At 45.6% G+C, this 286,600-nt stretch overlaps 6 protein-coding genes and 1 pseudogene across 30 annotated transcripts in view; 4 read left to right on the top strand and 3 right to left on the bottom strand.

The window, feature by feature from the left end:
- The window catches only part of WDR33 (WD repeat domain 33), a 126,377-nt gene extending 103,886 nt beyond the window's left edge, over window positions 1-22,491 (top strand). The window contains 14 exon segments of the mRNA XM_082690329.1: window positions 171-281; window positions 636-730; window positions 924-1,010; window positions 3,563-3,702; window positions 4,296-4,448; window positions 5,973-7,061; window positions 9,802-9,910; window positions 11,182-11,252; window positions 11,254-11,290; window positions 12,950-13,388; window positions 17,807-17,970; window positions 18,071-18,163; window positions 19,286-19,501; window positions 21,850-22,491. Of these exon segments, the coding sequence (XP_082546455.1) occupies window positions 171-281; window positions 636-730; window positions 924-1,010; window positions 3,563-3,702; window positions 4,296-4,448; window positions 5,973-7,061; window positions 9,802-9,910; window positions 11,182-11,252; window positions 11,254-11,290; window positions 12,950-13,388; window positions 17,807-17,970; window positions 18,071-18,163; window positions 19,286-19,501; window positions 21,850-22,079 (3,034 nt within the window). The 3' untranslated portion in view covers window positions 22,080-22,491.
- Window positions 22,492-23,637: 1,146 nt separating this feature from the next.
- Window positions 23,638-27,221, bottom strand: SFT2D3 (SFT2 domain containing 3). The gene has a single exon (XM_082690344.1). It carries the CDS (start codon window positions 26,729-26,731, stop codon window positions 26,075-26,077), a length of 657 nt encoding a protein of 218 aa, XP_082546470.1. The 5' UTR covers window positions 26,732-27,221; the 3' UTR covers window positions 23,638-26,074.
- A 33,853-nt stretch (window positions 27,222-61,074) lies between these two features.
- Window positions 61,075-99,137, top strand: LIMS2 (LIM zinc finger domain containing 2). 10 transcript variants are annotated; one of them, XM_082690311.1, is made up of 12 exons: window positions 61,284-61,415; window positions 63,355-63,483; window positions 80,500-80,587; window positions 81,758-81,917; window positions 84,033-84,099; window positions 84,347-84,467; window positions 94,616-94,765; window positions 95,420-95,570; window positions 96,542-96,634; window positions 97,181-97,229; window positions 97,369-97,444; window positions 98,047-99,137. In XM_082690311.1, exons 4-12 carry the CDS (start codon window positions 81,762-81,764, stop codon window positions 98,192-98,194), a joined length of 1,011 nt encoding a protein of 336 aa, XP_082546437.1. In that variant the 5' UTR covers window positions 61,284-61,415; window positions 63,355-63,483; window positions 80,500-80,587; window positions 81,758-81,761; the 3' UTR covers window positions 98,195-99,137. The 10 variants fall into 10 exon arrangements, with proteins under 10 accessions (XP_082546433.1, XP_082546432.1, XP_082546430.1 ...); XM_082690304.1 differs by lacking the exons at window positions 63,355-63,483; window positions 80,500-80,587 and adding an exon at window positions 61,804-61,851 and having other exon boundaries at window positions 61,235-61,415; XM_082690309.1 differs by lacking the exon at window positions 80,500-80,587 and having other exon boundaries at window positions 61,296-61,415.
- Window positions 84,476-91,893, bottom strand: GPR17 (G protein-coupled receptor 17). The gene is made up of 2 exons (XM_082690314.1): window positions 90,986-91,893; window positions 84,476-88,197 (listed from the first exon to the last, which is right to left on the bottom strand). Exon 2 carries the CDS (start codon window positions 88,163-88,165, stop codon window positions 87,146-87,148), a length of 1,020 nt encoding a protein of 339 aa, XP_082546440.1. The 5' UTR covers window positions 88,166-88,197; window positions 90,986-91,893; the 3' UTR covers window positions 84,476-87,145.
- Window positions 98,406-206,491, bottom strand: MYO7B (myosin VIIB). 5 transcript variants are annotated; one of them, XM_082690298.1, is made up of 48 exons: window positions 206,359-206,491; window positions 180,569-180,610; window positions 168,064-168,177; window positions 166,823-166,975; window positions 165,136-165,320; window positions 161,897-162,018; window positions 158,196-158,338; window positions 157,388-157,501; window positions 155,643-155,796; window positions 153,163-153,239; window positions 151,869-151,988; window positions 151,422-151,564; window positions 149,179-149,389; window positions 148,368-148,503; window positions 143,669-143,832; window positions 141,270-141,407; window positions 138,988-139,140; window positions 138,195-138,293; window positions 136,240-136,334; window positions 131,004-131,088; window positions 129,239-129,457; window positions 127,933-128,103; window positions 126,896-127,105; window positions 126,605-126,772; window positions 123,739-123,816; window positions 123,457-123,584; window positions 117,964-118,090; window positions 116,587-116,706; window positions 115,554-115,727; window positions 114,672-114,899; window positions 113,188-113,355; window positions 110,340-110,457; window positions 110,125-110,251; window positions 108,903-109,069; window positions 107,814-107,995; window positions 106,858-106,988; window positions 106,439-106,596; window positions 106,098-106,251; window positions 105,480-105,635; window positions 104,459-104,564; window positions 103,270-103,383; window positions 102,889-102,976; window positions 102,200-102,306; window positions 101,519-101,704; window positions 101,113-101,229; window positions 100,860-100,943; window positions 100,530-100,649; window positions 98,406-100,159 (listed from the first exon to the last, which is right to left on the bottom strand). In XM_082690298.1, exons 2-48 carry the CDS (start codon window positions 180,584-180,586, stop codon window positions 100,058-100,060), a joined length of 6,432 nt encoding a protein of 2,143 aa, XP_082546424.1. In that variant the 5' UTR covers window positions 180,587-180,610; window positions 206,359-206,491; the 3' UTR covers window positions 98,406-100,057. The 5 variants fall into 5 exon arrangements, with proteins under 5 accessions (XP_082546424.1, XP_082546425.1, XP_082546426.1 ...); XM_082690299.1 differs by having other exon boundaries at window positions 105,480-105,629; XM_082690300.1 differs by lacking the exons at window positions 180,569-180,610; window positions 206,359-206,491 and adding an exon at window positions 170,798-170,884.
- On the top strand, window positions 170,880-171,647 carry LOC309844111 (triosephosphate isomerase pseudogene; annotated as a pseudogene). The gene has a single exon. The product of its transcript is annotated as a triosephosphate isomerase pseudogene (transcript).
- Window positions 206,492-220,492: 14,001 nt separating the features above from the next.
- On the top strand, window positions 220,493-256,530 carry IWS1 (interacts with SUPT6H, CTD assembly factor 1). 11 transcript variants are annotated; one of them, XM_082690318.1, is made up of 15 exons: window positions 220,493-221,245; window positions 223,234-223,349; window positions 233,661-234,807; window positions 236,063-236,252; window positions 236,797-236,854; window positions 241,786-241,883; window positions 242,830-242,980; window positions 243,532-243,614; window positions 244,693-244,822; window positions 245,702-245,819; window positions 247,763-247,874; window positions 248,445-248,501; window positions 251,431-251,542; window positions 251,984-252,374; window positions 256,160-256,530. In XM_082690318.1, exons 1-14 carry the CDS (start codon window positions 221,212-221,214, stop codon window positions 252,110-252,112), a joined length of 2,535 nt encoding a protein of 844 aa, XP_082546444.1. In that variant the 5' UTR covers window positions 220,493-221,211; the 3' UTR covers window positions 252,113-252,374; window positions 256,160-256,530. The 11 variants fall into 11 exon arrangements, with proteins under 11 accessions (XP_082546444.1, XP_082546443.1, XP_082546447.1 ...); XM_082690317.1 differs by having other exon boundaries at window positions 236,060-236,252; XM_082690321.1 differs by having other exon boundaries at window positions 220,493-221,254; window positions 223,231-223,349; window positions 236,060-236,252.
- The last annotated feature ends 30,070 nt before the right edge of the window (window positions 256,531-286,600 follow it).

Raw genomic sequence — 286,600 nt, 5'->3', positions numbered from 1 at the left:
TACCCCTGAAACACAAGGAACTGACCAGATTCAAAGTAACAGGCTTTGGTAGATTTACCAAAGCAAAAGAAAATGTCCAGCATTTGTTCGAGCAAAAGAAAATGTCCCTTTTTTTTTCTTCCTTTTTGGTAACTTTTGTGAAAAGACTTCTTTCTGTGATGCTATTACAGGGTAGAGAAGGAAGTGGGTGGGATGGAGATGGCCCACGAAGGAATGATCTGGAGTCTGGCTTGGCATCCTCTTGGACATATTCTCTGCTCAGGTTCAAATGACCATACTAGGTAAGCTTTCTATAAGAAATAACAAGGAGTTACTCTCTTCATGGAGCAGCAGAAAATGAAGATTTATATTTATTGATAGATTAATATATTTGTAGTCCAACTTCCTAGGAACATGTAGTGGTTTATTGTTAAGTATGTAATAATAAGAAATAATGTATTGAGAATGACTTTGTTACTTGGATTTTGGTTTGCCTTCTTACTAAAAAAATATTTTGACATCTTAAATTTTTAGAAGAAAGTCACTATAAAACTTTGTTATGTTTACTGGTGGGTTGTTTGGTACTCTTAAGTGCCCAGAAATATACTGAAACCGTCCTCCTCCCCTTACCCCTCCAATCACTTTTATTTTGACAGCAAATTCTGGACCCGAAACCGACCAGGTGATAAAATGCGAGATCGATATAATCTCAACCTATTGCCTGGAATGTCTGAAGATGGAGTAGAATATGGTAAGATTCACAGATTTATCCTTCTTTGAAATGTGATATACTCTTATTAAAGCATTATGGAAAAGATTATATAAAACTAAATTTAGTTTCATAGTTTACTGATTGATAAGGTTTCATTTTTATAAAGTGTTCATTTATTGGGCCACTATGTTTATAAAATCTCTGTTGATAATAGATGTATTCCTATTTATAGATGACCTTGAACCTAATAGCCTGGCAGTAATTCCAGGAATGGGAATACCAGAACAACTAAAATTAGCTATGGAACAAGAGCAGATGGGTAAGAGACATTGTACCTATGTGTTTTATTTTTATAAAATTTTGGGAGGCGCCTGGGTGGCTCAGTAGGTTAAAGCCTCTGCCTTCGGCTCAGGTCATGATCCCAGGATCCTGGGATTGAGCCTCACATCCGGCTCTCTGCTCTGCAGGGAGCCTGCTTCCTCTTCTCCTCTCTCTCTCTCTGCCTTTTTGCCTACTTGTGATCTTTGTCTGTCAAATACATAAATAAAATCTTAAAAAAAAAAATTTTTTTTTTGTAGACCTGTTTCTTACCTTCATGATACTAGATTATTTTAAAAATGCCAAAATAGTTTATGTTGAGACATGTTGATAAAAGTGATATAAACTACATATTTAAAGTCTGTTCTTTCAAAAATGTGGTTTTCTCTTTTTTTTTCTTTTTTCTTTTCAGTGTTCCAGAATTCATTGTTTATGCACCACACCCAGTGCTCCATGCAATACGTGCCCTCCGTAATACCTACCCCCAGGCTTACCCAACCCCCCTCCTCCTCCCCCCAAAACCCTGTTTGTTTCTCAGAGTCCACAGTCTCTCATGGTTCATCTCCCCTCCAATTTCTCCCAACTCACTTCTCTCCATCTCCCCATGTCCTCCATGTTATTTCTTATGCTCCACAAATAAGTGAGACCATATGATAATTGACTCTCTCTGCTTGACTTATTTCACTCAGCATAATCTCTTCCAGTCCCGTTCATGTTGGTACAAAAGTTGGGGATTCATCCTTTCTGATGGAGGCATAATACTCCATAGTGTATATGGACCACATCATTTTTATCCATTTGTCCATTGAGGATCATCTTGGTTCTTTCCACAGTTTGGCAACCGTGGCCATTGCTGCTATGAACATTGGGGTACAGATGGCCCTTCTTTTCACTACATCTGTATCTTTGGGGTAAATACCCAGTAGTGCAATTGCAGGTCATAGGGAAGCTCTATTTTTAATTTCTTATGGAATCTCCACACTGTTTCCAAAGTGGCTGCACCCACTTGCATTCCCACCAAAAGTGTAAGAGGATTCCCCTTTCTCCACATTCTCTCCAACACTTGTTGTTTACTGTCTTGTTAATTTTGGCCATTCTAACTGGTGTAAGGTGGTATCTCAATGTGGTTTTGATTTGAATTTTCCTAATGGCTAATAATGAACATTTTTTCATGTGTTTGTTAGCCATTTGTATGTCTTCTTTGGAGAAGTGTCTATTCATGTCTTCTGCCCATTTTTTGATGTGTGATTATCTGTTTTGTGTGTGTTCAAATTGAGTTCTTTATAGATCTTGGATATCAGCCCTTTGTCTTTACTGTTATTTATAAATATCTTCTGTCATTCCGTGGGTTGCCTCTTTGTTTTGTTGACTGTTTCCTTTGCTGTGCAGAAGCTTTTGATCTTGATGAAGTCCCAAAAGTTAATTTTCACTTTTGTTTCCTTTGCCTTTGGAGACATATCTTGAAAGAAGTTGCTGCAGCCGATGTCAAAGAGGTTACTGCCTATGTTCTCTTCTAGGATTCAGATAGATTCCTGCCTTATCTTGAGGTTTTTTTAAAATCCATTTTGAGTTTATCTTTGTGTATGGTGTGAGAGAATGGTCGAGTTTCATTCTTCTACACATAGCTGTCCAATTTTCCCAGCACCATTTATTGAAGAGACTTTTTTCCACTGTATATTTTTTCCTGCTTTGTCGAAGATTATTTGACCATAGAGTTGAGGGTCCATATCTAGGCTCTTCACTCTGTTCCACTGGTCTGTGTGTCTGTTCTTGTGCCAGCACCATGCTATCTTAGTGATCACAGCTTTGTAGTAAAGCTTGAAATCAGGCAGTGTGATGCCCCCAGTTTTGTTTTTCTTTTTCAACATTTCCTTAGCAATTCAGGGTCTCTTCTGATCCCATACAAATTTTAGGATTGTTTGCTCCAGCTCTTTGAAAAATGCTGGTGGACTTTTGATAGGAATGAAAGTACAGATTGCTCTAGGCAGTATAGACAGTTTATCAATGTTTATTCTTCTTATCCATGAGCATGGAATGCTTTTCCATCTTTTTGTGTCTTCTTCAATTTCTTTCATGAATGTTCTGTAGTTCTTTTACCTCTTTGGTTAGGTTTATTCCCAGGTTATCTTATGGTTCTTGGTTCTATAGTAAATGGAATCGATTCTCTAATTTCCCTTTCTGTATTTTCATTGTTAGTGTATAAGAAAGCAATTGATTTTGTATCCTGCCACATTACTGAATTGCTGTATTACTACTAGTTTGGGGGTGGAGTCTTTGAGGTTTTCCATATAAAGTATCATGTCATCTGCAAAGAGAGAGCATTGACTTCTTCATTGCCAATTTGAATACTTTTTATTTCTTTTTGTCGTCTGATTGCTGTTGCTAGGACTTCTACTACTGTGTTGAATGAGAGTGTTGAGAGTGGGCATCTTTGTCGTGTTCCCGATCTCAAAGGGAAGGCTGTCAGCTTTTCCCCGTTCAAAAATGTGTTTATTGATGACATGGCCATTTGCTCTCATTTCATTGGCTAACTGCTTTTTTTTGTGGTTATAGGGAAAGATGAATCAAATGAAATTGAAATGACGATTCCAGGTTTGGACTGGGGAATGGAGGAGGTGATGCAAAAGGATCAGAAAAAAGTTCCTCAGAAGAAAGTTCCTTATGCAAAACCTATTCCTGCTCAGTTCCAGCAGGTGAGTAACTAGTAGCAGTCCCAACTTGTCCACGCACTGTGGGGTTCTGCTTCTTGAGTGCCTCTTGCATTGTCTCATCTATGGAAAGTATTTCTATACCACAGACTTCTTTGGAGTATTCTTCAACAGAATTCCCATCTGCTGCTCTGCAGTTAGTGCTGAGTTGGTCATGATTCATGTAGCTCTTCTTTTTTTCTCACCTACTTCTTATTGTCCAAGCTATCAGAGGAAGGAGAAGAAGCATGGAGCAGAGAGAGTATGTTGACTCTCTTCTTCATTTGTCTGTCTTTTGCTTTATTTGTCCCCTCAACACAAAGTACACGTGCCCTTTCGAAGAGGTGGGCAGGCTTTTCATTCTCAATAACATTTACGATCTTACAGTGTTTTTCAGGTTAATAGTTTCTACCCGATACTGTGCTTTCCTGACTCATTCTCGTTACAGGAAGGAACATTATAAATAAAGACTATACAAGGCTGGCTGGCTTGTATTTGGCAAGTTGGAATGAGCTAGTGACATTACAGAATGTTTTTCTCATTCTCTCACTGTAATATACCTACTTAGGGTGTATTTTAATATTCTCTTCTTTCCCAAGGCTTGGATGCAAAATAAAGTTCCAATTCCTGCCCCAAATGAGGTACTGAATGACAGAAAAGAGGACATTAAATTGGAAGAGAAGAAGAAAACACAAGCAGAAATTGAGCAAGAAATGGCCACATTACAGTATACTAACCCACAGCTTCTGGAGGTGTGTGATACTCTTTAGGGGGTTCAAGATGATCCAAGAAAATAGTGATAATATTTTTTATTGATATGCTCTTACAGAGAAGGGAAGGGCTTCTCAGATGGGTCTTATGAACACCACCATTTCTTTATGTTTTTCGAATTTTCTTAATTGAAGTATAATTGACATACAATTTCATAATAGTTTCAGGTGTGAAAGGATTCTAACACTTTTAAAACAAAATCAGTCAAGCAGTGAGTAGAACTAAGTTAAATATACATTTAAAAAAAAAGATATATTTATTTGAGAGAGAGAGAGAATCAGTGTGAGCAAGCAGGGGGAGGGGCAGTGGGAGAGGTTAGAGAGAGAATCTGGAGCAGACTTGACACTGAGCACAGAGCCTGATGCAGGACTTGATCCCACAATCCTGAGGTCATGATCTGAGCCAAAATCAAGAGTCAGACACTTAGGGGCACCTGGGTGGCTCAGTGGGTTAAGCCTCTGCCTTTGGCTCAGGTCATGATCCCAGGGTCCTGGGATCGAGCCCCACATCGGGCTCTCTGCTCTGCAGGGAGCCTGCTTCCTCCTCTCTCTCTGCTTGCCTCTCTGCCTACTTGTGATCTCTGTCAGATAAATTAAAAAAAAAAAAAAAAAAAGAGTCAGACACTTAACCTACTGAGCCACCCAGACTCTCCTTCATATACATTTTTTTTTTAAGATTTTATTTATTTATTTGACAGACAGAGATCACAAGTAGGCCGAGAGGCAGGCAGAGAGAGAGAGAGAGAGGAGGAAGTAGGCTCCCTCCAGAGCAGAGAGCCCTATGTGGGGCTCGATCCCAGGACCTTGGGATCATGACCTGAGCTGAAGGCAGAGGCTTTAACCCAATGAGCCACCCAGGTGTCCCCTTCATATACACTTTTTAATAGGAAAGATAAAAACCAACATAGTTTTAACTTGATTCATGTATTTATTGACAGATAAAATAATTTTTCTGTCAACTCTAGAGCAGGTGGTTTGCTCTTATTTCTTTTCACCTTTGACAGTTAACCAAAAATGAGAAAACATTAGTAAATTTTTGAATGTAATAAGATGATTATAAATAATCCTGACTTCTGTTTTCCCAGTATTTAAAAAGAAGAAGTCTAGAGAGCCGGGGTGGCTTAGTTGGTTAAGTGACTTCCTTCCAATCAGTTCATGATCCTGGGGTCCTGGGATCAAGTCCCATATCAGGCTTCCCCTGCCCAGTGGGGAGCGTGCTTCTCCCTCCACCTCTGCTTGCCACTTCCCCTGCTTGTGTTCTCTCTCTCTGCCAAATAAATAAATAAAATATTTTTAAAAAATATAAGAAGGCATCTAGAGTGAGTCTGGAAGCTTGTGTGCTCTCAGAATATCTGAATGTTATATGAATTCTTGTTACTGTGGAGTGTTGAAAGGTTGATGCCTTATGTTTGTCTTGAGGCTCCCCCAGTGAAATAAATGATAGCAGTATGTCATCTTCAGGGGTCTGGTGTATTTACCAATATTTTTTTTTTCCTTTCTTTCTAGCAACTTAAAATTGAAAGACTTGCGCAGAAACAGGCTGAGCAAATTCAGCCTCCTCCTTCATCTGGCACCCCTCTCCTCGGACCCCAGCCCTTTCCAGGACAAGGTCCAATGTCTCAGATTCCTCAAGGTTTTCAGCAGCCCCATCCATCTCAGCAGATGCCAATGAACATGGCTCAAATGGGGCCTCCAGGTCCACAGGGACAGTTTAGACCCCCTGGACCCCAGGGACAAATGGGGCCACAAGGTCCTCCGCTGCATCAGGGAGGTGGGGGGCCACAAGGATTCATGGGACCACAAGGGCCCCAGGGCCCACCCCAGGGGTTGCCAAGGCCTCAGGACATGCACGGGCCCCAAGGAATGCAGAGGCATCCTGGACCTCATGGCCCTTTGGGACCTCAAGGACCACCTGGACCACAGGGTAATTCTGGTCCTCAAGGTCATATGGGTCCTCAGGGTCCACCTGGCCCACAAGGTCACATAGGCCCTCAAGGCCCACCTGGTCCCCAGGGTCACTTGGGTCCTCAGGGGCCTCCTGGTACTCAAGGTATGCAGGGACCACCTGGTCCCAGAGGAATGCAAGGACCTCCTCATCCTCATGGGATACAAGGTGGGCCAGGGTCTCAAGGGATCCAGGGTCCTGTGTCTCAGGGACCTCTGATGGGATTGAATCCAAGAGGAATGCAGGGTCCTCCAGGCCCCCGAGAAAATCAGGGTCCTGCTCCCCAAGGGATGATGATGGGCCATCCGCCTCAAGAGATGCGAGGACCTCACCCTCCAAGTGGACTGCTGGGACATGGCCCTCAGGAGATGCGAGGCCCTCAGGAGATTCGAGGCATGCAGGGGCCTCCAGCCCAAGGGTCCATGCTGGGCCCCCCCCAGGAATTGCGAGGGCCTCCAGGCTCACAGGGTCAGCAGGGGCCGCCCCAGGGCTCTTTGGGGCCTCCACCCCAGGGTGGCATGCAAGGGCCCCCTGGACCTCAGGGACAGCAGAACCCGGCAAGAGGGCCACATCCATCTCAAGGGCCAATACCATTCCAGCAACAGAAAACAGCTCTGCTAGGTGATGGACCCCGGGCCCCCTTCAATCAGGTATTATTTATTTCTAACTTACAGGCATTGCACATTGGGAAAATAAGCTCTGCACGGAGGTGGCACTTCCAGATGCTGTGGAAGGCAGTCACAGCTTGTATCACTGTCTCTCAAGTAGTCACAGTGGCTTGAGAACAGCGTCATGGCTGAAGAAGGAAATGAGAGTAAACAAGACCATTGAATATATTGTAATATGAATCTTTTCAATAGAAATCATTCCAGAAAAGATCAACTTTCAGTTGAATACCATTCATAATTGTCCCCAGGCTCTAAAAGAGCTGTGGCCCTGAGGAGGAAGCAGGGGTGGCCCTAGGCCTGTTAGATCCCCCTTTCCTGGGCTCTTTAGTTTGTAGCCTGGGGTTTCATGGGCTAATCCACCTTCCGGCTCTACTCTTTAAGATAGGATGGAGTATTTAACTCACAAGTGTATGGTAAACTCTGATCTCACTATTTTCATTTCAGTGAATGCTTTTAGAGATCTCTGAATCCAGAATTGTGCATTCTCAGATGGTGACCCCCTGGACAAAATGCTGTTCAAGTTGTTTTCCACTCACATGTAAATTTATTTACTGGAGGGAGTAATTCTGTAGAAATTGTCTTGGCCCTTTTCTGAGGATTCTGTTTTTGTTAGCTGAGTTTTATTACCCATTTGCTGGGCTTGTGCTTGAGAAGTAGTGTGAGGAGGGTTCAGGTTTTGTGTGGGAATTACAGAAAGACTGCATTAGCACGAATGGATTTACCACTCTTTGCTCTGTGGTTTTGATATTTTTCTGAGGTTGATAGTCTGGAAGCATTATTTGGGTATGAAGCACTGGGTTTGGAGAGGATATGCTGCATGTGATAAACAACAGTCTGTTTTTGCTTTTTCTAACACCTCTGAGAATCTGTCCTGTGAAGATGACATTGGGTTTACCAAATTAAAATAACCAGCAGAATAAGCAGGTTAGGCATTACTCTTCCATAGATCTTCCAGGACTTACAAGTGTCACAGCAGTGAAGAGTAGTTGAGTTTATTTCCAAAATCTGTTGGACATTTTTTAGAATTTACGGTGAGAGGAATAAATCTAGGTTTATTGTCCTGAGCTGCCCTAAAATGTGCAGTGTTGTTTGTTTTATTAATACACAACATTTGTATATGTGTACAGTATCAGTTCCCTAACCTTACAGTAATGAATAGCTTTCATTGGGAGGACAAAAACAGCGATGAACTTTAGTTACGTTATGACTGAAATTAAAAACATGTCAGATTCAAGAGGATAGGCCTGAGTTTCTGGGACAATTCAGTTAGAGTTTTTATTATATTAAGTAGTAAAAGATATACATGAAACACACAATGGCTGTAAAGATTTAGTTGACCTATAGAATGAGTATAAAGGTTGATGCATTATAGGACATTTCAAATCTCAAGCTTTGACTGATTAAATCTTTACTCCTATTTTTTATGTGCTGAAATCTGACTTTCTTCACTTTGATAAGGCTAATTATTTAAGCCAGTTGTTTCAGTTGCTTTAATTTAGAGGAATTGCTTTCTGGTGTTAAAGTAATAGCATGTAAGATGTTGATAAGAGCAGTCCTTGGGTGAAGAGGACAGTAACCAAAGGAAGACAGAAATTACAGGTATTGAATTAATGATAGTCATTTGTAGCTACAATGCTGGATGTCCTAACAAGGCTGCTCTTTCATGTAGCTAGTTTGGAATGTGCAAGCCATTTTGCTATGGATGGTTTTGAAGCTCTGCTATTTTTATAGTAGGCCCAGTTACCAAGTGCATTTTTTTAAGTAAAGAAATGTATTTTTTAAATTTTATTTAAAGATTTTATTTATTTGACAGACAGAGATCACAGGTAGTTAGAGAGGCAGGCAGAGACAGAGAGAGGGGGAAGCAGGCTCCCCGCTGAGCAGAAAGCCTGATTCGGGGCCAGGACTCCGGGATCATGACCTGAGCCGAAGGCAGAGGCTTTAACCCACTGAGCCACCCACGTGCCCCAGAAATGTCTTTGTTAAGAGACCTGATCCAAGGTCACTGGACAGTGTGGACACTCAGAATTTAGACATGGCTAGGTTAAGAAAAACATAATCTTAGAGACAAGCTGGGATGAGGTCTGGGGTTCCAGAACATGGAGACACAGAAGAGGTTTGTATCGGCAGGGACCCAAGGGATCCAGCTGGATCACAAGTGACTCACCTGGGAATGAGCCTTAGGGTGCTGAGGATGGGGAAATGCTGAGGTAGAGAAGAGGGAGGTAAAGCCAGCGTGAGCATCTCATCTTGAAACATTTTCATGTTCTTCTCCCTCTTCAAACCCAGCCCTAGCCTCTTAAGAGGAGTAGTTATTTTCTGTAGCTGGAAAAGAGTCCCAAGTGTGAGAGCCAAGTTTACCTGTTCTGGCAGATTTCCAGATCTTTACTTTTGCCAGAAGTTCCTCCTTTGTGCAGAGTGTTAATGTTATGATTTCTGACTTTCCATTGAGGTTCTTACTTGGCATCACAGGTAAAGATCTAGCTTTAAATAAAACCTATCATCAGGTTTAAAATAAAAGTGTTATATTTTGTTATGGTAAGAGAAGTATCTCCTTCCCCCAATTTAAGGATGATTTTACTATGATGTCACTAGCTGTATGTTTACTGCTGGAGGCGTTGGGACAAATTAGTGTTTTTGTCTTGTCACATTATGATAAAATTGCTATTTATGAAGCACAAGCCTATGATTTCACACCCCCGCTTTAAAAACATCTTTTCAGGAAGGACAGAACGCAGGCCCCCCACCCCTGATACCAGGCCTAGGGCAGCAGGGAGCACAAGGTCGCATCCCCCCTCTTAACCCTGGACAAGGACCTGGCCCTAACAAAGGTAAATATCTGCTCGGCTGAGTAAGAGTTGTATTTTACCACCTCTTGGTAAATCTTACAATAAATAGTTTATTGGTAAGTAATGGATAGAATGGTCATTTGAACCCTGTAGGAAAAATAGGAGCACTGTCATTTCAGGTAAAGGCTTTGTCTTCATGTTGTTTTCACAGACTTGCTTTAGTTAGCTAAAAATGCTGCCCTGAGGAGGTAAGCTCCTCACCACCTGAAGCTGGCGGTGAAAGTGCTGGGACAACCGCTAGTAGAAGGGCCTGGGCCACAGGCCGGCCTTATCCATGTCTGGGGAATGGGAGTGGGTCCTGTGCTCACTGAATGCAAGTGCATGTCATTTGTATCCTGGAAATCTTCCACTTAGTTTTTGATGAGATAAAGAATTTAGAGATTTTAATAGTGTTTTTAGTATTATCCCCTTCTCCCCACCAAATTGTGTCATGTATGGAATTCTTTAGCTGGTTATATTGTTCTACACAATTTGACAAGAAGAAAGCAATGTACTGATGTATCCAGTTCTTGATACTATGGAAAGCACAGAAATGAGAACTGTCAGTATTTAGATGTGAGTCTGTTTGGAAGTTGAGTTAATTTCAGGAGTTGAAAGCACAGAGGCAGTCCCTTGTGCTGAAGTGTTCTGCTATCACAGGGAAGGGGCTGGAGCTGGAGTGAGGGGTGGTAGACTGCTGGCTAGAGAGGGTGAGGGCAGGACTGAGTGATGTGGATGGAGGGAAGGTTGGAGATGGGAGTTGTTCAAGTCGGTGCACTGTTTCTTACAGGGAGGACACAAGCCAGAGATCCAGGAGTATTGTGGAGGTTGCACTTCAAAGAATTTAACTCCTTTTAATTTTTAATTAGCTGAGCCCACAGCACTCTGTGGCACATGTTACATTTCTTACCCTCTTTTGATCAGATTAAGAAGAGTTTTCATTCGCATTTTATAGCCCTAGGACTTTGGGAGAAGCAGGACATCCTAGGAAAGGGAGCAGAAAAGGAATTAGGAGAATCTTTATTATAGTCTCATTGCATGAAAGTGGTGGCCAATAGGGAAAAAGAGAAAGCAAGAATCCATCTTTGGAATTTGGGGACCCTAAGAAAAGAAGAGTCTGTTACCCACAAGGTACAGCTATCAACAAACTGAGAGCCTGCCTCTCTTCCTCTCCCCTACCTTGTGTCTGTCTCCACCTATTTCCCTCTCCACCTTGCTCTTCCCCTTTTCTCTTTACCTCTCTCTCTCTCTTCCTCCTCTCTTTCTCCTCCCAGGGACCAAAGGGAGAAGGGAGAGCCGAGAAAGTGGCCCTGCCATCCCCTACTGGATTAACCAACGCCGCCGCCCCATCACCGGTGGCCACATCCCTTCTAATTTGTAGTGGTGGGTTTCTTTCCTTGGAGGAGCCAGGGTACTTTTAAACAGATAGAGGTAATGGGAGGATTATTATTCATAGGTAAGTCCAAATGGAATGTGTTCAGCTTCCTCAGGTCAAAGTCTGCTGTGTCTGAGATCACACCAAGTTCAAGCAACATAAAGTCAGAGAAGAAGTCACTAGCTGCAGGAACCCACTGAGAAGTGAGGAGCTCTCTTTACCACAAGGAGAGGGACCTGGGATATTTGCAAACTGACTGAACAAAGAGGCAACTTAGAAGGTGCTTTCCTCAGCTGGGAGAGGACTGGTTTAATGAAGGAAAGACTAGGAGGCAGAAGGCATAGGAAGAGCTTGAGAGAAGAGAGAAACCTTCTAATGGTGTTTTTTTATACTGACATTTCCAACTTTTTTATATGTGTTGAATGGTGAGGAGGGATTGAAATGGCCAAAAGAAGGGAACAAAAAAGGAAGAGGAAGGGCATTGGGAGGGGAAGAATCCTGGCTGACTGTAATGTGAGGGAAGGAAGTTTGTCTTTACTGCCAAGGGAGAAGGAGGGAAAGACACGAGCGGGGCAGGTGGAGGAATTTCATCTTAAAAATGTAGTTGTTTTTAGAGCAGGAGGGTCCCTTTGCTACCTACTTTTAAAAAGTGCTTGAATTGTATGTTGATGGAAAATAGGTACATATTTTCAATGGCTACACAATAGCCAGGAGAGCAAACCCCTTCAAGGTTCAGAACTAAGTTAACCATCACAACTTTAGTTGGCCTTTTTCTAGTTTTATTCAGGACTTGGAATATTTTACATATGTTAAAATGTTCTCAAAAAATTTTTAGCAGGTTTCCAAACACTGTGTGCAGTGAATAGTGATAATTTTTATAGTTGAGGGATATATATCATTCATCCATGCAAAGGGTGGAAAATATGTTAATATAACCCCGAAACTAAATTTTAAGCAAGGGCTGTTTGGTCACCAAGCAGTTATTAGGCCCATGGTTCCATGTGCAGTAGGAGGATTTTGTTAAGGATCAAAGTGTGCTTTTGTTACAGACCCAAGCTATCCACTTCCCTGAGGGGTTTGAATGAAGTATTCCCTGTCTTAAAAAAAAAAAAAAAGAATCAAAGTGTGAGTTAACGAATCAAGTTGAATGAACTAGGGGTTAAAGGAGCAGCATCAGGGATGGTGGCAGCATAGCCTCAGCACCTGCCCTTTGCAGGTGCAGAGGTGAATTGCCTGTGCGTGACTTCCTGGCCAGCAGCATGAATTTTCTCTGTTGTCTCCTCCCTGGCTATGGAGCAGACAGGCCTAATGAAGTCCTAGAACAATGGGGAAAGGGAAGGGATGCTCATTCTTACACCTGTGAGACTGTCATGTTTTCTCAATTAATCCTCACAGCAGCAAGTAGTTGCTAATCTCATTTGAGACTAGTAATTTGCCCGAGGTGGAGGTGCTTAGTGAGTGGGTGATGAAGTTGAAATCTGCACCCAAAACCTGTGTTTTTCCATTAGATAGTGCCTTAGGGATTTGTCTCCTAAGTATGCTAGAACTAAGGAGGGAAAATATTCTAAATACAAGAATGCATTCTCAAATTGTAAGATGCTGAATATCAGACCTGTGCTGGTGGGATTCCTGGAAGACAAGGTAAAAATCAGCTTTGTTTCCTTTAGGTGACTCACGCGGCCCTCCAAACCATCACATGGGCCCCATGTCAGAGAGGCGGCATGAGCAGAGCAGCGGCCCTGAGCACGGGCCTGAGAGGGGGCCTTTCCGGGGCAGCCAGGACTGCAGGGGTCCCCCTGATAGGCGTGGCCCTCACCCCGACTTCCCTGATGACTTCAGCAGACCAGATGACTTCCATCCGGACAAGCGCTTTGGCCACCGATTACGTGAATTTGAGGGGCGAGGAGGACCTTTACCACAAGAAGAGAAGTGGAGGCGTGGGGGCCCTGGGCCTCCGTTTCCGCCTGATCACAGGGAATTCAGCGAGGGGGATGGCCGGGGAGCAGCCCGGGGCCCTCCGGGGGCTTGGGAAGGCCGCAGACCTGGAGATGAACGATTCCCCCGGGATCCTGAGGACCCGCGTTTTCGAGGGCGCAGAGAAGAAAGGTGGGAGAGATGCTTTGTGGGTCTAGTTCTTCCCTGGAGCTGTTGAACTCTTCTACAAAAGTCTCTTTCCTCTTTTGCTTGGGCAGAGGGCACTATATTGATTACTGGTTCTATCCAATCTAAATTTTGCGTTTAGACTTTAAGCAAGTAATTATGCTTTTTAACATTTTTGTGTCTTTTTACCTTTACAATTTAGATATCTTTTTATTTTTGCTTATATTTTGGTCCTTTGTGAGGATCAGTATAGTATGAAGTTTCTGGAACCTGATTAGAAGTCGCCAGATTCTCTTGGTTAGAATGATGTACTATGACACATCTAGGTTGAGAATAAAAGAATTATGAGTTAGTTTTTGTATAATTGCCTAAAGATCTTAACATAATCAAGTCAAACTGAAAATTAGTCTTGCTTTTCAGTTAGGTCAAGGTCAGGGTTAAACACTTAGCTTACCATGGGTAAAATAGGCCCTGAAGAAATGAGAGGAAACAAGCATTAGTGAATCTCAGAGGAGACTGAGACTCCTCCTGTGGTGGTGATGATTGAGTATTTCTGTGTGCCAGTGAATTATGAGACCCGTGTTCTTGTCAGCAGTTTGCAGATGAGGGGCGATGATGAGGCTCCACACAGTTGACTCTTGGCCAACTGGAGGTGTGGAAGCAGCTTCAGGCCGGGCTGGTGGACCGCCGTGCACATGCCCATGCTGTGCGGCGCTCCCACTGTATGGCCATGGCGTTGCCTATCCCATCTCTCTTGACCGTTGCTAGTGGTGGGGGACTGAGTTCAGGGTTGGATCCCAATCCTCATGGGATTTGTTAGAAAAGAAGGGCTGATAACATGGCCAAGGGGGGTAAAATCAAGGGGTTCAAGAAAGCAGCTTCCAGAGGGGTGTTTTTAAAGGATTTAAGGGCTCCTAGTTTTCTCAAGGGCCTCTCTCAGAGGTATCCAAGGATTCATTCTTTGAAATGTCTTTATATTAGTCTGCAAGAGCCTCATTTTCAATGGCTCTGACCTCAGTGGAACTTCATTGATTTCTTGAACCTTTGCATCTTGTGCAGTTTCAGATTTTACCGTGCCTCAATTTTATATATTTCCTCTGTCAGTGACAGACCCACAGCCCAGACTCTTGTGCTGTTGACAGCTTTCTGTTGTTCTTCAGATATGCCCAACGTGTTCCTTTTCCTGTTGTGCTTGCTGTTTTCTCTGCCTGGAACACAGTCTCCCAGATGCTTTTGGCTCACTCTGGTTAGATCCCTCCTCCTGTTAGCCCAGTTCCTTTACCCTGCTTCCTATTTCTTCATAGCACTTAGCACTGCTTGACATTAAACGATGTGTTTATTTCTTTATTATGTGTATCTGCAAGGACCATGATGGCTTCCCTAGGGCACAGGGACTTTGTTTCTTTACCTCTGTGTCCCCAGGACCCAGTGGTAGTGGAGACACAGTGTAGGTGCTAAGTAACAAAATGAGTTTGTTAAATGGGGAAGGAGAGTCAGTTTATCAGGAGATGATCTAGTCAGCTTGGACTGCCATAACAAGGTACCATGGGCTGGGAATGTGAAACAACATGAATCTATTTTCTCGAAGTTCTGGAGGCTCGAAGTCATGGATCATGGTCCAGCAGGGTGCGGTTTTGGTCAGACTTCTCTTCCTGGCTTGTGGGCAGCCAGCTGCTTTCTCCCTGAGTCTTGGCCTGGTGGAGAGAGAATGCCTCTTCTCATCAGGGTACTAATCCCATCACAAGGCCCCCACCCTTGTAACCTCTTCTAAGTTTTTTCCCCCTAAGACTTTATTTATTTGAGAGAACGCGAGCTTGCACATGCATACACATGGGGTAGGGGTGGGAAGAAGGAGAAGCAGACTCCCCACTCTGCAGGGAGCTGGATGGGGGGTTGATCTTGGGACCCTGGGATTATGACCTGAGAGGAAGGAAGACTCTTAACTGACAGAAGCACCCAGGTGCCCCATGATCTCCTCTAAACTTAAATTACCCCTCAAAGGCCCATCTCCAGATACCATCCCATTGAGGACTAGGGCTTCAACATACAAGTTTAGTGGGGGACACAAACATTTAGTCCTTAATACTAAGGCCTTAATACTAAGCCACTTTTTTTCTTTTTTTAAGATTTTATTTATTTATTTGGCAGACAGAGATCATAATATAGGCAGAGAGGCAGACAGAGAGAGGGGGAAGCAGTTGCCCTGCTGAGCAGAGAGCCTGATGTGGGGCCCCATCCCAGGACTGTGAGATCATGACCTAAGCCGAAGGCAGAAGCTTAACCTGCTGAGCCACCAAGACGCCCCTAGAAGCCACTTTCTAATGAGGGCACGAGAGATTCTCTTTCTTTTCGAAACTAGGACGATCATGTAATGGATGCCTTGACAAATGAATCCTGTTGCGTTTGCAGGGGTGGGATGCTCCCTGACTCTGTCCCAGGAACACAGCGCCCCCTGCTGTTCTCTTCCTGCTCCATTAATCTTTCAGCCAATTCCACCTTTACCTTAAGTTTTTATTTCAGTCAGTGTCCTTGTAGGAGCGTGGGTCATCATGGTACCTCAGGACCAAGAAAGTTTTAAGAAGTTAGCTGGATTGGTGGAGTGAGAACAGGAAAGCTCTTTTTGTAATAAAATACCAAGTTATCAATGTAGGAGGAGGGATGGAATTAGAAAGTCACCTCTTTATAAGCTGTCAGGCCAGGATTATCAGTGGATGCTAAAACCACTGGTAGAAGGTCGTGGAGAAGTAGGATAGTCTCTTGTGCCAAAACATAACCTGCAGATTACTTAATTGTGAAGGAAACAAAGTATACTTTTGCTACAGTGAAATTTGGTCCCCACATCACTTTTACATCATAAACAGGGAGACAGACTGGCATCTGTGAGAAGGTATAAGCAGTTTTGTTAAAAAGGTTTAATCTGAGTCTAATCATGAGGAAATAACCAGATAAATTCAAATTGTGGTACATTCTATAAAATAGCTGCATGGATCCTTCAAACACATCAGGGTCATGAAAGATAAACTATAGAAGGGTTCTAGATAAAGTAGACAAAGAGACATGGCCATTAATAACAGTATATGATTGGGATTGAAATCTGTATTTAAAAACAACTGTAAAGGACATTTTGAGGACAACTGGAGAAGTTTGAATTGGATTATATTATATAATATCATGTTATTCGAGTAGTAATAGTATTATGTAGGAGAAAATCCTTGTTCTTAGAAGAAATGTATTGAGGTATTATGGATGAGGTTCATGTTGTTGGCAGCTGATTTTGAAATGGTTTAGAAGGTGGATTTATTAAATAGATGAGAGAAGAGGCACGTGTGGCAGTATATCTTAACTGATTAAACAAACATAGATGGACACATAAATATTTGTTGTTCTCTTCTTTCAACTTTGCTATAAGTTTGAAATTTTGCAAAGTGAATCATTGGAATAAAAGATGACTAAATGGAGACTCAAGACAAAGTGGAAGGCCTGGCCACTCGCGCAGACTGGCCCCATGCCCTTGCTCCTTCTGATCCTTTCTCCAGCCCCAAGGCCTTTCTCTTTGTGCTCATGAACCTTTCCTACTTGGAGGCCCCTTTTCTGCTTCCCCAGTGGCCTCCTCTGGCTTAGGTGCTTCCTCTCAATGGCTGTGTTTTGGCAGTACTCCTGGCCAATTCGGCCTCCAGTCTAGAATCCTGAGGGACAGTGAACCTGTCGACCAGCCAGGGCCCCAGGCTGCCAGCTAGCCAGTGGGGGGACCGCATGTATACCAAGTGCCTGCCTGTTACAGCAGTCTGCTGTGGAGGGGTTCTGTGGGTGAAGTTCATGGCCAGCCCTGCGTAGAGGCTGTGAGCTGGGCAGATAGGAGAGCAGGTGCTCCCGAAGGATTTTGGTATAGTTGGCAGGTATGAATCTGTACCCCACTTTTTCTGATTATAACTAATAAATGTTCATTATAAAAATGTAAATGATAATGAAAAATATTTGGGAGGCAGTGGTAAAAAGCCTGGGCTGGAGTCAAGACTGACTGAGTTCAAATCCCAAGACTTATTGTGTGTCCTTAAATAAATGACTTCACCTCTCTGTGCCTCAGTGTACTCATGGGTAGAATGGAGTTAATGATGTGGTGGTGGTGAGGATAAAATAAAATGATATATGTGAAGCACTTGGCATGATTATTAGCACTTAAAACTTATTGACTGCTATTATTATTCATAAAAGCTTTAGGAGAAAATGAACACAACCCTACATATACCTTCCTGCTTGTTTTTGCCTATAATGTTGGGATTATAATATGTGTACTTAAAAAATACATAATTTTTTCTCCCATTTAACATGAATATCATATTTTCTTATACTATATGCTTCTTTGAAACATGAACTCAGAGCTGTATTCCATTAGGTGGGTATTTTGCTGTTTTTTTCCCTGACAGCTTTAGAAGAGGAGCACCCCCAAGACATGAGGGCCGTGCCCCTCCCAGAGGGAGGGACAGTTTTCCTGGTCCTGAGGACTTTGGTCCAGAGGAGAATTTTGATCCTTCTGATGAAGCAGCCCGAGGAAGAGATCTCAGAGGTCGAGGTCGGGGTACCCCACGAGGTGAGCGTGTCCTGAGGACACTGATTCTAGCAAGGACAGGTTGTTGGGGACATACATGAAACAGTCTGTGAGTGTGGTGTTATATTGTTGTGTTGTGTAGGAGGAAGGAAGGGTTTACTCCCCACTCCTGATGAGTTCCCTCGCTTTGAAGGAGGACGGAAACCAGACTCCTGGGATGGAAATAGAGAGCCAGGTAAGGAAGGACAACTGGTATGGCTTCTGGTGACTTGAGCCCAGCAGTTCCCAGAGTGTGGTCCAAGAACCCCTGGGGATGGGTGTTCACCAAAGTCCTCTGTTTTCTGACTTGTATCCTCTGTGAGTCCACATCTCAGCTGGACTGTCCGCAAATCCTTCAGTCAGCAGCAATTTATCGTGGTAGACTGAAAGCAGAAACAGCTGGGAGAGTCCAGGTTTCTTCTTCTGAGCCAGACATCAGACGGATTTGCCTAAGTAGAAAACAGTACTTCTCCTTTCACTAAATTATTTTGTTCTTGGAAAGTACAGTTAAAAGAATTGAAGTTTTCTCAGTTTTAATTGCTAATTTGGCAATTATTATTAGATATGTCTCATAAATTAAATCTCAATAATTTTTTAAAAAAGATTTTATTTATTTGACAGAGAGAGAGAGAGAAAGATCACAGGTAGGCAGAGAGAGAGGGGAAAAGCAGGCTTCCCGCTGAGCAGAGAGCCCAATGCGGGGCTCGATCCCAGGACCCTGAGATCATGACCCGAGCCGAAGGCAGAGGCTTAACCCACTGAGTCACCCAGGCGCCCCTAAATCTCAATATTTTTTAAGAGTGTAAAAACATTCTAAGACTAAAAAGAATGAGAATACTATTTTGGACCTTACCTGTTTCTTATTTTAAGAGGTCTTTTGATTTCTAATCAAGTCTTGACCTTTTTCATGTACTCGTGATGTGACTTGACCTGGCCTCTGGTGGGTTTGCAAATGTTTCTTGCATGAATAAACATTGGTTCTCAAGTTGCTATTCTATTTATCTATTTAATATTACTTTTTACACTTTTATTTGTTCTAGAGAGAGATAGAGTATGAGCAGGAGGGGCAGAGGGAGAGGGAGAGAGAATCCCAAGCAGACTCTGAGCTGAGTGCAGAGCCCTATGCCAGGCTCACTCTCACGGTGCTGAGGTCATGACCTGAGCCAAAACCAAGAGTCAGATGCTCAAGTACCTGAGCCACCCAGGTGCCCCATTGCTACTTATTCCTAACAATACAATCTATCTGCTTTTGGTCACACTGTACTTCAATATAGGTTTGTAGATTCTTAGCCTTGTGAACCTGTGTTTCCTGTTTCAGGTCCAGGTCATGAACATTTCCGTGATGCTCCTCGCCCTGATCATCCCCCTCACGATGGTCATTCCCCAGCTAGCAGAGAACGTTCCTCTTCTCTCCAGGGCATGGACATGGCATCCTTGCCACCCCGAAAGCGTCCCTGGCATGATGGGCCAGGGACCTCAGAGCACAGAGAAATGGAAGCCCCAGGGGGTCCTTCTGAGGATCGAGGAGGCAAAGGTAAGTGGAGGCCAGTGATACAGTTCCAGGAGCTGTGGTTGCCACAGTTCTGCCAAGAAAGCTGCGGGGACCATGCGAGGCCTCATCGCCAGGACACCTGCATCCCTATGGTCCTGTTCCGTCTGTTACTGACAGGATATCCAGGGTCCTTTCTCCATTTCTACCCTGTAAGGCTTAGGCTGTGCAATGGCGCATGTTCCCAAGTATGGTGCAAATGCAGCTTGTTTGGGCTCACACCGTAGCCAGTCAGACCCTTTACTCAGGTGACTACAAGCTCAGCCTCCTCCATGTGCCTCCAAGAATTCCCTTCCCTGGTTCATTCAAGTGTTTTTCCAACTCTTTGTCAAGGTGCCCCAGAGCGGGAGAGAACTCCTGCTATCATTGGCACACATGCTCTTCACCACTGGCTGCTCTTAGCCCTCAAGGGTGTTCTCAGTGACAGAAAAACTGTCTTTCCAGGTGCTATGTTTTGTTTTAGCCTGGGTCCAGGAGGAACTGCTAATGCCCAGAGTCACAAAGACTTTGAGGAATATGGTCTGGAAAGGGTTGTTTTTAGGGGGGCAGTAGATTATTTCTACAGCTTGAGACTTTGGATCTTTTAGAGTTAGCACTAACTTTCACCCAGGAGCAGGAGCCACCCTGTGGTCTCAGGTTAGGCTGGGCCACGGCCTGTATCTTAGTTTGGAGGCTGCTAGGAAGCAGGCCTAGTTAACCTGCCTCATGTTTATAATCTCTTCATTACAAAGTTTTGCTTTCCATTTTTGGTGGTGGTTTGGTTCTTCTCAAAGCAAAACTCTCAGAAACTACCTCATGTCATCAGTAGATCTCACCACCTAAGTACACACATGTTGGTCAGTATGGGCACTCAGGACACCTGTGTAGGTCCTAGCCAAGGCCACATGGCTGGTGTGGAAATGACTTCCTAGGTGACATCTTCTCTGCCCAGGTACCTTCAGGTGGGCCTAGGCTACCTTTAGGAAAAGCAGTCAACATTTTTCCTTTGGCTAGCTTTCCTAACCACCTTATTTTACCTAGATTCAAATTCCACTCAGAAAGTTAAGACAGAGGGCACCTGGGTGGCTTAGTGGGTTAAGCCTCTGCCTTCAGCTCAGGTCATGATCTCAGGATCCTGGGATCGAGGCCCACATCAGGCTCTCTGCTCAGCAGAGAGCCTGCTTACTCCTCTCTCTACCTCCTTGTGATCACTCTCTGTGTCAAGTAAATAAAATCTTAAAAAACAAAACAAAACAAAAAACAAGTTAAGACAAAAATAGGGCACCTGGATTGCTCAGTTGGTTAAGCATCTGCTTTTGGCTTGGGTCATGATTCCAGGGTCCTGGGATTGAGCCCCATGTCAGGCTCCCTGCTTGGTGGGAGCCTGCTTCTCCCTCTCCTCCCCGTTTGTGCTCTCTCTTGATATTTCTGTCACTATTTGTTTCTCTCTCTCAAATAAATATATAAATAAAATCTTAAGAAGAAGGTTAAGACAAATAAAGTCAGCAACAGTCTTCTGGTAGTATATTATGGGAGATAACGGCCAAATCCTGTTAGCTCATGAGAAAATTTTAAGTCAGAATTCTAATATACTTAAAAAGATTTGTGTGTCCAAGTGTGGAACAAATAAAACTGTCCCTGGGAGAAATAATTCTAAAAGCTAGGTGGTTGGTTTTTTTTTTTTTTTTTTTAATGCTTTTGTGTTTAAAGAAATACTTTATTTCACTATTTGAAAGGAAAACAACAAATGCCACATGGTTGTGGAATAATGATAGTAAGACCCATTGTAATTAACACCAGCAGTTTGTTGTTTTTTAATTTTTTCAGTGTTCCAAGATTCATTGTTTATACACCACACCCAGTGCTCCATGCACTACTTGCCCTCCTTAATACCCGCCACCAGGCTCACCCATCCCCCCCACCCCCGCCCCTCCAAAGCCCTCAGTTTATCTTAGTTGCTTCCAAAGTCCAGTCTGTGCTTTTCAAGCCTTCCTCCACAATAGAGTAACACCCCCCTTGCCCACCCCCCCACCCCCCACTGGCATAGGAGGTTGAAGATGCCCTTGCTCAAGTAGAGACATGGCTCAGTGTGGTCTGTGACTCCCAGAGGTGCTCCAAGTTCACTTCTGGGTTTCCCATCATTTCTGTCACACAGTCTCTGGGAACATGTCTGGTCACCTGGGTGGGAATGAGATAGTCATTGATGAGAGGGTGGAGGCACAGCTCTTAATGCTCTCAATGATACTGCTGATATCCTCAGAACATTCCACTGTGTTATTGAGCTTGTGCTGGGAGTTACTAACAGTCTCTGATACAAAAAGAAAGTAACATGAAATTATTTTGATTCATTTTAGGCCGAGGGGGCCCAGGACCTTCCCAGAGAGTGCCAAAATCCGGGCGTTCCAGCTCCTTGGATGGAGACCACCATGACAGCTACCACAGAGATGAACCTTTTGGGGGCCCTCCAGGCAGCGGTACTCCTTCCAGAGGGGGCCGAAGTGGCAGTAACTGGGGTAGAGGGAGTAACATGAACTCTGGCCCACCAAGGCGAGGAACTTCAAGGGGTGGTGGAAGGGGTAGGTAGAAGCTGATTCCCAGGAGGCCTCTCTGGACAGTATTTAAGAACTTCTTGTGGACTTACCAAGACAAACAAAAGGAAGACTGCATCATGTAGCCCTGAACTTTTTCTGGGGCAGCTGCATCCCAGGAGCCCCTAGTGAGGTCTTCAAGATGAAGAGACTGCTGCTGGCTACCCAGAGTAGCTGGCTTTGTTCTGTCCTGTCCACCCTCACTGCCCTAACTCCCATTGTTTTGTGAAGATAAAAGCTGGAATCGTTTTTTTTTTTTTAAGTGTCATGAGACATGGAGCACCTCCACAAATTTAAGTTCATGTCCAATTGGAAATTTGTTTCTATATGTACAGTTTGTCAGAGAAAAAACATTAAGTTGTTTTTGTATGAATACAGAATGTGATTTACGCAAGAATTAACAGAAAACTAGTTGTGGCTTGCTTGCCTTAAGGAAACCCTTTGTTTCCATTGCATCCAATCAGCTGAGGGGGGGTACAATTATTGCTTCTTTTTACATGCACAATTGGTGGGTACCTCTGAGCCATCTAAGCTAATTTCATCCCTGTACTTGGTCTTAAATTCTCATCTACCCATTCGGTTATACTTATTTTTGTAACAGAGTGAAATACTTTGAAACTATTAACAGTTTGAAGTAGATTCAAAGCTTTAGTTGCCACCTGCTATGGCAAGTGGGAAATTATACTCTGAAGAAAAAAAATCTGGCTGTCCAAGTGGGTGTTCTCCCTTGGGTGCATCTCCTCCTGGTAATCACACCTTAGACTTGAATTCCCTTGTTTCTGATGAGAGGTAAACCAGAAATTAATTGCATGCACCCTTCTGATTGATTACATCATGTCACAAATTAAGTTGAGAAGGAATGAAGCAAGGATCTCCTAAAACAATTCTGCAACACCTTCTCTTATACCAGCATTTAAGGACAAGGATAGTTCTAGCTTAAAGCCAGGAAGTTCTCATCCACAACAAATTTCGTTAGTTTTTTTATTTTATTTTTATTTTTATTTAAAGATTTTATTTATTTATTTGAGAGAGAGAGAGTGAGAGAGAGAGAGCATGAGTGAGGAGAAGGTCAGAGGGAGAAGCAGACTCCCCATGGAGCTGGGAGCCCGATGCGGGACTCGATCCCCGGACTCCGGGATCATGACCTGAGCCGAAGGCAGTCGTCCAACCAACTGAGCAACCCAGGCGTCCCAAATTTCGTTAGTTTTAAATAAATGTAACATTTGGCCGTTTGGATTGGAAGCCAAAATTCAGTTTGATAATCCTGTATTTTCTCTACTGACTCTTTGTTAAGAAAGCTTTTATTATTCTAAGGATATTTCTGTGGCCACCCTAACATCTCTAGCACTGGAGACAGGTTTACTTGGCAAATGTGGTGGAAGTCTCACAGTTGCTTAAGACAAGGGATGCTGGCATAGGTGGACAGCATATAAAAACCTCTTCATTAGTTCTCTATTAATGCAAAGCATGGTAAAAGCTGAGTTATTTCTGCAGTGAGAAAATGTCAACCACACACAGCTTTTTAGGGTGTTAAAACCTAGAGACTACAAGTGATTCATTTTTTTAAAAGATTTTATTTATTTATTTGACAGAGATCACAAGTAGGCAGAGAGGCAGGCAGAGGGGGAGGGGGAAGGAGGCTCCCCGCTGAGCAGAGAGCCTGATGTGGGGCTCGATCCCAGGACCCTTAGCTCATGACCTGAGCTGAAGGCAGAGGCTTAACCCATTGAGCCACCCAGTTACCCCCAAGTGAATCATTTTCACTTTGTTTTGAAATTAAAAACATTTATCAGCATGTCAGTATAAACGCATGATTAGGAGGCTCAAGAAGGCTTCAAATTTGTGGAATATTCTTTATTTGCCCTCCACTGGCACAGCTTAAAAAGTTGTAATCAAATTCTGATTAAGGTAAAATGGGATCCAGAGACTGAACCCATATGGACATTAGGCTCCTTTTTCTGAGACTGATGTGTTAAGAAATTTATCATGTTAACATTTTAGGCTTCAACTTTAAAAACAGTACCTTAGCAAGCAGATAACCAGATCACATTTTGAGAAACAATTCCTTTAGGAAAAACCTGAAATCTCTACACTGTAATTTATTAAATATTTAGAATATTTTAAAACATCATTACCAAAATACATACAAGGTATTGTGCTTTGAATTTTACAAATGCTAGATTTTCAGTGTTCGAATTCTTGAGACAATGTTTGGAAAACAATTTAAAAAATATAACAGCATCAACATAAAAATGTACTGAACACTGTAAAATCTTCCAATGTGCAAATTCTAGAGAAATGGAGAACTAGAACAGATATTTAACTGAGGGACAGAAGGAGCAGTCAATGGCCCAAGTTTTTCCAGTTACAAAAGTCAGTCTACTCCCTGAAAACGGTACATTTGCTTTTACTACAAATACCCTCTTGGTTTTCCTCTTGAGGTAGATAAGTAACCCTGTTTACTGATAACAGGATAGGGCAGTATTTAGAGAATACTGGGTTGGGGGCCTCATGAAGTTGGGGCAGGGCTTAGGACACTGATCAGGATCCAGGAATATAAATAACTGAGTCTGAACAAAGAGGCAATGCTCCATTGCTGCCTGACACACCTGTTTAGGCAACAGTCAACTCCAGCCCCAGGAAATAATTATTTTCAAATCGTGCAATCCAATGCACAGAAAAAAGTGGTTCTCAACTTTAGCTCAACATGGAATCATCTGGAGAGCTCTAAAAAAATACTGATGCCTGGGTCTGCCCTCACCCTACCACCCACCCCAAAGATTCTGAATGAGCTGATCTGAGGTTTTGCTCTTCAAGTAATTCTGATGTGAACTGAGAACCACTGACACAATTTAAACATTCTAAGTACTCCACTTCCTAGTTAATAATATATAGATACTAACAAAACATGTAGTTTTTTGGACTCATCAGAATATCCAGTCCGAACTTTCTGGCAATACATTAGCATATACAATAAAGTCAGAGACAAGAGTCAATGCTGAATTTAAAAGGAACCTAAAAGGAAAAGCATCTTACGGTGCATTGGAATTAGCCTACAAAATGTAAATTATACCTTAAAAAGCAGGTAATAAAACTAGGAATGATAATTAGACTTTATAGAAATCCATGGTTTCCGTCAAGTATTTAACTTTGGATGTAGAATTCTCTCGTCCAGCAGGAGTCCTCAGCCCAAGTTCTGCCCAGGGACATCTCTCATAGAACTGAAATGTCCTACTTCTTGGGGAAGACATTTTCCTTTTAGGTCCATTGCTTTTATGGTCTAATACAGAGCCAATCTTTAATTTTGTAAGGCACCATATTTACAATTTCACTAAAAAATGAAAAAACCAACGTAAGCCATCTTAACTAAAGTACTTGAATAAAAGCCGGTGGATAAATTTAGTGTTTAATTTGATACGCTTAAAAATCCACTCAATGAATCAGGAAAAAATTTCTAAGCCAAAGAAAACAAAAGCGTATTGTAGCTAACCAACTACAATCTACCACTGGATTTTTTTAATCGACAAGGTAAAAGAAGTCTGAGGAAAGCCACAAGGGCAGCTAATTAAAACTGAGGAGCCATTCTTTTTTTACTGCGCTCAATCTAAAACTACGGTGAACGCAAAAGCAATTTACCATAATTTTTTCACAGCATATCCCAAGTCAACGACAACTCGTTTTATAGCACATGCTACCGAGAAAGACGGGAAAACGCTGAAACCGAAGAGGTTCCGAACCGGCTCGAGTCTCAGTTTTAGGACGGCCACTCCAAGACGCTGACAGGTTCGCTGGCACAATAACCGAGCAGCCTTTACCCAGCGCGATCGGGAAACTGGCGGGTGCAGTGCTGGGCTCGGTCCGCGATGCACCCCGGGCGGGCTCCCGGTGGTCTCCCGACGGCACATCCCGGGGCAGGCTTCGCGCTCTCCCCCGACGGCAGGTACCGGGGCAGGGCTCCGCGCCATCTCCGGGGGCGCGGGCCCTGGGGTTCTCACACCGGCAGCGCCTTGGCGAGGCTGGCGCCGGGAGCCAGGCGTCCGAGCGCTACTCGCAGCGCGGTGCCCGCGCCCCAGGGCAGGAGCCCGAACAGCACGGTCAGCAGCGCGCCCACCTGCAGGCAGGCGCCCAGCGCCGTGAGCAACGTGCTGCGCAGCCCGAGCGCCGCGTACAGCGTGGCTCCCAGCGCGGCCACGTAGAGCAGCGCGGGCCGCGACGGCGTCTCCTCGCCGCGCAACAGGCGCCCGCACGCCGCACCGCCCCGCAGCAGCATGCCGCCCACGAGCGCCAGCGCCGAGCCCAGAGACCAGAGCAGCGCGAACTTGCGGGCGCGCAGCAGCAGCACGGGCGCGTAGAGCGCGGCCAGGCCGAAGCAGAGCGCGGCCAGCAGCAGACACACGCCGCTGGCCGCCAGCCGCTGTGCGCGCGTCACACTCGGCAAGCACGCTGGGCCTGTCGCCACCGTTGGCTCCGCTGGGCCCCGCGCCCACGTCCAGCGCAGGCCCGCGCGGCCCAGCCACGCCCCCGCCGGCCCGCCCCCTGCCGGGGGCTCCTCAGTCTTTTCCGCAGCGAGCAGCGGCTCGGCGGCCGTCAGCCCGCCGGCTTTACCCTGCGCCAGGTACTCCTGTAGCTGGCGGTGGAGGTCCGCCATGTTGGCCGGAGCGGCCGCGGGACGCGAGGGCTGGTGCCCACTTCCGGTTTTCCTCGGTTGCTGGCGGAAGCGGCTACGCCCTCGGCGGGAGGGGTGGGACCTGCGGCCCTTGCGGAAGAGGCGGGGTTGCTTTCTTGCAGACTTGGGGCGGCGCGGTTACAGGCAGTCGGGTTTACGGGTTTACAGTCCCCCTGCATTGACCATCTTGGCGCCTGGCGTTATTCCTGTTGGGCGCTGTTACGGACTGAATTAATTATGTCGGCATTAAAAGTTAGTTGGAGGACGGGGTGCGTGTGGTTATAAAAGGTTACATGAGGGACCCTTGTGGTGGTGATGGGACAGTTCTGTATCTTGAGCTTATGGGTATCAGTATCCTGCTTGTTATACAGCCCTGTAATTTTGCAAGATGTCGCCATTGGGGGACTCTCCCTATTCTTAAAACTGTATGCTAATCTGCAGTTCCTCTCAATAAATTTAATCTTTTAGAAAGTTCAAATCTGCAGGACTTAAACGTGGTTTCTTTGGAAAGGCTACCGAAGTTGATGAAGGATTTAACCCCCCTCTCCACAACCAGCTTATCTTCTGTTCCCCCTTTCAGCAGAGGCCTGGCAATATTCTTGACTCCTTCAAGCCCCATGTACAAGACTTGTAGGTGCCCATTTTTTACATTTTTGGTTCACCTTTTTGTGCTCCTGACATCTCTGGGTCCAGTGACTTGGGCAGATCACTGAAAAGCTTGCCGGATCTCCAATCAGTTCCTGATGTGTCCTGATGTGGCTCCCAGGGATCCTGCTCTTACTTAGAGCCTTTTTGAGGTCTCCTCCAGGGTTTCTGTGTCCCTTGTTTGGGCCTGGGTAGTTTCTACTCCTGGACATTTAGATGGAGCAGCGCCTCCAGCTACTTCTGATGTTCTCACCTTTCCCAATTTGTGAAAATTTACTTCTTTATGTATTTGCCAGCAACTTGAGCACAGGGTCTCTTTCATGTCCCTTTTCCTAGGACCTTAAAGGCTGCTGCAAATGCATGGAGCTGTCAATTCATTGTCGTAAAGGTGCTTGAAAGGCTCTAGATCCTGCCTGAAGCCATTGATTGAAACACCTTTTTTGGTTGACTTTATAAATGCCTCTTGTGAACTTAAATGTGATGGCACAGGAGTCCTTTTGTAATATGAAGTGCAATATAGGTAAGTTGCACAACAGTCTATTGTTGAATAGGTCTTTGGCTTCCTTGCTCCAGAAGACCATTCCTTCCTTTGTCCTGGGGATGGGAGGCAGTGCCTATCGCTGCAGGCTGTTTCTAGTAATCCTCAGTCACCTGGCTTTGGAGACACTGACACAGAGAGGCCAGGGTATATTCTTTTGGCTCTACTTATCACCTTGGTACTGGCTTCCCCATGACCGCATGACCTGGTACCACCCAGTGGCAGGTGACATTGCTTTGTCCTCCTTGGAAGAGGTAGGTGTTCCTGGCTTTCTGCTATTGTCATTTCTGGCTTCTCAGCCTTTCTGTTAACCTGTGTAACCAGTTTCCCCATTAAATTCCCCTGGATACCTTTTTCCTGGTTGAATCCTGACATACAGTGTTCTTTTTCAACATATATTACAGTTGTTATCTCACTTGTGGCAACCTGAAGAGGTAAACTGAGGCAAGCTTGAATTACCAGAAATTGAGTTTATTTGGGAATGGCGTAAGAACTACAGTTTGGGAAATGCAAACTATAGCAAGCTATAGGTGACTCCCATTGAGGATTTGGGGGGTGGGGAGCTGTATTTATGGTAAGGAGTGCAAAGATGGGGGAATTCAGCCATAGTCCGAATGGTAAGTTCACTGGCCTCTGGATAAAGAGAGATTCTTTTTTTTTTTTTCTTAAAGATTTTAGAGATAGAGAGAGTGTATGTGCATGAGTTGGGGAAGTGGCAGAGGGAGAGAGAATTCCAAGCAGACTCCATGTAGAGCTCAGAACCTGATGTGTGGCTTCATCCCAGGACCCTGAGGTCATGACCTGAGCTGAAACCAAGAGTTGGACGCTTCACCATCTGAGCCACCCAGGCTCCCCAGGAAGAAATTCTTGGTGGATATTCATTGGTCAGGAGATAAATTTCCATCTTCTGTGAATCGAGGATTTAAAGGAAGTCAGCTTTTCAGTTTTTTCTTTTTCTTTTTTTTTTTTTTAAGATTTTATTTATTTGAGAGAGAGCAAGCACAAGCAGGGGGAGCATCAGAGGGGTAGGGTTGAGCAGTGAGCCTGGGACTGGATCCCAGGACCCTGGGATCATGATCTGAGCCAAAGGCAGATGCTTAACCAGCTGAATCACCCAGGCGCCCTTCATTTTGGTTCTTAAGTTTTGCTGAGGGCACATCCATTTCGTATTCTCTGGTTCCATTTTAGATTGAAATTCTTTTGCACATGTAATAATAGTGATCATCCTGATCACTTACCATGGGCAAAGCCATTAGGGTGGCTACTGTCAAAACACAGACAATAACGAGTGTTGACCTGGAACTGGAGCAATTGCAGCTATGAGATGTAAAAGTCAGGATTGTTCCGCTCATTGTACCGATGAGGGAAAACAGAAATATGGGGAAGTTAACCTACTTGAGGTCACCCCAAAAGTTGGTGGTAGAGCAAGACAACAGGTTGTGTGAGGGAGTTTTAAACATAAGGAGATCCTCCCTAGGAATAGAATTGTATAAAACCAGAAAACCTGTTCAGGGTTGGTTCCCACACTGATAGATGGACATAATAAAACCATCTCTAGGGGCGCCTGGGTGGCTCAGTGCATTAAGCCTCTGCCTTCAGCTCAGATCATGATCTCAGGGTCCTGGGATCGAGCCCTGCATCGGGCTCTCTGCTCAGCAGGGAGCCTGCTTCCCTTCCATTCTCTCTGCCTGTCTCTCTGCCTACTTGTGATCTCTCTCTGTCAAATAAATAAATAAAATATTAAAAAAAAAAGCCATCTCTAGATACCTGCTCCCCTCTAGCTACTACAGCAGAATTCACTTAAAGAATCTGAAACCCCATGTCTCCACTTAACCCTATTCTTCCTTGAATCCCCTTCATCCCCTTGTGCCCGCAAAATGGTTCACAACCAGGCCACCAAATATTTCTGTGGCCAAGTACAGTAAAATTTCAGTCCCTAGCCTCCTTAACTTCCAGCAGGACATGACACAGTTGTGCCCTCCCTCCTGAGAGCATCGCTTCCAGAACAGCACATGGTACAAGCAGCAGGGCCCCAGCTCTCCTGGGTTTGCTCTACATGGGGTGCCTAGGCCTCCCTGCTCTTTCGCACATGCCCTGTGTTGTTGCAAGCCATCTTATGCAGGACCTTGGGCAGATCCCTCCCTCACTTCTCCACTGGATATCCAATAGACATCTTGAAGATGACATATAAAATGAAACTTCTGATTCCCAATTTCTCCTCCAAATCCCCCAAAACCTGTAACTGCTACCCCGCTCTTCCTTCTTGTTTCAGGAAGTCACACACCCTCTCGCACCCTGCAGCTCTACTTGGGTAGTCCATGTGGTGCCTGGGCCACCGCATCTCCTCCATGACTGACCCTTCCTCTGGTCTGGCCAGCTGGCCAATGCCCCCCTGTCCCAGGACTCTGTCTCAGTACCCCTTTTGGTCCAGGCCTCCTAGCTGTTCATAAAACAGCTGGGGACGCCCTCACTTCCTCTGATGCTTCCCTGCTTTCACAGGAACCATATCCTTTTGTTGCCCCGTAACCCCTCCCACCCGCCACACCCTTCTACCACCTCTCCCATGACTCTCCCCTCCCTCATTCTGGCCCAGATACAGTGGTCTGAGTTGTTTCTGGGTATGTCAAAATCATTCCACCTCAGTGCCCTTTTTCCTTGTTCTCAGCCTAGAGCATTCCTCCCCACACCCCATCCTCAAATACTTTTCAGCTTACACCCTTTGTTCAGGTCTCAGTTTGAATGTCCCTCTTCAGAATGTCCTCTGACCATCCTAAAACAGTACCTCCTGTCACTCTCTACCCTTGATGCTGACAAACAAATGTGTAATTACTTCCTTGGTAGTGTAATGCATCTGAAGAGAATCAAAAATACAAATCCCACACCATCATTCTGAGCACCAATTTGCAGTAGATTGTTGTGGATTGAGATAAGAAGCAGCAAGAGACTCTGACAAACACAAGAGATCCCTGGAAATTGTTACTTTGTTTTTAAACCAAATCCTTGTTCTGAAGCCCTAATCTGTGTTTTCTGTGGTGGCAGATAACCTTGCTTCACATGGTCAGAGGCCAGACAGGGACTGACGTCAACCTCTTGGAGGTATCAGACCCAGAAGTACTGGGAAGGGACCTATTGTCCAGTGTTGGTCAGTGCCTGTCACACATCCAGTAGGTGGGCGGTCTCTCTTTTTTAAAAGATTTTATGTATGTATGTATGTATGTTTGTGAGAGAGAGAGCAGGGGAAGGGGCAGAAGGGGAGGGTAAGGGAGAGGGAGAGAATCCCAAGCAGACTCTGCACTGAGTGGTGGAGCCTGATGACACAGGCCTTGATCTCATGTCCGTGGGACCATGACCCAAGCAAGCCAAAACCAACAATCTGATGCTTAACTGCTGAAATTATTGGGCTACCCAGGCAACCCTCGGGGTGTGGGGGAGGGGTCCCTCAATGGCTGCTCTTCCCTTCCCACTGTAGTGGATCTCAGTACAATATCAGGTGGATCCCAGCTCCAACCACCCAGAGGGGTGGTTTTTGCTTTGTTTTATTTTATTTTATTATTTTTTGTGGAGACGTGGGAGATGGAGAGCCCAGCATGGAGCCCATTGAGGGGCTTGATCTCATGACCCCGAGATCATGACCTGAGCCAAAATCAAGAGTCAGGCGCCTGTCTGAGCCATGCAAGTGCCTTTTCCTCCAGAACCAGGCAGTTGCAAGTGTTAATCCATGGCTCCTTCTAGGTGTTTTCAAGGTGGCATCTCCCTTCCTTCTCTGTTTTGGCCATCCCTGCTCAGCAAGGTCTTGCTTGACATGGAACTTGATCCCATAACCCTGAGATCATGACCAGAGCTGAAATCAAGAGTTGGATGCCCAGCCAACTGGACCATCTAAGCACCCCTAAAAATTAAATTTCAAATTCCTTATCTGGCATTTTAGGCCTGCCCCTCTAGGCTCCAGCAGCTCTCACCCTGCCCTGTGGAGCTCTCTTTGGGGCCACTGGGCCCTAGCAACAGGGTGACTCTGCTCTTCTGTGGCTTTGCTAATGTAGGCCCTTCCCTTGGGCTGACCTCCTCCCCCACCTGCACACATCTGCCCTTCTCTTCCCTCCTGAGTTCCCCCTGTTTCGGGGTCACCCCTTCACAGTCCATATAGCACAGTGGTCCCTTGTGCACCAACTGTGACACTTCCAAGGCCTTGAGTTTCCGTTTTCATTTATTAAAAGTAATACTGTCTAGATGCTTATCTTCTCAAGTCTTATTTCTTCACATCCTGCTCCTTGGCCCCCAATACTCTGTCTAGCTTGTGTTGGATTTTCTGGGGACCTTGCGTTGGTTAGACACAAGGCTGTGTGACACAAGAGGTGCGTTGCACAGCGTCACTGGGCCATACCACCATCTGCAGGTCACTGTTCAGAGCCGAGGGTCTGGCCCTGTTCACATCCCCCAGGCAGCGGGGCAGGGGACTTGCCGATCCAACCTGGTGGCCCGCAGCTGGGGGCAGCAGAGCCACTAGGGGTATGTTGTTCATAGACCTCATGCTGTAATTGTGGAAATGCTCCAGACCTGTGCTGTCCAGTTCAGAGCTGCTGAAACACCACGTGTAGCTCTGAGTGCCTGGAAATCTGCTGGTGAGACTGGGAAACTGAATTTTTAATCTTAATTCATTATTCATAATATGTTATGATTTACACATTTTTGTGGTAATACATAAAATATAGTGTTACTTCATAATGTATTTTAATTTCTATCTCCTTACATAAATATGATCATACTATATTTATAGTAGCTGCAAGTGGCCGACAGCTGCTGTTTTGGATGGGGCAGCTTGGGCATGCTGGAAACACTTGGGGGCATTTTGGTTGTCATGACCTGGTATGGCTACAGACATTGGTGGGTTGGGGAAAGGCTGAATGTCTGGCTTGCGGCTTGCTCCCCCCACAAGGGGGCTCTAGCTGAGCATCCCATCTGAGGGTGCTGTGCCCTTAGCTCTGCAGACGCTGCTGCCTGCCCCCAGACCTTGCCTTTGGTTTGTCTCCTTAAGCTTCCTCGGAGAAGCCAAGGAAACAGGCCATCTCACACAGGCATTCCCTTGGTCAGGGCATAACTGAAGGACCTCACATGGGATTTCTCACTGTTGAGCAAGGCCTTGTGGTGTTTGGCCTCCTTAACCTAAGGGTGTCTGCGCTGTTGCCTGTGGAGTCGGGGGTGGGGGGGTTGCCTGGGGCACTGACACCCTTGTGGGGGGACCTGGGAGCAGTGAAGTGGGTGCTGGCTGAGTGGAAACACACAAGCTAAACTGGGGAGGCCTTTCTATTGGCCAGACAGTGAACATAGCAGATCTTGTGTATTGAACTTGCTGTTTTTAGAAGTACACATTGTCTGGACGCCTGGATGTCTCAGTCAATTAAGTGTCTGCCTTTGGCTTAGGGTCTTGGGATCCAGTCCTGGGATCAAATCCCATGTCAGGCTCCTTGCTCAGTGCGGAGCCTGCATCTGTCTCTCTCTCTCTCTGACACATAAGTAAATTAAAAAAAAAAAAAAGTATACATTGTCTTCTTATTTGGCAATATTATTATTTTTTTCAGAAGTTTATACATTTTACATTTTTTATGTACAACAAATCTGTCCAGCAGAAAATTCATCAGTTCATCTACAAAATGGTTTATGACACTGTCCATTTCTTTAAAACCTCACCAACACAAGGTAGTATCATTCTATTAAGTTTTGACAGTCTGATACTCAGTCAAAAAATATTTACCGAGGCACACCTGGGTGACTCAGTGGGTTAAAGCCCCTGCCTTCAGCTCAGGTCATGATCCCTGGGTCTGGGATTGAGCCCCAGACTGCTCAGTGGGGAGCCTGCTTCCCTCCCTCCACTGCCTGCCTCTCTGCTTACTTGTGATCTCTGCCTGTCAAATAAATATGTTTTAAAAAAATGTCAAATAAAAATTTTTTTAAAAATTTACTGAGAGCCTACTGTAGTGCAGTGTCAGTCTAAGTTCTGAGAATTATCAGTCATCATAATCTCTGCCTTCAAGGAATTTACATTCTAGTAGAGAGAAGCTCATAATAAACAAATAGAAACTAGAAAATTTATAATATGTTAAATAATACATATAGTATGTTGGAAGTTGGTTTCACTATGAAGAAAAATGAAATGAAATAGACAGTAGGGAGTGCGGTCTTAGTGGTGGGACTTTTCCGTAAAAATGATATCCCAGGGACGCCTGGGTGGCTCAGTTGGTTAAGCAGCTGCCTCCAGCTCAGGTCCTGATCGCAGCATCCTGGGATTGAGTCCCACATCGGGCTCCTTGCTTGGTGGAAAGCCTGCTTCTCCCTCTGCCTCTGCTGCCACTCTGCCTGCCTGTGCTCGCTTGCTCTTTCTCTCTCTGGCAAATAAATAAATAAAATCTTAAAAAAAAATGGTATCCCACACACTTCTTTTTTTTCCCTAAAGATTTATTTATTTCATAGAGAGAAGAGAGAGTGCATGAGCTGGGGGAGGGGCAGAAGGAGAGAGGGGAACCAAATTCCCCGCTGAGCATGGGGCCTGATCCAGAACTTGATTCCAGGATCCTGAAATCATGATCTGAGCAGAAATAACGAGTTGGATGCTTAACCCACTGAGCCACCCCGACACCCTCCCCCCGCACACTTATTTATGTACATTCCTTTTATTGCTTATTAGGTCTATATTCCCTATGTTGTACTTTTCATCTCCACAACTTCGTTATTTTATAACTTGAAAGTTTATACCTTTTAATCCTCTTTATCTATTTCATCAGTTCTCTCATCCACCTCCCCTCTGGCAACCATCAGTTTGTTCTCTGTATTTTAAGAGTGTGTGTGTTGGTTGGTTTTCTTTTCTAGATTACATACACAAGTGAAATCATATATTTGTCTTTCTCTGATTTATTTTACTTACCATAATACCCTCTGGGTCCATCCATGTGTTGCAAAAGGCAAGATTTCATTCTTTTGATGTCTGAGTAATGTTCCATTGTCTATATACCACATCTTTTTTTTTTTTTTTAAGATTTTATTTATTTATTTTTCAGAGAGAGCACAAGCAGGCAGAGAGGCAGGCAGAGGCAGAGAGAGAAGCAGGCTCCCCACTGAGCAAGGAGCCTGATGCAGGACTCAATCCAAGATCCTGGGATCATGACCTGGGCTGAAGGCAGCAGCTTAACCAACTGAGCCACCCAGGCGTCCCTCTATATCACATCTTCTTTATCCATTCATCTGTTGGTAGACACTTGGGTTGCTTCCGTATTCTGGCTATTGTACATGATCCTGAAGTAAATATAGGGGTGCATATTGCTTTTCAAGTTAGTGTTTTTGTTTTCTTTGGATAAATACTTGTTAGTGGCATTACTGGATCACATGGTATTTCTATTCTTAATTTTTTGAGGAACCTCCATACTGTTTTCCACAGCAGCTGCAACTCTACATTCCCAACAACAGTGCACAAAAGTTCCCTTTTTCCACATCCTTGCCAACATTTGTTATTTCCTGGGTTTGTTTGTTTGTTTGTTTGTTTTAATATTAGCCATTCTGGCAGGTATGAGGTAGTATCTCATTGTGGTTTCCCGGCTGCTTAGAGACGTTGTGCATCTCTTTATGTGTCTGTTAGCCAGCTGTGTGTCTTCTTTGGAATATGGCTATTCAGGTCCTTTGCCTATTTTTTTTAAAGATTTATTTAAGAGAGAGTGAACAGTAGGAACAGGAGAGGGAGAAAGAGAAAGAGTCTCAAGCAGATTTTGTGCTGAGCAGGGAACTGATGTGGAGCTTGATCTCAGGACCCTAAGACTAGACCCGAACAGAGATCAAGAGTCAGACGCTTAACTGACTGCACCACCCAGGTGCCCCCTCTGCTTCTTTTTAAATCAGATTGTTTGTGTTTATGGTGTTGAGTCATATAACTTCTTTATATATTAAATATTTTGGATATTAGCCACTTACCAACGTATGATTTGCAAATGCCTTCTCCCATTCAGTAGTTTTGCCTTTTCATTTTGTTCATGGTTTCCTTCACTGTGCAAAAGCTTTTTATTTTGTTGTAGTTTGAATAGTTTATTTTTTCTTTTATTTCCCTTGCTTGAGGACACATATCTATAAATATGTTGCTAAGGTTGATGTCCAAGAGATTACTGCCTATGTTTTCTTCTAGGAGTTTTATGGTCTCACATTTCAGTCTTTTTTTCTTTTTTTTAGATCACATTTCAGTCTTTAATCCAATTTGGGTTTACTTTTGTGCATGGTGTAAGGAAATGGTCTGGGTTCATTTTTTTTGCATGTAGCTGTCCAGTTTTCCCAACACCATTTATTGAAAAGACTGACATCATCCCATTGTATATTCTTGCCTCCTTTGTTATAGAGTAATTGACCATATAAACATGGGTTTATTTCTGGACACTGTTTGGTTCCATTGATCTATGTGTGTGTATTTTTGTGCCAGTACCATGCTTGTTTGATTACTGTAACTTTGTAGTATCTCTTGAAGTCTGGGATTGTGATACCTCTAGTTTTATCTTTCTCAAGATTGCTTTCACTATTTGGGGTCTTTTGTGGTACCATATCAATTTTAGGATTTTTTTGTTCTATTTCTGTTAAAAATGCTATTGATATTTTGGCAGGGATTACATTGGATCTGTAGATTGCTTTGGGCAGTACGGGCATTTTAACAATATTTGTTCTTCCAGTCCATGAACATGGAATGTCTTTCCATTTATTTATGTCATCTTCAATTTCTTTCATCGAGGTCTTACAAGTTTTCAAAGGAGAGGTCTTTCACATTCCTGCTTAAATTTATTCCTGGTGTGGGGACTTGCCTGGGTGGCTCAGTGGGTTAAGCCTCTGCTTCGGCTCAGGTCGTGATCCCAGTGTCCTGCTATCGAGCCCCAAGTCGGGCTCTCTGTTTGGTGGGGGGCCTGCTTCTCTCTTTCCCTCTGCCTGCCACCCTTCCTGCTTGTGCGCTCTCTCTGTCTTTCAAATAAATAAATAAATAAAATCTTAAAAAAAAATTATTCCCTTGTGCTGGCTTTGGCAGCACATATACTAAAAAAATATTATTCCCAGGTATTTTATTTATTTTTTTAGGTGTTTTATTCTTTTGGGTACAATTGTAAATGTGATTGTTTTCTTAATTTCTCTTTCTGCTACTTCATTATGAGTGTATAGAAATGCAATAGATTTCTATATATATTACTTTTGTATCCTGCAACCTTATTGAATTCATTTGTCAGTTCTAATAGTTTTATTTTGGTGGAGTCTTTAGAGTTTTCTATATACAGTATCATGTCATCTACAAATAGTGATAGTTTTGGTTCCTTCTTGCCAATTTTGATGCCTTTGATATATTTTTCTTCTCTGATCACTGCAACTAGGTCTACATCTACTTTTTTTTTAAATCTCAAACTGTTACTATTTTAGCATTTAACATTTTATTCTAAGGTAAATAAAATTCATTTATATTAATATTTATTTATTTTCTTACTTAATTTAAAGATTTATTTATTTATTTATTTGACAGACAGAGATCACAAGTAGGCAGAGAGGCAGACAGAGAGAAGAGGAAGCAGGTTCCCTGCTGAGCAGAGAGCCCAATTCGGGGCTCAATCCCAGGACCCTGAGATCATGACCTGAGCCGAAGGCAGAGGCTTTAACCCACTGAGCCACCCAGGTGCCCCTATTATTTTTAATATATATATGTTTGTTTTTAAACATTTTATTTATTTGATAGAGAGTGCATGCACCCATGCGAGTGCACAAGTTGGGGAGTGGCAGAGAGAGAGGGAGAAGCGGGACTCCATCCCAGGACCCTCAAATCATGACCTGAGCCCAAGGCGGATGCTCAACCAACTGAGCCACCCAGGCACCTATTTTTTTTTTAATATTTTAAGATGGATTTTTGGCTTAAAAATAGATTTGAAGACTTGCTTCCTCAACCCACAGTTATACCATCTACATTTAAAGAGGCTGAAAAAGAGGAAACTGACATGTCACAGAGTTTTTGGACTCATGAAAGTGAGGGATTGCTCCATAGAACTGGGCAAAACTATAACTTAGCAATGAAAATATGACAAGAGTGGAAGATATGAAACTGACCTAGATACATACCACACTGAACTTTATCTGTGCCCTGTGCTCCCGGAAAGCAGTGACAGTTGAGAAATTCCCCTGACTTCATGTTCTGGTAAGAGACCACCCTATCCTCACATACTCTGAGATAGGGCTCACCTCCACCTTTCATCCCTCATGACCCTTTGTCTACCTGCCTGTATAAAATGCCAGACTCCTTCCTTTTTGAGATATTCTTCATTAATGAGCATTCTCCCTACTGCAATATTCTGTGTAACACCATTTCCTTAATTGTTGGTGCATTTTATCATTTTTTTTTTTTTTTAGATTTTTATTTATTTGTTAGAGAGAAAGCATAAGCAGGGAAGCTGCAAGCAGAGGCAGAGGGAGAAGCAGGCTCCCCGCTGAACAAGGAGCTCAGTGTGGGACTCCATCCCAGGATGCTGGGATCATGACCTGAGCTGAAGGCAGACACTTAACCAAGTGAGCCACTCAGACACCCCATGTGGATTTTATCTTTGATAGTTTTGATGCTGTGACTTGTATAGGAGCAAAGCTTGTGGTGGGATCCCTAATTACCTCACCCATGTGATGAGCCTCTCTGTTCCTGGCTGGTGGTCTGAAATCAATGCTATGTCCAACTTCTGGTCCTGCGCCCTGAACTTGTATAACTCAATAGCATGGTAAGGATTCTATTTTGATTCTTTTTGAGTGCTCACTTGATTTCTGGAGCTGGCTTCTTTTGGTTTCATGGTCTGACCATTTATGTTATAGAGATGTTATCTTTGTTGTGTTAAAGATGACAGTGAATCTTGTTTGTTACTGTTTTCTGTTTGTCTGCTTTGAGCTGAAATCAGTTAAGGATTCAAAGCCACTGGGAAGAGAACAGTTCTTGACATGGAGCAGTGAATTCCGTTAACCTGTATTTACTGTTGACCAGGGCTGAAATGTTATTTAATTTATTTATTTTTAAAGATTTTATTTATTTGGCAGAGAGAGACAGCAAGAGAAGGAACACAAGCAAGGGGAGTGGGAGTGGGAGAAGCAGCTGAGCAGGGAGCCTGACGCGGGGCTCGATCCCAGGACCCTGAGATCATGACCTGAGCTGAAGGCAGATGTTTAACCAACTGAGCCACTCGGGTGCCCCCAGGGCTGAAATTTTAGAAATGGAGCTATGAGAAATCTGTCTGTGTCTGTCTGCCTATTGATATATGTCTCTGCAATTCACAAAGACCTTTACTTCTCACTGTGTGAATGTGTGATATTTTTCTATCTCTGGATGGTATTGCCAATTGAGATTATAAAATCACCTAAATTAAAGGAGCTCTGTTCTGATTGGCTTAGATATTGACAGGCACCTTATATGAATAGAATATTGTTAAAGATTCCCACAAATTAAGGAAACTGAATTCTTAGTACTTTAAAACAGCAAAAAGTGAGAAAAAAATTTATAGAAATTAACTCAGAAATATTTTAAGAACAAGTTCACACTATTTATGCAAATGAGACTAATATTTTCGAACTAATTTAGTATTTTTGGTTTAATAAAGACATTTGTGTCTTCTCTGAGCATTAAGTGTTATACAAGCTTATATTTTGATCTATTTGGCTATATTCTTCCTAAGTTTATGCATATTTGGTGATCAAATAAGCTAGCATTATTTATACTACCTGTTTAAGATTATGAGACATATATATTTATATTTAACCAAGTCAGATTATCATTCTGACAAACTTGATTTTAGCAGTAATTGTGTTTCCTGGTCAGTCCACTTGAAGATAATTGCCGAGATGTTTGTGTAATTTAAACCCCTGGAGTTATACTACCCTGGGTTAATTAATGGCCATTCACTAGATAGATACCTGGATCATTTCCCAAGTCAGAGAATGCTGAATCATTGGCTACTGAGCATAATTTCAATTTTACATTCTTTTGCTTCTTACTTGTATTTGCTCCAGAGGGCTGTGTCTGTGGGCCTGTAACAAACATGCTCATTTTGGTGGCTTTGAGAAGTGTATAAGGGAGGGGTGAGGCTGGACAGAGCTGCACTGCCTGTGTTCATGAGTTCTGCTAGTCTGTCTGTGGCAAAGTGCCTTTGTGTAACAGCGCAGTGATCCCCCCTCGACTATTTCTGCGAACCGGAAGTTAGCCACTTTGGTTAAAATGACCACTAGTATGTGGTTTTCATTACACATGAGAGAAAGAGTTTTGGAGAAACACAACTATCTGTGAATTTCTGTTTCTCAAGGAAAACAGTAGTTTTGTCCCAAAGAAGAGGTGTGGTTCCCTTTCTTCACTCTTCAGGTTACTGAGGACCCCAAAAGCTTTCTCTGAGGTTCTAACTATTGATATTTACTATATTGGCAATTGAAACCAAGAAAACCTTTAAGTGCTTACTTACTGATTCATCTGGCAATGGCAACCATGAACACACTTAATGTTAAGAATGTCTCAGAAGGGGTACCTGGGTGGCTCAGTGGGTTAAGCTTCTGCTTTTGGCTTGAGTCATGATTTCAGGGTCCTGGGATCCAGCCCCACATCGGGCTCTCTGCTCGGTGGGGAAACTGCTTTCCTTCCTCTTTCTCTCTGCCTGCCTCTCTGCCTACTTGTGATCTCTGTCTGTCAAATAAATAAATAAAATCTTTAAACAACAACAACAACAAACCAAGAACATCTCAGTAACACCGTGAGATTAATTCTTTTTTTTTTTTTAAAGATTTTATTTATTTGACAGACAGAGGTCACAAGTAGGCAGAGAGGCAGGCAGAGAGAGAGAGAGGAGGAAGCAGGCTCCCTGCTGAGCAGAGAGCCCGATGCGGGGCTCGATCCCAGGACCCTGGGATCATGACCTGAGCCGAAGGCAGAGGCTTTAACCCACTGAGCCACCCAGGCGCCCCCCGTGAGATTAATTCTGACCACATGGACCCACTGTGGTCTGGTCTGTGCCTCCCCGACCCCCAACATTCTTACACTGAAATCCTAAAATCCTTCAAAAATGGTCAGGACATTAGGATGTAGGGCTTTGGGAGGTGCTTAAGTCATGAATGGGGTTAGTGCTCTTATAGGAGACTCCAGTTTTTTATTCTCTTTTAAAATTTATTTATTTCTTAGAAAGAGAGAGAGAGCAGGGGAAGGGGTAGAGGAAGAGGGAGAGAATCCTCAGGGAGACTCCCCACTGAGTGTGGCGCCTGACGCTGGGCTCCATCCCAGGGCCCTGAGATCATGACCTGAGCTGAAACCAAGAGCCGGACCCTTGACTAACAAGCCACCCAGGCGCTCCTTCCTTCCTTCCTTCCTTCCTTCCTTCCTTCCTTCCTTCCTTAAACTTAGAGTATTATATATTAGTTTCAGGTGTCCCATATGTGATTCAACAATTCTGTATATTACTCAGTGCTCATCATGGTATGTGTACTCTTAGTCCCCTTCCCCTGTTTTACACATCCCTCCCATCATATTCACATATATACATATGTAGTTGAGGACTGAAAAGACGCTAAAATAAAAGTTTCCTCTTAGTGTCATGACTTTAAAAAATAAACAAAATAAAATAGGCTCCGGAGAGATTCCTAGCCACTGGCACCCTGTGAGGATAGGAGAATTCTGACCCAGAGGGGGTCCCCCACCATACTGTGCTGGGACCCTGATCTCAGACTTCCCGTCTCCAGAACTGTGAAAAATAGATGTCTATTGCTTATAAGTCACTCAGCCCATGGGATTTTGTTATAGCAGCCTGAACAGATAGCCTGAGGTTGGTCTGTTTGTCCCATCTGTTTGTCCCAGAATATAAAAGAATGAAATGAAAGGCAAAATTTGGAAATGAATTGTACCTATTTTTATAATACTCAAGTTTGAAAAATTAAAATCTTAGCAAAGTTTTTTCACTCTGATGGGCTTGTTGCCTTGGTTTACTGCTGATGCCCTCACCTATAAGATAAAAGATTACTTATTATGCTATTTAATGTACCTAGGCAACAAAAAGGATTTATCTTACCAGGATAGCCTTCTCTGGTTTATATTGATTAATATATCTTTGATTATTTAGGAAAACAAAGTTTCTCATTTGGGAATGTGGGCCAAGGTTCTCTGCAATCATATTATCTTTTTTTTTAAATTTATTTTTTATTTTTTTTAAAGATTTTATTTATCAGAGAGAGAGGGGGAGAGAGCGAGCACAGGCAGACAGAATGGCAGGCAGAGGCAGAGGGAGAAGCAGGCTCCCTGCGGAGCAAGGAGCCCGATGTGGGACTCGATCCCAGGACGCTGGGTTCATGACCTGAGCCGAAGGCAGCTGCTTAACCAACTGAGCCACCCAGGCGTCCCTATCTTTTTTTTTTTTTAAAGATTTTATTTATTTATTTGACAGAGAGAGAGATCACAAGTAGGCAGAGAGGCAGGCAGAGAGAGAGAGAGGAGGGTAAGCAGGCTCCCTGCTGAGCAGAGAGCCCGATGCGGGGTTCGATCCCAGGACCGTGGGATCATGACCTGAGCCGAAGGCAGAGGCTTAACCCACTGAGCCACCCAGGTGCCCCTGCAATCATATTATCTGGAAGGTTTATTTCTAAAAATGCTATAATGTTTTATCATCACTTTAAAATGAATAGTAAAATATTGTTTCTCAGGCACCCCATGATTTGATTCCTATCTTAAGTATTTAGATCTGGTAACTCTGATTTTTGCCTTCCCAAGATTGAATCCTAAGGATAAAAATAAATAAGATAAAATTTCCAAGAGCTAACCTGGAATGTTCTGTCTGAGAATGTTGCTTCATCAGGGTATCTTCTGTGCCTGAACTTGTCTTTGAATTTTCCAGAGGATACCTAGAAAACCACAAAACATTTGTTCTTTGAAAATAGGGTTAATTATGTATTTAATTATTTTGCCTATATAATGAGCTAATTTCTCTTTTCTTTTAAGTTATCTGCTACTTGAAACAATTTAGTAGACTATGATTTTACAAACAGAAATCTTCCATTTATAAATGACATCCTTTTTTTTTTTTCCTACCTAACCCCTCCAGATTCAGAACTCTTACTGAGCACTCTAATTTTCTTAGCAATGTAAGTTATTGTCACAAAGTCAGTAAGAATCTGTCCTCATTAACAGGATGTAATTGGAAATAGCGGCTATGGATCCGAAGTGTTGTCTGGAATGCCGTATTTGAAAACGATGAGCATCTAATCAGACATGACAAGACACTTTTAAGAAGCTAAGGTTGACTTCGTGGAGCCAGTGCTGACAAAACTCTGGAACACTGGTCTGGTTCCTGGCTTACAGGTCTCCTGGCTTTGCAGGTGAGTAGGGAAGGTCACCTCTTGGCAGGCCCAAGAGCTTTAGGATATTTTGCAAGCCTTGAAAAGAGAAGATTCCCCCAAGTCTGTAGGTACTGTAGATGGAATCTGGTGGCAGGTTCTTTTCTTGGTTTCTTAGCTCCTAGAAGCTCTTTTTTTTTTTTTTTTTTAAAGATTTTATTCGTTTATTTGACAGAGATCACAAGTAGGCAGAGAGGCAGTCAGAGAGAAAGGGGGAAGCAGGCTCACCACTGAGCAGAGAGCCCGATGTGGGGCTCGATCCCAGGACCCTGGGATCATGACCTGAGCTGAAGGCAGAGGCTTTAACCCACTGAGCCACCCAGGCGCCCCACTTCTAGAAGCTTTTATTTTATTTTAAAATTTTTACTCTTTTTTTTTTTTTTTTTAAGTAGGTGCCCCATCCAGCATGGAGCCCACGTAGGGCTTGAACTCATGACTCAGTTCAAGACCTGAGCTGAGATCAAGAGTCGGTCACTTAACTGACTGAACCACCCAGGCAGCCTCTTTATTTTTATTTTTTTTAAATATTTTATTTACTTATTTGAGAGATAATGACAGAGTTATTGAGAGAGAGCACAAGTGAGGGGGAGAGGGAGAAGCAGGGAACCCAAAATGGGGCTCAATCCCAGGACCCTGGGATCATGACTGAGCTGAAGGCCCACACTTAACCAACTGTGCCACCCAGGCACCCACCTCTATTTTTATTCTTTTTTTTTTTTTTAATAAGAAGTTTATTTAAACAAGATACTTGGGGCACCTGGGTCCTGGGATAGAGCCCCACATCGGGCTCTCTGCTCAGTGGGGAGCCTGCTTCCTCCTTTCTCTCTGCCTGCTTCTCTGCCTACTTGTGATCTCACTCTCTGTCAAATAAATAAATAAAATCTTAAAAAAAAAAAAAAAACCTTTAAACAAGACACTTGACTTGAAGGGAAAGCTGATCTAGGATTCATTTCTCTTGGAGTAATTTATTCCTAAAGACAGATTTCCCTACATGAAACAGCTACGTAAAAAAAAAAGTTATTGAATTGTCCTTGATGTTACAGTGATAAATGAAAAACTTTGAAATTCTCCAAACAAGGTATATAAAGATTTTTGTGTTGTTCTTTTATTGTTAAACAGTGAGCGCAAAATAACTTACAGAATATAGAGATAAGAGCTGGATGAACATGCCCCTAATGGAGAGAACCGGTGTTTTCCCCATCCCATCTCCTTTTGAGGTCGATCCAAAAATACCATTGGCCATTTACATTTTTAAAATATGCAGTATGCTTGTGCACACACACTTCATGTACAATGAAGGAATGGGGAAAGGGAAAATGAAAGAATTGAGAAAACTTCTACTGTAGTGGTCAGGATATGGTGGAACCAGATTGTGGTTCTCTCATTGAGAATGTCTTCTTGGTCTGGAGTGAAGCAGTAGGTTCCCTTTGTGGCAGATGCTCTGTCTCCTTCTGGAACACATCACCTACATCTTAGTCCCCCATCTCCAGCTGTGCGTTGATGTCTGTTCTGTTGATTGGCTGCCCATCTAGTCAGAATCTGATCTGCCTTCTTGACAAACCCTGCCATGCACAATAACCTTTCATCAGTTTACTAAGTGGTGTCTCTCTCTTAATCTTAAACTGTGCCACAGAACCATCCTGTCCTGCCACCTTCACATTAATGTGATCGTTGTCCTCATCCTGACTCCTTGGACTTTTTGTCAGCCATGGTGAGCACTGGAGTCTCAGCTGCTGCTTCACAAAAGAGGTTCCAGGTCTGCACTGGACGAATGCACCAGAAGCTTCTGGAAGTATGACCTGAGGTTTCTTATGAAGACTTGCAGCAGAGCAAACTTAGGAAGGCCTGTGGTAAATGATGATCCTTTTCTTTCTTTTTTAAATAAATTTTGATAGATTTTATTTATTTATTTGAGAGAGAGAGAGAGAGAAAGAGTGAGTGGGGGAAGGAGCAGAGGAGGGAGAGGGAGGGGAAAGAATCTCAAGCAGACTCCAAGCTGAGCTCAGAGCCCTACACAGGGCATGATCTCATGATCCTGAGATCATGACCTGAGCTGAAGCCAAGAGTTGGACACTTAACTGGCTGGTTCACCCGGGCATCCCTAAATGATCATTCTTTCTGTACCTGTGACAATATCCAGGTCAAATCTAATGAGACCAGGCTTATTTTGTGGTCAAGACTAATCTCTCTTTGAGATTATTTTTTGATCAAAAGTGAGGAGAAGATGGGACCCCTGGATGGCTCAGTGGGTTAAAGCCTCTGCCTTCAGCTCAGGTCATGATCCCAGGGTCCTGGGTTCGATCCCCTCATTGGGCTCTCTGCTCAGCAGGGAACCTGCCTCCCCCTCTCTCTCTGCCTGCCTCTTTGACTACTTGTGATCTCTGTCTGTCAAATAAATAAGTAAAATCTTTTTTAAAAAAGTGAGAAGAAGGAAAAATATTGTTTCAATGGAAAATTCTAAGACAGTTCATAGTACATTCTTCTAGGTATTCAGAGTCTAGCGCTGTTCATTGTCTTTGAGCCATTTTGCATGTTTTGGTAAATTGCAGGTAACTGATGAAGATGCAAACTCTGTCTTGTCTGGTAGACATTGAGTTGACTTCCCAGACAGGGTAGAAGAATCGATTTTGATACCTACTTGCACTTTGGCCTGGATCCTGCTACCTATCCCAAATTGTCAGTCCTTACTAAATTTTTAATTCCTCCAGTTTCCATCAACATGTGACCCCAATTCCCTGATGAATGTTTCCAGTTTCTCTCTCTCCCACCTGACTTGGTATCACCAAGGCCAAAGCTTGACACCCAGATCTGTTTTGGGTCTCTAGGTCATCTGGCCATTTCCCAAGGCTCCGGAGAACCCCTGTGAGCTGAAGTCTGGTGGCTTGTTATAAACCTGGAAGGACTCCCCACTACAGCAGACCCTTTGTAAGCTATATTTGCCTGGACAAGTGGGCAGAAGGCTTGGGTCACACATGCCTGCTTTGGGTGGCAACCAAGGCTAGGAGCAACATCACTAGGAGCATTGAGATGTAGTGTGGGAGTTTTCAGAAACTCAGTAAGCAGTGCTGCTGCATAACTGAAAGATTTTCCTCCACCAGCTTCTTGGAGTTTATTGGATTGGATGTTTTTAGGGTTCAACTCTTGGTATGTTACTTACAAAAATCTTTTATATTAATATTTCCCTTTCCTATTTAGGCATCCCTCTTTTAAGATGTCTGATCTCCAGAACCCTGCCACCGGACCTTTGCTACCACCTTCCAAGAGATGGTTCAACTGGTTTTATAAGAACCACACCAACAAGGATCCATGGGATACAAGTTTTCTTTTTCATTATCTTTTTTTTAACTGGAGTATAATTGGCAAATGATATTATATTAGTTTCATTTTTAAAAATATTTATTTATTTATTTGTGAGAGAGAGGGGGAGGGAGAGAGAGACAGTGAGTGCGCAAGCCTGGGCAGGGGCAGAGGGAGTCTCCAGCAGACTGTCTGCTGAGTGTGGAGCCTGACACGGCACTCTGTCTCATGACCCATGAGATCACAACCTGAGCTGAAACCAAGAGTCGGATGCTTAACTGACTCTACCACCCAGGTGCCCCTGTTGCATTATCACTTTAAGACTATTAGTCCAGAATTTAAAGAAAAAGGAATTGAATGATTTAAATAATTTAAGAATTTAAATAATTTGAAAGACAAAATTTGTTTCTCAGTGCTTTAATATTAGATATGAAAAAAAGTGTTAGACCATCTGTAAAGGGTAAGTTATCAGCAACCTTAATGAGAGAGGTGCATCTAATGGCTGAGGAATCAGTAAAACTTATGCATTTGACACTGCTAAATGAAAAGTCAGTAAAAGGTATCACAGAGGTGGCTCTATTTCTGGAATGTTGGAGTAAAGGGCAAGGTGGATTCAATCCACAACAAAACAACCATTTAATGGGAGAAAATTATTTAAAACAATAATTTAAAGTCCTGGAAATTATACTAAGTGCATATAGCAAGCAGGGAAACAGTTATTCAGGAAAATCTCTAAATATCAATAAGAAATCTGTAGCAACTGAGTCATAGCCTATTCTTCCCCTGCCAGTTCCATCTTATAGAAACAGTATTCTAGGTACTCTATTTGGGGCACCCAAGAAAAGGAGAGCTTCCCCTTTCCAGACTTGACCTGTAGAGTAGAAGTTCTACTACAGGTAGAAGTTCTACTACAGCTGAGTGAGCCTGGGACCTCAGTCCCTACCTTGCTGGATTGTAGGGGGGAGGCTCTATAGCAGGAGGGGCAAGCCAAGAAGACAGGAACACCATCACCCTAGAGATCGCTTTTATAGAAGTGTTACTCTGAGATAAGTGGTTTGCTGTCCACATGTCTAGATCCTGTGCAGGGTACAGAGATTTTCTCCAAGGGAGAGTCAGGCTATAAGGATTAAGAGCTCCCAGCTCTGACTGAGGGAGACTGACTATTTTGAAATACATGGTGGGAAATTCTGGTTAAGGGTGTTGTTGATAACTGTGGAGATTTTGGTGAAGAGCAATTAAGACAGTGCCTATAGCTCCATTATAATAGTGGCAACAAGCAAAATGACAGCAACCAGAAGTTTAACAGAGAGAACCAGAGAAGGAGATACCAAGATGAATGCTCCTCAGATTGCTGTCAGGAAGTGACTGGATGTCAGGAAGTTTGTATAGAGAACATTCACCCACTGAGAAGAAATCACAGCAGGACATGGAGTGGACTTGGAAACATTCCCCAGGCTGCTCAAAGACCCATCAACACAGGGAGAAGGCTTGCTGATACAAGGGCCTGAAGTGCAACCTTTGACCAAACACTGGTTGAACGATATGCTACTCTGATGCAGGAAGCTGGGCTTTAACATAAAATCACACAAATCCTTTGGAGTCTGGAAGACTGTGTGCCTGGCCAAGGTTGACCATTTTGGGGAATGATTGGAGGGGGAAAATCCAAGACCCTGGTCTCTGGCTGAACATGGGCAAAAACCAATTAGCCAAGCAACCAACCAACAAATAAAACAATTCCTTTAACTGTGATAGCAGAATCTAAGACAGACAGACAGACAGACACACACACACACACACACACACACTTTTCTTTGACCAAAATGGCTTACATTAACTACATTAACTTGGGGGATGATCAGTAGGAAGCTAGGCTAAGAGATCAAAGCAAGACAAAATCTACCAGTAGGGAGCCAGGCTAAGAGATCAAAGCAAGACGAAATCTATCAGAAGGAGAAATTGGCTTTACAGAGTTAGTTCAGCAAGTCACTAAATAAATAAATAAATGACCAAGCAAGCAACAGCATCAAACTCTGGGGGATGTAGGGAATTTGTATCCAGAGTTTCGATAGTATAATATCCAAAATATCAGTTTTCAACCAAAACAAATTTTTAAAAAAGATTTTATTTATTTGAGAGAGAGAGAGAGAGAGAGCACCAGATAGTGACAGAGATAGCGAGAGAGAGCACAAGCATGGAGGAGAGGGGGAGAAGCAAGCTCCCACTGAGGAGGGAGCCTGATGCAGGGCTCAAGCCCAGGACCCTGGGATCATGAACTGAGCTGAAGGCAGCTGCTTAACTGACTGAGCCAACCAGGTGCCCCTCAACCCAAACAATTTTGAGACATGCAATAAAAGAGGAAATTGTGATACGTACACAAGAAAACAACCAAAACAAACTGATTTTGAAGGAGCTCAGATGTTGGACTTAGTAGACACATACTTCAAAGCAGCCATTGTAACTATTCTTGAAGAACTAATGGAAACCTACTTAAAGAATTGATGACAATATCTCGTGAAATAGAGAATATCAACAAAGAGATAGAAATTATAAAGAAAAACCAAATAAAAATTCTGGAGATGAGAAGTACAATAATTAAAATGAAAAAGTTATTGGGAGTTTCAACAGATTTGAGTTGGCAGAAGAAAGAATCAATGAGTTTGAAGACAGAGTAATGATGTAATCTGTAAAATGGTGGGGGGAAAGAAGAAAAATGATCAGAGCTTCAGAGAAATCAGAAACACCATTAAATGTATCAACATATGCATAATGGATAGAAGAGAGAGGGGGCATAACAATTATTAGAAGTTGGGGCTAAAAATTTCCCAAATTTGATGAAAAGCATTAATCTCTACATCCAAGAAGAATGAACTTCAACTAGGACAAACACAAAGAGATCCATGCCCAGACATATCATAGTCACAAGGTTTGAAACCCAAAGATAAAATCAGCAGAGATAAAAGTAGCAAGAAAAAAAACAATGCATCACATATCAGGAAAGTGCATTAAGAGTGAGAGCTGATGCTCATCAGAAACAATGGAGGTCAGGGGCACCTGGGTGGTTCAGTGGGTTAAATGTCTGATTCTTGATTTCAGCTCCTGTCAAGATCTCAGGGTTGTGAGATCAAGCCCTGCATCAGGCTCCATGCTGGGCATGCAGCCTGCTTAAGATTCTCTCTCCCTTTGCCCCTGTCCCCACTCCCCTCTCTCACTCCCTCTCTAAAAATAACTAACTAACTAACTAACTAACTAACTAACTAACTAAATGCTTTAAAAACAATGGAGGCCCAAAAGACAGTGGTATGACATATTCAAAGTGCTTAAACTAAAAACCTATCAACCAATCATTCTATATCCAGCAAAACTATCTTTTTTTTTTTTAAAATATTTTATTTATTTATTTGACAGAGAGAAATCACAAGTAGATGGAGAGGCAGGCAGAGAGAGAGAGAGGGAAGCAGGCTCTCTGCTGAGGAGAGAGCCCGATGCGGGACTCGATCCCAGGACTCTGAGATCATGACCTGAGCCGAAGGCAGCGGCTTAACCCACTGAGCCACCCAGGCGCCCCCAGCAAAACTATCTTTTAAGAAATAAAGAGAAAATTAAGGGAAGCTGAAAGAACTTATTGCTGGCAGGTCTGACTTATAAGAAACACTAAAACTTCCTCAGACTGAAAGCAAATGACACCAGATAATAACTCAAATCCACATGAAGAACAATGTCAGTTAATTACAAAAGACAGTAAAATTGCTTATTTTTTCTCCTCTTAACAGATTTAAAAAGTAATTACCTAAGAAATATGAATATACTTATATAGCTAGGCTTTTTACATATAGAAACATACTATGTGTCAACATTTTATGCAAATGTTATTTGACAATAATAGCACAAACGAGGTAGATGGGAACACAGCAGTTTTTGGAGTAAAGTAATGACACCAAGTGGTAACTCAAATCTATAGGAAATAGAATCAGAAATGCCAAATAAGAAGGTTAATATAATAAACTCTGTAAATGTATAATTGATTCAGTTTCATCTCAGATATTTAAAAAGACATAAGATTATGTATAGTAATAATTAAAACAATGTATTTTGGAGTTTACAATGTAGATGGATATAGTACATATCACAATAACACAGGAAAGGGGAGACCTTTCTAGACCAATCCACCCAACAAGTGCAGAATGTGCAATCCTTCTCATGCACACATGAAACATTGTCCAGGATAGATCATATGCTAGACCATTAAAACAAACCTCAATAAACTGAAGATGATGGATATTACACAAAGTTCTCTGATCAATAATTAGAAATCAGAAACTCTTGATTACAGACATCAGAAACTCTGAAATCAATAACGAAGGGAATTTGGGAAATTTGTAAAGTATGTAGAAATTAAGTAACACATTCCTAAAGAACAAATGGGTCAAAAAGTAAAAAAAAAATTAGAAAATATGTTGAAATGAATGAAAATTAAGACAAACATACAGGAGCTTACAGGATGCAGCAAAAGCAGTGCTGAGAGGGCAATTTATACCTATGAAAGAAAGATCTCAAATCAGTCACCTAACTTTTTACCTTAAGAAATTAGAAACAGATAAACTAAGTCTAAGGCAAGCAGAAGAAAACAAACAATATAGGTTAGAGTAGAAATAAATAGAGAAGAGGAAAAAAAATAGAAAAATATCAATGAAACCAAAGGTTGGTTCTTTGAAAAATCCACAAAACTAACAAATCTTTAGCTGAACTGACAAAAAAAGAGAACACTCAAATAAATAAAATCAGAAATGAAAGAAAGGACATTCCTATCAATCTTATAGAAGGAAAACAAGACTGTAAGAGAATGCTATGAACAATTCTATACTGGCAAAGTAGATAATCTAGACAAAATGGACAAATTCATAGAAACAATAAACTACCCAAACAAATTCAAGAACAAACAGAAAACCTGAACAGACCTGTTACAAATAAAGAGATTAAATTCGTAATGGAAAAACTACCCACAAAGGGAAAACCAGGACTAGAGGCTTCAGTAGGTAATTCTGCCAAATTTTTAAAGAACTGACACCAATCCTTCACAAACTTTTCCAAAAATGGAAGAGGAGGAAACACCTCATACTATGAGATCAAGGACTTGATTCTAAAACAAAAGAAGAACATCACAAAAAAGAAAACTACAGACCAACATCTTTTGTGAATATACACAAAAATCCTCAACTAAATATTAGCAAACCAAATCTAGCAACATACACAAAAGTTTATACATCATGACCAAGTGGGGTTTATTGCAGGAATGCAAGGTTGGAATGATATATAAACATTAATCATTAAAGAAATTGACAAAGGTGATATGATCTTTCGATCTTTCTGATTTAGGGAGAGCATTTGACAAAATCCAACATCCTTTCACAATAAAACATGCGAACAACCAAGAATGGAAGGGAAATTCCTCAACATGGTAAAGGGACTTATGAAAAACCCTCAGCTAGTATACTTAATGAAGAAAGACTACTTTCAGCCTAAGATTAGGAACAAGACTTCTATTTAGCAGTGTACTGGCTGTTCTAGTCAGGAAAAATAGACTGAAAAATAAATAGAAGTCCTCAAGATCGGAAGGGAAGAAGTAAAACTCTATTTGTAGGTGACATCTAGTGTGTAGAAAAATTTAAGAAATCCCTTATGAAATTGCTAGAAACAATAAACAAGTTCAGCAGAGTTGTAGGATACAAGATTAATATATAAACTTTCAATATATTTCTGTACATTAACTATGAGAAATCTCAAAAGGAAATTAAGAAAACAACTCCTCTTAGAATCACATAAAAAATACTAAAATACTTAGAAATAAACTGTCTAAAGGAGTGTAAGTATAAGACTTGTATGCTTAAAACTACAAACATTATTCGATGAAATTAAAATCTGAATAAATGGAAAGAAAGTCCACATTCTTGAATCAAAAAACTCTTTTATAGTCACACTTACTATCTGTCCCAGTCATTCCAGTTCCTGGCAACAACTCACCTGTTTTCATTCTCTATACTTTTGTTCTTTCAAAGATATTTTATGAATGGAATCTGTTACAGTATATAATCTATTAAGATTGGCTTTTTTCAGTAGGCATAATGACCTTGAGGTATGTCCAGGTTGTGTGTATTGATAGATCATTTGTTTTTATCCTGCCTCCTTATGTAATTCTCGAACACTTTTAGAATTCCAGTTTGGTTTATCTGTAGTATTTTTTTTTGTATACCTCTTTGCATAGATTTTTTTTTTTATTTATTTTTTTTTTTTAAAGATTTTATTTATTTATTTGAAAGACGGAGATCACAAGTAGGCAGAGAGGCAGGCAGAGAGAGAGAGAGAGGGAAGCAGGCTTCCTGCGGAGCAGGGAGCCCGATGCGGGGCTCGATCCCAGGACCCTGAGATCATGACCCGAGCCAAAGGCAGCAGCCCAAACCACTGAGCCACCCAGGCGCCCCAGATTTTTTTTTTTAGTGGTTGCTCTAAAAAATCATATTATACATAGCATAAACAATTGCTACCATCGACATTTTACTCTTTTGAGATATTGTTACAGGTCCCTGAGATTTTCTTCACTTTTTTCAGTCTCTTGCTCTGTATTCAGTTTGGGTAGTTCATAATATATGCTGGTATTTCCGAATATGATGGAAATAGGCATTATTCTTTGCCTTATGTGAGTGCCAGGCACTATTCCCCTGGTTTCTTCCAGGTGTCTCTTTCCATCCAGGAGCACATGCATGTGCTTATCAGTACTCAGTTGAAGACTGGAGGGGGATCCCCTAGAGATCTTTGGAGACCTCTCTTTGTGTAGCCTTCTCCTTTCCAGTACCAGTCCTGCAAAGTCTAGCTGCTCTGGTCCCCTGGACTCTCAGCTTCATTTCTTTGACTAAGGGAGTCCACTCACCTCCACCTGGCTTCCTCTTCTGTGGACGAAGGCCTGGAAGTGCCCTTGAAGCACTGAGCTGGGACAATCGCAGGTTCAGTTGCTTGTTTCCTGTCTCTTAATGATCATTGTCCTTGGCTGCCTGATGTTCAGTATCTTGAACACATTAGTTTTATGTATTTTTGTTTCATATATTTTGTCTGGTTCCTGCTGCTTTATTGCGGTTGGGTACAGATGTCTCCATAATTATTTTTTGTTTTGGAAAATTGTTTCCCTAAAGATACATCATTATGTTAATATGTCATAATTTTCTTACTGATTTTTAAATGAATTATAGCTAATTAAAAAAATGTTTCATTTTCACTTCCAGTGTGGTAAATATTGATAGATGTAAATAAAATCTCTTTGGTATCCTCAGTATTTTTCATGAAGGTAAAACAAAGTCCAACATGTTTGAGTACTGCTTGCAGAGATGAGTTCATTTAGTCCCCACAAATCTTTATGAAGGAGGTACTATTATTATCTACTCTAATTTATAGATAAAGAGACTGAGGCCCAGAGCATTGAGGCAACTGCCCAAGATGATACGGTTAGTAAACGGGAGACTGTCTTTGAACCTGAGTGGTTGATGCCACGGTCTGTGCTCTTCAAACCAGCATGCCACACTGCCTTTAACTGTGGGGTTTTCAACTTCTTTCATGTCTAAGCTTCTCAGACTAATGTTAACCAGAGGCCCCTGTTCTCCCACGAGTCTCTTCCACCTGTTTCCTACCCAGCAGAATCCTTGGGCTCCGAGTATGTTCATGTTGACAATTTGGAGTGTCCCCAGGGAAAAAAAAACGTGTGGTTGATCTCTACTGTGCCCGCAGGCTTGGACTTCACACTAACAGACCAGAGCCTGATAGATGTGACAGAGGAGCTGTGGCTTATCTGGGTGGGGCTTGTCAGAGGCCCCCAGCCTCCCTTTGCACATTTATTTATTTATTTATTTGTTTTTAAAGATTTTGTTTATTTATTTGACAGACAGAAATCACAAGTAGGCAGAGAGGCAGGCAGAGAGAAAGAAGGAAGCAGGCTCCCCGCTGAGCAGAGAGCCCGATGCGATGTGGGCCTCAATCCCAGGACTCTGGGATCATGACCTGAGCCGAAGGCAGGGGCTTTAACCCACTGAGCACCCAGACACCCCTGCACATGCACATTTAATGGAACAATGTCTATGCTGCTCAAAGTCGCTCTGCCTCTGGGGCCCCCAGACCTGCCCCTCCTGGGGCCAGCCATGGACTAGCATACAACTATAAAAGTCTGGAAATGTAAGGTGAGTTTGAGCACTAGTTGCATTTTCCAACAGATTCTCTTGTTGTTTTTTAAAGATTTTATTAGTTTCTGAGAGAGAGAGAGAGAGAGAGAGCACATGAAGGGGGAAGGGGCAGAAGGGGAAGGAGAAGCAGACTCCTCAGTGATCAGGGAGTCCAATGCAGGACCCGAAACCATGGGTATCATGACCTGAGCTGAAGGCGGCAGCTTAACTGACTGAGCCACCCAGGTGCTCCCATCTTCTGTTTTTAAAATAATTCTGTCCATCAAGATTTCTTCATATTATGGATTTCTTAGGTGTAAATAAACTTTTTTATTTATACCAGTTCAGTTCAGAACTAGCTGTGATGAGCAAAAAGGTATCTGAGATGCTTGAGCAACAGAAGTGATATGCACTGTACATTCAGGCAGCTCATAGGAGTATGAAACTTAGAAGAAAATGACGTTCATTGAACAAATATTTACTGAGCTCTGAGTAGAGGCCTGTTCTTGGTCCAGCAGATAGAGCAGTGAACAAGGCAAGAGTCTGTCTCAGAGAGTTTACATTCTTGTGTATAGCATATTTATAACATGGAAGCAGGTTATTTTAAACAACATGGCAATCTAGCATAACATCACTGGTTCCAACAAAGAGTTGAGTGCTTTTGTACATCTAGCCAGGCTTCCGTCGGGAGCTGTGTTGCATCAAGTAAACAGTTTCAACCCTAAGGGGTATAAAATTTGACTGAAAAACAAAACCAGGGACGCCTCTGTGGCTCAGTCGGTTAAGTGTTCCTCTTTGGCTCAGGTCATGATCCTGGGGTCCTGGGATGGAGCCCCAAGTCTCCCCCTGCTTGTGCTCTCTCTCTCTGACAAATGACTAAATAAAAATATTTTAAAAAATAAATAAAAAGAAAGAAAAACATAGCCAGTTATCCTCAAAAGTTGAATCTACAAGCTGTATACATAGTGCCTGTGAATGCCAGTACCCTCCTCGCCAAGTAGCACAGGTTGGAGGAGACCTAGGGATAGTGTTTATGTCCAGCACAGTGTGAGTGATGCCCCGGAGCTGGACGGGCGGGCAGCTCTGGTAGTAGCAACAGGGGCATCTACTGTGAAGAAACAATGTGAAATTGCCAACACAAAAGGACCACAACTGTGTACATAGTAACTGCGCACAGGAATCGAAGCGTTGTTGGCACCTGTCTTCGGTGGTGAAATTCAAAGCAGTTTTCTTCCTTCCTTCCTCCCTCCCTCCCTCCTATTCTCCCTCCCTCCCTTCTCCCTCTCTCTCTTTTTTAAAGATTTTATTTATTTGAGAGGGCATGCACAGCAGGGGGAGCAGCAGGCAGAGGGAGAAGCAGGCTCCCCACTGAGCAAGGACCTGATCGTGGGTCTCAATCCCGGGAGCCTGAGTCATGACCTGAGCCAAAGGCAGATGCTTAACCGACTGAGGCACCTAGGTGCCCAAGTTTCTTCTTTCTATTTTTGGGTATTTCTCAGTACAATGAAATTTTTATAGCAAAAGATTAGAAAATAACTTAAAATTGTATCAATAATCCTGAGATTTCTCTCCTCTCAGGGAAAATAACTGGCAAAAAGATGTTTTAGTAACTATTCTTGGTCCTTCAAAGTAATTACGGGTTTCCTTTTCTCTGTGCCCTTGTAGGGCTCAGTTTTGGCCCGTGTACATGCTGTAAACATCAGGTTTCCCCAGGGGCTTATGAGCTTAGGAGTTTAGTAAATGCTCATTTTCGCTGCTGCCAAATGGGCGCCCTCCCCCCAACCCACAGCGGCTCCCCCTTTGCTGGTCTCTCTGGATGCATGGGGCAGCTGTCACTCCTTTGTTCTGTTCTCCTGGCTCCCTGGCCCGCAGGGGAATGGGCTTTCAGTGGTCCGCCCCACAGGCACCTCCCCAGGGAGGCCAGACTTTCCTTCCTGGCTTCCTCCACCCTCTCCTGACCCCAAGGTGCCTCCGGCCCACCCTCCAGCTCCAGCCAAACCTCCTGCCCAGGGAGAGGTGAGGCTGGAATATCTGGGACCCGTGGCAGCTGGAGACTCCCAGCCGCTGCCCAGTCCTTCTCCAAGTGGCTGTGCCAAGCAGGCCCGGCAGTTGCTATTCCCCCAGAGAAGTTGCTGGCAGCGCTCAGAGAAGGAAGCAGCAGAAGGAGGTGGAGTGGCGACTCAGCCCCTGAGGTAGAGACTCTGTGTGGCATTGGAGTGCTGCTTCTTTTGCTCTCAAAATGTGCAGGGGGCCCAGTCCCTGGTTCTCCTTGCCATTTGCTTTATGTCCTCTAAGTGGTCATGCTAATGTTGGGGCAACAGAAAAGCCGCAGGGTGGTGTGCCTCCCGGTTTAGCCTCACATATCTTTAGGTGGTCTGTGGGTGGTAGAAGCCCACTCACCTTGCTAGGCCCTCTGCAGGTGAGGCCACAGTTGGACAGTTTGGCGTTGGGGAGCATGGTAGGGGGGCACAGCTGGTCTATTCTGCACAGAGGTTGGAGATGCTCTGATGGGAAGACTGGTAGGTTGGCTATTCTAATGGGAAAGAGGAAGCAAAATAAACCCCAGCATGTGGAAGAGAAGTGTGCTTAGGAGCAGAGAAGCTGGCAGCCCTGCAGGTAAACAACTCTGTGGTCATGGTGCTCAGGTAATTCTTGTTGGATGACCCACACTGGGACGCTTTAAGGTGCAAGAATGTGGCATCCCTGAATGCTCTCTGGGGTGCTCTAGGCTGCTCTTGTTCCAGACCCATGAGTTGCATCAAGCCTGTCCCAGAGCTAAGGTAAAAGAGAAATGGCATTTTCCTTTTCAAAGTCCAAGGCTAGCCAGCCTTTGTAAAACAGGTGTGAGCTCCGTGGCCCTGTTCTAACCCTGGGTAAACCAGACTCTCAAGAAGGGTTCTGTGTTCTCCACAGACTAAGAAAACCTCTGAGCCTCTTGTTGTTTGTTCTGCAAATGCTAAAAGAATTAGTGGATTATGATTCCACCATAATCGTAATCAGACTTCTTTCATCGAGCTCTGCTTAGGCCAGGAAGAAATAAGGTCATTTTGGGCTGGTCAGATGATGTGTATGGGTAGATCTCCATTCTGAGGACATGCTCATATTTTACAGTAGAAACATTTAGTTGTTAAAGTAGCAAATGCTCTGCTGTCTCGGGGTATATAGAGGTGGGTGTGCTGTCCACCATTTATTTTTGGCCAGGTTCCAGCTAGAATGGTCCAGCTTCTCCTCTGGGTGGTCCAAGTGCTTCCCTGCCCTCCCTGGGGATTCTCACAAACCACTTCCAGAATTAAGTTTGGATTTGAAGGAACTGGTTAATTCCAGTTATGCACTACTGCTTAACAATGGCCCAGTTGGGCCATTTCCAGTGCCCTGAGAGGGAGATGCCCAAGCAAGATCTGGGGGAAGAGACCCTTTGGACAGAACTGTGGGGGAGCCTTCGTGTCACATGGACCATCATTAAACAGGCATGACACTAGTCCTGCATACTGGAGAGCCACTCTGGCTTCTGCTGGGGGCTGGGCCATGGTGAGAGACCCTGAGATTTCCTCAGGGCTGCAAGGCCTTCTTGGTCCCAACTGTCACAATGGGGAGGGGATTTAGCTCTAGACACAAGAGGAGGCCACTTTAGGTAGCCTTCATGCTACTAATTAGGCCAGTCTGATCAAGGGAAGCCCAGACCCTCCCTTGGCCCCCATGAACCATCACCCCTGCCTTAGCACCCCAGGTCACTGGGCTGGTTCAGGTGTGGGTGTCAGCTGGAGGGGGTGGTGAGAGGTGGTGTGGGGTGACTGTGCAAACATGCTTTGGGGTGCTCATAGTTCCCTGAGCCCCAGAGGGTGTTGTGTCTTTTTTTTTAATTTGAGAGAAAGCACGAGAGAGGGGAGGGTCTGAGTGAGAGGCAGACTCCCTGCTGGGCAGGGAGCCCCATGCTGACTCCATCCTGGGACTCCAGGATCATGACCTGAGCCAAAGGCAGTTGCTTAACCTACTGAGCCACCCAGGTGTCCCTGTTGTATCTATTCTTGCTTAGAATCTCCCACATTTCTTTTCTTTTTAAAGATTTTATTTATTTGACAGAGAGCACAAGTAGGCACAGCAGCAGGCAGAGGGAAAGGGAGAAGCAGGCTCCCCACTAAGCTGGGCCTGTCCAGTGAGGAGCTTGATCACAGGACCCTGGGATCATGACCTGAGCCAAAGGCAGCCACTTAACCAACCGAGCCACCCAGGTGTCCCCATCTCCCACCTTTCTAAGGTTGGAATCCAAATGCTAGTGTGGCCCTCGTGCTCTGGCTCCCCTGGCCCCTCTCCCTTACTTCCCATGCCCTCTGCTTGCCTGTTCTCTGGATACACTGCCACCTTTCTGATCCTTGAGCTCCCCAAGCCCATTCCCACCTCAGGGCCAACTGCCCTTGCTGTTCCCTCTGCTGCTCTTTTCCTCATTCTCGTTTTAGCTCAGATGACACTGCTCAGAAGCCTTCCTTGCCCCTCTAATCAGTCCTTCTTATTGTCCTTTTCCTTGCAGCACTGTCCCTGCCTAAAGTCATGTCTATGTTTTATTTCCTGTCCGTCCCCCACCCCGTGTCCTCTGGCTCACTGCTCTGCCCCTGTGCCCCAAATAGCATAATCTCCATTAAATGAATGGGTCTGGGTGAGTGAGTGTGTGAATGACCTACTGCTGGGTAACTGCTGCTCTTTCCTGCTGATCTGACCTCTGGCTGCACTGTTGGAGGGTGGCCCATGGCTCCTTGGATCCTCCGTACCTCCAGGAGAGCTGAGCAATGCCCACAGACACCAGCGAGCTCTTGCTGAGCGTGTCCATGGCCCAAGGATGAGGCTTGCTGAGTGGTCAGGTGAGTGGCAGAAGGCTCTGGAGACTTTCAGCCTTTCAGGTAGACATGGGGTCCCCTTGAGGCAGGGAACAGGTCCCTTTGGTATTCTCATTTCTACTTTTCATTCTTTTTGGTTCCTTTTGGTCCTTTGTTTCCATCCACCAGTATTTAGTGAACCATCCAACTGGGCAGTCTGTTTCTGGGGGCACAGTCTTGTATACCTGCTCCCTCTGCATCAGCAATTGGGAAAAGCATTTCTCCTTAAAGAGGCAGATGAACCAAGAAATCTTCCATATTTTAAGCTTAATCAGCCATCGAATTACAGTTAAACACTATCAGCTATGACACAGCTGCAAAAGAACAAGTACAAACTGCACAGGTTTCAAGACACCAGCTACTTAGGAACAGATGCCTTTTCCCAGCTCAGTTCTGCAGATGTAAGTCTGCATGGTGCTATCAACTCATTATTCTGAATTCCATTGCTTATTTGTGAGTTGCTACTTAGCACTGTCATTTCTAGATAGTCTTTATCTGTTGCCAAGCTAGAGGTAATATGATGTTCGGTAGGGTTAACATATGAGGCTGCTTGGTCCTGGCCTCACAATGTGATATTTGGGCTGCTTGCAATCACAAGCTATGCTCCACAGCCCAGCTCTAGAAATACCTGCCTGTAGGCAGAAAGGGTGAGGGTTTTTGTTTGTTTGTTTGTTTGTTTGTTTTGTTTGCTTGTGTAATGATTTCCCCAGAAGAGATTGCCTAAATGGTTTTGTATCACACAGTCCCTTTAAATAGCTCTTCTCTAACTTGTCCATAGTCCTTCCTTATAGAGAGGAGTACTTAGTTCTCCTCCCCAACTTGGGGGGTTGATTTTTTCATTGTAAAGTACCTTTTGCTAGGTGAGGGGTTGCTCACAAACCGTTATTTGCCCCCCCCCCGGGGGGGGCACCGATCTGGCATCTCAGTATGCTGTTGGGCTCATGACTTGGAGGGGCGCTGACTTGGAGGGGCGCTGATTTGGAGGGGCGTCGTTAGACCTTGGCCTCCCTAGGGGCAGGACATCGCGGACTGGGGGTTCCCAGGCCCCCCTACCCCCCAACACCCCACCCCCCACTCAGGAGGGAGTCGGCGCCCAGAAACGTCACTTTGAGGAATGAAAGCGTGAAGGTGATCCCCTCTCTGGCCCGGGCCGCAGTAGGAATTCAGGGCTTGGAGCCAGCAGGGAGGTGGTCTCAGGATCGTCCCTCTATGTTCTCCAGTTCCTCGTCCCCCGCCGGTGTTCGCTTTCCTGGGCAGCCCGGGACAGCGGAGGGGAAGCTCCAGGCAGGGCGTTCCGGCGGGACTGGGGGGCTTGTTCGCGGTTATTATAACTTCACTCCCTTTAAAAGGAAAACTATGCCCGGAATCCGGGGAGGTGGCGAGCGAAGCCCTGGAAGGGAGGACGTGACCAGTGCTCGCCGCAGGCCAAGCTTGGGTATCCCCAGAGCTAGGACCGCGCGAGTGGCGGGGCCCACCCCTCCGCCCCCACTTCACCCCCACAACCTCGCGGGCGGGGCGGATTCCACCCCCGCCTCCCCTCCGCCCCCACCTCGCGGGCTGGGCTGGGCTGGGGCTGGGCTGGGGCTGGGCCGCGGGCGGAGCCGCTCTTGGCCTTTTTTGGGCGTCTCCCTGCTCCTCGCCCCGGACCTGCTGGCTGGTGCTCGTCTAGTTGCTGAGGCGGCGGAGGGGGGTCCCGAGGCGACCTCGGGCTCAGCGCGCGCAGCTACCATGACGGGAAGGTAACAGCCCCCCACCCACGCCAAGGGCCGGGAGGGCCCCTGTCTGGGCGGGACTGCGGGACCGGACCCCCGCCCCGACCCCTGCCCTCTGCTCTGGGGAAGCCGGCCAATTCACCTGCCGCGCCTCCGGCCTGGCCCTCGACCTCCGCTGGGTGTCAGGGTAGCCGCGCCTGTCAGTACCGGAATGCCCCTAACCTCTGCTGGTGACCGGCTGGCCGCCCCACCGCCTACCCCTCCAAGATGGACTCAGTTAACCCCTCACTAACGGAGAACCAGGGCTCAGAGGGGCTGGGACTCGCCCAAGGTCACAACCAACTAAACAAGGCTTTAAAACCGGACTGTTAGCTTCTATCAGCTTCTTTGACCCCCCAGCTGTGTGATCCTGCAGAGACCTCACCTTTGGAGCCTGGGTTTCCTCCTCTGTAAGCCAGAAATGGTAAACATTTAAAAATAGTAAAAGGTCTATGTGGGGGCCTGGCTGGAACTCTGTCCAAGCACAGGCTGTTTGGGGTGGGGTGGGGGCAGGGCCACGTGGCCCAGCCTGGGCTCTCCAGCCCTGTTGCCATTTCACAGATGAGGTAACTGAGGGCACAGAGGCTGAGTGACTCAGGAGGCTGGTCACATGTGCACTAGTGTCTGGCGATTGTTGGCCTCTGCAGTCCTTTCTGGAACATGGCTGGGTACAAGTGCATGACTCACGACTAGGTGGGAGGGAATGGTCTCTGAGGTCCAGCAGCCCCCTTCCAGCCAAGTCCTGGCAGGAGGATGTTTTTTGACTTGTGGCTTGTGGACTACGAAAATCCTGTGGTTTTGCTAGGGAAAAGGGCTCGGAGAGGCAGTGCCCAGGAATAGGGAGCAGCTACGGAGGGCAGGGTGATGTCCCCAAACCTGGGTGGCATGTAAAGTGGTCACCAGGAGGGCAGAGGCACACTGGCCTGGAGCAGGAGGACAGCTAGGACACCCAAAATGGCGCGTATCCTTTTTTTTTTTTTTTAAAGATTTATTTATTTGTCAGAGAGAGAGCGAGCACAGGCAGACACAGTGGAAGGCAGAGTCAGAGGGAGAAGCAGGCTCCCTGCGGAGCAAGGAGCCTGATGTGGGACTTGATCCCAGGACGCTGGGATCATGACCTGAGCCGAAGGCAGCTGCTTAACCAACTGAGCCACCCAGGCATCCCGGCACGTATCCTTTGATCCAGCAACTGTGCCTCCGATGCACTAGGCTGCCTGCTCCCATTGTGGCCAGAGTCTGCAGACGCCATTGGCCTTCCAGAGCTCACCCTTTTTGTGTGCTTGGCAGCCCCCGGCTTTCCAGTCACCTGCAGGGCTTGACTGTCAGCGGCCCTGGTTGCCCATCCAGAGAAGGGAGGGAGTGAAACTGGGACAGTGTCAGGAGTAGCACAGACCAGGGTCGAGGTGGGATGTGTGCTAGGCAGAGTCTCAGGCACAGCCAACACCCTAATAAGGCAGAGCCATATGCTGCCCGCTTTGGCAGCAGCTTCCACCCCTATAGCTGCAGGATGTGAGGCAGAGCAGACACTTTGGCAGGGGTCCTGTCGCCCCTGAGTCTTCCAGGCAGATGGAGGCCATTAGGTCAGCTGCCTGACAGCCCAGCGAGAGAAATGGGGAAGGCAGGCTGGTGGTGGGAGCAGGGGCCAGCCTGCCTTGCTGCAGGGGTCCTGAGAAATGCCAGTCATCAAATGAAACAGGGACCAGAGTGCACCTTGCAAAACACTGGGCAGAGTTTTTCCTTGTGAAAGTAACATTGCTCATCTCAGAGAGTTAGAAAAAACGCAGAAACAGAAAAGATGACGGGAACAGGAAAAGAAGGAAAGAAAGAAAACACCCATAGTTCCGCTCCTTAGAGATGCCTTTGGGAATATTTTGGTGGCTTGCTTCTTTTCTCATGGTGTCTTTTCCTGCTCATTTGCTTTTCGCAGCTGTGAGCTGTCTGGAAGCATTGTTTGACACCCTCCCTTGAAGTCTGCTCGCCACATGCAGCGCTCAGGCCAGGACTGGCTTGCCTCCCCCTCTACCACAGGCGTGGGGCCAGGCCAGCTGAAAAATGGGTATCTAACCCAACCATTGGGGTGGGTGAGGGTTTTCCTGTCCCAGAAGCTATGGAGTTTCATTTTTGCTCTGTTGCGTGCCACTTTGACCTCTGCATGTCTGCTGCCCCCATGGGACGTCAGGATAGTGCTCACACCCGGATCCTGGTTCTCTCCACACCCACCCACACTGCCTAGAACCAGGCTGACCTTCGGAAACAACCCTCTCATCATACACCTCACATACCGCTGGGGCTCTCCCTGCCATCTGTGTGAAGTGCTAGCCCCTCACAGGACCAGAGTGGGCAAGGCCAGAGGGAGGGCAGTGGAGAGACAGTGAGGAGACCTAGAGGGATGTACACAGCAGTGCACTTTGGAAACACCCCTCTGGGTGCTGCTGAGGTAGAGATGGGTTAGGAGGCCCACAACAAGGGGCCATGGGGATGGGGAAGAGGAGCCGGACTCAGGGGGTCTGGGAGGTGGAATTGGAGGACCTGACCAACAGAATGGAATCCGGCGTCCTGGGATCGAGTCCCGCATCGGGCTCTCTGCTCAGTGGGGAGCCTGCTTCTTCCTCTCTCTCTCTCTGCCTGCCTCTCTGTCTGTCAAATAAATAAATAAAATCTTAAAAAAAGAGAGAGAGAATGGAATCCAGGAGGATGCCCAGTTGTGGTGGCAGGTGTAGGTGCTGTGCTAGTTTAGGCCATGAAGGATTTGAAGAGCTGTGACAAGTCTAAGAGGAAGCATGGGAGGCGACTGGACAAGAGGGTCCAACGCCTGGGAGAGGACTGAGCTGGGGCAGAAGGGTCAGTGAGGTCTTGAGCATGGGTGTAGTTAGGGAGGGGCCATGATGTGGGATGGAAGCTCAGCCCTGGTCTGTGGCCAGAAGACTCTGGATCTTAAAAACACCCTAGTCTTTGTCCCAACTGAAGGGACCTTTGATATCACCACTGATGTACAGGGAGGATGTTAGGACCCAGACAGGACACACCCCTGCTTGGGGATCCAGCCCGTTGGAGGCCCTCCTCCAAGTGCATCCTGGGACATTGCGCCCACAGTGGGTGAGCTCAGCAGCTTGGCCTGCTGTAGAGTGCGGTCCCACCCACCACGTGACCTGTTGTCTGCTGAGGCTTCCCTGTGCGGGACCCAAGCTGGGCCTGTGCCGGCTATGGTGCAGAGTGAGGCTGCTGGATCCCTGTCCCCACATCCACCTGCACCCCCGCCCTCCACAGTGCTCTCCGCTGCTCCCCAACTTCCCCAGGAGCATACCCTGTGACCCCCTTGACAGAAGGGTGGCAACCAGGGTTCTCTGCACAGCACATGGAGCTGTGTGAAGCAGATGACAAGGGCCACATAGCTGGCCTCTGAACCCCAGGCCAGGCCTGGTACCACCCATAGCCCCTTAGCTCCTCCCTTTCCCTCTGCTTCCAAGGTTGACTCTGACCCTGCGAGGGCAGTGCCATTGGGTACAGAGGGCCTGATTTGTAGTGTGTCTTTTAATCCAAGGCTGAAAATACTCCCACCTCAGCTCACTTTGCACTATCAACATGACACTAACTGGTTCACAAACTCCTGAAAATTTAGCAGTCAGCACTTGGGACCCCCCTGGGGAGAGGGGCTGGGCTTTCCACGCACAGTGGCTGCCCTGCCTCTGGAAATACACTGCTTTGCTCTGCTCCATCTGCCATGTATGGACTCATACTTAAATGTTCCTCAGGTCTTCATCTCTGGATAGGGTGGACAGAGGGAGACACCTTAACTCTCCTTGTCCTGGTTATACAAATCTTTTAAATTTCTGATGATGAATATTTGCTCAAGATGACATAATAAGGCGAATGTGTTAATGAGATACACAAGAGGACAATGGGTGACTAAGATGTCATGACTGATGTATGTATGTATGTAGCACCAAAGATGTGTCCACACTGATGCTGGAGTTTTATTTTATTTTATTTTTTAAAAGATTTTTTATTTATTTATGAGAGAGAGAGAGAGAGACAGACAGACAGGCACATAGCATGAGCAGAGGGGAAGGGCAGAGGCAGAGAGAGAAGCAGACTTCCTGCTGAGCAGGGAACCCCATGTGGAACTTAATCCCAGGACCCCCTGAGATCATGACCTGAGCTAAAGGTAGTTGCTTAACCGACTGAGCCACCCTGGTGCCCCTGATGCTGGAGTTTTAAATGAAGAAAATAAAATTGTCAAAATCAGATTTCACGTGGGGTAAGAAGGTTGGAAAAGGTTATCCATCTGAGGCATATGGAAGGCCCTGGCCTCCCAGGGAGTCGAGGCGGGCAGTGTGAGTTGGCTGTGGTGAAGGGGTTGTTTGTGGTGGTGATGCTGGCTGCTCTAGGGATGGCACTCATGGCTTAGCCACAGGGGGTGACAGCCCTCCCTCACAACTTGTTGGTGGCCCTGGCCTCTGTCCCTACCTCTAGTAAGCTATGTAGTATTCTTGTATTCTTCACTACACGTGTGCTTTTTAGACATTTGTGATATAATCCACATACCATAAAATACACTATTTCAGGGTGTATAAATAGTGGGTTTTTAATACAGCCACGAGTTGTACAACCATCACCACTAATTCTAGAACATTTTCATAACCCCCACAAGACACCCTATACCCACGTGCAGTCAATCCCCAGCTCCTGGCAGCCATTAATCCACTGTCTCTATAGATGTATCTGTTCTGGATATTTCCTATAAATGGAACTATATATATTGTGTGGCTTTTTTTTTTTTTGGCCTGGCTTTTTTCATTTAGCACAATATTTTCAAGGTGCATTTATGTTGTAGTATGAGTCGGTACTTCATTCCTCTTTTGAGGGGGTGTGCAAATAATATTTCATTGCATGGCTATACCACGTTTTGTCTATGTGTTCATTTGTGGTGGACATTTTAATTGTATCTGCTTTTTGGTTTTTATGAATAATGCTGTGGTGAACATTTCTATATATATTTTCTAGTCTCTTGAGCATATATTTTGGAGTGGACTGGCTGGATAACATGGTAATTCTATGTGAAAAAAAAATTTTTTTTAAAGATTTTATTTATTCACAAGTAGGCAGAAAGGCAGGCAGAGAGAGAGGAGGAAGCAGGCTCCCCGCTGAGCAGAGAGCCTGATGCGGGGCTCAATCCCAGGACCCTGGGATCATGACCTGAGCCGAAGGCAGAGGCTTTAACCCACTGAGCCACCCAGGAGCCCCCTATGTGAAATTTTTTGAGGAATTGCCAAGCTGTTTTCTGAATAACTGCGTACCTTATATTCCCACCAGGGAATGTATGAGGGTTCTAATTTTCTCCACACCCTCACTAACACTTATTGTTTGTTTCAGTGAGTGTGAAGTGGTATCACATTGTGGTGTGGTTTTTTTTTAGACTTTATTTATTTATTTGAGAGGGAGGGAGACAGATAGCTACAGAGAAAGCGAGAGAGAGAGCACGAGTGGGGAGGAGAGGGAGAAGCAGGGTCCATGCTGAGCAGGGAGCTGGACTCAGAGCTTGAACCCAGGACCCTGGGATCATGGCCTGAACCAAAGGCAGACTCTTAAGTGACTCTTAAGAGCCACCCTGGTGCCCCACATTGTGGTTTTGATTTTCATTTCCCACAAACTTGTCATGTTGGCCATCTTTTCATGTACTTATTGGTCGCTGGTATATCTTCTTTGGAGAAATGTTTATTCAGATTGGGTGCCCATTTTTAAATTGGGTTGTCTTTTTACTGTTGAAATTTATGAGTTTTTTATGTGTTCTGGATACAAGACACTTACATGACTTGCAAATATTTTCTCCTATTCTGTGGGTCATCTTCTAATTTTCTTTTTTTTTTTTTTAAAGATTTTATTTATTTATTTGATAGAGAGAGATCACAAGTAGGCAGAGAGAGAGGAGGAAGCAAGCTCCCCACTGAGCAGAGAGCCAGATGCGGGGCTTGATCCCAGGGCCCCAAGATCATGACCTGAGCCAAAGGCAGAGGCTCAACCCACTGAGCCACCCAGGTGCCCCTGTCTTCTAATTTTCTTGATAGTGTTCTTTAATGCACAAAAGTTTCAAATTTTGATGAAATCCAATTTATCTATTCTTTGATTGCTTGAATTTTGGGTGTCATACCTAGGGAAGTGTTACCTAATCCAAGGTCATGGAGATTTATACCTATGTTTTCTTCTAAGAGTTCATACTTTCAACTCTTAAATTTTGGATTTCGACCCATTGTGAGTCAGTTTTATACATGGCCTGAGGTAGGGGTTTATTTTTTTATTTTTTAATTTTTTTTAAAGATTTTATTTATTTATTTCTCAGAGAGAGAGAGCGAGAGCGAGCACAGGCAGACATAGTGGAAGGCAGAGTCAGAGGGAGAAGCAGGCTCCCTGCGGAGCAAGGAGCCCGATGTGGGACTCGATCCCAGGATGCTGGGATCATGACCTGAGCTGAAGGCAGCTCCTTAACCAACTGAGCCACCCAGGCGTCCCAAGGTAGGTGTTTAAAACCATTCTTTTGCATGTGGCCATCCAGAGGTCCTAGCATCATTTGTCAACAAAACTATTTTTCCTCATTGAATTGTCTTGGCAGTCTCATTGAAAATCAGTTGATTATGGATTATGGAATTATTTCTGGACTTTTAGTCCTATTCCATTTATATATGTGTCTGTTCTTGTTCCTGTACCAGACTCTTTGATTATTACTACTGTAAATCTGTAGTAAATTTTGAAATTGGGAAATATGGCTCTTCTGACTTTATTCTTTTTCAAGTTGTTTTGGTTATTCTGGGTCTTTTGCACTTCCATATGAATTTTAGAATCAGCTTGCCCATTTCTGTAAAAAAGGCAGTTAGAATTTTGATAGGCTTTGTATTGTATCTATAGGTCAGTTTTATGGGGGGAAGGAACTGTCTTTTAACAATATCAAGTTTTCCAATCCATGAACATGGATTGTCTTTCCATTTATTTAGGTCTTCTTTAGTTTCTTTCAACAATGTTGTATAGTTTTCAGTGTAGAAGTCTTACCCTTTGCTGGTTAAATTTATTCCTAGGTATTGTATTTGTTATGATGCTAGTGTAAATGGAATTGTTTTATTAATTTCATATTCATATTTCTTATTGGTTGTGAGTTTTTTATATTGATTTTTTTTTATCCCGCAAACTTGCTGAACTTATTTACTAGCTGTAGTGGTTTTTCTTGGCGTTTAGGCTTTCTTTTTTTTTTTTTTTTAAAGATCTTATATATTTATTTGATATAGATCAAATAAATATTTATTTGATATTTAAAGATCTTATATATTTATTTGATATAGATCAAATAAATATTTATTTGATATTTAAAGATCTTATATATTTATTTGATATCTTATATATAGTGAGAGAGGGAACACAAGCAGGGGGAGTGGGAGAGGGAAAAGCAGGCTTCCCAATGAGCAGGGAGCCTGATGTGGGGCTTGATCCCAGGACCCTGAGATCATGACCTGAGCTGAAGGCAAATGCTTAATGACTGAGCCACCCAGGTGCTCTGGGTTTAGGTTTTTCTGTATATAAGAATATGTGGTATGGAAATGGAGATAGTTTTACTTCTTTTTCAAGCTGGATACATTTTCTTTCCTTTATTTACTTTTATTTCTAATTGTCCTTGCTAGAACCTCCACTACTATGTTGAAAAGAAATGGCAATACTGGACATCTTGTCTTGTTCCTGACCTTAGGGGGAAAGCCCTCAGTCTTTTACCATTAAGTATGATGTTAGCTCTGGGTTTTTATCTGGCTTAGGAGGTACTCTTCCATTCCTCATTTGTTAAAGGTGTTTTGTTATTGTTTCTAATCATGAGAGTGTGTTGGGCTTTGTCAAGTGCATTCTCAGCATTCATATAATGTAATCAATTACATTGATTTTGGATGTTAAACCAACTTTATATCCTGATATAAATCTCATTTGGTCATGATATGTAATACTTTTTATAGGCTGCAGTTATGATTCAGTTTTGTTGAGGACATTTGCATCTATATTCATAAACAATATTCATCTGCAGTTTTCTTGTGATATATTTTTCTGATTCAGGGCAGGGTAATGTTGATCTCATTGAGTGAGTTGGGAAGCATTCCTTCCTGGTAGGTTTTTTGAGAGTTTGTGAAGGATTGGTGTTAATGCTACTTAAACATTTGGTAAAATTCACCAATAAAACCATTTGGTCCTGGGCTCATCTTTGCAGGAAGATTTTTTCTAAAGATTTATTATTTTTTTAAGAGTAATCTCTAGATCCAATGTGGGGTTCAACCTCCCAACCTCAAGATCAAGAGTTGCATGCTTCATCGACCTTGCTAGCCAGGTGCCCTGGAAGATTTTGATTATGGATCCAGTCTCTTGTTGTTGGCCTATTTGGATCTTACATTTCTTGTTGATTCAGTTTTGGTAGTTTATGTCTTTCTAGGTATTTGTCCATTTCAGCTAGGTTATTTGGTTTGCTGTAATGTAGTTTGTATATAACTGTTCACAGCATTCCCTTACAGTCCTTTAGGTTTCTCTAACTTCAGTCCCTTCTTTCATTCCTCATTTTGGTCATTTGTGTGTTCTTTTTTTTTTTTCTTGGTCAGTCTAGCTAAAGGTTTCTTAGTTTTGTTGATCTTATCACAGAATCACTTTTGGTTTTGTTGGTTTTCTCTATCTTTTATTTTTCTAAACTCTTTTTCACTTATTTCTGCTCTGATCCTTATTATTTCCTTCCCTATGCTTACTTTGAGTTTAGTTTATTTTTCTGTTTCTGGTTTTTTAAAGTGAAAGGTTAAGTTATTGATTTGAGATCCTTTAAAATATATGACTATAAAGCTATTTTATACTATACAACTATTTAACTATTACACAACTATTTTTTTTAAATAGGCTTTGTGCCCAACATGGGCCTTAATCATGACCTCAAGATCAGGAGTCACGTGCTCTACTGACAGAGCCAGCCTGGCACCCCTATGATACAACTAGAAATAACTATAGTTATAACCATACAACTATTTAGAAATATAAATTTCCCTCAAACACCACTTGAGCTACATCTCATAAATTTTGGTGTGTTGTGTTTTCATTTCAAGGTCTCTTCCAAATTCCCTTGTTTTTTTCTTTGACTCAGCAGTTCCTTAGGAGTGTGTTGTTTAATTTCCACATATTTGTGAATTTCCTAAATTTCCTTCTCTTATTGATTTTAGATTTTATTCCATTGTGATCTAAGACTGTGCTTCCTATGTTCTCAGTCCTTTTAAGTTTCCTGAGGCTCTTTTCATTGCCCGGCATATGGTCTATTCTGGAGAATGTTCCATGTACCCTTGAGAACACATGTTCTGCTATTAATGGGTAGAGTGTCTCATGGATGCCTTTTAGGTATAGTTGGTTTATAGTGTTGTTTATGTCTTCTATATCCTTGTTTAGCTTTTGTGTAATTTAGTCTATCCATTAAGAAAGTTGAGTTTTGGGGCATCTGGGTGGCTTAGCATCAGCTGGCTGAAACATCTGCCTTTGGGTCAGGTCATGATCTCAGGGTCCTGTGATCTCAGGACACTGGGATCAAGCCCCACATTGGGCTCCCAGCTCAGCAAGGAGTCTGCATCTCCCTCTCCCTTTGTCCCTCTGCCCCTCCCCCAGCTTGTGTGTACTCTCTCTTTCTCTTTCTCAAATAAATAAATAAAAATCTTTTTAAAAAGTGGAGTATTAGAGTATCTAGCTATTATTGCTAAATTATCTATTTTTCTCTCATTCTACCAATTTTTCTCTAAGTATTTTGAGTCTATTGTTAGGGTGCATATATATTTATACTTGTTATTTATTTTTGATGGATTGATGCTTTTATCACTATAAAAGATCCTTTATTGCTCTTGTAACAATTTTTGTCTTAAAATCTATTTTGTCTGATGTTAGTATAGATAGCCACTCCAGTTCTTTTTTAGTTGCTGTTGGCATGGTATATATTTTCCATACTTTTACTTTCAAATTATTTGTGTTTTTGTCTGAAGTGAATTTCTTATAGAAATCATATAAGTAGATCATGTTTTTTAAAAAAAATTCCATTTGCTAATTTCTGACTTTTAATTGGAAAGTTTAATCCATTTACATTTAATGTTATTATTTTACATTTACCATTTACTGTTTCTTACAATATAACTCTTACGTATTTTTTGTTTCTCAATTCCTACACTATTATTGCCTTCTTTTGTGTTATTTCATTATGCTGTTGTTTTAAAATCAGACCGGAAAAATAGGTTGATAAACAAAAGTACATTTATATATTGTCTTCTATTTTATATATAGTTACCTTTACTATGTTAAGGTTAAATATACTTTGCTGCCTTTTATTTCTTCGTGTAGATTAAAATTATTGCCTAATGTCCTTTAATTTCATCCTGAAGGACTCTTTTTAGTATTTATTTTCAACTGCAGAATTTCTATTTGGTCTCATTTAATAATTTCTGTCTCTTTATCAATATTCTCCACTTGGTGAGATATCATTCTCATACTTTCCTTTATTTTTTTAAGACATGGTTTCCTTTAGTTTTTGAACATATTTAAAGTCTGTCTAGTAAATCTAATATTTGGGCTTCCTCAGGGACAGTTTCTGTTGATTGCTCTTTTTTTTCTGTGGAAGGGTCATACTTTTTGATTTCTTTGTGTGTCTCATAATTTTTTGCTGAGAACTGGACATTTCAAATAAAATGTGGCAATTCTGAGATCAGATTCTCCCTCACTCTTCAGAGTTCATTGTTGCTACTTGTTTGTTTAGTGACTTTTCTTTTTATTTTTACTTTAAAAACTTCTTAATTTCTATTTTTTAAAAAGATATTTTATTTATTTGAGAGAGTGAATAGGAGAGAGCACAGAGGGAGAGGGGGACGTAGACTTGCTGCTGAGCAAGAGCCTGATGTGGGGCTTGATCCCAGGACCCTGAGATCATCACCTGAGCCAAAGGAGATGCTTACCTGACTGAGCCACCCAGGTGCCCCTTTAGTGACTTTTCTGATCTAATTCTCTAAAGTCTGTATCTCTCTCATTTGTGACCACTGAAGTCTCTGCTTGGTTGCTATAGTGGCCAGCTAATGACTGGATAAGGTTTTCCCTCAATGCCTGAAACCAGTAAGTCTTTCAGTCTTTGCTGAGAGCACATAAGCCTATGTTGGGTCCCACCTTCAGCATTCAACTGGGCAGTTTACAACTCTGCCTTAGCCTTCACTCCTGCCTTACACAAGCCTGAAGGTCAGTCAGAAGTGAGAGCTTCGGACCTTAGTTCTTCCCTGAGCACACAAGCAGTCCTGGGCTTTTGCGTGAACTTCTAGAATCCCAGGAATATGTTGGTCCTTTTTGAAGCCCCTGAGGACATCCCATTCCTCAGTTTTTCCTTTTAAGCTTTTTGATTAGTTTATTGACGCCCCTACAGTTATCCATTGCCCATGGCAATGACAGCTATGCTACCAGAGGCAGTTAAAATAGTAGTACATTTGATAAATACCCCCCAAGAGAGGCTTTTAGCATTGGGTATGTGTGAGTGAGGTCACATAAAGTCAAGTCATTCACATGGAGTCTTCCAGGAAATGAAGGTTTAAAGGAGTTCCAGTCCTGTCTGCTTCTTAATAATTGGAAATGTGGGATGTTATTTTTCAAGGCAGCCATGGAATTAGGGTATAGGGGTCATGGGCTAGGATAAGTTGAAACACCACAAAGCTCACTGTTCTTACCAAAATTCTTGACCAAATGCCCCTGGGTTACTGCAAAACTGTGGTTAATTTACAGAGTTCTGAAAAAGTAGATTCTGACATTTTTTGCTAGTTTTTTCATTGTTTTTATGGAGGGACAAAATTTCAAAGGTTATTACTCTGCCATTTATGCAGATATCATTCTTACTATGTTTTTGCAACTTTGTCCTCTAGGGCCACAGTGCTGGCTGGGGACACCCGCAATGCTGTGACATACTTTTTCTGCCAGACAGGTTGCAGAATTGGAGGGCTGGGGCACAAGGCTGTGCAGAGATTTGGGATTTGGGCTTAATCAGACTCTAATTTCTGTTCTCAATTTCTAGCCCCTGGTGCTTCCTTTTACAGCAAATATTTGTTGAATTGATTAGTGCTTGGTAACCTTGCACTTGAACTTCATTTACAAATTATGAGGCACAAAACACTTGTGGTTATGTCCTCCCTCTCTGGTCTATCTGTAATTGCAGAAACCCTAAATAAATGTTCTCTCCTTAAATGAAACAAACTGTGGCTCCGGGTGAGTTCTGGTTTCCAGAGCTCAGAATTTCCCCATGGGAAGGGCTTATTGGGGCTGGTAGGAGGGACCCAGGCCCCAGGGCATGGACTTCAAGGCGCTATAACAGAACTTTCTAATAAGCTTTCTTAAGCTTTCAGCTATCCACATCAGAGAGGGGGAGGTCATCTTTGTACTCAGTCTTTCTATGCTCTTTTGCCTGTACAGCTACCTTAAAAAAATATTTGTTGAATTGATTAGTGCTTGGTACTTTTGGCATCAAATGGCATTTACAGGTTATATTGCACCCAGTGCTTGTGATCATCTGCCTGTGTTTTGGAGCTGACCCCAAGGGTGGTTAATGAGTTGAGATTTGCTAGATGAGGTATGCTTCTTGGTATGTGGGCCTGGCATCTGAGTGCCAATGGATCCTCTCCAAAGTTTCCCTCCACTCTAGTGTAGGAGGACCAGCACCCCGCTGTTCAGGAGAGCTACTGTTTTTTTCTTTTGAAAGGCAGAGGCAGATACTGCTCATGCTTTCGAACTTTACTAGAAAGGTTCTTCAAGGAAATGGAATCAGTGTTAAAGATCTCCACGAGTGCTCTGGATCCTTATTTTATTGCTGACCATAGTGCTTGCTTAGCCAGCAGTGGCCACTATTCAAAAGCTGACCGTGGGTGTTTGCACTTGGATCACAATAACCCTGCTGGTGTTATGGAAATGGTGCCTTCCTGGAGGTCTTCTCTCAGACTCTGCTCCTTCTGCTTTTCCTGACATGTTGAGGGATAACCTGTTCTCTGAGCTTTGACAGCATGGACTTCTTTTGGGTGCTTGGTCAATTTGTTGGTCGGATCCAAGGGACCAAGGCTGCCCTGGTCTGGGTCTCCAGGTGGCATTTGCAGTGCAGGCTCTCAGGGAAGGGAACAAGGCAGAAGGTGGGCATGTGTGGGACTTCCTCACTAGCTTCTTAACTGTTTTTTAGGATTCCTAAATTAGGTCAGTACCATAGTGCCCTCCCCAGCCAAGAGTCTATCATCAGCATGTCAGGTGGCTTAGGGTTCTCTGTTAGGCTCCTCTCAGCCTGGCACCCCCAGGCATCCTGTCCTGACACTATGGACCTTACCTCAGTGCTGTTTGGGACCTTCCCAGCGAGTCCTTCCCCCGCCTGGACCCAGCCCTACCAGCCTCTGCTTTTACTGTGCTGCCCCCGCCAAGTGAACAATATCCTTTCTATTTGGAGTTGACTCTGCTGCCCTTTGGAGATCGCAGTGTGTAACGTGAGCTCCTGTCCAGAGGGGGTGGGGGGAGAGGCGCCCCCTGCACGCTGGTCTGTCCCGTCGCCACCGTCGCGGCGCTTGTCCGGAGGTGGCTGCCGGCGGCCCTGCCGCTTTCGCCACCTCCTCTGACCCCCGAGGCCGGGGTTGTCGCGGTACGTCAGAGCAGGGCCGCCCCGCCACGCCAGGAGGAGGCCCGCACCATGGCAGCCTGGCTGGGCGCGCTCGCCGCGTCGGGGCTCTACCGGCGGCGCCAGCACCGGCAGAGTCCCCCGCCCGCCGCGCTGGGGTAGGTGGCCAGGGCTGGGAGGGGTTGGCAGGGACAATGGCCGGAAAGCCGTGGCTGCCGGCCTTTCCTCGGACACCCGGCTTGGCCCTTCCGATGGCAGGAGCCTGTCCGCCCAGGGCGTGGGGATAGCGCCTGGGCTGGCGATGTGGTTGGGGGGAGGGCGGGATTCATGTAGTGGGTTTGATGTCATCCTGGATCAACGTTCTTGGGCGGTCCGCTGAGAATGGGGTGTTGGAGTTAGGTTGTCCCACGGAACTCCCATTACTGCTTTCAGACTGGGATCACTGTGTTGCCACTTTGAGATGAACAAATAGTGGTGGAGGAACCTGCTGGACATCACCCATCCAAAAATGACTAGGCTGTGATCTGAAGCCAGTTTGGACAGACCCTAAAATCTGAACTGCTTTATCCCATGGAGAATTGCCAGTGTAGACAACGGATGAAAGCCTCTTCTGGGATAGGAAGGGGAGCCTGTGGGGCTCAGGATGCAGCTCAGTGCATGGGAGGAGATGAGTTAACTGGGGGTGAGGCGATCCGAGGGGAGGGTCTGAAGGGGCATGGAGATGGTGGTACAGCCACTGGTGTGGGTCTCAGGGGCTGGGGGCTGGGCCTCAGGGGCCATCAGGGTGGAAACTTGTAGCAGAAAGTTGGGAAGAGATTGATGAGGGCTGTGAATGTGGAGTTATTAGCATGACAGTGCCAGGTACAGCCCCCAGAGGAGAAGGTGAGTGAGGAACAGTGGCAGAGGCCACTGAGGTTGGGAGGAAGGACTGGGGAGTCAGGGAGGAGACAGGTAGTCACAGAGACAGAGGTGAGGGGGATCTGGAGGACCCAGGGATTAAAGGAAGTTGGGGGAGGTGCTAATGCTATGCTGGGAAAATCCAGCCTGCTCTGAGCTCACTGTGTCTCTATGATCAGAACAGCCTTCCGGAGAGGAAATGAGGACTGAGCTACCAGAGACATCTGGGGTAAATGACAGAGCAAGGAGCAGAGCATTGGGTGGTGGTGGTGGTGGTGGTGGTGGTGCAATACAAGTTGTAGAGCTGCCCCTGTTGCACACCTGGGATGGCAGTCTCCTTGCGCACCAGGACGGGGACTGGACAAGCCCATTGCTCAGGTGGGGAACGTGAAGCCAGGATGCCACGAAACTCACCTGAGTGTGACAGTGCTAGAAGGGGGACCCTTACCGGTAGGCCTCTGGATGTCCTCAGACATGCATGGAGTGAGGTGTGGTGCAGGGAATGGCTCCCAGGGTATTGAGAGGCCAGAGACCATGCTGGAGAGAGATTTCACGGTATAGACAAGGCCAAGATGCAAGGAGGGCACATGGGCGTGGTCATAAAAATCAGGCCTCAGGAAAGTCCTCTGCATGCAGGCACATACATTTATATGTACTTGTCTTTATTTTTCTGTGAGTTTCTGCCTCGTGCCCTCCCTCAGCCTTCTGTTATCAGTGGGACGGTTTTAAAGTGCACTTGCTTCCGAGTCAGAGAAGGCGCTGGAGTGAAGAGGTATGGCTAGGGCTGCAGGAAAAGCCATGTAATCTCCCACAGGCTCCAACCAGCCTGGGAAAATGTTCCTGGTGGGGTCAGTGTATCGTTTGGAGCAGCCCAAGGTGGCATTTCATTTTCCAGCATTCCCCAGGCTAAGGCTGGGACTGGCTTGGTGGAAATTCTTGCAGCCAGGTACCCTCATGAGGGAGGAGGCCTGGGCGGTGCCTGGGGCAGCTTCCACTCGAGCTTCAGAGGTCCTGCTGCCATGAGATCCCCCTTTGCTCCCTGCGCCAGGAACAGTGCCTGAGCACAGAGGAGGTGCTCAGTAAAGAGGTGTCACATGAAGGAGGGAAGGAATGGGACTGGCTGCTCTGATAGAGCCATTCTGGGCTGTGCTTGCAGGTGTCACCTCACTGAATCCTCCCAGCTACCCGTGAAGGTAGCTGTGGCTTCCTAGATGAGGAAGCCCTGGCTCAGGGCTTACTTTGAGCAGACAGCACAGCCAGGGAACACCTGAGCCACCTCGGCAGCCTAGTTTGCCTGGCCGTACAGCACATGCCTTGGATTCGTTGCCCTCAGTAATACTGACTCATTCTCAAGTGTGAACGGACCCCTGTGGCCAGCCTCTGCTTATTCCCAGCCCTCATCTTATCTTTCTAGGCTCAGATGGGTGGGAGGCTCGTGTGGGGCGGGGTCTAGGGTGGTTATTCTTTTCTTTCTATTTTTTTTAAAGGTCTTATTTTTTCACTTGAGAGAGAGAGAGTGAGAGAGCGCACACAAGCAGGGGGAAGGACAGGGAGAGGGAGAAGGAGGCTCCTTGCTGCGCGGGAGCCTGGCACAGGACTTTATCCCAGGATCCCAGGATCATAACCTGAGCCAAAGGCAGATGGCTTAACCCACTGAGCCACCCAGGTGCCCCAGGGTCTAGGGTTGTTATAAAACACAATAAAACAAAACAAAACATAAAGCAGAGTCTTGAATGGCTGTGCCTGTATAATGCTACCAGGAGCTAAGGGGACAGGAGTGAACATGGTCCAGTCCTGTGAGACCCTTAGCAGGTTACTGACCCTCTCTGTACTTCAGTTTCCTTATCTGGAACCAGCAACCTCTCCTCACAAGAAGTGGGCACAGAGAGGGCTCCCCCCACCCCAGCCATTGTAATGTTCAGTGCCATCTCATCACCCAGTGACATCTTTCACAAGCTTACAAACTGGCTTGTGTCGGGCTTTCAGGATTGAGAGTGTTTTGGGGTGTTGGGAAGGGTTGGCAAAGAGCCACAGATGGTATGCTCTTGTACATTCTCTGGGCACCAGCTCTGCCTTTGGCAGCATTGAGTGTCGTCCAACCAGGGCAGGATGGTGATGTCTCCTTGGGGGACACACTAGGCTGACTTGGTGCTCCCCGTTCTTGGTTGGAATGTGTGAAGGAGGACGTGGAATGTCCATGTCTCCCACCCTTTGCTCTCTGGCAGGGAGTGCAGGCAGGCTGCAGGCCTTCTCCAGCATTGGGCTGGGGAGGAGGTACTCTGAAGGCTCCTAGAGTTGCAGGGAAACAACAGCTCTCTTCACACAGTGCTTAGCATGCCTGGCCCTGGGCTTAATGCACTGTATGCTGTGAGCTCTTCACCTTGGCTCTGTGAGGAGGTAATTGCTACTCTGGCACAGCTCTTTGCAGGTGAGGCGCAGAGAAGCTGGTATCCTTTTCCAGGTCCCTCAGCTGATGGTGGGGGCTATTAGGATTCAAACATGGAAGAGTGAGCCCGGAACACCCTCTTGTGTCATTGCCTCCTTCAGGAGATGGCTGGCCTTTCTCTCATGGTGACATGGTTTATTTGCTAGGCTCATTTGCCTCTCTGTCCATCCCTCTGTCTTAGGCCAGTGGGTTGGAGTGTTGTCTGTGGTCATGAACAGGATGGCATGGGGATGCGGGCCCAGGAGTCCCTTTGGGGTGCTGCTGCCCCCCAGGACTTGGGCTGGAGCAGCCAGTGGGTGTGAAAGATAGGTGGTCCCCTCCACACCCCACCTTCCACTGCCAGGGCTTGTGCAAGGCATGCAGGAGACAGACAGCAAAATCTTCAACCTGAGGCACCCAGGGACCCAGCCAGGGAACTAGACTCAGACCAGTTAAAGATCAGCTGCTCTGGCTAGGGGACCAGGTGGAGATGAACAGGAAGGTAAAGTGTGGCCAGTTTCTGTGGGGGTGCTATCTGTTAGGGTCCTGGCCAGGAACACAGTCACCATGAGATGGAATCACAGAGGAGAGTTTAACAGAGGGTCTACTTAACAAGGGTGGAATGTTGAAGTTTGGTCAAGTGCCTGGGCTAGCAGCAAGCAAGTGACAGTGGCTGCCGGGTGGGTCACCTCTAAGGTGTGGCTTTGGCTGAGGAGGCAGTGGCTGGAGGTGGGAGTTGGGTCTGCCCCACTGGAGGCTAGAGGGCAAGGGGCCTTGGGAGGCACTGGGGCTTTAAGCTGCAATCCAAAAGCCTGGGGGCTGGACTTGAATCCTTGTTTTGGCTTCATTTTCTGGGTCCTTTGGGGAATTCCAGATCCAAGGTCACAGGATTTCCTGTTGATTTCTCACTTCTCCAAGACCAGTAAGGTCTTGTGCACAGCCGGGAGTTGGAACTTCCTCCCACCACCGTGGGTGTGTGCTGTAGGAGGGCAAGGCTGCGAGGCTCCCAGTGTTCCCCAGTGGGAAACCATGCCTGTGGTGATGAGTCCAGCCCAGCCCTCCATGGCGGCTTAGGTTGTCACTCCTCTGCGTGTCTGGCCCACCTTGTGGAGACCTGCAGGGGGTGCGGGTGTGTATTGGGTTGGGGGCTGGTTGCCACACGCAGACGGTGCCTTGCATCTTGGGCTCTCCCTAACCCTGCCACCATCCTGTGTCCTTGCACCGGTGACCAGTATGAGGACAAAGAAAGTGTCTTTGGTCTCCAAAACACAGCTGAGGGCAGGTTGAGACATCTAGAAGTGCCTGGCAAGACTTCTGAAGAGCCCCTTTCTGCCACATGGTTTCTAGGCTGAACAGAGAGGGAGTCCTGCCTGGGGCCCCCAGTCTAGCTTCAGCCTGTCTAGGTGCCAGTGGCTCCCCGTTAGTCCCACTGTCCCTAACCCACCCCCAGACCCCTGACCAGCAGAGCCCTCTCCCACCTCCTGCACTCATCCTGTTTAGGTAACCTTCCCTGTGATGGACACTTGAACACCCCAGCCAGAGCTTCACTCACTCACTCAAGAATTCTTCTCATAATGCTGCAGCAGCAAGGCAGGAATGGGATTCACACCCTAGAAGGCAGAACAGGCTGGGAAGATTCTCCGGAGCAGGCAGCTTGTGTCTAGTCACTCTGTATGTCTACCTGACCTTGCCGGCTTGTTGAATGTCTCCTTGCTGAACATGACTGTCCTGCTTTGCCCAGATATCCAGGCACCACCCCAGCCCCCTGCCCCACCCATCTGTCAGAGCTGACAATTGAGACAAAACCTATTTGCTGTCCTTATTGCAGAAGGCCTGGACGTCAGTATTTTGGAAGGTCATAGAGGCTGTCAGTCTGAGACAGCTCTTCCAGGCCACATCTCAGGGCCTTTCAGCATGGGCTTGGCTCAATGTGGGCATTTCCCCCTTGTTTGGACTTTACTCCTCCCAGAAGGAAGTCTACCACTTATCCCAGGGGTGGTGTTGCCCACCCTGGATGAGGACATTTGCTCCCAGCCTGCTCCTATCCCAAAGATTCCCACTCTCACCTTCTCCATGGTAAGGTGGTTACATGTTTTTTGAGGCAGGTGGTTTGCAACTAGCTCCTGGTGCAGAGGAAAGAGCCACTGAAGTCTGAGCAATCTGGATTCAAATCTGGACTCTGTCATCTGCTGTGTGAGCTTGGGCAAGTTACTTAACCTCTCTGAGCCTTAGGTCTCTCATCTGGAGGGCAGGGTTGCCTCAGGGATTAAATGAGTGGATTACAGAGCTACCGATTTATGCCTGGGTGAAGCTCTATATCTGGGAGACTCTGGTTCCCTGAGAAGATGCAATAGTAGGCATAAGAGGGAGCTGAGGTGACCACAGATACCCCAACACATGGGTCAGCGTGATGAAGACCGAGCCTAGGAACCAAGCACAGATGTTGGCAACTACTGCACTGTCCTTGTGGGGGCTTACTGTGGGCCAGACATGCTGCTGAGTGCTGGCACATGGCCCTCATCTAACTGGCCTATAACCCATCCTCTGGTCTTTCCATGGCTGGGAGTCTAGACCCAGAGAGTGAGGTCAGCCCAGGCCACCGTGAGGGTGCTGGTCTTGAGCCCTCGTTGCTCTGATCGGTGTGTGCCTGGCTATGTCCTGGCCATGTCTGATGCTCTATAGATGTGCATGGGGACTCTAGGGCATCCAGAAAGATGGGGGCTTTAGAGTCTGGAGGGGTGCCGGTTTCTAATCCAGGCTTTGCCTCCACCCACTGTGGCCCTCAGGAAGAACACTAACTCTCTGCAGACCTTGGCTGGTTCATGTATAAAATGGGGATGCTGCATTGGCCTGGTAGGGTTGTGGTCTGGGAATACATACTATAGACTGGTGTGTGCTGGCACTTAGGATGCCCACAGAACACAGAAGCTTCGATGCAAGCATAGGCCAAGCCACTGCCAGGCAGCTCAGCCCTGACTGCATGTTGCCGAGTCCCCACAGTGCCAAGACTGTCATCAGGGTGAGGACAGCGAGTTCCCTTACTCTGGAGAGCATTTTAACTTTTTTTTTTTTGGTAAGATTTTATTTATTTATTTGATAGACCCAGATCACAAGTAGGCAGAGAGGCAGGCAGAGAGGGGGAAGCAGGCTCCCTGCTGAGCAGAGAGCCTGATGCGGGGCTCAATCCCAGGACCCTGGGATCATGACCTGAGCCGAAGGCGGAGGCTTTAATCCACTGAGTCACCCAGGTGCCCAAGCATTTTAACTTTTTAAGGAGGGAGGTGTGCCCCTTGAGTGCAGCTCCCCAGGCTTGCTTGTCTTTGCCCCTCCCCAGGCCTGACCTGTCCACCCCTTTCCCCCCAGCAACATGTCCAACGCCTTGGCCAATGCAGTGTGCCAGCGCTGCCAGGCACGCTTCGCCCCTGCTGAGCGGATAGTCAACAGCAACGGAGAGCTGTACCATGAGCACTGCTTCGTGTGTGCCCAGTGCTTCCGGCCATTCCCTGAGGGGCTCTTCTACGAGGTGAGCACCTGGCCGGGACCCTCGGCCGGACTACCGTATTGGAGCCTGAGCCCCCACCAGCTCAGAGCCTGCTTCCTAGGAGCTAACAGGTTGTGCCAGCCATGGTCCCAACCAGTGACTGATGAACAGTCAGGCCAGGTCTGCCCTTTGTGGGCGTGTCTTCACTTGTGAAGCTGTGAAGGAGAGTCACTATTCATCCAGCCTCCTCTGGGTAGACTCTGGGAGCCCATGGGACGCAAACACCCAGCTCTGGCAGTTCATACCCTCCTTTGAGAGCAGACGGTGAACACAATAAATATATGGTATATCAGATGGTGCTCAGTGCTCTGGGTACAGGGAATTCGGGTGCGGACAGAGGGTGGTCAGGGAAGATGATGTTTGAGCAGACCTGAAGGAGGTGAGGGAGCCAGCCTACATCTGCAAGAAGAGCATTCATCAGAGAGCACAGTCAGGTGCAAAGGCCCTGAGGTCAGTGCATGCAGGGTATTTGAGGGTTGCCAGAGGCAGTCTGTCTGACAGCTTGAAAAGGACCACTCTCCTTGCTGTGCTGGGGAGATACAAATATGGGCAGGCACAGAAGCTGGAGAACAGGTGGGACCAGAAGCTGGATTACCAAAAAAACCCTGGTCAAGTGAACTGGATCAACACTGGCTCATAAGAGCAGATTATTTAAATTTTCAATAATCTTGCCAACTAGTGGTTAAACATAACTCTTATTAAAAATTAAGTTATATAAATGTACAGTGAGATAAAATTTTATTGGAAACAAGGGTAACACATACTCAAAACTCACCACTTCCTAATTATTTTATTTCATTTTCCTATCATCTGTGCCTTCGAAGTTATTTGTCTCTTGTACCTGGGTGGTGGAAATGTACCCTGATGGCTGCCACACATATCTTAACTCCATGCTGATGTTGTGTTGGGAGCCTGACATTGTCCGTGGCAGGAATTATCACACCATAGAAACTGGTAAATGTTACAGAGCAGACCCCGTCTTCCAAAGGGCCGGTTGGTCATCATTTACCAGTATGCCACTGGTGGTTGCAGTGGAGGTGGTGACCAGGTCTCAGAGACCAGAGAGGCTTAGAAGGTACAGCTGACAGGATGGGCAGATGGACGGCCATGCAGTGTGTGAGCTCCTATTGACATCACTGGAGACTTCCATCCTCTTGGGAAATGCTGGCCTACTGTAGAGGCAGGGGGGAAGGGAGGCTGAGCTCTGTTTGTGGTGGCCATGTGCCTAGAACAAAGCCTGGCATACAGTAGGTGCTCAGGAAAGAGTTGTTGCTGAATGAAGTTCATGCCCTGCTTCCTCTATGGGCTACTGTGTAGGGCCATATTCAGTTGCAGACTAATAAGATGCTCATTTCAGAGAAGAGGACAAACCAAACTTTTTTAAAAAGAAAATTGTCAAGGGAGAAGAAATCTGGGGCAGGGCTTGGCCACACTTGGGACCATGGCAAGGCCATCATTGTCCAGGCAGATGGGGACAGTGGCTGGTGCCTGGAGTGGCTCCTGCTAGCTGCAGGACTTGGGGTTCTCCCTCAGGCCCCCATGTTTTTCCTGTGTTCCTCTTTCCGTCTCCCTCTCTGGGTATCTTGTGGCCTCTGAGGGAAATGGACTTCTCACACAGAGAAAATACACAGGAAATAGGGTCAAGCGACATTTATAAATCAGACTTGGTCCCAGCCCTCGGCTCGCTCCAGGACCAGCAGGGCCAAGGTCTTGTGCAAACAGCAGTGGCTTTTGAGGGCTGGCCTTGCCCAGTTCCCAGCTTCTTGGAGACCCCTTACTTTGCACGCCCGCCCTGTGGTAAAGGCCCATTCCTGCGGATTCCCTCCCATCTCCAGGCCTTGGCCCTGCTGCTCTGGGTTGCCCTCCTCTCAGCACTCCAACCCCCTGCGGTCTTCCAGCTCCTTACCACCTCCTCTAGGAAGTCTTCTCCGCAGGAAGGGTTGGGTGCCGCACCCGGTTTCCTGTCACGGTAGCAATTGCACAAATTGGGGTGCCTTTCTAGCTTTCCTGAGGGTGGGTCCTGACCCAACAAAGACCGGCCAGCTGGAGGGGAATGATGGAGGTTTGCTTGAACATTCTCTGCTGGTCCATTTGCAGTTTGAAGGCCGGAAGTACTGCGAACATGACTTCCAAATGCTGTTTGCTCCATGCTGTGGATCCTGCGGTAAGGGCTGGATGTAGCACCTCCTCTGCATGCCTAGGGGGTTGGGCAGGTAGGCGGGAGCACAGGTGCTCTTCCTTGATCCCCTCTCTGAGCACCAGCTCTCTGGAGGCATCACCTCCCCAAGCTCTGGGAGGGGAGCCCTGGGATCAGGCTGAGCTCAGGCAAGTGCCAGTGTGGGCAGGGCTTTGGAGGGGGCTGGGAGGGGGGCACGTGCCTGCCTCAGTGAGCTGGGACCCATGTCTTCCAGGTGAGTTCATCATTGGCCGTGTCATCAAGGCCATGAATAACAACTGGCACCCGGAATGCTTCCGCTGTGAGCTATGTGACGTGGAGCTGGCTGACCTGGGCTTCGTGAAAAACGCAGGCAGGTGAGGTGGGCCGGATCCTGTCTAGGAGGTGGACCCTCACCAAATGCACTGTTTAGTGCCTCCCTGCAAGGCCTGGGCCCATCTGCAAGGCAGCTGAGAGACCCCTGGTTTATAGGTGAGGGCTGGGCCAGAGAGAGTACGGGGTGACTGCCTCAGGCCTGGGCGTGCTCCCAGAAGCAGGCTGACAGCAGGCAGTGAGGAGGTAGCTGGCCGGAGCAGGGGCCATCAGAGGCAGTGGATGGATAAAGAGCTTTGGGTCATCACTGTTGTCTGGCCAGCCCTTGTTGCTGAGCGGAGCTGCCTGCCTCCTTCCCTGTGCCCCTGGCTAAATGCTCCTGGAAAGAAATCACTCAGCCAGGGGGCCCGAACTGACTCTGGCACTCTGTGCTAAGTTTCCTTTGTAGACTGAGTTCCCTTCTTCCTGGAGGACTGGCTCTTTTCTCCCTGCACTGTCTCTTTCCCCTCCACCCTCCTAGAGTGAGGACCTCCCCACCACTTTCCCGAGGGGAAGGCTCTCCTGCTCCCTGCCCTGGTGCTGCCCAGGCCTCAGTCACAGTGCCCCATGGAGGCCCTGTCCCTGCTCCTCCTTCTCCAGTGGAGCTCTCCGCTGCAGTCTGCGCTGCTTCTCCCAGAGCTGTCCTCCCATTGTGGCCATCTGCGGCATGTTCCAGTGCCCTTGCTGGCTCCTCTCATGTGCCCCCCACTGCCAGTCAGGTCCATCCCCATGACCTCCCTCCTCATTGCCAGACCCACGGGTCACCACGGTCCTCTCTTGACCTCTCAGCAGGCTTCACGGCAGCTTTTTCTTCTTGTTGAAATGCCTCCTCTCCAGGCACCCAGGACCCTGTGTTCTCGTAGTTTCCTCCTGCTTTGTGGCTGTGCTGAAATGCTCTCCTCTTCTGACCTCCCTCCACCTGTCTCTCCATGTTTGCTTGCTGGCAGCTCAGCACCTGGGCCTCGTCTCTGTCCAAAGTCCCAGAACCCCGACTGGCATGCATGTGCTGGATGACTCAGATGTCCACCTCCACTCCAGACCTTTCCCTCGGGTTCTCAACCACTTGGTGCCCACTGGGCATCCCAAAATCAACAGGCCCCAACCAAACCCTGGTCTCTCCTCTGCTGACCAGCAGGTCTTCTCACGCAGTGAAGGTGGCCGCCCACCCTAGCTGAGAGTCCCCCTCCCTCTCCTACCTTGTTGCCTCTCTGTTCTCTGCCACTGCACCATCTATCTGCTCTGGGTGCAGCCTGCAGTGATCTCTCCCATTCTCCTGCTGCGTTGTTGCCTGGTGTCGGTCTTGGTGTCTGTGGGCCACCGGGCATGGTCCCCTGTCGTTGTCTACAGGAGGGGCTGTGGAGGGCAGGTGGTGTCCTGGCGGTCCTGTGCCGATCAGGGGTTGCCCGCCAGGTGTGGGCCTGAGCGAGTCCTCTCTCCTGAGCTCCAGCTCATATGGAGCTGCCTGTGGCAGGAGAGGCTGGGAAAACCCGGGAGAGGCTGGAGGCGCTCTGAAGTAAGGTGCTGCTATGAAGAAAGTGTGGCCACCCCGCAGAGACCCTCCTTGCCCGGGGCCGCCCTCTGAGGTCTGTGGTGCAGAGTGTGAGTGTGCACGTGGGGCAGGCTGCGGGGGCTGTCTGATCCAGAGGCAAAAGCACGTGCTGCCTGGCCTCTCCAGTCTTCACCTCGGCTTTGACACTCTTGGGTGGGAGGGAGAAGTTCTGGGAAGGGAGTTATGTCAACTGAACACAATAACCTTCAGAATCTAAAAGTACAGTTATGTTTACAATTAGTGTGATCAGGTACAAAAGGAGACCTGGGACCAGCCGTGGCAGGGAGAGCCTCTCAGGAGGCAAAGCACATCGCTGCTGGTCTTGGTTAGTGGGACACAGGGTCCCATGCCAGGCGTGGGCTCCCTGCTGGAGGTGTCCTGAGACGAGGACAAAGCCCGGCTCCCCAGTCTGTCCACCCCTGCCGGCTGCTCAGCTGACTCAGGAGGGATCAGGCTACCGAGAAGCTGTGGGGATTGTCAGGCCTTGCGCAGTGAGCAAGGACCCAGCGCTGAGATGAGGAGCCCAAAGGCCGTGCTTGTTGGATGTCATTTGCTGGCCAACCTGAAATGTACGTACAACACTCAGTTATAAGTTACCGTCCATGTCCCCTGAACTCAGGGGTCATCTGGCAAAGGTGCCACCTGGGAAACCCATACTCCTTTCCCTCCATCAGGATTCCCACATTCCCCTTCTCTCCAGTCATTTGCAGCTGCTGTCTGGGGTTCTTTCTGCAGAGCTCTGCTGCTGTGTGTTTTTCGTGGTGGGAAGGAGGTTGGGAGTCTAGCAAGCAGCCCTTGGGGAAGAAAGACACTCATTGTTTGGGAACTGTTCCTCTGGCCCCCTTGCCCCCCCTGCCATGGGGTGAAGTCACTGAGTATCCAGTAACTGTAAGTGAGCAGGGCCAGCACAGTCTCTGCAGGGGGTGGGTGGCTGATTGGTCCCATGGAGGGGTGTCCTCTTTTAGGGATTTGTACATGAGATAAGACAGAACCAGTTACTGGGTGCTGAGTTCCACCCTTGGAGAGACTGGGCTTCTCCTTCATGAGTCTGGTGGTGTGCATCCTGGGGTGGAGTGGGGAGGTCCTTCTGAGGACAGTCTGTGGCACTGGGGGCCATGGCTGGCGTCCGAGGGCTCACAGCTCTGACCTGGCGCTCAGTGAGCTCTCATTGGTTTTCCCTTCAAAGCTGGGGGGCGGGCCGGAGAGCCTTTTGCCACAGACCAGGTTGCACAGGGCATCGCGGAACTTCTCAGCCACAAAGAAGTACATGACTGGGTCCAGCGCCCCATTGAGGCTGGTGAGGCAGGAGGTGACGCGGTTTCCCAGGGCCAGGACGCGCTGGGTGGCACATGAGGTCCCGCCGCCGTGGTAGCGCAGCACGTAGACGGAGCGGTGCACGTGGTAGGGCACAAAGCAGACCAGGAATATGGCGAGCACCACGGCGATCATGCGGACCGCCTTGTTCTTGAGGCGCTTCTCCACACGAGGGCCATGTCGCAGGCTGCGGATGATCAGCAGGTAGCAGGTGACCGTGGTGACAAACGGGAAGGTGAAGGCCACGGCCAGGGACACGAGGGCGTGCTGGGAGGCCTTCTCCCGGTACAGCTGCAGGCAGATGACTGTGTGGTTGGTCTGCACGGTCTGCGGGCTCACCAGCAGCGGGGCCATGGCTACGGCCACCACTACCCAGAGGAAGGCGCAGGCCAGGTGTGCATACAGGGGCCTGCGGAGCTTGAGGGACTTGACGGGGTGTACGATGGCCAGGAAGCGGTCAGCGCTGATGCAAGTGAGGAAGTAGATGCTGGCGTACATGTTGAGGTAGAAGAGGAAGCCGGTGAGTCGGCACGGGATTTCCCCAAACGGCCAGTGGTTCCCAGAGAAGTGGTAGACGAGGCGGGTGGGCAGGACCAGCACACAGGACAAGTCGGCCACAGCCAGATGCATCAAGAATACGTTGGCGGGGGTGCCTGACTTGTGGTCCCTGACGAAAAGCCACAGGGCCAGGGCATTGCCAACAAAAGCCAGGATGAAATCCAGGAGGTAGAAGGAGGCGAAGAGGACGTTCTCCAGTGGCGTCTCCTGGCCACATTGTTCTGAGATGACCAGGGAGGAGTTGGTAGTCAGACCTGGGGAAGCCACCTCCAGGCCATTCATGCTTCAGCCGGAAGCAGAGCCAGGGGACAAGCCTGGAGGGAACAAGCAGACAGGTTCCAGAGCCTGGGACCTGTGAAGCGTCTTAGTTTGTCATCGCCTTGGGGACTACTGACAGCAGTCCCTGTGTTCATCTGGGGTGGGTAAGTATCAGAGGCTTTCTGAAGCTCAGCAAAAAGCAAAAACAAAGCCAGGGCCTAGAGCTTGCTAGCCTGCTGCTGGGGCCGCCTTCCCACTGGCCACTGCATCCCTGCCAGATGCACAGGAGCCTGGGTCCCCCTGGGTGTTGTCCCATAAGTCCACTCTCTCAGACCATGGGGACAGTGGGGAGTGAATCCCATCTGTCTGGGCTCTGAGGTGGAGGGAAGGCCCCACATTTTCTGCCATGCTCCCCAGGTATGCCTTCTTTGAATGCTAGGGGGTGGTGCAAGGGGCCTTTGAGCTCCAGTCCCGATGGGCATGGGTAGATCGCCCCTTCCATCCCTCCCTCCCTTACTTCCTTCCAGATTGATTTACTATTTGAGAGAGGAGAGAGAGCCCAAGTGGGGGGAGGGGCAGAGGAAGAAAGCCCTCAAGCACCCACCCTGCTGAGCTCGGAGCCCAATGCAGGACTTGATCCCGGGACCCTGAGATCATGACTTGCCTGGGCAGTGTCTGCAGGGGGGGTGGATGCCTGGCAGACCCTCTCTTGCAGGGCAGATTCTGGGGCTCCCCTGAAAGGCCTACCTGTGTGACTGCCATGCAGAGGGTCAGGAGAGGGGCTTGTGGGAGGGAAGCTGCAACTCAGCTGCTGGAGGAGGAGCACTGGCTGTGGCCATGGCATGGTCAGGGCTGTTGTCCTGGCTGAGCCTGGCTCTGTACTGAGCGCTCGGGGAGCCAGAGCAAGTTCTCTGCAAGCGTCCCCTGGCTTTTCTTCCCTCAGGAGGTCTGGTGGCAGCTCTGTCAGCACAGCAGCCCCTCGAGGAGGAGGAGGCTGGGCATGGCTGAAGAGCAGACACGTGTGGGGAGGGCCCGGCACACCCGCCTTTAGTGGACAGAGCAGGGCAGGTGGTTGAGACTGTGGGTGTGCTGGGCTGTCAGGCTGGGCAGCGGCTTGACCCTCCCCATCAGGCTTCATCAACCACCACTTAGGTCCTGCAGGGACCCCGCCACCCCCGACAGCATATACATGGAAGGGAGAGGGTGGTTGCCTGAGCAGGAGAGAGCCAGGGACAATGTGGGGGAGTGGCAGAGAGCCTCTGGCCTATAACCATCCTCAAGTAAAGGGGGTTACTTCCCTAGTATTGAAGGGACCCAGGAACTTCCCAAATGATCTCCCCTGCTCCAGAGTGGGTCAGGATGCCCGAGATCCAATACAGAGAAATTATTTTCCTGCTGTTTCCAAGTGCATGTGATCTGAGGGGTTGTTGCCAGGGAAGCCCTGGCTGCTGGGAGAGGGGATGGGTCCAAGCAAGGGAAGGGTGGTATGGAACCCGGGGCTGGGTTTGCTCTGCTCTGGGCTGCCCCTCACACCTGGACTCTGCCCCTCAGGGCAGTTGTCACCCAGCCCCTCCCTGAGGGCTGCTCATGGGTACTGGCTATCCACTCCACCACTTCTAGGAGGCAGGCATTGGTAGTCTCCTTTTATAGATTAGGGATTAAGAAGTCAAGGCTTAAAGTCGGCTGACTTGACCCAGGTCATTTGGCCAGAGACAGTGGCCCTTGATTTGGAAGTAAGCTCAGGGACACGTAGCAGGGACACCCAGCACCTCCCAGAACACTGCCTTGCCTCTGTGGGTGGTTGGGTACCGGGTGCCAGAGCTGGGACTGTGGCTCGGCCTCAGGGCTCATGCTGGAATTGTCCCCGAGGCTCAGGGGCACCTCCTTGGAGTCTGGCCCCAGGACTGGTAATGTAATTTTTGGCACCCAGTGCAAAATGAAAATGTAGGGCCCCTTGTTTAAAAAGTAGGAGTTTCAAGATGGAGATAGCAGAGCATTACATCAATTGTGGGGCCTGCATGGCTGCACTGGTTGTGGCCGTGCCAGCCCCTGGCTGTTGGCCTCCTGCCCTCTGCCCTCAGCTTCCTACTAGCGCCGAACGCCACATGCATGGTGCTCTATCTGGGATTTAGACTCAATTTTAGAATGCTTTTAGGCTTGTTTCTGGTTTGTTGAGGTTTCTGTAGCTCTCCCATTTTGGGATTCTTGATACTGATTTTTGCAGCGTGGTCTGAAATGGGCCCCTCTCTGCATACCCCAGACCTGCAAGCTTCTGCCTGCCGCCGCTGGCTCCCCCTGTGGCGCTGCTCAAAACAGGGTGGTGTGGGCACGTGGAGCGTGCCTGAGCCTGGACATCGGGGGCTCTGGGGCTCTGGGACTATGGGAAAGCCAAACTTCAGGGGAAAGGTCTTGGGCCTCTATGAAGGGGAGGAGTGGGCAGACGTGGCCTTAGGAAGGGGCCCAAGGTGGCTGTGGTAGGTGGGCATGGCTGTTTCCTCGCATGGCCTGAGACATCTTCTTCCCTACTTCTCCTTCCGGCTGCTCCCTGTGCTACGGTAGGCTAGTGGAGGAGAGCATGGGTGCTGATTCCAGCTGACTGTCATCGCAGTTGCAATGCTGTGCACAAAGCACTTGCCCTCTCTGTGTACCTGACAGTGCAATGGGAGTACCACCTAGAGGGACCACTGTGATTCAGACCAGGGCAGCCTTTGATAAATAGGTCATGCTATTATCCCAGAGAGTGTCTCAGGGACAGAGATACTGCCCATCCCTGCCCGCGCTCTGAGTTTGCCACTGCTTGGCTCCCGAACCCCCTGCCTGCCCGTACCGGACTCTGGTCCTTACCTCTCACAGCCGGGTCCAGGTGCAAAGGCAGGAGGGCTACGGGGTGGCAGGTGGGCTGCGGCCAGTGGCTGGGGGGTGCTGGCAGTGGGCTCCGTGCCGCTGTGGTGGAAGGCTGGCTATTTAAGGAGAGGAGGGGAGACTGCAGCCCCTCTTGGCCCTGAAAGGCTGCTTCATTCCGAGAGGTTCCTTGTGTGGTGGGCCACTCCTACGGCTATCTCTGCTGCCACTGGGTCGTGAATATTCCAGTGTGTCCCAGCCTGTAGTCACCCCGCCCCCCTCCCCTGACCAGCTTGGCCACTAAGCATCACAGAGGCTGAGTGTGTGACTATGTTCGAAGCTGTGGAGTGGGCGCGGGCTGGGCGGGGTGGGGGGGGGTACTGGCTGGGACGGACAGAGACAAGAGGACGTTTCAGCACAGGATAATTTCCTACCAGTGGGGGCCAGGGAGGGGCTGGCCGCCATGGCAACGGGCCTGGGCTCCCAAGCCTGCTGGGGGACAGTAGAAGGGGTCTTGTGAATGGGGAGGGTGGGAGGCTGAGGGGATTCTTTCAGGACACTTGCTGTAGGGTCCTTGTGTCTTGCCCCGTATAATTAGGCTCCGTTCGGACGTGGGGAATAAATCATGGCCTTTATCTTGAGCAGGGCACAGCTGCAATTCGCCTCATAATGGGGCGCTGTCTGTGCCCGTGGGACGCGGCTCAGCCTGCGAGGCCTGGCCCTTACCTGTGCGGGCTCCTCCTCTGGTCAGGAGGCCTGTGAGGAGGGCCACAGTGGTCCACTGCCTAGGAATCCCCAGGTCTCTTCCTGATCCCTGAGGCTGGGGTTGGGGGGTCGGGGTGTGGGCAGTGGCTGCTCCTGACACCGAACAAGTAAAGCTCGTTTGTCTCCGTCTTCCCCCAAATGATGTATCTGGTAACACGGGGAACCAAATCAGCATGCCTAACTTCAAAAGAAGTTTTTTTTTTTTTTTTAAAGATTTATTTATTTATTTATTTGACAGAGAGAGAGATCACAAGTAGGCAGAGAGGCAGGCAGAGAGAGAGGGAAGCGGGCTCCCTGCTGAGCAGAGAGCCCCATGTGGGACTCGATCCCAGGACCCTGAGATCATGACCTGAGTCGAAGGCAGCGGCTTAACCCACTGAGCCCGACCTGTAGATTTTTAACCAAAAAATTTTTTAACCAAAAAATGTACTTAGCTATCATTGGGGAGTAACTACCATGTGTACTATCTTAAATTGGTTTTTCACACAGTCCCATGCAGTTGGGATTGCTGCCCATTTTACAGATGGGAAAACGGGCTCAGAGAGGTGAAGTCACTTGCCAGGAAGTAGCAGAGCCGGGATTTGAACCAAGTACATGCCACTCCAAAACTTACGATTTGTGCGGGTTAATGTTTTGGTTCATTCTGGTTTTTCTTTTGCACCTTGATGCTTGAATTCTTAGGTTCCATCTTCATTCTACCTAGAAAAATATTCTGCAGATTGTCCTTAGATCTGGTACGGGGATCTAGTCTGTTGGAAAGATGTTTCCCTGTGTGCCTGGGTGGCTCAGTCAGTTAAGCGTCTGGCTTCGGCTCAGGTCATGATCTCGAGGTCCTGGGATTGAGCCCCGCATTAGGCTCCCTGCTTAGTGGGAAACCTACTTCTCCCTCTCCTTATCCCTCTCTCAAATAAATAAATAAAATCTTAAAAAAAAAAAAAAAGATGTTTCCCAGCCAGGGTTCCTTGTGGGGCCCTGGGCTCCTCAGTTTGGTCTCGGATGGGAGTCAATGACCAGGGCCTGGCCCCTCCCCTGCACTGCCTCACATGGAGGTCCAGAAGTACTAGCTCACATCCATTTGACGCGAGTGTCTGGCTTCTTCTGTTGTTGGGTGATTAGCTGTGAGGGCATCGATTGTTGCAGCGGAATTGTGGGGGGTTGGGCTAATTTCTATAGCTTTGGAACAGAAGTTATTCCGTATGGCTTGAGTGATGTCATAACGCTAATAGTAGTTACCAAAATTGGGAGTGGGGTCATAGGGCATAAATGCTGTGCCTGTGATAGAGGCACAAGCTGGTGGCAGGTGTGGTGTGGAGAGCGTGAGCCACGGTAGTCTGGTGGCTGGGGGAGCATCTCTGCTCAGACCTGCTGTGGCAGCGGGTCTGGGGGTCTGGGGGAGGAGGTGGGGACAGGGATCTGGGGACCGAGGGGGCAAAACCTTAGTCAGGGAGATGAAGACTGCAGCGACAGGCCACATTTGTATCCCATGGGTAGGTGGAATCGGGCCCCCGGTGAGGGGGCCGGCTTCCAGTACTGGTCTGGCTGTACTGTCATGGGACATGGTACCCACTGACTGTCTCTCCCTTCCTCTCTTCTACAATCATTCATTCACTCATGTACTGGAGACTCAGCCTGAGCTGCTAACCTGATTGGGCACAGCCTGGAGCCTGTCAGCAGTTTAACAAGTGGCTATCGGGCACTCATTTGGGCCCCTTGGCCTTCCCACCCACTAGGGAGATAAAACACAAACAAGGCAAGCAGACAGCAGTGTTGTGCTGCAGGGAGTCCAGACCCCAGTGAGGTGGCAGACATTGGGGTCAAGGCCATGGATAGTCAGTTGGCCTTCCTGGCATCTAGGATCTGCCCATCACACCTGGTTGGAGGATCCTGAGTCTGAGAGTTAATCTCTTAACTAGAGTCCTTGATCTGCCCGTAAAAGAGGTTGACTGTGGGTGTCAGGTCCCTGTGGAGGCTGCTGAGGGGTAGAAAACCTTCCTGTGGACGGATGCCTGCGAAGACAGGAAGGGAGGGTCCAGATGTATCAAGAAGGCTTATAGACTGGGGCGGCAGGTGGGGGAGGGGAGTAATGGATTGGGACCTTTGTACATCTTTGCTTGGGGACCCTGAATCTAAATTCCCGCCACCTTTGAGGCACAAGGAAACAGAAACCATGTTGATTTCTCTCTCAGTAGAGATCACAGCTGTTGCCCAATGCAAGGAGTAGCATCAGAAATTACTCTGAGTTCTTTACAAAAAAGACTCTGTAATGATAGTTCCTGGATTTGGGGGCCTCTGTCTGACACAGCTGTGCTTGTCTTTGGAGACAGAAAGCCTGTAGAAGTACGGGTCCCTCTTTGTCTGACAGACCCCAAAGGAAGGGGTTGTGCAGGCCAGATGGACCTGGCCCTCTGTGTTCTTCTGCTGAGCACAGCAGGGTTTTCAAGCTAACAGTCACAATTCAGTTACACACCCACGTTCAAAGATATTTGAAAATAAAATTATATCTGCAGCAAATGGCAATGAAATGTCTATTCTATTCCATACAATGTCCTAGGCTCAAAAAAAGTGGGGAGAAGAAAACTATCACATTTACTGTATCATCCAAAGTCAGCAAACACCAACATTCTGGTGTATTTTTGTTTTCTCGTGCCAGAGTCCTTTTTGGTGAGGGCACGGCTGTAGCCTTCATGGCTGCAGGATTAGATAGCTTGCCTTTCTGGACCACTGGCTGAGCCTCTTGAGGCTTATGGGTACTGTTAAAGCTGCAGGCAGGAGCCCAGGGGCCTCTTCTCCCAGGAGGTGAACCATGCTATGTGGGGAGGAGAGGGGAAGTGGGCAGTCGGCCCCTAACACTTGCCTCACTTCCCACAGGCACCTGTGCCGGCCTTGCCACAACCGGGAGAAGGCCAAGGGTCTGGGAAAGTATGTCTGTCAGCGGTGCCATCTGGTCATAGATGAGCAGCCCCTTATGTTCAAGAATGATGCCTACCACCCGGACCACTTCAGCTGCACCCACTGCGGGTACGTCCACAGTGGAGTTCCTGTGCCAGGGACAGGTGGTGAGGTGGGCGGGACCCCCACCCAGGGCAGTGAGGGGACAGGAGGGGTGGACCAGTCGGAGAGGAAGGTAAGGGGCAGACATAGAGGGCATCGCTGCAGGAAACGGCTCCCTCCGGGCCCCATTCAGGGAGCCCCTTGCATGAAATCCCGCTGGACACAGGGTGAGGGAGGGCTGGGCCCCTGGAAGCTGGGAGGAAGGAATCAAAGGCTTAGAGGGCCAGGGCAAGGATGAGGGGTTGGTGCTGGTGCTGGAGAGGGGAGGAGAAAGGAAAGAAGCTGCGGAGGACTCCCTTGTTCCTGCCCCAGACACACAGTCTGGTGCGGAGGGGCCGAGAACAGATCTGCTTCTCAGAGGGCCCGACAATGCACAACACAGACTGCCTTCTGCAAGGCTTGTGCGGGAATCTTGTGCCCTGGGGCCTGTCTGGGGCACAGGAAGTCCCTGAAGAGACCAGAGATCAAAGAGCTTCCCGCCCTGGGCACTGTTTTGGACCAGAGTGGGTCCACTCCGGAAGCTGCTCCCTGGGGCTGGAGGGGCTAGTGGGACCCACCAGTGCCAGGGTGGGCCCTGCAGCGGGACAGCGATGTCACCTGCGGCTCTGCTCTGTCTCCCAGGAAGGAGCTGACTGCAGAAGCACGAGAGCTGAAGGGCGAGCTCTACTGCCTGCCGTGCCATGACAAGATGGGTGTCCCCATCTGTGGAGCCTGTCGTCGGCCCATCGAGGGCCGTGTGGTCAACGCGCTGGGCAAGCAGTGGCACGTGGAGGTGAGTAAGTCCAGGAGGTTGGGGGGTGCCCCAGGCTCACTGTTATATGTGGAGTCTGGCCCTGCAGCCCTTCCACGCTCCCACCCCAAAGCCGTGGGACTTGCTCCCAGCAGGGACCCTCCTCCTTGATGCTGCCCCTCCTCATGCCTGGCCTACCCTGGGACACAGGAGACCTGAGTGCCCAGACCACGGTCAGGCAGCTGTGCCCACCTACTTTCCTCCCCCTCTTGGTCTTCTAGAGGATTCCAAAGGCCAAAGAGAACCTCAGGGAAAGTCTGCTCAAGACACCCTGTGGGGTTATGGTTGGCAAAACTGGCTGTGTCCGGCCGCATAGAGACATGGAAGCTGGGCACACCTGCTGGCTTAGCTCCTGGGGTGTTCTGCCTGGGTCACCTGGATCATTCACATCTACCCTGCGGGCTCTCACAGTCTTACAGAATCTAGCTGGAAGGGAGGCTTCTGTTCCCTGATGCCCTGGCTAGGTCTGTGTCCCAGTAGCTGTCTTGGGTGGCCTCTTTGGAAGGTTCTGATGCAGGCCCTGCCCTGGTGCCCAGCCCTCTGTGAGGAGGGCAAATCCCCACACACCACAGGAACTGGAAGATGCTGCTCAATGACCCGGGGCCTGCAGGGGATGCCCACGGGAGGCAGACACATGCGGTCTTTCGGGGCAGCACCCTGCGTATAACAGAGGAGCCCCCGTGGGGAGGTCCCACCACGCCCCAGGCACCTCACCAATGCCTGACAACTTGGGCGGAGTTTGGTGGCCTGGGGGGCAGCCCTGGAGAGGATGGCAATGTGTGTCACTGTGCACTGGGGAAAGAGTGGGGCCTGCTCACTCATGGGAGGTCCATGGTGATATCAATCCCACTGCCCAGTGGGGAGCCCACTGAGACACTCCATCCCATGGGCCCCTGTCTCCCAGGGTGGCTGCTCTAACCTTAAGCTGCCCTGACTTCCCCCTGTCCTCTCAGCACTTCGTCTGCGCCAAGTGTGAGAAGCCGTTCCTAGGGCACCGGCACTATGAGAAGAAGGGTCTGGCCTACTGTGAGACCCACTACAACCAGGTAGGGCCCGGGAGCAGAGGGTGGGTGGGTGGGGCCTGCGGAGGCCCAGGAGTGGACAGCAGCTGTGGGGCTGTGGGGAGCCCTCAGGGAGGTGATGCGGTGTGAGCGCCTGGAGCGCTGCATGCACCCATCTGGGCAGGAGAGGACCAGGGCAGCCCCTCCAGAGCCCATGGTGGGTGTGGAGGCTGGGCTGTGTGCTCAGTGTCATTTGAGACACGGACCCAGACCTGCCATGGGAAGTGAATGAGAGGGCTCTGTGAGGTCCTGGGCTCATGGGGGTGACCTGTGCTGCCATCCTTCTCCCTCCTGCCAGTCTGGCAGAGCTGCCCAGTGGCTGTGGTCCAGAAGTTGGGGGTACGGCCCTGGCCCAGCCTTCTCATGGACACCAGCAGGAGCAACGGGGCCACCCTGGCAGGAAGGGCCCAGGAGTCTTGGGAGGATGCCTGAGAGCAGCTGTTTGGGGTGGGATGGGGGCCAGGTGTCAGCCTTGGCCCCGAGCTGGGGCATGACTGCCTGCCACAAGTTTGACACCTGCTCTCTTCACAGCTCTTTGGGGACGTCTGCTATAACTGCAGCCATGTGATTGAGGGTGATGGTAAGGCTCCTCTGTCCCTTTGCCCCCTCCCCCCTGCACGTGCCTGCTCTCCCTCTGGCATGTTGGTCCTGCAGCTGCAGGCCCAGCTGGTCCTGGGCCAGCCTGGGCCTGCTCAGCCTGCTTGCCCCTGCCCCCACAGTGGTGTCGGCCCTCAACAAGGCATGGTGCGTGAATTGCTTCTCCTGTTCCACCTGCAACAGCAAGCTAACCCTGAAGTAAGTGGTGCCGGCCTCTGGGGAGTGCCAGGGCAGGGTTGGCGGAGTGGGACCTGCCCAGCATCGGCCTCCTCCTGGAGCCTGTCGTGGGGGCTCTGATTTGAGAGCACTTCCCCTGGTTTCTTCATCAGGCTTTCCCTGGATGTCTGCTGGGGTCAGGCCCTGGGGGTGCAGTGCCAGCAAGGGGCAACCCCAGCCTATGGAGGCAGATTGAGGGGCCCCTTGGGCAGGGTGGGAGGGGGAGCGATATGAGCCTCCAACACACCAGCAAAGACACAGGGCTCTGAGGAGGGAAGGGCATTCCAACTCAGGGAACAGCATGTTCAAAGGCAAAGGAGTCAGACCACTGGCTCCTCCATGAACCACAGGAGGTACAGAAGGGCTGGAGCTGTGAGGTGAAGGGGAGTCCAGGTTGCTGAGGACAGTAGGGAGTCATGGATGGTTCCGGAGTATCAGAATCTCCTGAGAGGGAAAGGAGGCCTGTAGGCCTGTTTCCTTGTCTACTGTGACCCCTGGCCAGAAGCTTCACCCAGGGACCTGGACTGCTGTGGGCTGAGTTGGTGGGGCTTGGGGCTCTCCTGACTGTTGGACCTCTTCCCCAGGAACAAGTTTGTGGAGTTTGACATGAAGCCTGTGTGTAAGAGATGCTATGAGAAGTTCCCACTGGAGCTGAAGAAGCGGCTGAAGAAGCTGTCGGAGCTGGCCGCCCGCAAGGCCCACCCCAAGTCCGTGGGCCTCAACTCCGCCTGAGCGGGCTCCTGCCTGCCCTCCGCCTTCATCTCCCTTCCTGCTGGTGCCCCCTTCCCTTTGCTGCCTCCAGTCCTCATCTCTGCTCCTTGTCTGTGGCCTCCCCCTGCTTCCTTCCCTCCTCCCCTCCTTCCCTCCAGTATGCTTCTCATCCCCTTCTTTCCCTCCCCCACGTCCCCTGCTCTCTTGGCTCACCACCCACTCTTTTTGCCCCTAGTCCCTCATCTCCACCTGCTCCCCAGGCTTCTCTTTTCTCTCTTGCTGTGGGCTCCTCACTTTCCTTTTATGCAGGCATGGGGCAGAGCAGGGCCCTGGAGCCTGTGACAGGCCTTAGGTCAGGTCCTGCAGGGATATGAGCGAATCAGGGCCTGGGGTCACCTGGCTGTGGGGCCCTCCTCATCCTGACCTGTCCCATTCCTGCAGGGGCACCTGGCAGCTCACATCCTTCTGTGGGAGCTGGGCCAGCCTCCACCCAGAGTGGTCCCACTGTACACACATGGCTCTGGGGAGGCCACAGCCAGGCAGCTGCTGCTCCAGCCCCGTGACCCTGGCCATGAGGATGGGGGCCTCTGGGGAACCACCTTTGACCCTTGGACACGCACACACTCAACCATGTAGGATCCTTGTGCATAAACTGCCACCGCACCCCACAAATCATCAGGGGGGATACGGACCCCCTCCCATCATCACTCAGGAGGCCTCCTTCCTGAAATCCAGTCTGGGCCACAGGCCACTATGGTCTCCCAAGCTCCTCTGTGGTCCCCGTAGCAGCTCGGGCTCCCTGTGCCCTCCTCCCCCCACAAGGGCACATGCTGATCCTCTGCAGCCGGCCAGGGGCTAGAAGGGTTGGGTGGGTGGCTTACTCCGAACCTCCAGGGACCACACTTCCTCCGTGGCCAGCACAGGACCTGGTGCTTGCATAACAAATGAAGGCTTATTTACACGACCGCTTGGCCTGTGTGGTTTCTGTCATGTGAGTGAGGAGGTAAGGCAGCCCCCGTGGGCATACTGCTTTGGGGTTGTGGAATGCTTAGAGAGATGGACACCAAATAGGACAGGTGAGAGAAATGTCCAATTAGGACCCAGCTCTTGTTGCCTTCAGGCTTTGGAGACCAGTCTAGCCGGAAACTCTCAGTCCTTGAAGCCTGGCCAGTTGAGGAAGATGGGTAGGATGGCGCCTGCCAGCACGGTGGAGATGAACCCAGACCACTAAGGCCCTGCGTCCAGCTCTGCTCCCACCTGGGTACAGGCTGGCCTTTGTGGGAAGCCAGCAGCCAAAGAGGGAGGCCTGGCTTGCACCCCCACCAGGCGCTCCCACAGCAGTTATATGCCCCAAGGCCCTGTGCGGGAAGGAGAAAGGTATGCCAAGGGGCCTGAGGGAAGAGGCAGGAGGGAGGAGGAAAGCAGACAAAGGGAGGGGGAGAGATCAATGAAGCATTCCCTGAGAATGGAGTTGTCCTCCAGGCAGCCATCAGAGGAGTCACCATGCTTTTTGCTTTCTCTGGAAGAGATCTTTTGCCCGCCAGTGCCTCCTAGGCCTCCTCCCCACCTGCCCACCCTTGTCCCCGCTTCTCTAGCACATTGCACAGTGCTTCAGGAATTTTTATTGAACATTCTAGGGGGAGTCCTTTCAAGCATCCACCCATCAGCCTGGAGGCCTGACATTCCAGGCTCCACACTTTGTCCTCCATGGTCAGCCCCTCAGGAAAGGAGGCCTGCCTGGTATGCTGAGGGTTGTGGGGGTGTGTTCTGGGGAGAGGGCAGCATGAAAAGCTGCCTGCAGAGGGCAGGCCCTGGGCCAAGAAAGGGCCTTTAGGAAGTGCCATCAAGGTAAGGGTAAGTGAGTGGACACACCAGCTCCCGGTGCTAAAGATCGGCCTGGGCTGGGGCCTGGGAGCCCTGCTGCTTGTTCATGGTGCTCAGGAGCTGCTGCACATACGAGGTCAGAAGGTCATCCATTTTGTAGCCCTGGATAGGGAAGGGTGGGGTTGGAGGCTGTGAGGGGACATGGTGGTGCCTTGCTTCTGCCTCAAGGACACACTGCTGAGAACATAGTCCTCCTCCTTCCTCAGAGCGGCCCAGGACCACAGGGAGCCCACACCAGGCCTTGCCACTGGATGACAGTCCCAGGCTTTTTCTTGCTGGTCCTCCTTCCTGGCTCTGCTGGCCCAGCCTGGCCTAGCCCACCCTGGGCACAGGAAGTCAGGCCCTCAGTGTAAGCCACTTGCCTGGTGGCAGTCTGGGACCAGGGTTGGGGAAATGTACTCCCTGGTGCCTCCATGTCCTGTGTGTCTGGGTTGGGGGAAGGGACCAGAAGGCACCCAGGGCTGGGACTCACCAGAGAGGTCTCACACAGTAAGCGGCTACCCCGGGCCAGACTCCCCAGTGCCATGTGGAAGTAGGTGCTGCCACTGCTCCAGCTGGAGATCTTGGTGAAGGGGTAGGTGGTGAGCAGTTCCTGGGGGCAGAGTGGGCAGGGTGGGTAGGACCCAGCTCCAGCCCAGGGCTCCTGGGGACCCTGAGCCTGAGCTGCTGCTCTGGGGTCCTCCAGAGTCCATGGGTCATGGGAGTGGGCATAGAAGGGCATGGGGGTACCACCTGTGCAGGGGTGTGGGACCCTGGCAGCTTCCCCAGCCCTGCTGGAGCCCTGCTGGGGCCCTGCTGCTACCTTGGTCTTGGGGTGGATAAGTAGAACTCCGTGCCGGTTGATGGCGATGAGGATGATGTCCGGGTACGAGGTCTCCGAGGTTTGCTGGGGAGGAGGGTACAGTGGTCACAGTCAGCCAAGGAGGCCAGGGGGCCACTTCCTGAGGCACACATGTGCACACATGCTCCTTCCAAACCAGCTGGCCAGGCCTGCCCCCAGCCGTATGTTTAAGGAGGAGCTCAGGCTGCTGGGGCCAGAGCTGGGTGAAGCTTACCTTTACCTCAAAGAAGGCAGATCCAAACGTGGGCCACCGGCAGATCCACTGGAGGAAGGCCACTTTGGCCTCCTCTACTGTCTTGTCCTTGTGTTTGTCATAGGCCAGAAGGATGTTCTAGGGGAGGTAAGGGCCAGTGAGGGCCTGAGCAGGCTGTGCACATAGGGTCCCCAAGGCCGCTGTCCAGAGCAGCGCCTGTGTGCTTGCAGCCAGCCTGGAGGGCACTTAGAGTCAAATGTGTCCTCTGCACACAGGGAACCGATCTCTGGGGTGCTGTGGACAGCATGGGGAAGGGGTGACAATCATAGACCCAGCCTACCCTCCATGCCCAGAAGGTGCTCATCTTGCCCAAGCAGGGCCCGGCGCCCGTGTACCCCAGGGCCTCCTCCCCAGCCCCATCAAGGACCTTTCTCCATTCCTCGGATGACATGAGGCGTGTGAGGTTCTCAGGCACAAGATCTCGCAGGATCTTGGGTATACTAGCCAGCTGGGACCGGTCGTTATTAAACTGGGCCTTGTAGATGAGGCCGGCCAGATGGATGGCATCCTCCCGCGAACACTTGTGGAACCCACGAAGGTACTTGGGCAGCTCCTGAGTGATGGACATGTTGGCTTTAGGCTGCTGCCCCAAACCTTCATGCTCAGGTGGCAGAAGAATTAGCTCTGGGGACAGCCAGGAGACAGAGTCAGCAAACGCCTAAGCCCTCAGGGAGGGTTTCTGGCAGGGGCAATGGCCATCAAGTCAGGGCATGGCTCCCTGACATCTCACCATGGAGGTGGTGGCCTGCCCTACCCTTATGTAGTTGGGACCCTCTGTCCCTCCCCCTCCCAACAATTACTCTGCAGGGGCTGGTACAGTCAGTGTCCCCAAAGGCTGCTGTCCCTCTACTCCTGGCTGTGGAGCCCTCAGGAGCTCAGCCCGCCCACCACATGGGGCCTCAAGGGCCTCCAGAAGCCCCTGGAAAGGCTAGGTGACCCAGAGCAAAGCCACAGCTGGCCTGCTGTCTCCTCTACCATCTCTCAAGGCAAGTGTGGGTAGAGTGATGGTGTGCCCAAACACCCACCAGGAGGGAGCCTGCCTGGGTACCTGGTGGTAATGAAGTATAGTGTCTGCATTTGTGTCCTTTCCTGGGATCACGCTGAGCCACAGTTTCCGCATGAAGTACACCTGGTAGGGGAGTGTCACGGGGGCCCCTGGGCAGGGCGGGCAGTGAGTGCCAAGGCTGTCCTGTGGCCCAGCAGATGCCTGGACCTGTGCTTCCCACCCCCTCTAGTGGCCAGGGCATTGCCGCCCACCTCCTGGGAGCACATGGCCTACAGCACATGCACCCCGAGGCTCCCCCCCAACCCCTGCCATCGCTGCTGTGGTTGCTCCTGACGCCTCTTCTGCTGAAAAGCCTCATCCCCTCTTCCTCCCTGACCCCTGACTCTTTCTTATCCCTCAGGAGTAGTGCAGAAGCTACCCTCTCCAGGGATCTTCTGGACCTCTCTGTGGGGGTCAGGCCCCCACAAAGCCTTCACCACCTTGCAGCCCAGCCATCTGTTCTAGGCCTGATGCCATGTCCTTCCCCTGCCCACCTGGCCCCAGCTGTAGCCATACCCAAGACCCAGGGGATTTAAGGGGGAATGAATGAATGAATGAACGAATGGGTAGGGGCCATGCAAGAAGTGCCAGGGGAACATTCTGTCCCTGGCCCCAGGAGGCAGACTGTCCTTTCCCCCAGACCCCTCCATCCCAGCCACATCCCTCCTTTGTCCCCACCCTGCTCCCCTTACCTTCTTTCTGGGGCTTGTTTTTCTTCACCCAATCAGACACTTGCCGCAAGGAGTCAAAGAAGAAGTCTCCCTCCTTCTGGCTGATGACCTGGGGTGGGTGGGGAGGAAGGGGAAGGGTAGAAGGGCTTCCAGGGGAGAGCCCACCCCAGGAGGCACTAAGGGCCTGGGTCTGGTCAGCCCATCCATGGCTGGGGAGGCTAGGCTCTGCTCAGAGCTGGCTCTCACTTGCTCCCACACTGTGCTGCTCCATAAGCCCACCTCCCTTCATCCTGACAGCCTATATGTAGTGAGGGACCTGGCCCAGTACGCAGGGGAGAACGCCACGTACATCAGATATCCACCCACCCTTCCCGCCACCCCGGCCTGGCCAGCTAAGCGCACCTTGTCTGCGATCTTGATGAAGAGGCTGCAGCCTTCCCAGGAGGCCAGCTGGAGCCTGGTGGCGATGCTCTGGCATACGTCCCGCACCCGGGTGTTGGTGCCCACCTCCAGCATCTGGGCGGAGAAGCAGTGTGTGCACGTCTCAGGACAAGGCTCAGCCTGGGACTACCACGCACAGACTGGTACTCTTCTTCTTAAGACTGGGGGGAGGGGTGCCTCAGTGGCTTACTTGCTGAGTGTCCACCTTGTGATGGCCACTCAGGTCATGATCTCAGGGTCCTGAGATTGAGCCCCATGTGGACTCTGTGCTCAGCAGGGAGTCTGCTTGACATTCTCTCTCCCTCTCCCTGTTTCTCTGCCCCACCCCTGCTCCTGTGTGCTAACACATGAGCTCTCTCTCTCTAAAATAAGTAATTAAGTCTTAAAAAAAAAAAAAGGATAAAAAAAAGAAAGATTGGCTAGACGTGCTGTAGCCTGAGAAGGAGAAGCCTTCCCTTGTAGAAAACTAACCGGATGCTTACGTTGTTCGGTCAGAAGTCACAGTTTTGGGGGCCCAGGAGGTCTGGCCTTTGGAATTTGCTTTGAGAGCCCTGTGGGACCCATAGTCTCCAAGACTGCAAAAGCCACACTGCCCTGGGAAACACTGCAAGGCAGCATGATCCTTCGCCCCTCTGCTACTTGCTGCTGCCACTTGGCTGGGGGCCTCTCTGCAGGCTGGGGCCTCATGTTTCCCTCCCACCTGTCCTTTACCATCCCCAGCAGCCAACAAGGGCTCTGCCTACAGGTGCCCCTAGTGGCAGCACCTTTGCTCCCACGCCCCAGGGCAGGGTCAGAAGCCCGTAGGGCTTGATTGACCACCCTCGTGGCTTCCTCGTGGCCACCCCCGAGGCCTAGTGTGGTGAGAAGTCCTGAGGTGCAGGACTTCTCACCACACTAGACCTGGGGGGGGGGTGGCCACTCTCTGAGCTGACCTTGAGCCCCTGAGGGTGGGGGTGGGGCACTCAGTTAACCTCTGATGGTCCAGGTAGGAGACTGAGAGGGTGAGAGGCTCCCTCTAACTCTGAAAACAGTCTCAGTCTGCTTGTTTTGGCTCTCCGTGGGTAACCATGCTGCAGAGGGGCTTTGTGGGGGTGGGGGGCTGCAGGCGAGGAGCCTGGGAGGCCAGTCCCTCAGGCGGGGCGGGGCTCACCTCGCTTGTGTCGTTGGGGAAGTAGATCTTGTGGCAGATGCGGGAGATATTCTGCTCCATGGCCTCTACCTCCACTGAGTGTGGGGGCTGTTTCCGGGGCCCCGTCCTAGAGCAGGACAGGGCTGAGCATGCTCCCCCTGCTACCCCCAGACCAGCCCAGGCCCCAGCTACCCCCTCCAAGCTAAACCTTGTGACAGACACAAACAAGTAACTCTGCACCCCCAGTGGGGGGTGTAGTACTCAGGGGCTGCCCCTGCCTGGGGAGCTCAGCACCAGGCCCAGAGCCAGCCTGGACTCACCTCCCAGGTGGCCCCCTATTCTGAGGAGGTGGCAAGGGGAAGGGGCCCCGGGCTAACCAGAGCCTCGTGGGTGGGACACTGGTGGCCAGCAAGAGTTGGGTTCTCATTCTCACATAGCAGGGGCATTAGGTGGGAGTCAAGGACTCCCTCACCTTCTCTGAGGACCTTCTCTGAGGGCACTCACCTCCCCCTCCATAATCATGGCCAACCCACACTCTTCCACAGCCGCAGGAGGCCGAGCCAGATAGGGCAGGTGGTGCGGATGAGAATCAAGGCAGAGCCAAGGGAGAATTCCCCTACAGTGGGAGGACTGGCTACAAGAATTGGCAGGGACTGGCCTCAGATCTTGGTCACTCTTGCCTGGCTGGGTGGGACGATGATGGCTTGAGGCACCAAGGTCATATTGTGGCCTCCAGGCTGTTGTTCCCTCTGTCCCTGGACAGGCAGCCATTGAGGTAGAGATACGACTAAGACCGAGTCTGCCAGCCGCCCCTACTGACCATCCAGGCCTCTCTGAGACCTTCAGAGCCTCCCTTTCCAGCCTCTGCCCAGCTTGCTGGGAGCCTGATCCTGCTTCCTTAAACAGACACCAGCTTCTGGAGAGGACACAGAATCTGGCTCCACTGACAGGTGTCCCCGCTGGACCATGAGCTCCGGAAGGGCGAGATGGGTCAGCACCCACATGCCCACACTTCTGGGGGTGTGGGAACAGGCAGGCTCACCTCAGGATCCTCTGGAGGCGGCGGCTACAGTCAGGGGCCAACAGTTTCTTCCTCCGCGTGTCGATGAACTTCTGAGTGTGGGGCAGCAGTGCCTTGCCAGGTGGGAAGAGCCCAGAGCAGAGCCACAGCAGCTGCCAGCCCCGCTCCTCGCTGTATCTGGGAGTGGCAGCACCCATCAGCCCAGAAAGGGCCCCGTTAGAGGCTCGGGCCAGCTAGGCACCTTGAGGAGATGGGGACAAGGAAGCCTGCTGCCCAGTGTCCTGATGCCTCAAAAAGGTTTTACACGCATAAAATGGGGGAGGGGTACCATTGTGCCCATTTCAGGGAGGAGTGCACTGGAGTTGAGAGAGTACATGGTGTGCCCAGAACATAGGAAAAAGGGTGTGAGAAGGTAGGGACCAGGGCAAGTCCATTTCCCTCCCTGCTCTCACCACCCCCAAGAGGTTGGCGGGACAGATGAAGGTCCCTGCCTTCCCACAGCTGCTGTCAGCACCTGAGCAGGGTGGGGAGCCCCCATGAGCTGAACACTTGGCACAAGCCCTGGAGGCTAGGGTGAAGACTGAAGGGGCCTAGGCAGGGAGCCTGGTGCCCTCTGGCCCTGCCCCATCCCCAGCAGACCTCTTGGTGTTGTGTGTCAGCTGCTTCAGGATCTGGCAGTAGACCTCATCCTGCAGGGCTGAGTCCTGGAGGGCCGGCGAGAAGATCTGGTCGGTGAGCTCCACAGAGGTCCAGGCCTGTCGTGAAGGATAGTCTCCCATGTACCTGAGGATAGGTGCTGCTGTTAAGGACAATGTGCCAGCGTGGCTGCCTGTCACCACCAGCCCTGACCCCACATGGGCTCTTGACCCGCCCCGCAAGTTGCACGCTGCCTCGGTCCTGCCCTCCATGGGGCTGGTGCCCTTCATAGGGCAGCCATGGGGCCTGCACAGAGCTGGGCCAGGCTGGCTGGGGAAGGATATCGATGAAGATCTGACAGGCGAGGTCCCGGAGCTCGGCATTGGCATGGACACGCTTGAGCAGAGGCTGCCGCAGTGGCTCAGATGAGTGGGCCCAGAGGTGGCCCCGGGTCCGGGCCAGGGGGAACATGGCCCTGCTGACTGTCTCCTTTTCTGGAGCCCTGTCCGGGGATGGAGGCTTCTGTGAGGCCCTTCTCAAGCCCTCTTTGCCCATGCTTCTCCTTCCTCTCCCCGCCCGCCTACCATGTGTGCACTGTCGGGGGAGAGACCCAGGCTTACTCACCTTGCCCTCCAGGGGAAGCTGGGAGAGGGTCAAAGGGTTCCCTTTCCCGGTGGACATAGCACCTCCCTCCACAGCCTCCCTATAACCCTCAGGGATCACAGAAGGGTTGGCAGGGCCTTCTGGGGGCCTGAGTGGGCACCTAAAAAACTCGTAGGAGAACTCCTCCAGGGTGTGTAGCTTGTCCTTGGGCTGCTCCTCAGGCAGTGGCTCTGTGGGCCACCCCTCCTGGGCTGCCAGCTTCCGCTTCTCTGGTGACATGGCCAGCAAGCTCTGTGGAGACACAGGCCCATGGGTCCCACTGCCCACACGGCTCTCCCCACGGGCTCCTTCCTGACCCGGTTGCTCCAGGACCATGGGAGGGGCTGACCAGAGGGCTGCACAGGTCCTCCCGTGTCACCTTCTGTGTGACCCATGACCAGCGACTCAATGTCTCTGACCCGTTCCTTTTCCTTAGGAGGGCTTCTCAGACCCATGAAGGTCCTCTTGCCCAGGGCACCCCTCAGGGCCACCTCTCAGGGGACTCTGCCTGCTTCGTTCCCTACCTCCCTCAGGCCCCAGCACAATGTCGCTTCCTCAGGGATGCTTTCCGGACAGTGCATGCCCCTAGCCTATCATTGGCTCCTAGAATGACCAGTGCTTCTTCTTGGTGACACTCTGTGATTGGCAGTGTGCCACATGCTCCTTGAGGGGTGAGTGGCTGTTGTGCTCAGTGCTGTCCTGCACGGGGCACACAGCTGGCACTCAGTATGCAAATCCTAAAATGCCTGTCTGTCCTGCCTCTCTGTGGGGCTGGTTTTGGGGGCCAGGATGGGTGGAGACCTGGGCCCCCTTGGGTCAGGTTTAAATGAAGCTGACAACAAGGAAGGACAGGTTTGTTCCCAGGATGTGTTGGGGTGGGAGCATCTATAAGCACTGGGCAAGGCTGGGTACAGACACTGTGTCAAGCTTCGTGGTCACCCCAGAGGGATGACAGGGCCGGCAGGGCATGCCTCCTGGCTCTCTGCAAGGTGGTGCATGGGCCCCTGAGCTAGCAACTGGGCTGTTTCCTCCTGTGCCCATGGGCACCCGGGCTGAGGACAGACAAATGTGTGTTACCAGCAGCTGTGCTGAGGGCTTGGTGACCACTGGGATGGCATAGAGGCAGGCCATGGGCACCAGCCCCGTCTTGCCCGTCCTGTCGTTCTGGCCCAAGGTCCAGTTCTCAGAAGCCAACAGCCCCTGCTTCTTTGTCAGGATCAGCAGGTCCCCCTTCTTGAAGGGCAGGAGGGTGGTGTCATCTGCAATTCCAAGTCACACACAGGGGCAGAAAAGCCACCATTTATCAAGGGCCAGGCAGAGGCCAGAGACTGTGCTAGCACTGTGGTTTGGCTCCTTCGGCAGGTGAGGAAAGCAAGAGACACGAGAGTGGTGGGCCCAAGGCCACAGCAAGGCTGAGTGGTGGCCCTATTCCCAGGCACACAGCCCCTGCAGGCAAGCTTAGGAAGCTATGGCTGCAGGCTGAGCCTCAGGGTATCTGCCCTCTGTGCTGTGAGGCCTCCTGAGCCCGTATCCTCCTCTGTGAGTAGACAATAATCCCTCCCTCTTGGGCAGTTTGGGGGGTGGAATGGGCAACAGGGATAACATTTCTTCTTGCTGTAAGACAGCACACATAGCCTCTTCTCTCTGTCCCTGTGAGTGCCCACCCCCAGGCCCCTGCAGTAACTACACTGCCTAATGCCCAGGAGTGCTCAGCTCATGCTGGAGTGCTGACCTGCAGGGACAGTGTGGCCAGCAGCTAGACCGTCCTAGTGGTCCCCCACCCCTGAGATGTGTGACCCTAGACAAGCAGCTCCCCTTCTCAGGATCCCGGTTCCTTGTCTGTAAATGGGAGACAGGGTGGCTGTGGGGATGGCATTCAAAGCTCAGGCCGGTGGCCTGGCTGTTCTCTGCAGGGGGAGGAGGGGTGCCCCTGAGCTTCCTCAACTAGCTTCACCTTGGGGGCTTTGAGACCATCTCCTTTAACCCCTCATTTTGTAGAAGGGAAGGCTTTGCCCAAAGCTGCCCCCCATGGTGCTTCATGGCCCTCTTTCCCTCTCTCTGCTCAGGTCCCTCCTGGAGTCCTGCTGCATGGCCACTGAGACAGGGGATGAGCCAGCCAACCTCCCACTGACCACACAATCTGCCCCTCCCCGCCTGGCTGGGCACCTGTGGCTTTCCTGTCCTGCAGGGCCATGGCGAACACAGACCTCTCCTTCAAGCCCTCCAGAAACATGGCTACCAGCTCAGCGATGGCCACACTGCTGGGTGACATGAATTCATACTCCTCTGCGTGCAGCGTGGAGAGTACCAGCCTCTGCCCTCCCTGGGCCTCCCTGAGGGGACAAAAGATGCTATGTGACCAACACCCTCTCCCACCCTCCCTGTCCAGCCCCTTGACAGCCTCAGAAGGGGTGGTCCTCCTGAGTTACGGACAACTTGACTGTGGGCACTGGTAGGCCAAGGTCTGAGCTTAGGTCAGCCCACCTCCCAGGCACTACTGTGTATGGTGGGCAAATGACAGCCAGAGCTCAGGGTTCCTTGGGATTCAAAGGCAGTGGGTGGTGCCGAGCCCCAGGGTGTGGGCTCAGCTCTGGGTGGGTCATGAGGTGGTTGGTGTGCAGGGCCACCACAGGGACATGGCAAAGAATGTTGGAGTTGAGAAGAGGCACCAGTCTTGGCAAGCTTGGGTGAGCTACCTCCTGTCTTAGTTAATTCCCCACCATGCCGTGAGGACAACTGCCCAGCATGGTCAGCCTGAGGAAATGGTGGCCACTGTGCAACCCCCCCCCACCCATGCAATGGTAATGATTATCATGTCATGGCACCCTGAGGTCTGCTTTAACCAAGGGGGGCTCTGGCAGGGCACAGGTGGGCCTTCCCAAAGGGCTGGGAGGCACTCTCCGAAGACAAGAGGCCTGCAGAGCTATGGCGGTGGGGGTGTCTGAGGCCCAGCCTGGCCTGCAAGGCCACTCTGCCACACACCCAGACTCCATCCCTTACATCCTCTCTCAGATGGTTCACACTTTCCACATGACCACTTCTCACCCATGAGAAGGGAAGGGGCCTGTACCTGAATGCACACCCAAAAGTTTGCAAGCTTTCGTGGCCCCTTCCAGGTCAATTTGGGTTTCAAAGTGAAACCCGAGAGAAGGATGCCTCAAGCGTAGATGTAGTACTTAATGGGGAAGTGCCAACCTGGTGGCCAGAGAGGGTAGGGTGCCAAGTTCAGCAGCCGTCACACCGTACCTGTTCATCCTCATCCCTGCATCCCACCAAGGGCCAGGCACAATATGCCTCCCTCTCTCCCTGTTCCTCCCAGAGCTCCCAAGGACTAAGGTTGAGTGCAAAGTGAGATTCCTTTTGGGACATCTTCCCTTGGGACACCCACCTGTTGGTAATCAGACTCATGACCTCTGGGAAAGAGAGTTCTAGGAGCATCTTTTCCTTCTGGTCCAGGAAGTATATCCCCTTCCAGTTAACAGCCAAGATCAGCTGAGTCTTGGGCAGTCGGGGGCCTGGCCGGGGGAGACAGAGGTGTGAAGCTTAGGTTGGCCCCACAGGGAACCCTGCCTACACCCCCTCACCTCCATCAGATCCCATTACCAGAGAGTGTGGTGACCTCAAAGAGCTGAGAGAAGAGCAGCGGCCACTGCAGGCGGGCAGCATCCACCACCTGCTCCTGCACGGCCAGCGGCTTTGCCTGCTTCTGGGTGTAACGTGCCTGTAGGGGAGGCACAGCGGGTCACTTCCATCACTCATCTCTCACTAAACCCCGGCTTCCCCTTAGCGAGCTAACAGCCCAATGCCCACGGTGCTCATTTGCTGGATCATTCTGTGGCTTCTACCTGAAGAGAGGTCCATGCCAGTGAGGGCTAGGGGGGTAAGCTCTGGGGGGCTGGGCAGGCCTTTTTACCCACCCTAGCAGGGGACCATCCATGGATGGTTTTGAGAGGGGAGGAAGCCTGGCCCCCTCTTTAGCATCAGGGGGCTAAAGGGCTGTAGATCAGGCTGCGACTCACTGCCTCATGGAAAGCTATGGAAAGGTATGAGGTGGGCTTATCCATGTGGGCTTGGGGCTGCTCCTGCCAACACGTGTGTGCCTTATGGGCCTGTGTCTTGCTCTGATAGGATGCCTATCTTGCTGTGCGTTTGTGTCCTTGGTACCTTGGTCTGTCTTCTCTGGAGTTCTTCTGCCTATCTGCGGGCCACTCTCAGGGACTTTCATCTCAACCTGCCCCCAGTCGACTTTCCTTCCTCCCTCTTTCTTGGCTTCTTCTCCACCTCCCCACCTCCTCCCCGTCTCCACTGCTCTGGGCCCATAGCTGGCTATCGTGTCCAACTGAACTTTCTTTTTACTGTTTGTTGAATAAAATGTTATTTCTCTTGTTGCCAGTTTAAAAAGTGGTTGGGAAACACTCATAGCCAGGATCCTGCAACGTAAAGTGATGCCTCCTCTCTGAGGGGTGATCTGGCAATGGGTATCACGTACCAGGAACTGTGGAAAGTTCCCACACTCTGAAATCTCCTCTCTAGGACTCTATCCTGGAGATATACTGCGGAGCATATAAAAGTTGGCATCTACTAAGGGGTTCACCTGTTGTCTTAATAGTGAAAAATGGAGAATGGCCTTACTGTTCATCGATAAGAAGCAGTAAATTATAATTCATTACTGCAGTACTATGCAGCCATTAAAAATGAACATAAAAAAAGAAGAAGAAAAGAGGAAGAAAAGAAAGAGAAAAAAAAGGGAAAAAATGAACACAAAGATTTATATTTAGTGACATGGAAATACAGCCCCATGCTATGTGATTAAGTGAAGAAACAGGCTGGAAGTTGCAATATGATACAATCCTGTGTTTATTTTTTAGAAGGTGTATGATTTATCTCTATCCAGTCACATCTCAGTTGTGTAAGCATGAGTTTGGTCTTCTATATCACAATGTTAAGAACAGTGATCTCATTGATAGGAGATTATTGGTGATTTCACTTTTCTCTGTTTATATGTTCTGATGCATTTGGTAATGTACATGTTTTAAGTGATTTAATAAAAAAAAATCTGTGTAACTATGTTCACTTTGGAAAAAAGTGGTTGAGTAACATTTCCTTGTTCTTTTACCCTCACCCCAACTCTCCCTTCCCAAATTACAAAGCCTCCTCTTACCCATGCTCATTTGGGTTCACGTGTGCCTCTGGTTCCTCCCTCCTATGAGCCCTAAAATCCCATGGTCTCTCTCCTGGGAGAGAGAAACACCCAAAATGACCAAGTGGGGTTTCTTTTCCCAAATTCCAATCACCAAGAACTGTTTCCAAGAGATGCCAATGAGCATCTTGTGGAACAAAGCTTTGTTAGTCACTATATCTGGGAAATGTTGGGTAAGACAATCAGGCTTCTCTACTGTAGGACTTCTCAGAACCTTTCACTAGTAGTTAGGCACTGTGACTCCCTAAGAGCAGGACATGGAAAGCTGCATTTTCCAAACCACAAGTGCACAGAACCCTTGTTCATGGCCCCTTTGGGGCACCCCCTTCTTGTGAGGCAGAATGGAGACTGTGTTGGTTGGCCGTCCTCACCACCTTTTTCTGAATTTGGGTGGCCCCTGCTGCCTGAATCACTCACCTGGGGTTCATCTCCCTGCCACTGGATTGTCAGCCCCTAACAAGTAGGCAGAGTGCTACTTCTTCCCTGCTCCCTGTCCTGCCCTTTCTCAGTCCATGGTGCCACGGGGATAGCTGAGGTGGGCGCAAGTATTAACCAAAGGGAAACCCCCATGCACGGCTCTCCTGCAGCAGTAGCAGCAGTGAACAGTGAGCTATGCCTGGAACATCAGGCCATGCCGCTGAGCTCAGCGCCCTGGGAGAAAGGAGGCTCTGATGGGCAGCAGGTCTGGGGATGGCTGCCCCTGTGGCAGGGGAAGGGAGGCAGAGGGACTGTGACTCAGATGGTGCATCTTTGCAATCCCCTTGGGGATGACATTCAGGGAGCAGTGGAAACCCCCACTAGTCTGGGTGTTCTTGAGGACATGGGTGTGTGCTGGTGGGGAGATGGAGGCAGGAGCCCCTGGGAGGACCATGTTCACATGGTACTGGCTGACCAAGCAGGAGCAGAGGATGGGCAGCCATCCCTGCTGTGCAGAGCCTGTGCTGAGGGCACAGGCGTGGTGTGTGGTTGGCAGCTGTGGATGCCCACTCCTGCCAAAAGCTTGAAGCCCAGACATGAGGTAGAGATGAGCACGGGGATGATGTGCCCTAACTCGCCTGAGATGTCAACTGGAAGGGAGGAGGCATAGTAGAATGGGCCTGTGATAGGGAGCTGGACTGAACGAGATTGTTTAAATCTCAAGAGATAGATCTACGCTTACTGGCAAGTCAAAATCTCCCATTCCCCAGTGGGAGACCCCCTGCCCCAAAGGAGGCTGCAGAGCCCAAGTGCCCAGGCTCTGTGAAGGCTGACCTTGGTGTGGGCAGCAGTGACGAGGCTAGCCCACTGCTCTGGTGGCTTGGTCCTGTACAGCTTGGAGGGGATGCAGCTGGGCAGCAGTTCCTGGACAGCCTCACTCCCCACCGAGGCGCCGAGCTGCACGTAGCAGTGCTGGGCCAGCAGCTGTACCAGTTCTTCCTCCTGCACAACCCGGAAACAAACATGGGGGTGAGGGGGGGCCCACCTCCTGAACGATGTCCCTGCCACATCCTAGCACAGTAGAGATGACCAGCCCTCAGACAAGAACGAGGAATGTGAGCGGCAGCCACCTGTCCTGTCACCTCTGTTAGGCTGGATATGCCCCTTCCCCAACACCCTGGAACCACAGCGTGCCCAATGGGCCCCCTCAGCTGCTGTCCTGCTGGCAGGCTGGAACTTCCCAGCAGCCTTGGCTTGAGCCCTGCAGGTCTTCTGCCCAAGGTCAAGAGGTGATCCCCCATGCCACTCTCCCAACTCTCAGGGAGACAGTGAGTGTGGAGGAGGCAGCTCTGAGGCCTGGGTGGAACCCTACTAACATTGCTGTCTGAGTAGGGTAAGGCCTTTAAATAAAGGCCTTTACTCTGTCTTCCCTAGCACTCACTTGTCAAGGGTGACAGTGGCCACCCCTGTGCAGCTTCTGCAAGGATTCATTTGGGCAGGATCCTGTGTAAGGCACCAGCCTGGCCCAGCATGGGGCAGGGCTCCCTGCTCCAGGGGCCCCGTGGGTGCCGGGCAACCCTCTTCTCTCTGGAAGACCAAAGCCTGCAGAGTTACCTAGCTGCCTGCCTCTCTGGGGCCCGTCTCCTGCCTCCCCTTGCCCACTGCCCCATTTCAGGCAGGCCTCCAGGCTTGCTGCGGCTTGCTCCAAGCCTGAGAGCCGTGTCCTGACTCAGGCCTGGGAAGTTCTACAAACACAGGTGCAGTGCTGCTCCGAGGACCAGGAGCACGACGCCCTCCCTGGATGCTTGCAACCTTCCACAGAGCTCTGGCTCCTCTCTGTGCTTTCCAGGGGTCTGAGCCTCAGGGGTGACATACTGTTCCCAGGTCTCACTGCCAGGAAGAGACACAGGTAGGACTGGAAAGTGAGCACTAGGGCTCTAAGGCCACCTTACTACTACCCCAAGAACAGCTGCCATGGTGAAGCCAGTTGGGCCTGGGGCTTCAGGGAGGTTTCCCCTGCCTGCTGCTGGAGTGTCGGACCCCAGAGGCCTGAGCAAACCTGTAGTCCAAGGGAGGAGGAAATGGGGGCCAGGCTGGGAGGGGACAGCTTCATATCCAGCAGAGGGTGCCGGGGACCCGCACTCTGAGAACATGTTCCTGGCCTTTGCCTCCTACCTCTCCCTTCTCTACATTCCTCACACCCCGTTCCATGGGGTACTCCTTGATGGCCACAGCCCCGACCTGCCCTGAAACACGGTGCTCCCCCAGGTTGTCTGATGGGTCATCTTGGGGCCCTGGGGGCAATGGGGTCCCCTCACCTTCTCAAAGCTATACTCGCCAGACCAGACCCCGTGCAGCACTTGGCGGTAGATGAGCTGGGTACTGACGGAGTCCTCCTGGGAGTCATGCCAGGGCGTGAAGAACTCCTTCCGGAAGTAGATGCGCCAGGGTGCCTGGCGCTCATTCTCGCCCCTCGCCCGGGCCAGCTGCTCACACTGGGCGACTGCATCCATCACGTGGTCGCGCCCACTGCCCAGGGACCAGAACTGAGGCCAGAGTCAGGGGCAGCAGGGGTTAGTGACTGCTGTGTGCTGGGCTCCACAGGGACATCCACCCTCAGAATGCGTGGGTGGAATGGTGTGCTCAGCTGGTCCTCTGCGAGCCTGACGGCTTTCCCCACATGATGGCATGGCCTACCTATCACTCTAAACATGCTTCCCTGTAGACCCCTCCCTAAAGAGGCAGGTTGATGTCCAAGGCCGGCATGCGGGGATTGTGACACTTGGATGGGTTGGCCAGCATGAGCGTGTCTGGCTCGGAGGCTGTGGACATGGGGGTAAGAGCGTCTGGATGGGGGCTGTGCTAGCGTGACCCTCTGATCTTGGCACAGGAGTCTGCAGCTCCCTGGAACAAGGGGGCTTTTAGTGAGATGTGTGAGTGCCTGGTCTACGTGTGGGCAGCTTAGGTGTGGCAAGGGACCTACAAGTTGTGTGTGACACTGGAGCCAAGGTGCAGCCATTGGGCTGAGTATGTGGCGGTTCGGGCAGGAGGACAGGTTACCTCTGTGTGTGTGTGTGTGTGTGTGTGTGTGTGTGTGGTATGGTGTCTGACAGGGGCAGTAGTCGCCAGGTTGGTAGGAGGGCTCGAGTTGGCCTGGGAGTATGAGGGAGGTGGGAGATGGACAGGCCACCTGGCGGTACCTTGTCATACACGGCCACCTGCAGAGAAAAGCCCAGGTAGTCACTGAGGCCCTGCTTGTGGGCAATGTGCAGGCAGACTTCCCAAGATGTCGATGCAGAGTCAACCATGACAGTCAGGCTCTCTCCAGTCACCAAGATGACATGGATCGGGATGTGCTTCTTGGACTTGACAGCCTGGGGACAGATGAAGACTCAGGCCCTCTGTCCTGGAGGCCTACCCATCATCCACCACCAAGCTGATGGACCCAGTAGGGGTGAGGGCAATATTGCCTGTGTTTGGTAGTTTTGTGCCTCTCTGGGTCGGCCTCTGTGGTCTGTGGACTGCAGGCCTGAGCTGTGGTGATGCTAAGTGTGTCAGAATCACAGGAGGTCAGAAGAGCTCTTGGAAATCTCCAAGTCCTGAACCCAGAGACAAGCTGGGTCCACGGAAGCTACTGTTCCTCTCTGAGCACACCCACACAGCTGTGCAAAGTTCACGTGCAACTCCAGGGCCCAGGTGCAGAGCAGGTAGAAAAGGGAGAAGGGGGGCCTGGACGTGGGTGGCAGGGCGAGAATGGGAAGGGGTGCAGCAGGAGGTGAGCCCCAGCATAGGGCACCATGGGGCACAGGAAGTGAGTGACTTCCAGGAGCTGTGGGTCCCCTCAACCCTGCCTGTGTCTGAATGACCCTTCCCGAGAACACAGATGACACAAACAGCAATGACACCAAGGATGTTCACTTTGGAATGGTCACTGCCTTCTTAATAAGAAGCAAATGTCCTTGGGGGGGTTAACACTTTACCCAGTTAGCAGTCATTCACACCATAAGGCTAAGATTTATTGTTCCCTTTAGCCAGTAGGCCCTTAAAGATGTGGGGAGGGCACTTCTGAAGCCTGGGCCATGCACAGGGTGACCCATATGGATCACAGGCACAGAAGGCCCCAAGAGAGGTGGAGGGGCCCAGAGCACACGCTTCCTGCTGGCAGGTGCTGGAGGAGCCATGGGGGCTGGCAGCATCCCACACCATTTGTCTCCCAACCCTACTGGCCCCTACCTGCAGCTCCAGCCAGGTGGGGGGCTCCATGCGCACCCCATTGGCATAGGTGCGTCTCAGGCGCTCTGCACAGAAGGGGCCGTAGCCAGCTGGCCCTTGACCAATGAAGTTCATCAGATACTGGTGGGCGAAGGAGGGGAGAGGAGGGGTGGAAGACACTTAGAATGGAGGCCACTTTCCACTTCCTGCCCCAATTCTAAAAAATCATAATACCCATGGTAATTAAGCAAGGTGATGAATGTGTTAACTGACTTTATTGTGGTAATAATTTGGCAATATATACCTATAGAAAACCACTACAGTGTACACTTTAAATCTGGAAAAAATAAAAATAAAATAATAATATTCACTGATGGCAAAAGTCTATTGAGATGGGCACTCTCTCATCAGCATTTCTGAGGACCAATTTGTCACTATGTTTTAAATAGTGCATAGTTGAAAAATGTGCACACTTTTGACCCAGTAATTCAGACCTGTCTTTACATATGGTGTTTAAGGTGGTGAACAACTGGAAGATGGGCCCTAAATGTCTATCAGCAAGTTAAATATTCCCTGGGATAATTATATATAGATGGCATTTGGGAAAAGTTTATACCTCAAGAAGACACTTACAGAGGTAAGTGAAACATGCAAAGAGTCAATATTTAAAACATGTTTGACAAAATCTGTTGAAAATCTTGTTGTCTCACAGAGAGACTTTGTGAGGAGATGCAACCTAGAAGAGTTTGCTGGTGTCAGAAGTGGCCTCTGGGGCCCAGGGCAGATGGCCCCATGACCACAGCTCCCGCAATCCCTCCTGCGGTCCCTGAAGGGACACAAGAGGAAGTGAGATTGTTTCTTGTCTGATCACAAGTGCGACCCTGTAACATCACGAAGGGCCTGGAACAATAGAAGGTCCCTCTGGGTGTGGGGATGACTTTTGTTTTCTTTATAAACTGGCTGCATTTCCCACATATTACTCCTACAATCAGAGCCAAAGCTCTATTCAAGGAGGGAGGCCTGAGGCTACTTGGGAGCACCTGTCAACACTCCACCTCCAGTTTTAGTTCTGAGGACTCAAGAGAGACATGGCAGGTAGTCCCCAGTAGGTGCCCACCCCTGGGACATTTCTGTCTTTTCAAAGCATATTTCACCAGCCACCTCATTGTCTCCTCAGAAGAGCTGTCTTGGGGCCTGAGCCCAGACCTGAATGGGGGTCGGAAGAAGCCAGGTCCAGAGTCTTCTTTTAAAGACAGGAAAACTGAGGCTTAGAAGGCACAGTTGCCACCCTGGCCTGCAGAAAAAGGGCTGGGATTTCTGGACCTGTTCCAGAGCCCCGGGCCAAGCTATGCATGCTGTAACCCAACCCCTTCAGCCCCTGCCCTGGTTCCTCCCCACCTTCAAGAACCTCTCGGAGGGTGGGAAGCAGCCCAGGCAAAGGCTGAGCAGGATCCAGCCCCGGGCCAAGCTGCTTGTTTTGGAGTTCTCCGACAGCTGCTTGCAGATCTGGCAGTAAATCTCGTCCCTGAAAGACACACACCCCTGGGAGGCCAGGCTGGGGACTGGCTCCCAGTAAGGAGACAGAGGTGCCTAGGCACACAGCTCCTTCATTGCCCCTGGGTGGGGTCATGGACACATGGCGACCTCCAGTCTCCTCAACTCCAACTGCCTTTGCTGGGCTCCACTGAAACATCCCCGGCCCACCCTGGACCCTGTCATCTCCCTAGGACTGTGCCACCTTCAGTGTTTTTCCTGGGCTCTATGCACCCACTCTCATTGGACCTCATTTTTTACCTCACCCCTCAGGCCTTTGCTCCCTCCTTCACCCACCCTGCTCACAACACCCTGGCCCTGGCGGGGGGGGGGTTGTCTGCATGGAGTGCCCAGGGGTCCCCAGTCATGCTCTGCCCCCAGTGGCCCCGCCCAGCCAAATCTGCTCCTTTCCCCAACTTCCCTGTCATTTCCAACCTTCTCCTTCACCCTGAGACCCAGTCCCTCCTCCACCCCCAATGCAGCTATCCCTCCAACTACAGAGAGAAGTGGAAATCCCATGGATAATCCCTTGACTCCTCCCCTCCTGACCAGTTCCCATTCGCACTGGCTCATGAGCCTTTCTACCTTCTCTTGCAGAGGGGGCTTTCCTGGTTCCTTCCTGCTGAGCCAAGCTCTATCATCTCATACAAATGTCCTGTTAGCCCCTTCAACCGGCCATCTTTTTCCTAATTACTCAGTGATGTGATGATGGTAAATGTTTAACAACAAACTCTCCTAGGGAAAAAGCTCTGATTTATTGCACTTGCCAATTTCTATGGTGTAAATATTCCCACCAATTGTTGGGCTGGCAGGAAGGGCTACCAAAGATGGCGTAAGTTCCCGCCACAAGACCTGAGCTCGGACAGGAGAACAAAGGCCCAAGCAGGAACCTGAGACCCCCGCCCCGGGCTCCTGTGGACCAATGGGATCCCGATGAGCAGGCGGGATATCCAAATAAGGGAAACTTGCCAAAAAGACCCCTGAGCTTTCCCCAAGACCCCTTAAAAGCCCCCTCCTCCCTGCCTTGGGTGCGACTTCCGCCACTCTGCTTTCCAGAGTGGCGGAACCTCGCCAGAGGGTGCCCACCTCCTCCCGGCGCAACTTTCCTGGCTCCCCTTCTCCTGAGCCCTGAAACTTCGCTGGAGAGCGTTTTAATAAATCTTGCCTTGCACCCACTTTGCCTGGTGTTGTGTTTATCTCGCCGGAAAAAACCTTACACCAATGCCAATTTCAAGCCACTACAGAGTTGAGAAAAGACGTTTACCATCTGTTCTCATGGGCCAATATAGTCAGCTCTAGCCATCTCCTCTTTCTACAGTCACTACAGGTACCACCAGCAAAACACTTCACTCAAATTGGAAATCTAGAAGGCCTTGTGACTCCTCCCATCAGCCAGCCACCTACCATCTGTCTCCTGGATATTTTCTCTGTCCCTGTTTCTCCACTCCTACTCCCTGGGCTATCCCTCATCAGCTTTCTTGGGACCTCTGCAGCAGTCCTCTCCTGGCCTCCCACTACCAGGCTCTATCCCTCCATGTCATTGCCAGGGAGACCTTTCTGGAATTCAGATATGATCATGGTCTTCTCTTTCTTTCTTTTTTTTTTTTTTTAAAGATTTTATTTATTTATTTGACAGAGATCACAAGTAGGCAGAGAGGCAGACAGAGAGAGAGAGGAGGAAGCAGGCTCCCTTCTGAGCAGAGAGCCCGATGCGGGACTCGATCCCAGGACCCCAAGATCATGACCTGAGCCGAAGGCAGTGGCTTAACCCACTGAGCCACCCAGGCGCCCCCATGGTCTTCTCTTTCTTAAAATTTTTCCTTGACTACTCCTAGAATTGAATTCAAACTCCATACCCCAGCAGTGACAAATCACTTGGAATTCCAGACCCACAGGCTGTTTCAGGATTCTGTGACCCTGTTCACCTTCTCCCTTTGTCTGGTGAACAACTTCCTCCTTCCCACCCCTGCCTAGGAGGGCATTATGACTAGTCCTTGGTGTTCTCACTGGGCCCCCATCTCAGCACAAGCAGCTATTGTGGGGCTCTGTCTTCTCCCATGCTCTCCACTAAAGAGTGAGCTCCCAGAGGACAGAGCTCTGTTGCCCTCATCTCTGCATCCTCAACTCTCAGGCTAAGGCCTGGCCCTGAGCAGGTACGTAATAAATGCTTATTGCCATTTGTAACAACATGAATGGACCCAGAGAGTACTATGCTGAGCAAAATAAAGTAGTCAAGGACAAATATCATATGATTTTACTCATATGTGGAATTTAAGAAACAAAACAGATGAAAAGAAGAAAAAGAAAGGCAAGCCAGAAAACAGACTCTTAACTAGAGAGAACAAATGGAATGTTGGTAGAGGGGAGGTGGTTGGGGGGAAGGGCTAGATGGGTGATAGGTATTAAAGAGGGTAGTTCTTGTGATGAGTACCTGGTGTTGTATACACATGATGAATTGCTAAACTCTACCCCTGAAATTAATATTCCACTGTATGTTAACTAAAGGAATTTAAGTAAAAACTTGAAGAAAAAAAATTTATTGAATGCGCGGCTAGATGTGGAGTGGGCATTTGCTTTGTCTTGGAATTTGATTAAGAGCCCAGAGCCAAGGACAAACAGATGATAATACCCAACACCCTAAAGAAATACATTCTTGTAGAATTTATCAAAGATGGCAGAACCAGTCTAGCTATTGCCATCTCCTGCATAAGAGAAGATGAAAAATTTGAAAGGTGTAGAAGTAAAGAGATCTTTGGCCTATCTCTATTCCCTCCGCATGATGAGGTGCTAGGGGGACCCCAGGAAAACAGTTACTAGAAATGGGGCTGTCTGCCAGAGAGGAGATTCATTTTGCTCCCTATCTGAGGCATGCTGAACCCCAGAATCCCATTGGTCTACCCCAGGGTACCGGAATGGGGCACAATGGCAGAGTTCTTAAGAGTACTTGACTTATGTATGCCACAGAGACACAAGTTGGGGGCCTCCATGAACAAGAACCTAGCATCTGCTTCTTTCTGGAGAATTCTAAGCTACTCCTGATGGGAGAGAGAACAGACAGGAGCTGGGAGTTATGTTTGGTGCAGCAAGCATGGACGGGCTTCCTATTAATAAGAAGGGCTTCCTTCTTATTTGAATAAGAGGATGCTATAGAAGAAGTTGGGGCTCAGGGATCTTGATGGGATCCCACACAAGCAGGCAGCCTATCATTCCAGAAGATCCAAGTACTAAGAGGTTATGGTATGTTCAGTTAGGGGCTAGATTTGAGAGCAAGTCTCAATGATTCACTGAGAGTGTCAGCCCCAGCTAGAGGACAGCATGGTATGGAAGTGCCTCTAGAGGTATCTTAAGAACCCACAGTGCATCACATTTGGACACAGCTTATACATGCCTGCCATCTTGGAGGGTATGGTGGCCAGTGAGGATTAACTATGAGAGAACTACCAATAGGACTAAGTTAGAAGGGTTGCTGAGTTGGTGTCACATAGGCAGCTAAAATTGAGGTAGGAACCCTATAACGTTATTGGCTTGAACAACCAGAGGACAGAGTTTGGGGTACCCAAACCCAGCAGTTGAAAGTGAGAAGGGAAATCCTGGAATGAAGAGAACCAAAGAAGAAGAGTTCTCAATTTTGCATATAAAAATCTTCCTAAATCTCTGTCTGGCCCCTGATCTACACATATGTAGGGCAGGCTTCAGGAATCTTAGCAAAGACAAAAATAACTGACTAAGGATTCCATCTACTACTCACTACGGGAGACAAAATTTGAATCCAGCCAAATTAATTGGCTGCCAAAACAAAAGTCAACACTCTTTGAAAGATCATAACAGATTCCGGAGTCTCTAAACATATCACCCTCAGTGTCTACGATACAACCCAAAAGTAATATGATAGGGAATAATAGTCCAGTACTAGATGTGTGAGGAAACAGAAAAATATGACCATTCCCAAGAGGAAAGGCAGTCAATGGAAACTGACCCCAAGATGTCCCAGATATTGGATTTAGCAGAAGAGGTTTCAAAACTATTGTCACTCCTTGAGGACACAAAGGGCACTATGCTTATAGTGAATGAATGAACAGGAAATCTTGGCAGAGAAACAGAAACTATGTAAAGAACCAAGTGCAAACTCTAGAACTTAAAAAATATATAACATCTGAAATTAAAAATTTTTTTTTTACCTGGGTATAACAGCAGATGAGGGTAGATAATAGAAATATCAGTTAATCTGAAGATAGATCAATAGAAATTATTCAATCTAAAGAACAAAGAGGAAAGAAAAGAAAAAGGGAAAGACCCCTAGGGACTTGAGGGATGATATCAAAGAGTCTTACATATGTTTAATTGGAATTCAAAAGAAAAGAGAGAGAGAGAGAGAGAAAGAGAATAAAACAGAAAAAAGTACCTGAAAAAATTCGGCTAAAATTTCCCAAATTTGGTTAAAAAAAAAAACAAAAAACCCCCAAAATATATAACCCCCTAAAATATGTCTGTATCTGAAAGCAGTATATGTATTTCTTAAAATTTATATGAAAAGACATTCTTATAGAGCAATATATATATATATATAGAGAGAGAGAGAGAGCGAGCAATATATATATATATAGAGAGAGAGAGAGAGCAATATATATATATATATATATTATATAAATGAGCAACTTATTTATTTACAGGGCTCTGCATTAAAGTCCATTATAAAATGAATCAGGGGCGCTTGGGTGGCTCAGTGGGTTAAAGCCTCTGCCTTCAGCTCAGATCGTGATCTCAGGGTCCTGGGATAGAGCCCCACATTGGGCTCTCTGCTTGGCGGGGAGCCTGCTTCCCCCTATCTCTCTCTCTCTGCCTGCCTCTGCCTACTTGTGATCTCTGTCAAATAAATAAATAAAATCTTAAAAAAAAAATAAAATGAATCACTGGGCACCTGGGTGGCTCAGTGGGTTAAAGCCTCTGCCTTCGATTCGGGTCATGATCCCAGGGTTCTGGGATGGAGCCCCGCATCAAGCTCTCTGTTCAGCATGGAGCCTGCTTCCTTCTCTCTCTGCCTGCCTCTCTGCCTACTTGTGATCTCTGTCTGTCAAGTGAATAAATAAAATATTTAAACATAAATAAATAAAATAAAATGAATCACTACTCTATGATAATTCTGTTCTCCTAAAATTTGCTTTTACTCATGAGTTTTAACACAGAGCAAGTAGAGAACCCTTAATGGTTATAATATCTATTGCACTCAGACCTAGGCTGCAGGCCCCAGGCCAGGGAGCTGGGAGAGGAAAGGGTGTCTTAGAAGGCAGGCAGAGGAGGAAGCTGCGGCCCTGTGGGGTCTGGTGTTCTAAATGGGGTGAGGTGGGAATGGGGACTGACCTGAGGTTGGGTCGCAGGATAGCACAGCCCACAATGAAGTGCACCTTCTCCAAGTTGGACATGGGTCTGTCTGAGATGGGGCCATCAGGCTCAAATGCCTCCTCTCCAATATTCAGCTGGCTGGTTACCTTGAAACCCAAAGGAGGCTGTCAGGAGAGCTCTGATGCTCCCCATTTGCAAAAGAGGAAAGCAGGCACAAGGAGGGAATCCAAAGCTTGGGATCCTGTGGCAGGCCAACAGCAGGGCTGGAAGTAGACTAAGGCCCCATTACCCTGAGCTCACCTGGTCTGTGATCCTGGAGGACCGTTTTAGCTTCATGGAGGAGATGTCCTTGCTCCCTCTGTCCCTGCGGCTGGGTCTCTGTGGAAGGAGACAGTTCCTGAGGGAAGGTGTGCCAGGCCAGCACTTTGATGCTGCTGCTAACCCCACCGTCACCTAGACAGAGTTAGTGTCCACCTTCCCAGCCATTTCCTGGTGCAGTTTACAAAACTGCATGCAGTCCTCTACATCTTGGCTGAGCTTTGTAACACTTACAAAGATGCCCACCCTCTTCTTCACGTCTGGGTCAGGAAACAGAGGCAAGGGGAGGTGAGAGGCTACACAAATCTACTTACATAACTGGCCCTCAGGGAGGGCTCCGCACCATTCTGATTCCAAAGCCCATACCAGTAAAGCCCTCCAAGGTAGGGCTGGGTTTGAGCCCAGGTGTCCAGGATGGCCCTAGGGCATGGTCATGCTCAGTGAAAATTTCATGGATGATTTGGAATACCCTCTGCCCATTGCAAGGTGGGGGCTCTGCCAGAGGATCAGGAGTCCCACCTTGTCCTGAGGGCATCATGGGAAGTTGCTGCCAAAATTAGAGCTCAGTGTGGGACTAGGCTTGGGTTGAGATCAGTGGGGGTTGGGGTAGAGCTGGTTTGCTACACAGGGATGGGCAGCGAAACACACTAGCTGTCAGGTGAGGGTGGGCAAGGCTGGCTTGGCTCACTGCTCCTGTGGGAGGCACAGAACAGGTGCTTAATAAATGTGCATAGGAAGAAAAACTTGGTACGTCACTCCTGGGAGGTCCATTCTGCTTCCCACTGTGCTCACTGTCCAGAGGTGCAGAGTGGATGGACTACCACCCAGGGTCCCTTTCCTGAATGGCCCCCAGTGATTAACACCCCCTTGTAGTCCCACCCACCACAGTATGTGAATTATGAGATTAGGCACTGCAGTTTCCTTAGATCTCTTAGGCTGGGAAAGTCCTATCGTGAGAACACTGGGGCAGCCCTGTGGGCAGGCCCGTGTGACAAGGACCTGAGGCCTCCTGCCAGCAGTTGTGTTAGGAAGCCATCTTGGAAGTGGATGCTGGAGCTCCTGTCCAGCCTCGAATGACAGCAGTCCTGACTGCAATCTCATGGCAGACCACTAGCTAAGATGAACCAGCTAAACTGCTCTTGACCCTCAGAAACTGTGTGAGATAATACATGTGTACTGTTTTAAGCTGCTAAATTTGGGGGGAGTTATTTGTTTCCCAGCAACAGATAATTAACATGCTCTGCAAAGCCAATGCTTGTAGAGATCAGGGCTTAACTTGGGCAACTTCCCGTGTAACTCCTGGACCAGGTTTGGCCACGTGATCTCAAGCTGCAGACTCCCCTGGATTTCTGTGCACTTAGTCTGCACACAAGACCCTGCAGATGTCTGAGCAGAATCCCAGACACTGGATGTATGGAGAGCTGTGATATCATGATTTACAGTAAGAAATATGTATTTGCTCGTCATCCCCATTCCTGGGTGGAGCTCCTGAAACCCTTGGTATTTCCTGCAACAAAGGCATCTTTGTTACGTTAATGGACCAACTTTTCTAAACACCAAAGGATGGGGGTTGGTGGTCAGTTGAACCAACACTGTGATTGGGGGACTGGAACTTTCTGTCCCCTCCCTCCCACCTCCACCTTCGGGGAGTGCTGAGGGGCTGGTGATTGAGTTTGATCACCAGGAGCCAATGATTTATTCTTCATGCCTCTTAGTAATAAAGCCTCCTTAAAAACCCAAAAGGATGAATTCAGAGAGCTTTGGGTTGGTAAACACATTGGAATTTGGGGAGAGTGGAAAGCTGGGAGAGAGTATCCAAGCTCCACCCTCTGCCCAATCCTTGCCCTATTCATCTCTTCCATCTCGTTGTTCTTGGGTTATGTCCTTCTATAATAAACTGATAATCTAGTAATTAAAGTATTTCCTTGAATTCTGTGAGTTGCTCTAACAAATTAATCAAACCCAAAAAGGGGGTCATGGGAACCCCTGACTTGTAGCGTGTGGGTCAGAATCACAGGTGGCAACCCAGACTTGCGACTGGTATCTGAAGATGGGGGTGGTCTTGCAGGACTGAACCCTTAATCCAGGATCTGACACTGCCTCAGGTCAATAGCATCCCAGTTGAGTGGAACTGTGGCACACCCAGCTGGGGCTGGAGAATTGCTTGGTGTGGGGAAAACCCGCACACACTGGAACTGCTGTCAGAATTATAGGCCGTCCTGGGGCTCCTGCTGCTGGCGGGTCCCAGTGCTGTCACTGCTGTGTAATTCCTTTGAACTATTCTTGGAAAGTTCCATTAAGATTACATCATGCAACTGAGGCCTTGGGAAGGACTTCTGACCAAAAGTGGATGGCATCAGAGGGCAAGATAGACCACAGTTCAAGAACTTGGTCTTTGAATTCACTAAAATGGATTCAAAGCCCAGTTCTGTCACACATACTCACTGTGATCTGGGCACAAGTCTCTTCACTTCTTTGTTTCTTTCGCTGTAATAAACTCACTAATCCCTACATCATAGGGTTGGCTCCCCTGGGGATTAACTGAAGAGGAACAACTGGCAGACAGCACGCTGTCCATCAGTAACACCACCAGTTGTTGCCACTGCTCTGTGTGTTTGAACTCTGTTCACATCAAACCCAAGACCCAGAGCCTGGATGGCCCTTTTCAGTATAGACTATATCACTCAGGACTCCTGGGCGTCATGCTCAGGAGGTCCTGAGCTCAAGTCAAGGGTTCAGTGGATGACACTCACTCCATGTCTTGCCCACTTCCAGAGCAGCTTCCATGGGGCCTGGGGCCAGGGAGTCACCTGGGCTCTGCCCTGCCCTTCCCCCTTGCACCTCGCACCTGTGTGGATACATGGAGCTGTGGAGACTGGGTGTTGTTCTCTTTGCCCAGGGTGTCATGGATCTGCCGCATCACTGAGCCCCCACGCAGGCTGTTCCTGGAGAAAAGCACTGGCTCCGGAAGGTCCCCCATGAACCTCAGGATGATGCTCCACACGGCTAGGGCTGCCTGCGGGAAGGGAGACAGAGGGCTCAGCTAGAATGAAGGGCCCACGGTGCCCCCTCCCCTTCCTCATTGCCTCCAAAGCAAGGGGTGGCCTGAGCCACTAGAAACCAGAGAGCCACTGGGTACCGAGCAGTCGGCATCATCCTCGTGGTAGAGCAGCGGGTATCGGAGGGGCTGCCGGATGTGTGTGTGGCTGGCTGATTTCTGGAAGTAGGTTGCAGCAAACTTGGGAAAGGTGTATTCGGCCAGGCTGTCCGTATCGTCCTCCGGTTCCTCTACCATGGGGACTGCGTCCAGGTCAACCTCGGGCAGCTTCTGGGTCTCCGTTTCCAAGTCCTGTGTGCCAGTGAGGGGGAAGGCCAGAGGTCAGCTGTCCTTTCAGATGCTAGCTGGCAGGGTGTGCCTCTCTGGAGGCCAGGGAGCCCCAAGCTAGTTCTGTCTGAGTATAGGCTGGGTACAGCAGGAACCACTCCTCCCCCGTGTGTGAGACCTTTTCTACCACCTCACATCGTCAGTGGGCCCCTGGTGGGCTTCTCCTCCTGCAGAAGTGGTCTCAGCTGCCCCAACTGTGCAGCCTGGTATGTGTGTGTGTGTGTGTGTGTGTGTGTACATGCTCAGGGGAAAGGCATGAGCACCTGGAGGGGCAGTGGTGGGGGTACCTAGTTCACTGGGTCTCAGGGCCCAGAGCTGAGTATGGCAAGAGCTCAGGGGACCTGCTCCCCTCCTGGCCTCCCTTCTCCCCTCCGCCCCTCCCCTGCCCCACACACCGCTGTCAGTGCTCATTAGTTTTCAGTGTTCATCAGCTCCCAGGTCACAGTCTGCAGAGCAGCAGCTGCAGGGTGCTCTGAGAGAGGGGGTCGAATACAGGGTGGGAGATACTGCCTGGTTGAAAGCCCCAAAGCATTTGCATGTTAAAGGTTCTAGGAAGTCTCCTAGGTAAGAAACCTGCTTAATTTGGAAGGGTCTTCACACAGAAACTCATGCTCCCCTTTTCTTTGCTTGGTCACCAGGCCTGCAGAACACACTTCACTGTGTCTTCTGCCAGTTCCCCTAGCTGAGTCTTGGCTTCTCCGTGAGCCTGGAGGCTGACCGCAGTCAGGGACTGAGCAGCATCCTCGCATCCCCTGCCAGGCCGGATCCCTGAATGACAGGGCCCATCTTACCTCAAAGCGCTGTGGGGCTGGGCCCTCCTGCCCACCGATCATGGAAGGGAGGAAACCGAACACTTGCTCCACCATCTCCGTGTCTGTGATGGTGTCATAGATTGACTTCTGCTTCCTGGTGGGGAGAGCACTTGGGCTCTTCTGCTCTTCAGCTGGGATGACCAGAGGCCCCTGTGCATACACCCCATGGAGCAAGGTCACCATAGGGCCAGCAGATGCAAGCACCTCACTGACCTCCTCCTGACGTCATTTGTTCAAATCAGTAAGTTTTCCTCTAAAATCCTAGAATTTAATAGCTAGTATGACAAGAGATGAACCACCCTGGGCTTTTTGTTTCCCATGAGAATCAGAGGTCCAGAGAAGGAAGGCTGCCTGAAATGGTCCCTGAGCTATTGCCTCAAGCCCTAGGGGCCCCTAGAACCTAGCTTCCCACCTGGTCCCTTCATTCAAGGCTCCACTAGGACAGATCCCTGGGCCTGTACTAACTAACGCACAGGTGAGGCTGATCTGTGGTGTGTCTGGCACTACATGGGAGCAGAAGCCTGCTGTGCACATGTCTGAGGGTCCGCTGTCTTACTTGTCCTGACCACTGCATGCACTAGTAATGTGCTCAGCAGTCCCAACTTTCATCTCTAGAGCAGGTGTAGACTTCATCCTAGCCTTTTCCTTATCACAGTTTCCAAATGAGCAAGTACTGAGGAAAGAGATTGACTCTCAGGTGCCCATTGGAGGAAAGGGGATCTCAAGGGTGAAATTTCAAAAGGCAGGGATGTGCACCTTGTGCCGCTCCCCAGCTCCCTGCCCGTCAACCTCTCCTGCCCAGACACTCCACGGCCCCTCTTGGAATTTTTCTAACCCAGAAGTGTCATGCCATGGCCCAGTCACCCAGGGGTCTTTGCCCTCCTCCACGGAGCTGTGGTCACCTATAGCTCATCTGGCCCTGGTTTCCTGTGTCATTCAGGGAGGGACCAGTCCTGCTGAGAAACTGTCCCCAGGGCTAAAAGGAGGAGACCAAGGGTCTCAATTTCCAGGTTCCAGGTATATTATTATATGTGTTGCCGAAGCGAGCACCAGGTTCCAGGTATAAGACCATCGTGCTGACATGATGCCTTTTCTATGCCAATCCTACATGCTCCTGGGGGTGACCTAGGTGTCCCAAATGGTGTGAGGACCTGCTGCGGCAATAACTCTAGACATGGAGGGGATAGGAGTGTCTGGTGAGAGCTCAATGTTCATCCCTCCTGACTGCCTCCTGCTATGGGCCCCAGTCAGCCCTCACCGGCCTAAGAGTGCACCGGTTACCTACATTGGCTTTCTGCTGCCGGAAGTTCCGCCGGGCAGCCATACCCCTGGCATGCGCCTGTATGACCACCACTGCCCTCCTCTTGGCCTGTACTTGCTGACGCACAAGGTAGCCCCTGAACAGCGCCTGCAGCTGGACCATCCTCTGCCGCATGGTCTGGTACTGCTTTGCTAGCAGCTGGCTCCGGGCAATGGCCTGCAGGCGCTCAAAACCCAGGAGGATCTGTGGACACAAGAGGGACAGATGCTCAAAAGGAGTCCTGGGCCCAGCAGGGCAAAGAGCAGGGAGAAGGCCTTCCCCAAGAGACAGAGAGAAAAAGAGGCAAGTCATATGCCCCAGGAGACCTTACAGATAAACTTCACAGTTATCTGCTTTTTGGCAAAAGGCTAGTGCTAAAATTTTATGCACCTACAAGCATAAGCATATTAAGTGAGTTATTACTTGCAAAGCACTTAGAACAGTCCTTGGCATGCAAATAAGTGTTAAATAAGTATTGTTAAACGGCATAGACAATAAAGTGCTCTTCTGGTGGTCAGTGATTACAGAATTGGTTTGGAGGTCACATGAGTAATGGGATTCCAAGGGGACTTGCTTATCACACCTAAAGCTAAGTCCAGCCAAATTGTCAGAAGCTAGGGTACCTGTGTGGACGCCATGGCTGGCTTCATTAAGCTAATCTCTGGGATCTTTAAAATTAAGAGGAAATAATAAATTGATAAACACCCATTTCTATGCTGCAAACATGCTTTGGTGCACAGTAGTCCCTGAGCCCCTGGAAGAGTCTTGCTGGCTTCTCAAAGACCAACCCAATGGGTGCTGGGTGTGTGGGGTCATGCTTCATCCTCCAAAGCTTGGAAGTTCTACAGACCTGCATCCAAACCCCAGCTCTACTGTTTACAAGCTGTGTGCTCCTGGGAAAATTATTTAATCTCTCTATGCCTCAGTTTCTTGACATATGGGGTTGGTTTAAAAAGAAATAAAACAATGCATGCAAAGCAATGGTTCTAAGTAGCTTTTCCATCCATGTCAGCTGCCATTACATGCTTTTTGTGAGCACAGTATATGGGCAGGCCTGGGGTCAAATTTCAAAATGCTAAGATGTGCATCTTGTTGCTGTTCCCCTGTTCCCTGCCCTCCAGCCTCTCCTGTCTGGACCCTCAGAGGCTCCTCTTGGTATTTCTCTGCCCCCAAAGCATCATTCCACAGTCCAGTAACCAGGGGTCTTCACTTTCCTCCACAGAACTCTAGCTTCTCATAGCTCATCTGGTCCTGGTTCCTTGAGCCTGGTTTCCTGGCCCTGGTTTGTTGATGTGACCACTGCATGTCCCAACCACAGTCATATCCTTGACAAAGTCATGCGGTCAGGTGAGGCCCAGTAGGGCGTGGTTAAGGTTGCTCTGGTTCTTTTGCTGAGCAGACACTCACTAGCAGTGACTGTGGCTAAGAAAAAAATTAGAAGAGCTCGAAACAAAGAATAATCCATCAACCTACATTGCTGCCGGCAAATTGGGAAAAGACAATCATGATGTGATTTTAGAACAGGCTACCTCGTTCTAGCTCTAGAGACACCCAAAATTCTTCAAGAGAACACACTGAAGCCCACAAACCATGTGACCTGAAATGATACGAAACAGGGAGTGTGTGGAGCGCTGAGGAAACAATCTGAAGTCTGTTGTAATGAGTCAGTGATCGGATCCTCCCTGCCTGAGCTCTCATATTCACATGAACAAACTTTCAGTGGAGCAGCCTCTCCAGTGAGTTCTCTCACCTGCTTGAAGTTCCGCCTGTTGTAATGGGCCCTCCATCCAGCCTGGAGGGTCACAGCTGCCTGCCTCTGCCTCAGGAACTCCTTCCTAGAAGGAAAAATGCAGGAATATGCGTGCAACAACCTCAGACATTTCAAAGCCTTTAGGGGAAAAATGATTTGAAGAGAAGAGGGATAATGAAATGCCAGGGAAAATGAATACTTACATTATTTCTTTCCCAGAAGCCTTTATAAGCCAAAGACACACATGTTAAGAACTTAAAATATTGCCAACTACTCAAATTTGTGACTTAGGACAGTCTAGTTTTTTAGAGCAATCAGGAAATTTTCCCTCATTTTTTACAAAGGTCTACGAAAGGATAAAACTTTCTTTCTTTTTTTTTTTTTTTTAAAGATTTTATTTATTTATTTGACAGAGAGAGATCACAAGTAGGCAGAGAGAGAGGAAGGGAAGCAGGCTCCCTGCTAAGCAGAGAGCCCGATGTGGGGCTCGATCCCAGGACCCTGGGATCATGACCTGAGCCAAAGGCAGAGGCTTTAACCCACTGAGCCACCCAGGCACCCCAGATAAAACTCATTTCTAACTTTTTACTCATTGCCAGACTTCTCCTGATACTCTGGCCAGTAGCCCAGGTGTCTGCTAGGAACCAGGTCAGAATCCCAGGCAAGAACTCCTCTCTGGAGGCAGGTCAAAGCAGGAAGGCAACCCCCCGAGGCCCTGGTAGCCTGGGTACCCTTCTGTAGGGTGGAAAGTGGGCTGAATACAGAGAGAGTAACCTGAAACCTGACCTCTGGGGAAGTGAGCTTGGTGCATATAGATGTATCCTTTATCTCATACATATCTGAGTTTCCTTAGCACTTTTAATAATTTCTCAGGATATTTTCTTAGGCTTAAGACAGTAGATCTCAACTATATTAAAAACCTTCTGGGAACTTCAATATTTATTGATGTCTAGGTCCTACCCAGTTTAATTAAGTCAGAATCTTTGCTGATGGGTCTGGAGAATATCTATCTATCTATCTAATATTTTTTGGTATACAGGCACATAGAGTATAAATATCTCCCTAGGTGATTCTAATATGAGGCTGAAGTAAATAATTATCTAAAATAAAGATAATCTGTTTCCTTTCTAATACTTACACTAGTGGTTCTCAAATGGGGGTGATTTTGCCCCCCCCCCCAGCTCATTTGGCAATGTCTAGAGATATTTTGGTTTGCTATGACTGGGGCTTGGGGGAGGAGAGTGCCCCTGGCATCTCCTGAGTAGAGGCCAGGAATGCTAAACATCCCATAATGCCCAGGACAGCCCTACAACAAAGATTTATCGAATCCAAAATGTCAACAGAGTTGAAGTTGAAAAACCAGAATTTTTAATCTTTTCTTTACTATTCTTATCTAATTGTATTGTCCAGAAGAACAAGAACACTATCAATTATCAATGATGATCACTTCTGGAAAGATGGAGTAGACATACTTTTTCCTATTTCTCCTGCTGACTACAACTAAAAACCCTGTACATTTATATAAAACAAATATAAGAAGACTGAAATGTGGAGAGAAGAAGGCAGGCCAGTTAAGGATCTCAGATCCAAGGAGTGACACAATGGTAACTTCTCTGGGTTTTCTTTTTACCTCATATTCCCCAGAGCAGGAGCTGACGAAGTCAGTAATTCAGAAATGACAATGGAGACAGATCAAAAAGCCCCAAGGAAAGCCTTCTCTTTCTACCAGAAGGATCGGGGAAGGGGCATCTTAGCAAAACAGAAAACTTTTAAATAAAAACCATTCTACTCCAGTGAAAAGCCACAAAACAACTGTGGTCCCAGCCCCACTTACGCCAAAAAATACCAAGTAGGGAGCCTAGATTTCTGCCCTTGCCAGGGTCATGTCATAGAACGCTGAGTGGGAAGCCACCCTTGATGAGTAGTAATGAGCCCTGTGTCAGTGGAGACCCCTGAGGAATCCTGGATTTCCATCACCACTTGGCAGTAATGGGCTGTTCTATGAGAAACTCAATTGAAATACAGGTTGAAAGTAAAAGGATGAAAAATATATATCAACTCTGTTGACATTTTGTAAATAGTAACCAAAATAAAACAGGAGTGGCTGTATTATTATCAGAGAAAGTGGACTTCAGAGCGAAGAAAATAACCAGAGATAAAGGGGGATATAGCATGAAGATAAAACGATAAATCCACTAAGAAGATATAGCAATCCTAAATGTTTATGTACTAAACAACACAGCTGAAAAATATATGAAGCAAAACATGATGGAACTAAAATGAAAAATGGGAAAATCTGGGGTGCCTGGGTGGCTCAGTGGGTTAAGCCTCTGCCTTGGGCTCAGGTCATGATCCCAGGGTCCTGGGATCAGCTCTCTGCCCCGCAGGGAGCCTGCTTCCCCCTGCCCTCTCCCTGCCACTCTGCCTATTTGTGATCTCTCTCTGTCAAAAAATAAATAAAATCTTAAAAAAAAAAAAAGGAAAATCCACAATTATGCTTAGAGACTTCAATACCTCTTTCTCAATAATTGGTAGAACAAATAGGAAACAAATTAGCAGGAATATAAAATTCAATATCACTATCAACAAAGATCTGACACTTTTAGAACATTCCACCAAAGAGCAGAATATGTATCATTTTCAAGCGCTCTTAGAATATATAACACTATAGTTCATATCCTGAGCCATAAGGGAGATATCAACATTAAAATAATTAAGCTCATACAGAGTGTTTCTCTAACCACAATGGAATCAAACTAGCTATCAATAATAGTATGATAACAGGAAAATCTCCAAAAACTTAGAAACTAAACAACATACTTTTAAGTGTGAACACATGGGCCAAAAAGAAAGTCTCAAAGGAAATTGTTTTAAAAATGAACTGAATAAAAATGAAAGAACAATATATCAAAATGAATGAGACATAACTAAAGCAGTGCTGAGATTTGTAGCATTTTACACTAGAATAGAGGGAAGGTTTTGAATCAATTATCTATGTTCCCACCTTAATAATCTAAAAAAACAGAGTAAAATACACCCGAAGGTAGAAGAGACAATATAAAGAGCAGAAATCATTGTAATTGAAAACAGAAAGAAAGAAAAGCAATAGAGAAAATCAATGAAATCAGAAGCTCGTTCTTTGAAAAGATCAATAAAATTGACAAACGTCTAGCAAAACAAAGAAAAAAATACACAAATTGTCAATATCAGGAATGAAACACGGGTATCATCATAGATTCTGCAGACATTGAAATGATAATTATAGAATACTACAAATAACTCTATACATATAAATTTGACAACTAAGATGAAATGGACTAATTTCTCAAAAAGCACAAATTACCACAAATCATTCAATATGAAATAGATACTTTTGATTGCCCTTTAACTATTAAGGAATTGATAATTAAAAACTCCCCAGAAAGAAGTCTCCAAGCCTAGATGGTTCCACTGGAGAATTCTAGCAAACATTCAAAGAATTCACATCAATTCCCCACAATCTCTTCCAGGAAATACAAGAGGAGGAAACACTACTAATTGATTTTATGATGTTAATGTTACTCTGATATCAAACCAGACAGAGACATTACATAAGAATAAAAGGAAAACTATAGATCTCATAAATATAGATGTAAAAATTCATAACAAAATGTTAGCAAATAGCATTCAGGAATATATAAAAAGAACTATATACTATGACCATGTAGGGCTTACTCTAGGGATGAAAAGCTGGTCCAAGATTCAAAAATCGATCAATGTAATCCACCATATTAAAAGGCTAAACAAGAAAAAAATCACATGATCATATCAAATAATACAAACTTTTTAAAAAATAAAATTCAATACCCATTTCTGAGAAAAACTCCCCCAAACAGGAAACTTCCTCAAGTTGATAAAGGACATTTACCAAAAAACCTACAACTAACATTATACTTAGTGGTTAAAGACTGAGTGCTTTCCCCCAAGATCTGAAACAAAGCAAAGTTGTCTGCTCTTACCACTCTTATGATACTGGAAGTTCAGGCCAGTGCAATAAAGCAGAAAAGTAAATAAAAGACATAAGATTGGAAAGGAGGAAGTAAGACTGTCCCTATTCACAGATAATGTAATTATCTACATAGAAAATTTCAAGAAATCCATAAAAAGTAAGTGGTTGTAGGAAACAAAGTCAACACATGCAGATCAATAATATTTTTAGACTAGCCATGAACATATCAATGCCAAAATTAAAAATACAATACCATTTATAATGTCTAAAAAAAACCCCAATCTATAATGTCTCAAAAAAACAAAACACATACAGAACATGTATACCAGAAACTAAAAAACATTGGTGAAAGACATCAGAGAAGATCTAAATAAACGGAATTCACGGGTTAGGGAACTTAACATGGGGGATGTCAATTCTCCTCAAATTGATATATAACATTAATTACGACCAAAATTCCAGCAAGAATTTTTTGTAGGTATAGATAAGGACTTTCTAAGATGTATATGGAAAGGCAAAGGACCCAGAACAGCTAAAACAATTTTGAAAAAGAAGGTACTAGGAATCAGTCTATTTGAAGACTTACTATGTAACTACAGTCAACAAGACAGTGTGGCACCATCAGAGGAACAGATACATGTATCAGTGGAACCAAACAGAGAATGCAGAAACAGACCTGCATATATGCCCAACTGGTTTTGGACACAAGTGTAAAATCAATTCACTGAGAAAAGGATGGGACTTCCAATGAATGATGCTGGAGCAACATCCACTGGGGAAAATTTTTAAAAAGAACCATAGCCTAAGTCTCACATGCTAGACAAGATTTAACTCACAATGAAAATAGACCTAAATGCAAACTGTAAAACATAGAACCTTCTAGAAAAAAGACTGGAGAAAACCTTCAGGCAAAGATCTTAGATGTGACACCAAAAGCATGCTCCCTGAAGGGAAATTGGATAAACTGGACTCCACCAAAACTAAAAATTTTGCCCTGCAAAAACCCTCTTAAGAGAACTTAAGGAAAAACTATAGACTGGGAGGAGATATTTACAAACCACACATCCAAGAAGGACTAGTATCTGGAATACATAAGTAATTCTCAAAACTCAACAAAGAATCCAATCAGAAACTGGGCAAACAATAAGCACAGATGTTTCACCAAAGAGGATATATATATATGTGGCAGACAAGCCCATGAATAGATGTGGGTGTGTGGTTTGGGAGGGGGTTGGGGAGAGCCAGCACCTCCATTTGTAGCCTCGTACGACTCTCTGGATGTTGACTGCTGCCTTGTCCAGGGCCTGGCTCCTTTGTACCTCCAGCAGAGTGTCCTGGTTATCCTGGAACAGAGGAGATCCCAGCATGTAGCTGCCTCCACTCATCTGCACACCCTACCTGGGGCCAGGACCCTATCTCCAGAAGGAGCATATGTGCTCCCAGGAGGGCAAGAAGGGGAAGGGGGCCCTCAGATTGATCCTGATGTGGCTCAGACATAGGAGCTGTAACAACACCCCTATTTCTCAATACAAGAACTTCCCATTTTAGTTCTTTCTTCTTGTTTATTCAATCTGGCAAATTTATTTCTACCTTTGAGTAGAAATAACTTCTTGCTAATTCTACTTGATACTTCTTGGGTAACAAGTGGGCAAATTTTCCCTGAAGGTTTGTTTCATTTTCCAAAATTCATGTGAAATATCACTCAACTTGTAGTAAGATTCATGCTTGTTTCAATAGAAATATATTTCCCCCAAGCTTTGAGTAAGATTCAAAGTGAGCTGATGAGCCGCATTTGCCCCTGAGCTGTGACTTTCTCTGGCCTCCCTTTGTACTTCACCTGGATCACTGTTTCCTTGGGATTGCCATGCTAGTCCCTGTAGGAGAAGGACCATCTTTGTAGAAACGAAAGCAGCTTGGTCGTTTGGTGAGTGGTGAGGAGAGGCAGGAGCTTGGTGGCCTCTCCCACCTCCATCAGTTGCATTAGGCAAGCACTGAGCCTCTTCCCAGGGGGGCACAGGGAAGGAACTACACATCAGACCTCTGATGGTAGCCTCCAGGAGCAGCCAGGGAGGGAGAGAAGTGAAGCAATGGGCACTGTCCTCCTGCCCTCCTTGACCACCTGTCCACACCGACCTCCCCCCTGTGGCCCTCAACGTCTGTCCCAGCTTCCTGGACAGCACCCTGGGAATTCTCCCATGTCTTCCCTCTGCCAGCCTCACTTCCCCAGTGGAATCTGAAGCCCTTCTGCCTTTTCCTTCTTGTCTAAGTCCAGAGCCCCAGCACAGGCCTGGCTGATGCATGGACAGATGAACAGATGGACGACTAGAGGGTCAGGGCAGGGAGGTCCCTCTGGGAACAGAGAGGCTGGGTAAGCAGACTCTGTGTGGAAGTAGAGGGAGTGGAGGACTCAGGAAGGGGTGGTAGGGATGGGGTAGGGCTTGGGAGGCTGGCAGAGCATGCTTCTGGCACTGACCTTCTCTTCTCCCTCCTCTTTCTCTCTTTGCTCACCCACCCAGAGCTTACAAGGCTAGTGAATGTGGAGTTTCTCTCCTCAGTCGCTCTTGACCCAACCTGTGGTCCTGGAGGGCCCAAAGGCCAGGTTCAGGGGCTAGAGCCTGTTAGCCACAAGCTGTTTCTGTGTGACTTGGGCCTTCCTGTAAGTTGTGAGAGATGGAGGTAGGAAGTGGGTGGTGCAGCCTGGACGCGTCTGCCCAAGGACAAGCTCTTCTGGGGTGAGGGGGAATCAGCAAATGGATTCCCTCTACTGAAGCACTAAATCCCAGGGCTCTAAAGAGGTGGAGCTTCCCCCAGTCTGACTTCCCTGGTCCGGCTCCTAGCATAGAGAAAGAGGCCTATTCTCAGGGACTGTGGGAGCCTACCCTGAGCTCCTTCTTGCTTCTGCTTGGTGGCTTGGAGCAGCTCCTCCTTATCCTCAGGTCTGGCCTTAGATGCCCCACTCTGAGAAGCCTCCTGGACTTCTGCAGGCTGGACTGAGCCCTCCCCACACTCCCCCTGCCTTCCTTCCTGCCTGCCCCCTGCATGGCTCCAGCATGGCTTTCTACAACAGGGATGCCTCAGGGTGGGGGCCAAACCTGGAACAGTCTCCCATGGCATTGGCTCAGGATGGGTGAGGGGATGCTACCTGGTGGGCATGGGAACAGCCCCAAGGAGGAGACCGAGGACCAGCACATTCAGAAGCTCACCTTCAGGAAGATTTTGGTCTTTCCCACTTTCCACTCTTTGTCTGTTCCCAGCCACATTTCAGCAATGTGCAGAGTCATCTGGCGAGCTTTGTCTCGAAGCTGCCAAAGAGAAGACAGGAGTGACTCAGGGGAGTTGGAGCAGCCCCCCAACCCCACCCCAAGGTGGAGGGCGGAGGGTCCCTTCTCAAAGGCTTTCTGGGATTCAAGTCTTCCTCCTCTCTTGGGTTTCACCGTCAGTGTTGCTTAGCAAGGACACAGGCTCAGGCACTTCCAAAGAAGGATGGGGCCCAAGGGAGCACCCAGGACCTGGAACATCAAGGCCACCATGCTTTACAGGCCTGGAGACTCGGTGTGGCTGTTGGGTACTTGCGCAGTCCAAAATTCAGAACTGTTATTTGAGGAAGGATGGGAAGGACCTCCTGTCTCAAATAGCAATCCGCCACACATCATCTCTCCAGCTTGCTACCATGTGCTTTAAATCGCAGACACCTACTAGAACCAACATATCCAGCCACTGGCCTCATGCAGTGAGTGTGACCATGTGAGCCTCTAGAGGCTCCCTCACTTCCAGGACACCCAGGGAGTGAGACCTGGGGCAGGAGGAGATAAGAGGAAGGGAGGAGCAAGGGTCATTGCAAAGCTTGGAGTCTGGGAAGGGACCCTTAGCCTCAGGAGGGCAGCTTGAGGACACCCTTGGGACTGGAGGTTGGGGTACCTGGAGGTGGCAGGGGTTCTGAGGGTTACCACTACTGCCTCTTAGGGCCAGTCTGCTGAGGTGGAGGGCAACAGGCACCTGTGAGCGCACAGCGCTGGGCAGCACCACGCCGAACCTCTGTGAGAACTCCTGAAATGTGTACCGGAGGGGGAAGCCCGACTTGCGGATGTGCACAGTCTCCATCATGCCAGAGTAGCGCAGCTGCCGGATGCACAGGTCCCGGTCGAAGAGCTGTGGGGGCAAAAGAGGGAGGCCCACTCTCTGAGCCCTGGCACATGGTGGCCATATCTGTGAGGCTCTGCGAGGCAACCCCAGCCCTGCAGCCATCCCCAGATGCAAGACAACTCAACAATGCTTGGTTTGACCAAAAGTCTCTTTTGAAGAGAGAGGTATTTGGTCTGAAGTCACTGAAAAGTCCTGAAAGTGTTTCTGAGGAGATAAAAGTTGATAACATACAAACTGTGACATCCAGGAGAACACTAAATACTTCCCTCATTCTCAGGATAAGCAAAGTGCTATGAATATAAAAGTCATTTGCATTTGTCATGTTAAATGTTTCCTCCTGGCCTTGCCTGTGTTGGAGTGGGCACCCCTGCAGCACTTCTGGCACCATTCTGCTTCCCACAGTGTAGCAGAATGGAGGAATACATTTCCCACCTGGAGTCAGAAACTATTCTAGCTTAGTCTCTCTCCCCCTCCCCCTCCCACCCAAAGACGGGTGTGGCCAACAGGACTATGGGCCTGATGCTTTTCACAGGGGTATGGGGACTCAGCCACCACCCCAGACTCTATATGGTTCAGCCTCTAGTGAACCTCCTCTCAACCTCCAAGCCAGGAATGTCTGGGGACTAGGGGCACACCTTCAAATCTGGAACTCCACCAGGAGCCAGTTACCCACCTGGAAACACTGAGAGCCACAGAAACAACTGCTTATGGCATTTAGTCTTTCACAACTAATTGATTCCCATTTATTGAGCATTTCCCGTGGGCTCAGTGTTTCTCATTTAATCTTTACAACAGCCCTACCTGGTGGAGTACTTAGCTCCAGTTTAAAAACAGATCCCTAGGGGCGTCTGGGTGGCTCAGTGGGTTAAGCCGCTGCCTTCGGCTCAGGTCATGATCTCGGGGTCCTGGGATCAAGTCCCACATCGGGCTCTCTGCTCAGCAGGGAGCCTGTTTCCCCCTCTCTCTCTCTCTGCCTGCCTTTCTGCCTGCTTGTGATCTCTCTCTGTCAAATAAATAAAAATAAAATCTTTAAAAAAAATTAAAAAACAAAACAAAACAAAAACAGATCCCTGAGGCTCAGGGCCAACACTCCCAAGTGACTTAGCCAGGTTTAAACACTGAGCCTGCCTGCCTACCCCCGCTTCCCTCCTCCATCGCCTTCCCTCTGCCCCCTCCCTCGCCCCCCAACCCCTGCCCCTTTCTGTTCCCTCCCCCCCTGCCCCCTCCCCTCCCTCTTATAGCAGCCTTGGTCTCTGAAAGACTTGTGGAAACAGGAACATCAGCCTCAGGCCCCGCCCTCCATCTCACAGCTCCGCAAGCAGGAGATGTGGGTGTGGGCAGAGAGCCTCCGGGAGCACAGTTATTATCTAAATATAGGTATTGCACCTCTAAGGAAGGTACATTCTAGATTTCCTAGTTCAGTCCCAATTTTCTATAGTTTCATTCTATTAAAAAATATAATTAATGTAATACTAATTTTTCCCCTTATAAAATATTTTGAGTCATTTTATCTCCCTTGAGATGACATCTCCCAGTTTGGGAGTCTTGAATTTCAGCCTCTGGGTGGGATCCCCAAGCCCACAGATCTGGGACTCCTGGGCAGGCACCTGGCTCCCACTCCACACTATATATATGCGAATAAAACCACTCTTCAAAGAGCTGATTGGCCAAGAGCCGCTTGGCCTCAGGTCTTGGTGACCATTGGCTTGTCAGCCTCTGACATTCTAGTACCAGTTGCGGGCCCCTTAGCGCCTTACTGAAAGGGGTTTACACATGCAGATTTGCCAAAACATCACATACAGTTCTTGCTGCTTCCACCTCCTCCCCCAGGCAGGCACAATTCTGACTTTACAGAAAACAGACTCAAAGAAGTAAATCACCTGGCCAAGTGCACACAGCCTGAATGGTGGACTGAGACAGCAGAGCTCTGGGTTATCGAAAGCCTAGCCAGTCACTGATCTTTCAATGGTCTAGACTGGTCACCTTACTTCAGTGTCCCCATCTCTAGAATGGGGGCAGAGAGCTCTCATGCTGACCAGGCCCACTGAAGGGAGAGATGTGACCCTAGATACCATCAGACTCATCTAATAGATGCCCCCTCCCTCTCCCGCATGCCCCTAGCCTCCCCTCATTACCAGTGGCTTTTTGTACTCGTTGGGTTTGATGCAGCGGATGAAGTAGGGCTGGCAGCTGGTCAGGATTTTCATCAGCTGGTCCAGGGACTTTTTGAACTGGCTGGCCAACGTGGAGGGCCGCTTGCTGGGGTCTGTGGACTGCAGGCAGAAAAACAGGCATAAGTGAGGGGCTGGGCAGCTCGGCCTGGGGCACAGCTGACCCAGGTGAAGGCTTCTGCCAAGGTCCCAGATAGGCAGGGCTGCATTCTTTCAGCCCCTCATACACTGGCCCATCATAGGTTCTGGTGGGTAAGATGGGACAAGGTATCCTGTTCGGGGTGGGGGTTACCCAAGTGGGGTGTGCAAGATGATACAACAGAGTGGGAAAGAATATGAAAACTGGCAACATTCACTTTTTACCTCTACCCTTCTATGTTTTTAGTTTTTGTATCGGTTTTGTATGTTTTTAAAAAAATGTTTTATAGTGCACATTTTAAGATTGTAGTACATGTATATTGTTTTATTTTATTTTTTTTTAAAAGGTTTTATATATTTATTTTTGACAGAGAGAGAGACAGTGAGAGAGGGAATACAAGCAGGGGGAGTGGAGGAGGGAAAAGCAGGCTTCCCCCTGAGCAGGGAGCCCTGACAAGGGGCTTGCTCTGATACCAGGACCCTGGGATCATGATCTGAGATGAAGTCAGACGCTTAACGACTGAGCCACCCAGGCACACCCATGTGTATTGTTTTAAAGTAGATGTGACAAAATTATGGATGCAAGAAGAAGCCAGCGCAAGTCCCCAGCTGGCTCAGTGTGTGCTTTGTGCAATGCTGATCTTGGGTGATGCACTCTGATCAAACTCTTCCCAAGTCAAATGCACCCTAGCAAAGGTATGTAGTGCCAAATTGCATTAATTGGTGACACAAGTCTTAACACTTCTGAAAAGAGGATGCAATTATCAGCACCTTGTAATATCAATGGGCAGCATTTTCTTGTTGTCCTGGTTTGTAAAATAATGTGCATTTCCCTTGCTGTCCTCTTGTTCCCTGAAATCTCCAGGACATTCTCTGCCCCCCGCCCCACCCTGCAGAGCCAGGACAAGCCTGTACTCTGGCCTCAGGTGGGGAGAGTTTAGCCTGGCTCAGTGAGACACAGGTTCTAGCCTGGCTCCACCTAGGTCCAGACTGGGGCAATTCCTGCCCAGCCTCATGGCTCCTTGGTGCCTTCCCAGGCCTGCTCTGCACATGGTGGGTCCTAAGGTCTCTGGAGAGGCCTCCTCCAGAAGTCAGGTGGAGCACAATGAAAGGTCAAGGGCATCTCATTGTGGGAAGTGCTGAATGCAAGGCACAGAGTGCAGTTTCCTCAGTCTATACTCCAATTCCCGAACCACTAGCAGCTAGCCCTGCTTCACTGGCTGGGGCTGGAGGAGCTCCTCACTAGACGATGCATGAGGCTTTTCTGGAATAGTCATTCTTAAGGGGTGGAAGCAAGGCAAGGGGTGGGTGGGCAGACCCTCACCCTCCCAGGAAATCCTAGGCTGCCCTGAGGAGAACTAGGGGCTCTCTGCTGCCCACTTTCCTTGTCAGCAGCCCTTAGTGCTTCTGCTGCCACAGCACACACCCCACACCCGCCCACACACACCACACATAACACACACATCCCACATACATACCATAAACACCATAGCGCACACACCCTCATACACACCACACACCCCATGCACATAAAACATACATACTGTACCACAAACACATACATGTCACTGCATGTCACATATCACATATACATGACACGCATGCCATAGCACACATGTGCACACACCACAAATCCCATACCATACACACATCTCGCACACCCCACATATACTACCCTCCACCCCCCACACCATACACATACATACCATATGTACTATAGTACACTCCCCCACATACCACACATATCTCATACAACAAACATATACCCATACACACACCACAAACACCACATACATCACACAAAATACACCCCCAACCCCAATCCCCACACACACCAAATACCACATACACCACACATACTCCCCACAGACACTGCACAAAACACACGCACTGTACACACATACCACACAATACACACACCACACACACACACACATACAACATATGCACAGAGATCAATATAGAAAAATACAATGAACGAAAGCAGATGTGCCCCCACCGGACCACCACACACTTAGAAGCAGGCACATCCACAGGTACCTGTCCCCTTATCGCCATCCACACAGCAGTAGCAGTACCCCACTCCTGTTTTACACTCACTTCTGGCCCCTGAATAAACAACTGAGACCCCAGGTGATAGGTCTCTGTGCATGCACGTCTGAGCCCCGAGGCCCTAAGGGCTGAGAGACCCAGAAGGCACTGGCAGGGCACCCATGGGAGCCCACCTTGAAGAGCTGGCTCCCTGTCTTTGCCTGGATGATGGTACCATGGCCCAGTTTGGTCTCTGCTGACTCCAGCTTGAATATCTCCCTCAGGAACTTGTTTTTGGAGGAGTAGACCAGGGTGAGGATATCTGTGCTCAGTACATCTCGATTCTTCTCCAGGAAGCCTGTGGGAGAAGGAGAGCCCACCTGCAAGCCCAGTTCAGCCATCCCCTCTGACCCACAGGGGAACGGAAAGCAATAAGGTGGGGACTCTGGTTACCTCAAGATGCCCGGAGGAGCACCCACCGAAGCTGCCCTCTCCATCCCTCCCTTGATCTCCCTGTCCAGTCAGCAGAGCTCCTTGCACCTGGGGCCTGAATTCAGCTCTTCCCAGCACCAGTGTGTCACACCACATTTAAACTCTCCAGCCCCTGCACCCACCATCCACACCACAACCCCCTGTCTAAGCCATGGCCACTTCTTCTGCTTGAATCACAGCCCACCCCTCTGCTCTCTGTCCCACACTTCTGGGCTCATGGCCCGGGAACAGACCATCCTGGAGCTGCACGCTGCTGTGTTACCCTGCCTGAACCCATTCTCTGCTATCAGAGCATGGTGGCGTCTCATCCCCTCCCTCATCTCCTGGGGCCCCCGTGGCCCTGTACCCCACTGGTGCCAAAGCACCCCAGAGGCTCCAGCTCTCCCACACCTCCAGCCCCCACCAGCTGCTGCTGGACACTCTTTCCTGCTTATCCAGCTGAGCCAGCTCCGGCTCATTCTCAAGACCAGCTCAAGCACTGTCTATTCCAGGAAGCTCCTCAGGGCCCTCCTGGGGATCCCCTGGTCTCTGTGGGACCTTTCTCATGGGCCCTACTACTCAGGTCAGGGGGTGGCCTGAGGACTTTTCCTCCTCTTTGCCAGCCAGAGCTCTCCCTGGGTGCACGATGGACAGGAGTGCCTCAGGTCCGACACCTCCAGCCATAGCCATCACAGTAACTGCCCAGTACACAGCAACCAGCTCCAGAGCCGACCAGTGGCCATAGCAGATGGTGCATCCCTTCATGATACAGTTTAGATCTCCCTGCAGTGAGATGGCTGGGGGCTCTCAGGAGGGCTCTGGCCCACTAAATTTCTTGGTGACCTTGAGCAGATCTGATTGGGGCAACTACTTATTCATAAAAAGAAGCTACAAAGAAAAGGAGTTAAAGGACAGAGTGAAGAAGCCTCCCTCCCCCACCAGTAAGCCCTGAAAATCTGGCAGCCTGGTAATGTCCAGAGAGCTTATAGTTTGGAGAGGGAGGCGTGGCCACTCCTGCCCTTGCGCCTGAGCCCAGACAGCTCTGGGAGTATCTGCATACAGCCCCAGCCAGCCAGTCTATGTGAGTGTGTTGTTGGTGGCGGTGGTGGGGGGGTGTTACTTCCAATGTCCTGCAAAACCTGCGTAGGGGGGAAGCTACTCTGCTCTTTCTGGGAGCCCAAAATGGAAAGAGGGAAGGCATTCATACCACTTGTTTTACTGGCTGAAGGATAGGTTTGTGGCTCTGATCAGGAGGTCCTTAGGGCACATTTCCCTTCTTATTATGAGTTCAAACTGCACAGGTCTTGGGACAGAATGTATCCCTTTAGGCAGTGTGTGAATGTGTGTGTGAGTGCATGTGTGCTCTCTAACAGAATGGGTTTAGGAACCAAACATATCTGTGCTTGCTAAGGAGGATCTGAGGGCCTGGTAGCCCTGGCCCCTCCACCAGCCCTGCTCTGCAGTCCTAGAAGGTCCTACTAGGGCCAGGGTTCCCTCCAGCAAGAAGACTGAGAATCCAGAAATTGAAGGGGGGGGCATTGTTATGGGGCTGAGTTGCATCCCTCCCAAATCCATATGTTTTTATTCTAATTTCCAGTATTGCAGACTATGACTATATGTAGAGATGGGATCTTTACAGGGGAGATTAAGTTAAAATGAGGCTATTTGGATGGCTGTAATCCAGTGTGACTGGTGTCCTATATGAAGAGATTAGGACACAGATGCATAGAGACACTAAAGATGCCAGAAACATCAGAAGGAATCACCCACAACTTAATCTTGGACTTCTGGCCTCTAGAACCATGAGGAAGTACATCTCTGTTCCTACCTGGGAAAATTTGATATGGCAGTTCTAGCCAACTATTAACAGAGGCATGATTCTGGGCATGGGTAAGAATGGACATGCCCTAAAATGGGACACAGGATCACTGAGAAGGTGATGAAGAAGAGCTGTTTCTCAAAACCAGGCTGGTGAGGGTCTGGGGTCTGCTGTAGGGCTACACTCCTGGGACATCTAGAGTTGACCCCACAAGGGCATGACCCTGAGTTTCCTCTCCCACTGTGCCCCTTTAAGTCACCCCATCTTTTATGGGGGTGCTCTGTGCAAACCTGCACAGCCTGATTGGGGGTTAGGGAGACTGAGTCAGGGGGAAGGAAGCCGATTTTCCCCACCTCTGCCCCCAGTGCCTGTGGGGGGAAGGCACTGTACCAGGAGCTCCAGGGCACCACGAGGACTCACAGAACTGGGGGTGACAAGAGCGAGCATGTGCTGTGCACACAAACACTTTTCCCAGCTGCATGCTGGGGAGGCTGCCCTCTGCAGATGGAGGATGAGCAGACACTTGGTGGCACTCTGTGCCTCTCTAGGCTTAGGCAGAGCCTCTCCTACTTGGGGAGTTCTCAAAGGGAGGGGTGTACTGAGGCACCCCAGGCTCAATCCCCCAGTAGGCAGAGTAAGTGGGGCTTAGTTCATCAGCACAGCATGGCACCCAAAGAAAAACTAGCAGGCTCACCTTTAATGAACATTAATAGAATTTTCCATTCAGAAAGTCTACAAAGAAGCTGTCTTGATCATAGCATACACAACAATAGTTTTATGTCACTTCAAATAATAAAAATTGGCCTTGAATTGCCGATGGAGGTTGGGATGGACTCAGTGTATTATATTCTGGGACCTTGCAGGTCCCGCTAGCTCTGGTCTCTCCCTTTCTGAAGAGCCCTAAAGCCAGGGCCAGGTGGGGACAATGAAGGAGCCACCACCTTCTCATTCTACAATAGAAATGATCCCTGATCTCCCAACACCTCACCTCTTCTAATGTGAAAGGGTCAGTCCCTCCTACTGCCTTGTTTCTCCAACTGAAAAGTATGCACAGATCATCCCTGACTTTGAGTTTCCAGTTATACAGACCAGAGCTCCTCCTCATTTCTCCATATAAGCCACAGAGATGCTGCTATGGCTTCCTGACCCATTATCCTGACCACAGCTGCACACTGATTACCTTTCTCATTTTTCGAAGAGCACCAATAGATTTAATCACCCCAGGCCTCCAGTCAAAACTCCAGTCAAAACCATGCCTGAGCCTATCTTAGCATAAATAAAAATTAACTCAAAATGAATCAAAGACCTAAATAAAAAGTTAAAACTAAAGAACTCTTAGAAGAAAACACAGAGGTAGATCTTGGGTCAGACAGTGGTTTTTTAGTCATGACACCAAAAGCATGAACAACAAAAGAAAAAATAGATAATTGGACTTTATCAAATTGAAAAACTTTTGTGCTTCAAAGACACTATCAAGAAGTGAAAAGATGACTCAGAGAGCAGGAGAAAACATTTGCAGATTACATATCTGATAAGGTACTTATATCCAGAATAAATAAAGAACTCTTACAACTCAATAATAAAAAGACAACTAATTAAAACATGGGCTAAGGGTTTGAACAAGACATTTCTCCAAAGATGATATACAAATGAACAATAAGCACATGAAGAGATACTCAAGGCGTCAGGGAAACACAAACCAACACTACACTGAGATACCACTTCAAATCCCCTGGGGTGGTAACATAAAAAAGACAGGCAATAGCAAGTGGATTTGGAAAAATTAGAGCCTTCATACATTGCTGGTGGGAATGTGACCTGGTACAGTCATTACTCAGAAAGATAAATATAGAATTACCTATATCAGTATATATACTGATATATCCTATATATCCTATATCAGTATATATACGTATATATACTGATATACCACAAAGAAGTAGAAATATTTGCCTACGTAAAAACTTGCATGTGAGTATTCATGGCAGCAATATTCATAATAGCCAAAAGGTGGAAACAATGCAAATGTTTATCAATTGACAAAGAGATAAATGAAATGTGCTATATTCACACAGTGGAATATGATCATACTGCAATAGAAGGAAATAATTTTCTGATACATACGAGTTTATGGACGAACCTTAAAAACATTATGCTAAATGAAAGAAGCCAGCCACAAAGACCACACATTGCACTGGGTCCATTTCTATGAAACGTCTAGAACAGGTAAATCCATAGGGATGGAAATTATCAGTTGCCCAGGATTGGGGGAAAATGCAGACTGATGATTAATTGGAGGTTCCATTTTGGAGTGATGAAAATGTTCTAAACTTATGGCAATGGTTACCCACCTCTGTGAATACACTAACGACCATTGAGTTGAGGCTAAAATGGGTGAATTACATGGTATGTGAATTATGTCTCAATAGAGCTGTCACTGATAGCTATCTCTGCTATCACAAACCATGCATGGTCCATCCCATTCCCTCTATCACATTGCTTGCTCTGCAAAATGACCATGTTCTCTCAAGCTTTCTTCCCATGGCCTTTCTGGAATGATTCAGATTTGGAAGGAAGGGGAAGGAGAGAGGAGCTGCACGTACCTTCTGTCTGGTAGTACACCTCACCCGCAAAGTGGGTGATGCCAAATCTGGCATCATGGATGTTCCTGGGCTGCAGGTAGGCCTTGTTGTTGGCATGGACATTGTTGAGTTTTTGCAGCATGGTGGTATCTGTCCCCTGGAAGAACACAGACACCCTATGGGCTGACACCCCAGCCATGGGGAGGTCAGCTGGCACATCCACAGGGCTCAGGGGCTTCCTCACAGGGGCAAAGCAACCGGGCTCAGAATGACTGAGGACCCTTCTACAGATGGGAAACTGCTGCCCAGGGATAGGTGACTGCTTGCAGTGAATGGGGACCAAGCTGGAAGCAGAGAATGGGTCTGCCAACTTCCAGTGCCAGCTCTCCCCGTCCAGCTTTCCTTACAATTATCTAGGTACCCTGACCCTGGTTTCACCCTTCTCTGGACTCTGAACTCTTACTATTTTGAAAATTTACTGCCCTAAGGATAGGCAGAGTTCCTTGAGGGCGAGCAGGCAAGCATTTCCCTCTCTTGCACCCCTGAAGCCCTTGGCCCATGGGTGCTTAGCAATCCCCTCATGGGGTGAGTTCTTAGAGTAAATAATCAGTGACCGCAATGTCATGCTGCTGGGGAGAGGGGGTGAGGGTGGGGTTGGTGAGCCTCTGGGTGAGGAGGTTGCTTAGGCTGGGGCTGGTCTGTTAATCTCTGGTAGAGTTTTCAGCAACCTAGGGACCCATGGGCCACCCCAGGGGAGTTTCCCAACCTTGAGGGCAAGAGCCAGGAGCAGGGGTCTCCACCCTCATGAGGGTCCACAGGCTCAGGGGCTTACCTGTGGGAAGTGGCTCTCTTCGTCCAGGAGGGAGATGATGCTCATGGGCTTGAGGGCCAGCAGGTCCAGTGTGGGCCGATTGTCATTGTAGTGGATGTAGTCCCAGGCGATGTTCTCCGAGAGGTATTCCTCCTGCTCCATGGTGAACACGTGCTGCACAAAGAACTGCTGTAGGTGCTCGTTGGCAAAGTTGATGCAGAGCTGCTCAAAGCTGTGGAGGGAATGCACACCCAGAGGTGGAGCAAGATCAGCTCGCTCCCTGTTGGAGTTGGCTTGAAGCGCTGACCACCAGCCATTTGCATCCGGCCATGCATGCATGCGCACAGACACGCATCCGCATACGTGTGTACTCCCTCTTCGCTCTGTCTCTGCCACCATCACCTCCTCCAGCCCACGGCAGACAGACTAGGAGAATGTCATCATGAGATCATCCTTAGGGGACTAGGTGTCCTGTAGCAGCCCCAGCCCCAGGGGCTGAGATGAGATTTTGGAGACCAGGTAGCGGTAATGACTGCTGGGCTGCTTTGCATCAGTCAGACTCCTTGCTCCCGCCCCATCCTCCAGCTGCTCTTCCTCCTGGGCACCCCACCTCCAGAAATGATCCCTCCACTCACCACCCCTGGCTCAAGTCACCAACCAAGGAGTCACACTTGACACCTCTCTCTGCCTCCTCCCCAGTTCCAGTCAGCTGCCGAAGTCTGGTCCCCGCTCTCTCCATCACAGTACCCTGACCTGTGTACTCTCTTCTACTCCCATGGGCAGAGGCCTGTGTCCAGGCCCCCTTATTCACTGGGAAAAACCCGGGGGTGGCTTCCTGCTGGCTCCCTCCATCCCCCCATCTCCGCATGCCGCTAGGGGGAGCTCTTTGGAGAGCAGGCCCCACTTGTCCCCCTGTTTCCAATCCTCCCAGGTTTCCCGCTGTTTTCATATTCTCCTCAGACAGAGATACAGTACAAAGCCTCCCCGCAGCTCCCAGGAAGTGGCCTGGGTCACCATGGCCTCCTTCCCATGGTGCTGTGAAGGTACCCATTTCTTCCGTGCCTTGGAGTGGTCTCACGTTTGCTACCACCCTCCTCTCCTTCCTCATTGCCCAGCTCATTCTGTTCAACCCTTGGCTCTCACTTTCTTCCTCAGGATGGGTTGCTCATATATGCAAATCCTCATCATACCTGAGCCTGGTCGTTTAACACCTGTTAGCCCAAGAGGTGAGGGGACAGGTCCACCGTGTCCCCCACTCCTAGCACACTGCCTGGAGAGTGCTCAGTGGCCACCTGCAGGAGGTGACTGCTGCCCTGTAGCAAAGCCAGCTTGTGGCTCCTTCAAGGAAGGTCCCTGTATAAATGACCGGATCCCCCGCAACCAGTTATTTGTCCACCTCCAAGCTGTCTAACGTGTGTGGTCTACTCAGCTGTCCCTCTTAGGAAAAGAAACCAATGATCTGAATCACACTTGAATTTCTGTGCCTTAGAGCTGCCCTTGCACTGGGCTGAGTTCTGCCAGCCCTGCCCATCCTCCAGCATCCAGTGAGCAGGCCTTCACCCTGCCCCCCTCCATGGCTGGGGATTCTGCAATCCCAGAGTGCTCCTGTTTACTTGTCCCAAGATCCTTATTTTCCTGATCTGTCATCCTCCTGCCACTTGATAATGCCCCAGGGCATCACTCATCCTCATTCAGCTCCACTGCCTGACTCTCTTCAGCACCCTGTCCCCTCCTCTCCCCAGCCTTCATCACAGTCCCAGCTAGGCTTCACTTTTCTGACCTGCCTCCTGCCTGGGATGCTGGGACACTGGGATGCAGGATCAGAGGTATCCTGCCTTGTCTTACCCTGGCCAAACTCCAAAGTCAGAGATGGGCACACATCCCCTGCTTTCTGCCACTGCCTAGTATGACAGTTCATCTAAAGATGCAGTTCACCCCAGCCTCATGTGATCATTCACTTCAGTTCATTAGGAGAGCAGATGGCTCAAAAGAGGTGATAAATGCTGGGGCTTCAGCCTTGTGCTTCGGGATGCTTGTAGCTCGCTGTGGGGGGGTGTCAGAGGGGTGCACAGACTGTCTCACTGCAGGCACATTCAGGCCTGCAGAGCACACTCACATCTGTGAGAAGGTGGGAGGGGTCCCTGCTCCTGGTCTCATGGCGGGGGCAGTGGGGGGCAGAATGTTTACCCTCCAGCTTGCTCAGTTAGAGAGGAGCTAAGCTGATCTCCCATTCTCTGAAAGCAGGTAAAATGAGATCTTCATACCTATTTTTCTGGAAATTTTCAAAGCCAAATATGTCCAGGAGGCCAATGGATCTTTGTACATTTTTGGGGTCCTGGGCAGATGGAGTGAAAATCGCAGTGTTGATCTTCTTGACAATCCACAGGAAGAGGTGCCCATAGATGCCCTGAGGAGACATGGGGTAAAGCCCATGGGCTTTGAGCGTAAGCGGAATGCAGCCCCTCGTTGCTAAGCTCACCTACAAAGGCTGCACGCACGCGGATCTCATGGACGGACTGAGGGCACTATCCCTACTTTAAAGGCAAGAAACTGAAGGCCAGAAAGGCCAGGAAGCCCACCATCACCAGACAGGTGACTGGCAGTGTCAGGACTCACTCAGGCATCTCTGCTCTTTCCTACTCTTTCCCAGCAGGGCAAGAAGCCGTGTTCAACAGAGAGATATGTGAGCCCCTTCTCCCACAACTCTGTACCTTGACAAAGGCATCCCTCCTGTCTGCAGCCTGGGTGATGTTCAGGGGCCTGGTGACAGACTCCCCTCGGATGATGATGGAATGCTTGATCATACAGTCCCGGAGCACCTGGTACTCCACCTGGAAAGGTAGGTGGGAACTTGCATCACAGTTAACAGGGCAGGGTCTGGCTCCGTGCCTAAGACTTACTTGTTCTCTCTTGTGATTGGACACTCTATGCCCGAGGCCTGAGAGGGTGGGAGATGCCTGTGGGGCCATCCAGCAGAGTCAGGCCAGATGAAGGTTTAAGTCAGCCTCTGTCTGCCCTGGCCCAGCATCTGTCTAAGCACCAGGGTGTCAGAATGTTCAAGAAGGATGCACAAGCTGAGTGGGTCCTGGGCATGCTGGCTGTTTGGTTTACCAGCTCTATGCTTGTCTCCTGGGGTCTGGGGAAGGGGCTGGTGCCATAAGCAGACCTGGGAAAACAATGGGCAGGGAGGGCTCTGAGGCCAGGCCATTGACCTCTGGATATGCCCCAATTGAAGCCACTCCTGCTTGGAGACTGATGGCTTAAGGGAGCAAGAAGACTGGATGGGCCAGTCCTTCTCACCATGCACGAAACACTGAGCCAGCAAGAACCCAAAGAACCGTGAACCAAATAAAGAACACCTGCAGCAAAATGTGATTGCTTTGCTTGTTTGCTTCTGATGCTATCAATTGCCCACCAGAACTGTCAATGGGGTGTGATAGGGAGGATATTATAATGTCCCCAGGGCAAAGATATTTCTCTATCCAGTGCTGCCATTCTTCCTCCAAGTCCAGACTCCGTTTGGTCTCTGTAATAACCTGGAGGGCTATTGATATGAGCACATTCCACTTTCCCAGAACAGCACAACTCAGGTGGAGGCTTGCTGAAGGGAGGTAAAGAAGGGCCACGTATAAGGGCCCCAGGCTATGTGGCCTTTCAGGGAAAGCTTGGGAACTAGGTGGGGTGGGGAGTGAGGATGCTGAGTGAAGGCCACTGGAGAGCAGCAGGGGCACAGGAATTGGGAAGAAATGGGTGTTAAAGCCAGGCTGATCATTTTGTTGCTTTGTTAAAGAGTAGCTCACACTGCTTCCCACCCTCTTTGTGGCCCTCAGTGCCTGCAGTGCCCAGATGGGTGCAGGGATTGAGTTGAGAGCTAGGAGAGGGGTTGGGGGCAGGAATAGGAACCCTGGGAAGGGTTAATGACAATCAAGTGTTGGAGGGCTGTGAGCCCAGGCCTCTGGGACCCCTCACAGAAATGGAAGCTGGAAGTCACAATGGCCGGGCTACCTCCAGTAACTTCAGCACAGTGGGAAAGGCAGGTGTGTCCATCACATCAGAGGAATCCAGGTTCTCGAAGACTGCAGCTGGGGAGAGAAGCAGTGACCCTGAGTGGGAAACCGGCCTGAAGTGATGGGACAGGGGCCTCAGGAGGGCCTGAGCCTGGGGGAGCCCCAGATCCAGATATCACGGGCACTTGTCCCTGGGTGGGAGGCACTGCCTCTCCCAGACATTCTCTTGGGCAGGCAATGTCCCTGGGGGTTACCAGCCCCTTGGTAGTGAAGGAATGTAGCAGACTGCTTCCCCTCTGCTCAGCGAGATCATGGTGTTCCTTCAGTTAGTCAAGTAAGCGGGCATCAATGGAGCACAACTATAAGCCAGGCCCAGCCCTACTGCAAGAGTCTCCTGACTGGTCTCCCCATTTCAGTCCCCATCTTCCAGAATCTTCCATCTCAGGTCTGCCAGGCCTCGGGAGAGAGAAAGTGTTGTTTCTGTATATATAGTTTTTCTTTTTCAAACTTGAAAAAATGATAAAATAAAGCATATAGATAAAACAAGTATATAGAATCCAAAGGCATGTTATAATAAAACAATGATTCCATGAGTATGTAATAGTGAAACCACTATTACAGTCAAGATATGGAGCCTGGCCCACACTGAAGCCCTCACGGTCCTTTCCTGCTAAGACCGTGTTCCTCCCTACTCACTCATGGAAACCACTTCCTTGGTTTCCATTTTTCTTTCACTACCAAATACTGATCCTGAAACAGCATTTAATTTCAGCTGTTTCTAAATTTTGTGTTAAGGGGGATCTAATTGAATGTCTGATCTACGAGATCTGCATTCTTTGGTGCCTGGTTTTACTCTTAACATCACATTCCTAATACTCTTCCATGTTCCGATGCCCCTGTGTGCGTGTCAGTGCCCACCTGTCACCCACAGAAGTGCCCGGTTCAGTTGATAGGTGCTGTGGGTACAGCAAAAACTCAACTGGAGGAGATTTCCTGATGTGATGTGAGAGAGGGGTCCAAATTTATGGACCAGTTTACTGAAAAATCTGTCCTTTCCTCACTGTTCCGTGAACTGGTGTCCTTCATGAATTCTAGAATCAGCCATAGTTCATTCCAGTATTGCCTTTGCTCCATTCTTTCTCTCTTTTCCTTTAGTATGTCAATTAAAGGTATGTTGCTGCTTCTCACTTGTCCTCCACATCTCCTACCCTCTTACACATTTTCCACCCTTCTGGGTCTCCATGCTGTGTCCTGACTTTTCCTCCATTTACACATTCCCTCTCCATGTGTATAAAACTGGCTGTTTGGGGCACCTGAGTGGCTCAGTCGGTTAAGCATCTGCCTTTGGCTCAGGTCATGATCTCAGGGTCCTGGGATCCAGCCCCACATCAGGCTCCCTGCTCAGTGGGGAGTCTGCTTCTCCTTCTCTCCCCATTTGTGCTCACTCTTTCTCTATCTTTAATAAATAAATAAAAATTAAAAAAAACTTGGGGCGCCTGGGTGGCTCAGTGGGTTAAGCCTCTGCCTTCAGCTCAGGTCATGATCCCAAGGTGCTGGGATCGAGCCCCACATTGGGCTCTCTGCTCAGCAGGGAGCCTCTCCCCCCCACCCCCGGCCCACCTCTCTGCCTACTTGTGACCTCTGTCTGTCAAATTAAAAAAAAAAATCTTTAAAATTTTTTTAAAAAACTGGCTGTTAAAATTATCCATTGAGTTCTTCATTTTTTTTTTAATTTTAGAATTTCTATGTGGCTCCTTAAAAAATCTATAATGTCATGTTTTCTGTTTCCAGTTTCCTGTCTAAATCTTCAAGCTTAACTTTTTATTTCCTTGAACATAGTCAAGTGTAGATGCTTTGTCATTTGTGCCCAATAATAACAATTTGTAACAATAATAATAATAACAACGTCTGAAATCTTTGTGGTGTTATTTTAATTGTCTATTATTTCTGATGGCTCTTGCTCAGGATGTCTTATTTCTTTGTTACTACTTATCTTTGGCTGCATGTTGGATGTTGAATTTAAAAAACTGTCCAAAGGAATAATGTATAATCTAGATTGATGCTATTTTCCTCCAGAGAGGAACTTCCATCGGATGCTTGGAGGCACTAATAGGCCAGAATACCCTGATGCCCAGACCACCTGGATGCTTACAAGTGGGTTTGCAACTTCATGCATGGCTTTGTTTACTCTGGGTCACCTTATCCTAAGCGGGTAGCCCTTTAGGGTCCTAACTAAACCTGGGGGATGATCAGAGTTTTCATCTCTGGAGGGCCTTAAGCTTTGACATCTTCCCTCTAACCCTGTGAGAACTCAAAAATCATAACTATAATTTTCAGTGCATTTTCCAGGACAGAGTTAGACCATGTGATCTTGGCAGGCTCTTGGGCTGAGAACTCCCAGAGATTTCTTCCTCCTCCTGTCACAGTCCCCCCACTCTTCCTCCCCAGGGGGTTCAGTTCAGGTGGAAACAGCATTACCCATAAACTCCACGTTGCCTAGGTGGAGGATGGCTGCCAGCAACTTGCTGAGGTCCCAGTTCTCAGAGTCTGAGAACATGAGGATCTTCATGGCAGAGCGGACGTGGGCATAGTCCTTGGCGTCATCGAGGCCCTCACAGGAGGTACAGTTTCCCTGCAAGACCCGGCACTTCAGCATTCTGGCCACCCCCGACCCCACCTCCTCCATCGTAGGGCTAGCAGGGCAGAGACATGTCAGGGACTCAGCCAAGGGCGCCTAATAACTTCATAGGCTCCAGGTAGACTCTGAGAGGCCTCCTGGAGGCTCCAGCTCCAAAAATACACGAAAGTACTTCCATAGGTGGAATCATGCTGACATAGCCACAGTATACCTGGGCTTTGCAGCGGCACTGGCATCATTCAGCTTCTCTCAGCCTCCATTTGTCACCCATCCCCAGTAATGCCTGCCTTACCGTCTCTGTGAGTTCTTTCCTTTCATGAGCACCCTCCAAGGCTCCTGGGAGCCAGACCTTGTGCTACTTGCTGGGAATTCCATACACGGAGAGACCTGACCCTGCTTGGGGTGCTGTGCATCCAAGAAGGGAGGCAGGAAGCAAAGGATGGTGTCATATGCTCTGACAGGTGCTGAGACCAAAAGGGGCCAGGACCAGCCCTACTGGGAAGTGGGGAAAAGCTTCATGGAGGTGGCACCTGAACTGGCTCCACAGCAGCACAGGGAGAGGGTGATCTAGGCAGTGGACAGCTGGAGCTGGGCTGTGAGGTGGAGACAGGGATAGGGCTTGCGAGGAAGCTGGTGTCACAGTGGAAGCAGAGAGGTGGAGGGATGATGGGATCTGGAGGCACTTGGAAACCATGCCACAGAGCCACAGGGAGCTCCTGCAAACTGTACTCCAAGGCATGACCTGTCAGACTTGAGCTGTGGAAGGCCGGCCAAATGGGTGCTGGGTTAGGGGTCAAGTCTGGTGACAGGGAGGATGCAGGAGGAAACTACCACCATGATCTGGGCAAGAAACGAGGAAGGCCTCCATTCGGGGTAGGCAGGAGAGAGAGATTCCATCCCGTTTTCCACAACCTTGAGCTGGATGGTCTCTCGCATCACACTGTTCCAGGCATGGGTATGCAGCCCAGAGGAAGAGCAAGATCCCTGCTTTGCTAGAGCTCAAGTTGTACAGGCACCTACAAGGATGGGCAACTAGAATGAAACCGAGGCAGGAGAAGCATGGCTAAGACTCTCCATCACCTACTGGAACGTCTGCCTGCTGCAACCAGAGAAAGCTGAGGTTTGTCGGGAGGGATTTTGCGTTCAGAAGAAAATAAGGAAGCACATGGACAAGGGTAAGTCTCTTAAAGTCAAACGAACAGAAGGGTGGAGTGGAAGACTGAAAAGGGGAACCCTCAATTCCTGCCTCAGGGCTTTTCTGGGGCTGTAAACCACAGCTGCAGCAGGAACCAGCCTTCCTCTCCTTTCTCCTTTTGCTATTGAGAGATGCAGCGTGGGAGCAGGTAGAGGCTGAGGAGGCCGGTGCAGCGCCGAGAGCTGGAGGGAGGCGGCGGCAACGGAAGGGTAAGGGCGGGGGGGGGGGGGGGGGAGGCGAGCGAGGCAGTGAGGGGCAGACAAGGCGGGTCGAGGAAAGCGGGGGCGGGGCGAAGAGAGGTGGACCAGAGGGAGACGGGGTGGGGCGGGGAAAGGTGGACATGAAAGAGGAGGGGCGGGGAGGACAGGGGCGGGGCGGCGAGGGCCTCACCATGGTAAGGTAGTGGTACTCGGAGGGAGTCCCCAGGCTCAGCAGCTGCTTCTCCTCTTCGCTCATACCCATGAGCATGGAGTAGAAGATGTGGTAGTTCCGCTCCTCTGGGGCCTGGTGGGAAGGTGTTCCAGAAAGCCTGGTAAACACACCCCTAAGGCTGCCCGGCTTCAGAAATGCCTCCCGCCTCCAGCCTTGTCCCAGCTTCTGCTCCAAGGTCTGTCAACCAGATGTGGCTCTGGCATTGACCCAACGGTCCTTTGGTTCTGTCGATGTCCTCATTCTGGTCCTCCAAGGCCAGCTTATGCCCACAGCCCTGTGCTATAGGCCATCCACCATGCGCAGCAAACACATGGCTCCCAGGATTTTCCCTGCAGCTCCACTGCTCTTCCCAACCCTGAGGACATTCGCCTAAAGTTGTAAGCTGGGAGTGAAGCCAGGATCCATTTCCTTAGTTGGTGACTGGCCTGGCCTTAAAATTAATTCTGGTAAAGGTGGGTAGTAAGCACCAAATGATGTAGAACATGATATGGATGGAAAATTCAAAGCAGAAAATGCTATCATTTCTTTTTCTTGAATACTGGGAAAGGACCATCATTATCCCATTCTAAGGGTCCTTGGCCCATCTCAGGGTAAGGCCAGGGTTCAGTGGCAACAAACTAAGACCAATGAAGGTGTGGGGAGGTCCTTGGGGAGGCATGAGAGTGATGGAAGGGAACCTCTGTTGGAAGCCTTCTCATTCCCTGACTCCTGGTCCTGGGGTGGGTGGAGGTTTCCCCAGGACCAGTGCAGCAGAAGGAGGCCTTACCTGCCGGCAGACCCGGGACTTCTCCAGGAGAAATTGCTCGATGCGTGCACCCTCAATCACTCCACTGGAGTTGAAGTGGATGTCAATATACTTCCCAAAGCGGCTTGAGTTATCATTTCGGATTGTCTTGGCATTTCCGAAGGCTGAGGGCCAGAGGGTGATGCCCATGATGGGAGCAGAGAGGAGAGAATTTACTTTGAGTGGGATCATCTGGGAAGGCTTCTGAGAGGAGGTGGCTGAGCCCAGAGTTGAAGGATGGGTAGCATTGCACTAGAAAATGGTGGCAGCCAAGAGTATGCTGAGAGGAAGACAAAGTACAAGTAAAGGCATAGATGCCAGTAAGCATGGGGTATATTTGCAGAGGGGCAAGTTTGGTTGGAGCATAAAATGCAGGAGGAAAGCAGTGGAAGATACATAGAACTAGTTAATAGCACAGCACCTTGAATGCCAGGCTAAGAAGTTTGGAATTAGTCTGTGGGTGATGGGGGAGTCAGGAAAGCTTCTGAGGGAGTGTGGGAACAGATTTGTATTTTAGAAAGGTTGCTTAGGCTGAAGCAGGGGCTGGGTTGGATAGGGGAAGCTTACAGGGAGAGTAGCAACAGCTGGCAGAGACCAAGCTCAGAGGAGGAGGTCAGACCAGAAGAATCTTGGATTGCAGCATGATCCAAAGTGCATTTCATAGAGCTGTTTCTGCAAGCTTCTCTGATCCGACCCACAATAAGAAAGATCCTTTGCGTTGTGTCTTAGTGCACACCCTCCCCACATGTACACATTAATAAAAGAAAATATTCAGTACTGGTTCTGACCAAGAGCAATGCCCTGGGGTGTTTTCTATTCTATGCAATTTAATTTGTCCTAAAAGACTGATTTCATGACCCTTTGGTGGGTTGGAATGCAGTTTGACAATACCACCATACAACATACTGCCTACATAGTCCTATGAGAAAAGGAAAAGGGTTCTTTGGTCTCTGCCTTGAGGAATCCCAACAGACAGCAGAGGCTCCTACAGAGGCTACATATGCTTGGGAAACCTACTTCACGTTGTTGAATCCAGTGGCAGATCTCTCGTCAAAAAAGAGTCTGAGGTAGGTTCCTTTTGGTTGAAATTGGCAACCTGATTCTAAAGCGTATATAAAAAGGTAGAACACCTACAATGGCCAAGTTTGAAAAGGAAAAGCAAAATTGGAGGTTGTGGGCTACCTGACTGAAAAACAATCTACAGAAATCAAGACAGTGTGGCACTGGCAAAAAGGGTCTGAGAGAGCAACAGAATGGAATAGAGAATCCAGAAACGGACCCATACATGTATGGTCAACTGATTTTAGACAAAGGTGAAAAGGCCACTTAATGGAGAAAGAATAGTCTTTTTGACAATAGGGGATGAAATTATTATGAAAGAAAAGAAGAAAAGAAAGGGAAGGAAAAAAATTGGAAAAAAAGCAGAAACTTGACTTACACCTTGCACCATTAAAAAAAAAAAACAACAAAAAACCCAACAACACAAAATAGATCATGGACCTAAATGTAAAAGCTAAGACTGTACCACATCTAGAAGAAAACATGAAATCTCTGGATTAGGCAAAGATTTCTTTCTTTTTCCTTTCCTTTTTTTTTTTTTTTTTTTTTTGTTGGGGGAGGGGGCAAAGAGTAAGGGGAGAATTTAGCAGAGCTGGACACAGGGCTCAATCTCATGACCCTGAGATCATGACCTGAGTCAAAATCAAGAGTCAAACACTTAACCAAGTGAACCACCCAGGTGCCACAAAGATTTCTTAAATATGACTCCAAAAGCGTGATTGATAAGAGAAACAAAGATAAGTTGAACTATATGGAAATAAAAAACTTCTGGTCTATAAAAGACACTGTTAGAAGAATGAAGGGGCAAACTACAGACTGGGATAAAATATTTGCAAAACACATCTTATAAGAGGCTTGTATCCAGAAGATATAAAGAACTCATAAGTCATTAATAAGGAAACAACTCAATTTAAAAATGGGTAAAAGGTTTGAATAGATAAAGAGAAGAGACACAGATAGGAAATAAGCTCATGAAAAGATGCCATTAGCCATTAAGGAAATTTGAATTAGAATTATAGTGAGACACCAGTCCGTGCCTACTGGAGTAGCAAGCAACCACCATCACAGGCCCACACATTGGTGACAATGTGGAGCAACCAGGACTCTCGTATTTTGCTGCTGGGAGTGCAAGATGGTACAGCCACTTCGATAGACACTCTGGCAGTTTGTGACAAAGGTAAATGGCTCACCATCTGACCCAACAGTTTCACACCTACGTGTTTATTCAGAAGAACAACGTGTGTTCACACCATAACCTGTATGCAACTGTCTGTAAAGCTTTATTCATAATCACTAAAACCTATAAACAACCTGGGTGCCCTTCAGCTATTATTGATGCAGAAAACAACATGAAAAATCCCAGGTGCATTATGCTAACAAAAGTAGCCAGACCCAAAAGAGGGCAAACCATATGATTTCATTTATATAATCTCTGGAAAAGATAAAACTACCAGTGACCCTTGAACAATGTGGGGGGTAGGGATGCTAACTCCTCATATAGTCTAAAATCTGTGTATAACTTTTGACTTCCCAGAACTTAACTACCAATAGACTACCGTTGACCAGAAGCCTTACTGATAACACAGTCAATTAACACATTTTGTATGTTATATGTATCATATACTGTATTCTCACAATAAAGTAAACTAGAGAAAAGAAAATATTATTAATAAAATCACAAGGAAGAGAAAATGTATTTATAATACTGTGTCCACATGTAAGTGGACCTGCACAATTCAAACCCTCATTGTTCAGGGGTTGGCTGTATTAGGGGAAAGAAAGACAAACTGGTAGTTGCCAAAGGTTGGGGTTGGGAAAAGAGTTGACTACAAAGAGGCATGAAGGAAGTTTGGGGGTGATAGAACATTCCATACATGACTAAGATGGACTAAAACTATGACCATGATTTTGTCAAAATTCATACTGTACATTGAAAAATGTGAACTTTCACTGTACATAAAACATACCTGTGTTATAAAAAACAGAGAAAATGCATTGACAGTGGCTGGTCACTGGGGAATCCAAGTCACTCATTTATGGTCTGCCCCCATCAGAGACTGAGAGAGGAGGCTTAGGGCCTGCCATTGCACCCAGTGCAGGCCTCCTCTAATGGGCACTTTGCTCTGAGCTCCCCCTCAGACCCTGGCAGATCTGCACACAGCTTGAAACCTCATCCTGCCCATTCCACTCTCCCCTTTCCTGTATGTCCCACAGGTATCCTAGTCAGGATGCTTTTCCTGCCTGTTCCTGCTACTTCCCCCTTGGTCTCACTCAAGGGTACCCCTCAGTCAACCTCTTGCAGTCTTAACACCAGCTTCACAATGGCCCTGCAGGTGACCCAAGTGGACACACCCAGCATTTCCCAAACCAGCTTCATCTCGGAGTCTTTATTTAAAAGGAATACTTGTTTTGATCCTATGGAAAACACACTTAGTGAAAGCTTGTGATTCCCGGGAGCCTCCACACTACCATTCGCCACGTGCTCATTTTTCCTGTCCTGAGGGATCCTGTGAAGTCACAGCAAGGGTACTATACTGTCCCTCCCCATGGGCACCTCCTGGCAGGAAGTGCCAGGAAGCCTGCAGGGCCAGGGAAGAAGGCCCGTCCTAAGGGTGACCACTCACCTTCCAGGATGGGATTGGCCTCCAGGACCTGCTGCTCAATCCATGAATGCTGGCCGCTGACGGTGGCCAGGAACTGCAGGATGAGCTTGGTGGTCTCTGTCTTCCCTGCCCCAGACTCACCACTGCAAAGAGGGCACTCAAGATGTCAGTCAATAAAGCAGCCATTTCTTCAATACCCTCAACTCTGCAAATCCACCACAGGCCCACTTTCAGGTCTGAACAGGGATACCCCCTCCCTGTGCACAAATCCTGCCACATTTCCCCTGTGGGTCTCAGCTATCTACTTTGTATCAGTTACTGGTGTGTTCATCTTTTCTGCCCTGCCTTGGATGCGAAACCCTGGAGCATGGTTGTATCTGGTTTATTCCAGTGTCACGGGCTCAGTGCTCAGTAACAACAGATGAATGAACAGGACCAGATGATGCAATATTTTGATGTAACATCCTCTCTGTGAGCTGGCCAGAGGAGAGACTGCATTATTCACAATTACCCTGCCTTTAGCCTAAGAAAATGATCCCCAAATCAGAAAAAGCTTTCTCCACAAAGCTTTGTGCTCATTAAAACATTTTTTTATTGATCATTACAGTTGCAGGTATCAGGGGCACCTGGCTGGCTCTGTTGGTGGAGCGTGCGACTCAGGGTATAGGTTTGAGCCCCACATTGGGTGTAGAGATTACGTTAAAAAAAAAAGTCTTAAAAACAACCAACAGCTGTGGAAAATCAGAAGTAACACAAAGGGGGAGATTTATTATGTTCCCTTGGGTCAGAGAACATTATGCAACCATTAGAACGAAACCTATACAGAGCCTTCAATGAGGTGGACAATGTTTATTAGGTACATAAAGTGACAAAAGTCCCTACTATTTAGTATAATTTGACTAAGTGGATAGGGGAATCCTTTTCTTCCCAAAGTATCTAGAAATTTTTTTCTGAGAATACTTTCCTGAAATTTTGCAAAATTTTCATAGTGGAGCTATATTAATTTCATAATGGTAAATATATAAAAACTAGTTTTTAAAAGTTTCTTAGGGAGTTTAACAAAATTAAAAATATACTTGTGTCTGGCATATCGCACACACTCAGGTTTGTAGTGATTACTATTACTATTATTGAGGTGTGAATGTCACTTCTGGGTAAATTATTTTTCATTATGGAAAATGTTAAACATTACAAATGGAGACTCAGTAGTGTCTTGCTAATAAAAGCAATTCTTGTCACCTGGTTGGGAATGCAGAGTCCTAGGCCCACCCAGCTCTGCTCAGTCAGAATATGCATTTTCATAAGACCTCCAGGAGATTTTGGCACCTTCCAGTTTGCATTACGAACTCCCACAGTCTCATCCCAGCTTCAACTGCTGGCCCATTTTGTTTCTCATCCTGTGCTATTTTGAAGCAAATCCAGAACAAATATTGTTTCATCTGAAAGTATTCTTTGAAAGAAAAGTTTTGATCAAATATGTTCACAATTACTATGCCAGCCAAGACAGTCCAGTCAACAAACCTCTGCCACCTACCATGAACATGAATTCCCCAAACAACCCTCCAAGGTAGAGACAGGATATGCGGGCAGAGCAGGGGTGACTTGCTTGTGGCCTTTTTTTTTTTTTAATTTTATTTATTTATTTGACACAGAGAGACAGCCAGAGAGGGAACACAAGCAGGGGGAGTGGGAGAGGGAGAAGCAGGCTTCCCGCTGAGCAGGGAGCCCGATGCAGGGCTCAATCCCAGCACCCTGGGATCACGACCTGAGCCGAAGACAGACGCTTAATGACTGAGCCACTCAGGCACCCAACTTGTGGCCTTTCTTACGGCCTTGAGGGAGGCAAGGGCAGAGAGAGAAGGCAGTTTGACTCAGAATGATCTTCTGCTCATGCAAAAAGCCACAGATCAGGGTGCTCTGCCCTCTTCTTGAGGCACTGATGTCATGGAGGTGAAAGCTGGCCCAGTGAACTTCCAGGCCAGCCTAGGGGCCAGCTCTGCTCAGGAGGCCTCCTGTGGTGAGGCTGTCCTCCCAGTCCTGGGAGGCATGGGAGTGGGAACACATGGAGTAGGCAGGGAGAGCATGGGAGGGAGACAGAGCATCAGCCCTCCTTGGCACATTATTCTGTTCACTTCCTGAGAAGTGGAAGTCACCCCAGGATACCTCTCTGTCTTCTTTCCAGTGCCCTGCATTTGAATTCCCTACTTAACAGTTGTGTGTATTTAGCAGCCTCCCTGGTGCTAAATACCCCCTCCTGCTCCAACAGTAGAAAAGGAATACGAATATCTACTTCAGAGGGTTGCTGAGAACGGTGATCATCAATGCTACAGGACTTCATTTTGGTCTCTGTGCCAACATCACATTCAAAGAGGCCATGCTTCATCTGCCCTCCACCTAGAGCAGTAGCCCCATCACTGTCTTTTCTCTTTCCCTATAGTGCTTTTCTTCAAAGCTTTCATTACCTGCCTTTAAAAACTGGCTTATTTATTGGCTGTGTGTCTCCCCTTTTAGAATGTAAGCTCCATGAGGTGGGAATTTTAGTCCCTTTCATTTGCTGCTGACTCCACACAGTAGTACAATGTGGGGCATACAACTGGAGCACAGTGGAGCCTCGAATGAATGAATGAATGAAGTCTCCTATATCTCCAAGCAATGTGCCCTGGAGGCAAATTCTCCCTCCTCCTTCCTTTCTCTTTCTCCATCCCTTCCTTCCACACCAGGAGGGCCTGTGCAGGAAGCAGGGAGGCCAGGCCAAGCAGAGGGTCTTTGAAGCAGGGTCAGGACCTGGATTGGAGGAGGACATGTCCCTCCTGAGCCTCAGCAACTTGAGAGCTGGCCACTGGAGCAGTTGCTACTGTCCTCATCTGAGGCGTGCCCAGAGATTCTTTTTTTTTTTTTTGAGTGAGACCTCATTTCTTTTACCTTTGAGCCCCCAAGCCTCTGTCCCATTAAATGTGCCCATCACATTTTTTCTTCCTTGTCTCAGGAAATATTCACTGAAAGCTGGGCAATCAGGCTCTGTTCATACAGTGGAAGAACAGGTTCTGCAGGATGGAAGACTTGGAGGGACTTGTCAGGGTGGAGGGGAAGTAGGGGCCAGGTGCAGGTGACCTAGGGTGTTTGCAGTTGAATGGGAGCCCCTAAATCAAATAGGCTTTGTAGGCATGCTGGATGGGAGGGGTTTAGGGAGAGGAGGGGCTCCCTGCTTTACTGGACAGTCAGAGATCCCCACCAGGAATTTGGGGAGCCCTGAGCCCCACCTGATGATGCAGCACTGGTCTCTTTTGTTCCTCTTCAAGTTGAAGTAGCAGTTGTTGGCAATGGCAAAGACGTGTGGTGGGAGTTCGCCCATGTGGTGGCTGTAATAGAGCTGCACCTGCTCCAGGGTGTAGAGGGGCAGCACCTGGAATGGGTTCACGGCTACCAGGATGGAGCCTGTATAGGTCTGGGGAAGGGAACAGATGGTTAGTGCCCTCTGCTCTGAAGGCCAACACTGCCCGGTCCTGACCTTGGCCTTGGGTGCACCCACTGAGGTTTACCAGGCCTGACGGAGTCTAGCAGAGAAGTGGGGTCTGATTCTGGGCCAGGGAGACAAGATATGCAGCTGCTCAGATCCTCCCTTAGGGAAGACAGGGGCCTTCACTATGAATGGAGCTGGGAGGGGGGCGAATGCTTTTACAGAAAGATTAAGTGCGGTGCTCTATGTTAAATGTTTAGCGTTCTGTCCGGTATTTAGAATAATAAAATGCTCAATAAAAATTGGCTGAATTTATGACATGAGTTTTCACCTGCCTCCCACAGGGGCCTCCTCTGTGGGGCTGGCCAGCAATGATAGCCTCCACTGATCCCTCCTAGGATCCCCCCACACCCCTGGTCAGGACCACCTGCTCACCTGGAGCCCCCAGGATGTCTAACTGTCCCTCTGGGAGCAGGACAGGGATAGCCACATCATCAAGTCACCTGATTACCCACATCCTAGCTTTCATTTTAGGAACAGAGAGTTCAATCTCTCTGACTCCAAGGACTGTGACAACCAGATAAAAGAATGCAAGCGTAAGCTCTTTGGAAAGGATAAAGGATAAGCTCATTTTAGCTTATTGGCGTTATCAGTTCCAGGAGCTCTGACTCACATTCAGCTGGAGTGGACTCAACATGCTCTGTCCCCTCTCTCCTCCAGGGCCTCCTCAGTTTCCTGGCTAGCCTTCCCCTTTATTTGGGGTCCACTGCTCATTCTCCCACTCCTCTTAGCATTCTAGAAAGTCTCCTCAGAGCCATCCCAGCCCCCTCTCACCAGGAGAGGGCCAGGCAGTGACTTCCTAGGCCATACCCTGTTAGGGCAGGACTGGTGTCAGTTCTGAATGTTGGCTCTACTGGGAAAATCTGCATTGGAACAGGATGCACGGCTTAGGGCTGGGGTGAGCCTCCCATCCACTGACAGGCTTTGGGAGAAGGATCCACATCTACCCACATGGCTCTCCTGGCCATCCCAGGACTCTTTTCATAGGGGGACAGAGGTCTTCTGCGTGGTGACTGTCTCTGCCACATGCATAAGAAGGGTCCAGGCAGACGATGTCTAATCCCATGGCCTCTGGTCCATTTGGCCATCAGAGCAGGCCTTCCACAGAGCCACAGCACTAACTGAGCACCTACTGTGTACCAGGCACTGTGCTGGCATGCTACCTGTCAGTTTTCCAAGACCTTAAAGGTGGTATTAGCACCCTACTTGTTTTGGATTGGGGAGCAGAGATGGAGAAGCATTAAATTCCTTGACCACCTCAGGCAGTGAGGGCACAGGGAGTAGGGACTGAACCACGTATGCCTGGCTCCAAACCTATAGTGCCTGTTTTGTTTTGTTGTTGTTCTTGTTGTTTTTGTATTTTACACAGCCAAGAGGTCAGTGCCTGTGGACTGAGTCCCCTGGGTAGGAGGTGGAAATGGGGGACTCACGTAGATCTTGTGCTGCTGATAGCGGATCAGGAGGTTGTGCACCATGCCTGCCTCATTCAGGTCCCCCAGGCGGATCATGTCATCTACACCTTGCACAGAGATGGGGTGCATGGGGCTGAGGGTGTCAAGGTCCTCTGCTCGGATCCAGTGTTCCTGGAACAAAGGACACAGACTCCCCTGAGGCGCAGCCAACCCACAGCTCCTCTTCTCCAAGTTCCCAGCAGATCTGCTGACCTGGTGGCTTCACTAGTCTCTGGCTGAGGTCCAGAGAAACCTAAGGCAGGATCAGGGTAGATTGTGGTCGGAGAAAGAATGTGTGCAAAGTCAGAAGTTAGTGTGTAGCTGTTACTAATTTCAGACCAGGGTCAGAGGAGCTGACTTCAGAAGTCAGATTTTGCTGTGATTAGGATCAGGAACAGCTGGGGGCCTCACAGATTGTTGGAATGAATAAGATCATGCAAGTAAAAGTGCTTTTTAAACTGTAAAAGATAGAAATTTTACAAATAGAAAATATTATTGTTCATCTTTTACTATCTCCCCTAATATGGAGCTCACAGATCACAGATTAGAATCTTCTCCCTGGAGGCCAAGTTTCCACATGCCCTGTGCTGTAGCACCTCAGCAAAGAGGTCCCCTCGATGAGACTGAAGGGACCAGCTGGACCCCTCACCCTGCATGGCCTTCCCCGGCACCATGCTTGGCCAAGCTTGCTCCCCCAGCCCCCAATTGGCTGAGTTGCAATCCTGCAGGTCACCCCAGCTTCCTACTTTTCTCTCACTTCGGCTATTTTGTTCAGGATAAACTGAATCTCATCCCCTTCCTCCTCACATTTTGGGGGCCCTCTTCTCCATGTTCCTTTCTCAAATACCTTTCTATCTCTCCTTTTTATCCTTCCAGCTCACCCTCTTTTACTTTGCAAACCAGCTTTCTGCTGCCTTCTCCTCTCTGCCACAGACCCTTCCCCACTTCACTCCTTCCTGCTCCCCTAATTGGCCTAATTTTTCAACTATCAACTTGCTCCCTGCTCTTTGACTATAGAAACACTCCCCAAGACAGACATGTGATGTTTACCATGACAGGACCCCACCGTGGTCTCTTCTGCCAGGTAGGTTCCCCTCACTTGGGCTCTGAAAACCCTAATGTTGGAGAGCAGCACCAGAAGAGGAGAGCAGCTCAGGACCCTGGATGGCTGGGGAGGTGAGGGTGGGCCCTGAGCTCCTGGACAGCTTGGTCACACTGACCTTGCCCTCATCATCTTCAAGCAAGATCTTGCCAGGCTTTGTTTCTTTGACAATGCACCCAATGGCCACGCTGCTCTTGTTGGCAGAAAGTGGGTTCAGCCACACATGGTCACCCTGGAGAGCAGAGAGAAGACAGTGGTCAGATACTTGTCCCTCATTGTCCTTCCTGCTGAAGGCATACACTCTCCAGGGGGCTGTCCCTTCCAACCAGGAACCCAAGGTGGCTGGGGTGCACTCTCCTGCCCCTTCCTTCTGCTCCTCCTCCTCTTTCCCTCTCCTTCTTCTTCTCCCCTCCCTCCTTCCCTGCCCTCCCTTGTCAGGATGGTAGTGGGAGGTGGGAGGTAGCTGAGGAAGATTCCCTGGCCTAGCTTGGTTCTAGGAAACAGACAAGCCATATTTGCAGGAAAAAAGTTGCTCTGTGAGGTGGAAAAAGTCTTTGCCCTATGAATAGCCCTATACCACCCAAACCCTTTGGGTGGAGAGAAGCAAAGACTAAACCCTCGCTAGGTTTCTGCCAGCCTGCGGCATTGCATTGACCCACATGAACTTCCTTCTGGCCCGAGAAATCTCACCCCATTCAAAGAGGAGTAATCTGAAAGGAATCAGTGCAGGTCTACGTACAAAGACACTGAAATCCAAAAGGAGGAAAGGAGACGGTGAATTATACTCACCAGGGAAAAAACCAACCAACCAACCAACCAACCAACCAACAAAACTGCCATACAACAGTAGAAAGTTGTGGCCAAGTATTTCCCCATGGTTTCCAAAATCTTCTTGAAGGGTAGAGCAGGAGAAATATAAAGGACGCCTGGGTGGCTCAGTTGTTTAAGCAACTGCCTTCGGCTCAGGTCATAATCCCAGAGTCCTGGAATCAAGTCCTGAATTGGGCTCCCAGCTCCATGGGGAATCTGCTTCTCCCTCTAACCTTCTCCCCTCTCATGCTTTCTCTCTCACTCTCTCTCTTTCAAATAAATAAATAAAATCTTCAAAAAAAAAAAAAAAGAGTAGAGCAGGAGCAAGAGCTCAGAAATTAGATGCTGAGACAACTGAAAAGGATGAGATATGAATTGACAAAGCTGGAGAAAGAAATGGAAGAAAAGAGATAAACATGGACCAGAAACAAAAGCAGAATCAGAAACAGCAGGCAAACAAGCACTGCTGAAAGCACAGGGAAGATCTCTGATGATAGGAGGGGAGAGTGAGCAGAATGACACAGAAATGTTTAAAGCAGGTATTAGGAATAGAAAGATAGATATGGAAGACTGACAAAAATACACGTAAGTGCACAAAGAAGGTAACTAGAAATAAAACCCAGGAAGATTAGTTAAAGATATAATTCAAAATAATGTTCCAGAAATTAAGGAAGCCTTGCATCTGTAGATTGAAAGCACACTGGGTCCCAGGAAATAATGACAAAGAAAAATAAACTCTAGAGCATAGACTAGTAAAGGTTATTGAACTAAAAAATTAAAAAAAAATTTTTGGGGGGTGTGTAGGCAGACAAAAAGATAAGTTCACTTATAAGGAGAAAATTCAGGACAAAGTCAAATCCTGTACAAGGGCTGAACCACTCCTACAAAGATTTCAAGAAAAGAACAACGCACCTATTAGGATGACCACTATCAAAACAGCAGAAAACAACAAGTGTTAGGGAGGATGCAGAACAATGGAACTGTTATATGCTATTGGTAGGATTGTAAACCAGTGTAGCCACTGGGGAAAACAATATGGAGTTTCCTCAAAAAATTAAAACTCTAACTACCTATGACCCAGCAATCCCACTTCTGAGTATATATCCAAAGAAATTCAAAGAAAGATCTTGAAGACATATTTGTAGTCCCACGCATTGCAGCATTATTCACAAAAGCCACATGTGAAAGCAACCCAAGTGTCTATTGATAGATGAGCAAATAAACAAAATGTGATATATACATACAATGGAATATTGTGCAGCCTTAAAAAGGAAAGAAATCCTGCTGTATGGTACAATGTGGATAGACCTCTAGGGCCTTAAGCTAAGTGAGATAAGCCAGTCACGAAAGGAGAAATGCTGCATTATTCCATTCATAAGAAGTATCTTAAGTAGTTAAAATCATAGAAACAGAAAGTAGAAAGATGGTTGCCAAAGGCTGGAGGAGAAGGGAGGGAAAACAATGTTTAATAAGCACTGAATTGAACTTTGCAAGATAAAAACTTTTCAGATCTGTTGCACAAGAATGTGAATATACTTAATACTGAACTATATGCTTAAAAATTGTTAACACACGGTACATTTAATGTAATGTGTTTTTTACCAGAAAGAAAAAAAAATCAAAAAATTTTTTTACCCAGCCAAATTGTCATTCCAGTATAAAGGCAACAAACATTTTTGAAGATGCAATATTATTCCCATAAGCCTTCTGGGAAAAAAAATTGGGGAAAAAACTTCAGTTGATAGTACAAGAAATGAAAATAGATACACACCAACACATATGATCATGAAGTTTCAAAATACTTGAGACAAAGAGAAAATCACAATAGTTTTCAGAAAGAAAAAATAAGCTTTATACAAAGGCTCAAAAGTTAAAATGGTATCCAATTTCTCAACAGCAATGCTGGAAGCCAGAAAACAACATGGAGTAAACATCTTCACAATTCTCTGGGAAAATTCTATCTACTATGGAATCCTATGCCAGCTGACATTCACACTTGACTAAACATAATTTAGACATGCAAGTTGTTAAAAAACATTTACCTCCTATGTACCCTTTCTCAGAGAGGTATTACAGGATCTGTTAGATCAAAATGACAGCATAGCTGCTTCTGACCTTCAGGGTGTCGGTATCAGCGCCATGGCGCCCTCCAGGAAATTCTTCGTCGGGAGGAACTGGAAGATGAACCGGCGGAAGAAGAACCTGGGGGAGCTCATCACCACTCTGAAAGCAGCCAAGGTGCCGGCCGACACCGAAGTGGTTTGTGCACCCCCCACTGCCTACATCGACTTTGCCAGGCAGAAGCTGGACGCCAAGATTGCTGTGGCTGCACAGAACTGCTACAAAGTGACGAACGAGGCCTTCACTGGGGAGATCAGCCCTGGCATGATCAAAGACTGTGGAGCCACGTGGGTAGTCCTGGGGCACTCGGAAAGAAGGCACGTCTTTGGGGAGTCAGATGAGCTGATTGGACAGAAAGTGGCCCATGCCCTGGCAGAGGGACTTGAAGTAATTGCCTGCATTGGGGAGAAGCTAGATGAGAGGGAAGTTGGCATCACTGAGAAGGTTGTTTTCGAGCAAACCAAGGTCATCGCAGGTAATGTGAAAGACTGGAGCAAGGTTGTCCTGGCCTATGAGCCTGTATGGGCCATTGGGACTGGCAAGACTGCGACACCCCAACAGGCCCAGGAAGTACACGAAAAGCTCCGCGGATGGCTTAAGTCCAACGTCTCTGACGCCGTGGCTCAGAGCACCCATATCATTTATGGAGGTTCTGTGACTGGAGCAACCTGCAAGGAGCTGGCAAGCCAGCCTGATGTGGATGGCTTCCTCGTGGGCGGGGCTTCCCTCAAGCCAGAGTTTGTAGATATCATCAATGCCAAACAATAAGCCCCCCCCCCTCCCCCGGCCGTCTTCCCTGTTCTTCTACTAAGCCAGGGACTAGATAGCCCAGCAGCTCAGTAACAGTGCTCCTCCCCCACCCCCCACCCCACACATGCTTCTGATGGTGTTGCCCCCTTTGTGGCCAAAATATACATCTTAATGTTTACACCTTCTCCTGTAATGGCTGGGACCAGGCCAATCCCTTCTCCATGTAACAAACAATTGGAACGAAACATGTCACCAAGGTGGCTTCTCCATGGCTGAGAGATGGAAGGGGTGGCATTTGTTCATGGGCCCCCTCAGACCCCAGTGAGGGCAGGAGAGAGAAGCCATCCTCGTCTCCCATCTCACTCCCTGAGGCCAGGGGCTGAGAGAACGCCCTGTCCTTCGCCCAGAGGCCAGAGGTGCTGCTCTCTCCCATGATGCCAACGCCTGTGTGTGTTGTGTATGTGAGCAATCCCATGTGTGTGTGTGGGGGGGGCAATAAACACCTGGCACTGGAAAAAAAAAATGACAGCATAAACCAAGAGAAAGACCTCAGTTGCAGGCAAAGTGATTTAGTACAAAGGAGAGGTGAAAAGCATATTCAAGGTGATTTAGTACAAAGGAGAGGTGAAAAGCATATTCAAGCATCATCCCACAATGATGTCAAGATGTATGCCTCAGAAATAGAAGATACAGTTGATCTATCATAAGTCAGCAACTCTGGGAGAGATTTCCTTCTGAGGATGAGACCGGCTGAACTCCATATGAATCAGAACATTTTGAGAGTAGACTGACAGATGTTGGAGAAAGCTGGGGTTAAAGGCATGATAAATACGCAAAAAACTGAACAGGTGGAAAAAAGACAATGATAAAATTTAGCAAAGGAAAGTACAGTGCTAGGGGTACACCACAGGCTCAACTGGGAGTAGCATTTACTTAGATATAAAAAGTAAACTGTGTATGCATTTCTGATCAAAGCTAGGTTTAACAATTTGGGGAGGACAAAGACACCAGTAGTGTACTTGTGAGTGCCAGGATGAGGGCAGGCTCAAGGAGCTAAGGTCTTCTTTCATGGTGGGAAGTCAGTAACAGATGATGCCTTAAATAAAAAACTCAAGTAGCACAGCAGGCATGTTCTTTCCAAACACAGAGGGAAATATCAAAGAACCAACTAGAAGGTCCGATAGCAGTCACCTCTGGGGAAGAGGAAGTGGGGGACTGATTCTTTAAATGGTGTATCTATATGACTTTATAAAAATTAAAACTAAATTAAACCAAGGAACAGTTGCTGTAGGATACAGAAAACCAGCATGAGCAACATACAGAGCTAAAGTGAACTAAACAAATCACACCAGAGCCCTCAGAGTCCCAGGAGATGCTTTCTTACAATGAGGATGGAATTGCAGTGTGCTGCTAAAACAGATGGCAGCTCACCGCAGCGAGAAGATTACAAGTCAAAGGTAGAAGATGGGCATCTGACAGCAAACTTGACATTAACCAGAGATGAAAAGGAGAGACACCATTTCTGATCCGGATTGGGTGAGGAGGTGTCAGCCTGACATGGGCTGGAAGAAGATATCAAAGAATGCAATTTCTTTTCCCTCTCTTCAACCAAAGCTCTCCTAGGAAACAAATGAGAAACGAGGTAGCAGAAAACAGCTTCCTTGTGACCTCTATCACCAGGGAAACCTGTGCAAGAGCGGCCAAATCAGGAAAAGAATGAAGAAGAGAAATAGCAGCAGCTGTTAGCTGCAAAGAAAGTAGGAGCCTCGGGACGCCTCGGTGGCTCAGTGGGTTAAAGCTGCTGCCTTCGGCTCAGGTCATGATCTCGGAGTCTCGGAATCGAGTCCCACGTCGGGCTCTCTGCTCAGCGGGGAGCCTGCTTCCTCCTCTTTCTCTTTGCCTGCCTCTCTGCCTACTTGTGATCTCTCTGTCAAGTAAATAAATAAAATCTTTAAAAAAAAAAAAAAAGAAAGAAAGTAGGAGCCTCTACTGAGATGTAAGGGAACAGAGGAGTTCCAGGGAGCAGGGAAATCTGCAGGAGTTCTCAGAGTCCTCGCGCTCTTCGTGGTGGGAAATACCGGACAGCTAGTGACCGGAAGAGCTCTTGCTGAAGGTGGGAGTGCCCCAGCCTGAGACCGAAATTACTATAAGGAAGCTCAAAGAGCCAAAACCACAAACAATCTGTTTCCTGGTCCTTCACACTAATGTCTTTAAAGAGGGTGGACTGTTGGCCTACTCACTGAAACAGTCATGGTGCCCTGATACCATGTGCCCACCTGCCACATCTTTCTCTTCTCATAGTGGAAGAGGCGGGCCTGGAAATGGTCTGTGTCCGCATGCACTTAGATAAATGGAAAGTCATATGGATCATCGAGGGATCTCAAGCAGCAGGTCTCTGATTTAAGTTCCAGTACAGGCCCATCAGTAGACCCCCAGAAGCCAGTCCCTTCTATGGGGACAGATGGCATGGTTGCTGCTGGTGCCAAAGACCCTGTTTTACCCAGGAATGTCTCCTGGTGCCTCGTCATTGTGCCACCTCCCCATCTGATAAAGTATGGTTATGTCAGGATAAGTTATGATCGATTTACATGTCATCAAGCAAACAAATGTTTATGGCTTCCTGCATTGGGACTGAGCCAATCTAACAGAGAGGTGCTTTGAATTTCAAAATATTTCCAACCAGTCTTGTGTAGTGAAGGGTCTCCAGCCCCTCTGCCCACAGGTATGTAAGCATAGTCCTTATTTGGAAGGAAGATGGGGTTTTTGTTAATGACTGAAGACCATGCTCTGCCCAGGGCCTTAGGGAGGCTCAGAATGTGTGGCAGAACCAGGCTCTGGGTTTTTTCACTTGTCTGTAGGATAGGGGAAAAGAACTGGTGATCATGGCAAAGAGAAAGGTCTATCTGCATGTTCCTCCTTAAGTCAACTACCTTATGTGTACATGCACTGTGATGAAATCCCCAAAGTCAAATCAAGGAAAATCTAATGGTTGAAACAATACACTAGCAATGCAATCACCTTCTTCAAAAGACTTCCATTTTTGTTTGAGGTCTCCTCTCTCCCCAGTTCATGGAGTTCTTGGGGAATACCATCCCTTCCACCTCAGAGTGGCAAGTGATCCAGGCCAATCCCCTCATCCTATCCTCTCAGCTGTCAGAAAGGAATGCTGCACACAACGCACAATTTATAAATCCTTAGTGTGTGGTCCAGGCCAGGGCCTCCAATAGTAACTGAATTCAAACCACACATGAAATTGAATATGTTCAATTGAATATGTTCAAGTGGTCATATTTACATTAAAATGTAAAGAGAAATGGGTGAAATTAATTTTATGAGTGTTGTTATTTAACCCCAAAGATTCAAAATATCATCATTTAAATGGGTAAGCAATGTAAAAATTGTTAGTGAGATGTTTTTCATTTTTTTCATGCTAAGTCCTTGGATCAGGCAGCACATCCCAGTTTGGAGCAGGCACATTTGCAAAACTCTGTACAACTTGGGGCTCATGACACCACTGTATACAGAGCAGATTTAGCCCTGACACTTGCCACCTACTCCTGGTACTTTCCCAGATGCACCATGGCCTGATTCCCTCTGGGTCTTCGCATGTTCTGCTTCCTTTGCCCAGACCATTCTCCCCCACTGTACACATTCAGAACATCTAGTGGTCCTAAAGTTTTTTTCAAAGTTTAGGATTATATGTGACTTCCAATGACTGAGTGTAACCCTCACAGCTATGCTATCATTATTCTTATCTCACCACAAAGATGGGATTGGTAGTGTGGGATTTGAACCATGGCTGGTCTGACTCGGAAAGGTAGCCTGAAAGGGCAAGAAGAGGAGGTTGAAGCAGATTGGAGGAAGACTGGGGGAGTGGATGTCAAGTGACAGGGGCAGCAAGTGTGGTCTTTGTATCTGTAGCTGTGTCTCCCCACTCTTGGGAAGGATCATCAGGTCACAAAGGGCACTACCGCTGATGTTCTGAGACGTCTCGGACAGCCCCACGTTCATCTGGCAGATGATAAAACTAAGGTATAGAGAATGGAAAGCTTGGCCAAGGTCACACAGCAAGCAGTTGGCAGAACTTCCCAGAGCAGCAAGTCTGGCATTTTGTTTGAGAAAGGAAACCTGAGCTGCTCCTGGAGAAACCCCCACCTCACTCCTGGCCTGGGTGTACTTCTAAAGTGTGAAAATCAGATTTCTCCAACTCAAATCCCACTTTAATTCTATTAGAAGACTTTACAAACCTGGGGCCAGTTGGCAGGAGGTAGAGGAAGTGGGGAGTGGCGGAGGGGATCTGGTGCTAATTGCTTTAAAAAAAAATAAAAACTGGGGACGCCTGGGTGGCTCAGTGGGTTAAAGCCTCTGCCTTCGGCTCGGGTCATGATCCCAGGGTCCTGGGATTGAGACCCGCATCGGGCTTTCTGCTCAGCAGGGAGCCTGCTTCCTCCTCTCTCTCTGCCTGTTTCTCTGCCTACTTGTGATCTCCATCTGTCAGATAAATAAATAAAATCTTAAAAAAAAATAAAATAAAACCTTTTTCCATGATGTAGTTATTCAACATGTTTGGAGTTTCTTAATAGAGATTAAACATTAAAGCCTATTAAAGATTGAATTGTGTCCTTCCCAAATTCATCTGTCAAAGCTCTCTCCCCCAATGTAACTGTATTTGGAGACAGGGCCTTTAAGAAGGTAATTAAGGTTAAATGAGGTCGTCAGAGGTACAGCTGCAACCTGGTAGGACTGGTGTCTTTATAAGGGGAAGAGACACCAGCAGACACTCTCTCCCTTCCTCCTGTGTGTGTGCACGTGCGCAATGAAGGAAGACCATGAGAGAAGGTGCCTGTGTGCAAACCAGAGAGGTCTCACCAGACACTAACCCTACTGGGACCTTGTTATTGGACTTCTAGTTTCTAAGACTGTGAGAGAATAAATTTATGTTGTTCAAGCCACCCAGTCGGTATGTGTTATGGGATTTTGTTATGGTCTAGTTTTGCAGAGCAGACTAAGAGCCCCTTTGAAGTCAGACAGACCTGGGTTCTCATCCCTACTCTCCATTCCAGAGCTACATGGGCTTGGGCAAGTCACTTAACCTCTCTGAGCATCGTTTTCTTCATCTGTTGAACAGGGCAGTGTCACCGAGCTGTTGTGAAGATGGAATGTAACACAGGTCAGGAGCCTGCATAGGGCCCAGCACAGAGCAGCCCAGATGGATGATACATCAGAAATAAGCACAGTATGGGTCCACGCCTTATTCAAGAATCACTAGGACCCACTGAAGGGATCACCAATGAATCAGATTTTCACCCTCTTTCCAAAGAACCTGCCATCTTAGAAGACAGAACAGGCCCACAATTGCAACTGAGAATAATATGTGTTGGAGGTAGGCCCCTGGCCAGGGCAGCCTCCGCCATTAAAAGATGGCGCCTGGCTAGTTGCCAGGTTAGGATTGCCTCGTGAGACTAAGCAGAATGCCCAAAGAGGAAGTAAACAGCATTGGTTGCTAGCGAAGTTGTTCGTTTAGGTGCACAGCCCGATTGGCTCCCTCCTGTACCCTGCTCGCTGATTGGTCATGTAAACGTATATAAGTGTGTAGACTTGTGGAAATAGAGAGAAGATACACCTGAACTGGGGCTTCTTGTAGTCCTTGCGGACCGAGGGCAATAAATGGTGCCGGCACCCGGGAACTAAATAAAGGAATCTTGCAAGGTAATCCGCAGGAAAGCGGGGAGTAAAGGTCCGCAGGAAAAGGAGGCTCCAATTTGGATCCCAGAGTGGCTGGTGCGTGCAGCCTTGCCTCCAAACACCAGTCATGATGCTGAAGATGCTGATGATAACTCTGGGGATGCTACACCTCCTGCGGCAGACTCAAGCCAGAGAGCTGTGAGCAGTGGTTAAAGCATGGCTATATCCTTTACCAGTGACTAACTCTTCTCTCATATTCCCTCCTCTCCCTTTGATGCATGGCAGGTCTGTAACTTGCTAGGAGCATGTACTGATACCTCAGCAGTGTCCATGTTAAATGGTGGCAAATTCCTCAACTGTTCTTATAAACAAAATGACTCTAGTACCTTTGAGACAACAGTTAATGTGTCTTTTTTTTAAAGACTTTTTAAAAAAAATTTATTTGACAGATCACAAGTAGACAGAGAGGCAGGCAGAGAGAGAGAGGAGGAGAAGGCAGGCTCCCTGCTGAGCAGAGAGCCCGATGTGAGGCTCGATCCCAGGATCCTGGGATCATGACCTGAGCCGAAGGCAGAGGCTTTAACCACTGAGCCACCCAGGTGCCCCAGTTACTGTGTCTTGTCCCAATAATATTACTTATCAGCCCACTCCCATATGGGTCTCGCCACCGTTCCTTTTCCTTGTAACAAATGCTAGCGAGCTGTATGATACGTTGAATTGCACTAAGAATTGCTATCTTTCCCAGTGCTGGAATGTCACGGCCTTCAAGCTGGCTGTGATTATGCGTATCACTACCCATGTTCCTATCCCAGTTTCCATTCCAGAGGACAAGTTACCGGTGGTGCTATCCAGAAAGAAGAGAGATTTTGGTATCACAGCCGCCGTTGTGACAGCATTGGCTATATCTACAGCAGCTGCCATGGCAGCAGCAGTCTCGCTTGCTGCAACTATACCCACTGCGGAAGCTGTGAACACCCTTGCAGAAGGAATGGTGGCTGCCCTTCAAACATAGACTCAGATCAATGCACATCTGCAAGCAGGAATCCTGATAGTCAACCAGAGAGTGGATTTGGTTCAAGAACAAGTGGACATATGGGGGGCTCTATGGGGACTGGGATGTATAGTACCCTTCCCGGCAATTTGTGTAACTCCCATAGCCTATACTAATATGAGTGACTTACAGAATGTCTCCCAACAGCTCTCCCAATACTTGCGGGGGAATTAGTCCACAGAATTCCAAAACTACACTCAGCACCTGCTACTAGGCATAACAAGAATAAATAACACCAGAGTTGAGCTTGCAACCCTCCCAGAGATAATCAAAACATTGCAAGATGTGTTAACCTTTACGAAACAATGGGCTAGAGTAATTGGTCTGATGATAATCCTCGTAGTGGGCTTAAGGAAACTGCAAATTTGGAGGCGACAGCAACCTAGGCAACAGCAAGCCATGGTGCAGGCCTTGTTAGCCATTGAGGCTGGAACATCCCCCCAAGTGTGGCTAAGTATGCTGGATCGGTAGTCAGCGACGGGTAAGATTGGTGGGGGAAATATACCAACCTAAGACAGGACACAGATCATTGATATCTGCCTTCTGATGACGGGTAAGGATATTCCCCGCCACTGACAACCTAAGACAGGCACGATCCCTGCCATAAAAGAAAAAAGGGGGAGATGTCGGAGGCAGACCCCTGGCCAGGGCGACCTCTGCCATTAAAAGATGGTGCCTGGCTAGTTGCCAGGTTAGGATTGCCTCGTGAGACTAAGCGGAATGCCCAAAAAGGAAGTAAACAGCATTGGTTGCTAGCGAAGTTGTTCGTTTAGGTGCACAGCCTGATTGGCTCCCTCCTGTACCCTGCTCGCTGATTGGTCATGTAAACGTATGTAAATGTGTAGACTTGTGGAAATAAAGAGAGAGAAGATACACCTGAACTGGGGCTTCTTGTCGTCCTTGCGGGCCGAGGGCAATAAATATGCCTCCAGGAGTTACCTTTCTAAACTCTGCTTGAAGTTAGTCATGTTCCCAGTGGGAGCCTTGGGACTAGTGCATCCCAGGAATGTATTCCTTTGTGAAATAAGACTGGCTTTGCCTTACAGCTTGGGCTCCTCATGCTCCAAAATGGTGCCAGATTCTCATGCTTTTGATGACTAAAAGTCCTTGAAATTTGGATTTTGAGACTGTGTGTCCTCTTTCCAGTCTAAAACAGCCTGTCTCTTTTCTGAAAAAAAAAAAAAAAAACCCAAAACAAACAAACAAACAAACAAAAAACAATGCTAGCCACACTTCTGTGACTCAGATAGTTGGCAGGCTTGGTTTCAGGAGCCCTTGGTGGCTGGGGGATGCTGCCCCATTCAGCAGTGTAGATCCAACCAGAAGGAGACAACGGCTACTTTCTGGCTTTGTAGGCAGAATATTTGGGGCATCTTCTTACCAAAATGGAATTTCTGCCATCTGGATTTCCCAGGTTTGGGCTGGAATTCAGGGTGGGTTGGGCTACTCCAGCTCCCAAGGTTCACTTGTGCATGCACCACTCCAGCTGCCTGGAGGTGCCCTGCATCCCAACCCCAGGGCAGGGCAGGGTCTCAGCATTTGCTTCCTTCCCCCATAGAGTCATCTCTTGCCTATTGCTATGTAGCAGGCACTTGTATGTCTGTTGAGCTGAGGGAAGATGGTGCAGAGCCCGAAGTGGAGATCAGACCCAGTATTTGATTTCCATTCCCTCTGAGTAAGCTCCCTGCAACAGTTGCAATGAGACTACAAAAGACACATCACTTTGTCAAGGCATTTAAGCCTGAGATATAAGTGAGGGATTACCGTACAAGTGTGGTCACCTGCTCAGGCCCAGAGGTTGGCCAAACTCGTTTTCTTTTTTTTTTTTTTTCTTAAAGATTTTTTTATTTGACAGAGAGAGATCACAGTAGACAGAGAGACAGGCAGGGGGGGGGGAAGCGGGCTCCCTGCTGAGCAGGGAGCCCGACGCCGGACTCCATCCCAGGACCCTGAGATCATGACCCGAGCCGAAGGCAGCGACCTAACCCACTGAGCCACCCAGGTGCCCCCAAACTCGTTTTCTTTAGGTAATATAATTCTATTTCTTTAGGTAATATAATTTCTTTAGGTAATATAATCTTGTTCCTTGTATTCCTTTGTCTCTGATGTTTTCCTTGTGGGCCCTCATTGTTTCTCACTGGGTAACTTGAGTTAGGCTTTAGTAACTCCCCACATAAACCCTAGATGGAATAGATGCAATTCTTACCAGCCTGAAGGCCGACATCCTGAGGCAGCAGCTCCTCCCAACCTGCGTGCAGATAGAAAGCAGAACGTTAGTCCACATGGCACTGCCTTGGAGCTCCCAGAGAGCAGGGGCCATGTGTGTACATAAGAATGTCCCTGAGCACCGGGCATCAGCTCTGGCTCAAGAAGTGACTCTTGACGACATGGACGAGTAAGTCACAGTCCCATCCAGGTGTGAGAAGATGCTTTCTTAGTTTCTTCTGTCTTATCTCATCTTTATTGGTCATCTATTTTGCACTCAGTACTGGGCTGGACATAGGGAGTGTGAGTGATTTCGAACATCCTTCAGACACCGTCCCTGTCCTCCATAAGCAGAAATTTTGTCTGCTCAGACATACGTGAAAACCAATCATCACCCACACACCATGGGCACTGCTGAGGTAAGCAGCCAACGTAGCTAGAGACATGTGATGTACTTTATCCAAACCTCATAGCACCCCCAAAACATATGTGCTCCCCTATTTCTTACAAGGGACCCCACAGAGGGAAGGTGACTGAGTTAGTTAGGAGCTCAGCTGAGAATACAACCCTGAACTGCTTCCTTTCAAATGGGCCCCTAGGACCTTGCTGCTCCCCCACCGTCCTGGGGGACTTCGGGAGCACTCTATTAGGCCTGATTAGCTGCAGCAGACCAGGAAGGGAGACTGGGAGGCCCTGCCTGCTGCTATCCTGACATGGAGAACAAGCACTTCACCATCCTCTGCAGTGAGCAGTATGAGGTGAGCTGGATCTATTTTGTTCATCACTGTGCTCACTGCATCTGGCACATGCCGCCCCCCAGGAAATACTTGTTCAATGAAACTGTGAATGAAGCCCTTGGAGAGGCTTTGACACTGACTTTAAAAGATAAATAAGAACTCAGAGTGGAAGAAAGGGAGGACCTTCCCCAAGGGTGGTGCAACTTTTGCAAAGTCAGAGGGAAAAGTGCAAATGATGTTGGGGTCAGCATGTTTGGGCAGAGCAGAGTAAGACGGGAGGTAAGAGAAAAGTGGTGGTGTAGGCAGCAGGTGAATGTGACAAAGAACCTTTTGCTACTCTGTCCTGGTGAATAAGGAATTTTCTTATTTCAATTTGAATTTAGTGTATGGGCATTGATATGTTTAACGATAATCTAAACCTTCCTCATTTGTTGAGTACCTACAGGGCAAAAGGGGAAATCAGATTATAGATTCCTTGTTAAGGTCTGAGCTTACATTTTTCTCTCTAACCCTAGAGAGCATGGTACCTCCTGTCCTGGTCTTGTCCCCATTCTCCTGGGCTGGGATGTTTGTGGGTAGACAGAGGCTGAGAATCTAGGAAAGGTGTCCTTGGGGGTACTGCAGCCCAACCGTCCCACTGATGCTCAGGGCCCTGAGCCACCTGGCCCCTCCCCTGCCCCTCAGGGACTTGGGGAGGTGGTGGGGGTGGGTGGGGAGGGTAGAGAGTTTGGCTTTGCCATCTACCAGCTGTGTGAGCTGGAGCAGGTCCTGCAAGTGATTTAGCATGCTCCTCCCTGAAAAAGAAACCGGCTTGACTTTTGCAGGGTCTCTGCGAGGTCAGAGACACACAGGGAGCACTCACGAAATGTTTGTTTGTGCCTCCAGCCCTTCTCTGGGATTCCCTTCCCTGGGATGCTCTTTCCCCCTTCCCTGGGAAGGGGGAGGCTCCTGAGGCTCCTGAGGGATTATCATGCCCAGGCATGAGGCTGCTGACACTTGGGCCACATTTCCACTCCTTTCTCTTGTAGAGGTAGGCCCAGGTGACCACCCACCCCTGGGACACCTGTAGCTAAGGCGGAAACAGCCAGGCACACTTTGGAATCTGTTTATTCCCATTTAGGTGGTAGAAACCTTGACATTCCAACAGGTAACAGCTGCCCTCAGGGAGGACTTCCCACTGAGCAGACACTGTTCTAGGAGGAGATGCTGCTATCCCCATTTAATGGGTAGAACAACAAAGGCCAAGAAATAGAAACTTTGCCCAAACTATTCAACTGGTCAGAGGAGAAGGGGGTTCTGTCCAGCTCCAAAATCCATGCACTTTGCCCTACTGGTTCTGCTTTGGGAAAGTTTAGGGGTCTGTATAAAAGTGCAAAGCAACTCTCATCTGAATCCTGGCTTCCAGCAGTTCTCCCAAGAGAGGCTGGTCCATCTCCCAGCCTCACATAACCAGTGAGACATGGATGGGAAAGATGCAGAGGGGCACTGTCCGCTTCTGGCTCCCCACTGCTGCTCTGACTCCTTGCTTCCCCACCCCAGGTAGAAATTTTAGGCCCACCCATGGTCTCTGGCTCTGTCATTCTCTGCCCCCTCACTCATGGCATCTGACCTCCATGTACATTACAGCATCCCCCTCCAAACACCAGGACGTGTCTCCCACTGTATTCCCCCTGCCCATCCTGGACTCCCACTCCTCTAACTCCTAGACTCCAGCGATGTCCACTCCCCCGCCACTGCCTGGTCTTCCCATGTCCCAGAATTGCTCTGCCTCAGAAACCATGTCACATCCCAGCCTAGCGCCATGCCTCCCCCTGCCCCCCACCCCCACCCCATGAGGAACTATTCCTTTGTTTCATTAGGACTCCTCAGCCCCTTTGTTTCTCCAGGTCTGTCAGCCTACATCCTAGCTTCATTCCCTTCCCAGCCAGCCTGGACAGTGCCCTACCTCTTCTTTGGGAAGAAAGCGGTTTTATAATACCCATAAACGTAACACAAATATAAAGTACAATAAACTTCATGACATGTGTACCCCTCTGGTCTATCATACTCCTGCTATCACCTTGCAAAGTCCCAGCCCCGAGTCAAGCACACCAGTGACGTGTCATACCACCTTGAAGACAGGTCAGGGTAGTTTCATGGCCTGTGCCTCTTCTAGGACTCTACAAATGCCTGAGACCCTCCCATGGACCCTGGTCAGCTCTTTCTAAAAAAAAAAAAAAAAAAAAAAAAACACACACACACACACACACACACAAACCCAAAACAAAAACAAAAACAAAAACAAAAAACCCTATTTCAAAGCTCCCTCCCACTACTCACTCTGCAGAAAACCTTGACCTGCATCACTGAAAAAAGAGAAATGACCCTCAGCCTCCAGCTCTTCTTACTCCTTGCCAGCTCCTGCTTACTCCTTTTCTTCTAACTGTGAGCACTTAAGGGACTGCCCAGGGGAAGGGATGTCCTGATAGCCCCTATTAACCCTTCCAGCCCTGCATTCTCTGGCCTCCTCCACTGGAGCTTTTGCTTTATCAGTTACTGTAGTGGTTAATATATGTCCACAAATTCTTTGTCAGTCTTTACTTCAAAAGATGGAGACTCGATGCCAGGGTGTCTCAGTCAGTTAAGCATCTGCCTTCAGCTCAGATCATGATCTCAGAGTCCTGGGATTGAGTTCCATACCAGGCTCCTTATTCAGCAGGGAGCCTGTTTCTCCCTCTGCCTGCTGCTCCGCCTGCTTATGTGCACGCTCTCTCTCTCTGACAAATAAATAAATAAAAATGTTTAAAAAAAAAAAAAAGATGGAGACTCATTCTCCTACCCTTGAGTGTGGACTTAGTGATTCACTTCTTTTTTTTTTTAATTTTAAATTTTAAATTTTTAATAAACATACAATGTATTTTTATCCCCAGGGGTACAGGTCTGTGAATCGCCAGGTTTATACACTTCACAGCACTCACCATAGCACCCCTCCCCAAAGTCCATAGCCCCACCCCCCTTCTTCCAACCCCCCTCCGCCCAGCAACCCTGAGTTTGTTTTGTGAGATTGAGAGTCACTTATGGTTTGTCTCCCTCCCAATCCCATCTTGTTTCATTTATTCTTCTCCTACCCACTTAAGCCCCCATGTTGCATCACCACTTCCTCATATCAGGGAGATCATATGATAGTTGTCCTTCTCTGCTTAACTTATTTCGCTAAGCATGATATGCTCTAGATCCATCCATGTTGTCGCAAATGGCAAGATTTCATTTCTTTTGATGGCTGCATAGTATTTCATTGTGTATATATACCACATCTTCTTTATCCATTCATCTGTTGATGGACATCTAGGTTCTTTCCATAGTTTGGCTATTGTGGACATTGCTGCTATAAACATTTGGGTGCACGTGCCCCTTCGGATCACTACGTTTGTATCTTTAGGGTAAATACCCAATAGTGCAATTGCTGGGTCATAGGGCAGTTCTATTTTCAACATTTTGAGGAACCTCCATGCTGTTTTCCAGAGTGGTTGCACCAGCTTGCATTCCCACCAACAGTGTAGGAGGGTTCCCCTTTCTCCACATCCTCACCAGCATCTGTCATTTCCTGACTTGTTAATTTTAGCCATTCTGACTGGTGTGAGGTGATATCTCATTGTGGTTTTGATTTGTATTTCCCTGATGCCGAGTGATATGGAGCACTTTTTCAAGTGTCTGTTGGCCATCTGGATGTCTTCTTTGCAGAAACGTCTGTTCATGTCCTCTGCCCATTTCTTGATTGGATTATTTGTTCTTCGGGTGTCGAGTTTGCTAAGTTCTTTATAGATTTTGGACACTAGTCCTTTATCTGATATGTCATTTGCAAATATCTTCTCCCATTCTGTCAGTTGTCTTTTGATTTTGTTAACTGTTTCCTTTGCTGTGCAAAAGCTTTTGATCTTGATGAAATCCCAATAGTTCATTTTTGCCCTTGCTTCCCTTGCCTTTGGCGATGTTCCTAGGAAGATGTTGCTGCAGCTGAGGTCGAAGAGGTTGCTGCCTGTGTTCTCCTCAAGGATTTGGATGGATTCCTTTCACACATTGAGGTCCTTCATCCATTTTGAGTCTATTTTCGTGTGTGGAGTAAGGAAATGGTCCAATTTCATTTTTATGCATGTGGCTGTCCAGTTTTCCCAACACCATTTATTGAAGAGGCTGTCTTTTTTCCATCGGACATTCTTTCCTGCTTTGTTGAAGATTAGTTGACCATAGAGTTGAGGGTCTATTTCTGGGCTCTCTATTCTGTTCCATTGATCTATGTATCTGTTTTTGTGCCAGTACCATGCTGTCTTGATGATGACAGCTTTGTAATAGAGTTTGAAGTCCAGAATTGTGATGCCACCAACTTTGGCTTTCTTTTTCAATATTCCTTTGGCTATTTGAGGTCTTTTCTGGTTCCATGTAAATCTTAGAATTATTTGTTCCATTTCTTTGAAAAAGATGGATGGTCAAATCGGCAAAGAAGAAGTCAAATTATCACTCTTCGCAGATGATATGATACTATATGTGGAAAACCCAAAAGACTCCACTCCAAAACTGCTAGAACTTATACAGGAATTCAGTAAAGTGTCAGGATATAAAATCAATGCACAGAAATCAGTTGCATTTCTCTACACCAACAGCAAGACAGAAGAAAGGGAAATTAAGGAGTCAATCCCATTTACAATTGCACCCAAAACCATAAGATACCTAGGAATAAACCTAACCAAAGAGACACAGAATCTATACTCAGAAAACTATAAAGTACTCATGAAAGAAATTGAGGAAGACACAAAGAAATGGAAAAATGTTCCATGCTCCTGGATTGGAAGAATAAATATTGTGAAAATGTCTATGTTACCTAAAGCAATCTACACATTTAATGCAATTCCTATCAAAGTACCATCCATCTTTTTCAAAGAAATGGAACAAATAATCCTAAAATTTATATGGAACCAGAAAAGACCTCGAATAGCTAAAGGGATATTGAAAAAGAAAGCCAACGTTGGTGGCATCACAATCCCGGACTTCAAGCTCTATTATAAAGCTGTCATCATCAAGACAGCATGGTACTGGCACAAAAACAGACCCATAGATCAATGGAACAGAATAGAGAGCCCAGAAATAGACCCTCAAATCTATGGTCAACTCATCTTCGACAAAGCAGGAAAGAATGTCCAATGGAAAAAAGACAGCCTCTTCAATAAATGGTGCTGGGAAAATTGGACAGCCACATGCAGAAAAATGAAATTGGACCATTTCCTTACACCACACACAAAAATAGACTCAAAATGGATGAAGGACCTCAATGTGCGAAAGGAATCCATCAAAATCCTTGAGGAGAACACAGGCAGCAACCTCTTCGACCTCAGCCGCAGCAACATCTTCCTAGGAACAACGCCAAAGGCAAGGGAAGCAAGGGAAAAAATGAACTATTGGGATTTCATCAAGATCAAAAGCTTTTGCACAGCAAAGGAAACAGTTAACAAAATCAAAAGACAACTGACAGAATGGGAGAAGATATTTGCAAATGACATATCAGATAAAGGACTAGTGTCCAGAATCTATAAAGAACTTAGCAAACTCAACACCCAAAGAACAAATAATCCAATCAAGAAATGGGCAGAGGACATGAACAGACATTTCTGCAAAGAAGACATCCAGATGGCCAACAGACACATGAAAAAGTGCTCCATATCACTCGGCATCAGGGAAATACAAATCAAAACCACAATGAGATATCACCTCACACCAGTCAGAATGGCTAAAATCAACAAGTCAGGAAATGACAGATGCTGGCGAGGATGCGGAGAAAGGGGAACCCTCCTACACTGTTGGTGGCAATGCAAGCTGGTCCAACCTCTCTGGAAAACAGCATGGAGGTTCCTCAAAATGTTGAAAATAGAACTGCCCTATGACCCAGCAATTGCACTATTGGGTATTTACCCTAAAGATACAAACGTAGTGATCCAAAGGGGCACGTGTACTCGAATGTTTATAGCAGCAATGTCCACAATAGCCAAACTATGGAAAGAACCTAGATGTCCATCAACAGATGAATGGATCAAGAAGATGTGGTATATATACACAATGGAATACTATGCAGCCATCAAAAGAAATGAAATCTTGCCATTTGCGACAACATGGATGGAACTAGAGCGTATCATGCTTAGCGAAATAAGTCAAGCGGAGAAAGACAACTATCATATGATCTCCCTGATATGAGGAAGTGGTGATGCAACATGGAGGCTTAAGTGGGTACGAGAAGAATAAATGAAAGAAGATGGGATTGGGAGGGAGACAAACCATAAGTGACTCTTAATCTCACAAAACAAACTGAGGGTTGCTGGGGGGAGGGGATTTGGGAGAAGGGGGTGGTATTATGGACATTGGGGAGGGTATGTGTTTTGGTGAGTGCTGTGAAGTGTGTAAACCTGGTGATTCACAGACCTGTACCCCTGGGGATAAAAATATATGTTTATAAAAAATAAAAAATTATATTAAAAAAAAAAAAAAAAGAAAAAGATGGATGGTACTTTGATAGGAATTGCATTAAATGTATAGATTGCTTTAGGTAGCATAGACATTTTCACAATATTTATTCTTCCAATCCAGGAGCATGGAACGTTTTTCCATTTCTTTGTGTCTTCCTCAATTTCTTTCATGAGTACTTTATAGTTTTCTGAGTATAGATTCTTAGCCTCTTTGGTTAGGTTTATTCCTAGGTATCTTATGGTTTTGGGTGCAATTGTAAATGGGATGGACTCCTTAATTTCTCTTTCTTCTGTCTTGTTGTTGGTGTAGAGAAATGCAACTGATTTCTGTGCATTGATTTTATATCCTGACACTTGACTGAATTCCTGTACAAGTTCCAGCAGTTTTGGAGTGGAGTCTTTTGGGTTTTCCACATATAGTATCATATCATCTGAAAAAAGTGATAGTTTGACTTCTTCTTTGCTGATTTGGATGCCTTTAATTTCCTTTTGTTGTCTGATTACTGAGGCTAGAACTTCTAGTACTATGTTGAATAGCAGTGGTGATAATGGACATCCCTGCCGTGTTCCTGACCTTAGCAGAAAAGTTTTCAGTTTTTCTCCATTGAGAATGATATTTGTGGTGGGTTTTTCATAAATGGCTTTGATAATATTGAGGTATGTGCCCTCTATCCCTACACTTTGAAGAGTTTTGATCAGGAAGGGATGCTGTACTTTGTCAAATGCTTTTTCAGCATCTATTGAGAGTATCATATGGTTCTTGTTCTTTCTTTTTTTGATGAGTTGTATCACACTGATTGATTTGCAGATGTTGAACCAACCTTGCAGCCTGGAATAAATTCCACTTGGTCGTGGTGAATAATCCTTTTAATGTACTGTTGAATCCTATTGGCTAATATTTTGGTGAGAATTTTTGCATCTGTGTTCATCAAGGATATTGGTCTATGGCTCTCTTTTTTGATGGGATCCTTGTGTGGTTTGGGGATCAAGGTGATGCTGGCCTCATAAAATGAGTTTGGAAGTTTTCCTTCCATTTCTATTTTTTGGAACAGTTTCAGGAGAATAGGAATTAGTTCTTCTTTAAATGTTTGGTAGAATTCCCCCTGGAAGCCATCTGGCCCTGGACTTTTGTTTGTTTGGAGATTTTTAATGACTGTTTCAATCTCCTTACTTGTTATGGGTCTGTTCAGGCTTTCTATTTCTTCCTGGTTCAGTTGTGGTAGTTTATATTTTTCTAGGAATGCATCCATTTCTTCCAGATTGTCAAATTTGTTGGCGTAGAGTTGCTCATAGTATGTTCTTATAATTGTTTGTATTTCTTTGGTGTTGGCTATGATCTCTCCTCTTTCATTCATGATTTTATTTATTTGGGTCCTTTCTCTTTTCTTTTTTTCTTTTTTTAAAAAATTTTTCATTTTTCATAAACATATATTTTTATCCCCAGGGGTACAGGTCTGTGAATCGCCAGGTTTATACACTTCACAGCACTCACCATAGCACCCCTCCCCAAAGTCCATAGCCCCCCCCCCCTTCTCCCAACCCCCCTCTGCCCAGCAACCCTGAGTTTGTTTTGTGAGATTGAGAGTCACTTATGGTTTGTCTCCCTCCCAATCCCATCTTGTTTCATTTATTCTTCTCCTACCCACTTAAGCCCCCATGTTGCTTCACCACTTCCTCATCTCTTTTCTTTTTGATAAGTCTGGCCAGGGGCTTATCAATTTTATTAATTCTTTCAAAGAACCAGCTCCTAGTTTCGTTGATTTGTTCTATTGTTTTTTTTTGGTTTCTATTTCATTGATTTCTGCTCTGATCTTTATGATTTCTTTTCTCCTGCTGTGTTTAGAGTTTCTTTTTTGTTCTTTCTCCAGCTCCTTTAGGTGTAGGGTTAGGTTGTATACCTGAGACCTTTCTTGTTTCTTGAGAGAGGCTCATACCGCTATATATTTTCCTCTCAGGACTGCCTTTGTTGTGTCCCACAGATTTTGAACCATTGTATTTTCATTATCATTTGTTTCCATGATTTTTTTCAATTCTTCTTTAATTTCCTGGCTGACCCATTCATTCTTTAGAAGGATGCTGTTTAGTCTCCATGTATTTAGGTTCTATCCATAGTGATTCACTTCTAAAAATAGAATAAGGTGATGGGATGGGGGTATAGCTTCCAAAGGTTTTGTGGCTTCTCCCTTGCTCTCTCTGAGGTTACTCAGCTCAGCTTGGGGAACCTTGCTGCCATGTCATGAGGACAATAAGCCCTAGGGAATGGGCCCATGTGTGCGTGGGGTGGAGAACTGGGTCTGCAGTCAATAGCCAGTAATCTTAGAAGCAGATCTTCCAGCCCTGGTCAAGGTTGGAGATGCCCACAGCTCCATCCAACATCTTGACTGTTATAGGCTAAATTGTGCATATCAAATCCTAACCCCTAGTCCCTCAGAATGGAACTGAATTTGAAGAGGAGGCCTTTAAAGAGGCCATGAAGGTAAATCAAAGCTATTAGCATGGGGCCTAATCCAACAAGACTGAAGTCCTTGTAGAAAGAGGGAGAGATGCTAGAGGTGTGCATGAGTAGAGTGATGACCATATGAGGACAAAGCAGCGAGAGGATGGCTGTCTGTAAGCCAAGGAGAGAGGCCTTGGAAAAAAACCAACCTTGCCATAAATATCTGTTGTTTAAGCTGCTTGCTACGTGGCATTTTATTATGGCAGCCCTAGAAAATGAATGCAAACCTCAAAACAGTCCTTGGTGAAGAACTGCCCAGCTAAGCTGCTCTTGGATTTCTGATACTTGGAAAGTGTATGAGATAATAAACACCTGTCATTTTAAGCTGCAGGATTTTGGAATCATTAGCTATGCAACAATAGATAACTCATACAGTTACCCCTCATGCTTACATTTACACCCATTCTCACTGTTCTGGCCTTTCCTCTCTGCATAGAGATAAACTCAGGTCTCACCTAAAAATGCATTTTCTTGGCCTCATGACCCCCTCCAGCTGTTGTCCTCCTCCTGCTTTTGCTCCTCCGCAGAACTCTTTGAAGGAGTTGTCTCTCCACACCCATGCTTTCTGTACTCTCTCACCCTCATGCCCTTCCTCACCTTCCCTTTGGCTCTGGGGCACCCTTGATCTCCTGCCAAAGCCCTTTTCCTCACCTTGACCTCTTCCTGTCTGAGGGAGATGCTGATTGTTTTTGTCTGCTTGAAATGCCTTCCTCTGTTCCTCTTTAGGGTAATTCTCCTTCCTTTGTTCAAACTGTGTTTCTAATAAGGACTGTAAAAGACATAAATCACAGTAACTCAGAGTCAGCCTATGACCCAAGCAGGGACCAACCACAGGCTTCCCCTGAGATGTTTTAACTGGAACTGAGGATTGGTTTTCCTCTCTATCCATAATGTTTTGAAATGTGATTCCAGAACTGACAGGAGCTTTTGTTCTAGTGTCCTGAAAATAGATGACTTGAGAGAATAAAGTTGGTAACTGGGAAGGAAGGAGACAAAAGACAGAAATTCTGTCTCTGTCTTTTTGAACTTTAATTATTTGAGCTAAAGCATTTGGATTCTATCATTGAAACCAAAAAATTCTCACTGATCTGGTGGCCCTAATTCTGTTCTCTTTCAGCTGTATGTTTCCCTTGTGCATTCCCACCCTCTCCCAGGGCCACCATCAGGATAGAAATGCTTCCAAGTCCAAAATCAATGTCTCCAACCCCCATCTCCATCCTGAACTCCAGGTCCATCAAGCCTCTATTCTTCTGGCAGTGTCTAGCACACAGGTGGACTCATTAAACTCAGTATGACCATAGTAATTCATCTCCTCTGTTCCCACACCCACTTTTTCAGAAAATGCTTGAGTCATCCTATTATCCCCATCTCTAAATGATCACTAGGATCTGAAGATTTCATTTGTTAAAACTTAAGCCTCCCAACTATATGTTGTCTACAAGAAAGCCACTTTAAAAATAAAGACATGTGGGGCACCTGGGTGGCTCAGTGGGTTAAGCCTCTGCCTTCGGCTCAGGTCATGATCTCAGGGTCCTGGGATCGAGTCCTGCATGGGGCTCTCTGCTCATCAGGGAGCCTGCTTCCTCCTCTCTCTCTCTTTCTCTGCCTACTTGTGATCTCTCTCTGTCAAATAAATAAATAAAATCTTAAAAAAAATAAATACACATATTAAAAGTAAAGAAATAAAGATGTATCATGAAAACAAAAGAAAGTTGGAAAGAGGAGGAGCAAGATGGCAGAGAAGTAGGAGACCTAAATATCATTGGGTCCCAGGAGTTCAGCTAGATAGTTATCAAACCATTCTGAACATCTACAAACTCAAAGGGAGACCAAAGAGAAGAGCACCAATTCTAGGAACAGAAAATTGACCACTTTCTGGAAGTCAGGACATTCAGAGAAGTGAATCTGAGGTGATAATACAGGAAGATAGACTGGAGGGGGAGGGGTTGCTCCCAGCAAGCGGTGGAGCAGCAGAGAACAAAACAGAACGTTCAGAAGTCCACTCCACTGAGAGACGTCGCTCCAGAGGCTAAGTGGGGGAGAGTGGTGAGGGGGTAGAGCCCTCATGGGGACAGTGTGGTCTCAGGACCTGCAGGATCACAGTAAGACCAGGGGTACCTGAATGTGGCAGAGTTCCCAGGTATTGGAGTTGGAAAGCCAGCTACAGAGTTGGAGCTGAGGAGAAGGCAATCAGCTCAGGGTTATCTTAAACCATGATTCAAGCAGGGACCCCACAAGCAGCAGATCCAGGAAGACTCCCTCCTTCCTCCTCTGGGAGGAATGGTGAGGGAGCATGCTGCAGGAATCTGCTAGGTTTGGAGTCTCCAAACAGGGCCATACACCGGAGATAGAAACGCTTGGTCACAGGCCAGGTGAGCACAGAGTGTGGCCAGAGACCAGGGAGATGGGGGTGATTGATTGCTTTTCTCTGAGGGTGCACTGAGGAGTGCTCTGAGCACTCAGCTTCTCCCGGCTGGAGATTTGGAGGCTGCCATCTTCATTCTCCTTCTCCAAAGATGTGTGGAAAGCATTCTGGGAACAAAAGCTACTGAGAGCAAAACAGAGCAGATTACTTAGCCTGGCCCCTGGGAAGGGTGGTGCAATTCTGCTTTGGGCAAAGACATTTGAGAATCACTGCAACAGGCCACTCCCCGAGAAGATCAGCAAGAACATCCAGCCAAGACCAAGTACACCAATCCATGAGAACTGCAAAACTTCAGAGCTACTGGAACACAGCACATATACTTCATGGCTTTTTTCACATGATCCTTTAGTCTTGCAAAGTTAAATTTAAAAAATTTTTTTTTCTTAATCTATTTAAATTTTTTTCCTTTTTCCTATTTTAACATTTTAACTATTTTATCTTATTAATACCTTTTAAAAAATATTTTAAAATTTTCATTTTTATAGTCATATTCTATCTCTTCATTGTATTTAACCTTATTTTTTTGTATACATATAGGTTTTTCTTTCTTTAAAATTTTGGGATACAGTTTCTTCTAATAGATCAAAATATACCTCAGATCTGACCTGACCACATTCTTTTCTCTCTTTTTTTTCTTTCTGACCGCATTCTTTTCTCTCTTTTTTTTCTTTCTTAAACCAACTTCTTATCTTATCAATTCCTTTCTTAGAATCTTTTCTTGATTTTCATCTTTACAGTCATATTCCATACCTTTATCACCTTTATATATTCTTGTATATATATAAATTTTTTTCTTTCTTTAAAATTTTGTGAGGCAGTTACTCATAACAGATTAAAATATATCCAAAACCAAGAGTGTGGCTCTCTTCTAGCCACCAGGCCAGTGTGTGTGTGTGTGTGTGTGTGTGTGTGTATGTATATGTGTATATGTACACACACACACACACATATATGTATTTCTTCTATCCCTGGTTTCGGGACACTTCTGATTAAGTTAGTGTATATTTTTCTGGGTTTGTTGTTACCCTTTTATTATATTGTTCTCTCATTCACCTATTATTATCACCTATAATATTCACCTATTATTATCTCATTCACCTATTATTATATAAAATCACAAGGTGGAAAATCTCACCACACACACACACACAAAAAGAATAAGAGGCAGTAACGATGGCTAGGGATCTAATCCATACGGACACTAGTAATATGTCAGAACTAGAGTTCAGAATGATGGTTATCAAGGTGCCAGCTAGGCTCAAAAAAGCATAGAAGATACTAGAGAATCCCTTTCTGGAGAAATAAAATAACTAAAATCTAACCAAGTTGAAATTTTAAAAAGCTATTAATGAGGTGCAATAAGAAATGGATTCTCTTATTACTAGGATAAATGAAGCAGAAGAGAGAATTAGTGATATAGAAGACCAAATGATGGAGAATAAAGAAGCTGAGAAAAAGAGACACAAAAAACTACAAGACCACAAGGGGAGAATTTGAGAGATAAGTGATACCATAAGATGAAACAATATTAGAATAAATGGGATCCCAGAAGAAGAAGAAAGAGAGAAAGGGGCAGAAGGCATATTGGAGCAAATTATAACAGAGAATTTCCGTAATGAAACAAGCATCAAAATCCAGGAGGCACAGAGAACGCCCTCAAAATCAATAAAAATAGGCCCACACCCCATCATTTAATAGTAAAACTTACAAGTCTCAGTGACAAAGAGAAAATCCTGGAAGCAGCTTGGGACAAGAGGTGTGTAACATACAATGGTAAAAATATTAGATTGGCACAGAGACCTGGCAGGCCAGAAAGGACTGGCATGGTATATTCAGAGCACTAAATGAGAAAAACATGAAGCCAAGAATACTATATCCAGCTAGGCTGTTACTGAGAATAGGAGAGATAAAAAGCTTCCAAGACAAACAAAAGCTAATAGAATTTGAAAACACCAAACTAGCCTTACAGAAAATATGGGAAGTGGTCCTTTAAGCAAAGAGAGAACTTAAAATTAACAGACCAAAAAGGAATTTATTGCCTGTAATGCAATACAATGGCACTAAATTCATATCTTTCAATAGTTACCATGAATGTAAATGGGCTAAATGTCCCTATCAAAAGAAACAAGGTATCCGGATGGATAAAAAAAACAAGACCCATCATATTCTGTTTACAAGAAACCCCTTTTAGACCCAAGGTTATCTCCAGATTTAAAGAGAAGGGGTGGGAAACATTTAACCATGCTAATGGACATTAAAAAAAAAAAAAAAAGCTGGATGGCAATCCTTGTATCAGATAAATTAGATTTTAAGCCAAAGCCTATAATAAGAGATGAGGAAGGATACTATATCATAATTAAAGGGTCTGTCCAACAAGAAGATCTAACAATTTTAAATATCTATGCCCCTAACATGGGAGCAGCCAACTATATAAACCAATTAATAATAATATCAAAGAAATACAACAACAATAATACAATAATAGTAGGGGACTTTAACACCCCCCTCACCGAAATGGACAGATCACCTAAGCAAAAGATCAACATGGAAATAAAGGCTTTAAATGACACACTGGACCAGATGGACATCACAGATATATTTAGGACATTCCAACCCAAAGCAACAGAAATTCTTCTCTAGTGCATATGGAACATTTTCCAGAATGGATTATATCCTGGATCACAAATCAAGTCTCAAACAGTACCAAAAGATTGGGATCATTCCCTGCATATTTTCATATCACAATGCTTTGAAACGAGAATTCAACCATAAGAGGAAAGTTGGAAAGAACTCAAATATGTGGAGGCTTAAGAACATCTTACTAAAGAATGGGTCAACCATGAAATTAAAGAAGAATTTTAAAAATTCATGGAAACAAGTGAAAATGAAAACACAACGGTTCACAATCTTTGGGACACAGTAAAGGAGGTCTTGAAAGGAAAATATATGGTGATACAAGCCTTTCTCAAGAAATAAGAAAGGTCTCAAGTACACAACCTAACCCTACACCTAAAGGAGCTGGAGAAAGAGCAGCAAAGAAAGCCTAAACCCAGCAGAAGAAAAGAAATCATAAAGATCAGAGCAGAAATCAACGAAATAGAAACCAAAAGAAAAGTAGAACAAATCAACAAAACTAGGAGCTGGTTCTTTGAAAGAATTAATAAGGCTAACAACCCCATAGCCAGACTTATCAAAAAGAAAAGAGAAAGGACCCAAGTTAATAAAATCATGAATGAAAGAGGAGAAATTACAACCAACACCAAAGAAATACAAACAATTATAAGAACATATTATGAGCAACTCTACACCAGCAAATTTGACAATCTGGAAGAAATGGATGCATTCCTGGAGACACATAAACTACCAAAATGAACCAGGAAGAAATAGAAAACCTGAACAGACTCATAACTAATAAGGAGATTGAAGCAATCATCAAAAATCTCCTAACAAACAAGAGCCCAGGGCCAGACAGCTTCCCATGGGAATTCTACCAAACATCTAAAGAATCAACACCTATTCTTCTGAAACTGTTCCAAAAAATAAAAATGGAAGGAAATCTTCCAAACTCATTTTATGAGGCCAGCATTACCTTGATCACAAAACCAAGACCCCATCAAAAAAGAGAATTACAGACCAATATCCTTGATGAACACAGATGCAAAAATTCTCACCAAATACTAGCCAATAGGATCCAATAGTATCTTAAAAGGATTATTTATCAAGACCAAGTGGGATTTATTCCTGGGCTGCAACTTTGGTTCAACATCTGTAAATCGATCAATGTGATACACTACCTTAATAGAAGAAAGAACAAGAACCATATGATACTCTCAATAGATGTTTAAAAAGCATTTGACAGGGGCACCTGGGTGGCTCAGCGGGTTAAAGCTTCTGCCTTCGGCTCAGGTCATGATCCTAGGGTTCTGGGATCAAGTCCTGCATGGGGCTCTCTGCTCAGCAGGGAACCTGCTTCCTCCTCTCTCTCTGTCTGCCTCTCTGCCTACTTGTGATCTCTGTCAAATAAATAAAATCTTAAAAAAAAAAGCATTTGACAAAGTACAGCATTCTTTCTTGATCAAAACTCTTCATAGAGTAAGGATAGAGGGTACATACCTCAACATCATAAAAGCCATCTATGGAAAACCCACCACGAATATCATTCTCAATGGGGGAAAAGTGAGATCTTTTCCCCCAAGGTCAGGAACATGGCAGGGCTGTCCACTATCATCACCGCTACTCAATATAGTACTAGAAGTCCTAACCTCAGCAATCAGACAACAGAAAGAAATAAAAGATATCCAAATTAACAAAGAAGAAGTCAAACTCTCATTCTTTGTAGATGATATGACACTTTATGTGAAAAATCCAAAAGACTCCAGTCCAAAACTGCTAGAACTTATACCGGGATTCAGTAAATATAGAGCAGGATATAAAATCAATGCACAGAAATCAGCTGCATTTCTATACACCAACCAACAAGACAGAAGAAAGAGAAATTAAGGAGTTGATCTCACTTACAATTGCACCCAAAACCATAAGATACCTAGGAATAAACCTAACCAAAGAGGCAAAGATTCTGTACTCAGAAAACTATAAAGTACTCACGGAAGAAATTGAGGAAGACACAAAGAAATGGAAAAACATTCCATGCTCATGGATTGGAAGAAAAAATATTGTGAAAATGTCTATGCTACCTAAAGTAATCTACACATTTAATGCACTCTTTATCAAAATATCATCAATTTTTTCAAAGAAATGGAACAAATTATCCTAAAATTTATATGGAACCAGAAAAGACCCCGAATAGCCAAAGGAATGTTGAAAAAGAAAACCAAAGTTGGCAGCATCACAATTCCAGACTTCAAGCCCTGTGACAAAGCTGGCATCATCAAGACAGTATGGTATTGGCAAAAAAACAGACATATAGATCAATGGAACAGAATAGAGAGCCCAGAAATGGACTTTCAACTCTATGGTCAACTAATCTTTGACAAAGCAAGAAGGAATGTCCAATGGAAAAAACAGTCCCTTCAACAAATGGTGTTGGGAAAATTGGACAGCCAAATTCAGAAGAGTGAAACTGGACCGTTTCCTTATAACATACAAAAATAGACTCAAAATGGATTAGTGGTTTAAAGACCTCAATGTGAGACAGAAATCCATCAAAATGCTTGAGGAGAACACAGGCAGCAACCTTTTTGACCTCAGCCACAGCAACTTCTTCCTAAAAACATCACCAAGGACAAGGGAAGCAAGGGCAAAAATGAACTACTGGGACTTCATAAAGATAAAAAGCTTTTGCACAGCAAAGGAAACAGTCAACAAAACCAAAAGACAACCAACAGAATGGGAGAAGATATTTGCAGATGACATATCAGATAAAGGGCTGGTATCCAAAATCTAAAATGAACTTATCAAACTTAACACACAAAGAACAAATAATCAAATCAAGAAATGGGCAGAAGACATGAACAGACATTTCTGCAAAGAAGACATCCATCCAAATGGCCAAAAGACACATGAAAAAGTGCTCCACATCACTCCACACCAGGGAAATACAAATCAAAACCACAGCGAGATACCCCCTCACACCAGTCAGAATGGCTCAACCTAACAAGTCAGGAAACAACAGATGTTGGCGAGGATGTGGAGAAAGGGCAACCCTCCTATACTGTTGGTGGGAATTCAAGCTAGTGCAACCACTCTGGAAAACAGTATGGAGGTTCCTCAAAAAGTTGAAAATAGAGCAATCCTAAGACCCAGCAATCACACTACTGGTTATTTACCCTAAATATACAACTGTAGTGATCTGAAAGAGCACATGCACCCTAATGTTTATAGCAGCAACGTCCACAATAGCCAAACTATGGAAAGAACCTAGATATCCATCAACAGATGAATCTATAAAGAAGATGTAGTATATGTATAGACAATGGAATACTACGCAGCCATCAAAAGAAATGAAATCTTGTCATTTGCAGCAACATGAATGGAACTAGAGGGTATTACACTAACTGAAATAAGTCAGAGAAAAACAATTATCATACGATCTCTCTGATATGAGGAATTTGAGAGGTAGGGCGGGAGTTGCGGGGAAAAAATGAAACAAGATGGCATCAGGAGGGAGACAAACCATAAGAGACTCTTAATCTCAGGAAACAAATTAAGTTGTTGAGGGGAAGGATGGTGTGGCTGAGTTGTGGATATTGGGGAGGGTATGTGCCATGGTGAGTGCTGTGAATACTGTGATTCACAGACTTATACCCCTGAAGCAAATAACACATCATATGTTGAAGGAAGGAAGGAAGGAAGGAAGGAGGAAGGAAGGAAGGAGGGAAGGAAGAAAGAAAGAAAGAAAACTGGAGTAGCTAAAGTTATTTCAGATAGATCAGACTCCAGTGTAGGGAGAATTAAGAGGGCAAGGTGGAATAAAAACAGGCATTACATAATAACAAATAATCAATAAAACTGATAAACCTCTAGCCAAGTTAACCAAGAAAAATTTGTAATACCAGAAATGAGAGAGGAACATCTCAAGAATAATTGACTTGATCTCATGGACATTAAAATGATAAAATAAAGGAATATTATGAGCAACTAGATCCCTACAAATTTGTAATACCAGAAATGAGAGAGGAACATCTCAAGAATAATTAACTTGATCTCATGGACATTAAAATGATAAAAAAAAGGAATATTATGAGCAACTAGATCCCTACAAATTTGGTAGCTTAGATGAAATAGACCAATTCCCTGAAAGACAAAAACTGCAAGAACTTACACAAGAAGAAATAGACAATCTGAATAAGCCTATATCTATTAAAGAAATGGAATCAATAATTAACAACCTGTCAAAAAAAAAAAAAAAAAGGGGCACCAGCCCTAGATAGTTTCACCAATGAATTCCACCAAACATCTAAGGAAGAAATGAGACTCACTTTCTATAATATCTCCCAGGAAACAGAAGCAGAGAAAACACTTCCTAGCTCATACTATGAGATCAGCATTACCCTACTACCAAAGCCAGATGAAAGACATTGAAAGAAAGGAAAAACTAGAGGCTCTCTAGTTTTAGAGAGCCCATCTCTTGATCCCCTGTCATGCTTCCCCTGGGAGACTAGAAGCCTCGCAGGTAGACTTGCTGCTTCTGGTCTCTCTAGAAATTATTGTTCATTCCACCAACTGAGTGATCTTTACAAAGATGCAAATAATTGGCACATCATGCCTCTTCACAACTAGGAGTGTGTCATATCTTTTTTTGGCTTGTTTTTAAGTAGGCTCCACACTGTTTCAGGCTGCAGTGTGGGGCTTAAACCCAGGGCCCTGCGATCAATACCTGAGCTGAAATCAAGAGTCAGATGCTTAACTGACTGAGCCACCAGGGACCCCAGGGTATGCCATTTCTCTATCACAGTCAGGTCCTTCAGGATCATGGCCCGTCTGGCGTTTCGCCTCAAATCTCACCACTTCTCCCACAGGGTGCCCTAAATTTCATGCAGTTCCCAAAATAGCCCACATTCTCTCTCACTTGGGTGTCTGTGCTCTTGATCTGATGTGAGTTTAGCAGGAGCGCATACGCACGCATGTCTGTATCCACACACAGGCACCCTCTCATGGTGCAGCTGTAATTTCCTCTCTCAGCACTTATTCCTGTTTTTATGGTCAGTGTGTGTATCTCTCCAACATTGGTGAGAATCTTAAGACCAGAACTGTGCCCTACTCATTCCAGTAGGGGCTCACAATATTCTTGCTGAAAGAATGGGAGCAAGGATGAGTGGGTTGGTGGGTAGATAGATGTTTGGCCACCGGGAAGATGAAAACATCTTCCTATTCCAGGAGAGCAGAATGGCATTGCCTCTGAGGGAAAACTCTGGGTGTTCACAAGTTCCTGCCTCTTGTTAGTGAGATGATCTCTTCTTAGCTCAGATGCCCTTGCCCAGCCCTGAGGCAGGTCAGTGTGTTGCTGAGCCCACTGGGGCAGTGTCATGCACTGGCCTCAGGGTCTACCTAACTTCAGGTACCAGAATGGGGGTGACAATCATCTGATGGGAGAAGGTTGAGGTACTGGTTCCCAAAGTCTTTCTCAGAGCTGCAGGATGTCTAAAGCTACACATACCACTGTCATGGCCTTCTGGGCATCATTAAAGTGGAGCATGGAAGAAGCATTAAGAAAATGCTGAAAGGTGAGTGAGGGAAGAATTCAAATGTTGCTGGGACTAGAAGGGGCTGTGTGCCATGTGGTGTATGGGGCATACAGGAGGAGACTGGAGTCTGAGAAGCAAAACCCACACTGAGTCTCTGGTCTATGGGAAGCTAGTCTAGAGGGGGATGCTACCCTGGAGGGCTGAGAAAGCATTGTCCAAGGAAGTGGTGCAGAAAGGTGTCTGGGGCACGGGCTGGGGGGAGGGACTGGGAGGCTTGGAAATTATCCTATGTCACCAGCCAAATCCTCCAGAGCTGAGGGCTCCTGATGTGGAATCTGTCATCCCAAGGGGAACAGATAGTGGGCACAGGTGAGAAGGGCTACCACCACTCAGTGAAAGACAGCCCAGTCTAGCAGGTGACAGGGGCCCTGGATAGACCATCCCACTGCAGACACTCAAAATAGTCCAATATTGGTGGTTTCAGATGGTTTGATCTAATATATGTGCTGATATATGAATATGTTAAAAAATTATATTTTATAATATTATGCAATTTTTGTGTAAACATATATATATAAAGATGGATATATATCTTTTTTAGAGGTAATTATATTGAACCGTTACCAGGGTTTTTTTTTTTTAAAGATTTTATTTATTTGACAGAGAGAGAGAAATCACAAGTAGGCAGAGAGGCAGGCAGAGAGAGAGAGGGGAGGAAGCAGGCTCCCTGCGGAGCAGAGAGCCCGACGTGGGGCTCGATCCCAGGACCCTGGGATCATGACCTGAGCTGAAAGCAGAGGCTTTAACCCACTGAGCCACCCAGGCGCCCCACCAGGGGTTTTTTGAGGGAAGGTGAGGACTGGGTTGAGGAGTAGAGGGATGGAAGTGGGGGAAGACTTTTCCTTCACAAGTTTCTCCTTTCAGTCATGTTTGGTATTTCAATATCCATATATTTTTATTACTTATTTTGTTGTCTATGGCCTTTCCTGGCTGCCTGAAATCCTACCCTTTTCTCATAGGTACAACCATCTGCAAGAATCAGCTACCGAGTTCATGAAAGGGAGGAATGGGAGGGGCTGACCCCTGCACTACTGAGGTGGGAGCTCTCCCTGGTGCTGGGTTTAGCAGCCTGGGCAGGGATAGGCCCTGTCAACCCAGATTCTGAGCCTCTCCATGTGTCCTGATCCAGCCAGGATGGCTCAGCCCCTCTCTGCAGCCCAGGGCCCAGAGGGACACACCCTCCATTGAAAGGAGTCCCACCCCACACAGCATTGCCTGGCATTTAGGATGATGTCGGTGGGGTCACGGTCATATGGCGTCATGGGTATTCCCATGAATACCATGTGACTGGCAATTCAGGAGATAGATGTCCCTGAGAGGTACCCCTGGCCCTGAAACATGATGCTCTTGGGTCCTCACCAGGGATCCCTTCTCTTTTGCCCAGGTAAGTCCAGGTTGAGGATGTGAAACTATAGTCCTCCATCCCATCCTCCCCTATTGGGCACAGGGGCTGGCTACCCCCACTGTCCAAAACGGTGTGCTGATGTAGTACCAAGAGACCCTGCTTCCTTAGAGCCTCATTCCTAGAGCCTCCTGGGGAAGTCAGTGATGGCAGGATGGCCTCTCTGAAGAGGCTCTAGTGGGAGAATTTTTCCTTCCAGTAGGGCTCTGCTCCCCTTCCAGAGGGGCAGTGCAGCTGCAGGGAATTCAGCCGGGGTCCTGTTCCTCCACAATGTGGTATGATGAGCCTCTTAAACTAAGTTTATCCCTCCCCCACTCACACCTAACACACACACCTGGATTCAGGTGCTTTAGGGCTCCCTGCTAGTATAGGTGAAGTGCCTGCTCACTTCTCCAGCCTCATTTCTGGCCCACTCAGACCTGGCTTAAGTGTCCCCTTGCAGTCTCCCTGACTTTGTCTTCACCCATCCTAGCTAATGCCTGCCTTCTCTGGTCACAGAAGACCCTGGCCAGTCCTCGGGAAGGGCATTCATGTCCTGTACTGAACTCATGGTTTACCTTCTTTCAGAGACTGGCTTCTCCCAAGCTTTGGTTTGGCAGAGTGACTTCAGCCTGCCCAGGGACAGCTTGGAAGACAGGGCCCTTGAGAAGCCTTCTTGACTTTACTGTTTTTACCAATGGTATTTCCTTGCTTGGTATTCCCATCAGGAAAGATGGGCTCCTTCTCAGAAACTGGTTTGTTCTTAACAAGGACATGTTTGAACTTGTCCCTGCTTGTATTTTGTTTTTGCATTGCCCACCAGGAATCTCAGAGTTATCTTGGTGGCTACGTTTAACAAATACACTGAGCCTTCCTTTACTAACCTTTCTCTAGCCAAATTGTACTTTCCTACTTTAATTTTTCCTACTTTATCTTGATTTCTTATTTCTTTTTTTTATTCTTTTGCATTGTAGGTATCTCTGAAATTTGCCTCAAATGACTGTCTTTTGTTTATTTTTTGTATAAGGCAGGTGATCTGTGAGAGAGATTTGCAGATACATGTGCCTGGGGTATCAGTCTATTCCACAGCGCTATGGTTCCTTTGCCTACCACGAACATTCTGTCCATAGGCTCCAGAACAAAGCAGGGCCTCAGACTGTACTCAGGCTCCATGCAGAGAGTTTTCCAGTAGCAGTTTATTAATTTAATCTGTACAACAATGCTACAAGGTGAGTGATATGGTCTCATTTGACAGATGAAGAAACTGAGGCTTCAGGTCCCACACCTGGTAGGTGATTGAGTTGGGATTTGAACCCATGCTTGTCTGGCTGGGAAATTCTTGTTTATTTCACTTTACCCCTCTCCTTGGTCTGACATGCTGTACTCTCTAGGACTGGATTGTCCAATGTGGCAGCAACTAGATATATGTAGCTACTTACATTTAAATTCATTTTAGTTAAAATTAAAAATTCAGAGGTGCCTGGGTGGCTCAGTCCATTATGCATCTGCCTTTGGCTCAGGCCATGATCCCAGAGTCCCGGGATCAAGCCCTGCGTCAGGCTCCCTGCTCAGCAGGAGTCTGCTTCTCTCTTTCCTCCCTGCTCCTGCTTTCTCTCACTATCTCTGTCTGACTCTCTCAAATAAATAAATAAAACCTTTTAAAAAACATTTTAAAAAACCTTTTTAAAAAATTGAATATTCAGGGGCGCCTGGGTGGCTCAGTGGATTAAGCCGCTGCCTTCAGCTCAGGTCATGATCTCAGTGTCCTGGGATCGAGCCCTGCATCGGGCTCTCCGCTCAGCAGGGAGCCTGCTTCCCCCTCTGTCTCTCTCTGCCTGCCTCTCTGCCTACTTGTGATCTCTCTCTCTGTCAAATAAAATAAATAAAAATCCTTAAAAAAAAAAGATTTAAAAAAAAAATTGAATATTCAGTTCCTTGGTCACCCCAGCCACACTTCAAGTGCTCAGTAGCCACATGTGTGGCTAGTGGCTACTGTGCTGGACAATGCAGAAGAGAATATCTCTATCAACATGGAAGAAGAATCTGTTTCCCTAGTCCCACACTCAGTTTCTGCTAGGAGGCAGCAGTGCCCAAGCTGGACTTGTACTTTCTTTCCTCTGCAACTATGTGATGGCCTTTCCTTAGCCTGGAACATCCCAACCCTCCACCTTGTCATCGAGCCATCCTTTCCTACGCCGCACATTTGTCCCTCTGCCTCCTTCTCTGTCACCCTTCCCTCTTCCCACCCTGTCCTCCACCCCAGCAATATCCTCCTCTAACTCTTGATACCTATGAGGCCTGCATTTCTGGATGGGTCACTTTTCTTTTGCACAGACTTACCTTACCTACCCAGTAGTGAAGGAACATGATACACACTGCTTGATTAATTGAGGAGATAGACAAGAGGGTCTAAATGGCATTGGATAGAAACTTGACTTCACTCCTAGCTTAACCTATTCCATTCCTTCATTCAACATATCTTCCCCAAATGCCTCTTCTTTGCCATGCCCTGGGTGGATGTGGGGGACAGAGAAATCTTGAGGAGATCCAGCCTGTGCTCTTAAGCTGTTCATAGCCAATGGCCTGAGGCAAATTTTACCCTCCTCTATCTCCATGAGCTCTTTAATGAAAAGCACAATTCTTGATCTTCTTCCCTGCAGCTTGTCATGTGCCCTGAGTGACAACGTAGAAGCAAGAGCCTTTGTGGAAGACATGAACAACACACAGTGATACAAATGCATCTAGGTAACTGGGAATGTTTGTCCTGCCGAGTCACCTCCCCACAGAGCTGCACACTCATAGTACCTGGCCCCATGCCCAAGTGAGGATGCAGCAGTGCTCAAGACACACTTCTGGACAGGTCTTCTGGGAAGAGGCACCCGAAAGCTTGGGCAACGGGGAAGGTCTCCTACTGGGAGTGCAATTGAGCTGAATACTTCTTAAATTTACTGGGGCTTGTGCTCCAGGCCGCATGCAGAGGTTTTTTTTTTTTAAATTATTATTTATTTATTTAGTTTTTAAACTAAAGTTTTGAACAGAGTTCAGGGATTTTATGAATCCCTGAATTTTGAACAAAATTCAAGCCCAGAGTTACAGAGTATGGCTTCAAGGGAGGCCAGGTCATGGGAAAATAAACACACACAATTTAGGAGATTTAGGATGGGGCCCCACACCCACCAGCTGCCAGAGCCCCCCAATTCTGTATCTGAAATGTCCTTATCTGTGAAATGGGGATGGATGCCCACCATGCCGGCAGCCCAAGTGAGGCAGCTTATGGAAACCAACGGCGGAGTCCTTCCCCCAGACACCCTGTTCCCACAACTGAACACCTCCACTCTGGAGGCTTTGAGACTGGGGATAAAGGGTCCTGCCTCACCAGGGTCCCCGGTCTTTCAGAGGTGAGTAACACGATTGTCTGCAGTTGGCCCCTAAGGTACACAGAGACAGAGGAGCCTGGGCTTTGGAGTCCCGTCTCAACTCTGCTTCTTTCTGTGGCACCCCAGCTGTCCATACATACTTGTCCATACATGTTTGTCCACACTGGTAATATCACCAGTGTGCTGTGAGGACACAGAGTGGTGGCACATATAGTGTACCTGACATCTGCCAGGAGCCACAGCATTGGCACCCAGTCTCTCCCTCATGCCTCATGATTCCTTGGTGTGTCCTTATGCTATGAGAAGCCTGCTGGCTAGAGTAGCCCCGGCCATCAATCCCCCCTGCCAGTGAGTCTGCCTTCCTACGGCAGAGGGCCAGGGCAGCTTTTCCTCCCCTTCCTCGGCCCCCCAGTCCAGCCCTGTGCTGATAGAACAGGTTTCTGGGCTGGGGTTCCTGGTTTCCCAGCTCCTGAAAGCAATCTCTGGCTCTCTACTTCACAGGCCTACCCTACCTTGTTTCCACATGAGCCCTGCAGTGCTTCTTCCCCAGATCTGTGCCTCCCACCTTCTATCCAGCCACCTCCCTCCTGAGAGGTGGCTCCCTCACCCACCCCACACCCCCGTCCTATCCCAAAGGGCCCGGTGCATCCAGTGGGCAGAGAAGCCTCTGGTTCTCCCTTACCTTCTCAGGTGTCTCGCTGACTCCCTTCTTCTCCACCACTTCTTCTTTTCAGGCACTCTGAAAGAGCAGGGAAAGGAGGCAGTGCCAGGGCTCCGGGCCTGTCAGAGAGTAAGGGAGAGGAGGAAGAGGCAGAAGGGCCCCAAGAGGAAATGGCCCAGCAGTCTGGGCCCACGTAATTTATTATAGGACTTTGTCCTTGGGCTCCAGGCATATCCACTCCCACATGGCTGCCACGGCCCTAGCTAGCAGAGCCTCACAGCGGCCTGATCTTTAACCCTGGCCTCTTCAGCAGATAGTCCCCACAGGCCGTCAGAGTCTGCTCTCCATGCACCTATTGCTGGCCACCAGCCAAGCCCTATGGTGACAATCAGCTGATCATCCAAGAGGTTCAACCTATTCCCAGGCATCATGCAGGTTCCAAGGAGGCCCATGCAGGACCTCTGCTCTCAAACACCTCATGTCCTAATTGGGGCACACACAGAGGAGATGCTAGGAAGCCTGTATCAGAGCTAAAGACCATCAGGGCATCTAGATTTTCAGTAGGGTCCCTGGAAGCAGAGGCAGCTGGCTCGGGCTGGGGCTCAAATGAAGGGGAATTTTTGCCATGAGGCAAGTACAGACATTTCAGGTGGTGCACCCTGGGAGATACCCTGCTGGAAGGGACAGGCAGTCCCTGGAGGTACGAGGGTGATGGCTCTGAAGGCAGGTGGAATAGAAGTCCACAGTGGGTAGCTGTTCAGCAGTAGCCCTATCCTTGGGTGAAGAGACCTTGCTTGGTGGTGCTCATGGCTGGCCCAACTAGAGTCAGTTAGATTTCTTCCTGGGCCAGGGCTTGGAAGGGACATGGGAAATGCAGACTGAGGTGTGGGAAGCAACTGTCATCTTTTAGATAGAATCGAGGCTCCAGCAGGGCAGCAGCCCTGACCTTGGCCTCTTTTGGGGGCAGGAACCACGTACTGGTAGGAGAGAAAAGGGTAAAGAAGGCTCTTCCCTGTCACACCTGTGACCAAACTTGGCTTTCCTGCAGCCTAACGTGACTGCCACAATTCTCCTCAAGATGCAAATATTCTGTTAATCTTTAAAAATGTGTTTCAGAGGGGCACCTGGGTAGCTCAGTAGGTTAAGTATCTGACTTTGGCTCAGGTTATGATATCAGGGTGCTGGGATCAAGCCCTGCCATTGGTCTCTGTGCTTGGAGGGGAGCCTGCTTCTCCCTCTTCGTGTGCCCCTCCCCCCTGCTTGTGTGCACTTTCTCTCTCTCTCTCTCTCTCAAATAAATAAATAAAAACCTTAGGAAAAAAAATGTTTCTGAGCTGAGCCAAATGCCTCCATACGACAACTTATGTGTCATTCCATTTCTGCCCAACCATCCAGAGCCCATTGTAGTATCACCATAGCAAAGAAAACAGAGGCTAGAAAGCTCTTCATTTCACCTCTACCAACACAACCTAGAGCAGGCTGAAGTTGCTTGTTTCCTGGTGGCCCTAATTTTCCCCTCTGGCCTACAGCACCCAAGTTATCCATTAACAAATAAAATAACTTGTAAAATGGCACAGCTGGCAGCAAAGGGCTCTTCAGAGAATTTCAGAATTCCCAGGCTCAGAGAACTAGCATTTAACTAGTGTTTGTAGGCACTGGGCTCTTTGTGGGTACCATCTCATATCTTCATAAAAATCCACAAATTAGAGATGCTTGGGTGCCTGGGTGGCTCAGTGGGTTAAGCCGCTGCCTTCAGCTCAGGTCATGATCCCAGGGTCCTGGGATCGAGTCCCGCATCAGGCTCTCTGCTCAGCAGGGAGCCTGCTTCCCTCTCTCTCTCTCTGCCTGCCTCTCTGTCTACTTGTAATCTCTGTCTGTCAAATAAACAAATAAAATCTTTAAAAAAAAATAGAGATGCTTATCCTCATCTCATAGTGAGGAAGTTCAAACTGAAGAGGTTAAGAAACTTGCTTATGTCACACAGAAGTGGCAGGGACCAGATTTGAATGGAGGTTGACCTGACTTCAAGGCCTGGGCCCATCCTACTTGATACCACATCTGCCCTTGTACAAACCTGGACTCCCTCCTCCCTTATCCCCAAGGGATGGATTCTCATCATGTTTTTAGTAATTTTCAGGGAAGGTGCTTCCCCAACTTGCTTGCCCTTGCCCAGGATCAGAAGAGCCTTTCACTTCCAAGGTCAGAGGTCTCTGAGATTCCTAGGGCAGAGGATTATGTAGGAAGGTGCGGAGCTTAAATGCCTTCTTGAAAACACAGTTACCCACAGGACAGGAATGTATATCACAAGACACATTTTATTGGTGCAGTCCAGGGTTTCTCAATCTTGGTATTACTGACATTTTGGGCTGGCTTATTCTTTGATGGGAGTTTGGGAAGAGCTGTCCTATGCACTGTAGGATGTTTAGCAGCAACCCTGGCCTTTACCCATTAGATTCACTCCACCAGTAGTGCAATCAAAATGTGTCCAAATACTTCCAAATGTCTCCTGGGAGACAAAACCATTCCCAGTTAAGAACCAATGTATAGCTCATTGGTCCAGGTGCAGCTGAGGCCAAAAGAGAACATAAAAGTCCAGAAGTGGACATACCCTTGGAAGAGATGACACTGTGCTTGACCTCCTTGAATGACAGGAAGATGTGCTTAGAAGATATGGAGGGTGCAGAGAAGGGGCTATTGGACTGGTGCCCCCAGGGGACATGCCAAGGAAATGAATATCTTCAGGCCAGCCCAAGTACTTCATCCTCCTTGGATCAGCAACTATGAGATAGACACTGCTAGAGTGGGCAGAGCTCGGATCCAAAGTCCTGATGAGCCAGGAAGGTATCCACCATCTCCGTCCTGGAGGAAATGACTCATTTATGATTGTGCTTTATCATCATTACCTATCTGAGGGATCCACCCAGATGTTTAGCCAAGGCAGCAGGAGGGGCAAAGCACAGACACAAAATGGAAGAGTCCCTTCCTCCCCTCTGGAGGGCTGTGGGAAATCCAAGGGATAAATCTCAGTGTTGGGTCCTGGCATTTAAACCTGGAGCACTGGTCATAAACAGGGGGCCTCTGTCCCATCACCAGGGTCAATAGCATCCTGGTGACTAATTTGATTGCCCTGGGGAGGTTGAGGTAATGGGAGGAGAAGGCAAAACTCGATTGTGTGGCAGTTCAATAAACCAGGGAACCAGGGAAATTATGTTGATGATGTTAATTATGGTGATGGTAATGGTATCTTGTCTAACTCTTGGAAGAGGATGGAGGTGAGGACCTTGTGAAGGTCTTGTTAAGGCCTCGTGAAGGGCTTCCTTTCTGAGAAAAGAAACATCAGGATAGAGCTCTTACCCTTGACTGGAATGCTCTGTGTGCAGCAAGACCAGTTTCTTTTCCTTCTGGCCCCATAGCTGAGATAAACCTCACTCACAGGAGTGGCCAAAGAATGAAGGTAAGTACTATGCTCCACTGTGCTCTCTTCTTCCCTCTGCTGGTGACATGAAGAGCATCCAACTTTGGATTCCGAGGCCCTAAGGAATGAAGATAAAATATGGAAAGAGCCTGGGTTCCTGGACGACCTCTGGGAGCAGAGTACCATCTCCAGCCCACCACCAACCTCACTGACCCCATTTACAAGAGCAAGAAATAAATTTTTGTGTCAAGCTGCTGAAAGTTGTTGTTATAATAGTTTGGTTTTGTTTTTTTAAATTTTATTCATTTGAGAGAGAGAGAGAGAGAGTGAGAGAGAGAGCATAAGCAGGGGGAAAGGCACAGGGAGAGGGAGACGGTGACTCCCCGCTGAACTGGGAGCCTGATGTGGGGCTTGATCTCAGGACCTGGAGATCACAACCCAAGCCAAAGCCAGACACTTAGCCATCTGAGCCACCCAGCAGCCCCTGTTGTTGTAATAGTTAACCTACAACGATTAAAACATGATCCCTCGGGGCACCTGGGTGGCTCAGTGGTTAAAGCCTCTGGCTTTGGTTCATGATCTCAGAGTCCTGGGATCGAGCCCCTCATTGGGCTCCCTGCTCGGCAAGGATCCTGGTCCCCCCCACTCCCCCACTTGCCTCTCTGCCTACTTGTGATCTTTGTCTGTCAAATAAATAAAAAAAAATCTTAAAAAAAACCAAACATGATCCCTCTCCCACCCAAATCTGCTGTTGTGTTTTAAATACCAGCTCAAATACTCTTCTAGGAAGTTGACCCCGAGAGTCACTCTAAGTCACACTTAGTTCACTCTAGCTTTTAATACCTATGGCACCTGTCACTCAAATCATACAATTTACCTCTTAGCATGTATTTTTTTTTGAAGTAGAACTTTATGATGGACTATAAGCTTCTCAAGACAAGGATCATATGTTAGATTTCTTTGCATCTTCACAGTTCTTAATAAAAATAGTAACTATCATATATATTATTTCCCTGGAACCATTATTTATATATAAATACTACTGTTTCCCCCAACTCATAGATGGGGACATTGAAGCACAGAGAGGTTAAGTAATTTGTCCAAGGTCACACAGCTAGAAAGGGATGGAGCCAGGACTCAAACCCATAAACTGGGTGAACCTGGGTGGCTCAGTCAGTTAAGCATCTGCCTTCTGCTCAGGTCACGATCCCGAGATTCTGGGATTGAGTCCTGCTTCCGGTTTCATTGCCCAGCGGGAAGCCTGCTTCTTCCTCTCCCCATTCCCCTCCCCCCTGCTTTTGTGCTCTCTCTCTCTCTCTCAAATAAATTAATAAAATCTTTAAAAAACAACAAAAACCCATAAACCCGAGTAATGAATGAGCTTCCAGTAGTTATACCATCTTAACAATAATTGTTCCAGGGATGTTACCTTGTATGTCCAGTTGAAATTGCTGCCTCATTTGGGCAGTGACCAGCAGTACCAATCCCATCTGTTCTAGTACCTGAAGCTGTCTAGATGCAGAGGAGCTGTCACCCACACCTGCTGACTGAGAGAACTGCAGGCCAGCTGGAAACAAATTGTGCAGGTAGGGCAGGGCAAGATTTGCTCTTATTGCTGGTATGTGTTCACTACCCAGAGCCCTGGAAAAAGTGTCGAACGGTCCAATTTTTTTTTTTGCCTAGTCCCTAAAACTAGAGATTACAACTCCTAGTAACAAAATTTCTCCTGAATCTGCTCTTGATACAGTCCTCTTTCCAGGAGACCCTGGGTGGTTCTGTTGGTTAAATGTCTGACTTTGGCTCAGGTCATGACCTTGCAGTCCTGGGCTTGAGCCCGACATAGGGCTCCATGCTCAATGAGGAGTTTGCTTCTCCCTTTCCCTCCTTCCCTCTCCCCACTCATGCTCTATCTCAAATAAATAAATAAAATCTTTAAAAAATTATTTTTCCAGCTTTTTATTTCCTGTTAAACCTAGGCCCAAGAATATCAACTATCTTCAAACAGAATTTGGGGTCAAAAGGAAGGCCAGGGTCTCGACGTGGTCTGTTATGCAGCTATCTCCCTGATACAGTCACTCAGTCACTTGCTTAGTGGGTGTTTACTGAGGCCCTACTCTGCAGCAAATCATTCTGGGTTTTAGGATATGGGGGACTCACACAACCCCCATGCCACAGACACAGGACAGATGGAGGGACAGGGTATCTTCTGTTTGCTTGTTTGTTTTTGATAAAAGAATTCCACACATCTCCCCTGCCGGCTGGACTTAGTGACTTGAAAAAGGAAAAAGAGAGAAATAGTAACTTAACATTAAAGATACCTAGAAGATACAACCCTAATTAACCCTAAGTGTCATGGGCTGAAAGGTGCATCAAATTTCATATGTTGAAGTTCCATCCTCCCAGTACCTATGCACTATATTTGGAGATATGACCTTTAAAGAGGTAATTAAGGGGTAATTTGGGTGGTTCCTAATCCAATCTGACCAATGTCCTTATCAGAAAAGGTCAGGTCCAGGCGCCTAGGTGGCTTAGTACTTTGAGCTTCTGCATTCCGCTCAGCTCATGATCCCAGGGTCATGGTTTCAAGCCCTGCATCCGGCTCCCTGCTTAGTGAGAAACCTGCTTCTCCCTCTCCCACTCTCTCTACTTGTGTTCCTTCTCTCGCTGTCTCTTTCTCTCCCTGTCACATAAATAAAATCTTTAAAGAATAAAAAAGAAAGAAAAGGTGAGTGTGGAGGCTGAGAAAAATTAAGGCCATCCCACCTCAGGTTTAGCCTTAGCAGAAGTACAGCCATCTTAGCTCCGGCAGCCATCTCAGACCCCTGTGCCCAAGGGCTGAACTTTCCCTTACTTTACTTTAGTTCTAAGAACCCCCACCCTGCTTTAGTAACAGGAATCCCCACCCTGCTTTAGTAACAGGAACCCATAAATTCCCCTGCCTTAACTAAGCTCGGGGTCCAAGTCCCTACTCTGCTGTGTCTGGTATACTTGGGCCCAAGCTTAAGCTTCTCAAATAAACCCTCATGGGTTTGCATTGGTGTTGGGCTCCTTGGTGGTCTCTCGGACGCAAAAACTTGCATACAACAGTGAGGTCACAGATCTGCACAAAGGAAAGACCATGTGAAGAGGGAGGAGAGAAGGTGGCCATCTACAAGCTAGGGAGAAACACTCCTTAGGAGAAACCACCTGTGGCCACATTGATCATGGACTTCCAGTATAGACATGACAGTTAAATGTAGTGTGGCATCCAAGATGGGGTCCTGGGACAAAGAAGGGGCATTTGTAGAAAGACAGTTGAAATCTAAATAAAGTCCACAGTTTTGTTAATAGTATGTACCAGTGTTTTTTTTTTTTTTTTTTTTTTATTTTTTTATTTTGACAAATGTGATGACAACTGGCAATATAAGATGTTAATATCAGGGACACTGGGTGAGGGATATATGAAATTGGACCATAAGATCATTTGCAAATTTTCTATAATTCTAAAATTTTTTCAAAATTAAAGGTGTTTTAAAAAGCAAAGACTCCAGGGAGCCTGGGTGGCTCAGTGGGTTAAGCCGCTGCCTTTGGCTCAGGTCATGATCTCAGGGTCCTGGGATCGAGTCCCGCATCGAGCTCTCTGCTCAGCAGGGAGCCTGCTTCCTCCTCTCTCTGCCTACCTCTCTGCTTACTTGTAATTTCTCTCTGTCACATAAATAAATAAAATCTTTAAAAACAAAAACAAACAAACAAAAAAAACACCAAAGACTCCATTGAGCCCCTATTTTCAGTTCTTTGGGATGTATATCAGAGAGTGGAATTGTTGGGTCATATGGTAATCCTATGTTTAACTTTTTGAGGAACTGCCAAACTTTTTCACAGTGTGTGCACAATTTTACATACCCACCAGCAACTGTATGATTTCAGTTTTACTGGGTCCTCGACACTTGTTAGTTTCCATTATTTTGATTATGGGCATTCTAGTTGGTATGAAGTGGTATCCCATTGTGGTTTTGATTTGAACTTTTTAAAAATGACTGATGATGGTGAGCATCTTTTTGTATGCTTAGTAGCCACTTGTAGATCTTCTTTGATAAAATGTCTATTCATGTCTTTTGCCCATGTTTAAATTTGGGTTGTTTGCCCTCTTGTTACTACTGAGTTGTAAAAGTCCTTCATGTATTCAAGAAGCCCTTATCAGATATGTGATTTGCAAAAAATATCTTCCATTCTGTGGGTTGTCTTTTCACATTTTTTGAAAAGATTTATTTTAGGGAGAGAGAGCATGAGCAGGATGTTGAGCAAAGGGAGGAGAGAAACAGACTCTCCACTAAGTGCAGAGCCATGCTGGGCTTGACATGGGGGTCTCCATCTCAGGACCATAAGATCATGACCTGAGTTGAAATCAAGAAATGGATGCTTAAGCAACTGAGCTACCCTGAAGCCCCTCTTTTCACTCTTCATAGTGATCCTTTGATCACAAAATGTTTTAGTTTGGAGGAAGTCCACTTTATCTATTTTTTCTTTTGTTATCTATATTTTTGGTGTCATATTCAAGAAACCATTGCTAAATACAAGATCATGTAGAGTTGTTTCTATGTTTTCTTTTGAAAGTTTTATGGCTTTATATCTGACATTTAGGCCTCTAATCCTTTTTAAATTCGTTTTTGGTAATGTAAGATAAGGAACCAGCTTCTTCTTCTTCTTTTTTTTTTTTTTTTTTTTTGTATGTGGATATCCAGTTTCCCCAGCACCATTTATTAAAGAGACTGTTCTTTTCCCATTGAATGGTCTTGGTACACTTGTCAAAAAATCTATTGACCATAGATGTGAACTTTTATTTCTGGACTCTCAAGTCTGTTCTATTGGTCTCTGTGTCTATCCTTATGCCGATGCTGCATTGTTTTGATTAATGTAGTTTTGCAGTAAAATTTGAAATTAAGAAGTGTGAGTCCTCCATCTTTGCTCCTATTCAAGATTACTTTAACTCTTCAGGAAATCCTTGAAATGCCATATGAATTTTTGGATGGGTATTACTGCAAAATAAAAATGCCATTGTGATTCTGATAGAATTGCATTGAGTCTGAAGATCATCTTGGGTTTTATTACCCATCTTAACAATATTAAGTCTTCTGATCCATGAACATGAGATATCTTTTCATTTATTTGTATCTTCTTTAATTGCTTTTAGCAACATTTTATAGGTTTTTTTTTGCAACATTTTATAGTTTTCAGTGTACAAGTCTTGCACTTCTTTGGTTAAATTTGTTCTTAAGTACTTAATTTACTGTAGTATTATATTCATTTATTAATTTTGATGCTATTATAAATGAGATTGTTGTCTTAATTTTCTTTTCAGATTGTTCATTACTAGTTTACATAAATAAAATTAATATTTGTGTGTTGATTTTATCTCCTGCAACTTTGCTATCCATAGCAGTATTATTCACAGTAGCCAAATGGTGGAAACTTTTCAAGTGTCTGTCAACAGAAGAATGGATTTTTAAAATGTGGTATAGACATACAACAGAATATTATTTAGCTGTAAAAAGAAATAAAGTCCTAACACATGCTACAAAGCTGAAAAACCCTGAAAATATGCTAGGTGAAATAAATCAGTTACAAAAAGAAAAATATAATATGATTCCATGTATATGGAATATCTAGAATAACCAGATTCACTGAGAAGAAAGTTTAGAAGCTACCAGGGCCTGTGGGAGAAGGGAAATGGGGAATTATTGCTTAACGGATACAGACTTTCTGTTTCAGGTGATGAAAAATTTGGAATTAGATAGGGGTGATGGTTGGATAAGATTCTGAATGTAATTATTACCAATGAATCATGCACTTAAAAATGACTAGAAAGGCAAGTTTTGCTTTTATTTTTAGAAAGGTAAGTTTTATGTTATATGTATTTTGTCATACTTTTTAAAAAATAGTTTTAAAAAATCTGTGAAAGTTTAAAAAAACTCGGTGCAACCATGGTTCCAAAGCAGAATTCTTTTCTGACACACAGGCAGTCTCTGCTTACACATTTTTGCTGTGGCGCTCACCACAAAAAACCCCAGATCCCAAACCAAAACCAAACCAAACTAAGAATTCTTTTGTAAGAATTGGAATAATTATTGAGAATAATTGAGAATTGAATAATTATTCAACCACACACACATAATTACATATTGAAGTGGGACTTTGCTCAGGGCAGGCCACACATCTATGGTTTCTATACACGGTGAGACCAGAGTGAGTCCACAAAAACATCTTTGCTTGGATCATTGGGTGGAGATGAAGCCCGATTATAGCAAATTGACGTAGGTGGCTTCCACACCATGGGCAAGCGAAGACTGGCACTTCCAGTTTTCAAATTGTGGGCTACCTATTAGTGGGCTGTATCATTTGATATAACATGATAATATTAAATAGAATCAGATCGATGTTATCATGTGGATCAAGAGCAAGGACTATGTGTTATGGAAAAACCTAATGGCTTGTTCTCATCCTCTCCCTCCCTCCCCCAACAGACAACAAATATGTTTTTTATACTACTTTTCAAATTTTAAAAATATAGTTACAAGCAACAACAAATGAATGTTATCCTCTCCTTGTCATAAAACATGGGATACTCTAACACTGTTCTGCATTTTGCATTTTTTTTACTGAATCCAGCTTAGATATCTTTTTGTATCAGTACATAAGAGAGTTTCCTCATTTTTTTGTTGTAGCTACGTAACATTCCATTGTACAAATGTATCCTATGTAACATTCCATTGTACAAATGTATCATAATTTTGTGATTCTTCCTGTTTGGATATTTTGTTTTTTTCCAATATTTTGCAAGCAGTGCAGCAATGAATAATTTTACAGATATGTAATTTGTACACGGTCAGGTATATTTGTAAGATACATTCGCTGAAGTGAAATTGGCCCATGTGCTGGGCCAAAGAGCATATGCATTTGTAATTTTTATAAATATTTCCAAACTGCATTCTGTAGAGAACTATACCAGTATAACCCCATAGCACCTTATGAGAGGTCCTCTTTCTCTATGGCCTTACCTATAGAATGTTAAAGGGTTTTTGCAATCTGAGCAGTGAAAATAATATCTCAATATGATTTTAATTTTTTAATTTTCTTTTAGGGTGAATACCTTTTAATGTGTCTTTTTTTTTGAGATTTTATTTATTTATTTATTTGACAGAGAGTGAAAGAGTGAAGATGCAAGCCAAGGACAGGATTTGGGGCATGGGGGGTACAGAGGGAGAAGGAGAAGCAGGCTTCCCAAGGAGCAGGGAACCCTACACAGGGTTCAGTCCCAGGACCCTGAAATCATGACCTGAGCTGAAGGCAGCCGTTTAACCAACTGAGCCACCCAGGCACGAGTTATTAATCTTCTTATTAATATCTTCTATAGTCTTCTCTAGGGAGATTAGTCCTTGGTCTCTAATAGGAGTTGAAAAAAAATTTTCTTTTCCTAATCACTTATATTTTGGTTGGGCTAATAATGTATTGGTTTTGCCATACCCACATTTAAGTTTTCATTTCATTGTTTTTTTAAGTTTTTATTTTAATGTCAAACGTTTCAGTTTTTTATGGCTTTTGGCTTTTCAACCTTTGTTAGAAAGTCCTTTTCTCACCATATTTACTAAGGAATTGTTATTTTGGGTTTTGTATGCTGTTTTAGTTGTTCACATAAATAAAGTTATACCATTTATAGTACTCTGTAAAGTATTTTTTTCTACTTAATCTGGATATCCATGTGAGAGCTAAAGATTCACTTCAGTTATATTAGTGTTCTATGCCATGATACTGTGGTTCAGTGATTGATTATCCACTATTAATGGCTTTCAAGTGAGTTTCAGTTTTCAGAGTTACAAACAACCAGTCAGGACAAATCTTTCATGTGTCCCAGTGACTTGTGAGGCTGGTATGTGTGAGGAAGAGCCAGGGGTGCCCCCTTAGGACATACTTGTTCCATTTGTTTTTTTCACTAGCAGGGCCCCCTAGTGGCTCAAGCATAAGAAGGAGGGACAGACTTGGGAGCCTGGGCTTCTCTGATACAGAATAATGAAACTAAGGAGGCTTCAAATCTTCTGATTCAACAATCTCATTTGACATACATGGAAACTGAGTCTCATATAGGAGGCCGGTAGCTCGTCCCTGCTCAGCAAGCCCAATAAGCCCAGAGATTGGCCCAGAACCCAGATCTCTGAGCCTCAGGTTGCAGCTCTGCCAGTGCCATGTTTTTCCTGATATGCTGTGACCTCTCATTCCTGATATATTTTTGGCAAGGTACAGTCTCTCAAAAGACTGGCTGAATAAATCTTGTATTCACTTAGGGAATCGTCTTTGGGTTATCAGTTAAGGGTTAAAATGAACTGCTGCAAGCCCTCCCTCCCTTCATCTCTTCTCTGTCCTCAGTATCTTTTGCGGGTAAAAAAAAAAAAAAACCAACTTCCCTTTTGGACGTCTTTCCACTACCACTGGCAACTGTGGACCAACTGTGCTGGGGCTGGAGTGAGGCATGGAGATTGGAGAGATGCCAGTCCTTAAAATGCAAGGTAGCTAATGGGGTGCCTGGGTGGCTCGGTTGGCAAAGCAACTGCCTTTGTCTCAGACCATGATCCTGGAGTCCCAGGATTGAGTCCTGCATTGGGCTCCCTGATCAGTGGAGCATCTGCTTCTCCTTCTGACCTCCCTGCCGCCACCAACCTCGTGCTCTCTCTCTTTCAAATAAAAAATAAAATCTTTTTCAAAAAGTAAGGCAGCTGAGACTCAGAAAGACACACCAGTGCTGCTCTAGCATTTCTCTATTGCAGGTCTAAGGGACAGCCAGTTGGTGAAAAGGCTCTGGAGAACTCTCTGGGACCTGTATTTGCATTGACAAGCATACTGCTTTAACTAAGACTCTGTTTAATTCAAAAAGTGTGTCCTGTTTTTCTAAATACATTGTTGGCTTCCTGAGTACAAAAACTAGATCTGATGCTTCTTTACAGCCTTCAGGATCTCAGCACATTGTTGCATGTTCAGTTGCCTTCTCTCACTCCATTCTTTAAACCACTGGAACAGTTAGAATCTTTATGTTAAAATTCAGTGATTATCTTCTTGCAATTGCATTGTTTAGCCCAATCACATTCACGGCTATTGGTCCTGTACCTCCTGTGAAATTACAACCTCTTTATGGCAGGATTTCCACTGGGTTCCCATCCACTGAACCTCTTCATGGACTTCTCCTCTATTCATCTTGCCTAACTTACACAGGTATACTCTCACCCACTCTCTTTGGAAGAAAGCTTAGATCCTAGGGTCTCCTTTCTCAAGTGAAAGGAAGTTAATACTTTATTTTTATATCTTTGGTTTCAGGCACTGTTAATTCCTTGTTCTTAGGATTCTTGTAATATTCCCATAGTAGGGTCAGGCTTAGATTTCAAAACTGTTTCTATTACTGGGAAAAGGAGTGAACTATCTTACAAGAAAATGAGAATTTCTAGAGAGAAACCACCCCTCTCTCCTCCTTCCCTTCCCATGTCGATTTCTGGAACCCAGAACTGGGTTCTGCCAGCATATTCTGACTGGCTAAGAAAGGGTTCAAGGAATACCAAAGCAGGGATATGTCTTGACTAAGGGCGCTTTGAGAATCTACAGCAGAGATTGTATCAGAGAATCCACGTCTCTCAAGCCCAAGGTAGGAGGTGAACTTTCCAGGGCATTAAATTAGGTCTTACAACGGGCTAGACATACCTAGAAATCCAGTCTATGTTTTGCTAACAAAAGGCCCAATGTATGCAGGTCTATACATGCTGGGGTATCTTTGTTTACCTCTACTGGCCCTACTCTAATCAAAAGGCAAGAACATTTTCCACTCTGAGACAAAAGCAAACAAGTAAGGAAATGGATTTTACTTAGATTGGAATAGGGAGAGCACTCCAGATATGAAGATCAGAGTGCCTACCGGGATTGTTTTTTGCCTTAGACTTTCATAGGGAGAAAAGTGGGAGATTTGCAATCAGAAGTTTCAGTCAGGTGAACAGAAAATGTTTATCTGTGTCTAGCTTCTCAGGGTGGAGGACAGACTTTTAATCTCAGCCAATAATTCATGAAACAAAGAACAGGAAGTTGCAGGGAAAGATTTTCTTTGCCTGGTCTTGTTACAGGCTAACAAAAGGGCCAAGAAAGAACGAGAGTGAGTTTTATTTAGGTGGGAGGGTGGTTCTTTACAGAGATCCCTTCAAAGATACCTGATAGGTCAGGAGGTTTCTTTTTTTCTTTTTTTTTAAGATTTTATTTATTTATTTGACAGAGAGAAAGATCACAAGTAGGCAGAGAGGCAGGCAGAGAGAGGGGGAAGCAGGTCCCCCGATGAGCAGAGACCCTGATGCGGGGCTCGATTCCAGGACCCTGAGACCATGACTCAAAGCCGAAGGCAGAGGCTTAACCCACTGAGCCACCCAGGTGCCCCGGTCAGGAGGTTTCTTAACCATTGCTCTTCATCAAGGGCATGGGGCTCAAGTAAAGTTTAATAATGTTTTTCATCAGGGGGCCCCTTCGGAAGTAGAAACTTGTACTTGGTATGGCTTCTTAAGATGGGAGTTAAGTCATCATTATTTTTAAGCAGGCTCCATGCTGGGGCGTGAACTCACAGCCCCAACGTGGGGCTTGAACTCACCTTTCAAGCCCTGAGGCGACACAGTATAACACTTAACCCACTATTCACCCTGGCGCTTCAAGTTTTAGACGGTAAAAAAGGAAGAAAAATGCCTTGAAAGGAAGCTCTTTTAATCAAATCACACCAGTTAGAAGCGCGCCACAATCGCTGAAACTTTGAACTACAAGTCCCAGAAAGAAGTGCACCACTTCCGTCCCGTACTAAGGGCGGGAATCAAGCGCCTCGCTGCATGACGGGAAGCATACTTAATTTCCCCTATAATGAAAATGTAGTTGTAGCCCGTCTTCATTTTCCAGAAGCATAACTCAAGAAGATTCTCAAACAAGGTGCAGGGGCAGAGAACCAATAAATTAACGTCATCATCTCCATGGGTAACATAACTGGCTCCCCCAAAGGAAAGTATTTAACTGAAGCTGGAGCTCCCGCTCAATTTACCCAGTAGTCTCTTTCCGGCCACGCTGTGCGTCATTACCGTTGCATCTTCTGATTGGCCAGATGATAGGAGACAGCGCCTGCGCACTGCATTCCTTTGAGGGTCGTGGGCAGACGCCATTTTGGCCCCAGAGGTGCTTCTGGGAAGTAGAGCGCGGATCTATACGCCTGCCCGCCTACCCGGTACAGCTTCTTGTGCCGGGGCTTTTAGGTCGAAGTGTTTGTGCCCGCCGCTGCTGCCGTTTGATGCTACGCACCCCCGAAACCCCCTAGTCGAGCGGGAGCCCCTGAGCATCGGGCCGCGCCATCGGGGGTCACATCGCCAGGAAGGAGGTGACGGGGGCGGCGCGGGGCGCGGACACTCCCCGCCGAGAGCCCGCCTGCCATGGATTCGGAATATTTCAGCGGCGACCAGTCAGGTGGGGCAGGTACTTGGGGGACAGGGCTTGGGGGGCGGAGCAGTTATTCAGTGGGGCTTGGCCTCTCACCCTCGCGGGGTAGGGGAAGGAGACCCCGGAGACGTTCCCTCCCCCGACTTGGTCCGCCGTGGACTGTGAAGCGGCGCGCGAGGAGCCCGCCGACCCGCTGCGGCCCGGAAGTTAGAACCTTGGAGAGGGGATTCTAGACCGAGAGCGGTCTTCTGAATTGGCAAGTTTTTGGCTGAAACTGGGAAACCACTTCATATATTAAGTGCTTCTATGTGCAAAGTCCTAGGGAAGGTCTCTCCTGTTACGGAATTTTTTTTTTTCTTCCTGTAGTTGCGAGTCTTGCGAGAATTCAAGGGAGCGGTTCAGTAGGGGGTGCGGGATATTTCCTAGACCTTTCACACGGAGATGGGGATGGTTTAATCTCGCCTGCAACCGTGGTTTCCCAGTAAAATGTAGGACCCTTGTTTGAGTTGTATAAATATGTTAGAGTAAGGCGTGTACTTTTCCTTCACCTTGAGACCTTTCCTCTTTCTCCTGACTGAAGTTTGATCTTCTTTGTTCCCTGTTTATTCAGTAAACACTGAGCGCCCCCTCCTAACACTGTACTAGGCACCGGAGATACAAGGACGAATAAGTCATGTCCTAGTGGGGAAGAACTTGACCGTTTCCTTTCATTTTGTGTCCTAGTCCCGTGAAGTGTTACCTGTCAGCAGTGCCTAAATGTCTGAATGTTAATCTCTTTTCTGTTTTGAGTTCACTTCGATTCGCTATATGATAGCGAATAGTGATAACTACAGTACGCGTTTCCAGGCATGCCCTGCTGTTTCGCCTAGAATGTTTGCTTGATATTTTCAACATAGTTTTCAGTTCTTTCTAAATTATTAAATTATTTTTCAGATAAATAATTGTATGTAATACATGTCTATGGGTTAAGTGCCGGAAGACCTGAAAAAATAACAGTTCCCTGACTTTTCATTCTTTTTGCGGTTTTTTGATATTTACTTTCATATTAATTTATGCTCTTTCTTGTTGCATATTTTTAGGCATTCCGTAATGATTCCCTTTGTGTTAGGAGGATTTTAGCCTCTTATGTGCCCTTTTCCCCCCATACTCTTACTGTTGCAGCATAATAATTTGTTACATTTCAAAATTACTTGTAATTTGACTGTATAAATATTCTTTACTTCTCAGCTGAGTAGAGTAGCTCCTTAGTATGATTTCATTCTTAAACTTTTTGGTTTTCCTGTAGTTGACTGCTTCATTTTTAAAATTTAGTTTATTTTTATTAAACTTCTAACCAGTCTTCCCATATCCTCCAACAGCCCTAAATCCCTCTCACAGTACAATTTTTATATTTTTAAAGTTTCGGTTAAAGGTAGGTAGCAATTCAATTTTACCATTTTGTAACAGTGCAGTGTATTCTTTAAGAATTTATACCATTTCTGTACTGGAGTTCTTGTGCTCTGCATTCATAAACAAATATTTACTGTGCTGAACCAGGCACTGTTCTGGGCTTCAGGGAATCAGCAGTTAACCAAAATCCTTGCACTTTTGGCCCTTTCATTCAAGTGAGGAAAGACCCATATTAAACAAATAACTTGGTAAGTCATGTAGTACATTAGAAGGTGGTAAGTAAATTCTGTGGAGAGAATAGACTCCGGTTTTAACATAAGGTTGAAGTAGTTAAAGAGCACACTATTATTTAGAGGTTGTTGATTTGGTCCTTCGTGATGTTTCTTAAGCTTCACATTTCTTTTATGACGTATTTTTTGCTGCCACATATGTCATAATATGTGTTCTGATTGTTGGTATTTATATATAAGTGTTATGGTGTTGTCTTATTCACATTAGCATCATTAGTCATGCTTCGTCAGTGGTAACCTTTGCTCTTACATTATTCTTGATTCATTGTGTTCATTTCAGTTGTAGATGTCATCCATCTTACACCTTAAGTGGGTTTTTGTTTTATTTTTAAGCAGATGATGGTGGCGCTACCCCAGTACAGGATGAACGGGATTCAGGGTCAGACGTTGAGGATGATGTAAATGAGCAACACTCTGGATCAGACACTGGAAGTGTAGAACGTCATTCAGAGGTATTGGCTAAACAACATCTTTGGGGAGGCTTTTCCCTTGCATTCTGTGAGACATGTTTTTATTTAGGAGTTATAGAGATCCTGTCACATGGTATAGGCTTCAAACCCTGGGAGTAAAGGATTTTAAATTAATAGAGAACTGCTTTAAAAAATAAACAGGGATAGCCTGGTTTCTTAGGAAATCACAGGGAAAGAATTTCAGGTTGGGGCCTTCTTCAGATAGTAGACAGTTCTCATATGTTCATATTGATTCACAAAATGGGCCAGGCCTTTTGGTATTTGAGTAGACCTCCCCATTCCCAAAATAATGTCTGAAAGAGGCAATGAGCATTTGCAAGCTGAAGAAATATCAATTAGGATAGAAAGTTATGGGATTTATCACCTATCAGAATTCTTAAAGGATTTGACTTTCTCAGCATGAACTGTCCAGTGTATATAATGTATGTAATGACAGCAAACAGAATTTTAAAAGCTGTTTTTAATTAATAATACAGAGTAGTGTTGGATCTTGTGTACAGCATTTCAACATATTTGGCCTAATAAACATTTAAAAAAATATTTAATTTGCTTCCCTGGTTACACAGTCTGTACTACGCAGTGTTAACAAAATAAAAATGGGACATTTTAAAATAATTCAGGTATACGTTTTTGTTAAACAAACTGAAACCCATAGGAATGATAAAGATGATGAGATTTTCTTTTAAGAAATTCATGAGCCATATATTTTGTTTGATTACACAGGAACAGAAAATTGTCCGATTTTAAGTAGTAGATACAGTTATTAGAGATTGTGTTATTGATTTTGTCCTTAGATATGTCATGAGTGTACTTAGACATCAAGCAAATATTTATTGAGCATCCACTATGTGTCAGGTTCTTTTGAAGTATCCAGGACTAAATGAGGTCTCACCATCACCAAAATGCTTCTCTTCTTGGATTTATTTTTCATAAAGGGGAGAAAGACATTAAACAGTATTTTTTAAAAATTGTGTAGTTTGTTAGGAGATAATTGCTGTGCAGAAAGAAGAAAGTTAGAAAGAATGGAGGGTGACAGAGTAGAGGGCAGGCTCTTTAAATAGGGAGGTACACATAGACTTTATTAAGAAAGTGACTTTTTTGATCAAGACGTGAAGGGAGGTAAAGGAACACACACAATTCCAGGCAAAGACCCTAAGGTGTTCTTGTGCTTAGTTTGTTCAAGAAACACCAAGGAGTGTGGCAAGAGGGGAGTTTAAGTAGAGGGCACATGAGATTGGAGGCTAAATGAACTGGGAGAAAGGCTTATCCTTTAGTTATTTTGATGCCACTCAGTTTTTGGTATGCTCTTAAGTATTCAGACTAAATCCTAATAATAACCAATAGATAGAAATTATCTCATAGTGTAAACCTTATTACAGTTTATTAGTGTGTAGGGCTTTATTAAAATTTCTACTTTGGAAAGTAGGATAAGATGATTGACTCAGGGCTTCATTATTCAATTGTAAATGTAATGTAGGCTTACCTTTAGGCATCTTCAACTACTTTTTTGTAATGAGGTGGATTCTAAATAAATAAATGTGCATGCTGAAAATTTGGAAACTATTAAAAACTTAAAGAAGAAAATTAGAATCAGCATACTGTTATCACAGAAATGACTGTTAACTTTTTATATTATTTGTCCTGCATTTTTATTTTCTCATATATGTAATGTGTGTACATTTTAAGTTACTTGAGATTTTACTGTGTATATTTTGTATTTATATATAATATTTTTTATCTGTTCACTTAAGATTGTACCTAAGAATTTCCCTGTGTCATTAAGGATTCTCACTAAGCATAATTTTTAAGGCTTAATATGATATTTTTTAAAATGGATGCACCATTAATTGTTCAACACTTTCCTGACTTTTGACCTTTAGAGTGTATAGGTATTAAAAATGAAGTCTGCTGTGAACGTATTTTTGTTCTTTCCATAGATGATCCCTTTCAGGAGGATTATCCCAATTTTTTAAACTACTAGGTTATAGTTTGAGAGTGCCAATTTTACCCTTATTAATTGTTGAGTTCTGCATTTATGCTCCTTTGGCTCTTTAAAGTGGCTTCTTTGGAAGTGGCTTCTTTTGGATCATTTTCATATGAAAAATATTTTCTAGAAGACAGTGGGATGTTAGAAGAGTACCATTGTATTAAACTGAACAGTGGAGATGACAGGCCCAAACCTAAAAAAATATGTATTAGTTTCCTATTGCTGCCATAACAGTTTGACACGGATCTGGTGGCTTAAAAGAGATTTATAATTCTGGAGACCAGAAGGCTAAAATGGGTCTCAAGGGGTTAATGGGCTAAACTCAAGGTATTACCAGGGCCATGTTTCTTCTCTAAGGGAGAATCCATTTCTTTGCCTTCTCCAGCTCTGTAGATCAGTTGCATTCGTTGGCTTGTGGTTCCTTCATCATCAGTGTCTGCACTGTAACACCTTCAAATCTCTCTGACCTCTGCGGTCACATCTACATCTCTCTCTGACCCTCCTGCCTCCCTTTTCTAAGGACCTTTGTAGTTATATTGGGCCTACTCAGATATAATCCAGGAAAATCTCCTTATCTCAGGTTCCTTAATTACATCTGTACATCCCCTTTTGCATGTAAAGTTAATAAGCACAAATTTGGGGATTGGGATGTAGACATCTTTTGGAGAGCTATTATTTTGCCTGCCACAAGATGGAACTCAAAACATGGTTCTCCAATAGTACAAAAAGGTTTTTCCCTTTTGCATTTTAGATTTTAGGCTGGTTTTTGAAAAAATTCATTTCACTTACGGTATTCACTCTATGTTTATTTGTTTAGAGCTCGAAGGAAAGTTTTGAAAAAACTCAAGGTAATATTTTTAAAATTAAAATTAATTTAAAAATATAAGATAATGAACGTCAAGATAAGTAACAGTGCTTTGCTGTTCCATATTGGAGCCTGAGACAAAATGAAAAATAATACCATATTTTTAAAATCTTGATATTTTGTTCATTATGGATTTTTCTCCATCATCTGATCTTGAAAATCGTCACTTGTCTTTTTTTTAAAACCGCTTTATTGAGATAAATTTGCATGCCCTACAATTCGCCCATTTAAAATGTGCAGTTCTGTTGTCTTTAGTATATTCACAGTAGTCACCATTGTCAATTTTAGAATATTTTCGTCACTTCAAAAAGAGACCTTTTAGCTATTACCTGCTTACCATTTACACCCCTCCTCCCTTCCCATCCTTCTGCACATTCCATATGAATGGAATTGTATAATATGTGGTCACTTGTGACTGGTTCTTTCACTTAATGTTTTCAAGGTTTATTCATTGTAAACCGTGTATGTTTTGGATATATGTCTACACCATACCCATTTATGTTGTAGCATATATCGGTACTTATTTCTTTTTTGGGATAATATTCCATTGTATGGATAAACTACATTTGTTTATCCATTTGTCAGTTGATGAACATTTAAGTTTTTACCTTTTGGCTGTTGTAAGAAATTGTTCTATAAACATTTACATAGAAGTTTTTGTGTGTTACTTCTCTTGGGTATGTACCTAGGAGTGGAGTTACTAGCTCATACGGTAACATTGTCCTTTTTTTTTTTTTTTTTTTTTTTAAAGATTTCTCTTTATTCGACAGACAGATCACAGGTAGGCAGAGAGGCAGGCGGGGGCGGGGGGAGCAGGCTTGATCCCAGGACCCTGAGATCATGATCAGATCCGAAGGCAGAGGCTTAATCCACTGAGCTACCCAGGTGTCCCGGTAACATTATTCTTAAATGTTTGAGGAACTCTCAGGCTGTTTTCCACAGTGACCGTATCATTTTACATTCCCACTAGTATATGAAGGTTCTGATTTCTCTATATTCTTACCAACTTTTGTTATTACTTGACTCTGATCATAAACATCTTAGTGGATATGCAGTAGTATCTCGTTACGGTTTTGATTTGCATTTCCCTGATGAGTAATGATGTTTGTTACACTTATGTTGGTATTGGCCATTTGTGTAACTTCTTGGGAGAAATGTCCATTCAGATTCCTTGTTCTTTTTTTTTTTTTTAAGATTTTATTTGTTTATTTGACAGAGATCACAAGCAGGCAGAGAAGCAGGCAGAGAGAGAGGAGGAAGCAGGCTCCCTGCCGAGCAGAGAGCCAGATGCGGGGCTCGATCCCAGGACTCTGAGTTCATGACCTGAGCCGAAGGCAGCGGCTTAACCCACCGAGCCACCCAGGCGCCCCTCCTTGTTCATTTTGTAATTGGACAATTTGTCTAAGAGACTTTTAAGAGTGCTTTAAATAGTATGGCTACAAGTCCCTTATTAGATGACTGATTTGCAAATATTTTCTCCTATTACATGAGTTATCTTTTGACTTTAATGACTTTTTGACACAAAAAAGTTTCTAATTTTAATGAAGTTCAATTTATCTATTTTTTCTTTTGTTGTTTGTACTTTTAGTGGCATGTCTAAGAATTCTTCACCAAATCCAAGGTCATGAAGATTTATTTCTGTGTTTTAAGAGTTTCATCATTTTAACTCTTATATTTAGATTTTTTTTGCTCATTTTGGGTTTATTTTTGTATATACTATGAGGTAATAAAACTGGTAAGGATCCAGTTCCATTCTTTTGTTTGTGGATATTTAGTTGTGTCAGCATCATTTGTTGAAGAGATTTTTCTTTCCTCATTGAATGGTCTTGGCCCCTTGTCAGAAATTAGTTGGACATAGATGTAATGGTTTATTTCTGTATCCTCTGTTCTAATTGATTCCTGTTTGTGTCTGTATTTATACCATTGCCATAGTACCTTGAGTAAGTTTTGATATTAAGGAGTGTGAGTGCTGCTTTGTTCTTTTCCAACATTGTTTTACCTCTTCTGGGTCCCTTGCAACTACATACATATTTTATAATTACCTTGTCCATTCCTGCAAGGAAGTTAGCTGGGGTCCTTGTAGGGATTGCAGTGAATCTATAGATGAGTTTGGGTAGTGTCATCATCTTAAGAATGCAAAGCTACTGATTCATGAATGTAGGGTATTTGTTTATTTATTTAGGTCTTCAGTTTCTTTCAACCATGCATTGTAATTTTCAGTGTACAAATACTGCATTTGTATTTTAAATTTATTCCTGCTTTTCTCTTTGATGCTTAGCAAGTGGCATTCTCTTATTAATTTCATATTCAGATTGTTACCATTTTTCCTATTCTAACTAATTGCATTGTGGTCTGAGAATATGCTTTGTACAGTAGCTGTTGTTTTAAATTTATTGAGGTTTGTTTTACGGCTTAGTGTATGGTCTGTCCTGAAGAATGTTTCATGTGCAGTTGAGAAGAATATATAATTTGCCTTTGAAGCCACAGTGTGTCTCCTGTAGTCAACGTATCATTGGATATATATTTTTTTAATCTGATTTCTATCTCTTTTTGAGTGGGGACAGGCAGAAGGAGAAGGAGAGAGAGAATCTTGAGCAGGCTTCAGGCACAGTGCAGAGCCCAAAGCAGGGCCCAGTCTTACCACCCTGAGATCATGACCTGAGCTGAAATCAGGAGTCGGATGTTTAACCGACTGAGCTACTCAAGAGCCCCTCTCATTTCTGTCTCTTGATTGACTTGTTTAATCCATTCATAATCTAATGTTTTTGATAAGAGTTGCAGTCTGCCATTTTAATGTGTGTTTTCTATAGTCTTATCTCTTATTCCAGTCTTTGGTTTAAAATCTAATTTGTCTGACATAAGGATTGCCACTCCAGCTTTCTTTTGATGACCATTGGCATGATAAATTGTTTTCCATTCCCTCACTTTAAATCTGGGTCTAAAATGAGTCTCTTGCAGATAGCATATAAATGGGTCTTACTTTTTTTTTATCGAATCTGATACCCTGTGTCTTTTGATTGGGAAATTTAGTCCATTTACACTCAGAGTAACTATTGAAAGGTATGAATTTAGGGCCATTATATTACTGCCTATAAAGTCACTGTTTCTGTATGTTGTTTCTGTTTCTTTCTGGCCTATGTTGTCTTTGGGCGCTTTCTTCCCTTAAAGGATCCCTTTTTTACTTTTTAAAGATTTTTTTTTTTTAATTTATTTGATAGAGATCACAAGTAGGCAGAGAGGCAGGCAGAGAGAGAGGGGAAGCAGGCCCCCTGCTGAGCAGAGAACCTGATGCGGGGTTCAATCCCAGGACCCTGAGACCATGACCTGAGCTGAGGGCAGAGGCTTAACCCACTGAGCCACCCAGGCTCCCCAAAGGATCCCTTTTAATATTACTTGCATGGCTGGCTTAGTGATCACAAATTTCTTTAGTTTCTTTTTGACCTGGAAGCTTTTTATCTCTCCTATTTTGAATGAAATCCTTCTTTGCTGGATAAAGTAGTCTTGGCTGCATATTTTTCTTATTTAGTACCTTGAATCATGCCAGTCCTTTTTAGCCTGCCAGGTCTCTGGCCTATGTCTGCTGCCAGTGTAATGTTTCTACCCTTGTTGGTTATGGACCTCTTGTCCTGAGCTGCTTTCAGGATTTTCTCTTTGTCTCTGAGGTTTGCAAGTTTCACTTTTTGTTATGTCAATTTATTATGTCAGTTTATTATTATATGTCAAGGTACTGACCAATTTTTGTTGATTGGTGGTGGGGGGTGGAAGGTTCTCTGTGCCTCCTGGACTTGAATGCCTATTTCTTTCACCAGATTAGGGAAGTTCTCTGCTATAATTTGTTCCAATACATCTTCTGCCCCTCTGTTTCTTTCCTCTTCTGGGATCCCAATTCTAATATTGTTTAGCTTTATGGCATGGCTTATCTCTTGAATTCTGTCCTTTTCATGATCCAGTAGTTTATCTCTCTTTTTCTCAGCTGCTTTATTCTCCATCATTTGGACGTCTTTATCATTAATTGTCTCATCTGCCTTATTTATCTTAGCAGCACGAGCCTCCATTTTTATTAAATCTCATTAATAGCCTTTATTTCGACTTGATTAGATTTTTGTTCTTTTATTTCTCCAGAAAGGGATTCCCTAGTGTCTTTTGTGCCTTTTTCAAGCCCAGCTAGTATTTTTGTAATTCTGAACTCTAGTTCCAACATCTTACTTTTATCTAGACTGATTACGTCCCTGGTAGTCAGTACTGCCTATTATTCTCTTTTCTGAGAACTCATATATATATATATATATGAGTTTTTCTGTCTTGTCATTCTGTCCAGAGAAGATTAGATGAGCAAGAGAACAGAGTCCTAAAATGGCAACAACAACCCCAGAGACATATACCCTAAACAAATCAGAAGAGACCTGAAACTGGAAATCAATGAATAAATGAATGAATGAATAAAAAATAAATAAAAGAGAGAATATAATCAGGCATGTGAACAGAATAGAGCAATACACTGGATCCTGGATATTTTGGTCTGTTTGTTGGAAAACTAGATCCCAGGGGTGCCTGGATGGCTCAGTTGTTAAGTGTCTGCCTTCGGTTCAGGTCATGATCCCAGGGTCCTGCTTGCGGGGAGTCTGCTTCTCTCTCTCCCACTCTCCTGCTTGTATTCCCTTTATCGCTGTCATTATGGGTAATAGTATTTATTTTATTTGTATCTACAAGGTGAATGATTATAAGAGGGAGGTATGAGGCATTATAGATATTTTTAAAAATTCTAAGAAACCTCAGTGGTCAATTTCTCTGACAGTTAACAATTAGGGGATTTTTAAAAATTATTAAAAACATGTCATTTAAATGGCAGTTTCTATAATTGATTTGTTGTGCTCATATCTGACTTTTTTAAAAACTGCATTTCGGATTTTTTAAGTTTGCAACTTAAACCAATTGTTGAAACCAGCCTAAAAATTTTGAATGTTGTTTTGATAACTTTTAAGCATGACTGTATGATTTTTAATATGTTCCTTTCCTAAATTCTGTGATGTCACTACCTAAGTGCATTCTCCAACTTGAGTCTCTTGACTAACACTTTCTTACTACAGTGATTTCTTACCGTTTTGTTTTCACCATATTATACATAATGAATAGATACACAATTTTAATGAAACTCAAAAATTGATGAGAATTCCTAAGTTTCACAGTCCTGACCATATGTGATGTCTTTGTCATGGTTGCTTGTTTTACTTATTTATTTATTTTTAAAGATTTATTTATTTATTTGAGAGAGAGCTTGAGAGCAGGAGCCGGGGTGGGGGGAGAGAAGAGAGCCAAAGGGAGAGGCAGAAGCGGACTCCCTGCTGAGCAGGGAGCCTGACAAGGGACTTGATCCTAGGACTCTGGGATCATGACCTGAGCCGAAGGCAGCTGCTTAACCTACTAAGCTACTCAGATGCCCCATGGTTGCTTGTTTTAGAATGTATACACGATGTGTCTAGAAATCCAGGGTAGAGTCTAGCAGATAAGATTTGGAATGGCTGTCTAGTTCATGATTCTCTTCCTCTGTGGCAGTGGGTCCCACTGCTTTTCCATGCTCTGGATGTATAACCCAGTGAATACTGAGTCATGACACCTGATACTGCTGTGGCCAACTAGATCATCTGTCCTGGGAGTTTAAAATGTTTGATCCTAGACACAGAAGTTTAGCATGTTTAGAGTGAATCATGGTATTGATATTGCTCTAGTAGAAAGATCCTTGAGTTCCCTTTTCTAAGCTCTCTGAGCTGACTTGGTTCCTACCTTTTCTGAGTCTTTAGTCATTCATTCCACTTTGATTTGGGGAATATTGTTCTTTTTTCTGAAGATAGCCAGAGATGGTTTCTGTTCTTTGCAGTGAAAATAAATTGAGCCACACACGAACATCCTCTTAGAATTACATTATGGCTATGTCGTGGAAAGCATTTCAAAAGACAATTATTTTAATTTTCCCTTTTGCCTCCTGCTTCAGTTCCCCTGCTGGTGTTTGTATATCCCACCTTCCCTCCTCAATAATCTTGTTAATTTTTTTTCTGACTCTGTTAGCACAGACTAGTTACAAATACCTGTTGTCTGCGCACCTTTTATAGCTCTGTCTCATATAGATCACTTCCTGTAGGCTTTCAAAATAACATGCATGCTTTCATGACAGTGCATATTAGTTTATGTTGTTAGGAAATGTTTGGCTGGCTTACTAGAAAGCATCTTCTTAGGATCAGGCATTGAAACATGTTCAGCCTTGACTCCCAGCACTTGCACATAGTTTGTTGAGTTAATTATTATTCCTCACTTTCATTTATAGTCGGCCCTTGAACAGTATGGTTTTGAATTGTGCAGGCCTAGTTATATTTGGATTTTTTTTCAATAAATACAGTACTATAAATGTATTTTCTCTTCTTAATGACTTTCTTAAAACACTTTTTTCTAGCTTACTTTATTGTTAGAATATAGTATTGTAAGAATATAGTATAGTGTATATATTGTAAGAGTATCTTACTATATTGTAAGAATATAGTATAGTAAAGTATACTTTTAAGAATATTGTGTATAAGAATATAGTATAACATAAAAAAATGTGTTAATTGACATTTTATGTTACTGGTAAGGCTTCCAGTCAACAGGAGGCTAATTAAGTTTTTGGAAGTTAGTAGTTATACATGACTTTCAACTCTGTGTGTGTGGGGGGAGGTGGTCAGTTCTAGAGATCCTCTGCCAAGTTGTTGAAGGGTCAACTGTAGTTTCTCTAAAACTTAAACTCTTGTCTCAGTGTTATTAGATGTATGACTGAGACTGCTCCAAGCCTCAATTTTGTTACCATGTAAAGTACTGTTATGAGGAGTAAATGAACTAACAGGAGAGAGTCTGACAAGACATTAGGCTCATAATAGGTACTTAGTATGTGTGAGCTATCCCTCTCCTTGTTTGTTTAGATTTGCCTAGGAGAATGTGTCCTGTATATCATTTGGTCTTATAGTTTCATAGTTCTTTTCCTTAAAATAATTTTAATTTTATAAAACCCAAGAATGTTTCTTTTAAAAAGAACTTGGGTACCTGTTTGCTTATATTTGAAAACTATATTTAGGAGCTAAAATTATGTGAGAACATCAGAGTTTTGTTTTTTTGTTTGTATTTTTAAAGTCTAGCTCTTCAAGTTGTAAATCTCCTATATAATTATCTGGGGGTATACTTTACAGATTTGTTTTGGTCAAGTTTGGTTATCTTTTCCCATTTTGGAATCCAAACATGTTAGCCATTTTACAGGTGTATGATCTTTAAGGTGGGGTGTTTCCATATAAGTATAGAACAACAATTTTATATTGAAGTGTGCATATTCCTTTGTTTTAAAAAATTGTTGAAAAATGTCAGCATTTCACTACCAAACATATTTTTGCACTCTCCTAATTTTTCACCCTTAATTTTTCAGAATGAACCTAGTGATCGAGAGGATGGCCTCAACAAAAGACACCATGTGACAGATTCTGAGAATGATGACCCCTCAAATCTTAATGCCAGTGACTCTGAGAGTGAGGAGCTTCAAAGGCAAAAGGACAGTGACTCTGAATCTGAAGAACACGCAGAGCCTCCTGCAAGTGATTCTGAAAATGAGGACACTAATCAGCATGGGAGCGACTCTGAGAGTGAGGAGACCGGGAAGTTACCTGTCAGTGACTCTGAAAATGAGGAACTTCTTAACGGGCATGCAAGTGACTCAGAAAATGAAGGTGTTAGGAAGCATCCTGCCAGTGATTCAGAAATGGAAGAGCTCCCCAAAAGTCCTGCCAGTGACTCTGAAACAGAGGATGCTTTAAAACCTCAAATCACTGACTCTGAAAGTGAGGAACCTCCACAGCACCAAGCCAGTGATTCTGAAAACGAGGAGCTTCCCAAACCTCGAATTAGTGATTCGGAAAGTGAGGAGCTTCCTAAGCCTCGGGTCAGTGACTCTGAAAGTGAGGAGCCTCATAGGATTCAGGCCAGTGACTCAGAAAATGAGGAGCTTCCCAAACCCCGTATCAGTGACTCAGAAAGTGAGGACCCACCAAGGCACCAAGCCAGTGACTCAGAAAATGAGGAGCTTCCCAAACCCCGTATCAGTGACTCAGAAAGTGAGGACCCACCAAGGCATCAAGCCAGTGACTCAGAAAATGAGGAGCTTCCCAAACCTCGGATTAGTGATTCGGAAAGTGAGGACCCCCCAAGGAACCAGGCCAGTGATTCAGAAAATGAGCTTCCCAAGCCCCGAGTCAGTGACTCTGAGAGTGAGGAGCCTCAGAAGGGACCTGCCAGTGATTCTGAAACTGAGGATGCCTCCAGACACAAACAAAAGCCAGAATCAGATGATGATAGTGATGGGGAGAATAAGAGAGAGGATACAGAAATGCAGAATGACTCCTTTCATTCAGATAGCCATGTAGACAGAAAAAGGATCCAGAGTTCTGACAGCGAGGAGGAAGAACCCAAAAGGCCAAAAATTGACAGTGATGAAGATGAAGAAAAAGTTGGGGAGGAGGAGAAAGTAGCGAAGCGAAAGGCTCCTGTGCTTTCTGATAGTGAAGATGAAGAGAAAGCATGTAAGGAATTGTTTTGGACTGTTTGTGCATAGTTTTAATTATTGTCTAAGCTTGTAACTGTGAAGCACTGTATTTCTGCACTTGATCTTAGCCAAAAGGCCGAGAAGCGATGAAGCACTGTATTTCTGAAATGTCAGGTCTATATTCTCTCATTCAACTTGATCTTCTAAAATATTACTAGGATACCAGTTTTGTTTGGTTTTCAGTGGCTGGTCTTAGTATTAAATTTGCTTTGAGTTCTAGGAGTATTAAGATCTAACTAGTTCAAAATAGTAAACTAATGGGAGTTTCATGGGAATGTGAAATACTTAGTTTTTTGTGGGGGAAGGGTAATGTTTCCAAGAAATATGTTAACTTGAAAACCCAGTTGTACCCAGAGTTAGCTGCAAATGTGACAGTCAGTGCACTAGTTTCCATCTAGCTATTGACTGAGTTCCCAAGTCTTTTTGGTACCTGTCTTTTGTGAAATGTGGTTGAATACCCAAATATGAGGAAGTTTGTGAGGGAGACTGTATTTAGAGACTCTATGTCTCTGTAGCATATTCTAATCTTTGTTACCTGGGATCCTGTTTTCATAGATAATAATTTTTACTTGATTGCTTTTTTAAATTTTATTACTTTTTTATGAAACTTCGTTGATAAGGTGGGGAGGCCTATTCCCTTATAAGCTGACAATTGTTACAGGAGAAGGAAAAAGACCATCACACATGTGCCATCCAGTTTACTAAGGGAGATGAGAAATTCCAAACTGACCAGCAGTGTCATGGGAGTATGGGAATTCCACAAAAGAATATCTGAGCCTTTTCAGTTCTGCTAATATTTGGCAGAATAGAAGGGACTCTAATTCTGTACATCATTCTAGGCTTCTTTTCTCTGTTCCCCCAAAGGAAAGGTAGCTATTCTTATATTGATTGTTTTGTTCTTCATCTTCCAGTTACTGTTTCCTAAAGAGTATCATAATTGTGAGTTAACTCTGAACCTTTTAGTCACTATTTTTTTAAATAGTTTTTACTTAATCTCTGTACCTGATGTGGGGCTCAAACTCAAGACCTGGAGATCAAGAGTCACATGGTCTGACAGACAGTCAGGTGCCCCTGGTCTTTTTTTTTTTTTTTTAAATAATTATTCTAAGCTGTGTGTTAGAAGCCCTTTGATTTTTGCTGAGTGTTGCCATTTTAAATCACCTGTTCCTTTTAGTAATACCATGACCATGATGAATAAGATTAATGATATTTTGCACCTTTTTTGACAGCAGCAAAGAAGAGTCGTGTTGTCTCTGATGCAGATGACTCTGACAGTGATGTTATATCAGACAAATCAGGCAAAAGAGAGAAGACTCTAGCATCTGACAGTGAAGAAGAAGTAGGGAAAGAAGAGTTGTCTGATAAGAAAAATGAAGAGAAGGATCTGTTTGGGAGTGATAGTGAGTCTGGGAATGAAGAAGAGTAAGTGACAGTATAACATGAGTTTTCAAGGGTTCATAGAGGTGGTAGAGAGGGGTTTGTCTTTTAAGTTTTTTTAAACTTGTATTAAAATTTTGTAATGAGAAGTAAAATATAATATATCCTGCCTGACTGCATGCCTTTGGGGGATTCAGGAATCCTGAACTATTGCTACACACTATATAACGTGGATGAATCTCAATAGTATTAAGTGAAAGTGAAGAAGACATGTCTGATTCCACTGATGTGAAGTTCAGGAGCAGGCAAAATTAATCTGCGGTGATGGAAATCAGAATGGTGGTTGGCTCTAGGATGTTCATGTAGGGACTGGCTAGAAAGGGCCACGACTGAACTCCCTGGAGAGATCAAATTGTTCTATATTTTGATGAGGGTAATGGTTACATGAATGTGTACTTTTCTCAAAATCCACCAAAATGGACACTTAAGATCTGCACATTTTACTGTACATAAAATATACCTTATTAGAAAAAGATTTCATGGTTCCTGGGCAAATGAGAAGAAAGCAAATGATTTCCTTCTCTTCTAGAAATCTTATTGCAGACATATTTGGAGAATCTGGTGATGAAGAGGAAGAAGAATTTACAGTAAGTATAAGGGAGATATTTCCTCTTAGACTATCGTTTTTGTTTCTGTGGCAGTGGTTCCCAAATAGGTAACTACAATAAGTAGAAATAAACAATTATAATGTGTTCAGTAGAAATGTCTAAAATAGAGGATTCAGAAAAGTGAATTAAAAGTATGTACAGAAGCATAAAAGGCAAAATTGAATTAATTGGTGGGGGACATTTTAAGAGATGGTGACAGGTACCTTATAATGCTAAAGGGAAAGATTCATAATACTTAACAAAACTTGTGATTCTAGCAGTGGCAGGCTAGGTAATTTGGACCAACCCTTCCACTAAGGATGACTAGAAAAGCCAGACAAATGTTTAAAAATCTGATCAGCAGAGGAACAATGTAGCAAAGAATTACTAAGCCAAACCCCAGATGGTAAAGCTCAGCATTTAAAACTGCTTTTTCTGGGATGGTTGCCTGATTAGGCTGAGAGGCTGGTCATATTTTTGACAGCCTCAGGGGTCAAAATTTGGAGGTCAGATTTTGCTGAGCTTAGGAGACTTTGAAAACTGCATCCTCAGAATTGGGACTCCTTGGATTAAGAGTGATGTGGAAGTGGTAAGAGTCTGCTTAGATTTTAGGCCAGCTTTGAGTCTTCTAACAACCTAGAGAACCTCAGTCCCAGAGATTCAATGACAGTGCGCCTTAATTCATTGGCTAGTGCTCTGAGACACCTGGCATATTCAGACAAATCCCTTTAGGACAAAGGTAGCATCATCACAGGCCTCAGATTATTTATGTAGTTTATCAGGTACGTAGTGTGGTACACAATCATAGATAACGTTAAAAGAAGCAATAGTGACAACAGATAATAGAAATAGAGGGTCTAGATACAGGAATCTTGGCTGTTTCCTTAAAAAGCAAAAAAACTGTTCAGGCAGATAAAAGATTAGAAATTTTGTCAGAGCAAACAACTTTGATTTTTTTTTTTAATTTAAAAAAATTTTAAGATTATATTTTTGAGTAACCTCTATACCCAGCATGGGGCTTGAACTCACAACCCTGAGATCAGGAGTTGCATGTTCCACCAGCTGGGCCAGACAGGTGCCCCAGACCAAACAATTTTTTTAAAAAGGTAGATTTGGAAGAAGAGAACTGAATAGAAATTCTGGAGTGGTAAAATTATAGTAAGAAATTAAAAATTTGGTGGATGAGTTTAACAACAGAATAGAGTTATTTGAAAAGAAAATGAGGTTAGAAGGAGCTATTTAGAATGAAGAATTGAGATATATTAAAAAATTATAAATTATACATGAGAAGGCTTAACATAGTGAATTGGAATCTTCGAAAAATATAGCAGAAGCATTTAAGGAAATGTAAAGCAAGAGTTTCTAGAAGTTGTGCAAATTACAAGCAGGATAAATACAATGATACAGTAAAAATCTGTACCTAAATACATCATAGTAAAATTGCAAGAAGTCCAAGAAGACAGGGAAAATTAAAAGTAGCCAGAGGGGGAAAATATTACATTCAGAGAGGCAAAAATCAGATTAATAGCTGACTTCTTAACAGAAACTAACTGCAAACTTAGTGTTCTGTTACATTCAGCAAAAATACTTGTCAGGAATGAAGATTTCCTCCTAATTCATCTTACCAATATACCAATTGATGGAGATACTAAAGGCAGAAAGAAAATCTCAGGTGGAAAATCAGGGATTTAGGAAGAAAAAGCAACAAAAGTGTGTGGGTAAGTCTAAATGGGTATTGATGCTACAAAAGAAAGTCATGTGTGGTGTGGGTTGAAATATCTATAAAATTAGAATATGACAGCAGTAACAAATTGGGAGTATACATGGTCTTTGCAAATGTGTATAAAACGACATCAGTAGACTTTGCTATGTGATCTCTAAAGTGGCCACTAAAAAGACTAATGGTATATGTAACTTCCAATTAATAGGGGGGAAAAACAATAATAAAAGCTATCAATCCAAAAAGAAGGCAAGAGAAAAAGAAAGAGGTATAGAACAGGGAATAATTAGAGTAGGATATAGTAAGATAGCAGATTTAAGCTTTCATAACATCTCAGGTTATATTAAACAAATATATCAAGTGCTCTAATTAATGGACAGAGGCGGTCAGACTGGATTTTAAAATATAGCTGTTTACTCATTTCATGATTCATGAAGGTAAAGAAAAGTCGAAAATAAAAGGATGGAAAAAGATACTGTGTGTGAACGCTAGTAAAAAAAAAACTGGCACAGCTATATGAATATGAGACTTTGAGGGTCACTTTAGGGGTGCCTGGGTAGCACAGTTGATTAAGTATGTGACCCTTTCGGCTCAGGTTGTGATCTCAGGATCTTGAAATCGGGCCCTCCCTCAGGCTCTGTGTCCAGTGCAGAGTCTGCCTTGGATTCTCTCTCTCAAATAAATAAATCTTCAAAAAAAAAAAAAGAGGGTCACTTTATATTGATGAAAAAGGTTTTCAAATTGTATATATATACTAATGTGGCCGAAATACATATATACAAAACAAAAATTGACAGAATGGCAGAGAGAAATGGACAAATCTATTATCTGAGTGGAATGTAACCAATAGAACAAGCAGACCAAAAAGCCACTGAAGAGTCTCTTTTTATGTAATCTGGAAATAAATGCAAGAATACAAAATAAAAGTTTGGGGATTATAAAAGTTAAAATTATTTTCTGTTCTTTGGCTTTCCTTTTCACTTTCTTAATGGAGTCTTGAGCAAAAGTTTTTAATTTTAATATAAATCGACTTTATCCATCTTTTCCTTTATAGTGAAACTTTGAATTCCCACAAATTTTTGCTTATTCCTAAGATCATAGAGATACTCTCATGAGTTATATTCTAGAAGCTTTTTTTTAAAAAGTTTTATTTATTTATTTATTTGACAGAGAGAGAGATCACAAGTAGGCAGAGAGGCAGGCAGAAAGAGAGAGAGGAGGAAGCAGGCTCCCTGCTGAGCAGAGAGCCTGATGTCAGACTCGATCCCAGGACCCTGAGATCATGACCTGAGCCGAAGGCAGCGGCTTAACCCACTGAGCCACCCAGGCGCCCTAGAAGCTTATTTTAATCTTTCACATTTAGTTAGAGAATCCACCTGTAATGGGTATGTATGAGATAGAAGTTAGGGGGTTCCTGGCTGGCTCAGTTGGTAGAGCCTATGACTCTTTATCTTGGGATTGTAAAGAAGCCCCACATTGGGTATATAGAGTTACTTTAAAATGTTTAAAAAATTTTTTCCTCCCATTTGGAATATCTAGTTGACCCAGGCCATCCTTTCCTGCTTCTCCCTAGTGCTGTCTTTGTCATAAACAAAGTGTCTGTAGATGATTTCCAGTCTATTTCGGCAGTTTCTTGTCTGTTCTGTGGGTCTCTTTATCCTTGCAGTGTTAATACAGAACTGTGGATATTTGGTTGTTGATGCCCTCTAAGCTTGTTATTTTTCAAGATTGCCTTGACTTTCTTTTAGCACATTCCCATATAAATTTTAAACCAAGCTTTTGCAAAAATTACAAAGTATAAACATTTTCTGAAGGCAGAGCAGTGAAATTAGAAATTCAATTAGAAATTGAATTAGAAATTCAAAATCCACAAACAAAATAACCTTGCCACCCAGAAATTTAAGACTTTCTTGTCAGACAATTCTTGCATTGAAAAAAAAAATCAGTACTTTAATTCCTAAAAGAGTGAAATTTAGATGAATTTAGAATCTGATTCAAGAGGGTAGAAAAATAAAGTGAACCTAAGGAAAATAGGAATAATAGGAATAATTCATTCAACAAATATTTGGGAGCCTGTATGCCAGAGATTGGATATTGCACGAATGGTGCGTATACTCAATTAAGCAGCTTTTTTACAAGAGTAAGATGTGTTTCTCTAGTTTAGAGAATTACCATCAACTTGATTTTGGGTTTAGTTCATGGAGAAAAACAACATACTCTGAACTATTGGAAAGATCTAAGTACAACATAAAAGAAGCTATAAAGAAAAGACTGACCATTTTAATTGCATAAAAGTAAAAAATTATGCTTGGAAAACATTACCATAAACAAAATGCAACTGTACCAATTGAAGATTGTGCAGGCCCTGTCACTTAAAAAGTGCTGTTTTAAAGAGACTAAGTTTTAAATCCATACCAATAAGACAAAGATCCAACAGGAAAATGGACATAGGAAATTGGGAGTTCCATAGAGAAAAAATTAAAAATGACCTTTAAACATGAACAAAATGCCCACCGTTACTCATAAGAGAATATAAAGAAAGATGCCTTTTAGTTTTTGGTTTAGAGATTGGCGAATATCAATGTTTGATAACTTGTAGTAGTGAAAAACTGGAGAAACAGGTGTACTTAATGCTTTGCTGGAAAGAATAAGTATAACCTCTATGAAGAGTTTGGTAAATATCTCACAGAATTTCAAATGCATATACTTAAATGTCAGTGGCAAAATACATAAACAATGTATTGGTTACAGTCATAGTATGAAATAATCCAAAGCCTTAAAATGAATGAGGACACTTTATGCCAATATTAATTGATCTCCATATTCTAGCTTTGCACAGTGGCAGTATCGCAGCCAATGAGGTTTATCCGAGGCGCGATTATTGCTAATTGATCTCCATATTCTATTGTTAAATGTGGAAAGCGCAGACCAGCATATACTGTACCCAGTGCGTGAAGTATGCTACCATTTGTATCATAAAAGGGGATAAGAAATAGATATGTTTAGAAGTATGTATGTGTAAATATAGGCTATTTCTGGAAGAAGACATAAGAAAAGTAATACTAGCAGCTAAGGTGGAGGAAGCTTTTTTGCTCTTTACCTTTTTATGAATGTATTACTTTAAAAATGCAAAAAAAAATTAAGAGTAGTTATACTAAAGGAAATCTGTAAGGAAATTGCAATAACCCTGGTAAATTTACCTGGCCTGTAGGGTTTTAACCAAGAAGATTTGGAGGAAGAAAAAAGTGAAACACAGGTAAAAGAAGCAGAAGATTCAGATTCTGATGATAACATAAAGAGAGGAAAACAGTAAGTTTGTTTCATTTTTTAAAAAGGAATTTGTTAAAAACAGGGTTCCTGGAGGGGAGTGGGTGGAGGAATGGGGTAACTGGGTGAAGGGCCTTAAGGAGGGCATGTGATGTAATGAGCACTGGGTTTTATATAAGACTGATGAATCACTGAACTTCACCTCTGAAACTAATAATATACTATATGTTAATTTAAATTAAAAATCATAAAGGTATTTGTTAAAGAGTACTTTAAAAATGAAGATAGAGACTATCAAACTTTGTTTTTTCTTATTTTGGTTCCTTACTAAGTGTAGCAAAGAATCTGTTCCATTTTTCTCCATTCTTTTTCTCTATATAAAGTGCTGTCTGAAAGTACACTTACGCTTACTATTTTTCTTTTCATTTGCCCTGTGCTCAGCTTCTTAATTTGTGTCATCCTCACTGTGTAAGCTCTTCTTGAGTTACTGAAACATAACATAAAAATACATTTTTTGAGAGAAAAGCTGACTTTGGGGTTCCAGGGGCAATGAGGTAAAGTCCTAACTACAAAATATTACTTGGTTGAATTTCACTTTCTTTGGTTGAGATGATTGTAATCTCTGTTCAGAGAAGTCTGGTATCTTGAAAGGTGCCAAGTTGTAAGTATTTGAAGTTTAGAAGAAAGTAGCATTTTGTGGTATTAGAATTAAGAAAGTTGGTGGTTCTTAACTGTGACAAAAGGAGATTTGTATTTAAAAGGGAATTTGTGGGTGCCTGGGTGGCTCAGTGGGTTAAGCCTCTCTGCCTTTGGCTCAGGTCATGATCTCAGGGTCCTGCGATAGAGTCCCACGTTGGGCTCTCTGCTCTCTCTGCCTGCCTCTCTGCCTACTTGTGATCTCTCTCTGTCAAATAAATAAATAGAGTCTTTTAAATAAAATAAAAGAAAAGGGATTTTGTATTTCACTTGATTTTGTGTCGCTCCTTAGTATGGACTTCCTGTCGGATTTCGAGATGATGTTGCAGCGGAAAAAGAGCATGAGCGGCAAGCGCAGGCGTAACCGAGATGGTGGTACTTTTATTAGTGACGCTGACGACGTAGTGAGTGCTATGATTGTCAAGATGAATGAGGCTGCGGAGGTAAGATGGGTCACTGGTGGCTTCCTCTTTTCTTTCCTCACTTAAGAGAAAAGTATGTGGAGACATGTAGCTGAAATAAGACTGGTCATGGGTGTTTAATTGTGGACATATATGTGATAGTATGTTAGTTTGTTTTCTATCTTGGTAGAATTTGAAATTTTCTATAATTAAAATAGGAAAAAGCACTAAAGTAAATACTGAAACTCTTCTTTAATAACAATAACATTATTCCTCTAAATTTGTAATTGTTTAAGCTATCTAATGGTTTTGTAGGTTTGATTAATACAGATGTAGAGGTGGTGGGTATTAAGGAGAGCATGGAGCACTGGATGTGGTGCATAAACAGTGAATCTTGGAACACTGAAAAAAATAAAAAAATACAGACGTAGAATTTGGGGTTCTATTAAAAAGTTCATTTTTTAGTTTTCTTGTAGAAAAAATTGTTACTAGGAGATATTGCTGCTTTATTTTAAAGTTTAGAATTATAGTGGTTACAATTTATTATTAACAATAAGTGTTGCTTTTTAAAAAATCTTTTTCTTCCTGGATAGGAAGACAGACAGTTGAACAATCAAAAAAAGCCAGCACTGAAAAAATTAACATTATTACCTACTGTGGTCATGCACCTTAAGAAGTAAGTATTCTGTTTCCTTGAAAAAGTTGTTTCCTCTTAATGGAATAATATTCAAACTATGTACTGGTGTTCTAGAGATGTTATTTAATGACTGCTATCTGTCAATTCATAGAAAAATAATAATAAATAGAATTTCCTAAATTATATTACTTCCTCCCAAATTTTATTTTATTTTATTTTTTTAAGAGGTGCGTGAGGGGCAGAGGGAGAGAGAAAATCTTAAGCAGGCTCCATGCCTGGCTCAGAGCCTGATGCAAGGCTTGCTCTCATCATCCTGAGATTATGCCTTGGGCTGAAATCAGGAGTTGGATGTTTTATCTGACTGAGCCACCCAGGTGCCCCCTCATAAATTTTTCTTAAGTCTTGATCCTGTTACAAACAGAACAGAACAAATAGCAAACTGACATTAAGGAAAGAAAAGCACGTAAACCACTACTTTTGTTTTTTATCCACTCTTGTTTTGAGTCTAGTAAAATTACATCTCTTTTCCCAGTGTAATTGAGCACAGAGAAAATTCTGGGGGACTGGTTAAAGCCTGTATTGTAGGAGGCTTATATGACCAGTTATATCATTAAGTATGTCACTGGTCTTCTAGAATAAGGACCCTCTTTTGATAGATCTTGATACTAGGCTGTTTCACTGGTTTACTTATATTCTTAAGCAACTGATTTCTCCTTGAATCTAACCAAGTTAGGTGTCCTGCCAAGACTAACACAATTTTGGGTTCTCTATCATCTAAACCAGTTTGAGAATCTCTATTCTGATAAAGATTTTTTTTTTTCAGTTATAATTATTGGAGCTCTTTATTCTTATTATCTGTACCATTCATATAGTGTTAACCTGTCTTATATAATTCAGGTTTTTAACAAATGATCTTTGTGTGTCAAATCTGTTTTTTTTTTTTTTTTTAAGTAGGAACTAAATTTTATATTGCTTTTGAAACAAGAATAGGTACTCAGTAAGGTGGTTGAGTAACTTTAAAAGCAGTCTTTGGAAATGCCACTAAATATATAAGAAAATCCAGAGCAACCTATGGTAGAACCAAGGTTCAGAGACTTGACTTTTTTTTTAATTGCAGGCAGGACCTTAAAGAAACATTTATTGACAGTGGTGTGATGTCTGCCATCAAAGAATGGCTCTCCCCTCTACCAGATAGGAGTTTGCCAGCATTGAAGATACGAGAGGAGCTATTGAAGATTCTGCAAGAGGTTAGAGGCAAATAATCTAAGTATATGTCCTTCATTGATTATCTGATGTGGTTTGTATTGTTACAACCTCTGTGTCAGCATGTACTTAACATTTCTGCCTTAGTCTGCCAGAAGAGGGGTTTCAATAGGTATGTCTATTAGAAACATACTAAATAAAATGAGCATAAAAAGGAAGGCCTTATAACATTTCATGGAACTATAGTATTGAAGGAAAAAGATCTTGGAGTTGCTATTATTTATCTAAGAGGAATTGTGTAGCAGTGGACATGTTTTAGGAAGGCACTTGAAGTAGAAAAGGCACCAATTTCAGATTCAGATAAATTTGCTCATGAAATCTTGAGCTGAGCCACCTTTATGTGGCTGTGACACCTTGGGCAGGCTACTTAACTTCTGAAAGAATTCCCAAGGAACTTCCCGTGTGCCAGGTGTTCATACATGTATTGGTTCATTTATTCCTCACAACAAATGTGTAAAGTAGGTGTATTGTATTCATTCTACAGATGAGGAAATGAAGACTCATGAGAAGTTAAATGACTTGTCCAAGGTCACATAACTAGCAGATTGGCTATGCTTGGGTTCAGACTGAGGTCTGTTTGATTCAGAGGCCTGTACTGATGCTTGTTATTAAACTGCTAACTTCTGAGTAGGGTTAGTTTACACTTTCCACATTAAGTTTTACTTTGACTCAGTGTAATACTGAAATCTCAACTCTTGATAGGAACACAGAGTATCTTTGTGTTCAATGTCTGCAGATTCTGAAAATGAAATTTTCCTTATTCTTTTGTGAAAGAACCAGGTGTTGGAGGTCCTCTAGAATAGATTGGCAGGACTCCCAGTTTTTTAGTGATTAATGTATTTGTATGTGTTTGTGTTCGCCAGCTACCTAGTGTGAGCCAGGAGACCCTGAAGCATAGTGGGATTGGACGAGCAGTGATGTATCTCTATAAACACCCCAAGGAATCAAGGTCCAACAAGGATATGGCAGGGAAATTAATCAGTATGTACATTTTGCTTTTTGTTGTGTTGTGTTTATGTATGTCAGAAAGACGTGTATGTATAAAAGCAAACTATATTTTTACCAATATTCATTTAAAATGGATTCATGACGTAGAATAGAAATTCTTTTGGTAATTTCTTGTGGGTACCAGTTTTTTAGCCTTAGTCTTAAAATGTTCCTCAGCATATTTAAGTATGCTATGAATATTAAGGATAGCAAGTGAAAAGTTTTCTAATCCTGGCTCAAGAGCATATATAGAGAGGGGGTTAGTATACAGGCCCTAGAGTCCATCATATCTGGGTTCAAATCCTGGATTCACCATCTACCTTATTGCATTCTTTAGGCAAGTGATTTAAGCTCTAAGCCTTGGTTTCCTCCTCTGTAAAATAATGACATGTTCACTTTGAATTATAAAGATTAAATTAGAGGATATAGGTACTGTATTATATATTATATACGATTATATATAGTTGTATATATTACATATATATATAAGCACAGTGCCTAGCACATAGTAAGACCTCAAGAAATGTTAGCCGCTAGTGCTGTTGTTACTTTTTTAATGGTTTTCAAAGTGTTTTGCATGTTCTTATTTAATGATAACTGAGAAATCCAGGAGTCTAACTGGAATTAATCTAATCAATTACTGTATCTTTCAGTTTTAAGAATGAAAACCGTGTGTGTTTTCATCATTCTTCTTACTTCTTCTATGTTCCATGTTGCAAAGGAATTTTTTAAACTTCAAGGATATATCAAAAATATTCCTGGGGCACCTGGGTGGCTCAGTGGGTTAAGCCTCTGCCTTCGGCTCAGGTCATGATCCCAGGGTCCTGGGATCGAGCCCCACATCAGGCTCTCTGCCCAGCAGGGAGCCTGCTTCACCCTCTCTATCTGCCTGCCTCTCTGCCTACTTCTGCCTACTTGTGATTTCTCGCTCTCAAATAAATAAATAAATAAATCTTTAAAAAAATATTCCTATATGTGAATATAATAATTACTTTTCTACTCAGTTTTTGAGATTATCAAAGGTTTTTAGAGAAATTTTTTTTGTGAACTAGAGAAGTATTACATTTTTGATCTTGTTAATAAACTGCAGTGCATTATTATGTGATAAACTTCTAATGCTTTTATGCAGTAGTTCTCAGCTCTCATTTTGCCCTAAGCCGAGAGAAGCAGAATATTCAGACTAATACCCATGACGTACTATAACAGTAATTCTGAATCTAATAGTGGGGTTGGTAGGCAAAATATATAAAGATACATAGACTCCCTGAGACTCCCTGCTCCCTTATTTGATAACACCTAATCTTCTTTCTGAATATTCTTGCTTGCTTTGATGGTGTAGTAAATGCAGCAGTAAGCTATATTTTGTTTGAGAACAAAAACTTCACCCCTGGACTTCTACTGACTAAATGGTGGGCATGTTTTACTTTGGTTCATGGTCACATCACTGTAGCAGCTTTCTTAGACTTAATGAAATCTAGACTCTGTGCTGTACTGTTAAAATGCAATTTTTGAAGATTTAGACATTTGACAAGTAATAAGGGAGCTTGTTTTTGGTTATACTAGGAAGCTAGAAGAATTTCAAGATCTGTTTTCAGTAGAGTCAACTTACAAATTAGGCTGTCTTTGAAATGTCAGTACAGCTAATTGATGATTGTCAAAGTGAGTCAGTTATTACTTCCTTTAAACCTCTGTGGTAGTTAAAGGCATAAATGAATTTTTGACACTCAGTTTTCTGAATCAGCGGAAGCTGGTTATAGTACTGGTATCATTACCTGCTGTGTTTATCCTGAAACGGTTCTGAAATAATGGTATCTTTAGGGAAAGAATATTCTAAAGCCTGGAATATTACATCATACTAGGATGTAATATTATTATTTCAGGGAATGGTAGCAGATATGCTACTTTCTAGTCTAAATAATTGACTTTCCTTGTTACAGATGAATGGTCTCGGCCTATATTCGGTCTTACCTCAAACTACAAAGGTATGACAAGAGAAGAAAGAGAGCAGAGAGATCTAGAACAAATGCCTCAACGACGGAGAATGAACAGGTATGAAGAGTAAATATTGTTCCAGCAACTCAGGTTTTGTAATCAGGTCGTTAAGAATCCTGCAGAGTGATGGGATTTTGTCTTTTCTCTCAGCTTCGTAGGTCTGTATAGTTTATACCCTTTTAGTTTAAATGTGGTACTGTACAGTGAAGGCCCACACTCTCTTCTTTTTTGGTTTGATTTGGTGGAATGTGGCCTCTGCCAAATTTAGAGGTTGCTTGTGTTTTTCCCGCCAGTTGCAGGAAAAACTCTTTCTCAGGCCCATTTTCAGATTCTTAGGAGAAAAAAAATTGTTCCTGTTCCAGTTTGTATCAGCAAACCAGATGCAATTGCATTCAGGATGACAAAGTTATAAGTTACAAAAATGGCAGTTATTCCTCACCCATGATGAAACCTGGTATGCAAACTATCATTAAAAGAAGTTATAATTTTAAAAGATTTGGAGTAATTTTCCCAGATCCAGTGTAAAGGACCAAATTGCGGCCCAAGTTTGATATTTCGCTTTGCTGGGTTTTTTTTAGTTCTAAGGTTCTAACATTCTTGGTATCTCATTGATAATTTTTTTCACAGCACTGGTGGTCAGACACCCCGAAGAGACCTGGAAAAGGTGCTGACAGGAGAAGAGAAGTAAGATTTTTTTTATTAATTGTTGTTCTTAGACTTCATATAGAAAATCTTCTGCTTATTGCTTTAAAAAAACGGCAAATGAAACGTTATCTTTACCTTGGTGGGGGGATGGCTTTCAGATTAACATTTATTGAATATCCACAAACGTGGTGGTGGTCTAGAGGATGTAACATTGAGAAATAGTTCATTTCAGTAAAGATTTTGTTGCTGCTTGCTATGTGCTAGATTGTGTTGAGTTCTGGGAATATAAAAACCAAAAGTGGCCCATGCTCTTAAAATGTCTATAAAGAGTTTTTAAGTAAAGGGGAGAGTTTAAGTAATGGTATGGGTTATCATGCAAAGTCTGCTTCAGGAATAGCAAGTAGACTGAAGTGGTTGGGCAATAGTGTGGTACCTGAGATTGTACAAGATGAGTTTGAGACTATAGATGTGGGCCAGATTTTGAAGGGGTTTAAATCAAGTTGTGGAATTGTCACTTCTCTTTGTGATTCTATAGAAAGTGGACATAGATATGACGTCAGATTTGATTTGGAATGCTGGTGCTGGTGGTATCGTGGTACAAGGTGGGTTAGAGTGCAGAGAAGCTGAAGGCCGTGAAACTGAGGTACAAAATTGCCAAGAATTGGTGACTCTGTGGGTGAGGAGTTTGACTAATGTTGAAGATACCAGTTTTATCCCAAGTAACTCAGGCAGTGGTATTACCATTTGCCTAAATAGAGAGGAAGAGTAGATTTGGAGGACATAGGTGCCTTCTGCTTTGGGCATAGTAAATGTGAGATGCCTAGTGAAATACTCTTACAAATATCATGTATGATATTTATAATGTAAATATCATGGGTCTAAAACCTGGATTTGGGGCCAGAGACAATAGATTTGACAGTTATTTTCACAGAAATGATTGTGGAACCAAGGAAGTATAGAGTAAGAAATAAACCACACCACTTTGAAAAGGGTGTAGCCAGTGAAAGTGAGTGAGTAGGTGTTGCTCTGCATGCTGGAGGAAACACTAGAGGAGAATGAAGAGGCCGTGCTGGAGAGGGGTAGCTGCAAAGGGCATGGGCCATTGCAGAGGCTACAGAGGAGTTTGTGCAGTGAGTGCTGGCAATCAGGTGGCACCCAGATTGCAAGAGAGGGGGGAAGAAGAGCTAGATAGCACTGGTGGTGTTGATTTGTGGATAGATTTGATGATGGGACAGATGGCAGCTTTAGGGGAGAATAGGTTATGAGAATTTTCTTTGGCTAGCCACTTAATTTATTCCTGTATTTGAAACTTATAGAAGCTTGATATTAAGAATAGATGAAACTTGGGGTGCCTGGGTGGCTCAGTTAGTTAAACTTCTGACTCTTGATTTTGGCTCAGGTCATGATCTCAAGGTTGAGAGATCACGTTCTGCACTGGGCATGAAGCCTGCTTAAGAGTCCTTCTCCTGCTCTCTCTGCCCTCCCCACCCCCTCACTTTCACACTTTCTCTCTCTTTAAAAAAAAAAAAAAAAAGATTACACTCCATACAAGGAAATAGAAATGAATTTTTTATCCTCTTCTCCCACTCCAACCTCCCCCCACACAGACAAACATATACCTACTCTCCATTTACCAATAGAGTAAATAGTTACCTAAAAGTTGAGTGATTTGAATGCCCAGATGTTTATAAATAGGCTTTACTTTTGAGGGGTGCTAGTCTTAATTTAGTCTTAAATTTATACATAAAAGTAACTATGTCACACCATCAAATGCTGGCAAGGATGTTGAGAAACCAGCTCACTCATACCTTAATGTGAGTAAAATGATACAGCTCCTCTGGATAACAGTTTGGCAGTGCATGTAAAGTTAAGCATGTAACCATCATACAACCCAGCACTTGCAGTCCTGGACACTTTTCCCAGAGAAATGAACACTTAAATTTGTGCAAAAACCTATAAATGAATATACAGCTTTATTCATAATAGTCCAGAACTGGAAACAATCCAGATGTCCTTCAGCAGGTGAATAGTCAAACTGTGGCACATTTGTACTGTAGAATACTGCTCAGCAATTAAAAGGAACAAATACTGATAGATATAACAACTTGGATGGATCCTCATGGGAATTATGTTTAGCGGATAAAGCTAAAGATTATGTAGTGTATTCCATTTATTCTTGAAATGCTAAAATAAGAGAAGTGAACAGATTCATGGTCACCAGGGCTGGGGGCCGGGCAGATGGAGTAAAAGGGTGGACGTGTTTTTTAAGCGGGCAATAGGAAGGACCCTTGTAGTAAATACACGAACCTACACTTGTGATAAAATTGCATAGAACAATAAATACAGAAACACACAGTGAATGTAAGTAAAACTGGGGGAAATGTAAATAAAAACCGATGGACTTATCAACATTAGTATTGTAGTTCTTGGATAGTTTTGCATCTTTTACCATTGGGAGAGACACTGGATCTCTCTGTATTATTTCTTAAAACTACATATGAATCTGTGATTATCCAAACTTTTCAAAACAAGAAGCAGAAATTATTGTATTAATTGCATATGTAATACACAAAAACTACTTTGAGGGCATACTCAGTTTTGGGGGATCATTTTGGCTACCAGATGTTTCATCTCACAAGTGAGACTGTGAGGAGCTCCACCAGACCAGAGAAATTGGAATTTGGGGTTCTGATGTGGGAGCCAGCCTTGGAAAGGAGAGAGGCTTGATTATATCTGAACCTGAAGTGAGGCTAAGAGAACTCCTGAAAATGCAGAGGAAGTTGGCTTTGAGAGGGAAGTAGAAGAACTTTTAGAGTAATGTGAGTGATGGTGAGGTCAGCTGAGATAGCAAGAGGGCAGATAGGGTGACCTGGGGAAGCAGAAGAAGTTTGAAATACCTGTGCAGCTGAATCAGCTGGACCTAGCTGTGATTGGCTACAAAATAGTATGGTTTTCTTCCTATTCTCAGGGCCCTCAGACCTGGAGATCCTGGATTCTGTGCCCGAGCAAGGGTCCCCATGCCCTCAAACAAGGACTATGTTGTCAGACCTAAGTGGAATGTGGAAATGGAGTCATCCAGGGTAAGTAAGTGAGGAGGGAAATAGCGAGGTGGATCTCAAGTGGAAGTTACTATTTTGTCTTTTACTTTACATGTTATAACTTTTAACAGCTCTTGAGGTTTATCTGATTTATTAAAGAGAGCTGTTTTTTGGTCTCTTAGCTAGCCAGATCATTGCTTGTGAGCTTTACTTCAGACTTAAAGCAACATTATCAGTCCCTTTATTTCAACTGAATCTTGAAGTCTAGAGTGTTCTCATGCAGTCATTTTTTTAGAACCATGAGAAACAGAACTCTCTACTTCTGCAATCTACCCCTTCCTTTCTCTTCAACTGTTTTAAGTAATTCTGTTGTGAAATATTTAGGGTAAACACTTCCTCTGTCATCACTGTAAATACTACTCCGTGATCTTCATTGCTCCTCAGTAATCTTTTTTTATTCTCCATTCAAACTACTCTTTCTAGCCTGGTATTCTTAAAAAGGGCCTAAGCCGATTGGAAAAGCATAAGAGGCGATTTGCAGAACAGAAACGACTCAGCAAAGTGCACCGTGCTGTCAAGTTCAGCATTGAAGGCAACAGGATGCCCCTGTAGTCCTGGCCCAACCAGAGTGTATCCGGGAGGTATCCCCAAGGAAGCATGCTCTGTGCATGAGCTTGAATTGTCAGCAGCTAGAGTGAAAACAAGTGTGCGTGTGCTTTCCTAACCAGAAAAGGCCCAGCCCACTTCTAGTTACTGAAATAATGACCTTAACAAACACTTCATGACTTTCAAGTTCTGTTGAATATTTAGAAATCGAAATGGAAGTCCCTTCCTTTATTAGTACCCCAGAAACTCATGGATAATTAATTCCCTGGTAAGCATTTTGATCTTCCTATTACCCATTTTTATTAAAAAGTCTTTTTTAGGGTCCAGAATCATAGTGGTCTGCATTACAAGCATGTAAAGTGATGAGTAGCTTCTTGATGGAAGGGAAGTGACTTTTCCTCCCATTGTCAGTGGCTCATTAGTTTGCATTTGAGGGGACCCATTGCGTAAAGGCTTCCACTAAATAGTTAAGAGATAAATTTGATTAATACTTATTTAATACATGGTTAGAAATGAAAATGTTGGGACCCACCCTTAAAGTCACACTCACTCCCTGCTGTGCTCTGAGATGAATAGCGTTACCTTTGTAGCAGTGTGCTCTTGAGAGTCTGAGTGTGTTGCCTTCCTTTTGTGACTTCTCCATGACCCCTGCTTGGGCAGCTATTTTCATGGACTACACTCACCTTTGTGCCAGTTCATTTTTTATATTAAGCTGCAATCAAAACAAAGCACACTTTCCACTTACTGAGAATAAATGCAGGTAGAAGAGCACTACTTCAGTGCCAAGAACTTTTTCATACTTCCTTCCCCTTTTTTGTACTTTTACCCATATCCACATCCCTTGATATCCCTTATCTTCCTCAGCCACTTCTCTTTCTTTTTACCTTTCCTTTTTCCACTGTCTTTTCCCCTCTTGCTGTCCCAGTCACTTAGGTTTGAGAATTGAGAACGGTAAGACAGAGAAAATGTAATACAGTAAGACAGAGAAAATGTAATAAAAAAAGTTTCAGTGGCCATTCTTCTTTGGAAGCCTAGCTGTGTCCTGAAAGGCATGTGCCTGTCTGCCAGTGTTGCTGGTTCTGATCCCATTCTCCCAGTAGGTGCTGGGCAGGTGGGAAGAAGTGGCCCAGTCTCCTGCTAGAGCAGAGCGGTGACTAGCAGACAGAGAGGCAAGTTCAAGCTGCTTTCCTTTCCTTCATCCCAGCACTCCCGAGATCATAATGTGCCAGTACTATCTAGGTCCAAGTCTAGTAGGCATGTTTGGGAGCTTAGTGGTTTCATGTTACATTTTAGGGTATTGTCCTTAAACCACCTGACACTCTTTTCCTGTTCAGGAAGAGTCCTTATGAATTCACTCAGGGCTTCCACATTGCAGACACTAATGAGTATTATTAGAAAACATATTTTCCAGAAGAAAATTTGAGTAAATGACTTTCAAATGAAACTCTTTGTTTTAAATGTCATTTTTATTTTTGAAAGTACATAAGTAAATATAAAACACTATAGAATAACCCCATCTCAAAGCCCTGCTCTTCTCAAAGACCCCAGTGTTAACAGTTTGTTGTGTTAAATGTATTCCCAGTAATGCTTCAAATTTGTTTTTTTGTGGTTATAATTACAGAAAATTCTGAGATTAGAAAGAGAAATCAGCCACCATTCAAAAGCAGTTTGTTATATTTTTTGCCCTTTTTTTCTATTGATACTTTCATAAAATTACACTGTATATAATTTTGGTAATTTCCCCTCATTAAACCACCTTATCATTTGTCTTTTATATTGGCTGCATAATAGTCTATCATGTGAATATATAATTTGTTTATTTATTCCTCTATGGTTTCTGATTTTTCACTCCTAAATAATGCAGTAACCTACACTACATTGTATATTGAAATGTTTATTCCATGGAGTGCTTTTAAGATAACAGTAAAATGACAAACACAATGTATGTTTTTATATAAACTTTTAAATGCAGAAAGCACAAATAAAGTTAATGTCACTTATAATTCCACCACACCTTAATATTAACATTTTGGGCTATTTCCTTTTTGTCCTTTTTATATTGTACATACACATTACTGGTTTTGTGGTTTGGTGTTTTTGTTTCAACTTTTATGCAAAATTGTTGTTTCATACTTTGGTGGATTTTTGTTTTACTAAATATGGTAAAATTAATTTAAGTAAACATTCTTCAGTGACTTAATATTGTGTCATAATACAGTTGTGCCATAGGTTTTTTTTTTTTTTTTTTTTTTTTCAAGCAAACCCATCTTGCTAATATTTTAAGCTACTTTTGGTTTTTCACTGATGAAACAGTGCAGCATACACTCTCAGTGTTCTAAGGAGGTGTGGTACAGAGTTGAATTAGGAGAGAGGTCATTGAATTTGGCATGTTAGGTACTAAATCTTTTGTGTTCTCTGACTTGGGGAAACTAGGCATCTGCCAGCTATAAGTCTAAATATAAATAGGAATGGATCAGTGTGACCTGGGTGTGTCCCTTTTGTGGAGGCTAGATGGCTCAGATTGTTAGAGAGGTGCTGGGAGATGTTTCTAATGGCGTGTAAAGCTGCTGGGAGTTAGGTAATTGGTGGAGATCTGAGTGGGCTTCTGATATGGACTGACTCTAAGTACTAAGAATCAGGGCACATTTGAAAGGTCACATGTTTAGGACTATCCAGAAAATCTGGGGATTCTATAGGGTGATAGAAGCATAGCTCCTTCTCCTCTGATAAGGAATGTTTTTGCTAACTCAGAGTACTAGTGCCAACTGTTAAATTGACATAAATATTTGGACTTGGGATTGTTTTAGAAAATATAGGGTGGATGATCACTCTTGTTCAAGACTGACTGAGGGTTCCTTGCTTCTGTCTGAGGGGTATGCTGAGTTCTAGAGGTGGGATAAGACTTGAGAGGCTCCTCAACTCAACATCATCACACTGATAACTGACCCAGAGTGTCTCCTTCTGGGCCTCGCCTTCTTTTAGCAATCTTGGAATTGAGCTTCACAGGTGATTCAGTAATAAACATCTGGGGAGAAATAGAAGAACTTGTCCCTTTTTATACCATTCAACATTCTTAAGGATCGGAATTGTCAGTAACACTATAGTCAACCAGAAGAGTTTCCCCTGGTCTTTAACTTTTAAGTGGCAGACCTCCTCACCATTTCTAAAGGTCAGTTTCTTAGAGATGGCATCCTTTTAAGACCCATAGTTGTTAAAAATTAAAAAAGAAATAATCTAACAACCAAATCTTTAAACATATATGGCAAGCAGGAAGAGATGTAAAAAGTAGTAATACCCTTGGATCAAAAGATTTCATTTGCTTTTTTTTGTTGTTATCAAGTGTACTTATTTAATATAAATATAATTGGTTCCAAAGTAGTAGTAATAATAGTAATAGCTGATACGTATTTTGAGCACTGACTGTGTGCTAGTATTTGACACAATTATCTCATTTACTTCTCTTAGCAGTCCTGAAAGGAGGGGCCTGATTTGCATAGGGCTCTAGAACTCGCTGAAGCAAAGTGGGGATTCACCCCAAGTCTGAAACTAGAGCTTCAGCACTTAATGGGTTCGCTTTACTCATCCTCTCACCTCATTCGTTATGCTTAAGGCTTTTTCTCAGATGACTTCCCTTGCCTTAGAAAATCACTATTCTTCATGCCAGCACTGCTGGGAGGTGAATATCTGAAGTGGCCAGCTCCATGTTTGACCTTTGAAAGGGAAAAGCATATAGTCAAAATGTAAGTGAATGGAATTGGGGGAATCATAGTTTAAATTTTCCCCCTTTCATCTAGGAGGTTTCTGTGGACTGAGGCAGAATTTTAAAATAAGACACAGACAACTGTTAATCTTCATTGCGAGAGTTTAATATGTGCACATTGCTAACACTGGTGTGTACACTTCATCTTGTTCCTGAGGTCACCAAAGCATATTGTGATTATTACAGAGATTGGAGCTCTTCTGACTGTTAACTTGCAGATAAAAGAAGATGAAAGACAAAACTAGATTTGTGTATTTCAATAATTTGCTCTTTAATTTTTACCCCACTCTTAGTTTCAGGGGACCTCCAAGAAGGGTATCAGTCGACTGGATAAGCAGATGAGAAAGTTCACAGATATCAGAAAAAAAAGCAGATCTGCACACGCAGTGAAAATCAGCATCGAGGGCAATAAAATGCCATTGTGACCTTGCCTGGGATGTGTCCCCATCTCTAAGAAATGCGCAATGGACTCTTTGGAGAAAGAAGATGATATTTTAAAAATTTTTTTATTGTATCTGTAAATGGTTCTGCTTGTATCAGATGTTGTCATAGGACTCACATTTCTCTCACTTGTATTTAAAACTGTTTGTTGTGTACTTTGTACAGAAGAATACTAGTCATACTTCTATAAACTTTACACAATAAAGTTCCATTCTGGTTTTGGGGGGCTGTCTCTTCATTGTCTTAGAGGATGTATTCTCAGTGGGGGTGAAAATTGGCTTTTGGTGAAAGAAAAAAATCTTAGCTATTACAGTGGTTTGTGACCCTTCCATCTTCCATGTTCATCCTTCCTGGCCATAGTATATAGTAAGGAATTTGGTCTCTGTCTTGGATTCCTGATAAGGAACTTCTAAAAACCTTTGCATTTTCTGGGTGATAAGAATGTTTTTGTGATTCTCATGAGGTGACCTGTTAGGCCCTGAGGTAGCTTTAGGATGGAGGATGTCACCAAAAAGATCTACCATGTAATTCAAGGGTTGGGATTTGGGGCAAGCCTGACGGGTTGGAGTGAGGGGACTGAGTTCAGTCATGTGCCCAATGATGTAATTGGTCATGCTTGAGTAGTGAGATCCCAATTAAAAACTCTGGACATTCACGTTCACTGGGGCTTCCTGAATGGTGAGCACACTGATAAGCTGAGATGGTGATGTGCCTTCATTCCACAGAGAGAGGGTGTGGAAGCTCTGTTTACTGCCAGAACTCGCCCTATGTCTCTTCATTTGGGTGGTCCTCCTACTTTGAGTCCTTTATAATAAATCATAAACATAGTACTTCCCTGAGTTCTGTAAGTCGTTTTAGCAAATTCTTGAACCTAATGGGATCATGGGAACTCCCAGATTTGTAACCAGTCAGTAAAAGTGGTCATGGACCCACTTGAAACTGGCATTCAAAATGGGAGCAGTCTTAGGGAGGACTGAGCCCTTAAACCTGTTGAGTCGGATGCTAACTCAGGTGGTTAGTGTTGGAATGAATTGCACTATTCTAGTTGGGGTTGAAAGAAAATACAAAATCTTACTATTTCTCGTCTTAGGGAAATTTTAATTACTTGATTTTAATTAAATTACATTGATGTTTTCTCATGGAAAGGCTGTTGTAATGAAAAAAAAAAGTTGTGAAATACTTCCTTAGAGGAAATGTGGATGTAACTGAAAATCACTGTACACTTACTGATAGCAGTTTGGCAGTTGGGTTAGGGGTAACTATAGTTTATGGCTATATTGTTCTATTTTTGCGATACTTTAAACAATAGTCTCTGCAGATTTAATTATGAAAAACCTCTGTTTAGTCAAAATGACTAAATTCAAGAACCAGTAAATCATTTTAATTATGGAAATTCTGATACAAATTGGAACAGGGTTTTTTAACAACACTGATTTTCAAAAAATCTTGAAAGTAGTACTTGCCTTAAAAGCCTTTGAATAGCCAAAATGGCTTGAAGTGTATGCACTTACTGAAAAGGTCCTCTCAGGATCTCTGCATTTACTTTTTTTTTTTTTTTTTTTTATTTGAGAGACAGAAAGAGAAAGAGCATGAAGTGGGGAGAGCAAAGGGAGAGGGAGAAGCAAACTCCCTGCTGAGTGGAGTTGGCGGGGGAGCTCCAACCTGGGACTCTGGGATCATGATCTGAGCCAAAGGTGGATGCTTAACCAGCTGAGCCACCTGGGCAGTCCTGCATTTACTTTCAACAAGCTTAGCACGGATGGGGCAGTGAACTGTAAAAGGCAGGTGCATAAAAATGTTATCAGGTGATTGCTAACTGCTAGGTGGAGGTGGAAACAGTACTTTCTACAGTCATTTTGCTTTATATAGATAGCCTTAAAATAAACTTGTGAGAGCAATAAAAGTATAGCCATCTATTGAAGCAAATGTTGTAGAACCTGGTCATTAAAAATTCTAAACAAGAAAGGTAAGAGTAAAAAAAGATTTAAACTTACTAATATAGTATTTTGCCATTTGATGGGGTAAGCTCCAATTATATGATGATTTCACTGATACGGGCTAAAACATGGTGCCAGACAGTAAAGGGATAATCATAAGTAAGGAATTCAAAATGATTTAGGAGTTTCTCTTAATACTATGTTGAAGAAAAGACTGTTTCTGTATAAATGATCTTTGGTCCATGGGTTAAAAACTCAAACTTCAAAACAGAATGTCTTTTTTTTTTTTTTTTAAATTTTGGAAATTTTTCTAACTTAAATTATGTTGCAAGAATGGTAAAATAAACTCCCATATACCTATCTTCACCTATTTTAACCAGTTGTTCACATTCGTAGCATTTACTTTATACATGTGAGTAACTTGTTTGACAGCTCTTGGGCACCAAATGTTTAAACCTATTTCTCTCCATAGAGACTTTTAGTTTGTTCCATTGTTGGTGGTGGTAACTTTGACTGCTTGAATGGAGTGATGCAGAATCATTTTTTCCCAGTTAAAAAAATTTGTTGACTAAATTATTTTACATTAATTATGTATAAATGTAAAGTACACAAAGAATTTAACATCTTTAAGGACAGTTTTTAAGTGTACAGTTAGTGGCATTAAGTCCCTTCACTTTTGTTTGCAGCCATCAACTGCCTTTCATCTCCAGAAATCTTTTCCTCTTAAAAAATGAAACTTCCGGGACGCCTGGGTGGCTCAGTTGGTTGGACAACTGCCTTCGGCTCAGGTCATGATCCCGGAGTCCCGGGATCAAGTCCCGCATCAGGCTCCCAGCTCCACGGGGAGTCTGCTTCTCCCTCTGACCTTCTCCTCGCTCATGCTCTCTTTCACTGTCTCTCTCTCTCAAATAAATAAATAAAATCTTAAAAAAAAAAAAGAAACTTCCATTGAATAGTAACTCCACATTCTCTTCCTCTGGCCTACCTGTGGCAGTCACCATACTGCTTTGTCTCTGGTTTTGACTACTCCCATCTCATATAAATGGAATCATACATTGTTTATCCTTTGTGAGTGGGGTACTCACTTAGCATAATGTCCTCAAGGTTCATTCATGCTGAAGCATGGGTCAGAATTTCCTTCCAAACATTTCAAGACTGAATAATACTGTATTACATGTGTATACCATGGTTGGTTTGTCCATTCATCATCTGTTGGTGTATATTTGGGTTGCTTTTACCTTTTGACTGTTGTGAAGAATGCTGCCATGAATATGGGTGTGCAAATATTTCTTTGAGACCCTGCTCTGAGTTCTTTGAAGTATATACCCAGAGGTGGAATTATTGAGTCGTATGGTAATTCTGATTTATGGAATTGCCATGCTGTTTTCCAAAATGGCTGCCCCATTTTACATTCCTACCAATAATCCAAAGGGTTCTAATTTGTTCATAGCCACATCAACACATATATGTTTAGTTTTTTGGGGGGTTATTTTTGGTTTTGTTCTTGTTTTTTTTTTTTTTATAGTAATCATCCTACTGGGTGCAAGATGGTATGCCATTGTGGTTTTAATTTGTATTTTTCTAATTAGTGACATTGAGTATCTTTTCATATTCTTAATGCTTTTGATACCTTCTTTGGAGAAATACCTATTCAGATATTTTGCCTGTTTTTAAAGTAAGTTTTGAGTTGTTGGAGTTCTGTATATATTCTGGATAATAACTTACCAGATGAATGATTTGCAGATATTTTTCTAATTTTGTGGATTGCCTTTTCACTCTTTATTCCCACTTGGCACCCTTGTAAAAAATCATTTGACCATATATATAAGGGTTTATTTCCGGCCTCACTTCCATCAGTCTGTATGGCTGTCCTAGCATCAGCACGACACTTTTGTTTTAGGAACAAGAACCAAGTTTTTCACTTGTTTATTTCTTGATTTTGAAGAATTCCTGGATGGTAGGCTTGGCCTGAGACTCTTTGCCATAGTTTTTAACCATTGCAGAACTGCAACCAACTATGTGGGATTTCCCTCTCTGTTCATAGAGGCCTACCCATTTGTCTAATTTCTTATTGTCATCAATCTTAATTAGATTGATTTTGGTGTTCAGCACAAAGGGCCTCGACCAACTTGATATACATAAGCTCATCACAGTTGGGTGCAAGCACACGATCGGCTTGGCACTTGTCTAAGGCTTTGGTGGCTTTGTGAATTTCATATGCTAGGCCTTTGTGGATGAGGGTGGTTTTCTGCACCTCTTGTATTAACATCCATTACACCTCCAGCAGCAATGCCTTCCTAGGCCATGGTCGTGGGCCAATGTAGAGCCCAATCTTAGGTGTACCTGAAGCCCCGCCTCTGAGCAACTTGGTGGTGGCAGGGAAAGAGCATGATCTTGTTTTGACTACTACGGCTTTGTAAATTTTGAAATCCGGAAGTGGGAGTCTTCCAACTTTGTTCTTTTTCAAAATTGTTTTGTCTATTTGGAGTCCTTGGAGACTTCATATGAATTTTAGGAGGGATTATTCTGTTTCTTCAAGAAACATCATTGGGGTATTGACAAGGACTGCATTGGTTCTACAGATCACTTTGGGTAGTATTGACATTTTAACAGTATGAAGTCTTCCTGTCTATGAACACAGGATGTCTTCCTGTGTAATCTCTTTGATTTCTTTGAGCAACATTTCAGTGTATATTCTATAGACATTTTCTTTGTAGTTATGGCAGTTAATTTTGACATCTTAAGTTGTATTTTTAAGTAATTTCAATCACAAAAACTTTGTAGTCTACCTGCCTTTATATTATTGATGTCACAAATCACTATATGTGTATATACACACACATGCACAATATATTATATATCTACTAACAGATTTATAGTTATTTTTTAAACTTTTCTATTTTAAATCCTGTAAAAGAAGTTATAATACTGGGTTTTATATTCATCCATGTATTTACCTGTGCTGGAAAAATTTACATTTTTGTATGGCTTTGAGTTACTAGTGTCCTTTCAACCTGGAGGACCGCCTTTAGCATTTCTTGTAGAGCTTGTCTCTGTAGCATTTGTTTATCTGGGAAAGGCTTATTTTCTCCCTCATTTTTTTTTAAAGATTTTATTTATTTATTTGACAGAGAAATCACAAGTAGTCGGAGAGGCAGGCAGAGAGAGAGGAGGAAGCAGGCTCCCTGCTGAGCAGAGAGCCCGATGCGGGACTTGATCCCAGGACCCTGAGATCATGACCTGAGCCGAAGGCAGCGGCTTAACCCAATGAGCCGCCCTCTCCCTCATTTTTGAAGGATAGTTTTGCCAGATAGAGAATTCTTGGTTGATGCTTTTTTTCTTGAATCAGTTTTATTATATCATCTGACTGACTTCTGGCCTGCAGAGATTGTGCCCTGGGAGCCAGAGAGGGACCCCTTTACTAGTAAAATACAATTTTGGGGGAGGGCATCAGATTAACCATTGTTTCCAAATTGCCTTCTCCCTACCTACCTGTATACTACTATTCCTCAGGCAGAGATTGTCAGGCCAAGCTCCATACTGTTGTTGTGATCTTCCCTCTCGTGGTAGCAGAAGTCTTACAGCCTCAGATGCACAGGTAGAATGTGGTGTGGAGTGAAGTGAGTATGGATTACATGTATATAAAAGTTGTGCTGAGATGTTAGAGCAGTCCTGAGAGGTGGAATTTTGTAGTGTTGACATGGGCTGGAAATGTTGCAAAAATGCCTATGATTCTATAGCAAGCTATCTCAAATTGGCTGATTTTGGTACCATTGAGCTCCACATGTGCATTTCATATGTTTATTGTTTGTTTGTTTTAAAGAAAGTGGGGAGCTGTGTCAGCATTATCTGTATTTTTATTTTTAAGCAAGCTGAATACATAAATGTAAAGATCTGACAAAAACTTGGGGATCATAGTTTGGAAAAGGCTTTACTTAGAAGATTTTTAGAAATCTTAACCCTCAGTGGGTTAAGCCTCTGCCTTCGGCTCAGGTCATGATCCCAGGGTCCTCGGATCGAGCCCCACATCGGGCTCTCTGCTTCGAAGGGAGCCTGCTTCCTCCTCTCTCTCTGCCTGCCTCTCTGCCTACTTGTGAGCTCTGTCTGTCAAATAAATAAATAAATAAATAAATAAATAAATAAAATCTTAAAAAAAAAAAAAGGAAAAGAAAACATTCTTACTGCTTTGGGGCACCCGGGTAGCACAGTTAATTAAGTGTTCCGCTCTTGGTTTTGGCTCAGGTCATGATCTCAGGGTCATGAGATCGAGGCCCTCATCTGGCTCCAAGCCCAGTGTGGAGTCTGTTTGAGACTCTCCCTCTCCCTCTGCCGCTCTTCTCTTAAAAAAAAAAAAAAAATAATAATAATATAAAAATATTCTTGCTGCTTTCAAGCAGGATTTGAAGGAGCAACTTGTGAGAACAATCCTCACTCTAGGAGATGAGGGTTTGGGTCTGTGCTCCCCAGGACTAGCTCAGTTCTTAAAAAGCCTGGGACCCTAGACCTTTGTGTTCTTTCCATGGTGGAGCTGCAGTTATGGATGCACCAAGGGAGGCTCAAAGTGTGTCAGACCCTAAGATAACTAGTTACTCCTTGGGTTTATTTGACTAGAGAGCAATGGGTGAGGCTTTAAACAAACTACTTTGTAAATGTTTTATGATGATGACATGTTTAAAAGACAGTGGATTGAAAGTAAAGAGTCAGAGTTTGGTCTCCCAAATTGTGTGGATCTCTTTGGGTTGGGGAAATCAGTGCTCATGGTTTTGAGAGGAGAAAAAAGGTGAGAGTTTATGCTTTCCTGTCCTTTGAATTTAGAGAAGGGGTGATTTAAAAAAAAATTCTTTTCTTGTGATTTGAGAAAGAAGTTACTTTTTTGGCTAGAGATAGTACAGAAATAGAGTTCTGCACACTAGTTCTATGTGAGACCAGCAGAGGTCAGTTAAGTGCTGGCCATTTTTTTTTTTTTTAAAGATTTTATCCATTTGACACAGAGAGATCACAAGCAGGCAGAGAGGCAGGTAGAGAGAGAGAGAGAGGGAAGCAGGCTCCCTCCCCGCCAAGCAGAGAGCCCGATTCGGGGCTCGATCCCAGGACCCTGAGATCATGACCCGAGCCAAAGGCAGAGGCTTTAACCCACTGAGCCACCCAGGCGCCCCAGGTGCTGGCCTTTTGAAGAACTTACCCTGGTAGTTGACCAGTGTAGTTATGGACAGCCATTCCAAGCTGGTCTCTTCTGAAACCCATGTCAGGAGGAAGTAGGACCAAATCAGAGTCCGTGGGCTCAGAGGGGTCAAGGACCACATCCATCTGGTTGTCACCATTCAGTTTGTTGAGCTGACCTAACATGGCACTTCATATTTTGACATTCATTATACTTAATTCTATGAGATGTTATTGTCCCTGCTTTACAGATAAAGGTAATGGTGCACAGAGATCAAGGTGCCACCCAGTTGGTGAGTGGCAGAGCCAGAATTCAAGGTCAGGTCTGAAAGCAGATCCCTGGCCACCTTAGCAGCTGGATTTTTTTTTTCCCACATGAAGTATTTGGTAGTTTTTAATTGTCAGACTTGTAGTTCTTGGCTTTTATCTTCTGGACATTCCTAAGTGTTGCTATTCTGTTTTTATTGAGGAAGTCAGAGAATCTTGAAGTGGAAAAAGTCATTCAGGGGTTTCCTAAGAAATAGTGTTGTTTAGTATTATATTTTAAGAAGGATCAAATTTGGTAGACTTTCAGCATCATCAGGTTATCCTTAGAGCAGAATTTGGAATGAAATTGATTCATATCAACCAATTCCTTAAAAAAAAAAAAATTTAAAGCAAAACTGTGTAAGTCCTGTGCATGTCTCTGCTGGAAGGGAGAGGAACTACAGCTGGGCCTCGTGCCTTCATGGTGATCAGTTAATCACCCTATTTAGGTTTCACTGTTATCTTTCCATAAGTGAGAAAAATGTGTTCAAAGTGAAATGACTGCCCAAAGTCATACTGTAAGTAGCAAACCATCCATGGATCCAGAGTCCATTCTTTCTGCCTTCAAAGCTTTCAGTTATGCTGCAGTGTTTTCTGGGTGAAATACTAGGATTTAAACAGATGCTTAGAGTTTTTGTGTTGAGCCTGTAGTTGTTCTTGGATCTTGTTTAAACTAGTACCATCTAAAGTGAATACCTGTGTCCATTCTTTTCCAGGTTTTGCTGTTACCACTCAAGATACCATACCTTGAATAATACAGGGACACTGGATAAGGTTATAATAATACTCAGGACACTGATAAGGTTAATATCCCAATGGCTGGGGAAGGGCTGAGATTCAGCCATACTGCTAAATAGTTCGGTGATAACCTCCTTCAAATGTTATACTACGGATGTCTGTTAGGGCTGAGGATCCTGGGGAAAAGTCTTGAATTCTGTCCGTTATTGGGTTTGATTATGGATAGGACTTATGGGCTGAAGTGGCCCAGGCAGAGGCCCACCTGCAGAGATCTGGGAGCCCCAAGAGAAAATTCACTGTAAGAGAAAAAGCAGTCTGACAGGGCAAGCCCTTCTTCGCAAGAGGATAGAATGTTGGAGGCAAGCTGAAGGTCCCACTATATCCTGAGTCTGTGGGTGTGAACTGAGCTGTGGTTGATGGATGCTATAATGCTGGAGTTCAGAAAGTTGTGTTGGTCATCCGTATGCAAAATGAACACTCTAGCCTCATAGCCCTTCGGAGTCCTGGAATGGCAGCTCCTCTGGCCGGCCAATTTAGGGCACAATGACAGGAGTGGTCCTCCCTCCTAGGGTACATCTGTGGGATCATCAGGCCCAAAGCTGCAAAAGCTTGACCTAGAGGCCATAGCAACCCACTTAGGATCATATGCACCCTTAGGATTCCTAGAATATTTGAGAAGGAAGGATTTTCCTTGAGGTAGGACTCCCTACATTTGCATAGATGAGCACACAAAGCCATTGATATTCAGAAATTAACATGAAACAACTTCATTTGTACTCATGGCTGATTAAGGCTAGGAAAGTTTTCCTTTCTGCTACATTTTAAAATGGGTAAGTGAACAGGATTTTTGAGACACTCAAGAAAGTAATCAATTAGTATAGCTTGTATCTTCATTAAAGACTCTGGGCGGCACATGGCCCATGGTCTGTACTGCACAGCCCCACAGCCACTCTGCTCTTGTGTCATGTCACTCTTCCATTTACTCACTGCTCTCCAGCACCCACTGGCCAGCTTCTCTTTTTGAATGTGCACCCAGCTATTCTGAGTCTGGATCACATTTTCCCGCCCTGTCTCCTCAAATATCCACCGACCTTGCTCCTCTCTTTGTTTGGTCTCTGTTCAAATGTCACCTTGTTGGTGACACCTTGCCTAACTTTCTTATATGAGAAAGCAACACCTCCCCTCACTTTATTTTTCCTTGAAGCACTTTGCACTAACTTACTATATACTTACTTGTTTGTTATTGAGTGTACCTTTCTCATTAGAGTGGCAGCTCCATGAGGGCAGGAACTCCATTAGTTTTATCTATTGATGTATCCCCAACAACCGGAACAATGTCTGTGACATAGTAAATACTCTGTAAACTTGATTCATGAATGGACCCTACTGCCTGCCTGCCTTCATTCATTAATCAATTTATTCAACAAACACTGAACCCTGTAGGTGCTACATATCCAACACCTTGTAGGTGTAGTTGGATATACTGGATAGCAGAGGACCAAAGGTGAACAAGCTAGCTTCTGTCCTCAATTAGGTCACAATATGAGGAGGGACACAGAAAGGCAAACTTAACTAGAAATGCATTGTACTGAGTTTTACAGGGGGTACAACAGGAAAGGATCAAGAAAAAGAGGGCAGTGTTGAGTTGATTCCTGTGGGTGAGGATGATTACGATGGTGAGTGTTTCCTGTGTGCCATCTCTCCGTTAAACAATGAATACAGTATCATTTAAGGCTGTTAACAGTTTTCTGACATAACTGCTAATATTACCTTTATCTTAGGGATGCAGAAATAGGCTCAGAAAGCACCAAGGTCATAGAGCTAGTACTTGGAACTGAGATTCAAACTTGGCTTTTTCTGGTTCCAGATCTCAAGCTGTAACTATGTGCTGGGCAGACAAGCAGGGAAGACATTGTGAGCAGAAGGAACACTCTATCCCAAGGACTGAAACCTTACCATGTGTATTCAGGTAACAGCAGAGATTCCAGGAAGTGTGAAAAGAGATGAGGTAGTAGGAGTGTATGACACTTAGAAGGTGGCCTTAGAGGACCCAGGTTTGCATACCTGTTCCTGATTCCTTTCTCTTTCCTTCTTCCAGAGTAGCTTGCTTTTGCTACTGTATTAGGCTTCTGAATATGCTTCGATCTGAAAGAAAAATTTCATGGCCGAAGCAGGGGTTAGTGTGGGCAGGGGTTGACTATGTGGTTGTAGTGTCCCTGATGGGAGATGGAGTTCTTGAGTAGGATAGTAACTTTGTGAATGAAGGGGGGACAACAGGAAGATCTTCGGAGAGAGAACTGCTGGAGCTTGCTCTGCATTGGCTGTCAGAGTCAGAGAAAGAAGGTGCTACACCTGGGTGAATGAGGTGAGAAAGAAGGTGCTACACCTGGATACCATTAATGAGGACAGAGCATCTAGGGGAAAGCTGCATGGAAGTGGTGAAGATGAAGGATGAGGGTGATCTGCTGTACCTGTGGCTCCCTGAGGAAGGGAGATGCCCCCTGCTGGTCTGGGTGCATAAGGCCAGAGCTCCAAGTGGAGTCACAGAACTGACAGACATCAGCTACTAAGTAGGTATTCAAATTGCTGCCAAGAAAGATAAGCGCTAGACTTGGGGTGGAGTCTTTGGGAATGCCAGATGTGAATGCTAGGAATCTTCTCAGTATGGACATCTTTGGATGGGTAGTATGTTGTTTTCAGATCATTTGTTCTGACATATCATACACATATGTCTAAACCAACCAGGGAAGTTTTTGATATTTTCTTGGTTTAAAAAAAGTATTCAAGGGCATGAGAGGTCTTGCACCATTTTCTTCTGTAAATGTCTGAGTAAAATGGCAGGTTGGAAGCCCCTTCAGCCTACTTGGCTGCTTTTTTTCCCAGTGGCTTCCACAACCCCATCTGGAATCACAGCCACAGTGATCACCCTTATCCATGAAATGTGATCAGAAACTTGATATAAACCCATTTCAGCCCAGCCTTTTGCCCAGCTCACAGTACTCACTAAGTGTCCAGGTGAAACCCAGTCAGGGCTCCCGGCCGTTACCCCTGCAGGAGCCCTTCACTTCAGAGTGGTAGCTAGCACAGAGCACACTGGTGGTGAGGATCTTGGTTGCAGACCTTTGCCATGTGCCTGTGTGCACAAAGGGCAAATCTACAAACAGGAGGACGCAGGGAATAGGGCCAGGGTAAGATGGAGAGCCCCAGCTACTCACAATCTTTGTTCTCCCCTCCTTGGTCAGCGGTGTCCCAGGAGAAGGCAGAGGGAAAAAATGAATTTGCCTTACACAACATCCCAGCCCAGGTAGCACAGGGCCACAGTGGTACTGATGTGGGGAAGGGAGTGGGACTCTTCATGATGGTCTTGTTTTCATCTGCTCACTCAGGCACATATTGAGATCACTTACGGTGGCAGGATGGGAATGAGAATGAAAGTGGCAAGAGAGGGTGCTTTGCGGTCACATGACCCCAAGTCCTGTGCCCCTTCTGCCACCTGTGGGCTATGGGGTCTAGGGCAAAATTCACTTCAACTCGCTAAGCCTTGGTTTCCTCCTCCTTGAAGGCATTGATGCCCACTGCAAAGAGAGGTCATGGAGATGAAAGTGCTCAGGATGTCCAGCACACGGTAAGTAGCTTAATAGGTGAGCCTACCTCATTGTGATTATTTTTCAGTTTCCTATGTGTTTTCAATCCCACTGCTTACTTGAGCATTGGGTTTGGTGATATGTGGCTTTATATTTCCTTTACCTCAGCTAGGAACAGTATAAGGATTACATGCTCAGGCTCTGGAGTTTGCCCAGACCTAGCCTTGAATCCTGGCAGAGCCAATTGCTGATGGAGTGAGAGTCTTCTCATGCTCTGGATAATGGAAAAAAGCTCTCTGTAAAATTGAAGCTGCAGCTGGATGAAGATGGAAATGCTATCTACAGGCCCAAGCCTAACCTGGCCCTGTGGAGTGTCATAACTCCAGAAGGAAAGGGCCACATACCTTGCAGCTATGTTAACTCCCCAGCAGGTCTCATTTCTTTCTCAGTGGGGATTAGAGGTAAGGTGGCCAGCACTCACAAAATGAAAAAAATCAAAGGTCTCTTTATGAATGGAGTGGGCACAGGGCTTAAAGGAGCCAAACAGTGGGCAGTCTCAGTCTATGGCCCATATTCACATACTCGTTTCTGTATGGGGAGAGCCCAAAGCACCCAATGGGCTGAGCTGAGTACACTGCTTCCAGAAATAGTATATGCCCTTGACAAACATTTTCCTAAGATTTATATTTTTACCAACTCCTGGTTGTGGGTTAATGGGCTCACCAAAAAGTTCTATTTGACCAGAACTTCAGCAAAATGTGGGATGAGGACTGGACATGAACCAACTCTGTGATTGTGTCCACTCATCATCCAGCATTTAGCTAAGCAGACTGCCTACCACCCTCTGGAGAGAAAGGCACTGTCGTCTGCCATCCAAGTACTTTGCTTCACTGATGACACTAAGGAACAAGTCTGAATCTGCAATGGATACCTGTGGGATCGAACTCATCATCCCAGACTGGCCAACACAATTTGGACAATGCCCAGAAGACATTCCTCTACTACTGGGTGCAGATGACTCGGACTTCAACCCCTACTCTGTTGCTATATGTTTTCCTTACCCAAGTTCCTGTCCTTGCTGGTGTCAACTCCACAGCCACTGGTGTATGTATCATCACTTAGTCCTAGATCACTTATTGGCTGCTGTAGGAAGTGGGTTCTGCACACTTAACACATGTTGCTACATGTTTTAAAGCTAGCCCGGGACATGTATTAAAGGGGCATGTCCCTTTAATAACAGTTTATAGATTAAGCAAATTGAACAAATCGATTTTCTAAGTCTTCTGACAGACTGGCTGCAAATGGGCTTTGAAATAATTGTTTTTATTTTCATTGGATTCTGGGACTTCAAAATGCTTTTCCATGGGCTCCAAACTAAAGCATAATGCATTTACATATAACTAAAATTATAAAGCAACGTGGGCCCCGAGGGATGGATTATTATTATGAGCCAAAGATAACTTCTTGTATAGCAGCCTGGGACCCATAAGCACAAAAGCCTGCGGATGCCAAACTCAAATTTTACCCCTACAAGAGTTTGAAACATAGCTCAAATAAGCAGATTTTTAGCCATTTGCAGGCTATCTGGTATGTATACCCCAGGAAACCACACCTAACCTCTTCTAGCCATAGATAAACCCAGCAGCTATAAAGCTGTTCATGTTCCATGTTCCATATTCCAGAGACTCTAAGTGTTGCTACTGAGTGATATCACCTAAACACACAAGCACTCTCTCTCTCTCTGCTTTTCCTCTTCTCCCTTTGGATGGACAGTTTTATTCTATGAAGGACTTCTTCATCACGCCAACCTGTCCAGGTGTTAGTCAAATACAGTTCACTATGTGCTACTGCCACCTGGTGGTCATATCTTTTTCCATGCTCAACCCCCAAATCCTCCAACTTGCTTTAGCCTGTCTAGACATTTATCAGTTTTATGCATCTTTTCAAAAACTAGTTTGGGGTTTTGCTATTTTTCTCTGTTGCTTTTCTGTTTTCTTTTTTAGTTGGTTTCTGCTGTAATCTTTATTATTTCCTTATTCTTCTTAATTAGTATTTCATTTGTCCTTCTTTAGTTTCCTAAGGTAGAACAGCAATTACAGATTTGAGATCTTTCTTCTTTTCCAAGCAGAGATGTTTAGTGTTATAAATTTCCCTCTAAACAGTGTTTTCAGGGACGCCTGGGTGGTTCAGTTGTTAAGCATCTGCCTTCAGCTCAGGTCACAATCCCAGTGTCCTGGAATCAAGCCCCACATCGGGCTCCCTGCTCAGTGGGCAAGAAGCCTGCTTTCTTCTGCTTGTGCTCCCACACTCGCTGAATCTCTGTCAAATAAATAAATTAAATATTTAAAAAACAAACAAAAAACACTTTCAGCTGTACCCCACAAATTTTGATACATTGTGTTTTCATTTTCATTCAAGTCAAAGTACTTTCTCATTTCCCTCTGAATTCATTTTTTGACTTAAGTATTATTTAGAAGTGTGTTATTTAGTTTCTGATATTTGGGAATTTTCCACATTTCTGTCATTGAGTTAAATGTAATGCCATTATAATCAGAGAACATACTTTGTATTGTATGAATACTTTGTATTGTATTCACACAATACAAAGTATTGTAACCGTATTTCAGTGTAACTGTATTCATTGTTCTAGCACCACACCCAGTGCTCCATGCAATCTGTGCCCTCTCTATTACCCACCACGTGTTTCCCCAACCTCCCATGCCCTCTCTATCACTGCCTCAGAGAATCTTTTTTTTTACTGTTGTATAGATTTTTTAAATTAAATTTATTTATTTTCAACAAAACAGTATTCATTATTATTTTCACCACACCCTGTGCTCCATGCAATCCGTGCCCGATATAATACCCACCACCTGGTATGCCAACCTCCCACCCCCATGCCACTTCACACCCCTCAGATTGTTTTTCAGGCAAAGACCCTACCGAAAAGGAGAACTTCAGACCAATATCACTGATGAATATGGATGCTAAGATTCTCAACAACATTCTAGCTCCTAGGAACCTACACTACATTAAAACGTTTATCCAACATGACCGAGTAGGATCTATCCCTGGCTTGCAAGGTTGGTTCGACATTCGCAAATCAATCAATGTCATAGAACCAATTACGAAGTGAAGAGATTAGAACCCCATGGTCCTCTCAATTGGTGAAGAAAAAGCATTGGACAAAATCCAGCATCCGTCCGTGACTAAAAAGCTACAAAATACAGGGATAGCAGGAATATTCGTCAACTTCATAAAATGTTTCTATGAAAAACACACAGTGTGTACCATCCTCAAAGGGTAAAAGCTGACAGCCATCGCTTTCAATTCAGGAACATGACAAGGATGCCCACTCTCATGAATCTTGTGAAGTCCTAGCAACAGCAATCAGACAACAAAGAGAAATAAAAGGTATCCAAATTGGCACCCAAGAAGTCAAACTATCTCTCCTCACAGATGCCATACTTGATATAGAAAACCCAAAAGACTCTGCCCCCAAACTACCAGAACTCATACATCAATTCAATAATGTGGCAGGAAACAAAATCATGGTGCAGAAATCAGTGGCTTTCTTCTACATTATCAATGAAAATAAATAAAGGGAAATTAGAGAATCAATTCCATTTACTACAGCACCCAAACCATAAGATACCTGGGAATAAGCGAAACCAAAGAGGTAAAAGGTTTGTATTTAAGGAACTAGAGAACACTCATGAGAGAAATGGAAGAAAACCAAAAAGACGGAAAACCATGGCATTCTCATGGATCATAAGAATAAACATTGTTAAAATGTATATACTCCTTAGAGCAATCGATTCATTTAATGCCATTCCAATAAAATTCCAGTGGTATCTTTCAAAGAGCTGGAACAAACACATGCCTAAAATTTGTGTGGAATCAGAAGCGACACCATATTGCTAAGAATTGCTGAAAGGAAAAAAAAAAAAAAACCTATGAGCACCACCTTGCCTGATTTCATGGGTTACTATGAAGCTGTGAACACCAAGACAGCATGGGACTGGCAAAATAACAGATCCACAGACCAGTGGAACACAGTAGAGAGCTCAGATATGGATCATCAACTCCATGGTCAAATCATATTCAAGAAAGCAGGGAAACATATACAGTGGAAAAAAGACAGTCTCTTCAATAAATGGCCAGGGTAACTGGGCAGCTCTATGTAGAAGAATGAAACTCGACCATCCTCTTACACCATACACAAAGATAAACTCATAATGGATAAAAGACCTCAACGTGAGACAGGATCCATCAGAATCCTAGAGGAGTACATAGACAGTAATCTCTTCGATATCAGCCACAGCGACTTCTTTCAAGAAATGTCTCCAAAGGCAAAGGAAACAAAAGCCAAAGTAAACTTTGGGAACTCATCAAAATCATAACCTTCTGCACTGCAAAGGAAGCAGTCAAGAAAGTAAAGAGGCAATCCACAGAATGCGATAAGCTATATGATAATGACCATACAGACAAAAGGTTGATATCCAGGATCTATGAAGAACACCTCAAACTCAACAACACAAAACAGATAATCATATCAAAAAATGGGCAGAAGATATGGACAGACACTTCTCCAATGAAGACATACTAATGGCTATCAGACACCTGAAGAAATGTTCATCAACACTAGGCATCAGGGAGATTCAAATGAAAATCACATTAAGATATCACCTTACACCACTTAGAATGACCTAAAATAGCAAGACAGGAAACAACGTGTGTTGGAGAGGATGTGGAGAAAGGGGAATTATCTTTCACTGTGGGTGGGAATGCAAGTTGGTGCAGCCTCTTTAGAGAACAGTGTGGAGATTCCTCAAGAAATTAAAAATAGAACTTCCCTATAACCCTGTAATTACACTCCTAGGTATTTACCCCAAGATACAGATGGCGTGAAAAGAAGGGCCATCTGTAACCCAAATTTATAGCAGCAATTGCCACACTTGCCATACTGTGGAAAGAACCAAGATGCCCTTCAATGGAAGAATGGACAAGGAAGATGTGGTCCATATACACTATGGAGTGTTAGGCCTCCATTCAGAATGGATGAATACTCAACTTTGGTAGCAACATGGACGGGACTGGAAGAGATTGTGCTGAGTGAAATAAATCAAGCAGAGAGAGTCAATTATCATATGGTTTCACTTCTGTGTGGAGTATAACAAATAGCATGGCGGAAAAGGAGAGATGGAGTGGAGAAGGGAGTGGAGGGAAATTGGAAGGATAGGCGAACCATGAGAGACGAAGGACTCTGAAAATGAATCGGAGGACTTTAAGGGGCGGGGGTTCGGGGGTTGTGGGAACCAATACTTGGGTATTAGAGAGGGCACGGATTGCATGGAGCACTGGGTGTGCTTCTAAAACAATGAATAGGGTAACACTGAAAAGAAATTTAAAAAATGAACAGTTGTATGCCAATAATCTAAGCCACCTATGTAAAATGGATGCATTCCTAGATAACTATACAATCCCACCATTGAACCAGGAAGAAATTCACAACCTGCATAGACTGTTATCCAGGAACGGGCTTGAAGCAGTGATCATAAACCTCCCAAAAAACAAGAGCCCTGGACCTGACGGATTGGCTGGGGAATTCTACCAAACCTTCAGAGAAGAAAGAATACTCTTCTCCTGAAGCTCTTTCCAAAAATTGAAGCAGAAGGAAAACTTCCAGACAATTTTTATGAAGCCAACATTACCCTGATCCACAAACCAGGCAAAGACCTCATCAAAAAGGAGAATTTCAGACCAATATCACTGGTGAGTATGGATGCTAAGATTCTCAACAAGATCCTCGCTAATAGGATCCAAAAGTACATTAAAAAGTTTATCCACCATGACCGGGTGAGGGTCTATCCCTAGGTCGCAAGGGTGGTTCAATATTTGCAAATCAATGTCATAGAACAAATTAAGAAGAGAGGCGAGGGAACCATATGGTCCTCTCAACTGATGCAGAAAAAGCATTTGACAGCAACCGTTCCTGATTAAAACCCTTCAAAGTATAGGGATAGAGGGAATATTTGTCAACTTCATCAAATGTTAATATGAAAAATTCACAGTAAATATCCTCCTCAATGGGTAAAAGCTGACAGCCTTCCTTTTGAGATCAGGAACATGACAAGGATGCCCACTCTCACCACTCTTGTTCAACATAGTATTTGAAGTCCTAGCATCAGCAAACAGACAATAAAGAGAAATAAAATGTATCCAAACTGGCAATGAAGTCAATCTCTCTCTTCACGGTTGACATACTTTATATGGAATACCCAAAAGTCTCCACCCCCAAACTACTACAACTCATTCAGCAATTCAATAATGTGGCAGGATACAAAATCATTGTACAGGTATCATTGGCTTTCTTATCCATTACCAGTGAAACCACAGAAAGGGAAATTAGAGAATTGATCCCGTTTACTACAACACCCAAACCATAACATACCTGGGAATAAACCAAACCAAAGATGTAAAGGATCTGTAAGTGAGGAACTACACAACACTCATGAAAGAAATTGAAGAAAACGAGAAAGGCAGAAGCCCATTGCATGCTTATGGATCAGAAGAATAAACATTGCTAAAATGTCTAGACATTTAATGTTAAGTGACTGCCTAGAGCAATCGATCCCTTTAATGCTTTTCTGATGAAAATTCCACCGGTATGTTTTAAGGCCCTGGAGCCAACACAAGCCTAAAATTTATGTAGAATCAGAGAGACTCTGTATTGCTAAGGAAATGCCGAAAAGAAAAACAAAACTGGGAGCATCACGTTGTCTGATTTCCAGTTTTATACAAAGCTGTGATCACCTATACAGCATGGGACTCACATAAAAACAGAACCATAGACCAGTGGAACCGAGTAGAGAGCTCAGATATGGACAATAAACTCTACAGTCAAATAATCTTCAACAAAGTAGGAAAAAATATACAGTGGGAAAAAGGCAGTCTCTTCAATAAATGGTGCTGGAAAATTGGGACAGCTATGTGTAGATGAAAGAAACTCGACCATTCTCTTACACCAAACACAAAGAGAACTCGAAATGGATAAAAGACCCAAACTTGACGTAGGAATCCATGAGAATCGTAGAGGGGAACATAGGCAGTAACCTCTTCAACACCGGCCACAGCAACTTCTTTCAAGATATGTCTCCAAAGACAAAGCAAACAAAAGCGAAGATGAACTTTTGGGACTTCATCAATTCAAAAGCTTCTGCACAGCAAAGGAAACAGTCAACAAAACACAGAGGCAACCCAGAGAATGGGAGAAGATATTTGCAAATGATAGTACAGACAAAATGTTGACATCCAGGATCTATAAAAAACTCCTCAAACTCAACCCACACAAAGCAGACAATCATATTAAAAAAATGGGCAGAATATAGGAACAGACATTTCTCCAATGAAGACATACAAATGGCTATCAGACACATGAAAAAATGTTTATCATCACTAGCCCTCATGGAGACTCAATTAAAACACATTGAGATAGCACCTGACACCAGTTAGAACGGCCCAAATCAGCAAGATAGGAATCAACATGTGTTGGAGAGGATGTGAAGAAAGGAGAACCCATCTCTCAACTCTGCTCCAGGAAGGCTCCTCTGCACTGGTGCCACCAGGTGGGTTGCGTCATCTCTCACATTTTCCTGGTGTCCGTGAAATGTCCCGAGCAAGAAAGGGCCCGTGGCCATGGGGAGCAAGGCGTTCCGCAGGACTGCCCAACGCCAGCCAATTCTCAGGAGCATTCTGTCCAAAGCGATCCCAGTTTGGGAAGAATGCTCCTGAGAATTGGCCGGACAACACCGAGCGAAATCGCTTCTGGTGCTGCACGTCTGCATGACCGTCTCCTGGGCATGGCCCGGCATCATGAGCGATCATGTCCGAACCCCACCAGAATGTTCAAGTGTTAATACAAAGCTGTCAGGCCCCGGCGATTCCAAGGCCTCCTGCTCCTCAGCTTCTGGTGGTCCCTTCCCTGGCACTGTCCCATGGAGCCAGGCCAGCCCTGAGTCCTGGGCACGAGCCCTCACCTTCTTCCTCAACTCAGGACCTGGTAATGGGTCCTCTACTCTTTTTCCCCAACTTCCTCCCTCAAGGGGCCTGTCCCTCAAGGCCACTTGTGGACGCCACCTGCCACAATTTTAAGCGACGTTGGCCACTGTGGTCACGGGGGTCCTCAGGGCCCCTCAATTACGCCCAATTCCCACGAGCGTCCTCTCCATGTTGATCCCGAGTTGGAGCAGAACCAGCCTGGTCTCACTTGTAAACCACCACTACCCTCGTTGTTTTTCCTGCCCACAAACCCAGATTCTGCCACACTGCAGGATCCATTTCCTGAAGTCAACACTGAAGGGAGTCCTCTCGGCACTGGCAGACTGGTGCAGGCATTTCCCATGTCCATCACCCGAACCTTAAGTCGTGTTTTCAAGCTTCCTTTGACAGGGGCCTGTCTCGCAAACTCTCTGGTTGGGAAACCTGAAGTCACACCGTAGGAGGCCGCCAGCCACCCAGCAGGTCACCAGTCTGTTTGGAGCTGCACGGGGCCATCAGAGCCAGTGAAAGATGCCGTGTCCCCATGAGTCCTCACCCACGTTCTTCTGCCCCCTGGAGCATGCATGATGTGCCACCTGACCACCATCCTCATCTCGGCTCCTCGCGGATCCAACCTCCAGATCAGCAGTTCGTATATGCAACACCCCTACCTCAGCTCTCTTCAGGGACCCCTGTCAGCTCTAGGCAGACCTGGAACACCCCTGCCTGCCAAAAACTCTGGATTCCCCTTTCCATCTTCTCGATGGACATCGGCCCAAGGCTTCCTTGTCAAAGGGGGAAGGCTACCTCTTGACTGCTTCACGCCTCCTTTCCTCTTCTTCCTTATTTCTCTCCACTTACCTTTTGACCTGGGCGAACTGCAAGGAATATATCCATGGAACACGGCCATGCTCTGACATATGAAACTTCCTGGCCTGGGGCCTTATGCAATCAGAATCTAGTGGATCGTAACACAGTATGTTTGCTAATGATCATCAAGACAACAAGAGAGCGAAAATCACTCCATTTTTACTACCGTCTTCATGAAGTAGAACACGGTCTTCTTCTTTCCCTCCTTCACTTCCATTCCAATTCCTTTCCATGCAGTGTTCGTTCCAACGCTTCAGGGGTAAGGAGTTCAGGATTCCTCGCTTGCACAAAACATCCAAAGCTCATCACAACGACTGCCCTCCCTAGAGCCATCACCCATTGAATCCTTCCTCTCCACACCCCTGCTCTCTAGCTACCTTTGGTTGGTGCTGTGTTGGAGTCTCTTTCCTCACTGACCTCTCGTTCTCCCCCCACTATGTTCATCTCTTCTTTCTGAAATTCCATAGATGGCAAATGACAGGCTATTGGTCATTTCTTACTGATATGGCTTAGCTAAATCCAGATTTAGCTAAGATTCATGAATCTAGATTCATCCACATCCTCGCAAATGGTAAAATTACATTCTTTCTGAACCTGGCTCCTATTCCAGTTTTAATATGTGTAGATTAGATGTCTACATTCATATATATATATATATATATATATATATATATATATATATCGTTCATCAGCGAATGGACATTGGGACGTCCTCCATCGTTTCACTATGGTTAATAATGCTGGTGTCCATATCACTGTGCTTGTAACCCATTGGTTGTGCATTTTTGTGCCCCTGAGGAAATTCTTAGGAGGGCAACTGTTGTTTCCTAGGGTTGTTCTGTTTTTAGCATTAAGAGGAACCACCGTGCTCTTTTCCAGAGGGGCTGCAAGAACCCGCATGCCCAGCGACAGTGCAGGAGCATTCCTCCTGATGCAGAACCTTCCCTGCCAGCAATTTTCTAAGGAGGAAACAGCAAACCTGGGGGATAACGTGACTCAGACAGCGTCCGGCAAGCAGCCCCAGAAAATCACCCCAGGGTTCCTGACGCCATGCCCTGAGAAGCCGTCAGAATGCCTCTATCCATGGGAATTCCCAAAGACTCTCCTTCTGACTTCACCACCCATGTTACTACAGAGAAAGAATGCCATGGCCAACTCTCTAGAGGGTCCACTGAGTGAAAGTAGAAAGTAAGGCTTCCCTTTTCAATCCTCCAAGGCTCCTTGGAATCCTTTCGAATGTTCCCTCTGCCCTTATAGGAACTCTTTGGATAAAAAAGACAAATCCATTAGGATCCATCCCGTTGGACAATGGAGAAGCCATCCTCCAAACCATTATCTGACCACAAACAGCCACCTCCCTCTAGATGCCGGCCATTCCACCACAGCCTAGTACCCATGGAATCAACCTTGTTCGAAAAAGGAATACATTCTATGTCCCAAACAAACACCGAGTAAATCTCATCTTCCTTTTTGAATCCAAGGGATTGCCTAGGAAAGAGATGTTCCAAATATGTCTGGGAGCCAGAAAGAAGCAGAGAAAATGAGATCCCCTGCCAGGTGCTCCCTGCAAGGAAACTCAGGAACCCTATCACCCACCCCCATGGCTGACAGCTACGTTCGTGGGACTTTTTGGCTCCACTGGAGGTGAGAGAAGAACCAGGATGTTTGGGGTCAAAGAGAACTGAGACCTCCCGTGTTCGCATGGATGTGCCACTGTGCCCCACTGGCCTGCTGTTTTCTCCTAATGCCGACGTCCTGGGCAAGCTGCAGGACGGATTCAGATGCTGATTTCCAGACTGTAGGTCTCGTGGAGCCAGAGCAAAGAAGGGTTGTCAGGTGTGGATATGGAGGCACCTCCCACCTAAAGCCTATACACCTGCTCCGATTCCTGGGAGAAGGAGAGACACATGCTTGTTTCTTAAGTGACCATCCACTTCCTTTTCAAGCCGGCCCATGCCCTTGTCCTTTTTGGAGAAGCAAATAGACTCTTCCAAACAGACACTCCACCCCTCGGTTCCAAAGGCACCATGGGTTGAATTGGGTTTCCCCGTCTCCAGTCCCCCACCGGGTGGGCCCTCCTGAACCATCCTGACAGCACATTGCCATCAAAGTGGGACAACGGGTCACAGTGCTGACTGAGTGGGGGCCTGACTCCAGCAATTGTTACCACCATTCCTGAGTATGGGGAAACAGAGGCTTCAGCTCAACACTCTGTCCAGGAACAACAAGCAGCCGTACCTCACGTTTCCTGCAGCCCCTCACCACTGCTCTCAGAACCAGCAGGCTGCACAGTCAGATCTTCTGGTGTGTTGGCCACGGCAGATCACCGCTGCACCCGCTGGGGGCAAGCAGCATTGCACCCTAATGAGCTCTCGGAACCACAACTCACCACGCCATCCAGTGGCATGAATCGGTACTGCCGAGCATACCACAGACCCCTAAGGGAGCTCCGAAAAGCCTCTGTAGGTCTAATGCCACATGGACTCTGTTCCTGCAGATTGGGACTTCTAGGCCTACCGGACAAATCCATAGGCCACCAAAGTGGAACCGGTGAGGCAGACGCCTCCATCTCCTAGGCCTGCGATGCTCCTCTCCTTAGCCCTGTCCCATGGATCCGGTCCGGCCTAGAGCAATATATCCTTTTAATGCCATTCTGATCAAAATTCCACCAGTATCTTTCAAAGGGATGGAGCAAACACAAGCGAAAAATTGATGTGGAATCAGAAGAGACCCCGTATTACTAAGGAAATGCCGAAAAGAAGAACATAACTGGGAACATCACGTTGCCTGGTTTCAAGGGTTACTATAAAGCTGTGATCACCAAGACAGCATGGGACTGGCATAAATACAGAGGCATAGGCCAGTGGAGCAGAGTAGAGAGCTCAGATATGGAGCAGCAAATCTATAGTCAAACAATTTTCCAACAAAGCAGGAAAAAAAAAATACAGAAGAAAACAGTCTCTTCAATAAATGGTGTTGTGAAAATTGGGACATATGTGTAGATGAATGAAATTCGACCATTTCTGACACCATACACAAAGAGAAACTCATAATGGATAAAAGACCTCAACATGAGGCAGGAATCCATCAGAATCTTGGAGAACATACTCAGTAACCTCTTCAACATTGCCCACAACAACTTCTTTAGAGATATGTCTCCAAAGGCAAAGGAAACAAAAGTGAGGATGGACTTTCTCAAGATCCAAAGTATCTGAAGAGCAAAGGAAACAGTCAACAAAACAAAGGGGCAACCCACGGAATTCAAGTAGATATTTGCAAATGACAGGACAGACAAAAGGCTGATATCCAGGATCTAGAAAGAACACCTCAAACTCATCACATACAAAACAGATAATCATATCAAAAAATGGGCAGAAGATATGAAAAGACACTTCTCCAACCAAGACATACAAATGGGTATCAGACACATGAAAAAATGCTTACCATCACTAGCCATTAGGGAGACGCAATCTAAAACGACCTTGAGATAGCACCTGACACCAGTTAGAAAAGCCAAAATCCACAAGACAGGAAACAACATGTGTTGGAGAGCAAGTGGAGAAAGGGGAATCCTCTTACACTGTTGGTGGGAATGCAAGTTGGTGCAGCCTCTTTGGAGAACAGTGTGGAGATTCCTCAAGAAATTAAAAATAGAACTTACCTATAACCCTGCAATTACACTCTTAGGTATTTATGCCAGAGATTCAGTTGGAGTGAAATGAAGGGCCATCTGTAACCTAATGTTTAGAGCAGCAATGGCCACGGTTGCCAAACTGTGGAAAGAACCAAGATGCCCTTCAACGGAAGAATGGATAAGGAAGGTCCATATACACTATTGAGTATTATGCCTCCATTCAGAAAGGATGAACACCTAACTTTGGTAGCAACATGGACGGGACTAGAAGAGATTCTGCTGAGTGAAATAAATCAAGCAGAGAGAGGCAATTATCATATGGTTTCACTTCTGTGTGGAGTATAACAAATAGCATTGAGGAAAGAGGAGATGGAGAGGAAAAGGGAGTGGAGAGAAATTGGAAGGGGAGGGAAAACACGAGAGACTATGGACTCTGAAAAAGAATCTGAGGGCTTTGAAAGAGCGGGGGTGGGAGGTTAGGGAAACACGTGGTGGGTAAAAGAGAAGGATCAGATTGCATGGATCACTAGGTGTGGTGCTAAAACAATGAACACGGTTACACTGAAAAAAAAATTGGAAAAAAAATATGTGAATAAGCTAAGCAACCTAGGTGAAATGGATGCATTTCTAGAAAAGTGTAAAATCCCAAAATGAACAAGGAAGAAATGTACAACCTGAATAGACAGTTATTTAGTAACGAGATTAGAGCAGTGATTTAAAAAAAAAAAAAAAAAAAAAAAAAAAAAAAAAAAAAAAACCTCTGAAAAGACAAGACTCCAGGACGTGAAGGATGCCCTATCGATTTCTACCAAACTTTAAGAAAAGAACTAACACCTCTTATCCTGAAGCTCTTTCCAAAATATGAAGCAGAAAATCATGGTATGGAAATCAGTGGCTTTCCTCTACATTATCAATGAAAATCCTGAAAGGGAAATTAGAGAATCAATTCCATTTACTACAGCACCAAACCATAAGATACCTGGGAATAAACCAAGCCAAAGAGGTAAAGGATTTGTACTCGAGATACTAGAGAACACTCATGAAAGAAAAGCTAGAAAACCAAAAAGACGGAAAACCATTGCATTCTCATGGATCAGAAGAATAAACATTGTTAAAATGTCTATACAGCTTAGAGCATTTGATCCATTTAATGCCATTGCAATAAAAATTCCACCGGTATCTTTCAAAGAGCTGGAACAAACACACGCCTAAAATTTGTGTGGAATCAGAAGCGACCCCACATTGCTAAGAATTGCTGAAAAGAGAAACAAAACTGGGACTACCACCTTGCCTGATTTCAAGGGTTACTAGGAAGCAGTGATCACCAAGAGAGCATGGGATGGGCATAAAAACAGACCTATAGACCAGTGGAACACAGTAGAGAGCTCAGATATGGACCATCAACTCTATGGCCAAATAATCTTCAAGAAAGCAGGAAAAAATATACAGTGGGAAAAAGACAGTCTCTTCAATAAATATTGCAGCGAACCTGGGCAGGTCTATGTAGAAGAATGAAACTCGTCCATCCTCTTACACCATACACAAAGATAAAATAATAATGGGTAAAAGACCTCAGTGTGAGACAGGAATCCATAAGAATCCTAGCGGAGAACATAGGCAGTAATCTCTTCGATATCAGTCACAGCAACATCTTTCAAGATATGTCTCCAAAGACGAAGGAAACAAAAGCCAAAATAAACTTCGGGGACTTCATCAAATTGAAAAGCTTCTACACTGCATAGGAAACAGTCAAAAAAGCAAAGAGGCTACCCACGGAATGCGATAAGATATTAGCAAATGGCAGGACAGTCAAGAGGTTGATATCCAGGATCTATGAAGAATTCCTCAAACTCAACACACACAAAACAGATAGTCATATCAAAAGATGGGCAGAAGATATGAACAGACACTTCTTCAATGAAGACATTCCAATGGCTATCAGACACCTGAAAAATGTTCATCATCACTAGGCAACAGGAGATTCAAATGAAAACCACATTAAGATGTGACCTTACACCAGTTAGGATGGCCTAAATTAGCAAGACGGGAAACAACATGTGTTGGAGAGGATGTGGAGAAAGTGGAATTCTCTTACACTGTGGGTGGGAAAGCGAGTTGGTGCAGCCTCGTTGAAGAAGAGTGTGGAGATTCCTCAAGAAATTAAAAATAGAACTTGCCTTTAATGCTGCAATTACACTCCTAGGTATTTATCTCAAATATACAGATGGAGTGAAAAGAAGGGCCATCTGTATCGAATGTTTAGAGCAGCAATGTCCACGGTTGCCAAACTGTGGAAAGAACCAAGATGCCCTTCAAAGGAAGAATGGATAAGGAAGATGTGGTCCATATACACTATGGAGTATTTTGCATCCATTTAGAAAGGATGAATACCCTACATTGGTAGCAATATGGACAGAACTGGAAGAGATTCTGCTGAGTGAAATAAATCAAGAAGAGAGCGGCAATTATCATATGGTTTCATTTATGTGTGGAGTGTAACAAATAGCATGGAGGACAAGGGCAGATGGAGAGGAAAAGGGAGTGGAGAGAAATTGGAAGGGGAGGGAAACCATGAGAGACAATTGACCCTGAAAAAGAACCTGAGGGCTTTGAAAGAGCAGGGGAGGGAGGTTGGGGAAACATGTGGTGGGTAAGAGAGAGGGCATGGATTGCATGGAGCACTGGGTGTGGTGCTAAAACAATGAATACGGTTACACGAAAAGAAATAGAGAAAAAAAAAAAACAATATATGCCAATAAGCTAAGCAACCTAGGTACAATGGATGCATTCCTAGAAAACTGTAGAATCCCAAAATTGAACCAGGAGGAAATGTGCGACCTGAATGGATCGTTATCCAGTAATGGGATTAAAGCACTGATCAAAAACCTCTCAAAAGACAAGACCCCGCGACCTGAAAGATGCCGTAGCGAATTCTACCAATCTTTAAGAAAAGAACTGATAACCTCTTATCCTGAAGCTCTTTCCAAAATTTGTAGCAGAAGGAAAACGTCCAGACAATTTTTATGAAGCCAGCATTACCCTGATCCACGAACAAGGCAAAGAACTCAACAAAAAGGAGAATTTCAAATGTATATCACTGATGAATATGAATGCTAAGATTCTCAACAAGATTCTAGCTCCTAGGAACCTCCAGTACATTAAACAGTCATTCCACCAAGACTGAGTAGGATGTATCCCTGGGTTGCAAGGTTGGTTTGACATTTGCAAATCAATCAATGTCATAGAACCAATTAAGAAGTGAAGAGAGAAGAACCACACGGTCCTCTCAATTGGTGAAGGAAAAGCATTTGATAAAATCCAGCATCCGCTCCTGACTAAAAAGTTGCACAATATAGGGATAGAGGGAATATTCTTCAACTTCATAAAATGTTTCTATGAAAAACCCACAATGAATACCATCCTCAAAGGGTAAAAGATGACAGACTTCACTCTGAAATCAGGAACATGACAAGGGTGCCCACTCTCACCACTCTTGTTCAACATAGGATGTGAAGTCCTAGCAACAGCAATCAGACAACAAAGACAAATAAATGGTATCCCATTGGCAACCAAGAAGTCAAACTCTCTCTCCTCAAACATGACATAATTGTTATGGAAATCCCAAAAGACTCCGCCCCCAAACAACCAGATCTCATACAGCAATTCAATAATGTGGCAGGATACAAAATCATAATGCAGAAATCAGTGGCTTTCTTCTACATTATCAATGAAAATACAGAAAGGGAAATTAGAGAATAAATACCATTTATACAGCACCCAAACCATAAGATACCTGGAAATAAACCAAACCAAAGAGGTAAAGGATTTTTACTCGAGGAACTAGAGAACACTCATGAAAAAAATGCAAGAAAACCAAAAGACAGAAATCCATTGCACTCTCATGAATCAGAAGAATAAACATTGTGAAAATGTCTCTACTGCATAGAGCTATTGATTCATTTAACACCATTGCAATCAAAATTCCACCAGTATCATTCAAAGAGCTGGAACAAACACACGCCTAAAATTTGTGTGGAATCAGAAGCGACCCCATATTGCTAAGAATTGCTGAAAAGAGAAATAAAACTGGGAGCACCGCAGTACCTGATTTCAAGTGTTACTCTGAAGCTGTGATCACTCAGACAGCATGGGACTGGCATAAAAGCGGACCCATAGACCAGTGGAACACAGTAGAGCTCAGATATGGACCATCAACTCTAAGGCCAAATAATCTTCAAGAATTTAGGAAAAAATATACAGTGGAAAAAAACCAGATATAGTGGAACAAGTCCTTCATGAAAATTTTCCCAATCTCGCGAATGGAACCAGTGTTCATGTACTAGAGGCTGAACGGTCTTCACCCAAGATTATACATTCCAAAAAAAAATCACAACAGCCCCATAGTCAAATTGAGGAATTATAATTGTAGGTATAATCTCTTGAAAGCCGCCAGGGTAAAGAGGCTCCTTACGTACAGAGGGAAGCCCATCAGAATAACGTCAGACCTGTCCACAGAGACTGGAAAGCCAGAAGAGGCTGCCAAGATATATTCAGGGCACTAAATGAGAAGAACATGCAGCCAAGAATACTTTATCCAGCAAGACTGACATTCAAAATGGATGGAGAGATAAAGAGTTTTCAAGACCGTCAAGGCTTAAAAGACTATGCAACCACCAAGCCGACACTGCAGGAAATATTAAGGGGGGCTCTATAAAAGAGGAAAAATTCCAAGAATAGCATTGAACAGAAATATACAGAAATATAGAGAGTCTACAGAAAGAAAGACCTCAAAGGTAACTCGATGCCAATAAAAACGTATCTATCAATAATCACTCTCAATGTGAATGGCCTAAATGCACCCAAAAAGCGGCACAAGGTTGCAGATTGGATAAAACGACAGGACCCATCCATATTTTGTCTACAAGAGACCCATTTTGAAACTAAAGATACACCCAGACTGAAAGTGAAGGGATGGAGAAGCATTTTTCATGCCAATGGGCCTCAAAAGAAGGCTGGGGTAGCGATTCTCATATCAGGTAAATTAGACTTCAAACTAAAGACTGTAGGGATGCCTGGGTGGCTCAGTTGGTTGGGCAGCTGCCTTTGGCTCAGGTCATGATCCCGGCGTCCTGGGATCGAGTCCCACATCAGGCTCCTTGCTCTGCAGGGAGCCTGCTTCTCCCTCTGACTTCGTCTTCCACTCTGTCTGCCTGTGCTCGCTCTCGCTCGCTCTCTCTCTCTGACAAATAAATAAATAAAATCTTAAAAAAAAAAAAAACTAAAGACTGTAGTCAGAGATACAGAAGGACACTACATCATTCTTAAAGGGACTATCCACCAAGATGATCTAACAATTGTAAATAACAATGCTTCCAATATGGAAGCAGCCAATTACTTAAGAAAACTGTTAATCAAGATAAAGAGTCATATTGATATGAATACACTAATCGTAGGAGATCTTAACACGCCTTTCTCAGAAATAGAAAGATCATCGAAGCAGAAAATCAATAAAGAATCAAGAGCATTGAATGACACATTGGACCAGATGGACCTCATAGATATATACAGAACATTCCAGCCTAAAACAACAGAATGCTCATTCTTCTCAAGTGCACATGGAACCTTCTCCAGAATAGACCACATACTGGGTCACAAATCAGGACTCAACCGATACCAACAGACTGAGATTATTCCCTGCATATTCTCAGATCACAATGCTTTGAAACTGGAGCTCAATCACAAGGAAAAGTTCAGAAGGAACTCAAACACCTGGAAGCTAAAGACCACCTTGCTTAAGAATGCTTGGACCAACCAGGAGATCATGGAAATGATCATGGAAATGACCAACAATTCATGGAAACCAATGAGAATGAAGACACTTCTGGCCAAAACCTGTGGGATACAGCAAAGGCGGTCCTAAGGGGGAAATACATAGCCATCCAAGCCTCCCTCAAAAAAATGGAAAAATCCAGAATACACCAGCCGTCTCTACACCTTAAAGAACTGGAGAATCAACAACAAATC

The sequence above is a fragment of the Mustela nivalis genome (assembly GCF_964662115.1).
Source record: "Mustela nivalis genome assembly, chromosome: 11".
Classification (NCBI taxonomy): domain Eukaryota; kingdom Metazoa; phylum Chordata; class Mammalia; order Carnivora; family Mustelidae; genus Mustela; species Mustela nivalis.
The sequence above is the reverse complement of the archived record's forward strand: the minus strand, read 5'-3'. Positions and strand labels throughout refer to the sequence as shown.

What these genes read in the sequence shown, in the direction of transcription:
- SFT2D3 (XM_082690344.1), bottom strand. Translation starts at nt 26,731, where the DNA reads ATGGCGGACCTCCACCGCCAGCTACAGGAGTACCTGGCGCAGGGTAAA.
- LIMS2 (XM_082690308.1), top strand. Translation starts at nt 75,145, where the DNA reads ATGGCAGCCTGGCTGGGCGCGCTCGCCGCGTCGGGGCTCTACCGGCGG. An exon ending in CTGAGGGGCTCTTCTACGAG is followed by an intron (nt 81,918 to 84,032) that starts GTGAGCACCTGG and finishes GTCCATTTGCAG; the next exon opens with TTTGAAGGCCGGAAGTACTG. An exon ending in GCAAGCAGTGGCACGTGGAG is followed by an intron (nt 95,571 to 96,541) that starts GTGAGTAAGTCC and finishes CTGTCCTCTCAG; the next exon opens with CACTTCGTCTGCGCCAAGTG.
- GPR17 (XM_082690314.1), bottom strand. Translation starts at nt 88,165, where the DNA reads ATGAATGGCCTGGAGGTGGCTTCCCCAGGTCTGACTACCAACTCCTCC.
- MYO7B (XM_082690298.1), bottom strand. An exon ending in CCAGCGCTGTGCGCTCACAG is followed by an intron (nt 138,294 to 138,987) that starts GTGCCTGTTGCC and finishes TCTCTTTGGCAG; the next exon opens with CTTCGAGACAAAGCTCGCCA. An exon ending in TCATCAAGATCGCAGACAAG is followed by an intron (nt 102,977 to 103,269) that starts GTGCGCTTAGCT and finishes CACCCACCCCAG; the next exon opens with GTCATCAGCCAGAAGGAGGG.
- IWS1 (XM_082690316.1), top strand. Translation starts at nt 221,212, where the DNA reads ATGGATTCGGAATATTTCAGCGGCGACCAGTCAGGTGGGGCAG. An exon ending in AACATAAAGAGAGGAAAACA is followed by an intron (nt 241,884 to 242,829) that starts GTAAGTTTGTTT and finishes GTCGCTCCTTAG; the next exon opens with TATGGACTTCCTGTCGGATT. An exon ending in AGATGAATGAGGCTGCGGAG is followed by an intron (nt 242,981 to 243,531) that starts GTAAGATGGGTC and finishes CTTCCTGGATAG; the next exon opens with GAAGACAGACAGTTGAACAA.